Here is a 235,024-nt window from a genome sequence, read left to right on the forward strand (position 1 = left end):
CTGCCTGAAGCACCAGTACTCACAGGCTGGATGACCCAGCAACCTAGGATAGAACCAAACATGCCTGGAGGAAATAAAATGTCAATGTAATGATGCCTAATGATACTCTGCTATACTCACAGATTGCTGCCTGGCCCAATTGTCATCAGAGAGGCTTCATCCATCAATTGATGGAAACAGATGCAAAGACACACAGTCAAACATTAGTCAGAGCTAGGAGGCAGAGGGGTCAAGAACATCACAAGAAAACTCACAGAATCAACTGAACTGGGCTCATAGGAGCCCACAGAGACTGAACTGATAACCAGGGAGCCTGCGTGAGACTGACCTAGGCTCTCTGCATATATGTTACAGTTGTGTAGCTTGGTCTTCTTGTGGGACTCCCAAGAGTGGGAGCAGGGGCCGTCTCTGACTCTTTTACTGGCATTTGGGACCCTACTCCTTGTACTGGGTCGCCTTGCCCAGCCTTAATACATGGGGAAGTGCTTAGTCTCACTGCTACTTGGTATGCCATGCTTTGTTTATATCCATGGGAGACCTGCCCTTTCCTGAACAGAAACGGAAGAGGAGTGGATTGGGGAGGTGGGAACAGAGGGGAGATGGGAGGGGATTGGGAGGAAAGGAGGAAGGAAAAACTGCAACTGCTGCCAGGATATTAAATAAATAAATTAATTTAAAAAATATGGAGTGGACACCACACACACACATACACACTCATGTACATGGATACACACACACACACACACACACACTCATATACATGGATATACACACACACATACACACACACACACACACACACACACACACACACACATGATAGCACACAGTGGAACTTGGTGTGAATGCTGCCACCAACACCGAACGTTGTCTAGCCTTGTCTAGGTCTTTGGGCATATAGGAGTAAATTTATAACATATATCTTCTTACAGGATTGAAAATGTGGATGGAGACACAGTCCAAGGACAAAACATTTGCGTAGCATGTACAATTCCCTGGTTTTTATCTCCCATATTGCCAAAAATAAGGGTACGAACAGATCATAGAAAATTACTGGAAGGTGTTAGCTATGGAGATGGCCTCTGGTCCATCATATTTCATTTCATAACTGCTAGGTCTTGATGGTATTCCAGACCATATAGAGCCTGGCACCTACAAAATTCCTAAGTCTTACTCCTAAAAAAGACACATTATGGAAAAAAAAAGCCAAAAAATAAATAGTATTATGCCATCTTATAAGTATCATTCCAAAACGTTAAAAAAAAAAATCATGTACTTTTGTTACATGAAAATGGAATAAACAACCTGTATTGGTACATAGTTACAGGGTCAGTGAACACAACCACCAAGCCTACTACTCATTCAATACACACACACACACACACACACACACACACACACACACACACACACATTACCACATGCATGTCCATTTATGAACAGTAGCTTTTTCATACAACAGTGAAAAAACAAGGAACAAACATTGAAGACTTGCTTTTTTTTCTTTTGTTTCATATTTATAAGAAATTTTACCTATGATAATTTTTCCTTTCTTAACATAGTATATCACCATACAACTTTCTAAGATTTTGTTATTAGTTTATTTTGGCTTTACTTTGCTAAGGATCCTAAGTACTAGTAAATAGGAAGAAATGAGAGTCAGGTAAAGACCTTCATGCTGGCATCCAGGCTGGTGGACTCTTCGGTCACACACAGTTGACAAAAGCTCAAGCTTGGGCATTGCTATCTCACTTTTGATGCTAATTTGGAAAGCAGGATATGGCCCTGACTCACCTCTATTCCACAGAGGCCTGTTGATTTTATAATTGAGTTCAGATTAAAATATGAAACAGATTGGCTATACTGGCAAACTCAGGGAACAGGTGTGTTTATTCCTTCATCAAACAATAGTACTCCCATTCAAAGCCCCAGAACCCCAGATGGATCCCCTATGTCTCGCCACATGACCTCTTCACCTGACTCACAGATGGAAATCACTTAACTCATCTCTCATTCCTGCTTCTCCACTCTTAGGCTTACCAGGTTACTTTTAATAAAGCTGGATTACTTCCCAAGGACAGAGGCTGCCTTTCAAATTATCTTTAAAAGGGCACACAAGTTTTTCATAATCTGAGACCTGATGTGGATAAATAGTTCCTTCCAGTCATGAAGTACCACTTATTTCTGTTATTTTTTTTTCACTTCATTAGAAGCATAGTATACAGTTTGGCTGGCCTTGATCTTGACCACATTCTCCTTTCCCTGTATCCTGTAATATCAATCAGCTTTTCATTAGTTCTAACCAAATGTGTGACAGAAACAGGGGGAAGAAAAAATTATTTGAACTCATATTACAGAGAGTTCATTTGGTTGCTGCCTGGCCCCCATCCCCTGGGCCAGAACACGGTCGGTGGTGGCAGGACCTGGTGACAGGACCAAGTGACAAAGCCTATTCTTTATTGTTTGGTGAATGCAAAGAAGAGAAACAAAGATCAAGGGCCAAGTAAAATCTTCAAAATCTTTTTTTTACAGTTAAAATATGCAAGATCTTTATTAGGAATCCATACCACTGAATATCAATTCAGTATTCATTCAGTATTATGGACATAATTTGCTGAATATGTGAACATCGTCCATCAGGTTCTTAATATTGATCTGCTTCTGTATTCACGAATGTATCTGCTTTGTTTGTAGGGCAGAGACTTCAGCTGTCGAAATTAAAGACTGTCAAGGACAACCAGCAGACTACAGCATGGCATTGCCTCTTCTCAGAAGAGAATTTCTCTTGATTTTCATTTTGCTAAAATATTTTAAATGCCAAATAACACACAAATACATACTTCTTGTGAAAATTGGAACTACAAAAATACAAAAATTAAATTGCCCTTTTCATTTCTCCTTCGCTTCCTTCCCCAGAAATATCTTGGCTTAACAATAATCCTCAAAATCATAACCCATGACCTACTTTCTCCAGTAGGTCCCATAAGTCCAGAAATAGCATCATTTGGGACTTGAGAGATGGCGCTGCAGTTAAGAGCACTTACTGCTCTTTCAGAGGTCCTAGGCTCAGAGCCCAGCACTCATACTGGGTGGCTCACAACTACTTATAGCTCCAGTTCTAAGGGGGATCTGACTCCCTCTCCTGGCCTCTCTACACATGTACACATAAATGCACTCAGGCACACACACAATCACATAAAATTCTTTATGTAATTTTTATATTTATTTTTGATGTATAACATTTAATATATAGTAGATAGACAGATGGACAGACAGACAGATGGACTGACAGATCGTTGGATGGATGGATGTGTGGATGGGTGGGTGGATGGATGGATAGATATACAGACAGACAGACAATTTTACACACACACACACACACACACACACACACACACACACATAATAGTGTAACAGTGCTATTGTTTGGGACCAGGTGTTTAAACATGATCCTGTAGGAGACATATCTGAATCAGATTCAAATCAGAACACATCATCCCAGTCCTCACTAAAACATTCTACTTTGCTTAATTGCCCCACATTGAATTAAACAACCAGAACCCATTATTGTATCAGCATTTTATCACTCAATCCTATACCATTTCCCTTAGGGGTCAGAGAAGAACATGACAAAGGGCTGTTGTTTCGAAGAGCATGTGCTAATAAGGGCAGATACATAAATAACTAATAACTCATAGTGCTGTGTGTAATAAAACCAAAGGAGGGCCAGTTATTCAATTTGGAGGATCAAGAAATGCCACAGACAAGATTTTTCTTTGTGGGGATTAACAGATAGATATACAGCCCCAATTGTGTACAAAATTGCACACAGACTGTTCAAGATAGAAGGGTGTGGAACACTCACAACTCTGGGCAGGTACAGGAAATGTTATTATTTGATAGGCATTTTACTGCCAGTTCCCATCTGTTGTTTTACTTATTCCTGTTGCAGTGCAATGCAGAAGGTGATGTAGTTCTATTTTTACCATGTCTTGCACAGTATTAAGAAGGGTCAGAACTTTAAATGATGTCTGAAGTCTTTCTAACTTTCCCACTATCTTCCCTTGATGGACATTTGGTAGGCTTTTCTCGCTGATCCAGACAGTGAGAAGCTGAATTTATATGCAAACATTTTCCCCTTGCTCTCTAGTTCTGGATACACAACATGCTTCTTTCAGATCACAGAGCACACACACACAAAAAAAAAACTTCTAGAAAGGGTCTCCTTTCTGCACTCCCATCTGACAGCATGCCATCTACTCTGCAAATGACACCTCCCCCCTGAAAACTATTCTATTCTAATTTGTTTTGTTTTATTTTTATGGTGTCTATGAACTATGCATGTGCTCACAGAAGCCAGAAGAGGATGTCAGATACTCAGCAACTAGAATCATGGATGATTGTAAGCCCAGTGTGGAGGCAGGGAATCAAACCCAGGCCCTCTGGAGAAGCAGCCAGTGCCCTGAAGCACCATTTCTCAGATCTTTTGTCCACTATTCTTAACTCTTAGGAAACTACAAGTAGAGTTTCTGCAAGAATGCTGAGGATAAAGTTGAACTTTGCCTGACTTTCTTTGCTCTAGGTTCTGGAAGTCAGTCCAAAGTCAAGAAAGCCAGGGCTGCCTTTCCTAGCCATTAGGTTTATCAACCCTCTGTGTACAGTGCACGCTCCATTAAAGGAGCTGTGTGACATCTACATGAAAAACAGAATCACACTCAGGATGACAGTCGTGGTGCTCTGGAAATGATGGAGCTTTTTCCTTGGGGGAGAAGAATGCAAAAGCCTTAAAAGTGAAGTCACTTTCTCATTAATTCCTTTACTCATTATTCACACAAAGTACACTTTGCAAAGGAAACATAAGACAGGCTTTTACTGGAGTAAATATATATTAATTTGATATATAATGCCAATTATCTGACTTCTTTAAATTTTTTTTAAAAGTTCTTTGAAGTTGTTCTTGGATCTTCTCATTTGGAGAATCATGGTGGGATGGTAGTGGTTAATGTCTCCTTGATATGAAGGATAGTGGCTCTGTCATTAGTAGGCTGGGAGAGTACTGTCAGGCTGGTAGATATGATGTTCATGATGTGTAGTCAATCACACACCATGACTTTCCATTCTATGACCACGATAACAGACCTGTAACTGAGAAGGCATTTCTGGTTTAATAATGGAAAGACAGCAAAAAAATAAAGTAACAAAGATGGAGTGTCATCAATGAACAAAGGGACCAAGTGTCCTGGTGGCAGCCCCAGGGCAGATCCAGTGACCTTTGGTGCTGATGGAAAGCAGAAACATCTCTGAGAACAAGTTTACTGTACAGTGAAAAAACTGGATGCAGCACCAGCTTCCTGGTAGCTCTGAGTATACACACCCATGCAGAGATACATGTCACTTAAAATGATGTCCTTCCATGAGACAAAACATCAACCACAAATGAAAAAAAAAAAACCCATATGGTAGAGCTATAACTGTCCCATAACCCCTTGGAGTTAGAGCCAGGAATACTAACCAGAATGAGCTACAGCCCCAGGTATGTGTGTCACAGCATCCTGAGTGACAAGACACCCAAGAGTGTCCTGGGGAAATGCCTCAACACTTACCAGCACTTGCTACTCATCTAGAGGACCTGAGTCCTTTTCCCAGGGCCCAGTTTGGGAGGCTCACAACTGCCTGTATCTCCAGTGTAAGGGGATCAGATGTATTCTTCTGGCCTCTGAGGGTACTTTCACACCCCTGTCATGTACCCATGCAGACACACACACACATAGACATGAAAATAAAATAAATCTTTTAAAAAGAGTATAATAAAAAGTCCCAATGTAAACTATGACCTATGACAGCAGCTTTTTTTTCCAAAGTGCTGCTAAGGTTAGTGCAGAGCAGTGTGGGCCCCCAGCCTGGCTAGGAGGACCATAGCTGTGGAGAGTTGTATCATCCACAGCTGTAATACACAAAAATGTCAGTGTGCCAGTGTCTGTGAGATGAGACAGTGTGAGTGGATCAATTCAAATCGACCACCCCTGGGAAAAAAAAAACTAAAACTCTCTCACACACCCTCTTGGGTTGTATATCATATTAGCATTAGACACGCAATACTATAGAGTATTATAGCATTAATCTTACTGTACTACTCTGGCCAAATTAGCCTGCCAAATTTATACTTGGAATGAATGTATTCTTCACACTTAACAAGAAAGAACAGAGTCATGCAGTAGGTTCTGCCTAATTCAGGAGGAAGGACACAAATGGTGCTAAGTGGGTGGCCCATAGGTGATGGATAATGATCCACTCCTAAGCATCTGGCTGATCTCTCCAGATGAGCAGGTAGAAGACCCTAGAATCTGGACCCACTCTTGCCTCTGCTATTCAAAAGCTGTGTGACCCAATGTAAGCTCACTGGCCATCCCCCTGTCACTGCTCTTCACAGAAACTGAATCAGCAAGCACGGGGCCTGCAAGGGTCTGCCCTAAGTTCTCTGCATATATGTTATGGCTGTTAGCCTGGTGTTTTTGTGGGACTCCTAACAGTGGGAGTGGTAGATCTCTGACTCTTTTACTTGCTGTTGGGACTTTTCCTCCTATTGGGTTGCCTTGTCCAGCCTTGACATAAGGGCTTTTGTTTTATCTTACTGTGTCTTGTTTTGTCCTGTTTGGCTATCATTCTTGGAGGGCTGCTCTTTTCTGAAGAGGAAAAGGAAGGGGAATAGATTTCAGGCAAAGCAGATCTTGCAGGGGATCAGGGATGAGTGAAGTGAGGGGAAACTCTGGCTGGGATGTATTGTATGAGAGAAGAATGTATTTTAAATAAAAAGAAGATTAAAAATATATTTCAAAAAATTAATAATTCTGTATCCAGGATGATTATGAGGGTTAGATAAAGTGGGTATAAAGAATCGGAGAAACCACATAGAAGTAAAAGCTTGCCAGTGATCATCAGATCTCTTGAGGACCCATCTCAACATTTGACACAGGATGGCATTAAAGATTTGTGCTGCTCTGCTCCCTGCAACCCTCAAAAACATAGGCCAATAGAGCACAGTAGGGCAGGATGTGTGTTACAGGGACAGGTCTCATTGCAAATTAAATACAAGCCACCTGTGGCTGGAGCCTTGTTGGTAAGCCCTACATGTTTAACTTTGCCATTTAGCAAGCCTGGGTACTGTAATGATTACCTGAAGCAAATAACATTGTTAGCATTTTATAAGAAATGCAAACTCCTCATCTTTTTTTTTATTCTCAGAGCAATACCATTAATTATGATAAATTCTTCTGATATTTGTGTCACCGTGGAAGGCAATGTCTTAGGTATTCTTCAGCAATTTGACATCAATCATTGTCCACTTAGCATAAATTAAGGCCAAGCTTTCATGGCTGACTCTCACCACTTGCTACGTTTCATTCTGTGAGCCTAATTCCTTCCTAAAATATGTATTAAAGTAGGTGCATTTTTTTAAAGTCGTGGGCATGTTCAGAAGCCAGGTATGTTTTCAAACTTTAAGCCCATTGTTCCCAAAGCACTGAACTTTTGAAGAGATTGTTGTCTACTTTGTCTGCTCTGTAAGAAGAATAAACTACAGATGATGTTCAGAACTCCCATACAATGCTTCATTAACACAGCCTACCATTTTATCTAATTACCTATGGCTTTGTCCTGACTCACAACTCATAGACTGAATAAGTCTGGTAAGCTTATTCTCATGCAGTTTTATTCCCTTATATGATTTTTCACTCAAGAATTTTCAGTAACAAACAGTGAACTCTGGTCCAAATACTGTTAAATGAAAATTTCTAACAATAAACAATTTTTGATTGGTACTGTTGTCAACTTGACAGAATCTAGAATTAGCTGGGATAAAGTCCTCTGGAAATGTCTGTGGTAGATTATTTTGACTGTGCAAACTGAAGAGGGAATAACTGTTCACCGTGGGTGGTGTTATTCCCTTGTACAGACCATACACTCTTTAAATGGAGAAAGCTGAGCAGCAGCATGCATTTCTGACTGCTGCTGCTTTGACTTCCCTGGGATGAATGGATTGTACCCTTGAACTGTTAGCTGAAATAAACACCCACTCTCTTAAGTTGCTTTTGTTAGGCTGTTTCATCACAGCAGCAGGAAAAGAAAGAGACACGATTTGCCTGTGTTCAGTTGAACAACATTATCAGTAGATTGATGAAGTCTCACACCATTCTGCTCAGGACACACAGGATTATTTCTTGGTCTGGCACCTTGCACTAATGCTGTAGAAGCCACTTGTGGGTTAGACCCTCACTGGTCTTCTGTTATCAGATTACCTATTGGGGATCTGCAAGGTTTGTGTTCAAGTAAGATCACTACCGCCTGATACCCTGGTACAGCCTGGTACCACATCACAAAGTAGCCTACCTTTGCTTCCTGTTGTGGTCATGAAATGTTCCTGTCCTTAACAAAGTAATATGAGGGAGAGGTTTACTCAGCTCATTAGTCCCTCCCTGCAAGAAAGCCAAGGTGGCAAAAGCTTGAAGCAGCTGGTCACAGCCAGTCTAGACCAAGAAACAGCATATGCTCCCTAGTTCTCAGCTTGTTTCCTTTTCATTCAGCCCAGGACTCAGCCCATGAAGTAACACCATCCACATTCAGGGTAGACATTCCCACCTCAACCCTTGTGATCAAGACAATCCCCCACAGACATTCTCAGAGACTCTTCTCCCAGGAGCTTATAGATTGTGTCACCTTGACAATTCAAACTAACCATTCCACGTGGCCTTTCATTCTCAGGCTTTAGCTCATTGGGTTGGTACTAGGCCTTCTCATACCATCACAAGAAGAAAGTAAAAAGAGCAAAGCCTTTTGAGTGTGGGTACATCCACATATCCTTAATTATAACACATTGCCATAATTTTTCTATCACATAGTAGATTGTTATTAATCTCTTACTGTGCCTAATTTATAGATTAAACATTATCATGGGTGTATGTACAGGAGAAACTGTAAACAATATATAAGCTTTGGTTCTACAGTTTCGGATATTCACTCTCGATATTCGAACATATCCCCTGTAGATAAAGAGAGACTCCTATACTGACTCCTATAGGAGCTTTTTGGTGGAGTTAAGTTTTCAGAGCCCACACATTCCATAAAGGAGGCATGGGGCAGTAGCACCACAGGACAGAGGCCACATGAAGCCACCAGGAAGAGCTTCCTGAGGAAGGGCATCAGGATCCTCTTTCCCTTGTCAGAGATTTAAAACAAGTCAAAGTTTCCAAGAAGAGTGGCTGATAGCTCTTGACAGCCACATGGCCACGGAGAAAATTCTCTTTGCCTATCTGAATTTTCTCTTAAGGTAAAGAAATATATCTATTATGCTACATACATATCAGCAATCATTTATCCTACCCAATTAAGCTCCAAAACTGAACACAGCATTGCAACATCAAGCAACTGTCAAGCGGCACCCGCCGAGGAGTCAACAGAATTCTAAAACCTGTGCTCCTGCAACTGCAAACACAAATGGCAATGCCCACAGGCCAGCTGTCTGCAATTGCAGGTAGCTTTTCCACTCGATCAGAGAGAGAAAATATCATGGGTCTGGAGAAACAAGCGAGGCTGTGTAGAGGAGATGAATTCTGGGCTGCAGCCGGGAGAATCCTTCTTGGGGCAGGTGCAGGTGAGTAACCCAGGAAATAGTTGCTAAGCAATGAGAAGGTCACCACCCCAGGACAGATGCCTTCATGAGGAATGCAGTTCGGGGGTGGCTTTGCTGAAACTTGGCCTATGATGTTCAGACTCTTCAAATTTAAGACCTGCAGAAATGCTACAATTTAAAGATGATTGGCTCTCTGATTATTAGGCAAGGGTGCTAGTCAAATAACAACTCCACAGAATTGCATTTCAATTAGAAGAAAAAACAAACAAACAAACAAAAAACAATGAACCTTGACTAAAGGAAAGGGAAAGAACATTTGAGTGTCAGAGTCTAAAATTCAAATCTTCAGTTTGTAGAAGAATGATGCCTCTGCCCTCCACTAACTCACAGTTCTTAGCCTGTTAGGGACTGAGAAGAGTGGCTACCTAATCCTCAGCTCAAGGGGCTCTTCATCCTTTGCTCTTCTTGCACCCTGTACTCTCTAAATCGTTCTTTCCCTTTAGAGGAAGACCTTCCTAAACATCATTTTCCAAGCCTGCCTCTCCACCTACAACTCCTTATTCCATCTCATGTAGCCATCTGGTTATAATCTAAGGCCTGCCTCCAGTATGACCTCCTTTCAAATGCTTCTCTGATTCTGAGAATCAGTCAGTACGTGCCCTGCCCCACCACTGCACTTACAGAACCACTGCTTTTTCCTCTGGTTTTTGGTGCTGGGCTCCATCACTTTCATGTGTTATCTCAACACCTAGATTACAAATATCTGCAAGCAAAGAACCTTCTTCTTCCCATGCTATGCTGCCCAATGAGAAAATTAAAATCAGTTCCCTCAGTGTCTTCAAATAACAGGAACCCTTAACACCTAATGAGTTCATTGAATGATGGTACCAAATGCACCAGCATACACAAAGTCCACTCTGCCTGAACCACAAGTGAAATGGGAAAGTGCAAACTATGGCTAAGTTTGATGCCTCTGAAATGCAGTCTAGAGCATTTTCTAGGAGAGGTAACCTAAAGCATAATGATAATGGCCATTGCTATTGTTGTCATCTACCCTGTGACCCTCATCGGAACACTGCAAATGTAGGCATTCTTCCTAGAAAGCAGCTATCAGATCGCCTCCCCCTCTAAACTTTTCTGTAAAATCGTGGCAGGTCTGATAGATTTGCCAAGCTAAACTGGCTTTGGTGAGAATGAAACAATTTGTCAAACTCCAAGGGGTTGTGAGCATGAACGTGTGGGGGAGAGGAAGTTTAATGCCCCCTGGAATGTGATTCCAGGACTTTTAGCCAAAACCAGACAAACCAGAAAGGAAAGAGCCCAAGGACAACACCAAAGTGGGCAACACAAATCCCTGTGTGATTGGCTCTGGTTAAAGGTCGGCAGCAGGGAAGATTGACACTCCTGATTTATAAGCGGGGAGCGTGCCAGGTTCCCATAGCAATGGGCCCTGGCCTCAAATTAAAACAGTTATTTATAAGGGGGAAAGGAGAATTGAATCCCCAAACCCCCACTGTAGCCCCTGGCCTCTCTCCGGAAGTTTCAAGAGTTTGGGGGAATTGTTTGCTGAGTCAACAAGTACAGTGAGCCAGAGAATTGCAAGTAACAGCAGCATACCTGCTGCTGAACCCACATGTTTCTGGGGTCACGGTCCTCAAGGCAGCTGTCATCGGCAACAGGGCTGAGAGCAGGAATGGAAAAATAAAATCTGAGCGAGTGTGACCGTTCACCAGGAGAGGAGGGCAAATTAAAATAGGCCTATGTCGACGTGGATGGAGAAAGGTTTTCAGGTCCACACAGGCTGGGCATAGAGGGAGGGACACAGAGGCTGCAACCACCACAAGCCACTCATGATGCCACTGCCAGCATCCACTATAGTTTGTGTTATCCAGCATCGTGACGCTACTTCATCAGTATCTCTATGACATCCTTCTTGGGTCATTACTGTGTTTAGAAACATCAGCATGGCTTATTAATTAGCGTGATTTTGTTGGACCCTATGTACAAAAGCAATAACAATAGATAATATTTACCAGTATTTACTCTTTAATGAGCACTGCTCTAAACTTTTCACACATTAGTTTGCTTAATCCACATACACATGACAGAGAGTAGAAAACAATATTATATCACATTTCACTAATGAGAAGCGGAGAGGTCAGAGAACCTGAGTGAGGCCACACAGCTCATAAGTGAGGGAGATGAGATCCTAACCCAGGTAGTCTATTCCAGAGGTATGCTCTTAAACTACACAGCAAGATCTGGGACTAAGGCCAAGGTTAACTGTAGTCCCCAAGGAAGATGTATCCATAGCTGGCTCTTCTTCCACAGAAATTGAAGTGCTATTCCTTGGAGATCTAATTCACAGTAACAACTGGCACTTCAATCTTCATATACATACCAGATTCCTTTCCTCCAACTCTCCATGACAGGTGACCATTTGTGAAGTCAGGTAACACACTGCTCTGCAGGCTTTCTAATATCTCCCACTCACTTCTGTACCTCCTGACTCTGTCAAGGACCAGGTGACAAATAGAAAATAAGAAACAGTTGTAGTGGGTAGCTCGAGTTTCCACCTTAAACCTGAGAATATTTAATAACCAATTCTAAACAGAGCTAAAAACAGGTTCCTGCTTCTTGTCTCATATGGGCATTGGTATAAATTTTAGTTTATTGATACAAACTTGAAGTTAATTTTGTTATACTGTATATATATATATATATATATATATATATATATATATATATATTCCTATTCTTGTTTGCGGTACTATGTTTATGTAACTCATTTAAAATTGTAATGGATAATTAAAAATAGGTTAATAATTAGTCATTTATGATAATCATATTTGTAACCATGTTAGTTAAGTCTTCTAGGTATACATAGATATATTTCAGATAGATAGGTAATCTTCAAACACTTCATAGACCTAGAGAATATGGCATTTAAATAACTTAGAATTCTGTTGACATGAGACACAATTGCTCCTGGCTGCACCAATTTGATCCCAAGAGAATGTTGGGCTTCTAAGACATTTCCATTTGGAAGTTTGTCTTCTTGGCACAAAATGGCCTACTGGGCAAAGAACTGCCCTTGCCTTGACGGCTGACAGTACGAATGCAATGCTGTCCTTCCTGGACAAGCGGGACACAAGGAAAGCGACCACTGTACTCTGCCAAGACAGGGTAAGATGGTCTTTCAGAATTCCTGCTTCTGAAAATGGTCTGTCAGATACTCTAGGCCTGTAGCCAATTTGAATGCACCAATAATGCTGAGAAACATTAGGTGACTGTCCAGGCTGCCAGCTGTCTTGGTCTACTCTTGCAAGATTCCCGAAAGTTGCTTGCATCCATCTACCATTTCTCAGGTACCATTATCTTCCTTCTCAGGTCTTTGATGTGGTTAAAGACTAGATAGTTATAATTTCCTCAGTTATGATAAAAGATAAGTTAGATATAAAACCTTAAACTCACAAATATAAGATAGATAGGACATCTTCTTTAATATTGTAACTGTAATTCTTGCTTGATAATTGTTTTGTTAACTGTAATTTTACTATGTTAAAGTTAAAACCTTCCTTTTTAAAAAAAGAAGAAAAGGGGAAGTGCTGTGGATATTACTCTATGTAAATAAAGCACTGATGGCCAGTGACCAGGCAGGAAGTATAGGCGGGACAAAGAGAGAGGAGAATTGGGGAAACAGGAAGAAGGGGGGAGAGACACTGCAGCCACCGCCAGGAGAAGAGCGTGTAAAGAAGCCGGTAAGCCACCAGCCACGTGGCAAGCTATAGATTTATAAAAATGGGTTAATTTAAGATATAAGAACAGTTAACAAGAAGCCTGCCACAGCCATACAGTTTATAAGTGATACAAGCGTCTGAGTGATTATTTTATAAGTGGATTGTGGGACTGCGGGGCTTGGGGAACCTGGAGAGAAGCTCTCCAGCAACAAACAGTCACCTTGCAAGAAAAGTTCTTATCACACTGAGTGGTGGGTGGTTTCATTGATTGAGTAGTACCGTGGCTATTGTCTTGGGTTCAGGGAATCTTTCCTGCTGGGACCTTCCATGTATTTCCTATGGAGTGAACCATGCAATTCCACAATGTGAACCCTGCAATTCTGATGGTGTGAACCATATATTTCAAAAGACATAAACCATCCATTTCCCATGGTGTGAACTATATAATTTCAACCATGTGAACCATGCAATGCCCACTACATAAACCATGCAATTTCCATGATGTGAACCATATAATTCTAAAAATATAAGCTGGATATTTTCCATGGTGTGAACTACCATGATGTGAACAGGCAATCCCCATGATGTGAATATGCAATTCCTGTGGTATGAACTGTGCACTTATCATGGTGTTAACCATGGTGTGCATTCTATTCCTCTGTACCCTAGATGTATTTGTTTGTCTACTACTTCACACAGACTTTTTCCATGTGGGTCTGAACTCTTTAGAATGCTCCAGGGACAAATACCTAGTGACCTCAGGCTTACTCACTATCTGTGGGACCTAAAAACTGGTTCATGATCCTAACACAGGGACAGCAGCACTCATTCAGTCACAGTAGCTCACAACCCTTCTCTTGCTTTTTAATTTTCTAAGTGTCAGTTAGGTTATATCCTGCTGTTTCCCATAGCTGCCAAAGACATTCTGGAGCCTTCTCAAGGAGACACATAGATATGGGCTGAAAAGTAGGTGTATTTCAAGAATTCCATTTATGAAAGCCTCCCCAATATTTCATACCTGACTTTATGTTCAAGTAGAATTCAAGATTTATATATGACTAGTGTTTCAATTTTGGTGCCGATTTTGTCTTAACGCTGCATTCAGAAGTTCTAATTCAATATCTAATATTTATTGAGGATTTGTTATTGGCCCAAAACTATTATAAATGACTGGATATATATGCTCTAAAGTAAGCATCTAAGTAATTCCAAGGCAAGTAGTACTGATACTCATATTTCAAAGTTGAGGAGCTGAGATCTATATTCAAAACCCTATTCACAAAACAAAATTAAGCTCTCAACTCTTGCAGCAAAAGCCCTGGACATCTACCCAAGTTACCTGCTAACATATACACTATACTGTGTTTTATACTATATTCTACTCTGACATCCTTTCTTTCTTGCCTTAATGCCTCCCAATTCCACCAAAGCAATATCAGGGGCGAATCATCAAACCATCACCTTTCACCCACCTCACCTGCTTGAGCCACTGTCCTCTCCAGCATGCCACAACCTGCATTTGCTCCCCACTTCCCTGGCTGTAGTTTCCATTTATACCTTTGCTACTTCTTCAAGATGTCTTTGAATATAAGGTCGTGGAGCTCAGTCCTAGTCCTTTTTCTTTCCATTCTTCCCCAAGGCACACAGTACCTTCCCTATGCTGGTGATCTCTCTGTTTAAACATTCCTTGTTGAGCTGTTTAACAAACTCATTTAGAGATCTTAACAGACACATCAAAGACTCTGATGAAGAATATCTGGCACTATACTTCTATGCAAATATCTCCTTTATGTGCTTGTCTTTTGATATTGTTCTTCTTCTTTTTTTTTTTTTTTTTTGTAAAGGAATGGCCTCCTACCACATCAAGGTAAATACCACTTAGGTATCATCTGTAAGTGTACCATACCCCCATGCTCTATGTCCTTTCCAACATCAAATCTCATTTGTTTTGCTTTCAACTTCATGTTCATCACTGTCATCCAAGCCACCACTATCTTTATTTCTTCTATGGTGACTGACTCTAAGTAATCAGTAATCATTCTGCTCTGCTTTAGCTACTACATCTATTCACAAGCAGCCTAAGTGACCTGTTCAAATTGTGAATTAGACTGCATTGCTGCTGCCAGATTCAAAACTCCCCCATGTCATCTCACACAGAGAATGAGACACACGCTTGGTTCCACAGCCATGTTCCTTCTCATCCCAACTTTCTCCTTTTAACCAGCTTTACTTTCCCTTTGTCTGCACGTGGCAGGGTCTTGTGCTATTCCCTTTGTGGGAGGGTGAGAGTAGGCACAGAGTCAGTGACGCAGACTCTGGGAGGATGTTGAAAACACAAGCTCAGTTTATTCAGGAATGGGCAAGCCTCCACCCCACCCATGGGAAAGGTCTGGTGAATATGCATCTGCTGTTGTGACATGGCTGCCTCTCACTGGTCCAGGTCATGTCTCTGCTGCTATTGCTAAGGCCCTTAGGCAGACTAAGGTTGGCTCTCAGGAAGTATCTTATTACTAGTTTGGGCCAGCTGTCCCTCAGGCCTGTTAGGGGTGAGTCATCCCAACATCTGTGTACCACTAGAAATGTATATTTGTTATATACTGTACTTGAAACACTTTCTCTAGCTTATGTTGTCTGGTAACCTTTTCAAATATCAATTCATATAGCAACCTTTCAAAAGTCCATTACTTCTCATTGCCTTTGAAGTAGCTCTGTCCAGTTACACTCTAGATCATCTGTCTCTTTATGAACTCCCTAATGTTATCCTGATACCTTTCTCTCCCCTCTCTTATTTACAGTACAAACCAAATATATATTATATTTATGTGTTTGTATTTATGTTGTATGTATATAATTTTTTATATGTGGCTTAGACATTTTGTTTAATTTATGGTATCCATATTAGTCAACAAGCTTTAGTTGAAAAGGCATCTCACTTCTTATAATTTCTCATACAACAAATAATAGCTTTGATTGAAGGGCTGACTGGGTAGATGAGACATACTACAAAGCAAAAAAAAAAAAAAAAAAAAAAAAAAACATATCAAGTCCCTGAATAGAGTCTACCAAAAATATAAATATACCACAAAAATTATATGAAAAGGCTGACCTTGGTTTGCACTGACCTTCCATGTTTCTACAAATGGCTACTGAAACCACAACACTCTTTCTAGCTGGTGTTGAAGGGGAAGCACAGATAAGGAGCCTGGAGTATCTTCTGAATGTGAGGCAGCTTGGAAAGAAGCAAAGTCTCCGGGAAGTTTCCAGGACCCTGAGCAATCACAGCACCAAAGGCAGTGCTTGGATGATTTTAATCTGAGAAAAATGGTTTTAATACAGAGCTTGCTATGGGGATATTTGTTTTGGCACAGATTGAACTTAAGTCAAATAACTCTGCATTTACAATTCAAGTGATTAATAAACAGGCACAAAATTTTGCTCCTTCACCATAATACACTCAAGAAAATGGATGGATTTTATTATTCTACTTATTATTTTTTATCAGCAAAAGTTTTAAAAATGTGATTCCTTCCATCCCTTCCAAGCTGTAAAAATGAGAGAGGCGTTGTGATTATATATTGCTGGAAAGAGATGTAATTGTAGAGAATTATAAATCACATTATTTTGTTTGGTTGGCATTCTTTTGTTTATTTGTTTCTAATGCAAAGAGCAGGAGATTTGCCATCATTTGTGTTCTATAACCTGTGGTACATGTGACAGAAGGGGAAAAAAATCTATTAACAAAAAAACGTGTTTTCCCTTTCTGGGCCAAAAGCAAAATAGCACCAGGTTGAAGCATTCATCTGTTTCTCCTACCAGAGTTTATTTCTTTTAGTGAGAGTTGTCCACCTTTAAAAAAACAAACAGACAAACAACTCTTAAGGATTTTCCCAAAAATGATATTAGTCAAAACACAAAGATTTATTTCCTGGTTTACTCTCTGCAGATCACTAATAAATTTGGGGATATTCTTTTTTTTTTCTAGGATATGAATAGCTGTCATTTTATTTTTTAAACTTTATTTTATAATTTAATTTAATTTTACATATCAGCCATGGATTCCTTTGTTCTCCCCGCTCCTGCCCCCCTCCCCCGCCTTCCCCCAGCCCACCCCCCATTCCCATCTCCTATTCTTTAAAAGAAGACAGATTATCTTTCCAGGCTTTTACTTTGTAAAACAAAGTGTGTAGAGATGAGTGGATTTATACAGATTTTGAGAGTGAGAAAGATTACTCAAAACATTCCTGTGTCTTTATGCACCATAGTCAGTGAAAGAAAGAATTGTGCTAGTGCGTTCACCTATGCTCTGCATTCTGAAAACATGTCCTGGCAGAATTCAAGCAGGAGAAGGAATAATGCATGAGTGGTCGAGTGGGTTTTGTGATCATTTCCTCTGTATCTGTTCACAGCAAGTCAAAAAGATATATATTTAAATTCTTGTACGAACCCTTTAACTCAGACAATTGCAAAATCTTCCAGACTTTAAGGATTATATGATATGAAAATCTGTCCCTAAGGGCACCTTGATATTATAATCTATTACAAAGAATTTTAGTTTCTCATTATATATCTGATAGCATGTTCTGAGGGAGATACAAAGTACACCATAGTGTGTGTGTGTGTGTGATATTTTTACATTTATAATACACAAAGAGGCACTGTGATAATGCCATATACAAGTGATTAAAATACTCCTAATCCAAGGATAGTCAAGAGAAAATGCAGACAGTTGAGATTTTTATGACAAAACTAATCCCAACTTAACAGTATATAGAAACTCGGTGGGATGAAAGTCAGGAGGAGATGGGGTGAAGAAGTCATTGCCAAGTAAGATATCCAAGCAAGATCTAAGGTCTAAGGTATAACATGGGAAGAAAAGAGGTGGGAGTTAGCAGAGGGAGTATAGATGTAACCAACCGTCTTATTAAATAAGAAACACAGAAACAATGCAAAAGAGAAAGCCGAGAGGTCAGAGCTCAGAGCTAAAATCTCACCCTTCCGCCTGCGGTGTCCCAGCTTCCCGAATGAGGGTTCTATTTCCTGTCTGTTCATCTATTTAAAGTATTTTGTTCTGCCTTCTCATTGGTTGTAAACCCAAACACGTGACTGCCTCGTCACTGTCTGAATGTACAGCCCCCTAGGTCTTAAAGGCATATGTCTCCAATGCTGGCTATATCCCTGAACACACAGATCTCTATGGGATTAAAGGCGTGTGCCACCACCGCCACACTCTTGCTATGGCTCTAATAGCTCTGACCCCCGGGCAACTTTATTTATTAACATACAATCAAAATCACATTTCAGTACAATTAGATTACCACCACAAGGGAGTCAAGTTAAAAGAATTCTGTAGAAAGAAGTATAAGTCAGCTTAGGAGATCTCTTGATCCAAACATACTCAGAGTGTGTAGCAAAGGAAGATCTAGGAGAATTCGCAGAGAAGTTGGAACATTTGACAATTGTTTAGTACAGTCTAGTTGGAATCTGCTCAGATTGGGTTATCTGCCCTCAAGATGTGCTCAAGTTGGCTGAAGTTCCACAACAGTTATATTACCGGCACTATGGAGGGAATGAGGCGTCTGCCAGCGGCACATTGTGCTGTGTAGTAGATTTAGTCTTTACTAGTATTTAAAAAAAAAAAAAGGTTTCTGGGCTACACGCTGCTTTGATAAAAGCTTAGACCCACTATTTCTGAGACTTGATGACTCCCAGAGCTGGCGGAAAACGTACCACTGCCATGTTGGGAAGCTGAACTGGGTGGAGCCAGCAGCCACAGCGCTGTTTCAGGCTCAGAAGGATGCAGTTTAAAGCAATAGGCTCGAGGTAATATAAAACATAAGCCACGTAAAGATGGCTACCACACAGAGAATCTGGATTATGTTCTCTTTGATATTCGTAACTGAAGAAAAATATTTGATTACAAAAGCTGTTGAGTTATGCCAAAATGTATATTTTAAAGGTACCTTCACTTCAAAATTTGGATTTAAGGATATGTTGCTTTGGAAGAGAGATTCTGCTTTTGTTTCCACAGAAAGCCAGAGGCTGTGGACTTGTTCCAGATTAAGATACATCAGGTTTCACCAGCCAAGACCCCCTGAAAGGTCTCCGATGACACCATGGCCCAGATGATCCAACATCCAGACCGGTTTCAAGGCAACTGGTTCACACAATACAGCCTCAAGGACTACCCCATAGGTTTAAAATTTCCTTTGCGTCCCCATAAGATACAGCGCCCCCCTCCAGCAGGAAGTAGTAAGAGATGCTACGCCCAAATTCCCAAATATACCAAGCTGGCTTTGGAGATGGAATTGGCTCACTCCTTCTCTAAACCCAAGCATATTGCTAAAAGAAAAGTTTAAGAGATTCTTCAGTCCCAAATCAGAAGAGCCCTCTGGTGTGGGACAGAGAAAAACCAATATTTTTATTTAAAACAGGTTGATTATAAATGTGATCTCTTTCTAAAAAAAGAAAAGGGGATATGATATAGATATATAGGAGGATATAGAGATGATAAGATAAAAGGATAGATTAATCAACCTACTTTTAAAGAACAACTTGTTTAAAATGTTTTACATTGGTATAGATTTTAGTTTATGCTTAAAATGTTTTACATTGGTATAAATTTTAGTTTATTGATACAAGCTTGAGGTTAATTTTGTTGTACTGTATATATATATATTTCTATTCTTGTTTGAGGCATTATGTTTATGTAACCATTTAAAATTGTAATGGGCCGGGCGGTGGTGGCGCACGCCTTTAATCCCAGCACTCGGGAGGCAGAGCCAGGCGGATCTCTGTGAGTTCGAGGCCAGCCTGGGCTACCAAGTGAGTTCCAGGACAGGCGCAAAGCTACACAGAGAAACCCTGTCTCGAAAAACCAAAAAAGAAAAAAAAATTGTAATGGATAATTAAAAATAGGTTAATAATTAGTCATTTATGATAATCGTATTTGTAACCATGTTAGTTAAGTCTTCTAGGTATACATAGATATATTTCAGATAGATAGGTAATCTTCAAACACTTCATAGACCTAGAGAATATGGCATTTAAATAACTTAGAATTCTGTTGACATGAGACACAATTGCTCCTGGCTGCACCAATTTGATCCCGAGAGAATGTTGGGCTTCTAAGACATTTCCATTTGGAAGTTTGTCTTTTTGGCACAAAATGGCCTACTGGGCAAAGAACTGCCCTTGCCTTGATGGCTGACAGTACAAATGCAATGCTCTCCTTTCTGGACAAGCGGGACACAAGGAAAGCGACCACTGTACTCTGCCAAGACAGGGTAAGATGGTCTTTCAGAAATCCTGCTTCTGAAAATGGTCTGTCAGATACTCTAGGCCTGTAGCCAATCTGAATGCACCAACAATGCTGAGAAACATTGGGTGACTGTCCAGGCTGCCAGCTGTCTTGGTCTACTCTTGCAAGATTCCCGAAAGTTGCTTGCATCCATCTACCATTTCTCAGGTACCATTATCTTCCTTCTCAGGTCTTTGATGTGGTTGAAGACTAGATAGTTATGATTTCCTCGGTTATGATAAAAGATAAGTTAGATATAAAACCTTAAACTCACAAATATAAGATAGATAGGACATCTTCTTTAATATTATAACTGTAATTCTTGCTTGATAATTGTTTTGTTATGTGTGGTTTTGCTATGTTAGAGTTAAAACCTTCCTTTTTAAAAAAAGAAGAAAAGGGGAAGTGCTGTGGATATTACTCTATGTAAATAAAACACTGATGGCCAGTGACCAGGCAGGAAGTATAGGCGGGACAAAGAGAGAGGAGAATTGGGGAAACAGGAAGAAGGAGGGAGAGACACTGCAGCCACCGCCAGGATAAGAAGATGTAAAGACGCCGGTAAGCCACCAGCCACGTGGCAAGGTATAGATTTATAAAAATGGGTTAATTTAAGATAAAAGAACAGTTAGCAAGAAGCCTGCCACGGCCATACAGTTTATAAGTGATATAAGCGTCTGAGTGATTATTTTATACGTGGATTGTGGGACTGCGGGGCTTTGGGGACCTGGAGAGAAGCCCTCCAGCTACAATCAGGCACTACCAACCCTGAAAATGCTTAAGAATGAATTCAACTAAGGGCTGGTATAAATTTGATTAAATCAAGAGGAAACTCATGTGTTAGTGAAGACATGAATCACACACACACACACACACACACACACACACACACACACACACACACATACACAAAACACACCAAACAATTTGCTCTAATAATTGTATTACTGCTTCAATGCTATGATTATCTTTTGTTGAATAACAAATTAAACATTAAAATTTTTATGAGCCCAAAGACCCTCTCCACAAAGAATTTGGGCAGGGTATAACAGGAATAGCTTCTTCTGGCCTGACTTGGGCTGTAATTTTCTGGAGATGCCTTCATTCCTTGAATCACACATCTGGCACTTGGTACCGGCTACTTGCTGGGACCTCAACTGAACTGTCAGGCAGTGCATGAACATGTGGCCTCTGATGTGATCTCACACATGAGATGGAATAGGTTTGTTCTCATAGTCTGGAGAATGAATTCCAAGAACATGGGTTCAGAGCAAACAAGAGAAAGGTACATAGTATTCATTTGATTAGTTTCAGAAATAATAGAGTGTCCCTTCTGACACATTTCATTGGTTGTGATAGGCCAAAAGGTCTGCCCAGACCCAAAGAGAAAAAAAAAGCAGTTACTACCCTTTAATGGGACAAGTGTTAAGGCTCAACAAGAAAAAAAACCCTGTGTGATACAAGATGTGTGTCATCTAGGAAAATAAGCACTGCCTCATCAGCTAAAAGTCAGGAGAAGATAGTCAGTTGTGTAAGGCTAGAGGAGTACAAGAGGACCCTGGCTTTTAAACATGGTCAAGAACAGAATAGCTCATGCCTACAATTCTAGCCCTTGGGAAGCTAAGTCAGGATGATTGCCACAAATTTGAGGACAATCTAGGCTACATAGTAAATTCCAGGCAAACTTGAGCTACAGAGTCTCAAGAAGCCAACACAAAAGTAAAACAATGCATAGGAGGGGGAAAGTATTGTATTTAGTGTATTAATAAAGGTTTAAAATTCCCTTACTGAGCAGAATTTCACATATGCAAACACACACACACACACACACACACACACACACACACACACACACACACACGCTCACCTCTCTAAATCAGCATGACCATATATACACCCAGTTCCATAGTATGGAAAATTATGTCTTCATACTTGGATGGACCATTGTTAAGAGCTCATTATCTAACATGGGTTGGCATTAAAACAGGTTGGTTAAAAAGGCTAATAAACTACTATGTGAACTCTAGAGACAGGAAAGCAAGAGACCTGGATTTCAGCATTCAAAGATCCCTGGAGTTGGGGTAAAGGAAGAAAGAAGGAGGTTAGATAACTGAATCCCTCAAAGAAAACCTTGGTCGATGCATTCAGATGCAATGACATACTCATCACCCCTCACAGCTACTGAATGCTCAAACATCTTGCTGACTGTGTTCATATCCACACTGAACAAGGCTATTGTCCAGAGAGAGGGTGACATCATATTAACCATCGCTTCGAGGACAAGAGGACTGATAGTCTCTCAACTGCCTCATCCACAGTGATGCTTTCTATTACCCTAAGGCCTGGCAACCTCATGACTTCATTCCTCACAAGTCATCCCTGCTTCACTTCAGAACTCTCTACGCCTCTCTTATTTCACACACTCTAAAACTTAAGAAGATCTCATCTGTTTTCACCCTCTCCATCATCTTTGTCTTTCTTTTACTTTTTATGCATCATGGCTTACTCCCTTATTAACTATCTCAAATCACATGGTTCATCTTCTTGTTTTCTTAATGAAATTCCTACCAGTAACTGTAAACTCCATTTTCCCTTCTTGAACCATTCATCATGAACCACACCTTTGTTTCTACCATGTATTGTGGGTTTGTTTTGTTTTGTTTTGAGACAGTGCTCTAGTGGAATGAGAGATAAGAACTATCTAGCATGGAAAAACAAGTTGGCTAATATTTTAAGTCAAACCTGGACACATGAATTGCTTCAAGCAATAGTTGAAAAACTAAGTTTGCTCATTATGACAAAGCAGGTCAGGGCACTTCAATAGCAGAGATGCTAACACTTCCTCTTCAGGAGCACAGAGAACAGGCTGAAGGCTCCAGTAGGGATGGTGATGATGTTCATCCCTCTTCTTGACATTTATCCTTCTAGCCGGGAAGTCTGACCCTCATCACCACGCACATGCAGATGGCTCCACCTTTATGGCTCCTTTACAAATTCCTCAGCATCCTGCCATCTGTGGCTTAATCTCCTTTCAAGGGCTTCCCTAGATCCTTTTTTAACTTTTTTCTATTTTAATATGAAAAAGAATAACAGGGGTTTGAGCACTTGTAAGGATAGGAGAAAGAGGAGGGAGGGAGGAAGAAGTGAAGGAAAGAAACAGACAGGGGGCACATTTCTTCAAGACCACCTCCCTTTAGGATAGATGCAGCTCCTTGCTCTGCATTCACACCCATGCATTACCCCACCTCTGCAGTCACAGAAACACCTACAACACGAGCAGTAATGCTTAACAAACCTGATGTGCATCCTCTGTTAAGCATTGAGAAAGGAAATGAATTCCTAAGCGGGAATGGCCTGCCTCTGGAATTTCATAAGACAATCATTGTCCTCCAATATGAAGGAAGAAATGACAACACATCCTAAATGATCATTAAGGATCAGCAGTGACGCTCGAGTCCTGACTTCAGATCTATTTGTCCTTTTCTGCTGGATGACCTGATTCATGGTCACTTGCTAAGCATCACCTACAGAGCCTGTCCATTACCAACATTGGTATACACTGAGACCTTTCCCCTCATCTGAACTCTTAAGGAAAACTATATCCTTCTCCTTTTCTGTCCTATTGGCCATTTACCTCTACATACTAAATCTGTTGTTCTCCAGGTTCTGGGAGAAGCAAGGTAAGTCTAACTCCCCATCATAGCCTATAGTCTGTCATTTGCCAGTCTGGGTCTATGGTGGCTGGGCCCTCCTAACTGCATTAGATGTCATAGCATTTGTGGCAGCACCACTGTTCCTCCCAGGCAAATGTGAGACAGAGCAGTTGGCTCATTAACATTGCAGCTGCACAGCAGATTAGATGCATTGTGCCTCGCTGCCTCATTGACACACTTCTGGAATTAGGGTCTGGCATCACTGGAACACACTTGCGCTGTGTTTACAGTCATTCCCAACACAGACAACACTGTCTTGCTTTTCTATGTCTTTCTGTATAGCCTGCCTGGCTGAAAATATCTCCCACTAAGTTGGGGGATATTTAGATATCCTATATAACTCTAGAACACACCACACACACAAATTCTAATTGTAGAGTGTCTCCATTCAAATATAAAAATAAAATCACAGTCTTCAATGACTTTTCCAAGAAAAGAAATTTCCTCAAATCAACTGTGGTTTCATAAATACAGGGCTTTGGATTGATTGCAGTGGATTCCCATATCCTTCAGAGAACAAGAGCTTTATATATGTATGCAGCCTTCAACTTCATAACAGGAGCCTAATATGGCTGTTTGATTTTGATTAATCCTGAGAAATACATTCTCTCTTTATACAAATATCTCATAGATGGCTACATATACATTTTTAAAAGATTTTTAGGATAAGCACAGAAGCTACTTCTGTTTTGACCACACTTCTTAAACATAAAAGTGGAATTCTCTTGACAGGAAGTCTAAGCATGTTTCTAAGGCTGCTCTAGGCCTGGAGTCTTTGGTCCTCAGAGGGATGAGCAAGATGTGACACAGAGGATCTTGGAATGCAAAACTAACTGATAGCAGGTGAAAGAGTCTAGTTGAAGATGGCAAGTACCTTATCTTGGAATTGATGCTGAAATTAATCATGCTCACCACATTTCTAAGTTTGGAACAAAATGAGATATAACAGAGGAGTCATGGAGATGGAAAGTGGTAAAACACACTTAAGAGAGCTTCTCCAACATGTCACTACAACTAGGTTTTCTAATACCTTCTCCAAGTGATGTACTCACCCATCTTGTCATGGAACATTACAGAAAGCCTCAGGCTACTTCCACAGGAAAGGACAGAGGAGTCCTTTGTCCTGTGAATGGCTTAGCTAGTACTTTGTCACTTCTGGCTACATATTAGAATCAGGTGTGGAGTCCTGAAGGCAATTAGTGCCCAGAGCTCCCACCACCCTAATGAACTAAGGCATCCTCTCTGGGGATGGGTTCTGGACTTCAGTATCTTTTAAAAGTTCCTTATCAACATCATGGGTTTAGAACTGACATCCACAGATACATCCACAGACAACAGACTAAAGGGAGCTGAGGGCCCAGTCCTTGATTCCCTCTCTGGGGTTCACCAATCACATGACTTGTTCTCTTCTCAAAGACATATGTAAGGAATAGACTGGCCACTTCATAGGCCTAGGCTTCTAGACAGTCATAGCAGAAATACACCTGGGCAGGTGATGGGCCATCTTTCTTTTTCAGACACTTTTGGGATCCAGAAGGGACAACTCAGGTGGTGGCAGTAGCTGGACATTCAGACTTGTGTCTCAGGCTTAGCATAATCCTCTCAATCCTTTACCTCATACTATCTCAGTGGGGCAGCAGATTGTTCTGTCTCATCTCCACTCAGGCACTTATGCACCATGGAAAGCTGAGATTTAATTCTTCATCTCTTCTGGCAACTGGATCTCATTTCTGGGCAGCCAGTCAACACGTCAGGAATCCACTAAAGCAAATGACGTTGCCTCTCCACAGCAGACTGGCCAGTAACCACCTAGAATTCATTACTGTTCTTGTTTGCTTGCACACACTAGGAACAGACAGTGCTGTGAGTTATTTGGACATCCTTCTTTTTCTATAAATTAGTTTCAAACTATGCTTCAAGTCAATAGGCCAGCTTCAAACGGTTCAATTTCCTTCCTCTCCTTTCTTTGGGCAGTAAATAAGCTGGTCCGTTTACAAAGCATATGTTGTCAGAAGCAAGGTGTTGCAGATAACAGTTTGATTTAGGCAAATCTAGTCCCACCTGGCAATCCTTGCCTTCACTTATAAAGACATTTTAGCTTCCTTTTAGCTTGATTGCTAGTTAACAGTGTCGCTGTTCCCTTTGTCCCTTTCTAATTAGAAGACACCAGATGATCTTTGAAGAAATGTCTAAAGTTTAAATGAAACTTTTTAAAGTAAAGTCACTTCTCAGGTAATAATGTTGAGTATTGCTTCATTTTGTCTCATACATAGAAAAGAGGTCTCACCTACTAGGGTAAATGTGGTAAAGACTTTGAGAAACAAAGCAAGAGTAATGCCTCCCCTGGGGCTTCTAACTTAAATCCCAACTAATCTTAACAGGTCAACATAAGAGGCAAGAGGAAGGAACTGAAAATTAAGAACTCTGAGCATTGCACTATGTCTATCTAAGGGAAACTTCCAAAACAGCAGGAGTTACAAGCCACTTTATTTCTGTACCTTCTTAGTAGAAGCAATAAAGAAAAATACAAAATCTAGCTGTTTTAAAGACCATATAAGTGTCAAGGAACTCTAGTAACAAACTGGAAGTTTGGTGAGTTGATGCAAAATGACTGTATTCTCAGGCAGATGATGGAAAGAGAGAAGGAATGAGCACAGTATACTGAATGCTGACCCTGCCACATGACCCACTGCAGAAGCCAGAGGTGGGAAGTCCTCAGCTACAGAGATGAAAGATTCACTTTCTCTCCTGACTCATGAAGTTTTAATTCTAGCTCTGTTCATATGATTCTCTAATTTTAATTGGAATCACATTAATATCACCACTTTTTCTCTAGATCTTGAAAATATACCAAATTCGAAAATGGACTCTTTAGAATGCCTGATTTGCCCACCATACTTTCTTTGGACCCCTCGATGTGACTAGAACCACGGGGCTCTGTGGTATTAAGCTACATGTCCCATTCCAGAATGTCTTTCTCCTTTTTTTTGGTTTTTCGAGACAGGGTTTCTCTGTGTAGCTTTGCACCTTTCCTGGAACTCACTTGGTATCCCAGGCTGGCCTTGAACTCACAGAGATCCGCCTGGCTCTGCCTCCTGAGTGCTGGGATTAAAGGCGTGCACCACCACCGCCTGGCTCTTTCTCCTTTAATGTGAGATGAAAGTAAATTCTCCATGTAAATACCTTAAACTTCAAGTGTATAGCTGTAGGGCTTCAGGACATTGGATTCAATGCCACTGGATAGTTAGCAGAAATCTGGAGAAGATTTTGGGTTTGTCAGGGTTCTGAGTAAAGATAGCTCTAATAGGAACTATAGAGAGATGAATGTAAATAAAAATGTTAAATGACAGATGATAAGACAGATAGATGATAGACAGATGGACAGATAGACAGATTGATTTGTTATAGGAATGAGTTTCTGTGATTGTAGAAATGAGAAGTCCCAACATCTGCTTGTAGTTCAGCAGGTAAGATGTTCCCACCAGTTAGAAGAGCCTTCCTTACCCAATCTACTAATGGCTATGACTTGCAGAAACACTCACAGTGGACAACAAGAAGTAATGACTTTTCAGATCTGTGGACATCTCTTAATCCAGTCAAGCTTACACTTAAAATTAACCATTATATGCTGTGGGATGTTCTGTATGGCAAATGTGTTGCTCTGATTGGTCAATAAATAAAACACTGATTGGCCCGTGGCTAGGCAGGATGTATAGGCGGGACTAACAGAGAAGAGAAAAGAAAGAACAGGAAGGCAGAAGGAGTCACTGCCAGCTGTCACCAGGACAAGGAGCATGTGAAGATGCCGGTAAGCCATGAGCCACGTGGCAAGGTATAGATTTATGGAAATGGATTAATTTAAGATATAAGAACAGTTAGCAAGAGGCCTGCCATGGCCATACAGTTTGTAAGAAATATAAGTCTCTGTGTTTACTTGGTTGGGTCTGAGCAGCTGTGGGACTGGCGGGTAAGAGAGATTTGTCCTGACTGTGGGCCAGGCAGGAAAACTCTAGCTACAATTATAATCTTTCCATCTATCTCTGCAAAGAAATAAATGTTAAGCAATGAAATACTTGATTTTGAAATGGGAGTCACTGAATAACAGAAAAAGAAGACAGAAGCTAGAAACTGGATACTTTTGTTGTTCAGCTAAGTTACCACATGGCTGTGATGGTGCTAGCATTTAAAGAAAAGATTAAGATGGAGAACAGAGAAATATCTCCATGGTTAGGCGCATGTGCTGTTCTTACAGAGATCCCAAGTTCAGTTCCCAGTACTCACATCAATGGCTCACAACTGACTCCAGTTCCAGGAGATTCTACACCCTCTTCTAGACTCTACAGACATCTACTCACATGTGGCAGATATTCACACAGATACCTATATACACATAATTAAAAAATAAAGAAAAAGGTTAAAGATATAAAAATCAAGTGTTACCCTGCCTTGAAGAAGTCCACAGTCAGATATAGACCTCGTGAGTGAGCATTCTCAGCCATGCAGTACAGAGACTCTCAAGGGAGACAGTTATCAGTATGTCTTCATCAATTTCTTTAAAGAAAGCAATTTTTCAAATTCTGTCTTCGCTTATATGATTTTGGGGGTGGAAAGGGGAGAATTTAATAAGCATTCTCTCCCCAGATGCAGCACAACTATTAACAAAGGTAAAAACTGAAGCCTAAATTGAAGAACAGTATCAATATTTAATCACAGCAGGCTAAGGGTTGCTGAAACTGAAGATATTAAATGTAATTGAAACAAAGCAGCCAGATTCCCAGTATGGTGTATGTGTGTGTGTGTGTGGGGGGTGGCTAGGAAAGAACAATTCTCTCTGGCTGTCACCATCTCATAGTTACTGGAATACTCCCAAAGCAGATTGTGCCCATTACAGATACACAAGGGCAACATGCTAGGAAGGTTTCATGTGTGAAGGGTGAAAAGATACTGAAGGCAATTTCACCTCATGTAACAAATCAGACTGCTAGTCATACACCACAAAAGCATTTTCTTTCTAAAAAATGGATAGAACAGATGAATAATCTAGCCAGCATACTAGTAAAGGGAAATAATGGTGGCTGGGAAAACTCTGAAACTTTCAACAGGCTAATTTGGGAATTCTAGCCGCCACATACCAGAAAGTCAATGTGATGATGTTATTAAACATCTCTAATACACGAGCCATATTACATGGAGTATAAACTCTTATTTTTATAATTGTTACTTATCTCAGACCTTGTATTCGTAATCTTAAAAGACATTTCCAGAAGCTAATATTCTCAGTATGTCCCAGAGAGTGTTGTGTGAGGGTTCTGCTTCTTATAAAAGTAACACCTTCCTGGCAGCCCCTCCCCACTCCAGCTTCATAACCGGGCTCTTTCTGCACACTGTTATTAAGCTGGGGCTTATGATCCCCTTTCCTAGACATCAAATTAGAAATTTCATAGACATCAAGTTCCTGCTGTGAACTGAATAAATGGTATCTACATTCTTTATTTTTTCCTAGTGTAGATGCCAACCTTGTTTGCTGTCTAAATATGGCTGTCTGTGCATGTGGATCCAACAAATGATGGATGGATGGATGGACAGATGGATGGATATGATAGTCTCAGACTTATAACTACTAGTTTTGTACACCCTGCATTTAAGGTCAATAGCCATATTCTTGACACATACTCAGAAGCTGGCCTTCACAGGCACAAACCACTTACATCTGCATGCTTCAGTTATTCCTTTACTCTTCTGGTGACATAAGACGCAGAACCAATAAAGAGCTCTCTTTCAGATAAGACTTCTCAACACAGGGCACAGCATCTTAGGCGATGACTCCCTCCTTACACTCCCCTCATACATGCATGATGACACCCTAGGCATTCACAGGATCCTATGACATGAAGCTCAAGCAATATGAAATGAGTCAGGAGCAAAGTTTGTTCTTCTCATACTTTTCCTTCTTCCAGAATTGTACTGTGATGTGATACTCAAATTATGAAGCCAAAAACACGTTTTGCAATCTGCCGGACCAAAGTTATTTAAGGATTGTTTTTCCCAAGAAACAGAAAAATTATAAGGAAAAGATACTTACATGGTAACTTAGTTCACTTCAATACATTGAAATGTTCTCATTTCTCTCAGCAAATGTTGAAACATTTGGCAAGAGACAAAACTTTTTTGTTTCTCTATTTCCCCATCTGTAAAGATGCAAGAAAAGGTGATCTATGTATCATACACATTATATATACTGGCAAACAAGCTGAACATTGAGCTGAGAATATATGTCACACTGTAAAGATATTTTTAAACTAAAATTGGTAAACATTTAGAAAAATTAAATTATAAAATCCCCTTCTTTTAGTTTTGTAAGAGAACCAAATTCTGCTATAATATTTTTATTAGGATCTTAGTTCATGGGGCTGGGGAGATGGCTCTGCAGTTAATAGAACGTGGTGCTTTTATAGAAGACCCAGGTTGAGTTTCCAGCACCCACGTGGTAGTTCACACCATTTATAACCTCAGTTGTGGGGATACAGGAGATATAACACTCTCTTTTGATCTCTTAGGCCCTAGGAACACTCACATGGTGTACATACCTGCATACATTTAGTCAGACATTCAAACACCATGAAGAAAGAAAGATAGATAGATAGATAGATAGATAGATAGATAGATAGATAGATAGATAGATAGATAGATAGATAGGCAGATAGATAGATAGGCAGATAAGATAGATAGGCAGATAGATAGATAGATAGATAGATAGATAGATAGATAGATAGATAGATAGATAGATAGATAGATAGATAGATAGATAGATAGATAGATGATAGATATAAAATATATTTTTGAAAAGAGACCAATGCACAAAATGTTCATTTGGACACTACAAGGTTTTAACAGTTGAGAGAGTGTGTGTGACTTAAAGTGATAACCAACAGTTTTCTTTATGGTGTGGGGCGGGGGCGGTTGCTGATGACTCCACAGAGCTATGCTATCTTTCCTGCCTATACATTGTGGGGTGAGATGTTTCAGGGAGTCAGGTAACATGCACTCTGTCTTCCTCACCAGCAAATGACCCATCAGGATTCAAAAATGTGTGAGGCCTTACTCTGCACAGACTGAGTGGAGAGAAAAGCACTCTGGGGTTGTCAGATAAGAGAGGAGTAATGCCTTTGAAAGGCAAAGTGGGGCAAGAATCTATAATTTGGAATTGAGTTTAGAATGGAACTTTCCAGAGAACAACAAAGCATTGCTTGACAAATAATTCAATCATCTGGTTTTATAGAGACCTTAGGCATGATGTAATACAATCCCATATTGTTACAGATTAGGTTACAAAGGCTCAGGCAAGTTAACTCACCTGCCAAGTCACATTGCTAATAAATGAAAAAGGAAGAAATAATATTTTGAGCTGGCTCCAAGTCCTGTACCTTTCCTCACTATAATAAGCAGCCTGCTTGTGATCCAGAATTATCTGACACTTTCAAAATCCCCTCCAGCCAGAGAAGTTTTAGCTGAGTTGGTTGTGGCCCTCAAGTATTGATCCCCAGCTTCCCTTGATCAGTTACCTGCACACTAATTGCACATCTCCATTTAATGTTTCTTTCTTTTGGGAAATTGAAGCTAATTCAAGACTGACATGGTAATAAGACTGACAGACTATAGGGAACAACCAACTATAAAGTAAAATGACAATGTTCTACTGTGGGATACCATCTAAATATCCTTATCATGAACTGATCAGTAGGCAAGAGTGGACCATTTCACACAGGCAGTGGGACGATTAAGGTAGAGTCGTGACATCGCTATTGAAAGTTATCTCAACAGATGAAGCAATCAGGAAAGAGAGATGTCTCTGAACTTCCACCAAGTATTCCAGCAGGCCTAGTTTGACAAAATCACTAGCAGAGGAGACCAGGAAAGAGTAAGCAGAGGAATGGGAGGACACTAGAGTTTCTCAGGAGGCACCTGGAAATAGGGAAAGTAGTGGTGTTTGGGTGAAAGCCTGTTGACTGCTAAAAAGTTCCAATGACTTGTAAAGTATGGAGGATGTTGGCTATATTAGTCTGATAGGTGGAGTGGACAGTGTGGTAACTGAACTGGAGGCTGGTATCCACTATGCAGAAGAGCAGATGGAGAAAATATTTTTAAATAAATACATTAGGATTGGAAAGAGATGTGGGGAATTACATGAGCTTTAAGCCATAATCCTACCATCCATAGAAATCATGGAACATTTTATATCAAAACAATTAAGACTGTGAAACAGGACTAGAAATTGAGAAAGAGATTCATGAATGGAGTTTAGATGAGTGAAGAATCTCTCAAAGTGGAATGCAGATGGGATCATCCTGAACTAGATTCTACAACCACCCCATTCACGACAAGGCTAGAATGCAAGATGAAGTGGCCTTGAGTGGCTTGCTCCAGGATAAAAGTTGTGCAAAGAAAAATTGAAGAGACCTAGAGGGTATCTCGTTATATACTTGTCCTCTCCACCTCTTCTAATTGATGCTGCACTCAGGTACCACTGGAAGACTTTGTCTGGTTACTCAAAAAGGAAAAAAAATACCTTGCTACACAGTAGCTATCATACATATCCTCAGAAGCAAGACCTCCCCCATCATTACTGAAGAGCAACATTGTAAGGTAAGCAAGAAAGAAGCATGCCATGAAATAATGACATCAGAGCAGAAGGGCACTCTGAGAAAGACAGACATTTCAACAAAAATTGACATATAGAAATGTGCTTAAAATAGCAACAGCGTTAAGACAGGATCCAAGCATGAGGCAGTACCAATTACAGCACTTAAATAAAAATGTTAAGTAACTGTGCAGAATGGACAACGTGTAGAGCTAATGCATGAGACAGAAGATGTAGCTGAGGAATTATCTACAAAATGTAAGACTGGGACACATGGAGGACAGACTCGGGAAGGTTAGTGTATATTTAACAGCAGATGAAGAAAGAGAAAAGCTGAGAAATTACAAGACACCAAAGAATAAAGAGAGTCATGAGACCTTACAATGATTTTTTTAAAGATGATCCACAAGGAAATGAGAAGATAAGATTCATCACTACTCCCATTTATTTCAAAAAAAACAATGGAGATTATTTCTAAAGCAATAAGAAAGAGGCAGTTTGGAACAACAACAAGCGACTTTTCTAGCCATGCTAATGCTTCAAGCCTGAGAACTAAACAGAGATAGCTTCGGAAATAAAGTCTCTAAAATTTCACTGCTCTATGTATGCATTACTAATTCAGGTGAATAAAAACTAAAGGGGGTTGCCTAAGGATGGACAGTTGCTCCCCTGAAGCTGCTTCCTTTTTGTCCTAACGTTAGCCACAGAAGGTGAGAAGGGGGTAGCTGATATCTGAACAGTCTGCAGTGTAAATCAAATGGACAATGGGGAAAACAATTTTGAGGCCTGAAAAAACTGAACGCCAAGCAATCAGGAGGAAATCCAACAGCAAACACGATTTATACCAGCACCTCCAAAAGACTCAATAATTGGTGACATCAAGCATGCTAGAAGCAGGGTAGACGAGAAAGAGCCAAATTAATGAAGATTGGTTGAAAACCTATTTAAGACGTTGTCAAATCCTCTCACTGGCTCAGGTTAACTCGCTGATAGGCTTTCCATCACCCTGACAAAGGCCTGGAGGTTTGTATTTTAGGAGAATAGAACAACAGCAGCCTGCACTTGTGGCTGCCGGTTCAGCTAGCACAGGAGTCAATGTGCTGAAAACATCACCTTTAAGGGCATTCATGCGTACTGGGTACCGACAACTCTAGGTTCTTTGCCTTTTTATATAATTAACATTTTCTGTAAGCATACGAAGCGATGGGTTTTGATAAGGCATTTTCATACATGAGGCACTATACCTTGTTCCTGTTCATTCCCCTCCACCCACTGCTTTGCCTCATTCCACTGTACCCTGAAGCTGGTCTTCTCTAGTTTTAATTGTGTCCTAATTGACATATCAGGTATGATAGGAAGGTTTGATTCATGTATCACTGTATAATGACCAAAGAATTTATTTAACATTGCCATATTCTTAAATATTGGAACAAATTTTAATCAACACACAATTCTTAAAAAAGTTTAGGGGGTATAGTTATAAGTAAGTATACGCATATACATACATATTATATACATACTAAGTGAATTACAATAATTGTTCTATCTTTGTATCATTATGTTGTGTCTAGATTCTTTGGCTCCCTTTCTTCTAGTTTGCACTGCTTTTTCTTATCTTTGATTTAGGTTCATTGATTTGTGGCCTTGCTCTGTAGCCTAGGCTTGCCACAATTCATGTGTAGCCAAGCTGGTTTGTGACTCATGGAACTCTTGCCTCTGTCCTCTAAATGCTAGATTACAGACCTGAATTATCATACTTGGCTCCCAGACATCTGGTCATTTGGTGCACTAGGTCTTATTACTTCTTGATGTTTAAGTACCTATCATCTAACTTCCCACTATGGTACTCCAAGCAAGATCCAACTCCCTCCTCTGTCAACCCTGGTCTGAAACCTACAATGAGCTCCAACATTTGTACTACTTGGGAAAGGTCCATGGGAATAAAATATAGAAGAAAACAAGTGGGAAAGGTGAAGGTAAGAAATTAGTCATTCTTGCTATTGTGACCATAATCTGTGTAGCAAGGTGATGCTTTTTTTTTTTTTTTCCTTTTTGGGTAACCAGACAAAGTCCTCCAGTGGTACCTGAGTGTGTAGTGAGATAGAGGAAGTGGGAGGATGAGTGTACAACCAGATACCCTCTAGGTCTCTTGATTCTTCTTTGTGCATCTTCCATCCTAGATCAGACCACTCAAGGCCACTTCATCTTGCATTCTAACCCTCTCCTGAACAGGATGGGTGTGGAACTTAACATTAACAACTTAAGAGAAGAAGTCTTCATTTTGGCTCAGAGTTTCAGAGATTTCAGACCATAATCCTTAGTGCTATTAACTCTGAGTCTATGATGAGGCAGAATCTCATGGCAGTATGACATTTCCTGGGGCATCATGAACAAACATCTATCCAGATAAAGAATCAATAACACACTAAAGCAAAAATATCATCAGTGCTATGTGGTGAACATAGAACTTATTTGGATTACTTATAGGAGTATAGATGAATGAAAGGCAGCCTCACAATCAAAGGCATGTCCCATCATAGGTGACAATTCTCAAAGGCTGAAGTTCTGGAGTGTTCTGCATCAGCTACAGGTATCTCAATAGGTCAGAGAATCTCATGCCCCCTACAGTCCTAACTGCTAATATAACCCTGGGAAAGGAGAGGGCCTTGTGAATCTGAAAAAACAGAAATTTATTGAGACTTATAAGTTGTGTTTTCTTAGTCTTAAGAGGTCTCCTCTTAGGTGTGTTTCAACTGGGAGGAAATTGCTACATAACACTCAATCCCTTATACCAGCTCTTACGTTCATTCTGTTGCCTCTTCTTCAGTGCTCCCTGAGCCTTGGAAGTGGTAATAGAAATACCTGTCTAAAGCTAAGCACTGTGACATTGTGCCTTAATAATAACCACTTTTCCTCAAGAACATCATCAATACTTATTAGTCTCTGTGGACACTATCATTTGCAAATGGAAATTTTCTTTCATAATCTATGCAACTAACAACAGTAATCAATGGGCTTATGCAAACATGTTTAGAAGCCAGCTTGACAGACACATCACATTAATTTAGTAAAACATTAACAGTTATTTGCCCACTGGTACTGATCAATGACTGCCCTAACCAATGGCTTTTGTCCAGACATAAACTTCCCTGTGTTGAGTGGCTTTTAAATCCAAATGGAAAATAGTTGGCGGCACCCTGAACTGTCCATGCTACTATTGCACTTGCAACCATATCTTGCTTGGAATTTTGATATTGCAGCATGCAGGACCCACAGTCATGTACAAATGTTAGCAACAATCCTCTAGCAGCCAGCATGGCACTATCTGTCACTATGAAAATCAGCCAACGGGTATTGTGCTTTCAGTTCAGTTCTAGCTTTATTTCTCCTTCTATCGCAGTCAAAGTTCATGGAGTCTTCAGCAACAAGGACTTACATCTAACTCTGGCATATAACCAACAACAGTACTGCTATGTCATCATATTTATCACCTGATATTTATTATCTCTGATACTCCTGGGAATGCCAGGATCCAAGGCAGAGCTGGTTCCATCATTGACTACACTAATAAAAGATGAATAAACAGAGAATTCACAAAACAAGAATCACAAATGGCTGAAAGACATTTAAAGAAATGCTCAACATCCTTAATCATCAGAGAAATGCAAATCAAAACGATTCTGAGATACCACATTACACCTGTCAGAATGGCTACGATCAAAAACACCAATGACAGTCAATGTTGGAGAGGATGTAGAGCAAAGGGAACACTCCTCCACTGTTGGTGGGAATGTAAACTTGTACAACCACTGTGGAAATCAGTATGGCGGTTTCTCAGAAAATTAGGAATTGAACTACCTCAAGACCCAGCCATCCCACTCTTGGGTATATACCCAAGGAATGCTGATTCATACCATAAAGATACATGCTCAGCTATGTTCATAGCAGCACTATTTGTAATAGCCAGAACCTGGAAACAGCCTAGATGCCCATCAGCAGAAGAATGGATGAAAAAAAAAATGTGGTACATATACACAATGGAGTACTACTCAGCAGAGAAAAACAATGAAAGCATGAAATATGCAGGCAAATAGATGGAACTAGAAAAAATCATCCTGAGTGAGGTAACACAAACCCAGAAAGACAGTCATGGTATGTACTCACTCATAAGTGGATTCTAGATATAAAATAAAGAACAATCAGACCACAACCCATAGAACCATGGAGGCTATATATATATATATATATATATATATATGTAGCATGGAGGTCCCTAGGATGACTGTGGCTTTTAATAAATTTCAGTTTTACTCAATTATTCAAAAAAAATAGCCAAACGAATGGAAACACATGAACTATGAACCAAAGGCTGAGGGGCCCCCAGCTGGATCAGGCCCTCTGAATAGGTGAGACAGTTGATTGGCTTGATCTGTTTGGGAGGCAACTAGGCAGTGGGACTGAGTCCTGTGCTCATTGCATGAGTTGGCTGTTTGAAACCTGGAGCTTATGCAGGGATGCTTGGCTCAGTCTGGGAGGAGGGGAGTGGACCTCCCTGGACTGAGTCTACCAGGTTGATAGTAGTCCTCGGGGGAGGCTTTGCCCTGGAGGAGGTGGGAATGGGGGGTGTGCCGGGGATAAGGGGAGGGGGTGGGAGAGAGGAGAACAGGGGGACCCATGGCTGATATGTAGAACTGAATGGTATCGTAAAATAAAATAAAAGGAAAAAAATTATAAAACAAACAAACAAAAAGATGAATAAATCCACAAGTCAATGTGCAGCTTCCAGTTACTCTGCATGGTCCTCACTGCAGGCACCCTGTCCACCTGTTAAGGGAAACAGCCAGAGAGGCTCCCATACCTGTACACTTCTTTCCTCGACACTGGGGGGTGGAATGTGATATTACCTGCACTTTTCTGTTTTCTGTTTTTGTTTTTGTTTGTTGTTGTTGTTCCTGTGATGAACTACTTAAGGGACTTAAGGCCATCCAGAGGCTCATCAGTTGTACCTTTGATCTTTTAGTACATTTTTTTTCCTTATGGACTCCAACTTCATGCAAATTGAGCCACATTTATCACTGAATGATGCAGAGGAGCCCCAAAAGGGAACAAAGGGCCTTATGGGCCAGTCTATGTTTAGACAGCAATATGGCTGACACTTGACATCCAGTGGGCCATGAGTCAGCTAACAATGGCTGACACTGGATACCCAGGGAACCTGAGGGAGCAGTGATGGAATCTGTTTTGTAGCTGTTTCTGGCAGAATGCCATGTTGGTGTGGTTTCTGTATAAACATGGCCTTGGGGCAGAAGTGTGTACTTTCTCTTTTGCTCTTTGCCCCTTGCCATTGTCGTCCAGTTTGTGTAGGGCTGTGTGTGCCTACCTGCCACCTAGGTAACAATCTGTGTATGAATGCCCATGCATGCCTGTGTATTGCCTGTATGTATTAGCATGTGACTGAGTATTTGCCAGTGAATAGAGTATGATTTAACTCTTACATTCCATCTTACATTCTCTTCAACTTTCTAGTGACCCATGATGTTCCTTGGTTCCTGGCACTGGAGCTTGAGCCTCATAGTCCTTTTGTTTGGCAGTCCTTCTTTATATACGTTTTTTATTTTCTTTAGCACCTTATGAGCCTGATGCTACTCTACACGGTTTAAGCCCACTTAACCCACTTGATGTCCTAAAGACCATGTCCCACCATAGGGCTGAACAATACAGCCAGAGCTCCATACCCATCTCTTCTAGTGAATTATTTTTCTCAATTCTCTGGTGAACATAGGCTTATTTGGGCCTGTAAACTCAACACCAAACATTCCCTCTCATATGCCCAATTCTCTTCATAATGCTTGTCCCTCCTCTATGGTACTCTAGTCTCTGGGCTCTGTGTTGGTAAGAACAAGTATCTACAACAGCTCCTCTAAACCAGTCCTTCAGGAACTGATTCCCAATCAGCTTCTTTGGCTGATATCCCCTTTGCCTCAAGGAGTTGTGCATGACCATAGTACTATATTTCTCTGCCTCTGTATCACTTAAACTTATCCTGTCTTTGCCATATCCCACAGCCACATAAGCCAGGTGGCAAGAGGCTATGGTAATGCTTATTCAAAAGGTCCCAATCCAAGCAGTTCAGGTGCCAAGGATTTTCTGGCCATCATATGTTGTAGAATGTTATTTTAAGATATGTTACATTTGTTTATGCTGTGGAACAGTTGTTTTAATGATGCAAAGATATGTTGCATTCTTTTATGTTGTATTTGTTTAACTCTGTGAAGCTGTATTACTTTGCCTGTCTAAATCACCTGATTGGTCTAATAAAAAGCTCAATGGCCAATAGCAAAGCAGGAGAGAGAAACAGGCAGGGCTGGCTGACAGAGAGAAGAAATAAGAGAAATCTGGGAAGGGAGGATCAAGATTGAGGAGCAGGAAAAGGAGGCGGTCATCATGGGCCAGCCACCAGCTATGCAGCAACCCATGGAGTAAGAAGTAAAGAAAGGTATATAAAATAGAGAAAGCTAAAAGACCAGAGGTAAAAGGTAGATGTCATATGCTGTGGGATGATGCTTTTGTTCACTGGTTTCATAAAACACTGATGGGCCAGTAGCAAGGTAGGAAGTACAGGCAAGATAAGCAGACAAGGAGAATTCTGGAAAGAGGAAGGCTGAGTCAGGAGATGCCAGCCTTTCATTTAGGGAGCAGCATGTAATAGCACACAGGTAAAGACACAGAAAACATGGCGACATATAGAGTAACAGAGATGGGCTGAGTTTAAGTGCAAGAGCTAGTCAGTAGTAAGCCTGAGCTAATGGCCAAGCAGTTTTAATTAATATAAGCCTCTGTGTGTTCACTTGGGTCTGAGTGACTGCAGACTGGGTGGGACATAGGAAAACTTCCAACTACAAATGGTGCCCAACATGGGGCTCTAACCCATGACCCTAAGATTAAAAGTCTCATGTTCTGCTGACTGAGCTAGCTGGGAGGGACACAGGAAAACTTACAACTACAAGGATAATTTAAGGTTAAGAAAAGCTAGCTAGAAAAAAGTCAAGCTAAAGCCAGGCAATCATAAGTAAGAATTAAGTCTCTGTGTGTAATTATTTGGGAGATGGGTGGCAGACCCCCAAAAGAGGCAAAAAATAAAAAGAGTAAATAAACACCAACAACAATCATAGTTTTTTATATTGGGCCATTGTCAAGGTCCTTTTGTGCATATTGAATTAGATTTTTCCCTTCTTCTCTATTAAAAATCAGGCCTGAAGGCTGTCTTCTATTGTGGTGATATATTGTGTACCCTAATAAACTTACCTGAGGATCAGAGAAAAGAGCCAGCCACTAGATTAGACATAGAGGTCAGGCAGTGGTGGCACGCACCTTTAATCCTGTCACTTGGGAGGCAGAGATCTATCTGGATCTCTGTGAGTTTAAGGCCACACTGGGCTACATGAGAGAAACAAGTCAGGCAGTGGTGACACACACCTTTAATCTCAGTACTGGGAAACATACATACCTTTAATCCCAGGGAGTGGTGTCTGGGCAGAGAAAGGTATATAAGGCATGAGGAAACAGGAACTCACTCTCTTGAGGCTAAAGATTTTGTAGAGGTAAGAATGTGGCTGGCTTGTTCTGTTTCTCTGATCTTTCAGTTTTCACCCCAATATCTGGCTCTGGGTTGTTTTTTTTTTTTTTCTAATTAATAAGACCTTTTAAGATTCATGTTATATTTATCACTTCCACCATGGTTCCTTCCTGTCTGTGTGTTGAATCATGACCTTTTCCTTCTTCTCTGGTAGATTGGACTTGAGAGGTATCTTCTATGATGTTCTCTTCCTCCTCATTCTGTTTCTAACTATGGTTCCAAGTTTTTGAATTCCAGACAGGGCTCTTTAGCACAGGTATCATTTGTACTTTCTTTTCTTCCTCCACCCCCAGCCATAAGAAATGACAAGCCATCTCCTCCATGTCATTATCTCTTTTATCTAATTTACCTAACAAATCAGAGGACAGCACCTCTTCCCCTGTAATCCCTCCCTTACATAAGCAAGTTTCCACCAATAACTGTCTCAACTCACATTGAATATGTTGTTATCCTCAACAGTGTAACCTCCATGTAAGTCTACTGACATGCTCATCGTTTTACTCCCAGTGACTGGAAAATTTGCCCTAAACCTCCAACCATTCTCAGTGAATCTCTATACTCACATAGGAAACCACACACACCATGCAGCTATACCGTTCAATATTAAACAGAGGAAGAACTTTAGTTTGGGCTATATACCACAAACTCTTCACTTTCCAATGGCTCAGCAAGTTAAACATCTCACTACACATAGAAAAACCCACGCAACCTGTGCCATAGGAAGAAAAAAGATGGCCGTTATCAGGACTCCCCACATAAATGTTCCACTTTTACACTGCTCATCCTCTCCTTGGTTGCATGTCTTGCTGCACAGCCAACACCATGCAATCACTCCTCTCAAACTCATCTTCATTTCTGTTACTTCTTGTTCAGATGCCAGTTGTGTCATGTGACACTCCTGGGGTGAAAGGAACAAAGCTATTCACCCTAAATACCTCCCCAAAGTCCAACTCAATGAACCAGTAAGTTTATGAGGGTTACTTACAGGAGTATGGGTAAGAAATTACAAGCACATGGACAACTCAAAGGCACCCCCTAAAAGTCCACCCCAGCACGGATGCCAGCTCATGAAAGTTGGAACCCTGGAGCTCTCTGCACAGCATGCAGGAAGCTCAACACATCAGTGAGTCTTCTCCCCAGCAAGCCTTACTACTTATATAATCTTGGGTAAGGATGAGGCCTTGTGAATCTGGAAAGTTTCAGGGATTTCCTGGGATGGCTGAGTTTACTTCCTGAAATTTAAGCATCCTCCCTTCAAAACATTTACACTCCAGGTGAAATGTTTCAGTTGGGAGGGCTACACAACACAGTGTTGATATGCTGATGAGGAGGTTCTTTACCTCCTGGTAAGGGAAGCAAAGAGGAAAGGTCCAGAGACAAGGTCCAAGGACAAGGACACACCCTCAATGACCTTCTCCAGTGGGCACAATTGCCTACAGTTTTCATCACCTGACAAAAGGGGACCACCAGCTAGGACCAAGAGTTTGTGCATGAGCTCATGAGAAACGTTTCCTATCTGAACCACAGCACAGGGCATCTGAAACACAGTTCTACCATCTCTTGGAAACTTGGGAGCTACAGAGATAACATGGGATAATCTGATTTGTACAAAATGCCTGGCATATGGTAAAGCATAAAATAAAGAGAAGTCTTGATGGTTGATGGTTCTTTATATTGAATAATTGATTCACCTGCCATCTGTAACCACAAAATGAAAGGCAGGACCACAAGGAGATGGAAGTGGGGCATCTGAGCCACACCAAGTCACTATATCAGGATCCTTGCCTTTCCTCCCACCCCCCACGCCCGCCCTACCCAGTCTAATTTTTACAATAATTCGGCGCTGCATCACTTCACCCCTAATTCCACAGATGATAAAAATGAAACCTCTAGAAAAAAGAAACTTCACAAAGCTAGTAAGTGGTTGGGCCAAGACTAGAACAGGTCTGTCTACTGGCCCACCCAAGGTAAGCGGTTTCCAGTTCATGCAGTCTCATTTTTATGATATTTGCTTCTCCCACTAATGGAACCTTCCAGAACAAGCCGCACACTGCACAATCCAAAATGAAACAAGCTGACTGCTCTCAGAAGTTGAGCAGCAAAGGTATTCCACAGGCATTTATTCTCCAGCTGCCTCCTGCTAAGGGACTATCAGATTACAGAATTTGGCCTGGAGGCATTCAGTCCCCTCCCCTTTTCCATTTCTCCCTAAGTTAGTTTTCATTTCATAACAGTCATTAGGGGAGCTCTGGGAATGAAGTGTAAAAATCTCCCCTCACCTCCGAGGCCTGGCTGGCTGCAGCTCCTTGCAACTCCGGCAATCAGCGCTCCATTTAAGCATCAAAACCTCATCAATTAGGCCTCAATGTACAGGGATCACGTGGCCTACTGGTCACGCTGAGCCGGCTGCAGAGGAGTACCAGAGGCCTCATTACCAGCCTTAAGCTTTTGTAAAATTCCTGAATAAGCAGCCCATGGAGTGTCTGCAGAAGGGCCATTTTTTTTTAAAAAAAAAAAAAAAAAAAAAAAATTCCCTGGCTTTAACAACCGCTTTTATGGACAATTTAACACAGTAGGTTGCCAGCTGTGTTAATGCCTGACCCCCTCCTTCATGGTGTCACGCCTTGCGAAATAGCCAGCAGATGTAGAGTCCATGCCCCTTTCCCAAGAAAACTATGCCTTTCTTAACATTCTGGGCCCGGTGTGCCTTTCTTGACATCTTAGTCTTATGGCCCAAGGCCAAGGACAAAGATATTTTGTCCTAGTTGCTATGAACCCAAGCACCCTGGCTGCTACTACCTGCTAATTCTGGGGTTTCATCAGGTAAGTAAGTGAGATCTGTGTCCTAATAATAAGAACTGGTTAGAAATAAGAGTAGGAAGTGACAGGGGTTAATGCCCAGTGTTCCCTACCTTGTGATGGTGGAGGAGATAAAACAGGAAGAGAAGAGAGTTTTGGTCTGTGCGGTCTGAGATCACTTCGCTGAAGAGATGCCCATGGGTACTGTGTAGTCTGCCTGCCGAGCCAAACCCTTGAGGACCTGCTTCTATAGGTTGTAGACTCAGGGACTGAATCTTCTGTTTGCTCAATGTCTGCTTAGGGTCTAGGGGCATTGATACATTGATCAATGTCTCCTTAAACTTAACGATCAACCAGACTGCCCATGTGGTATTTTATAGTGAAAAATAGTGCATTATGTGTGTCCCACAATCTGTCCATTTTTCTCCTTCATTCTCTCCTCTTTGCTTCACTATTACTAAATTCAAGTTAAACAGCCAGTAAAATAAAAACAGAGGACTGAAATCTACTTCAAAGTCATCAGAAAACTGAACCTGCAATTCTCCCTACAAAAATTAGAATAAGACATTATTAGGACTTTTTTATTTAATTTTTTTATTCAATTTATATACCAACCACAGATCCCCCTTCTTATCCCTCCTCCCACTCTCCCCCAGCCTCTCCATCCACAACCTCATCCCCTCCTCCAAAAGGGTAAGGCCCTCCATGGGGAGTCAGGAAAGCCTGGTACATTCACTGGAGGAAGGACCAAGCCCCTCCCCTCTGCTTCAAGGCTGACCAAGGTGTCCCACCATAGGTAATGGGCTTCAAAAAGCCAGCTCAGGCACCAGGGATAGATCCTGATCCCACTGCCAGGGACCCCTTCCCTAGCTACACAACTGTCTCCGGTATACAGAAAGCCTAGTCCAGTCCCATGCAGATTCCACAGTTATTAGTCTAAAGTTTGTGAGTTCCTAGCAGCTTGGTTCAGTTGTCTCTGTAGGTTTCCCCTTTGTGATCTTGACCCCCCTTTAAGTATTTATGCATAGGAACTGTTCATATTAAAATCGAGTATTTGGGAGGAAAAAGACTTAAACACTCATAAATAGAAAATATCTTATTTAAATTCCAATTTAGCTGTGTATGCACATATTAAACTAAGATCTATGCTGTAGAGATATAGTATGGCCCTCCAAAGAACCAATAGGCAAAGACCTCATTTTCCTGAAATATGTTGGACAAAATAATAGAAACAATGCCTTTGAAGAAAAGTGAATTCTAGGTACATTAAGTACTTCATGGAGGTTTATTGGCAATGGATAATCAAATAAAATGAGAATTTATATTGCTTGGATTGTAGTTTCAAACTTAAAAACTTATCTGATTCTCTGTATGGGGCAAGGGATGTGCAAGTTGAACCTAAGACTTCAGAGGTCTTGGAAAAGCTTGGAAGACACCTTGATGGGGTCCTTGAAGGCCAAGATAGGGCCATTTGGGGTTCTGTAAGAAGGCTATTTTAAATGAATGTTAAGTTTATCAAAATACTTAAAAGCATTCCTTACTATACACATTTTCTACTTAAGCGTTTGTGTGTGTGTGTGTGTGTGTGTGTGTGTGTGTGTGTGTGTTTAATCACCTATAGGTGAAATAAGAAACAACTGATTACACTAAATAGTATATATAAGGTTAAGGTTAGGGTTAAATAAATCAAATCTGAACTTTCATTAGATAGTCTGTTAACTGATGAAGAGAAATCTATCTTCATAAAAATATTCAGTCGTAAATGCAAATGAAAGGATAAAATTCTGCCATCTGTAATGGCTGGATCAATGCATGGAACATCAACACATGCTAGAATTGTGTAATGATAGAGGATCACACATTGTGTGACCACATGGGGGGGGGGCAGGAATACATTTACCACCTGCAAGATTGCCAAAGGGCAGAGCTAAAACCTAAGGCACTGCTGGGCCAGTCTAAACACTTGTAGGACATACAGAGGACAAAAGATAGTATTGGCCATCACCAGGAACAGGCAATCAGTAAACTCTACTATGGGGACTGTTTTGTTTTGTTTTTCCTAATAGATAAGTGTAAGGAAAAGACAACTGCATTTTAATGCCTCTGCATGTGCCCTTGGGTAGTTAACTATGTACAAGTCTAAGTGTTCCTGAAGGTCAGGGTAATACCTCTTCAGAAGGAAGGGGGTTTGTGGCTTGTGCAGAGGAGCTGTGTGGGACTATAGTCCTATGAGTTTTCTTAACTGTTTGTGGAAGGACATCCCTATAGTAAGATATATATTTTGCATGGTTCTCTGTATCTTTTTAAACTTTACAACAAAGGTTAAAATGCACTGAACTCATCATTGAGTTGGCAAAAAAAAAAAGAAAGAAAGGAAGGAAGGAAGGAAGGAAGGAAGGAAGGAAGGAAGGAAGGAAGGAAGGAAGGAAGGAAAGAAAGAGAAAATACTCAAAATCCAAAACTGGAATAAAAAGGAGACTTCAGAATGCCAAGTGAGGATTGAAGCCAGCTTCCTGCCCCAGGGCAAATGCAAAATCTTGATGTATTTAAGGTGTCTGTTGTGCAGGCAGCATGGGGTGCCAGGATGGTAGTAACCCAGGGTCTCCATCAGAAGCAGATTAAAATCCTACCTGAAAGAGAACAGCTTTAACCTAGCCATCCAAAGCTTCCCACGGACAGAGTTCCAGAGAGCATGAGGTCATAAAAAAAATGTGTCCAACTCCTGAGAAAACAAAGAACCCTGAGCAGGAGGCAACAGAAGTGGGTAGCAGCAGAAACAGGCCTGCAAAGAGTCCAAACACTGGATCTCAAAGCGATTCATAGACAATAATTGTGCTTAGTGTGTCTATAAATACAGTACTAGATGCCGGACAAGTAGAATTTTTGGAAGCACCTAATAAAATTTTAGTAATAAGAAATAAATAAAAGCACGATTTATGGCTTGGTTAGAGGGGCGTCCAACCCATTTCAAGCACGATGAAACGGCTGGCGGCAGAACAATGCCCACGCCAAGAAGTGAGAAACTGGAGGGAATTTATGCAAACACCTGTGTGAAGGAATCTCGGGAACTAATCAGCTCCCCCTCCGTGGAGAGGAAGAGTTTTTGGTAGGAGCAAAACTCAGAAAGAACCACACCATTAATATCAAGCAGCTGATTTTTCCTCTGTTTTATTTGTTAAGCTTGCTGTCCTAGCAGGGAAATGCTACCTCTAGACATAGGGGTGTACCTTGATGCAGAGGGTGGGGGTGGGGGGCTTGGACCTGCCTCAACTGAATGTCCCAGGCTTTGCTGACTCCCCATGGAAGGCCTTACCTTTTTGGAGGAGGGAATGGGGATGGGTTGGGGGAGGGGAAGGCTAGGGTGGGATGGGAAGTGGGAGGAGGGAAGAGATGGGGATCTGAGGTTGGTATGTAAAAATGAATAAAAAAATTCTTAATAAAGAATATGGGGGGAAAAAAGGAAAACAGTGGTAAAGAGAATATGAAGGATTTGACTTGAGATTCCTGAAGAAGGAGGAATGGGTGAAGATGTGGCCACTTTCTCTTCAAGACACAAAACATTCCGTAGCTGCTGAAGGTTGGACTGGAAGTGTTCAGCCCCTGCTGAAGAAAAGAGTCAGTGTAGGCAAGGTCCTCGTGGACATCCAGGCTGTCCTGTGAAAAGCCCGAAGCAGGGATCTACCAGAGGCAGATCCAACAGCACCAAGCAACAAACACTGTGGAAGACAGGGTGGAAAAAGTGTGAGAGCCTGAGCATCAGGGAGCTTGCTGTGGAACTTCTGTATCCTAGTACCATCAGAAGCTATTCCCATGAAGTTTGACCAATATGGCTGTCCACATGAGAACTGAGCAAGGACGACACCAATAAGCACGCCAAACTGAGTGGAGAAAAGCCAAGGAGGCCTCAAGCTACACAGAGGTGGCTAAGGAAAGCAGAGAACAGAAGAGATTAGCCTTCCCCCAGGAACAGCACACCAATGGGTTGTCTAATGCCAAATAGTCAGCCCTAAAAGGATACATGCAGGTAGCATTATACAGACTGGAAAGTCATATTTAGAATATACTTGCATATATATCAGTCTATACACACAATAAAAATTAGTAACAGCAACAAGAGGTCATGACTTTGAAGAAGACCAGAAGGAGTATATGGGAGGATGATCCAAAGGGAGGAAAGGGAAGGCAGAAATATGACTAAATTCTAATCTCAAAAATCTCACTATGTTTGGCTAGTTGTCCCTGTACTTTTTCCAATCTTGCTCTCAATATCTCTTGCTCATAGAATCCCTCCTCTCTCTCATCAATTGGACTTCTGGAGCTCCACCTGAGACCTGGCCATGGATAACTAAATCTGCTTCCATCAGTCACTGGATGGTATTGGACTAGGCCCTCTGGATAAATGAGACAATTGTTTAGCTTGAACTGTTTAGGCGGCCCCCAGGCAGTGGGACTGGGACCTGTCCCTAGTGCATGAGCTGGCTTTTTTGGAACCTAGTGGCTATGGTGAGACACTTTGCACAGCCTTGGTGCAGGAGGAGGGGCTTGGACTTGCCTCAAATGAATGTACCAGGCTCTGCTGACTCCCCAGGGGAGACTTTGCCTTGGAGGAGGTGGGGATGGGGGATGGGTTGGGGGGAAGGCTGGGGGGTGGGAGGAGGGAGGACAGGGGAATCTGTGGTTGATATATAAAATTAATAGGAAAATCTCTTAAAATCTCTTAATAAAATTTTTTTTTTAAATCTCACTATGTAAGCCGGGCGGTGGTGGCGCACGCCTTTAATCCCAGCACTCGGGAGGCAGAGGCAGGTGGATCTCTGTGAGTTCGAGGCCAGCCTGGTCTCCAAAGCGAGTTCCAGGAAAGGCGCAAAGCTACACAGAGAAACCCTGTCTCGAAAAACCAAAAAAAAAAAAAACAAAAAAAAAAAACAAAAAAAAAACTCACTATGTAACAGAAGCTAGCCTCAAACTTTTGGACCGTTCTCCTGTGTCTGCCTCTGAGCACTGAGATTACCAGTATGATCCACCATCTCCCCAACAAAACCATTTTGAATAGCTTAAAACTGTACACAGAATTAAAATACAAAATACTGATAACATTAAAGAGATAGAAGAGGTTTAATGGAACTAAGGTACTACATGATTTATACACTGTCAAACTGTCAAATGATTTTCTCTTTAAATTCTATTAAATTTCCGGGAATCATGTTGCCATCTCTGTAGTTACCAAGGGAAAAAAATGAACTCTATGTATAACCAAGCAGAGAAAAATCATAGAGCACACACAAATAAATATCTTATTAACTGAAAAGCATGGAAAATGAGAAAAAAAGAAACATAGTACCAAAATAAAATAAGTAACAAAATGGCCAATATTCACTTAGCTACATTAGCAATTTCATTAAATGTAAATTAGACTAAATTCAATTAAAAGACTAAGTTTCATTTACAATATGCTTTCTTTTCAACTACATGTAGAAACTGGTCAAATTCTGGTTTATAACTCTCTCAATAAATTTTAAACCGTTTATCATGCAAAACATAAAACTTTATCCCTCCCAGTTTCCCTCATCTACCTTGCCCTCCCTCTCCCTCACCACAATTCATCCCTTCCCATCCCATAATTCTCTTTTCATCCTTTATACTAGTGCATTATACCTTCCCTACCTTGGAAACCCACATTCATGACCCAATAAATTTCCTGACCTCTATAGCTATTCCAAATGAACACACATATAGATTCAAAGCTAACATCACAAAGGAGAGAAAACATGAAACATTTATCTTTCTGCCTCCAGAGTACCTCGTTCAGAATGATTGTTTCTAGTTCCACCCATTTACCTGCAAATATTATTTTTTATTATTGGCTGTGATATTTAATTGCGTGAATGTACCACATTTTCATTTTCCATGCATCAGATGATGGACATCTAGGCTCTTTCCATTTCCTATTATAAATAGAGCAAAAATAAACAGTAATGAGCAAGCATCTCTGCAATAGGATATAGAGTTTTGGGGGGTAAGTATTCAAAAGTAGCATAGCTAGAATTAACACATGCTTGAGCCATAGAATGTGAAGAAATCTACCTGGCACTCAAATGAAAGATTTATTTCTTTTAGACAACTGGCTAGAAAGAACTATGCATGCTACCAAAAGAGAAAAATAATTGTGATTTTTACTCATCTGTGAATACTGTGGGCTACCATGATGATTGATCTGTAGTATGGGCAACTTAACAGGTGCTATACTCTTAGGAAAATGACACTCCTCCCAACATCTAAGAATTGCTACTAGTTCCTTCACTAGGGGTGGAACTTTATGCCCAGCTCTCCTCTCCATGCTGGATTTCGTATGGCTGGGGTTTCTTTGGGAGTTAAGAATGCTGTCATAATCACTGGGAATTCATATGTGCAGCTGCGTTGCCGTGTCCAGAAGACACACTTTGTATGGTCATTAACCACCTCTGGATCTCATACTCTTCCTGCCTTTCTTCTATGATGATCCTTGAACGATTGGAGATGAGGATGTCGCATATATGTTACAATCAGGGGTGAACATTCTGCGGTCTCTTATGCTCTGTGTCAGTTGGGGGTATCTATGTTAATCACAAGTTACTGCAAACAGATGTTTCTCTGGCAAGGACTGAGCAATGTCTTAAGCTATAGGTATAATGAAAAGTCATTTGGAGTTAGTCTAATACAATGCCCATTTAGCAGCATAATAATAGTAGGTTTTTACCCGGGGTCTGTGACCTGTCTACAGATAATGGTGACATGTATGCATTTCATATTGTGATGTTGTCCTTGAATCCAATTAGAAAGTGATTGGTTACTTTCAAAAAATTCATGCCAATACTGCACCATTGGTCATGTCTTTTCAGGACAGCCTCTACATGTTTATACCCAGATAAGAGGGATGTAACAAGTATAAAATGATTATTTAAATGTAGATTTCCTTAGGACTAGTGACTTCATGAGCTACTTCTAGATTATTTAAGAAAGAAACCTCACCAGCATGGCAAAAATTCTTCCAGAGAATAGGAAAAAAGATACTAATTCATAATTCATTTTTTTAAAGCAACAGATTTTTGGATTACAAATCATGACAAAAACAATGACGGAAATTAATGCTGAACTCTTTCATGAAGATGGTTGAAAAAATAAATATTAAAATGTTAGCAAATAGATTCCAGCAATACCTGCTGTATCATGGATCAAATAGACTTAAATCTAGGTTTGCAAGATGGATTGAATTTCAAAATCAAGTATTATCACTCAATGTATAGAAGGAAACTTAGTCACTTTATAGAGGTAGAAAGGGACTTGAGAAAATCCAGTCCCCATTAATTATTAAAAGAACACTTTAATTTAATAGTCAAAGGAAATGTCCTTTTCCGATAAATGATACATTTTAAAGATGCTAAAAGCAAATATCATTTCCTTTGTGGAATGTTGAAATGCTTCCTCACCGGAATTTGAAAGAAACAACAGTTCATTGTGCTAGTTACTCAGCACTGATCTGCTGGTCCTCGCAAATGCAATAATAAGGAAGGGAAAGAAAACAGAGAAAAATGGAATGAAAAAATAAAATTGTGGAGATCCAGATACGGTATGACTGCATTTTTAAAAGGACCTATATGTAAACCACTACTGGTTTACTGAATAAGGATATCTGAATAAGATAAACAAAAAATCTATTTTATTTTTAGTACAGTTATTAACAAAAGTAAATGAAAATTTTAAATAGATCAAATCATTTATGATAGTATAAAATTCAAATAAGCTTAATGAAAAATGTTCAAGACTCTACCACAAAGTATAAAATATTAACTGATTGAGAGTAAGAAAGACTTACATAAATGAAGAATTAAAACATGTTCAAAGAGATGCAAAAAATATTTCCATATAAGTGGTTAGAGCAATAAGAGAGTCAATGAGTAAATGAATCTTGAACTCAGTCTCTCACTGTGTACCGTACCATACTACAAGGATTTAAAAAAACAGTATAGCTTCTAGAAAAAGCATAAGAAGATGTCTTCAAGAAACTGTGATAGGCGAAGACCTCTCTAATGATTCCTATAATTACCAACCACAGGAAATATAATTGCTGTATTATATCACATTAAAACTAGGAGATTTAGCTAAGAATGGTGTCACTCAACTGCAATCCCAGCTCTGAGGAGTTGGAAGCCAATCTGGAATACACATTGCCTCAGAAAATAAATAGTTAAGGCTGAAGAGATGACTCAGCAGCCAAACGTGTGTACTGCTTTTGCAGAGGACCTGAGCTAATTCCCAGAACCCATATTGATCAGCTCACCACTGCCTGGAATTCCAGCTCCAAGGGATCTGTCAAATTTTTCTGCCCTCCAGAGGTACCTGTACTCACACACACACACACTAACATATAGGTTTTACATAATGCACACTAATTAAAATTTTAAAATCTTAATAAAGAACATAAACATGTATTTATTTCATTAAAAATAAGTAATGTTTTTATACTAGAAAATGTTATTCACAAAAATGCACTGCTGAGGCCATGGGTTTAATCGTCAGCAACACATACCCTTTTGTTCTCTCTCTTTCTCTCTGTCTCTCTGTCTCTCTGTCTCTCTCTCTCTCTCTCTCTCTCTCTCTCTCTCTCTCTCTCTCTCTCTCTCTCAAATACAAGCTCTACATACACACGCTCACACACACATACACAACATGACCGAACAAGCTATACAATGTCTAAAAAAAGAGTCAATGATTCCAAATTCAAGGGTGTGGACCAATTATATCTCCTATATCTAGTGATGGAAGAAATCATTGTTGTAAAAACTTGGGAGATGTTGGGATTACATACTAGAACTGAATATACAAATATGAAGAAGCCAGTATTATAGTTGCAATGAAGCACATATATTAATCACAAGATACATACAAGAATCTTTGCAATAGACAGATATAGAGTTATCTATTAATAGTCAAGTAGAAAAAGCAATGAAATGTTCATCCATAAAAATGAGCAAACTACATTCATTGAAAACAATATGACAAATCTCACAAATGAAATTTTTTAACAAAAAAAAAACCTTGGCATTAAAACTTCAGTACCATAGAATTCTACTGTGGAGAGTTCACACGTGTCAAAGCTAGTCTATGGTATTAGAATGGAGGACAATTGTTAATTTTAGTCTGTTAATTAATATGACATGTATAGAGAGACACTTCAGACTGCTGTCATGCAATAATGCCTTAATTTATATTATACAAATATGTTCATTACTTATATTTTATTCACAATGTACGGTTCTGATTCTTCCATTTTATGCAGATATAGTATATTTATAATAAAATTTAAAGCAACTTTGAAAAAAATTTTGAGGTAAGCCAAACTGAGAGCATATAAGAAAACATAGAGGTATTCTTAAGGGTTTTGATTTAAAATAATTTTACATTTGCCCAGACAGAGGATTTGAAGTGAAAGAGACGATACTTAGCAAAGAAAAAATGATTAATGGAATAATATTGCTTACAGTTCATAAATATGAGACTTTAAAATGTGTCAACAGAATATGTAACTGGAATAAGTACCAGTTAAGAGAAAAATGACCAAAGATTACTTTAAAATTCTTGTGTTGACCTGAGAGTTATAAATTTTGTGATTTTAATTATGTGTTATACAATTTATCAGGTAAATAGTAAGAGCATCTATAATTTATATAGTTTCTATACTGGTTGCTGAGCTTGAAATAACTTAAAATGAAATATATTTTAAAGCATATATAAACACACTCTTTCTCACACATATACACACACACACAAATATATAAAGACCTTTATCAGTTATCTATAATTAGTACTCCCAAAAATACCAAGCTGGAAACAACAAATATTTAGTAGTTTACACTGTGTCATGAGTTCAGACGTAGCCTTGTTGTGTGCTTCTGGCTCATGGTGTCATGTGAGGCAACAGTTTAGAAATCTGAGTTATAGTCATCTAAAGGCTTGGGCTTAGGTGTCCATTTCTAAGAAATGTCTGGTTGTTTCAAAGCTTTACTGGAACTTGATTTGGAGAGTTAGTTACCTGTCCAGAAGATAACTCACAACGTGACAGTGGCCATCACAGAATACAAGTGTTAAAAACAAAATGAGTCACACATCTCAATTAAAAGGTTAGGAAAGGACAGCACATCAAATGTAAGTGGGTCTGGAGAGATGGAGTAAATAGCTCGCTATGCAAACACGAGAACCTGAGTTCAAATCCAGAGCACCCATGGAGCATGGAGGCATGTGACTAGAATCTGAGTGCAGGAGAGATGGGAGATCCCCGGAGCTCACTGGTCAGCCAGTCTAGCCAATTGGTGAGCTCCAGGGTCAGTGATGGAATAATGTGTGTGTATGCGTGTGCATGCGTGTATGTGTGTGTGTGTGTGTGTATGTGTATGTGTAAGACACTAACATCTACCTCTAAACATACACACACACACACACACACACACACACACACACACACACACACCACATTCACAGGTAAAGAAAGAATAGAAGAAATTGATAACTACGAGTAGAAAAGATATGAAAGCCAAAAGCAACCTTATTTACATGGTTGGAAAAGTCACCAATCACTAACTCACCACAAAATAGGAACGAAGGCAAAAGGATATTATGAATAAAACAGAACACACAGTGGCTATTAAACTACATAATCATAATTTTATGTAAATTAATTTAGAAATTTAAATAAAATGGACAGGCATCTTATAAAAGAAATGCATAATTTACTCCATTAAAAGAATGACCATGAATAATTCTAAAAGAATTTGTATAATTGAAATGGTAGTTAAAAATATTCCCATCCAAAATACCATAGTCAGAATTTTACAAGTAGGTCTGTCAAAATATTAGAAGGTAATAATTTCAATTTTATTCCATTTCTGCCAGAAAAGGAAAAAAGTAGTCCATCAAATATTTTGTGACACTGTCTTTAACATGATACTTAAAACAGGACAGGATAGTATGAGAAAAGAAAACTATATGACAATTTCACTGGCAAATAAAGAATAGAAACTCCAAGAAAATATATTAACAACCTAATAAAGCTGTGAGTTTAGTAAACGACACAGTTTCAACGGCTTTCCATGTGAATCCTAGGATAGTCTATAATTAGAAAAACAGCTAACGCCATTTATAATATTAACAGACTAAGGACAGAAAACTCATATGATCCCAGCAACAGAAGAAAGTACTTCAGTAGAATAACTGATATCGCCAGGTGGCAGTGCACAACTTTAATCACAGCACTCGGGAGGCAGAGGCAGGTGGATCTCTGTGAGGTTGAGGCCAGCCTGGTCTACAGAGTGAGTTCCAGGAAAGGAGCAAAGCTACACAGAGAAACCCTGTCTCAAAAAACCGAAAAAAAAAAAAAAAAAAAGGAATAACCAGAATCTTATTCTAAAGTGCCTATATGAATTCCAGTTAGAATGGTCAATGGGAAATTGATGAAATGGCAAAATGAAGTATTGATGTTTAAAACTATGACTATAAAAGAAATTCCTATTTTCATTACTCCTTGCCATTGAGGATCCAAGAGAAAGAGAAGAGGTGTTGCAGAATATTTGTTTAACTATGTAAGCACGTGTTGCTGTTTTACCTTGCCTGCCTAAGGTACCTGATTGCTCTAATAAAAGGCTGAATGGCCAACAGCAAGGGAGGAAGTACAGGCAGAACTTCCAGGTAGGGAGAGTAAGTAGGAGAAGAAATTAAGGGGAGACAACAGGGGCCAGCCATACTGACATGGAGGAAGCAGGAAAGTGGGACACACAGAATGAAAGAAAGGTTACAAAGCCCCGAGACAAAATTAGATGAATAGAAATTGGTTCAATTAAGTTAAAGGAGCCTGTGGGACAAGTCTAAGCTAAGGACAAGCACTCATATTTAACAGAGTCTCCATATCTTTATTTGGGAGCTGGTTGGCAGCCCAAAGAAAATTCCAACTACAAAGAAGAAGGGGGAGGGGAGGGGAGGGGAGAGGAGGGGAGGGGAGGGGAGGGGAGGGGAGGGAGAGGAATAGGGAAGGAAAGGGCAGTGGAAGGGAGGAGAAAAGAGGGAGATAAGAGAAGAAGAGAGGAGGGGAAGGGAGGGGAGGGGAAAAGGAAGGGAGAAGATACGGAAAAGCAAAATAAACTACCACCAGTGAATGATATTATTACATGGAAAATCCAAGACAATGTTGAAAAACCAGTAACATTTTAAAGAGTAACAAATTCCCACGTTTTGTGCGTCCAGTACACAACCCATTTCTTTTTTTCATTTACATTCTTACTGAAAATGGATTCTTCTCTCATACAACACATCCCAACCACAGTTTACCCCCTTCCTCCCAGCTCTCCCCGACCTGCCCTCTCCCCCAAATCCACTCCCACTCCTTTTCCTTGAGGACAGCCAAACCTGACAAAACAAGATACCACAAGACAAGACAAAAGCCCTCATACTGAGGCTGGACAAGGCAAACAAACAACAGGAAAAGAGCCCCAGGAGCAGGCAAAAAGTCAAAGACATACCCACTCCCCCGTTAGGAGTCCCATAAAAACTTACTTCTTAAATCCACAGGTTATGTTATTTTTAAAAAGGTACGATATTGGGGCAGGCAAAAATACTCCTGGTACTAATCTTCCTTTGGGCTGAGGTCAAGTGCAAAATATATATATACCTGATGTAAAACCAACTAATAAGTATGTGAATATATTTATGAAAAATGCCATAGATAATTGATTTAAAGATATTAAAGAAAGCATACATAAATGCAGAGACTTTCTATTTTTGTACCACAGCTGATTTAGCATTGCAAGAGTGTTAGTTCCCCTACACTTGAACTCAGATCAAAATCTCATTAAGTTATTTTTCTTTTTAACTAAATGTGCTTCTGAAGATTGTGGCTAAGCAAAGGTCTGAAAACAGACAAGAGACTTCTGAATTAATCAAATAATTTAAGAGGACTTTTCCTAGTAGATATCAAGATATATAAATGGTGATATATCAATAGATAAATGGCATCAAATGAGAGCCCAGAGAGTGATCCACTTACATGTAAATGGAAGTTGACGTACACCAGAACTGGCACAGCCAACTGCTGAAGGATGGACATCTAAATCAGTGACTTTAGAAAGTTAATTTTTCATTTGAAAGAAACTAGATAGACTCCCCAAGTCTCGTCATACACAAAGTTTTATTCTTGTTGGACAGTGCACGCTCTTTTAAAAACATGCTATAATTTGTAAAGGGAATGAAGAAACAAGCTGGATATAGGCAGCTGATCTTTTCAGGTGTTTGCAATGTTGGATGTAAGATTAGTACAGGAAACGTGTAAAGAATTATAGAATTTCAGAAAAGGACAATCAAATTAAAATTGTCAAAGGGATTGGATAGCATTTCAAAAGAAAAGAAAAATAGCCATTAACATAATAAATTATGTTCAACGTCAATAGGGAGGGACATGCCAGTGAAAAGCACTTGGGAACAGCGTTGTACAGTCACCAAATGGTCAAAAATTGGAAAATCTCAATTTAAGTGTGAAGAGAGTAAGAAATAACAATACACTGTGGACATTACAATATATAATCTTGATTTGTCTAGGATTCCCAAGAATTCCCAAATATTCTGTCATGTGGGCACCAAAAGAGTGATACAAAACGAGAGGGGTGCAGTGCAGCAGAGTGCTACTGCATTGGCCAGCATCAGAAAGGCCTGGGGTTTAATCTCCAATGCCACGAAAGCACAAGTAAACAGCTAGAGAGAGCTGAGGAAACACAAAAATGAGCTATATATATTCCTAAAGTAGAGTTCAAATAAACATAAAACTGAGTGAATCCCAACTACGTGGCCAGTCTCAGAAATTCAAGGCAAAATTCATTTCTTAAAAGCAAAGGGCATCAAGATCATGATGGGGAAACCTACAGAGACAAACAAACCAAACTAGTGGGAACTCATGAACTTTAGACCAACCACTGTGGAGCCTCCATGGGACTGGACTAGGCCCTCTGCATAAGTGAGACAGCTGTGTAGCTTGATCTCCTTAAGGGGCCCCTGGAAATGGAAGATGGGTTGGGAGAAGGTGGGGAGGGGGCGGGCAGAAGGAAGGAAGAGAGGAGGATCTGTGATTGCTATGTAAAATGAATAAAAAATGTCTTATAAAAAATTAAATAAAAGGAAGACAGAAATACATTCAGCATAACTCAACATTTCTTGTAAATTTCAGAAACAGTACATGTGGTAAACTATAAACAAAATTATTAAAAATGTAAAATAAATTTAAGGATTGTAATCAATTATTTAGTGAATCAAGAAGCCCATTCAGAAGCCAGGTGTTGGTGGCGCACGCCTTTAATCCCAGCACTCGGGAGACAGAGACAGGTGGATCTCTGTGAGTTCAAGGCCAGCCTGGGCTACCAAGTGAGCTCCAGGAAAGGTGCAAAGCTACACAGAGAAACCCTGTCTCGAAAAAACCAAAAAAAAAAAAAAAAAAGGAAGCCCATTCAGGTCTTTGAAATACCAGTGACTATTTTTATATGTGGGTAGTAATTTTATTGTTTTATTGCTTATTTTGACCTGTATATTTATTTGACTATCTTTGTACAAATTAATATTTTAGAATGTTTGGTTATCTGGGCATGGTGGCACACACCTTTGATTCCAGCAGTCAGGAGGCAGAGGCAGAGCTTCAGGCTAGCCTGGTCTACATAGTGAGTTCAGAACAACCAGAATTTCATAGTGAGGCCTTGCCTTAAGGAACAAAAACCAAACAGAACATTTGGTTAATATGGTAAAATTGGATTTAAAAAGCACAAAATGAACATACAAAACAAGGAAAGAAAGGAGAGAAAGAACAGGAGTGGAGGAAAGAAATATATTAAACTAATTACAAAATTCTCAAAAACAGAAGCATTGAACATAGTTAAAAATCATTTTTTAGTGATTAGCATGCAGCAGATAAAATGACTTACAATTAGGTATTGAGTATTCATTTAACATACTTACAAACTTGAGGCTCAGAAAAGATAACCCACAGGTTACCTCATTTTTAAGTGGCAAGCCAGTATTTTAAACCATTATTTTGATTTTGCCTTGTTATTAGCCTGCCACAGTTTGAATGTTCCTAAAGTCTTTAATAATAATCAATACCTTCATATCAAAAGTAGGCTTTTAAAATCGTTATGAAGTTGTTATGTGCACTAGAAAACAAATGTTTATAGATTAACATAGTACAGTGTTTTCTTGAACAGCAAAATCTCTTCTAAAAATGGTTTTAAACATAGAAATTGTAATTTACATAATGATTATAGACTATTTTTAATTTTATTCCTTTATAAAAATTATCACAAATATATATAAATTTCCAAGTGGAAATTTGAAATAAATGAAACTGCTTATAGCAAACAAAAGTCTTGTATTCCAAACTGTACCTCTTTGTGAAAATAAAAGACAGAGAGAAATACATTAGTTGGTAAATAAAAAAACAAGAACAAAAGATAATAAGCACCAAGTAGTAGATGCTAAAGATCCTGATGCATTGGTCAATCTAAGAAAAGTAAAGCTGTGTGTGGGGGGGGGGTGTTGGGGGTGTTTATTTGACCTTATTTGGAGGGTTTTATTATTTTTTGTTTATTTTCAAATCTAGTGTCTTTACAAAGATTGAACTGATTTTTCCAGTGTCAATTCAATTTAGCTACAAGGTTCAAAGTTAAAGGGAGAAAGAGAAAGAAAGAAGGTTGTAAGGAGCGGGGGAAGAGTAAACACCCTTTGACTAAGAAATATGCTTATTGCGCTGTTTCCTTTAAAATGAATAAGGATTCTGTTATAAAATACTACTTTAAGATGTGTTACAGTTGTTTATGCTGTGAAACATTTGTTTAATGATGCAAAGATGTGTTACATTCTTTTATGTTGCAAACTCTGTGAAGCTTTGTTGCTGTACCTGTCTAAAACACCTGATTAGTCTAATAAAGAGCAGAATGGCCAATAGCAATGGAGGGGAAAGGGTAGGTGGGGATGGTAGGCAGAGAGAATAAGAAGGAGGAGAAATCTGGGGAGAAAAAGATTGAGGATGGAGCAAGAAAAGGAGGGGGGGGGACATCAGGGGCCAGCCACTTGACTACACAGCAAGGCACAGAGTAAGAAGTAAAGAAAGGTATACAGAAATAGAGGAAGACAAAATCCCAGAGGCAAAAGATAGATGGGGCAATTTAAATTAAGAAAATCTGGCTAGAAATAAGCCAAGCTAAGGCCAGGCATTAATAAGAAAGAATAAGCCTCCATGTGTGTATTTATTTGAGAGGTGAGTGGCAGTCCCTGCAAAAAGTAAAGAGTGAAAAACAACAACTGGGTTCTTTTTCCAAGGTTTTGTTTTGGGAATATCACAGCTTTATTTACAATAATTAAAGTTTGAGGGTCACATACATCAGCAGGGTTCGCTTAACAAATTACAAGGTTGTATTGGTGGAATACTATAGTCACATTTAAAACATGACATCACTTATTTTAACTCAGAAAATGTAGATGGAAAAACATTATGTGTCATATCATTTAACCACAAATGATGAAATTTTAAAGAATTTCTATTTTTTTCTCCACAAACACCTATACTTTATTGAGCTTGGTTTCTTGTGTTTGCCAAGACAGAATTTGCTGACTGAGCTATCTCTCCAGGCCTATAATTTGCTTTTTTTTAATTCTTGAAAATAAGACAGAAAATAAATTGCCCAACATCAATGCATATTATTAGGAAAATAGTTTCTCAGCCTTACCATTGTGGCTATAATTCATTGGTTTTCTGTTACTCTTCACAACTCTTATGAAAAGCACAACTTGAAAAATTAAATAGTGTGTGCAAATCTAAACCCCAGCTTTCTAAACTGTAGGTTTCCGCCCCATATGGGGTGATGTAACTTAGTGTGGGGACTATGAAAGATATGGCAATAAAAAGTTTCTGAACAGACAATGAGCAAAAAGTAATTCAAAACCAAATGTATAATGAACCCACAGTATTTCAAACATTGCTCTCCTGTGTTGATCACACAACTTCCTTGCAGCCTTGGTTTGAACATACTGGATGCACACTTTGCCCTATGTATGCCACCCTTCTGTCATGCCACACAAGGACACTGAATGCTGCCTAACGAACCCTCTCCCATGCCCAAGACCATTGTGTCTCATGAATGTGTTTTTAATGTATACACACAGTTTTCTGCTCTCATAGAAACAGAATTGTTTTGGTTGCGGAAACACAAGGATTATTTTTTTTTTTACCATCATTCTCCGGCTTGTAAGTATCAAATTCCATCGCTTTGTATTGTATTTTTTTTTAGAATGTTTGATTTTAAAACTGGATGCTCACATTACTGACTTGAATTACACACACACACACACACACACACACACACACACACACACACACACGATCACTAAATGCATTTCGTTTGGAATTAGAAGAGAATTTCTGAAATTTTCTGAAATGGCCTAAAAATCAGCACTGATAACTAAAAAATAAAAACATTGATCAACTCTAAAAATGCTCTTTATTATATTCTATCAAATATTCAGATAAGGTTTAATTCTTTAAAGATAGATAAGTGCATGTATCTCATTAGAATCCAGATTTGCTTTGATTTTTAACAAAAGGTAAATTAAATGTATACCAAATAATTATTTCAAAATAAATTTTATATATATACCTGGGTGTTGCAAAATTCCTTTGATGAACGGAGTTGCATATGGAAACTTTAAAAGACAAAGGAGAGGTTCTGGAAGCATTTTGAACGTGGATTCCTCTGAACCCACTCTCTCATGCTGCTGAAAAACAGGAGCTTCGACCTTGAATTGCATACACATCAGGCAGCCATGGGCAGTTTTCAGAGTTTTCTGTGGTCCTCTTGGGGTTGACTGTACATTTGTGTGACTAGGATGGACCTAAGTGGATGACATTGAATGCCAACAACTCTTCCCCTTTGTTCCTGTGTAACTCTCTGGAACCCCACCAGTATCCTGTAGTGAAACTTCACACTGGCTGCCTCAGGTTAGTGTGGATCCCATGAGTGGATGGGTACAGTTCCTAATGAGACAGACTGTCATTTGTGTGGGTGCCAGCCATTCATGAGTGGTCCAGAGGCCACCAGCACTTCTGAACAACCAGTCAGGAAGTCCAGAGTTCCCAGGATGCCCTCTGCCTTGATAGGCACTAGAATAACTCAGAGAGCTTAGGAGGGTATCATGTTTACTATTATGCTTTCATTATTTAAAAAAAATGCACCCCAGAAAGTAACTCAGGAAGACATACAGGGCAAAGCCTGGCAGAACCCCAAATGCACAGCTCCATGTTCTCTTCTTGCAGACTCCATCTTTTGACATCACCATGAGCATCAGCCTGAGCAGCAAAGGCAAGATCCCTTGAGACATATTCCAGATCCAAAACACCAAAGATGTCTCTTCACAGATAACCCAAACTGCCAGCATTCTGTACAGCAGCTGATAACAAATCGAGGCCTCTTATATGTTTTTCCTCCATGAAACAAAGGGGAGACAACAGTTTCAGGTCAAAATTCAAGTAACTTGATGCTACTGGAAGATGTTAGAAACATTAGAGACGGAGATAATGGTGTCTGGTGAGGAGTGATTTTCATTGGGGGCCTGTTCTCTCAAGCAGGGAGTGCGGCCCCAGCGCAGCCCCTGCTCTTTCTCTTTCTCTCATTTACCTCCTGATCCTGCGGTCAGCAGCCTTGCTTATTAAGCATGCAGTCCCAGTCATGATGTGCCGCCTCTCACCACTGGCCTAGATGCAGTGAGTCTCTCTGGAGACTCGTGAAGTGGAACCTTCAAACTGAGCTAAAATAAACCTTTGTCTTATTAAGTTGACTTACCTTATGTACTTTGACAGTGATGGAAAGTGACTAAAACAGTTTTATTAATGAATCCTTTACTACTTCAAGGGAGATAAAACATGTGAATGAATCATGTGTAGCAAGACCAAACCAAAAAAAATGCTGGGGTCACCATAAAATAGTAACTACGAATTAAGAGAATTAAAAAATGTTTTTTTCCTGAGCCAGGTATGAGGGAGTATGGATATAAGGGAACTTGTATTCAAATCACTCTGAATGGCACATTCCACCACAGAAAAGGTTACACCCACTGCTATAGTGGCAGGAAACCAGTATGTTCACAAAACACATCATTAGAGAAATTAAGCCACTAGGCAGGATTCGGCGAGGGAGGGACATCTATAGGACTCAGATGTTGTCACTGTCACCTTCTACCCTTAGGGTTGGTGGAGGCTAGGAGTGTCAAGCTTGAGGCTACAGTCCAAGAATTTTATCAAGCCAATATTTATTCATGGTGATATTAGGTCAGATAAAGGCCAAAATAACTTTGGCCTTTAACCTGCATGATTCCCTCCCTGAACAATCTTGATGCGCTAGTCAGCCAAGGTACAATAATCTGAAGGATCTTTAATATAGATGCAGCTACTTCAGAGAACTTTACTGTACATCTTCTGTTAAATTTCTCTTTCTTTTTAACTCTTTATGGTTGAAATCGTGTTTGTTACAGTTAGAAAATGTGCCCATCAACTGAGGACTTTGTTAACATGTGGATCTTTATAATGCTTCCTTTCTTGTAGAGAGAGCTTACAAAGCAGAGGGAGGGACTGAAGACATGGCTCATCAGCCATTACAATTGTATATTGCTCTTCCAGAGGACTCAAATTTGGTCCTAGAACGCATGTTGAATGTTCAAACCAATGGTAACTCCAATTCCAGGGTATCTGACACTTTGCCACTTCCTTGGACCCCTGTACTCATGCATTTACCCCCCCCCCCATACACACACACACACACACACACACACACACACACACACACACACACACACTTAAAAGTAAAATTACAATTTTTTTAAAAGAAAAGAGTCAGCAAAATATCAAGTACATCATTTGTTATGGTCCGGTAGGAAACAAAAATTTAGAGACCTTTTCTCAAAAGTTAAGAATTTCAAGAGGGCAAATAAGGAGACCCACAGTCAGACATACACAGAGAGTAGGAGGCCTTGAAATACTCAAGACTAAGTTGGATTTGTCCATCAAATCCCTCCCCTTAGGGCTCGGGAACCCTGCAGAAGGGGAGGTAGAAAGAGTGTAAAAGCCAGAGGGGCTGGAGGACACCAAGGAAATATGGCCCTCTAAATCAGCATGAGCAAAGCTCATATGAACTCACAGAGACGGGGGCAGCATGCACAGTGCCTGCACCACTCTGTAGCAGGTCCTCAGCATATATATTGTGGCCTCCAATTTGGTGTGTTTATGGATTCCTGAGTGTTCAAACAAGTCTCCAATTCTTGTGCCTTCTCTTGGGCTCTTTTCCTTCTGTTTGTTGTTTATCTTGCCAACTCCAATGTTATAGTTTTTGTTAATCTTATTATAATTTATTTTGTTATATGGTATTATTATCCCTTAGAAGCCTGATCTGTCCTGATGAGAGACAGAAAGGGAATAAATCAGGATGAGAGGGGAGATAAGGAGGAACTAGGAGAATTAGAGATCAGAACCGTAATCAGAATATATTATATGAAAAAAGAATCTGTTTTCAATAAAAGGGAGAAAAAGAATTTCACAATGGCAGCCACTCTGTGTTCAACAAAGCAGAGACCTTCTGAGATCAGGTACCTAGGAGATGGCAGGCCATATACTGTGAACTTCGACAATGAATTTTCAAAAGTATCCAGGTGAAATTGGTGCTAATGACTCACATAACTGGCATAGACTGGCAGAGCAGGAGTCAAAAAATGTCTTGAATTGCCTGCCCTCCATTTTAGATCCATACTTGTGTTTTCTCATTGACCTAATTTTTTTTTCCCTACATAAGATACTTACTTCAGAAATTAATCAAGAGACTTGGGTGCTAGAATTATCATGAAAACTGACGTTTGTTTAAGTTGTTGCTACAGAAAATTCAATAAATACTTGTTAAGTTAATGAGTACATGAATATACAATTGGTTTTTAATTCTCTTCCTTCTCTCTTCCTTCCCATAACAGCCATCTCTTCCTGTAAGCTGTGCTTTGAAGCATCTGTAGGAAAATTATATACTCCAGTCCTCTCATTCTGTGTACATCATTTCTTCCAGGAAGTTCTTGGGTCAGACATTTTCACCTGCAGGATTATATATAATAGTAGCTCTTCAATAGATATGCTCTAATACAAGAAATAGGAAAGTGGTATGACCAATTTCTATAGATCATCAAGTTTCATTTTAAGTATCATTAATATTTTCAGCCTTTATTTTAGTGAAGTGGTACTAAAACATATGTGTATTGGCTGCATTGAAAGCACATGATGAAAACCATGACATGAATTCTGGGCTTCAGCTAATAGTCCATGGAGTATTGTGAATCAGTGGTACCTTAGAGCTTTGGTGATGTGGGAAGCAGAAACAGGCAAAGTTGCTCATACCTGTCATCTCCCAAAGCACACAGGAGGCTGAGGCAGAGCGATTGTTCTAAGTATGATGACCATCCTGGGCTACAAGGTGGGACACTGCTTTGTAATAATAAAATAAAATAATAGAAATAATCCAAGTAAAAATGAACCCAGCCATCAAAAGGCTGACTTCTCTGCCTCATTTTTTGTATAATTTGGAAATTCTCCCCAAATTATTATCTATAACTTCCCAGTGCTGGCAGTTTGCTTGCCTGAAATAGAATTTCTACTGTCAACTCTGTATTTCTAATATGTTTTTGAAAATCAGATAGGCACACTTAGTAAGGGAATTCTTCAGCAAACTGACAGCCATTTACTTAGACCATATATAAGGCATTAACTAAGAGTAAAAAATTAAACTAAGTTTTGTCACATAAGGTCTGTGACACTAGTCTTCCAGGCATAGAACTTATTTTTTTCTCTGCCTTCTGGACACCAGGTGAAGCTGCCATCAGTGATCCAGATAATTATAGCCTTCCTGGGCCTGAGTCTGCCTGACAATAAAGTCCTCGATTCTAATTCACACTTGGATTCCAGCTGATTATTTCATCTCTTAGTATTTCTGAGCAGACTGGTTTGTGATTTCCAAGTTTCTTGGATCTTTCCTTTTTTAAAAAAAAAAAATGAAGTGGGTTAAGTGTCTGTGTTTAAATGCCTCTAAATTCACAGGCAGTAAATCATTTTCATATTCAACTTTTCAGAATGTGGTCATTTGGCAGATGGATAGCTTATCAGCAGTCCACACCCACTGTATCTCTCCTGCTGCCCTGGAATCAGTCTCACTTCATTGCTCAGAGGGAAGTCCCTGCTGTGTTAATTCCTAAAATGATATACTAATGTTTCAGTGCCCTGCATAACTGGCTTTTTTTTGACGACTATCAAGTATAGTGGGAACCTGGAGCCAATGCTCACTAGCAGTACCCATCATAAAGGGAAAGAGTGAGGCAGGCAGGCTGGAGCTTTTACCACCGAGTCCTCATAGCCTGTAATGAGCTTCTGCTGACAAAGCTCCTGGAGAAAGAGACATAACTTCAGCAACTGCTGGGGAGGGAGAGGGAGCTTTCTTTTGGGGTGTGGTCCCTAGCCCGTTGGCCATGCTGCAGTGGGTGGCTCACACTCATGTATATATGCGCCGCACAGTTTGACTCAGCAGGTTGTAAAAAAAAATGAAGAAGAAAGAGGAGGAGGAAGACATAAAGTTAGGAGGAGGTAATATGTGGGAGGTAACTGGAACGAGCTAAATAGGGGGAGTGTGGTAAATGTGAAATGCATGCATGTATGAAATTATCAAATAATAAGTAAAAGCACTACCTATAAAAGTACTTCAGTGGGCAGTCCAGTCCCTCCTGAAAGTCAAACACATGTTGCCCCTTACACATCAAGGAATTTGAACTTAGTAGAGAATGTATCACATTAAGGAGACACAAGAGAGGGATTCTTTAGGCAAGAATGGGGAAGAGAAATAAAATGCCAACAGAAGTGGATGAAATACAGCCGAGTCCCTGTACCTTATCAGCATTATGTCCCATTAGGATGGCGGAAACGGCTAGTTGACATTTTCAACTAGAATACTAAGAATTTCAGACAACAGGAAAGCTCTCCAGATTTGTTTAGAGGGAAAAAATCTGTAACTTGTAAAACTACAAAGCATTTTGTTGGTTAAGCATGAGAAAGGACTCCAGAAAGAAGACCAGGCAGAAAGAGTTTTTAAGAGGAGTCACTCCCTTTCAGTGACCCTCTGTTTTGGTATCCTGTCCAGGTGCTGAGACAGATAGTCTTGACAAAGGAAACCCAATGAAGGAAGGACTGGTTTGGGCTTACAGTTCCAGAGGAGCTACAGTCCATCACAACAGGGGAGACGTGGCTCTCAGAGACTGAGACCAGCCAGTCACATCACATCAGGCCGTCCTAAAGGAGAGAGAGAACAGGAAGGAGGGCCAGGCTAGAAAGCCTCAAAGCCCACCTCCAGTGACATACTTCCTCTATCAAGGTGTTCCCTCCAAAAGGTCCTATAACCTCTCGAAACAGTACCACAAGCTGGGGAACGAGTGTTTAAAAAACCATGAGCCTATGGGGAACATTTCACATTTAAACCACAACACCCCAAAGCACAGAAGCATAAAACTAAAGGGTCCCTGGGCTGAGTTTGTTGCCTGGGCTAAGGAAACTAAAAATGTAAACAATTACCCCAGCAGAGAAGGAAATTATATGCATCTCAGTGCCACTTTCTCTGTATAAGTTGGAATATCTTATCAGAGATCCTGTTGCTTTCCAAATCCCTGCATTTATCCTTCGCCTCAGATCCCTGGGGCACCGGCATCCAGGAAGGAGAGAAATGGCTGGGGCGGAAGGCTAAAAATGCTGCACAGGTGTGTCAGAAGTTCATCACAAGGCAATGGAAAACAGCCAAAGAAAGAAACGGCTTGAGAGAAGAAAGAAAAGAGAGGAGAGAGAGGAGGGAGAGGTCGTATTTCTTTTTCATATTCCAAACCCCGAATGCAGCTGCGGAGCCACCAGATGGCAATGTTGCAGACTAGCTCTCATAGCCTCTGGACATCAGGGCAAAGGGAAGAGACACTGAAGAGAAAGGGGAGCCCTTGTCTGTGTCCCTGGAGGAAGGCAGTGCAGTGAACTGCGGCCTCCCAAGGGTGGGGCTGACTTTCCTTCCAAGGCTTTCAGGGAGGGAGGGAAGCTGCAGACCTGGGTTTTTGGACTTTTCAGTTTAGCCTCACAAGCTGGCTCAGCAGAGCTAGAACAGATATTTCCGGAGAACTACAGTTTCTGGAGTGCTCCAGAGCAGTAGACAAAAGCCAGCAAGACCAGGAAGAGCTTACAGGAGGCCTCTTCCCTTGATTCTTTTCCCCTGACTGGCTTTCTATGCTGCCCCTCTATGTAGGTCCTCACCCTTCCACCAGCACCTGCCCACACAGCCATTTCCACATGCAGGTGGTACAGAATTACCAATGACCATACCGGCCAACCAAAGAAAGCTCCCATTGATTTCCTGTGTTGTAAATTGATCCAAATAATTTCTGTGGTTTCAGGGGTTCATTAACTCACTAATTTGAAATAATCTGAACATAAGCTGAGTTAAAGTTTCCTCTTGCCATGTGTCTAGACTCATTTAGCTCAATTTCTTAGATCACAATGCTCAGGAATACAGAGTTCAATGTGCTATGTACACTGGAGATCTCTCTCTCTCTCTCTCTCTTTCTCTCTCTCTCTCTCTCTCTCTCTCTCTCTCTCTCTCTCTCTTTCTCTCCACATATATATCTCCTTTCCTCCTTCCCTCCATTTCTCCTTTCCTCCTTCTCTCTGCCCCAGGACAGACTCCTAGCTCACATCTCTGGCTGACTTTTGGGAATGAGAACAGAAAAGGAACCTGAGTGAGGGGGATGGAAGAGAAGGAATGATGGGGAAATATGAATATATCCTAATCCAGTCTCTGGTTTGGGTCTGAAGCAAAATGGGTAAGCAAAATCCCCATTGTTCCCTTCATTGAATGAAGCTATGAAATCTGTGCGGACTGCAGGAGAATTTCTTTGAAAACTCTAGTGAAACAGCACCTAAAAGCCAGGTTAAGCTGGGTGGCAGTGGCACACTCATTTAATCCCAGAACTCGGGAGGCAGAGCCAGGCGGATCTTTGTGAGTTCAAGGCCAGCCTGGTCTACAGAGCGAGATCCAGGACAGGCACCAAAACCACACAGAGAAACCATGTCTAAAAAAAAAACAAGAAAAAAAAAAAGCCAGGTTGAGGAAGATGACAGAATTCAAAATATCAGCCAAGTGACAAGACAAGGTGTTGCATGCATTTCCTCTCTCCTGCCCCATTGTAGATACAACTATGGCATAAAATAAGGAAATGGACTTTGACCTTGAATAGAGCACATTTCAAGAGATGGAAGAAAGACACAAAAGCATCTCCATTCTCAGATGGTGTAATCTGCTTAGGATAAAATTCCCAAGAGAGTCACAAAAGTGTTCCTAGAAATGATAAACAAGTTTATCAGTGTCAACCAACAACTCACAGATTGTTTACCCATATAGTGGCAATGGACAATTTGAAACAAATAACAAATTCACTGTCTAAAAATAGCTTTAAGAAACACAAAATGCCTAGTGATAAACCCAATATAATCTACTGTGTTGCATCTCCATGCTGAACAATGCTAGTACCAGAAATCCACGAGGGGTCAAATATGCAGAAGACAAACAGAACTTATGGATCGGAAGACTTAATAAGACATAAGTGTTGATTCTCAAATCGATCTGCCAGTAACACAATTTCAGTAGTAAAATGCAATGGAATTTAAAAATCAGTGAAAACAATTTGAATAGACATTCCATCTAAGAGGAGGGTCATATAGAAAAAGTAAATAAATAAATTAGCAGCTTCACTAACCATTAGCAGAGTGCAAACTGAGGCCACAGGGGTATCGCTTCAAACCTGGTAGAACACTCTGATAAGAGAAGGCATTCTGTCAATGCCAAGGTCTGGCAGGACACAGGGTGGCTCACACCCCCGTGCGTTGCAAGTGGGAACGTGAAGTGGGATAGCCATGGCATTTGTTGCCTTTTATAAAGCAGAACATGTATTTACTGTTTATATGAATCAGAAATCCTACTCCTGGAAATTTAACCTGAGAGATAGGACATTTTTTATTCACACAAACCTGATACATCAAGTATTTGCAGCATAAAGAGTGAGCTTCCGGGTCTGGAGGCAATCCAAGTGACTTTGCATGAATGACTGGGTAGACAGTGACACCTTCTTACAGCAGGATGCCTTTCAGCAGCAAAAAGGAACCATCTACTGATAGGCGGCTCTTACAAACATCAAAGGTGTTACATAGAGCTAAAGGAACCCATTCAAAAAGTTAGTGCACAATTTATTTATATGGCACACTTAGAAAGTCGGTCACAGTGATGGAGACAGTATGAGTGTTTGCCAAGAAGTAGGAGAGCTGGGAGGGTGAAGGAGTACTGCAGAAAGTATTGAGGTACATGGCCCTTGTGTATACCCTATGCTTACACTAATCTGTTGATATGGTAATTTCATAGAACTATGCATCCCCAAAGATTCGGTTCCATACCACATGTTAATGTGAGAAGAAAACTGTGAAACCCATTTGCTGCTGACAAATGATTGATATTTGCTTGACCCGTCTGAAGGAGAACACAATCTTTTTCTGTGAAGGGAATTGTTCAACCCTTATAGGACAGCTGTTATCTTATTTAATCCATACAGTTCTCCACTGTGTTGAGTTCTGCTAGTCTCTGCTTAACAATGAGCGATGGGTATTTAGAACACCTACATAGAATGCTCAAGATCAGAGAGCTTGAACAGAGGACTCGACATTCTCAGAGAGGCGTGTATGCTCGTAGAGAATCTATGGCCATCTGCTAAACAATAGCTCCCCAACACTGACCTGAAGGAGATATGATCCTAGTACTTTCAAAGCAAGCTTTCTACTCACTATACAGCTGCCCTTATAACATTAGACTCAGCCCAAGTAAGATCTGTACAGGGAAGTGCTTATTAGCAATGCCTCAGGTTTTGTGTATAGTTCTTAATAAGTCCTTCCTGGAACCCTATAGTTTGGTATCTCAGACTCTGCTTGCCTCACCTTGGCTGGATACCCAAGGATAAAGCTTCACCTCATGATAAGCCTTTCACAGATGAAAAGCTCTATTTCTAAGCTTGTTCTGTCTTGAAGCTAAAGCCTTGCTCAGGCTCTAATTAAATATGGCACTGCTATTTAAACTCTGCAATTTTCGAACAAGATGGAAAGTGGCTCAACCCTTTAAACACTGCTCGGTATGTGGTTAGAAGAGTGGCGGTCATCTGTATCTAAGTGTGGGACCCATAGAGCCATCACAGAGAGGACTGTCATCATTCTCTCCTCCACAGCAAAATAATAGCACACGGCAAATTCCTTCCGCCATCCTGTCAGGCAGCATGTGACATCCCCACAGATGAAAATCCTAAAGAACTGAACCTAAAATAAGTGCTCCGGCAGCAGTGTCTACAACAGACCTGCTTAACTTTGCCATCCAGCACACTCTGCCAGCCCAGCCCTGAGCTTCTCATGTTCAGAACTGGATGTGTCTAAAGAAAAGCAGGCATCAAGTTTCTGGCATAGAAGTCCCATGCACGCCAAAGATGGAGCACAGTTCTAACTTGTCTGTAAGATGCAAAGGGCATAAACAAGCATGAGATAGTGTTGACACCACTCTGACAGAGGTGTCTGGGTCAGCCAGTGAAAAAAACTGGAAATTGTTCCACACTTACTTATAATCCAAGTACAAAGGCCCAAGGGTGTGTGGAGAGGAAACCCACATACAACTAAGCATATAACAATGGCCTTCTCCTTACAGCTCTCCCTGTATATGAAGATGAGTGAACCAAGATACTATCACAAATGGCCCCTCTGAGTCCAAAGTCTAGATCTAAGATCTAAAGCCAAGCAACTTTTTCCCCCACCCCCTACTTCTCATGGACACACAATGAAGAGAAGATATGTTTTGTCTAACTTACCTGCTCCTTCCACACCTTCTCTGGTCCAAGGGCTTGACCTTGACCATTCTAGCCTGAACAATGTTGGTAGTATTATCAATAGGTCTTCACAGTTCTGTTCCTACTCACAACCCATATGCTAGGGATATACTCCTAAACTCAGCTCCACTTACCTCACATTACCACTTGGGATTTTCAGTGAAACAGAGGCCAATGAACATCCAGGACTCTAGAGAATCAAAGTTCAACCTGCCTTCCCAGCATTACCCTCTCCATCAATTTCTTGCACATGATATAACATAAAACACTTCTTGGCTATCCTCCGAGCAAACTCTTTCAGCCATGCCATCCACGCATACATTATTTCTTCCACCAAAAGGGGCACTCCTTCATTGCACCACCTGGTGGAAGACTGTTTGATCCTCAAGGCCACCTCATATACAGTCATGTGTCCCTTAATAATATGAATAGATGTTAATTTCTTTTGTCATTGTGCAGGACTAGATGGTGTAGATCAATTGCCCATTGTGGCCTTTGTTGTGATCAAGGGACACAGTGAACATGAGCTTGCTGATGTCTGAGGTTGCTGCTAGGATAACATGGAATTTGCTTTTCAGAAGCGTGGCTTTATGCATGAGAGGAGTACACTCCAAAATGAGGTACGGTAGCATGGAACAGTAAATGCTAAAGTATTAACATCCATTTCTTGTCATTATCAAGTTCTTAACTTCATGGACTATGCTCTGCTGCAGGAGGCAGAGCAGGAGATTTGCCTTCAACAGCATCCACAATGATTCATGTAAGCATCATGTTGTCCCATGATATACAATGGCTCTGACATCACTAGATACAGGATTTTCTTTTTCTTTTCCTTTTGACTTCATGAAAGGTATACTGGATCATCTTCATAGATGAGGTCTATTTATCACCTACTAAGATGTTATTATTTAGCACATAACTATTATTTCCCACACAATCTACTGTTTGAAAGAATTAAATGAAATAAAAAGGTCATGTGCTATCACCATGTGTAATCAGTATAGGTGCTCAATATATATTGCTCTTAGTCTAGCTTTCTCTTGATTTTGAATCATGTTATCCTCCTTTTCTCTCATAGATTTTATTCTTTGGTGTGCATGTCTGCTGCAACAAGATGTTTTGAGAGCTTAAATTAACCATCACTTATATTTCCAATATAATTTTAGCACACTGCCAAAATAAATATTACCTGGTCTTGTCTGTGAGCTATTTGTGTGGATCAGACACCCTGCCCAGAATAATTCCACTGTTTCTTATTTTTTCTCATTCACAACATTAATGATAACATTCATATTTAGTGATACCCATAATATTAATATTATACTAGTAATAATCGTGAGACAATGAAGCATGGCAGGGGGTGGGTGACTTAGCAACCTGGTATACACTTGGTTTGGGCTGTATACATATCTCTCTTCTAATGATGTACTTGCCAACTTCTGAAGCTATGTGTGTATGTTATGCACGCACGCACGCACGCGCACACACACACCTCCAAACAATGCACAAGGCAGCCTATTAGCAATCTAGGATTCCTACCTGCATTGAACTGCATAGATACTTGCTTTAAACAGTGGAAATCAGTCACTTCTCTTCTCAACCCCTTGATAAGACCCTACTTCTATTCAAACACATGCTGGAAAACTTCAAGAAACTGGCTTTGGGTCCATGTCCAAAAAGGAAAACTGTGTCCTCTAAGTGAATTTTTAGGCAGAATCTCATATTTACTATCTTATACCTATGCATAATTAAATGTGCCTATGGTTAAAATCAGATGCATCATGGGAGGGGAGATGTACAATGTGCAAAAGTTTATATAATCCAACCGTGTCAATCAAAATATAGGATTCCCACGCTACACTCTTGGGCAACCAAATACCCTTTTCTCCTGAACACTATAGAAACAGACACAGAGAATGATTAGGACTCTTGAATACTTTACCACTCATGTGGCCTACCGTTTTTACTCTTGGTAGCATATTCTTCTCATATGTAATATTATTTTGATTTGAATAAAGTTCCCCCATTATTTTAAAATCTGTCTGAGCCTTTATTTTAATTATTTAAATTAGAGGCCAAGAACCTACAACAACCAAACCCAGACACAATTATACACCTACGAAACACAGGGACTAAACTATATCTTTCCCACAAGTTGTATGAGAGAGCAGGGAACCCAGACACACTTTGTGCTTATGTGGATGAGGCCAACTTGCCTTTTGCTAAGGAGAAGAAATCTACCAGTGATATAGTGATATAGACTCAAGACAGTCAATGTCCAGTAGAGGATGGATGATCGGTATCTATAGAGAGTGGAATATTAGGCTCCAATTTGTCATTGAATGGGATGGATGACTAACTCCCAAGTTTGGGGCCATGGTTTCCAGAAATATAAAATAAGAGGTATTCCCACATTTTAATTTGCCTGGACATCATTCAGGGTTCTGTGTTAAAGGCCTGATGGGATTCTCCAGGTATGAGTAGAGTTTGTATTACTCACCAGCTTCCCAGTGATAGAAATGGCCTGTTCACTGGGTTACATTTTCAGGATCCAGAAAGATCTAGAATGTGGTACTCCAGACTGAGATCCTAAAGTAAGCTAGAGACTAGAGGCCAACACAGAGGCCTCTACATGTGTCATTACATGTGTCATAAATACTCACTGCAAGAGCTGAGAAGGAAGGGACATCTTTCCTCCAGAACCCAAGGAGCTTTGAATAGAAAACAAAGATCTGCCTTGAGGAGAGCTAGGAGAAAAATGAGTGTCACCAAACCTGTGAACCTTCCAGTGACACATTCCCTGCGGTGAAAACCTGCAACCCATCTCAAAAGCCTAACTGAATTCTAAAGCCTCCTTCTCCCCCTGCATCCCACCTGTGCTGCCACACAAGCTGATTTCTTGAAAGATTTCCATTGGCAAAAAGCTGGAGCTGCAAGAAGGGTGGGGGTGGGGCCTGCCAAGACGGAAAGGGCTCTCAGCCCAGATTCTTTCTACCCTTCGAATCTTGAATCTTCTCCTGCTCTAACACTGTATAGACTATCAAGATCATTAAGAAGGGAAGAAGAAAGACTACCCTTTCAATTCCCAAAGCGCAGGCTTTCCAGAAAGCATCCCTCCGAGACACAAGGTAAAGCCAACTTCACAGGGGCCTCGGTGTAAAAACAGCCACTGAACTGGTTTAAAGAATGTTCGTGAATCATAAAGCCAGCCCTGTGAGCTTATTATACATCCTAGGAATTAATTGGAACCAGCTGATCTCTAATCTACAAAAATAATACAACATATCTTGTTTTCTTACGTTTGAGCTCTGAGTGACATTTCATTTGTTCAAGAGGATTTTGCCTGCTCTTTCCTGTCAAGAGACGTTGGCAAAGCTGAGCGCAATCAACATTTTCATTCTGTCTGGCAAGGACTATTAGATGCTCAGACAGGAGATGCATAGTGCCCCACTCATGGATTTGGATACACAGGAGGCTGATATGCAGCGATCAGATAGAAAGTTTTAATGAGACACAGTGCCCAGATGTGACCTATTAGAATCCCATCCCCAAATGCTTGTTCCTCCAGTTCCCTGTGCTGGCATTCTCCAGATAAAGGGAACAATGCAAACTGTGGGTGTGCAAATGGTATTCACACTTATGCTACTTCCCAGCCTCACTTTGGGGCACAGTCAAGGAAATAACCCACCGCAGTTAGTATTTAGGACACTTGATTAGTCCCTCCAGCCAGAGGAAGGGGCTTTAGAATGGAAAGTTCTCAATGCCGGGGTGGGAGGGATTACTTTCCCTGCTCTGGGGGAGATAACTTGAGTGCTCCAGAGCAGCTGCCAATGCAAAGTGACTTTCCCTCCCATCCACAGGACTGGATGGAAAATGAGGAGTGATGGGAGGGAGTTAAAAATGAGCTATGGTTCTGCAGGGCTCCCAGGAGAGTGTAAAATGGAAAATGGGCCAAACAAAATAATGTATATTTTTAACTCATAAATAGGCCAACAAAATTATATTCAGTCTTTGTAAAGTGCTCTGGTACACATCCGGCCACTAATAGCCTCCTCTGCCTGGCCGCCCCTCCATTTCTTAATGCTTTTGAGTTTACTATGTGAGAAGCATGTTAGAAGGCTTTGTGGGCTATGACTCCACACTCTCAGGAATTAAATGTACAGAAGAAACCACTCTGATTGTTTATTGCAGCCATCAAGTGCTAGTCACAGGAGCATTTCAGGATGTGTTTTATGTGCCACCTCACCCTGTGCCCAGACCCCTCTTTTATCTGGGTTAATATTTCTATTCTGCTAAACAGTGTGTTGTGTGGATTTTCTACTTGGAAAATAAGTATGGAATCTGTCTACCTAGCATCTAGATTCTATGAAGTTGAATTATAAACGACAACCTTAGATTTTAGAAATTTACAAATCAAAATGTATTCATTTACTCATTTTTTTGTTTTGTTTTGTTTTCAAGTGGGAAGGCTAAATCACGCAATGAGGCTGGAGTAATGGCTCAGCCATTAAGAGCACTTCTTGCCCTTGCAGAAGACCCAGGTTTAGTTACTAGAACATACATCGAGGCTCACAAGCACCTATAATTACAGGCCTAGGGAATCTGATAATCTCTTTAGACCTCCATGGGCTCATGTACACACACACACACACACACACACACACACACACACACACACACACTAATATATATATATATATATATATATATATATATATATATATGTATGTATTTTTGAAGATTAAAAACCCCACAAGGCCTGAACCCTACACAAAAAAACTGTAAGCATATAAGCAACTAAGGAAATCTGGGAGTAGAAAAGGTGGTCTTCTATGGAGAAGAGCACAAAAATTGGTTGTCCAGTGACAAGTGGTTAGCCCTGAAAACATATATACAAGTAGCATTATAGAAGCTGAACATATATATGTTCTCTCTCTCTCTCTCTCTCTCTCTCTCTCTATATATATATATATATATATATATATATATATATATATATATATAATATACACATGCAATAACAATTACTGGAAAAAGAAAGGCCTTGAGTTTGAAGGAGAGCAGGGAGGAGTCTGTGGAAGGGTTTGGGGGGAAAGAAGGAAAAAAAAGAAATGTAATTATACTATAATTTCAAAAAAAACACAAATTAATGCTAGTAAGCAACCGTTATTAGTATCATTTCCATCCTCTCTTGAGACTAGGGCTCTTACTACATTTTGTAAAAGAAAGTGTTGTACTCAGAGCTAAAGAGTCAACCAGGTTAAGCTTGTAGAGGGAGGATTCTAAGAGCAGAAAAGGCCCTGTGGTGAGAGAGATTACCATATAAGTAGGGAGGGAGGGAGAAAAGAGAGAAAGACTAGAGCTGAGAGCATGCAGCACTAAGTGTAGGAACAGATATTACACAGCTTCAGAGAAGGAAGTGAGCCTGAAGAAGTTGTGCATGAACACTGTGGAACTGGAGCTACCCTTAACCGTAGGGAAACAGAGAGACATGAGTAAGTAGGTAAAACAGACTATTACATAGTTCAGGCAACTGACACAGCAAAACAAAGGCATGAGAGGGCAACACATGCCATTTTATTGCTTCTCCTACAGTTTATGAATGCGTGGACTTCATCTAAAAAAAAAACCGAAGTGATATGCTGCCATATATTTTAAATAAACACTGGAATGAACAGCACTTCTCATATAAACATTCATTTGAATGCATTAGAGATGTAAATGCTATAGGTAAAGCCATAACATTTTATAAAAATCAAATGCAGAAGAGCATCTTCAGGATGTGGGATTCAACAATGAATTCTTAATCTCGACACCCAAAGTACCATTTGTCAAAGGAAAAGCTGATCAAGTGCACCTCATCTAAATTAAAACTTCAAAAGCTCATATAAGAAGACAAAGTGGATATTATTGGAAAATATCTGCAATACAAATATCATACAGAGGAATGGGGTGTCTAGAATATATAAAGAAATATCAAAACTCAATTCTCTCTCTCTTTCCCCAGATCCCTCCCTCGTCTCTTTCAATACAGACACATACACACACTTAGCAGAAGGCCAAAAGACAGATGTGGGTGAACAGGACATAGACATGGCAACTAAGCCCAAGGAATGATCTATCTTCTCACCATCAGGAAGACAATTTAAAACCATGGTGAGATATTACTACACACCTACCAGAATGGATAAGTTTTTAAAAAAAGGGATGACATCCAACACTGGCGGAAGTGGAGAGGAACAGGATCACTCTTGCATTGCTGGTAAGAAGATGAAATGGTCCAGATACTCTAGAAAGAAATTGGGCAGTTTCTCAGGAAGTCAAATAAGCAGTTATTGTACAGCCAATAGCTCATTTAAATCAACTTCATTGGAATGAAACCACCTAGAAGGCTAGTAAGGCACAAGCTGGGTGTGTCTATAATGGCATTTTTGAGAGAGTCAACTGAAGAGGTAAGGCACACACTGAATGTGCTTGGTAGCATCCTGTGGGCTCAGGGCCTGAACTGAATAAACTGAGAAAGAAGAGGAAAGCTCCTGTGCCCCAGCGTTCATCTCTCTTTGCTTCCTGACTGAAGGTGCCATGTGACCAGCTGCCTCCCTCTTCCACCACAGTGCTTTCCCCTCATCATGAACTACACTACCCTTTCTAAATCATGAGCTGAGGCACACCCTCCCTTCCTTTGCTTGCTGTTTTCAGGCAATGAGAGATGGAAACCAGTAAAATAACTCAGCAATTGCCTTCTATATCCCAGAGAAATACAAACACTTTACATAAAAAATAGCTTACATGATTATTTATAATAATCCTATTCATAATAGGCAAAAGCAGCCCAGATGTCCCTCAGTTGGGGGTAGCGGCATATGCCACAATGGAACGTTGTTTCATGAACTGCCAACTAAACCACTACTAATGTACACAACAGTGTAGAGAGCTTTCTAGTGAATTATATACCAAAGAAGTCTGTCTCCCAAGATCACCTGCTGTATCATTTCATTCATGTGCTATTTTTATGATAAAATTAGATAAGGAAAATAAATTAGTGGTACCACAGTTAGGGATATGAACGGAGGGCACAAATGGGCAATCGGCAGGGTCTTTTCATTGATAGAACTTTGTAGCTTGTCTGTTGTTATTGACTTCAGTTTTTGTTGTTGTTTTGGTTTGGTTTGTCCATCTATAGTTCATTTGTTAAAACCCTAATCCCTCATGAGGTGTGTGAGGTAAAGCCTCCAAGACAGTGGTCCTCAACCTCCCTAATGCTGTAACCCTTTAATAGTAAAGTTCCTCAAGTTATGATGACCCCAACCATAAAATTATTTCATTGCTACTTCATAACTGCAGTTTTGCTACTGTCGTAATATAAATATGTGATATGCAGGATATCTGCTATATAACCCTTAGTAGGGCATAGTGACCTGCAGGTTGAAAACTGCTGCTCTGAGAAGTGACTGGGTCTAGGGAAGGTTTTAAGGGTCGAGCCTCTTTGATGACTCAATGCCTAACAAGAATCACAAGAGACTGAAATACATTAGCCCTTTATTCTCTCACCCTCTACATATCCCTCTGTGTCTGTCCTTAAAAGGGTACATCAGCAGGTAGCCATCTACAAATCTAGAAGATGCTCATCATCATCATCACCAAGTCCACTGCCACCTTGATCATGGACTTCATAGGAATCCTTCTTAACTATGAGAAAATGCATGCGAACTATTGAGAGCTGGCTGTGATGCTAGACAGCTCTGTCTATATGTGTGTTAAAATTATATAGAACTAAGTACACATGGATATGTGTGAGCAAAATGTGGAGTCCAAAGTAAGAAATAAGAACGATGGGTTGCTTCAATGTTATGACACGGCTGGATAGTTTTGCAGGATGCTCCCATTAGGAGAAACTGGGTAATGAGCACACCACATTGTTATACATTATGTTTTACAACTGCATATGAACATGCAATTATATTCATATAAATTTAAGTGAAAACCATAGAGTTTCAAAGTGCAACCTGCTTTGGGCCATAGAATAAAAATAATAAAACAGAAAACCATAGGGCTGTAAAGTGCTCTCCTATCTCCAGGCCTGAACATCAAGAAATGGGACGAAGAATGACAAGCACTCTGGTGAGAACACCGGGGAGATAGCAAGGCACGAGTGAATCCTGAGTAACCAGGGGATGCTGGGTATCCATTCAAAACAGAATGCATCAATCAAAGCACTAAATAGCAGACATGAAAGGGCCTTTAGAAGCGAAACTGGCAAGGAAATCACAAACCTTCCTAGGTGACCCACTTTGATCAGAGTACCCATTATAGCCACCTGCTCTGTGTGTAAGAGCACACAATCTGCACGGATGCCGGCTCCCTTTATGGTCCAAATTTTTCCAAAAACATCATGTATTTTTAAGAGGCAGAAAGAAAACTGTTGTATCTTATTATAATGAAGGATTTCTACTAATCCCTCTAAACATTCTGTCTTGGGCCTCTGAGGTGGCTTAGTGGGTAAAGATACTTGTCAGTAAGCCTGATGGTCTCACATTCACCCTTGGGCCCACATGGTAGGTAGAAGGAGTGAATCAATTCCATTGGGTAGTCCTCTGAACTCAAGGTGTGACTCCTGACTCCACTCCATAAATAAATAAAGTATAATTTAAAAATAAAATAAATATCTGTCTTCTTATCTAAATTTTATGCTAACTTACATTACATTAGTGGTTGATATGATATGATAGAATATATATATGTGTGTGTATAGACATATATTTTTGTATCTTTTGTGTCATTTTATTTTACTTAGGTCTATTATAACAGTTGATGATATTTTAATTTTAATTCAGTATCACACTTAGTATTGGTAATTGGTTGACTTTTTCATTCAGTATGAAGATCATCGTCTTTTTTTTGAAGATTTTTCTTTTCCTTTTTTTGTTTTTTTTACTAATAATAAGACAGCTGCATATTATTTGTTAATTACTTACAACAGACTGGGAATTATATTAGGGGACTCATATCACCCCACTTTGCAAGACACTTTGCAAGGCAGCATCAGAAGCTAGACGTTTAGACAGAGGCACTATCAAAGTGAACGTTTTTTTGCCCCAAGCACTGGAATGTGATCCAACACCTAGACAAGGACACATAGTTTAGCCAGAATTTATTAAATTAGTTAACATTCCTATAGGAATGAATATTTTAACACATTCTGTAAAGAACCATTTGACACACCCTCTGCCCTGCACTCACATAACAGAACCGAAGTGGAAACTCGGTATGTCCCTGAACACTGGATTGGTGTGACCAGGGCCCTGGGCCCCTGTGACAGCATTCTGCTGCTTCTGTGTCTCTCTCGACGCTAGTCTGCAGACACACCTCACCACTCCAGTGTGAAGTGAGTCTAGCCTCGTGATCGCTGATATCCTTCAACTTTAGCTTAACTGTATTTAACTGTTTTCTGAGTAAAATGGAGATAGGGGAGGACCTCAATTCCATTCTGAGTTACGTACTGACTTAATGACAGAGCGAGCACTTCTGCAGGAGGGTTTTAAGAACCACTTGAAACATTTTATGTCAATTCAGTTTTGGTGGGGGCCTCTCTCCCTGACACCTCACAGCTCCCACTCATATTCTCTTCATGAATCGGTGCCCACAATGAAACTTTCACTTACACTTTTAAAAAAGATTTATCTTATTTATGTGTGTATGTACACCATGTGTGTGTGTGTGTGTGTGTGTGTGTGTGTGTGTGTGTGTGTGTGTGTGTGTGTGCGCGCGCACTGGGAATTCTCCTCAGCTCCCTTTGCTTTTATTTTTTACACTCATTTACTTTAGCAAAATAATTTGTACATTGTGAAAACACAGTTTTTAAAAAGCAGCAAACTCAGAAATTTCATTTTAAATGCTAATATTAAACAAAAATGAAGAAATTAAAAATCAGAGTTTTTTTAAGTTAGTTGGATACCTAAGGTCTTTATATATTATTTCCAGCTGAAACAGAAGGAAAACCACTAAATGGTGCCAGCTCTTTTATTACCATTGGCTAATATAAAGGCAAACAGAAAAATAAAAAGTACTACATACTTAGTGACAATAATTTGACACCACAGTATGAAAATTATGCTTTTATGGATTAGAAAATCTTTACCCAAAGATTTTTCTCATTTTAGTTATGGTCACTGGGGTTTTATTAAATTTTAATTACAAATACAGGATTCTTATTATTGCTTGTATGAAAAAGTTAAAAAATGTATTATATATTATTAAATAGCGAGCTTTAATCTTATGATTATTTCCTTCTATGAAATAGACACATTTTGTCAAGTTCATTTATCTTGTGTCTGTGTGTGTATGTGTGTTTGCATGCATGTGCATATTCAATGCCAGTACATTTTAAAGTGCAAAGCCATATGTGCTGGCATTCTTGTGTGTGAAGATACACGTGTGTGCATATTTATTTGCATGTGGAAGTCAGAAGTCAACTTCACATGCTGTTCCTCATGTATTCAATATTCAATATTCCATTGTATTGTTTTTAATTTACCTTCCCATTCTATTCTGTTTTAATTGAGAGATTATTGCTTTATGAGATTAATTACTTACATGAGTAAATAATTTAGATTATTTATTTTCTATATTATTTTTTAGTATTCAGATTTCCTCTTTCAATACCAATACATTTTTTAACTTTTCTTATCGTAGCTATGTTAGAGCCTACGGCATGTGTCAATGTTATATTGAAAGCCCAATATTTATCAATAATTTTGCCTATTATAATATCAAGTGAGAATTTGGGGACATTTAAAAGTTTTCTAAGCCCTCCTGATGATTATTTCTTGGTCTTTATTTATAAATATGTAGGATGTCATTGAATATTATGCTATTAAACTAATTTTCTTCAACAAATACCTAGTTAGACTTACTGTCATATTTACCTGCTGTGGTAGATTGAATGTAATTGGCCCCCATAAGCTCATAGGGAGTGGCATTATTAGGAGGTGTGGCCTTGTTTGATTAGGTGTAGCCTTGTTGGAGGAAGTGTGTCACTGTGGAGGTGGGATTTGAGGTCTCTTATATGCTCAAACCACAGTGTGTCAGTTGACTTCCTGTTGCCTGTGCAAGATGTAGAACTCTCAGATACCTCTCCAGCACTATGTCTGCCTGCAAGACACTGTGCTCTACTATGATGATAATGGACTGAACCTCTGAGCTGAAAGCCGCCCAATTAAATGTTTCTCTTTATAGATGTTTTCCAGAGTTTCCAGGTGTCTCTTCACAGCAGTAGAAAGCCCAACTAAGACACCTGCAGAGCTATTGTTTTTCTCTTTCAACACTAGTGACTTGCTATAAGAAACAAATGATAGACCAGTGAAGTTGCTCAATGGTAAAGGCACTTGCTGCCAAGCCTGACCTGTACTCCATGTTTGGGACCCCCTTTTTAAAATGAAAGAATCAGTTCCAAATTTGTCCTCTGACCTGCACTGTGTGCTGTGGTACACACACACACACACACACACACACACACACACACACACACACACACACACCATACACACATAAATAAAATAAATAGATATAATAAAACTAACTTTAAAAGACACAGATGGTGAAAATGTTAAACTTTATTAGGTACAATATCATAGAGAGAATGACCAAACTAGAAGGCAACTCACAACAAAAGATCAAAATACAAATACAGGGAGGGCATTAACACTACAGAAAGGGGAGGGGCAAGGTCATTGTAATGGTTAGACAGTCTGATGTGCATGCAATAGGACTTTCTAGAGGAAGGGCTTTAGAGGTGGGACAGACTAACACAATTCAGCTGACCAGCCTGCTTTTAAAATGTACTTCCTTAGCCGGTCAAGTGCTTGCTACACAAGTGTGAGGACCTGAGTTCAGATCCCCAGAACCCACATAAAAGTCCAGTGGAGCAGTTCAAGCTCTGTAATCCCAATGCTGGGAGCAGGAGACAGGAGGACCTCGGGGGCTTGCTGTCCAGCCTGTCTGGCCAAGTTAGCAAACTCCTCATTCACTGCAAGATTCCATCTCAAAAAATAAAGTTGAGAGCTGGCAAGATGGCTCAAAGAACTTGAAATGAAAGCATCAAATCTCCAGGAGCCATGTGTAGATGAATTTCTACATGGTCTTATTAAATAAGAAACACAGAGCCAAATATGGGGGTGAAAGCCATAGAGATCAAGGAACTAGTGAGAGCCACTAGCTAAACTTAACTCACCATGCCACCATAGCTTCCCAAGAGAACTACCTCCTGTCTACCTAGGCTTTTATTGCCTTATTGTTCTGCCCTCTCATTGGCTCTTCGTCCAGCTACCTCACTTCCTTGTCACTGTCTGTCTGTACAGACCTCAAGGTCTCTATGGTTGGTACTGGGATTAAAAGCATGTGTTACCATGCTTGGCTATTCCCTAGTGTGTCCTTCAACATACAGAGACCCTGCCTGCCACGTGATCAGATTAAGGGTGTGTGCTATCACTGCCTGACTTCTTTGTTTACTTAAAAATGGCTGGCCTTTTCCCCCTTGATCTCCAGGCATGCTTTATTTATTAACATACAAATAAAATATCACCACATTTCAGCACAAATAAAATATCACCACAGCCATGTAAAGCCAATGAGGATAGCACAAGGCTGTAACCCCAGTTCTCTCACAGTACAGGAGGAAGCAGAGAGCAAATTCTCTGCGAGGTGACAGAGAACTTCTTAAAGCTCATGGGTCAACCAGCCTGACGCACAGACTACTGAACAACAGAGAGACTCCATTTCAATCAAGGTGAGGAATGACACTAGAGGTTGTCCTCTGACCTTCACATGTGCTCCGTCTCTCTCTCACACACACACACACACACACACACACACACACACACACAACAAATGCACACAATTTTCATACAATATACATCACACATACACAACAATTAAAATTAAGTAAATAGGGGTGAAAGTAAAACCCTGATATCAACTTCAGGCCTCTGCAGATACACAGCCACCTATAAATAACTACACATACACGGGAACACACATACATCATGCACACAAATAATAATAATAATAATAATAATAATAATAATAATAATAATAATAGAAGAAGAAGAAGAAGAAAAATAGGAAGAAGAAAAGAAGAAAAAAGAAAAAGAAACTTTCATTGAGCTTAATTTCAGCATCAGGTTCTAGAGCTTTGATGTTCATTTGCATATATTTATGAACTTTCAATGTTACATTCAATGTCTGTTAACATATTAAAACTTAGTTTGTGCAAATAATTCCATTTACTTCATGTGCTGTGTGCTTCTTTCTATTGTGTGTTGTTTCTCCTGACAGGTAACTAGGGAAGTAGTAATTCTAAGTTATCTTAATCCAATAAGGCAATTGTGATTAAAATAGAGACATGAGTCCATGCAAGGGATGAACTCTCTAGAATTTACCCCTGTCTGGCATAACATCATTCTGTTTCTCGATCCTGAGCACAAATACTTTACAAGACACTTGTACCTAATAGCTGCAAACACCATGGTTGATTTTAAGCCACTTTTATTTAGTACAGCTCTTCCTAGCTGCATTTCTTGGATTCACAGATGATTTGATGGTTAAACATTGACCATGAAGGTCTTGCTATGTAGCCCAGGCTGGCTGCAAGCTGCCTATCACCGTGTCTCAGCCTCCCAGGTACAGGGATTTTTAGATCACACCCAGCTCTAAAGTGTATTCATGAGGATTTCTACCTGCATATTTGTTGAATACCTTGTTAACTTTCAATGTTTCTACTAGGTTTTCCTCTCAGACTTCCTGTTTTTTTCTAAAGGGATAGGTTGGTCTAATCAATCCTGCTTTAGTGAAATGGAAACATTTCAGTTGTTATCACTATAATTTCTTCAATTTTTTCCCTCTGTGGACCTTTGCACAGAGATGTCAATCCTTTTGTTCCAATTTGAAAACTACTCCTCTAAATGCAGCCTTATGAAAGATAAAAATTATTTTCATATGTTTCTTCCTTTTTTATTTTTTTTAAACATGGTTTCATATAGAGCACATTGACCTCAGACTCACTAATTAACTGATACTTGCCTTGAACTCTTGACCCTTCTGAATACAGGGATTACAAACATGAGACATCACATCCAAATTTGTTTTCAAATAAACAATAAAATATTCTGTCTATTTCATGGTACTGTTCTGGCTATAATAGTTTTGTTTGATCACATTTTTAATTGAGATATTTAGTACAGTTTTTGTTGTTAACTTGACTGGATTCCACATTGACCTATGAAAGCATACCACTGGGTATTTGTATATATGTTTCTAAAAAAGATTAATTAGGGGGTGGTTACGCACCCCAAATGACTGTGACATCCTCCCATGGGCTTCAAGGTTCTAACAGAACAAAAGGAAAAAAGGGAAAGCCAGGAAAGAGGGAGCACTGTGTTTTCTCTGCTTCCTAGTTGGCCAAGATGTGGACATATCTTCTCCACTGTGTGCTCTGTACATGAAGTTATGTCCAGTATGTGGGACCAAAAGATTATGTATTAACACTATAAAACCATGGGCCAAAATCTTTCATTCTGAAGTTGTGTTATTGACAATTTGGTCATCATAGTAGCAAATGTAGCTAGTAGAGTCATATCATCTTCTTTGTACTCAGGGGTCCTGGTGAGAACTCAACTCTATTGGGTCTAGAGAAATTTCTTCATGTGCCTCCTACTTTCTACTTTTCTCACCTCATGATCCCTTCCTCCTCCTGCTCACAGTTACCTCTTGGTAATAAGGACCCTCTTTTTCTTCACACTGCTTTTCTATCAGTCGGCTGTTGGCGTTTCATTATTGATCACTGATATTCTTATTTGTTTTCTACATTTTTATCTTTACTGGTTTTTCTAAGAAGTTCTGGGCAACTTTCCCAATGCTATGTTTTATCCCTTCTATTAGATTTCTATGCATGTATTTCAGCAATCACATAATGATTTTTCCTTAACTTTTAGAAGTATTTATTGTTATCTGACTAGTTATTCTTATAATAGCCCATTCTTGCTTTAGAAATAAAGTGTCTATTTTTGTCTAAGAACATTGATTTTATATCTAAGAACACTGTAAATATCTCTATGCCATTGTTTGAAAATATATCTACAAATTCCTCCTGAAAGATGGAGAGTGTGTGGATTGAACTTAATAATATATTTTAAATGAATGCAATACTGCAAATGTTATCATCAAGAATACGGCAGGTTATATAGTGCAGAATCTACAGGTACAGATGGATGGGAGATTCAGTTTCCTTTATATGTACTCATAGTTGTGGAATAACTTATATGTGGCAATGACCAAAGATATGCTCAATTTAAATACAGGTTTACATATTCTAGGAAGCCAATATGACATTTCAAATTACAAGGGGAGGGTACTTTAATACTAACTTTAAATTCTACTAGCTATTAAATACAGTTTTTCACAATCAGCCAAATTAAGCATTACTTTCCAGCAAACAAAGCCTTGTCATAAAGACCAATGCATGAAATGTTAACATATTCAATTAGTGAGAATAGGAATCCCATATAGGTCAGGTAGCTAGATGCTGGAAAGAACTGAAACAACCCAGATCTAAAGGCAAAGTCATGCCAGTAAACCTCTTTTCCCCATCCATCATGAGGCTTGATGCATAATGGAAGTCCCTGCTAGCTCAATGGCATGGATTGTATGTATATTAATATACAATTTTATTATAGTACTTGCATGTGTCAGGAGATAGATATGAGAGATCCAGACTTGAACAGAAAAATAGGCATGGAGCCCATTTTGAAACATTTTCTTGAGAGAGATGGAAACATTCATCAAATAGTCACACAAATAATGATTTAACTAAGTCAGCATTTTCTAACTTTCTAACACAGAATTTATTAAAAATTAAAATATATTGATGTGATTCCAACAACAGATCCAAAGACACAATGTGCAGCTGAATGAAAGCAGACAGTGAGAAGTGGCATCACAGATTACTTAATTACTGCGAGAAGTGATAAAAATTTGATTCACATGAATTTTTATGCTATGACAGAAAAAATCCAAATCAGAGAGAAAATATTTTATTAAAAAGAAGAATAAACAAGATAATAAAATATCACCCCATATGTTAGAAAAAACAAGACAAGATATATAAGATACAACAGTGAAGACAAAATAGACCACATACATCAATATGATAGTTAGTTTGTAAATGCTGTCTATGCATCAGCGCACAAACTGGATGCCATTTACCCACGCATCAGGTGATCAATCACGCAGCATCTTGACATTTTTCATGATAGTGTTCCCATTTCTTAAAAGGCCCACTATCATGGAGCAAAACAAACAAGGGTTTAAGCGTTATTAAATTTTTTCATATGTATGTATTAAGTGGTTCTTGTAAGAAAACCAGTTCCATGAACGCAGACACCCCTCCTCTCCCAAGGATTTCTTGGAAGTCAGAGTAACATCATGGAAAGCCCACGGAGGCAACATGTTTTCATACTATATGTGTCAGTAAGAAGGGACAACATTGATAATTACAGTGGTCTTCAGGGATCAATTTAAAAATCATAATATTATAAGTGAGGACATTCAAACTTGGAGAAATTTCCAGTGCTTTAGAGTTGAGGATTTATTTATTTATTTATTTATTTATTTATTTATTTATTTATTTATTTATTTATTTATTTATTTTGAGACAGGGTTTCTCTGTGTTGTTTTGGTGCCTGTCCTGGATCTCACTCTGTAGACCAGACTGGCCTTGAACATACAGAGATCTGCCTGGCTCTGCCTCCTGAGGGCTGGCATTAAAGGCGTATTCCACCACTGCCCAGCCAGTTGAAAATATTTTAAAGGCTATGTAACTGGATTCCCTCTGAAACCATGAACCTATGTAAAAGTCCTGCAAGCTAATGTAACGGCTGAGGGGCGTTCCTGGCCATGGACATTCTTCCACTCACGTCATGATCAGCATAGGCTACTTTATTATGTCACAGAACTTGGAGTTAGAGAAGTTCAGAAAACACCACCTGGTAAACCCTCAGGGAACTTAGGATTTAAAATTGGATCATGAGACCGTCAAGACAGCTCAGTGGGTAAAGGCACTGGCAACCAGCCCTCCCTGGCAACCTGAGTTCAATCCCCAGTACTCACATGGTAGAAGGAAAGAACTGGCTCCTGAAAGCTGTCCTCTGTCCTCTGATTTCTACAAGTACTCAGCAGCTGCACACAGAAACACACACATACAATGATAATAATAATTCTTAAAAGTAAAAAAAAAAAAGATTTAACTGGATCATGATTTCAACAATCAAACTGAAATCATACTTAATATGTGCTTAAAAAGAGGAAAAATAAAACAGAATTCCTACCAAATTATAAGTGCCCAATTTCAACATTCAAATGAATAATGCAACCATATATTAGTTTCTCACGTACAATAAACTAGGATTACTATGTCCAGGAGGGCTCCAGGGATGGACCTGACAGGAGTGGCGAGGGTCTAAAGAAAACACAAATGCAGACAGACACATAGAAAATCTGGGATCAAGTGGTCAGAACCCTCTGCTTAAAAAAACACAGAACCCCAGAAACTTGGTGTGTTTACTATACTAAGTGGAACAGAGCGGCAGTCTAATTGCATACACCTGACCAAGGAGGCAAGGTTGTTACATGCAGGTAAACAAGGAGGCAGGATTTATGGTATACAGCTGAATTAAGAGGACAGGTTTAGCTAATCTTGGTAGGAACAGTCTCTGTAGGGGAGCAGGCTTCAAGCCATAAAATTTACAGCATAAACATTGAGGGGAGGGAGAGCAATTTGATGGACATTTTCTGCACTGTCAACACTCATACTCAGTTTGCTTAGGAAGGCTTTGCCATCTCTCTGAGGCTATGGGGTCCTTGGCATGGCCATGCCTATGTCAACAGCACCCATTCACTCACTCACTCACTCACTCACTCACTCACTCACTCACGGCTTCTGCCACTCCCTACAAGAATAGCATCATTCTAGGTAAATGACTTACATGAACAGAGTTGTACACATAGATAACCACGGTATACTCAGAACAGCCTTGCAGCTCAGTTTCAGTGAGGCTGAAATGTGGTATCTTCATTATTATAGGTTTCCTTTCAACCCCAGTAGTAAACACACACTTCAACCTCAAGGTCTTTCTTGTGCCTTTTTGCAATTCCCCATTCCTCTTCCACATTCTTATCAACCATAACCACTGATCTGGATTCACCATCTATCGATGGTTTGCAAAATTTTTGCATATGTGGAATCAAAGGGTGAATAATCTTATCTTGCCTTGGTTCTGGCACTAAGCATAATTATTCTGAGACTTATGCATGTCATTTCATACATCAATGCACTATTCCTTTTTAATGTGAGTGCACATATTAAAATTCATTTAGCCATATTGATAGGCAAGTGGAAGACAGTTGCGTCTAGTTTTAGTAAGACAAAAACAAATCAGTTCCACCTTTGTTTAGATAAACATTTTTATTTTGTTGCTTATCTCAGTGGGTGTATATAGACTATGTTGAATGGGAAGTGTTGTGTTAAGCTTTATAAAGAAACATGAAATCCTTCCAAAACATTTACACTATTACATGCCTTCTAGCCATATTTGCATGTCTAAATGCTTCATATCCTTGTCACTGCTTGTCACGGAAATTTTGTTTTAGATATTCTTCTATAAAGACCTAACTCATAATCTACCTCTGTTTGTATTACAACTGTGTTTGGATAGGGGAGTATCATTCTGTCCTCTGGGCTATAGTTCTGCATACAGCTGTGTGAGAATGAGTGTGTCTAATGGTTTGTTGAAATAATTGCTTATGATTCCTGCATTTGTTCTGCTGGCTTCAGAAAGGAGTAAGCTCCAATATTATTGATTCATATGCATCTTATTTCAGTTCTGGCGGTTATTGTTTAATATATGTAGAGGTTCTGTGGAAAGATCCATATGTTTTGATGATTTATATTTTCACTTTTCTATAGTTAACATTATCAGTATATGATATAACTCTTGTTTTTAATGACATTATTTATTAAGTTCAGGTTGGCCAATGCTCATATTGGCTTCTCAGCCTTTCTTTAATTCATTTTACTTTTTCCTTCATATTAACTTGCTATATCATTCCTGTTCGTTTATTTTCAATATTTATTGGTCCATTTATTTTAATGTCCCTTTGGGGGTAATATAATACCATAACATGAAAAAACATAGAGCTGAAAATAACCAATATATTTAATATTCTCACACAGAAATATACAAAATACTGTTGAAAACTGATGAATGCATACACACAGGTACATAGTATGTTCAAGATTTAGTAGGCTTGATGTTATAAATGTATGAATTATATTAAATTGATCTATGCATCAAATACAACTCCAATAAAAGTCTCCCAAGGGTATTTTGTAGAAATTTTCAAGCCAATTATAAAATTCACTTGGAAATACAAAGCAATAAAATCAGTAAAGAAATCTTGAGGTGAATAAAGATGTAGGACTTACTGTACTGGCTCTTAAGACCACACTGTTGCTTTTTGAGACAGTGTCTCACTAGGTAGCTCAGGCTAGCCTTTAATACACAGTCTTCCCTGAGCTTCCCAAACACTAGCATTACATAACTTAAGTTTACAATATCCAGTTAAGACCATGATAATTTTAAAAGCATGATGTTGTCACACAGATAGTGAATTAAACATGATAGCTCACTTAACATTATACTCACACCTTACTTAGGTTAAAGAGAGTATGTAGACCACAGAGAGAACTGATTCCCTGGAGAAGATGCTATTTAATCAGAGATCTATATAGAAGTGCAAAAATTTATTCTGACTTCACTTTATTTGAAAAATTAAATTTCAAGTAGATTATAACTTATTTATGCATGATAAACAAAAACATCCAATAGTAAAAGATAAACTACCTAAATAGCTCACAGAATAGATTATTAAAATGATCAATCAACTATGTAAAATTGTGTGACCTCATTAATAATAGACAAATATGAATTAAAACAACGCCATGTTACTTAAAAGACCCTCCCATAAGTGTTAAAATTAAAACCAAACAACAAACAAAACACTGATGATATCAAGCAGCTAGCATCCTGTGTATCCCACTGGGAGTATAATTGGCACACTGACTTCCAGTCCCAATTTAACATGATCTGCTACTATAGACCAGGTATGTGTGCCCAAAAATTCATATGCAAAAATTTAACTACAAATGTAATGATTTTGGTGGGTGAGGCTTTTGAGATGTCATTAGGTCATGAGGCAGAGCCCAAATGTATAGGGTTAGTGCTCATATAATAGGTTTCTCAGTACCACAGTAGGTACCACAGTAAGGTGGCTGATTGCAAATGGAGACATAGACACGCTCTAAACCCTAACAATGCCTAGAGTCTACATTCCCTAGCCTCCAAAACTGTAAGAAATGAATCTCTATCACCTATAAAACACATAGTTTATACTATTTTTGTTCTAGTTGTTCACAGGAACTCTGATATCTACTAACATGCTATCCTATAACCTACATGTACCAAGAATCAAACACTGAAATGGTCACAGTAGTTTTATTTGTAATATTTCCCAAATGGACACAATTTAAATATCTATAAAGAGTAGAAAAGATAAAGTATATTATGTTTCCACAATAGAATGGCTATGAAGCAATGGAAATGACTTAGCTACTATTGATAGAACATATTTGAATTTCACAATAGTTTCCAATGAGGGAGGAAGACATAAAAGAATAAATAGAATATAATTTTGTTTATATAAATTCAAAATATAAGCCAAGCTAAAACATAGGATTCCAGGACACATACTTGGTTAGTAAATCTGCCAGAGGGGTTGTTACTGAAAATCACAATAATGTTCTGAGGGAGGGTGAATTCCACAACTAAAGGGAAAGTGGGATTTCAGGGTGCTGGCAGGATTTCTTTCCAAAATCTATTGGTAATGACAAGTGTGCTTTCCTTCTTGATGCATCATATAGCCTGAGCATCTACTTTGCACATTTTTTATGTATACATCTTATATAAGGTATATTTTAAATAAAATTATCTCTGTTTGTACAGAATAGAATGAATTTGGCAAGAGGAACACTGTCACAATGAAAGGTACTTCTTAGAAAGATGAATCTGAAAGGGAGTTCAGGTCAGAGTGGAAAGAGCAGCCCCAGACATGAATGAATCCAGCTAAAATAATAGACACGGTGAGAGTCTGAGCATCCATTGTCTAAACACTACGGGGGATTGTCATACTGTGTTGTTGATGGGAATGACTAGGTACTTAAAACCATTTGTGGAAAGTCATTTCATTTGTGGCATTCTTATATTTAAGATCGTAAAAAAAAATCACCATTAAAAATGTCCACAGCACAAATGAAAATGTGTCTTCTAAGAGTTTCAGTGACTCTGCTCTGTCCTTTGGCTAAAGTGAACTTTAGCCTCAATTTATAGAACATCCTTTTACATATTCAATTATGATGAACCGGGGTGGCTAAGCTTGTGTAGCTATTTTAATAATAGAATAGTGGGTGTGTTAGTTACTTTGTGCAGAGCTAGGACAAAATATCTAATAAAAGCAACTTAAGAAAGGAAAGATTCAGGTGAGTCCACAGTCTATCATATCAGGGAAGTCATGGAGTTATGGCAGCAGGGCTTGAGGAGGGTGGGTCACCTTGCATTCACTCTCAGGAAGCAGAGAGAATTGAATGCAGGAACTTAGCTCACACATCTTCACACATCTTAGCTGCACATCTTCAGGGTTGGCCTCCCACCTCGGTTAATTCAATCTAGATATTCCCTCACAGACACACCCAAATTTTTCTTTCCATAGTGATTCCGAATCACATCAAATTGACAGAATGAATCATCTCAGTAAAGCTGCATGGAAGGTTCATTTTGTTTAATCGCTCAACTAAGTTAATCGTCTTCATAAGGCCTCTTCCAGGGCCATCTACCATCTACCCCAAATATGGACACTTGCAAATGAGATTGTTTCCAAACAATGACAGTGTATGACAGAGACAGGCTAGAACCTTCCCTCACTGCTGTGGCTCTGTGTCTACACCCCATGCTTGTAACATGTTTCTTGTTTCATCAAAACTAGTAGTTCTGGGCTAATGTTTCTGGCTTCCACCACCTTCTTTAGATAATCTGGCTGCCCCAACCTTCTTTTGTTGTTGATTATGGAGAAGCTACAAAAGATGACTCTTGTGAGTTATCTCTGCCCAACCTGTCACTTCACTCAAGTAGTACATTTTTTCATTACTTAAGTTTAATGTAGACAATTTTACACATGTACAAAATGCATACTGATTCCTTTCATTCTCAGTCCTTTCCCACCTCCCTATCACTTCTCTGCTGCTCCATCTTTCTCATAAAATCTCTCTCGTGTTCATATCTACTTGTTTTGTTATATGAGCCACTAAATTTAACCAGAAATGTCTGCAGGCTCTTAGGTTTGGAGCTATACAATGGAAACAAGTGGGTTCAGCAGTGAGTACACAACTAAAGACAATGATTCTCCCTACTAGGAATCTATCAGTAGTAAATAGTTCAAGGATAAAGGAGAGGGATACATGGGCCTCTCCATGTTCCATTAGTGATTGTTGACAAGAATGCTCTTCTGTGGGCCCAGTGCAGATAACCACTGTTGTTGTAAGCTGATTAGAGTGGTTTTACTGAGTCTAGAGAATGGAGTTTCTTATACACTTACATTGTCATCTTTTTTTCCTGAGCCTTAGAGGGGTTGATATAAATGTCTTGTTTAAACTAACCTGGCTCATAGAAACTCACAGAGCCTGAACCAACAACCAGGGAGCCTAATTGCAACCTGCTTGGGATGTGTTTCTGTATGCTGTGAATGCATTGCTCTGATTGATTGATAAAATGCTGATTGGCCACTAGCCAGGCAGGAAGTATAGTATAGGTGGGATAAGCAGAGAGGAGAATTCTGGGAACAAGAAGTCTGAGTCAGGAGTCATGAGCCAGACACAGAGGAAGCAAGATGTGAAGGCAGAACTGAGAAAAGGTACCAAACCACGTGGCTAAACATAAATAAGAATTATGGGTTAATTTAAGTGTAAGAGCTAGTCAATAGTTAGCCTGAGCTAATTTCTGAGCAATGTTAATTAATATAAGCCTCTGTGTGTTTACTTGGGTCCAAGCAGCTGCAGGAATGGCAGGGGAAAGAGATTTGTCCTGACCACATGCCAGGTGGGACACAGGAAAACTTCAGCTACAGAGGGGTATTTTTATCTGATGTGTTCTACTACACAGTTGCAAAAGTAGAGTAAATATACAATCTAGATGATATAGCAGAAAGTATCTACAGAGTCGAGGAGAATGTAAAAAGAGTAAAGTATTGAGATGTGAATTATGAAGATCTCAGTCTCTGACATGTGGACCACTTATTTTACTCATGATAAGCCCAATGGCAGCACAAACACAGTGAAAACCTGACATGAGGATATGAAGTCTGAAAACTGATCACTTAGATATGGGTTTGTTAGGTACAACTTCATTAGTCTTTATGTTGGAGATTATTATTTGTGAAAAGGTACTGTACAAACACTGATTTTTAAAAACTAATGTTATAATGAGATGAAAATGATATTTTTAAATATTGTAAAATTTCCATCAGGTTACTTAAATTCTCTGTACCACATGGAACTAACCAATGGAAAAATAGCATTCTGTTTAGATCTATTGACTAGTGAAATATATTTTAACATTTGTACTATTTGTCTTCTGTTTACTAGAATTTTTAAATTATTTCTTTCAGTTTTTTGAGAATATAATATAATCACACATTTCTCTCCTCCCTTTCTTCCCTCAAACCCTCCCATATAGCCCTCCTTCCTCTCTTTCAAATTTGTGGCTTCTCTTTTCATTAATTGTTGTTTTACACATACACACATAAATATATATGTATATATTTATGAATATACATATATGTTTATATGTATAGGTGTGTAATTACATATTTATGTATTGTATAGGAATGTATACATATATATTCCTAAGTACATAAATACAACCTGCTCAGTCTGTATAATGTTACTTGCCCAAATGTTTTGGGGGCTGACTATTTGGTATTAGATAACCAATTAGTATGCTCTTCCCTGGGGAGGACTATTTCTCCTGCTCTCAGCCTTCCCCAGTTGCCTATACTTTGTTGTATAGACTTGAGGCCATGTGGGGTTTTCCCAATCCACACTATATGTCTACCGTTGTTGTCTTTGTTCACCTCATGTTTTTTGGAGTCAGATTGTTGAGACTTTATAGGTATAGCTTCTGACGTTCCTAGGAGACACAGTCTCACAGCAAACTCCTTGACCCTTCGGCTCTTAAAATCTCTCTGCTGCCCTCTTAACAATGATCACTGAGCCTTAGCCGTGGGAGTTGAATTGTAAATGTACACGTTAGGCGTGGTCTCCATAACTCTGCATTTGGTTGGTTGTGGTTTTCTGTAATATCAATCTCTTGCCCATTCACTAGGTCTGGTGAGTACCTAAGGAGATTAACAGGAGCCTGTGTTGTTTTGCTCTCTTGCCTCTCTGACTTAGTCCCGTGGAAGTATTTCATTCTTGAGAATGGGATCCTATGTTGGGTTAGCCACTGCTTCTTGAGGCAGCAGCATCAAAAACTAACGGGTGACTCTCCTCAATCTCCATTTTGAGTGTTTATGTGGGTTACAAGACACAGACTTCCATTTGGCTTCTTTGTACTCCCCTCTCCTCAGGTACTCTCCCTGGGCCAGCGTCTGCACATTCTGCCTCCAATATCCCCTCTGTTTGTTTCCATTTAGCCTGTGTTCTACGATCTTCATCATTTCAAATCACTCCCTCCTATGGCTTGTTTTTTGGTTCACTGTCTTCTGCAGGTACTCTGTTAAATAAACTGAACTGAAGAGTTTGAAGAGGGACCATATACAAAAAAGAAATGTGACATCTGAACTTCCATGCCTGAGGTATCTCACTCAGTATAATTTTTTGTATTTTCTGGAAATTTTCATTTTTCTTTAGAGCCTAATAAAATTCCATTATGTCTGTATAGCAATTTTTATCCATTCATTGATTAATGGACAACTGGGTTGGATCCATTTCCTAGTTGTAAATAGGGTAGCAATGAGTCTGGAAGTACCAGTACCTCTATAGTGAGACAAAGAGTCAAACAGAACACTTTTAAAAGGAGCATTTTTTTTTTTTACTCATGACTTAAATACAGGGTAAGGATACTTGGATGTGAAAGTGTGTATGGGTACGTCCTAAAGCAGTGAAGTAATAAGGTAGAATATTCTAAGATATATTGGATTTCAATAAGTCAGGTATTAACTACCTTGAATGCACTGATCTAGCATTTTTGGCTTGTTATAGCTATTATCGCAGAGAATAACTTGGAAGTTTTTGTAAGTTTTTACAGAATAATGTCATTCATTTCTCAGAATCTCTTATTTTAAAATGTTAAAATCTTCATCTTTTGTTCCAGTGAATTCAACTGAAGTAATTACATGAGAAAAGGGGCAAACCTTCTTACTTCTCAAGAGTTGGTATTTTCAGAGTTTATCACACACAACTTATTTAGCAATCACGTAGAGAATGCTTCCAACTTTGAAAGTAACTCTACCTTTCCTAGAAATCTGTGGGGTTGCATGCTCAGAAGAAATGGTGGGTTGATTATTGAAGGATCTTCAAGGAAGCCATTCATTATTCTAACTGTGTGTGTGCCTTTATTTAAAAGGTATCATCGTGACTATCTTCTCAGGCTCTCTCCATCACTGGATTCTACTGAGGACACATGAATATTTGCCTTATTCCAAGATGTAGCCAATAAACACTCACTTCAGAAAAGTTACTTTTCAACTTTGTGTACTATTTCTTAATCAACCAACTCACCATGCTTTTTCTGTTTATTTTACAAACTATCCTATAGCTGTACTCTAACTAGCTATGAGAAAAGATACAATCTGCAGCCATTGGAAAGCTCACACTTGTCGGGGTCATTCCCAAAGCCACTTCATAATTAAGTTCCAGTTTAGATGAAGATAGATCAGCACACTCTGTTGTCTACCTACTAAGTCCACTGGAGATTTGGAATAGAATATATGCAGCAATCATATAAAGACTGGAAAGTAACTTATGGCAAACAAATTGGAAAATGAAGGAAGAAAAAAGAAAGAGGATATGAGGAAGGAAGAAGGGAAGGAGGGGGAAAGAAGACCTATTTATCTGGCAGTAGGTTCCCTGGCACAATTTTCCTTCCCTGCATCTCATCTCTTTTCATATGCAGAATAATCTCTCCAGTTGTGCCTCATGCACACTCAGAGAAAGTCTTCCTAAGAGACATCTGTGGAAAACAGGTCCCTTACAGGAGAGAGGACATAAAATAAGTACCCTGTTATCTGCTTCTCTTTCCCCATCCCTTTCCACAGGCAACCTTATTTCAAAATCACAAATATGTCATTAAAGACTTTACACAAACATTAACCCAAAATTCACTGGGGGCCACTAATTCTCTCTAACCCGATGGATCCAGGGTTCAAAGACTGTTGAAAGAGTCCATGCTGTTCTTTTTTTTTTTCTCTCTCTCTCTTTATCCTACAGCTCTGAAATATGACTAGGCTTGGAAAAGTGAGCATTCATGGACAAAAGATGGAAGTCACGTTGGTCTTATTCTTGAGTGCAGAAGAGAATCTCTAACACAGTAAAGAGAACAGAATCATTGTTTGAGGAGAGTAACTCCTGGAGTCATCTCAACTGTACATGCAGAAATATGCCCCTAAGTGGGCTGAAGAGGTTCTCCTAGGAAATCATCCATGGAGTACAGCACTGTCTAGACTTGACATTATTCTTAAAAGACACAAACGTTTTGGTTGCAGTAGCGTTCCAAGGCCTTTAAAACAGAATGAACATTAGAACTATAGTCTAGGAAAAGTGAGGCAGATTGACATATTACACACACACACACACACACACACACACACACACACACACACACACACACACATACACACACACGTCTCCATAAGGTTTCTAAAAACACTCAGAGTCTCATTTTTCCAATTTTTTTAAAGCCAATACAACAGGAGAGCCAGAGAAGTTTCAAAGGAATAGAAAGTAGAAGAAAGTTAACTTTGAGATGAGCCCAACATGGTTATCTGACAAAGACTTTAAAGCAGTTATACTAACACAAGAAAGTAAAGATAAAGACTCTAGAAAAGATACAAAGCTGTAAATAATATCAAATGGAAACTTTAGAGGTGAATAATACAATAATTGCTGTAAAACTCAATGTGTTAATTCAATAACATGGTGAAGAAGAGCAAAATATCAATAAAATTGAAAATAGGTTAGTAGAAATTAATGCAAAGAGGTCTTAGAAGGCTGGGAATGATTTGGGATTCGGGAATCTCAACATTTCAGAGGTGGAGACAAGAGTATCAGGAGTTCAAGGTCCCCACTCGATTTGATGCTAGCTTGGGCTATATAAGATCAAGTCCCTAAAAACCAAAGATGGGAACAGGGTATTATAAAACTGAAAATTTTTTTAAGGGAACAAGGCCACTTGTACCAATGAAGCAATTAAACAATATTTAGTACACATGTAATTAACATCCAGAAAAAGAGAAAAAAAATGTTAGAGGAAACAGGTTGGAGCTGTGAGCTCTTTGTATACTTTTGGGAAGATAATGTAGCTAATAAAGAAATTACCAAACTGCAGGCAGAATAAACAAGGAGTAATATATGCTCAAAAATATAGTATCACTGGACCTGCCTGGACTGAGTCTACCAGGTTGATCTCAGTCCTAGGGAGACTTTGCCCTGGAGGAGGTGGGAATGGGGGGTGGGCTGGGGGGAAGGGGATGGGGGCAGGAGGGGGGAGAACAAGTGAATCCATGGCTGATATGTAGAACTGAATGGTATTGTAAAATAAAATAAAAGAAAAAAAAAGAATGAAAAAAAAGAAAAAATTGAAAATATTCATAGAAGAAATGTAAAGAAGTCCAATAAAATTCTCTTTGTTCCCTGAGGGGTATATATATATAATCAAAGTGACCATAGGAAAGGCTAAAGGTCTGTTTTTTTAAATTATTATTATTATTATTATTATTATTATTATTATTATTATTATTTTAGATACCTGTTTGTATTCTAATAAGAGAGAGAAAAAAAGGGTGTGTACTTGGGTGGGTAGGGAAGTGGGGAGGAGTTGGTGGATCAGAAAACATAATCAGACTATATTGTATAAAAATGTATTTTCAATAAAAATAAATTAAAAATTGAACAAAATGAAAAGGAAAAGACAGAAACACTCTTAAAACAAGAAGCCAATATAGTACACAGAAGAGAACATCTTGAATTTTGGTCAATCCACATGAATATAAGATTCTCATAAGTAACTACTGCTAAGAAAGAACACTTGAGATTGAGAGATCTCTGAAATTAATGTGATTATTGAGTGATTAGAAATTTACTAGTAAGGACAATGTCCTAAGCTAATTTTTCAAAACTTCTGACAGCAAGACTAGAAAGCAGTTAGAAAAACATATGCTAAATCTAGAATTAGAGGCATTTTTATATGAAAATCTAGGGAAGCATTTTTTATATTGGATACACATTGGCTCTGGATGAGAGGGATGGGGCTAGCAAAGCCAGGGCAGATTGAGATAGGAAGTCCACAAAGCGAAGTGATTGCTGCTTTCTAAGGGGAATCTAAGGTGGCTTGGATGAACGTTTGAGTATTGGAGGGGTTATGGGGAGCTACAGCCTTGATGAAAGAAGTGTTACTGGGGGCAGGCCTCAGGACTGCACTTCCAGTTCTGTTTGTGTTTGAGGTTAAAGATGGGATCTCTCAGCCTCCGTGCCTGTTGCTTGCTGCCATGTCTCCACACTGCCATGCTGGACTCTTAGCCACTAAAACCACAGGCCAAAATAATACATCCCCGTCCTCACTTGTCTTGGGTCATAGTGTTTTATCACAGAAACATAAAATAACTAATACAGTTGGATGAACTGTCCAGGCAATATAGTCATAATGAGATTTAAGCCAAGGTTTTAACAAGCATTTTAAAATATATGAAAGTTCTCTTGCTTAATTCTCTTATTTCTCTCCCACTTGGCTTTCTAGTTCTTGTAAGTAAATTTAGGACATTTCAGAAGTTTTCTTTTATCACCATGGAGGCCAGAAAATAATAGAACAACATTTTCAAGTTTTGAAAGTAAATGACTGTCAGTCTACATTTCTATATTCGGTGATCCTATATTCTGCAATAAGATTTTTAAAATCCAACTTAGACTAGTATACTCACAACACACTTCTAACACCAAGTGTGTCATATTTTGCCTCTACAAACCAATAAAGTAATTACTGTTGTAGTGAACAGCAACATGATGGCCTCTAATTCACTTTAATTCTGACACCATTTAACTGGAAACACTGCCAGATCCCACAGTTGGAGGACTCAGTCATAGAAGATTGTTCCATATATCAGACAGACTCTTCACAATACCCAGGCCTCTGGAACTTCTGATCCATTCATTAAAAAATAATAATAATAAAATAAAAAATAAAATAAATCTGAAATTTCTACAACCTCCTTCTTGGATCAATTGGTTTTCAAGAAGACATTAACAAACCAGGTAAATACTCTCACCAGCTTGTCACAAAAGATATGATGATGGAGGTGAAGGGGTGATGAGGCACAGGCAGAGGGCACAGAGCTTCTGTGTAAGCTCCACATACATCTTTCTTTAGAAAATTATTCTGTATCCAGAAGTCCATCCACATCTATTCTTTCGGGGCTTCATGGAGGCTTTCTCCAGTAGGCATATTTGATCAAATAAATCACCACTGTGCTCAATTTAATTATCAGCCTCTCTCACCTCCCTTAAAGTTAGCAGCAGGAGTGAAAATTCTGAACTCTCAAATCTTGTTTTTCCCATGAGCAGCCTACACTTTAATACTAGCTACCAAGGGGCAGGGGCCAGCCATCACGCCACTCACCGTCATCTTAAAAGACATTCATGCCTCTGGAGATGTTGGACTGTGACCTGGTTATTTGTAAAATGAAATAAGTTTCCTCCTCAAGTTGTTATTGGTGTGTCCTTATCAGAGCAAGATTATAAAAACTAGAAGAAAGTCCAAATATATATTTCACAATGTCACAAAGATCTATTCAAAAATAAAAGCAAAATGAAGAAATTATAGGATAAAAGAAATCCAAGGGAGCCCATATACAACTGACAAGCTTTGATATCAATGCTAAAGAAAATGAATATGGAAGGAAAATATCAGAGGGAATGTCGGTATTTTAGGAATGGGAAGGAAAAATAGGAACTTCAAGCATCGGACTTTGTGTTACAGATCAATCTCTCTATTTGAATTCATTAAAACATATACTTCAGTTAACATAATAACCAGTAATGAATAAAGACATTGAATCAGTACTGAAAAGACTCACCCCAAAGCAAACTAAGGATCTAAACGAGGTTTAACTAGGAAACTCCACCAAACTTCTAGAGAATGTAATGGTGATATTTCTTAAACTCTTCCAAAATCTAAGAAGGTGGAATACTTCTTACTCATTTTAAGTCCATTATTATCCAGTTACTGAAGGCCAATGAGAACCCAAGAAAAGGAAATATAGGCTGATGATTTCAATAGACAATGATGGAGAGATCCTCAACTAAAAGAATATATTAGTCACCTTTGTCTTACTGTCACAGAATACCCAGAGGAAGAACCCTATAGAAAGAAACATTTGCTTTTTTCTCTTCATTTAAATCTGTGTCAATGTGGCACAGGACTAGGAGCAGCCTTGTCTGTAGTAGGGGGAGTATGAAGCAGCTTCTTGTCTACATCATAGCAGGCAGGAAGCAGTGAAAGCAGGCCAGAACCAGAAGTGGCCATAACCATCAAAGCCTGCCCACAGTGATCCACTTTTGCCAATGAGGTCTTACATCACAAAGATTTCACAACCTCCCCAAACAGTGTTACTTTTGAGGGACCAGATATTCAAACACATGAGCTGTTGGGAGACATTTCACACTCAAACCATAACAAACAAGAATAATTAGAATAACCTCAGTGGATGCTGGAAAAGGTTCTCACAAAATCTAATCTCTTTTCTGCATAAAACCTTTTGACAATTTAGTTATAGGAGGAATCTGCCATGACACAAAACCCATATATAATAAAATAAAGATGACATGCAACTCAATGATGAAAGGATTTAATAATTTGCTCTAAGATAAGAACACAAGATGCCTATTCTTACCCTTTATATTCAATATAATGCTGAAAATTTTAGACCAAGTAATTAGGCAGGCGAACAAATTAAAGCAGTCAAATGAAAAAGGAAGAAGCCAAATTGTCTCTGCTTGCAGATGGTGTGAAAGCCCTAAAGAAAACCCTAAAGATGTCACCAAAATGCTCTTAGAATTAGTAAATGAATTCAACAAAATTTCAGAAACTAAAGTCAGCATTCAAATATCATAAGCACTAGTGTACTAACAAAATCATACCTGTAAGACTAGTAAACAATATCATATTTACAACAGTACAAAAATACATGGAAATAAATTCAATCAAGAAAGACAGATCCACTTACCAAAAACCATAGAAGACTGAAGGGAGAAACTGACGATACAAATAAATGTCAAGATGTCCCATAGTTATAGATGAGAATAACTGATATCATTAAAATGTCCATATGATCCAATGTGATCTACAGATCATTGGGACTAATCCACAGAGTATATTTAATGATCAAGGGAATTTATTTGGGGGTAAACTCACAAACATGGGAAATTTATCATAGGGGCCAGGAAAGCTGAGCTATGTCCCATGCTGAAAAGCTAAGTCCAAGATCCAGAATGATGAGGTAGCCAAGAAGAGAGGGTGTATGAGCATCCCTGGTCTTAAGGTTCCTCAGTGTACCCACCCCAAGTGCAGGTACCCCAAGGACATAGACAGGTGTAACAGCTACAGCTGCCGCACTAGGGTGGTGCTACAGGGCATGATCCAAACAGCAATCTACCACATCTTCCCCTTTTGTCTAAGTAAGAAAGTTTGAACCTAATATAAAATTATACATAATAGGAATGATTATCAAAGAGAAATTAATGGTAATGACATAAACAAATGGAACTACCACCAACAAGAACAACATCAAACAAGAGACACATACTAAAATCCAAAGATGTCCAGAACATAGGTAAATGGTATGTTAGAGAGATTATTCCAAAAGCTGTCTTTCCTGAAGAATCTGAATCTAGTACTTAGTATGTTTTAGCTAAGATATGAGAAGATTGTAACTGTAACTGTTAGTCTTCAATTCCATCAAAGACCTGAGAAGGAACATAACAATATCTGAGAAATAGGAAATGCATGCAAGCAACTTTTGGAAATCTTTTGAGAATAGACAGAGACATCTGGTAGCCTGGACAGTCACGTAAAGTTTCTCAGGACCAATGGAGCATCCAATTTGGCTACAGTCCTAGAATATCTGATAGACAATTTTCAGAAGCAGGAATTTTGAAAGACCATCTTACCATGTCTTGGCAAAGTTCAGTAGTCACTTTTCCTTGTGTCCTACTCTTCCAGAAAGGACAGCATTCATACTGTCAGCAGTTGAGGCAAAGACAGTTCTTTGTCCAGCAGGCCATTATGCAACAGGAAGAAGACAAACTTCCAAACGGAGTGTGTTAAAAGCACAACATTCTCTCAGGATCAGATCAGTGCTGCCAGAAGCAATCTTGTCTCATGTCAGAAGAATTTTAAGTTATTTAAATGTCATATTCTCCAGGTCTATGAAGTGTTTGAAGATTACCTGTTCATCTAACCTATGTATCTGTAAATCTGGACAACCTAACTAATATAACTATAGAAATGACAAGCATGAGTGACTATAAATCTGAAAGTCTTATCTACCAAAATAACCTAAGGACTAAGGCTTTATATAAACAAGGTAAACAATCTGTAAACAAATGTACAGTAAAAGGACAATGACCTCAAAATTGTGACAATACACAAAACATCTTAAACAAAGGTAGAAATGTAAAATGACAACAATCCTAAATATGTATCAATATATAAAATATCCTAAACAAAGGTAGAACATATGTACAGTATGACAAATATAATTTTATATTTGTATCAATATACAAAATATTTCAAATAAGAGTAGAAATATATGTACATTACAGCAAATATGGCTCAAAATGCTGTCCACTACAACAGATTCAGTCTCTCTGAAAATTGCAATGTTACTTAATGTTGCATACATAAAGAAATCCTGTACTTTATCTGGATCAACAAAGTATTCTAAGTAGTTCAGCAATCATGAGCAATATTAATGAAGATGAAGATGTAGTCAAACCTTACTTTAAATCTATGGGAGTCACAACTTTATAGAGTTGGCATGGAAGAGACCAATAGGACAGAAGACAGTCCAGAAATTTAGGCTCAACTGATTGAACAATAATGGCGATACATACAGTGGAGAAAAGAGACCATCTTCAGTAAGTGGGATGGAGACCACTAAACATCACTATTTATAAAAGTAAAATCAAACCTAAGGTCACCACAGTAGTATAAAAACCAATGCTAAATGGATTGAAGGCTTAAATATGAGACCTTAAACTATGGAAGTACTAAAATGAAACATCATAGGAAGCTGTATTGGGGGGACAAGAAGAGCTTAGCATAAAAAAATATGTGTAAGAGCTGAATATGGTGGTGTACACCTTTAGCCCTAGCACTCTGGAGGCAGAGACAGGCAGATCTCTGATTTTGGGCTAGCCTGTTCTACACAGTGAGTTCACAGCCAGCCAGAGCAACATAATGAGACTTTGTCTTAAAACTACATACACATATAAGAGGGGCCAGAAAGATGGCTCCACAAGCAAGAGTGCTTGCGACACAAGCATGAACATGTAAGCTTTGATTGCAGTATGTATGGTTATAAAAAGATAGCACTGTCATGCCGGTTCCTATAACCCCAGAAGTGTAGCAGGTGGAGACAAGGGGCTCACTAGGAAATATGAGCAGCTAGATTAACTCCAAGGTTAGTGAGAAACCCTGCCTCAAAGAAATAAAGCAGGGAGTAATAGAACTGGATACTTGATGTCTTCCTCTGGCCCTGCACATTCATTGGCATGTATACCCTCCACAAACACCACACACACACACACACACACACACACACACACACACACACACGAAAACAAAGTTAAGAAAAAAATTATAAGGAAATCAAACTACTCTACATCAAGAAAGCAAATAATCTGATTTACAAATTGGTAACTGATCCTAATAGACTTCTCTCAAATGAAGATGTAAAAATCATTAAAAACGTATAAATGCTCAACATCACTACTTATCAGAGAAATTCAAATTAAATAGCAAGATATCTTTTACGTCTCTTACATTGTCTATTATCAAAAGTAAGGTCAGCAAGGTGGCTTAGAAGGCAAACACATGCCACATAGAGCTAGTGGCCTGAGTTCTATATCCCCAACCCCAAGAAGAGAACTTCTTGTTGGTTTTTTTTCTTCTTTTTTTGGGAGCCTGCCAACCAGCTCCCAAATAAGTACACATGAAAGCTTTTCTTAATTATAAATATCTGGCCTTAGCTTGGCTTCTTTCTTGCCAGCTTTTCTTAAATTATCCCATCTACCTTTTGCCTCTGGGCTTTTACCTTTCGCTTACTTCTATATATATATTACTTCCTCCTTACTCCATGGCTGGCTGGGTGGCTGGCCCCTAGCATCTTCCTCTCCTCTCTCATTTCTTCTGCCCTTTCTCCCAGATTTCTCCTTCTATTTATCCTCTCTGCCTTCCAACCTTGCCTATCCTTTCTCCTGCCTCACTGTTGGCCATTCTGCTCTTTATTAGACCATCAGATGTTTTAGACAGGCACAGTAACACAGCTTCACAGAGTTAAACAAATGCAACATGAACAGAAGTAACACTTTTTAAAATAATATTCCCCAACAGAACTGACTCCCAAAAGTTGACTTCTGACCACCACAGATGTGTACACAACCGTATTCACACACATCATACACATGCACACACATACATACATAATAAGAATTATGATGACTATGTTTTGGAGAAGACATGGAGAAAAGAGCAATCTGGATTGGTGGAAATGAAAATGAGTATCTCAACCATGGAAAAGAAACTGAAATGTCACTAAAAATTTATAATAGGAATACCATATAATCTAGCAATCCTATTGCTGAATATATATATATATATATATGTATGTATATATATATACATATATATATATAAATGAAACAATGAAATATACTCTAATGAAAACAAACAATGGGTAGAAGAGATACCTTCATTCTTGTGTCTACTGTAACATTATTAACAATAGCCAAGATCTGGGCAGAATCAACCTAAGTTTCCATCAAGGTATGAATGGGTAAATAAAATGTGTTATGTTATACAATGGAATGCTTTTTAGGCTTTAAGAAAATAGGAATTCTGTCATTTGATGATACAGGTGAATCTGGAGGACAAGAAATATAATCTAGACAAGCAAAATATCACATGAGCTCAAACATTATGTAAAAACTAAAAAATTCAGACTCACAGAATTAGACAGTGTTTAGCAGTCAATAGGAAAGGGAGATGTTGGTCAAAGTACATAAAAGCCCACTTAGGAAAAATAATTCAAAGAGATTTACTTTAGAACACGGTGGTGAGAGCTAATGGCAGGATGTGAAATTCCTTAAAACTGCTAAGAAAGTCGATTGGAGACATTCTGTCCACAATAAATACATGAAGTAATGCATAAAAAATTGAATCAACTTGGCAGTCCCACAGGGTATGTATATTTAAAGACATATTTTTGGTGACAAATACATATAATTTTCTATCAATTAAAATTATTAAAATACACACATAATCTAGCAATGAAAAATTCAAACTTTTTTAAGGGAATCTTTTATTTATGTTGACAACTACAACAAAATTCTATATAGTGGAAAGGCTTCAACATTCCATTTTAAGTGGTTAAATATTAATTCTGAGAGAGATGTGAAAAGGTAAATAAGAATACTGTATCCTTTGAAAACCACTGCAAAAATAGAGGGATAACATAAAAACTCAATAAATAAAAGACATAAACAAGACATAAATCATACAATAATTATTAATTAAAAAACTCAACATAGTAAAGACATTTATTCTTCCTAAGTTGATGTATAGATCTAATATGTTTATAATAAAAAGACTAGCAGGATTTTTGTGGGAAAATGGACTCTTTAAGTTCACATAGAAAGATAAATAAATGATAGCTACATAAGTTGAGAAACTAAGAAAATTAGAATGAAAAACACCGCTCAACTTCAGGATTTATTATGAAGTTACAGATAGCAAAATACTGTAGGAATAGGGAAAGATAGACACAGATCAACTGAATAGACTAATGAGATTTACACACACACATACACATACATCACCTGTTTCCATCATGAAAAGAAGAATGAAAGGTCACCCAAAATAGGAATACCATATGATCTAGCAATCTTATTGGTGAATATATATTCAAAGAAAATGAAATCAGTGGGTAAAAGAGATGCCTGCATATATATACATATATACATATATATGTATGTGTCTATTATATGTATATGTATGTATGTATGCATGTATATGTGTATGATTGCTAGAAGCTAGAAATAATATAAATTGGTAAAAGAAAGACACACACACATATATATGTACATATATAAATATATATATATAAATATATGCTCCTTTCCAAAATAACTTCAAATTTATCCAAATTTATCCTGCCTGACTTGTAAAGTATAAAACCAAAATCTTTTAGAAAAAAACATAGGAATGAATCATCTTGCATTCTTGTTAGGCCAAGAATTCTAAAATACAGCATCAAGGACACAACCCATAAATGTAAAAAATTTTAGAAAGATAAGAAATATGGGAGAAAGGTGACAAAAAGATGCTCTTGAAACATAAATGACAAGTGTTATTGTCAATCAAATTTTTGATCAGGTGGTTTTATTCAGAATATATAAAGGGCTTTCATGATACAAGAGAGCAAACCATCTAGGTTTGTCTTGATTTGTTTTGTTTTGTTTTTCGAGAAAAGGTTTCTCTGTGTAGCTTTGTGCCTTTCCTGGAACTTGTTTTGGCTAGATTTTTTTTTAAGGAGCAAAATATTGATCAGACATTTCATGTATGAAAATATATATGATTACATGAATGGGCAAAAGCACAAAAACAGATGTCTAATATCAATAGACTTTAAAGAAATATGAGTTGGGCCGGGCGGTGGTGGCGCACGCCTTTAATCCCAGCACTCGGGAGGCAGAGGCAGGCGGATCTCTGTGAGTTCGAGGCCAGCCTGGGCTACCAAGTGAGTTCCAGGAAAGGCGCAAAGCTACACAGAGAAACCCTGTATCGAAAAAACCAAAAAACAAAAAAAAAAAAAAAAAAAAAAAGAAATATGAGTTGAAGCCCTCATGAGAAGCTGTAATGTTACAAACTAGAATAGGTCAAATTTATTGACAAACTGATAATAACAAGTAATGGTGAGTATTTCAGGTAATTAGAACTCTTCTACACTGTCCGTGCATGTGTGAAATGATATAAGCACTGAGAAGGTGATTTGGCAATGTTTTATACTTAAATAGGCAATTACCATAAGACCTGCTATTTAGATACCTGCACATCAAGTGTAGAAAAATTAAAACTTACAATTACACAAAAAAATCTGTACTGGTATCTGAATGGTTATTAGCTTATTCATAGTTACTACAAGTTAGAAACTATCTAAATGGGCAAGTAAACAGACTGGGTCTACTTGCAGTAGAAAGATACTCACAAACAAGAAGGAAATAGACATCAATGCACAAACACTTTGACGACTCTAAGTGAGAGAATCCAGTCTCATGGAGTTCATGACTCTCTGGGAGAACATTCGGGGAAACATAGAATAAGTGGTTGTCATGAGTAGGAGTTGGGAAGACGATCTGGCTACAAAGGGGAAATACCAGAAACTTTTTCATTATAATTGATTGGCATATTTTGTTTCCTGCTTCTGGAGGTGTCTGCTTAGATCTATAGCTATTAAAAGTCACAAATCTCTTCCCACAGGAGTTCATTTAGCAGCTTGATTATGTTTCAGTGACATTCCAGTCTCTTTAAGGATGCCATCTCTTATTTTTACCTCTGACAAACCCAATAACACTGAAGATCAGCCTAAGCAAAATCTCATGTCTCTTTTTAAATTCTGAATACAGAGTCATATGAAAATGGGAACAATTAAATACATATAAACATTTTAGCAGTGTAATCAAGAAAATCCTATCAAGTAAAATTTATAACAAAGTTAATTTAACATGCATTACTATTATGAATCATTACTGTTGGGTCACATGGTATGCAATACATTTAAATGACTGTAATTAAGATTGCTTTTACAGTCAAAACCATTTAAATTTTTTCTCTGGTACCTGTAACTGCTGCCAATGTTTTTAATCCTGATGTACATCATGCACAAAAATCCTTTTCTCTCAGTTGATTTGCAAAAAAAAAAAAATGCATAGATTTGGCTCACAAAAGTCAAATGCAATTTATATTTGGGGGCATAAGTAACAAGAGAGATTGTCTGGAACTGGAAAACAATTGAAGCATGGAGCCATACAAAATAAATATTTGATTCTGGATGAAAAAAATTTAAAACACAATGATTTCTTGTACACTTACTCCTTATGAGGCAGGGGTCTGAAACTTCAGGGATTCGATTGCAATAATCCAAGACCTCTGGCCTACAAAGAGATGTACTGTGGAGTGGCAACAAAGAAAGTCCAGGAAATGACAAAGGCAACCTTTGTGAATTCTGACATGCTATTTGAAGTCAATGATACTGTACAGTGAATGAGTCTGGGTGTGATAACAAAATATGATAGTTGGGCTTTTTGTTGTTTGTTTTGTTTTGTTTTAACAGAGAACAGTTCATTTTTAACTAAAAAAAAAAAATGTAGAACCTTTCTAGGATGTGGTGATTGAGCTGAACAAGGATGAACAAGGGTCAGGACTTCAGGAAGGGTGGGGTCCCTACTCACAGCACTGAATTCAACCAAGAAAGGCAGAGAATGTTTGGGGAAAAGTAAATAAAGCCTGGCATGAAAGTCACCAGCAAAGATCTGGTGTGAATGAATAGCACTCACTGTAAGTCTAGTTAGGAGTCATCACAAGCTTGGAATGGGCAACTTGCATGCTCAAAGCATCATTCCCCAAGTGAATGTGAAGCAGTATGGAAGATAAATTACAAGAGGACTGAAGATAAAGTGAGCAGCTGGGACGTGAGCTAAGTGGTCCAAAAGAGACCAAATCAATCCTAGGCAGTCTTTGGGTGTGGACGGGAAGAAAACATGAGTCACATAGCAGAGCTGGAATTACAGGTTGTGAGTCTGCCTAGTTTATCTTGATGAGAGTGTAAAGAACTTAAAATATGGTCCGGATACTAAGGCTAAGTGATGGAGACTTGGGGTGTCATCAGTTGCTAGATGGCATTGGACCTGATACTGAAAAAGGTGAGTTTGGTCAGGAGAAGTCGAATTTGAGACATGAATTAAATGGAAATGCAGCCAGAAGGCCACAACTGATGTTGGAGGAAGAGCCAAGTGTATTAAAGCTAAACTAAAAAAGTGAAGTGTCAATCGCTGAGAGCATCAAGAAAATTGATGGGGAAGGCATTTTGGACACAGGTTGAACAGGCCTTAAGCAATAAAGCAAATGGAGAAAGTTCACTAGAAAGCTAAGTGAGAAACCGTATTGAACCCTGCTGAACCCTGCAGGATGCTGGGTTCCTCTTCATAGATTAGTATTCACAGGACCCAAATTTCAGGTGAATGAAACAGAAGGAAAGGTGAGGAAGGAGAGCTATGGAGTGAGGGACATTTAAATCTAAATATCAAGCTTAAAGTGCTTTACACAACCATTCGCAATCTCAAAAGAATTACAGGCCAACAGCCAGCTGACTTGCATAAAGAATTACCCCATTTCTTCATAGGGCAAAGTATCTCTACATCAGTTTGGGAGACAGCTCGGTTGCTGAGGCGCTCAATTTGCAAGGACAGGGAATCTGAGTCCCATCCCCAGGACAGAAAGTGAGGAAGGGAGTGAGAGTGTCACATACCTGTAATTTCAGAGCTGCAGCTGCAGAGAACAGGTGTGGGTGGGGACTGGTAGACCCCAATGCAGCTTAACCTACTTAGTGAACTCCAGACCAGCGAGTGATCCCCTCTCAAGGGAAAATTAAATGAGCAATAAGGGAAGCGGGGAGCTGCATGCACCCAAAGCCTTCACTTCCACACATGCACACAGAATAGAAAACATCTGTCCACACCTGGCCACCACTATGGAGCCATTAAATTGACATTTGCAGCTCTAGCTACACAGAGGACCCAGAAAACCCCTGGGAGAATACCTGTTTTTCCTCATGATTTTCCATCTTTTAGGGAGAAATGATGGAAAGAGTAGCATGAACAGAGCTCGACTCCAGCTGAGATTAATTTCCCTGAACCCCAGTGAGGCTATCACCTTGAGACAAGCAGTCTCAGAATTGAGCTCCTTCTGTATGTCATTGCCTATCCATGATGGAGAAAACAGGCACCTCCTCTTTCTCAGCTGACAATTTTGCATTTTGCCTTTTAAGGAACATTTCAACACCATCCCTAACTGATTTCTTTTGAGGCGTGTTCTCAAAATTTGACACGCTAGCCTTATGATCATAGGGCTTTTTTGATTTGCTATGAATGACACTCTTCCTAGTCAGCTGGAAGAGGAATGACTCATTGCTGGGGAAATTATGGGATAGGCAACTCTATGTAGGCCTGTATTCCAGTTTTTCAGTGGCCACAAGTGATGATAGCCCTGTGTGATAAAATATGACACTTCACATCCAAGAAAGCAGATGATAAACATGGCACATCGCTTCCAATGTGTCAGCCCTCTCCTTCAGGACCCAACCGTTCCCAGACATAAAGTAACCTCGCAGAAACAGGCTAAGTGGGTTGTTCAGATTTGTGTTCTTGTTTCATTTTCCTGAAGTTTTTCATTCCACGGCTGTAGAGATGTGGCTTGAGGGTATTAGATAAATGCTAAATAATAATCAGGCTGAGAGGGAGAAATGGATTTCCCAGCATAGTGGGTATAAAGGGAACAGGCTTAATTATTGATTCTCACTCCTGCCTTGTTCACACCTCGGCTCACATTCAAATAACTTGAGGGAGAAAATGGTTCAGAATCTAGTAAAGCAGAAACTATTCTGGGGCTGTCCATGTATCAATTCCACCCCTCCTTTAATTTGGAAACATATTTCTATGTCATTGTAGTAGATCAATAAAGAAAACACAGGAAGCAGACCTAGCAATATACAGCCAAGCTGCTAAGATTGGAGCTTGCCAGATGGAAGCAGGAGGGAAGGAGTTTTGAGGCCTGGCTCATGGGAAGGCCGGAGGCCACTTTTCTATTGGATTTTAGCTGATTTCAGTTTAGAGATTGCTATTAAGGGCCAGTTTAAAAAAAAAAAAAAACACTCAAGGAAATCTATGAGATAGTAGCATGGATCCTACTTTGGCTTTTGTAGCCATGAGTTTTTGAATTGAGATTTCTCTAGCTCTTCGTTAATGCACCACATTAAAAATTAAAGCCTTTCCAATTTCTGAAACTAGTTTCAAACAGTCTCATGGTGTGTCCAGGTCAAATCCAATGAGTAGGTTTGGATGGTGTGAAGTATCTGATAGGCATATTACCTCGTCTACTTTCAACATGAAATAGTGAGTTTGAGCTTACTTGGTGGATTAAAAAAAAATCCCAGAGCCATAAGACATATTTGTAATTGTTCCACAATCTTGACTTTTAAGATGTTTCTACTGACACCTAGTGAAACAGAGAATTGAGTCAATTATATATTCAGTCCAGATGTCAGCAGGGTCACCCTGCCCTTTGAGACTTACATAAATTAACTTCAGCTGACACTCTTGTCTTTAATAAAAAGCCCAATATCCTCTGGAAGAGTTTTCACACATCTAAACTGTACCTCCCTGTGGCTATTTGTATTTTTAATGATCTATTCCCATTAAACTTAATCTCCTCTCCAGGAGCTGTTCCCATCTTCTTACCTGGTGATAATTCAAGCACCAATTCATCCCTTTGTCTTCCAAAAGTCTGTTCTCACAAGGCAGTTATGTATAACAAGTGGTTGTTACACCACAATAGACAGACATAACGTTAAAATTAAGTGTATTACACATGTGTGTTCCTAAAATCCCTCCACCCCTCTGACCAAAGACAATTCTTCTTGTCAAAGAGTTCTGAAAATGGTGCTCCAAACACTTGAACTTCTGTTGAGTTGTGGAGTCATGTCTTAGCAGGTCCCTTCTCTCCTTACTTTCTGCTTCCTTAAATAAAGGTTCCCTTTCATATGGAGGGACATAACTCTCTTCTCATATCCTGTCTTAAAGATGCAGGGGCCAATTAAGACATTTTGCTAAACAAAAGATTTTCCCTTAGGAAAGAATTCTGGCATTCCCCTAAAAAGGAAAGTCTCTTTTGTCAGGAGTGATGTTTACAGTTATTTTCCTATGGTACAAATCGAAAAGAAAAAGCAGGCCATAATCCCAATAGATCCTTGTCTAGAAATTTGAGAGCACAGATTAAGGTATAGTCTGAATTACCATCTGGCACCATAACTAGCTATACATTTCAGGCTATGCTCAGTCTTAAACAGCCAACTGTGGCAATCTGACCCAAGGAAAGAATTCTTTACCTCATGGGAATTCCTGTTGTGTACACGTCACTGAATATATGATCATGTCTCCAAAAATAACCAGATAAATTTTTTATATAAGCTAAAACAAGCAGAAGACTTTATTTTACTAATGAAAAGGATTACATTTTATTCTATCTTGTTCTATAAAGTTTTGGTCATAGGAGGTAAAGAAGCCTTGAGGGTTCTCTATGCCCTGCCCTGGCCTCATTCCCTCATGTAGAACCATTGGCTAACAACACATAAATTGTCCATGTGAGGGGTTGAGAGTGGGTCCATATCTTACCTTCCCTGGGAATGCTTATAAAATAGGTTAGGGGTGTAATTGCAAGTGCACATTTGGAGGGCATCAACTACTAGAAATGAGGTGAATGTAAATTTGTAGACAGTGCAATATCTGGTACATATACCTTCAGTAAGTGGGTCAAGTCTTCCTCACTTCCCCCTGACCTTTGAACTAGAATGAGCATTTCTGATTTGGACTGCCATTCATTGGTTATACTCTTACCTCCAGGAAACAAAGAGAACATCTGTTTTCTCTTCATGTGAAATGACTTCAAATACTTAAGGACAACTGTGCTGTTTCAACTTTCTCCTCCCCAAGACCCAATCCTGAGGGTCTCCCCTAGTGCTGCAACAGAACACCAGCTGCAGCCTCCCTTTGCCATGCCCATGCATCCTGTGGATTTCAAAGACCACCTCTCACCTCTGCCTCCTCTCTCCTCATCCCTGTGTTCCATCACCCAATTCTATCAGACAATCCATGCTAAACTACAGGCCACACCTGTCAGATGACCAGGTAGGCTATCCTCAGAGCTTCTCTACTCTCTGTTCCCCCAGACTCATCCCTCAGGGTCACCCCTAGTGCTGCAACAGACCATCTACCCCTGGCCTCCCCAGCCTTCAACACCAACAATCATTCCCCATGAACACATCAGCCCAGTAGGCCACTAAAACAGGCAGCACACAGTTAATACAATCTCTAAAAATCATGACAGGAAACAAAAACCAAGGAAGAAAACATCCACTCAACAAAGACAAACACAGAAATCAGCATCCCAAATCCAGATGCCTTGACTCCAGTAAGAGCATACAATCAAGGACAGACAGGGCAACATGTCTCCACCAAGGCCCAGCTATCCTACAGCAGGCCCTGACTATTCCAATATCTTGAAGCACATGAGAAAGACATTAAGAACCAACTATATGAAGATGATAGAGGTCCTTAAAGAGGAACTGGATACATCCCTTGAAGAAAGGCAGGAAAATACAAACAATTGAAGGAAATGAATGAATCCCTTAAAGAAAGACAAGAAAAATCAAACAAACAGTTGAAGGAAACAAATAAAACTATTCAAGAAAATGGAAATGGAAGCAATAAAGAAAACATGAACTGAGAATTCCCTGGTAATGACATGTTTAAGAATGTGAACAGTAACTGCAGAGTCAAGCTTCCCCAACAAAATACAAGAGACAGAGGGAAAAGAAAATCTCAAGCATTGAAGATACAATAGAAGAAATGAATACATAGGTCAAAGAAAACGTTAAATCTAAAATGATCCTGGCACAAAACATCCAGAAAATCTGGGACACTATGAAAAGACCAAACCTAAGAATAATAGGAATAGAAGAACCCCATCCCAAAGGCCCAAAAACTATTTTCACCAAAATCATAGAAGACAATTTTCCTAATCTAAAGAAGATGACTATAAAATTACAAGAAGCATACAAAACACCAAATACATTGTACCAGAAAAGAAAATTCCCTCACCACATAATAACCAAACACTGAATATAGAAAACAAAGAGTATTAAATGCTACTAAAGGAAAGGACCAAGTAACATATTAAAGCAGACCTATTAAAACTGCAATTGACTTGTCAATGGAGACTCTAAAAGCCAAAAGGACTTGGAGAGATGTGCTGCAGACTCTAAGACACCAGTGATGCCAGCCCAGATTACTATACCCAGCAAAACTATCAATCATGGTAAGTCAAATGTAAAGAATATTTAGCTACAAACCTAGTCCTACAAAATGTGCTAGAAGGAAAACTCCAAACCAAGAAGGTTAACTATGCCCATGAAAACACAGGGGATAATCTCACACCAGCAAAACCAGAACAAGGGAAACACACACACATACACATACATACCACCACCATCACAACACCATAACAAAATAACAGGAATTAATAATCATTGGTCATTTGTATTTCTCAATAAAATTGATCTCAAAAGATGCAGACTAACAGAATGGATGCAAAAACAGTATCCATCTTTTGGCTGCATCCAAGAAACACACCTCATCATCAAGTATAGACATTACCTCAGGGTAAATGGCTGGGAAAAGATATTCCAAGCAAATGAACCTAATGAGCAAGGTGGTGTAGCCACTTTTATGTCTAATAAAATAGGCTTCAAACCAAAACCAATCAAAAGATATGGGAAAGGACACTACCCACTAAACAAAGAAAAAAAATCCACCAAGATGACCTTTCAATTCTTAACATCTGTGCCCCAACCACAAGGGTACCCACTATTGTTATAGAAACACTACTACAGCTTAGGAAACATATTGACCCTCACACACTGATAGTGAGAGACTTCCATACCCCACTCCCACCAATAGACAAAACTAATCGGAGAAATACTGGAGCTAACTGACATTATAAACCAAATGAAACTAACAGATATTTACAGGACATTCCACCTATACTGGGTAGTTTTGTGTATGAACTTGACACAAGCTAGAGTCAACTGAGAGGAAGGAGCATCAGCTGAGGAAATGCCTCCTTGAGATCCAGCTGTAAGGCATTTTCTCATTTAGTGATCCATGGGGGGAGGGCCCAGCCCATGGTAGGTGGTGCTATCCTGGGCTGCTGGTTCTGGGTTCTATAAGAAGGTGGGCTGAGCAAGCCATGGGAAGGAAGCCAGTAAGCAGCTCCCTTCCATGGCCTCTGCATCACCTGCAGCTTTCGAGATCCTGTTCTGTTTGAGTTCCTGTCTGGACTTCCTTCAGTGATGAAGACCAATGCTGAAGTGTAAGCCTAATAAACCCTTTTCTCCCCAACTTGCTTTTGGGTCATGGTGTTTTATCACAGCAATGGAAACCCTAAGATAGTACTCAACCACAAAAATATATAACTTTTTCTCAGCACCTCATGGAACTTTCTCCAATATTGACCAGGTATTTGGTCACAAAACAGTCTCAATAGATACAAGAAAATTGAAATAACTCCCTCCATCCTATCAGAACATCATGGATTAAAGTTGGATTTCAATAACAACAGAAACAACAGAGAGCTTACAAAGTCATGGAAATTGAATTTTTAAAAAATGGTATGGTGATATTTTATTTGTACTGAAATGTGATTTTATTTGTATGATAATAAATAAAGTTGCCTGGGGGTCAGAGCTAATAGCAAGCCATAGCAGAAGCCAGGCAGTGGTGGCGCACAACTTTAATCCAGATCACATGACAGACAGATCTCTGTGTGTTCAAGGATACAGCCAGCATGGAGACACATGCCTTTAATCTCAATACCAACCATAGAAGACCTGGAGGTCTGTATAGACAGGCAGTGATAAGGAGGTCATGTGGTTGAGTTTACAACCAATGAGAAGGCAGAACAGAAAGTCAATAAAAAGACAGATACACAGGAAGTAGGTCTCTTGCTGAGGGGAAGGACAGCAGTGGCAGGAAGGGTAAGAAGGCAATTTTAAGTCTCAGCTCTCAGCTACTGCTCTGACCTGTTGGGCTTTTAACTCTGCATTTGGCTCTGTGCTTCTTATTTAATAAGATTGTTCATCTACAAAATGGATCAAGACAGAAATAAAGAAATTAAAGACTTCCTAGAATTAAAAAAAAACAAATACATAACATAGCCATATTTACTGGACACAATGAAAGCAGTATTAAAGGAAAGTTCAGAGCACTAAGTGTCTACATTAAAAAAAAATGGAGAGATCACATAATAGCAACTTAAAGCACACCTGAATTCTCTAGAACAAAAAGAAATAAGCACACCCAAGAGGAGGAGAAGGCAACAAATAATCATACTGAGGGCTAAAATCAATAAAATAGAAACAAAAAGAACAATACAAAGTCTGATAAATGAAGAGTTGGTTCTTTGAGAAAATAAAAATGATAGACAAACCTTTATCTAAACTACCTAAAAGACACAGAGAGAATATCCAAATCAACAGAATCAGAAATGAAAAGGGAAGCATAACAACAGATACTAAGAGAATCATTAGGTCATGCTTTAAAAACCTATACTCCACAAAACTGGAAAATCTAAAAAATAAATGAGTAATTTTCTCATTAGATACCACTTACCAAAGTTAAATCAAGATTAGATAAACAATTTAAATAGACTTATACCCCTAAGGAAGTGAAAGGAGTCATTAAAAATCCCCCCCTAAAAAAGGACCAGAAAGTTTTAGTGCACAATTCTATCAAACTTTCAAAGAAGAGCTAATGCCAGTACTCCTCAAATTGCTCCACAAAATAGAAATGAAAGGAATATTGCTAAATTTCATGAGGCCACAATCACTCTGATACCAAAACCACACAATGATTCAAGAAAGAGAATTACAAACCAATTTCCTGCATGAACATAGATGCAAAAATTCTCAATGAAATATTTGCAAACCTAATCCAAGAACACAGAAAAAAGATCATCCACTATTGTGGTGGTATTGTGTTCCTCAAAATATTGTGTACTCTAATAAATTTATCTGGTGTCAGAGAACAGACAGCCACTAGATACAAAGGCTAGAAAATGGTGGCACTCACACCTTTAATCCTAGCATTCCAGAGATAGAAATCCCTCTGGATCTCTGTGAGTTCAAGGCCACATTGGAAATAGCCAAGCATGGTGACACACCTTTAATCCCAGAAAGCCAGCCTTTAATCCCAGGGAGTGGTGGTAGAAAGCAAAAAGATATATAAGGCGTGAGGACCAGAAACTAGAGGCATTTGGCTGGTTAAGCATGTGGCTGGTTAAGATTCAGGCTTTGGAGCAGCAGTTCAGCTGAGATTCATTCTGGATGAGGACACAGAAGCTTCCAGTCTGAGGAAACAGGACCAGCTGAGGAACTGGTGAAGTGAGATAGCTGTGGCTTATTCTGTCTCTCTGATCTACCAGCATTGACCCCAATAACCCGCCTCAGGTTTGATTTTATTAATAAGAACTTTGAAGATTCATGCAACACACTATGATTAAGTAGGCTTCATCCCAGAGATGCAGGGATGGTTCAACATGGGAAAATCAGTCAATGTAATCCACCATATAACCAAACTGAAAGAAAAAATAACACACATTTATCGTCTCATTAGATGCTAAAAAAAAAAAAAAAAAAAAAAAAGCCTTGGAAATATCCAGCACCCCTTCATGATAAACATCTTGGAGAGATTAGGGATAAAAGGGATATACCTAAACATAATAAAGGCAATTTACCCCAAGCCTATAACCAACATCAAATTAAATGGAGAAAAATTCAAAGCAATTTCACTAAAATCAGGAATGAGACATGGCCATCTACTTTCTCCATATAGTACTTGAACTTTCAGCTGGAACAATAAGACAACTGAAGGAGATTAAGGGAATACAAATTGGAAAGGAAGAAATCAAAGTATAGTTATTTGCAGATGATATGATAGAGTACATAGTGACCCTAAAAATTCTACCAAGGAACTCCTACAGCTGATAAACACCTTCGGCAAAGTGACTGATAGAATACTAACAACAACAACAACAAAATCAGTATCCCTACTATATACAAATGGCAAACAGACTGAGAAAGAATCCAGAGAAACAACACCTTCTACAATAGCCTCAGATGATATAAAATATCTTGGAATAACTCTGAACAAGCAAGTGAAAGACTTGTATGATGAAAATTCAAAATTTGGAAGAAAGAAATTGAAGAAAATATCAGAAGATGGAAAGCCCTCCCATACTCATGAATCAGTAGAATTAACACAGTAAATATGGCCATCGTACCAATAGCAATCTACAGATTTAATGCAATCCCCATCAAAATCCCAACACATTTCTTTACAGCTCTTGAAAGGACAATTCTGAACTTCACATAGAAAATCAAAAGACCCAGGAACAACACTGAACAATAAAAGAACTGCTGGAGATATCCTTCCTGATTTCAAGTTGCAGTACATAGTTATAGTAATAAAAATGAATATTAGCATAAAATTTACAGACATGTTGATCAATGGAATTAAATTAAAATCCAAGACATAAATTCATACACCTACAGACACCTGATTTTTGATAAAGAAGCCAGAAATACAGACAGGAAAAAAAGACAATATCTTCAACAAATGGTGCTGGTCAACATGGATACCTGCTTGTAGAAGAATGCAAATAGATCCATATTTTTCACTCTGTAAATCTTAAGTCCAAGTGGATCAAAGACCTCAACATAAAACCAGACACACTGAACCTGACAGAAGGGACAAATAGGGAACAGCCTTGAACATATTAGCACAGGAGGTGACCTCCTGAACAGAACAGTGATAGCAGAGGCATTAAGATCAACAATTAATAAAATGAGACCTCATGAAACTGAAAAGCTTCTGTAAGACAAAGACCACCATCAATAGAATAAAGCAGCAGCCTACAGAATGGGAAAAGGTTTTTACCAGCTCCACTTCTGATGGAGGGCTAATATCCAAAATATATAAAGAACTCAAAAGACTAGACACCAACAAGCCAAACAAACAATCCAATTAAAAAATGGGGTAGAGGGTGATAGATATGGATCTATTTGCATTTTTCTACATGTCCATATCCTATCTACATGCCAGCACCATTTTGTTGAAGATGCTTTCTTTTCTCCATTGTATAATTTTGGCTTCTTTGTAAAAAATCAAGTGTTCATAGGTGTGTGGATTTATGTTTGGGTCTTGATTCAATTCCATAGACCAGTGTGTCTATTCTTATGCCAATAGAATGCTGTTTTAATTACTATAGCTCTGTAGTGGAGCTTGAGATCAGGGATGGCAAGATCAGTTCCTTCCTTCCTTCCTTCCTTCCTTCCTTCCTTCCTTCCTTCCTTCCTTCCTTCCTTCCTTCCTTTCTTTCTTTCTTTATTTATTTTTTTACTTACTTACTTATTTATTTATTTATTTATGAATGAGACATGGTTTCTTTGTGTTGTTTTGCTGCCTGCCTTGCATCTCACTCTGTAGACCAGGCTGGCCTCAAACTCACAGAGATCCACCTGGCTCTGCCTCCTGAGTGCTGGGATTAAAGGTGTGCACCACCACCACCCGGCTAAGATCAGTTCTTTCATTGTACAGGATTGTTTTAGCTGTCCCGGTTTTTTTTTTGGGGGGGGGGGTTTGTATGAAGTAAGTTGAATATTGTTCTTTCAAGGTCCCCTGAGTGAGATAACCCAAACCCAGAAAGACAAACATGGTATGTACTCACTCATAATTGGATATTAACATGCTACAATCCACAGACCCAGAGAGGCTAGGTAATAAGGAGAGCACAAGAGAGGATGCATGGATCTCTCTGAGAAAGGGAAATAGAATAGATCCTGTGGGTGGACTGGGGATAGGAGAGAACAGGAGCAGAAGTGATTAAGTGGGGTGAGGTGATGAAGGGAGAGAGTATGGGGAGAGACAGCTAGAACTGAGGAGGTACTTGGGGGAGATATGGAAACTTGCTGCAGTGGAAACTTCCTAGAATCTATGAGGAAAACCCTGGTGAGTACTACTAATAGAAGAGGATAAGGAGGCTGAACTGGCCATCTTTTATAACCAGACAAGGCTTCCAATGGTGGGACTGGGTTATATTCTGTTGAGTTGTTAACCAAGGAGGTCCCAGTGGAGATCCCTAAACAACCCAGACTGATGCTAGGACAGAAGGTCGCTCTCTGAAAACTAACAGCAGGGCCCCATTGTCAAGGACTCAGCTCAATAAATGTAGAGAGGTCGAGCTGGTGAGGGGTAGGAGAATTCACCTCTATATCCTAGTCTCTTTGACTTGGGAAAGTACTCTGCAGGCTATGGAAAGAAACCAACCCAGCCACAAAACCCTCCACCTCCCAATCTGTCCTGTCTATAAGATGTGCTGGGGCAATAGTGGCCCAGAACATACGGAAGTGACCAACCAATGTCTGATTTATGTTGAGGCCTACTCCACTTTAACTTGAGGGAGCCAGTGCCCTACATTGCCTAGATGACCAAGAACCAGAGGCTGCATAGCCCAGAGACCTAGGGTAGAACCAAATACAACTGGCAAAAAAGAAAAATCAATGAAATTATCTCTAATGATATTCTGCTATACTCGTAGATGAGTGCTTTGTCCAGTCATCATCAGAGAGACTTTCTCTGGTAGAAGATGGGATGGGAACAGATGCAGGGAGCCACAACCAGACATTATGCAGAGAGAGTCTAAATTCAAGGTCTCAATTGAGTCCCTCCCCTTGAAGCTCAGGGACCTCCGAGGAAGAGAAGGAGGGGAGATTGTAGGAGGGGGTGGAGGACACCAGGAGAACATAGCTCACTGAATCAACTAAGCCCGGCTCATATGGACTCAGAGAGGCTGAAGTGGCACAGGGCCGGCATGGGTCTGCACCATATCCTCAGCCATATGTTATGACTGTTAGTTTACTGTGTGTGGGGTGGGGGGGCTCCGAACAATGGGAGCAGATGTATCATTGACTATTTTGCCTGCTTTGGTACTCTTCCTCCTATTGGATTGCCTTGTCCAGCCTTGATATGAGGGCTCTGCCTTGTCTTGTTGTATCTTGTTTTGGCATTTTTGGCTGTTATCTCTTGGAGGCCTTTTCTTTTCTGAAGGGAACCTGATGGGTAGAGGATCTGGGGGGCAAGGGGAGGCGTGGGGAGAGCTGGAAGGAGTGGCGGGGGGAAACAGTGGTTGAGATATATTGTATGAAAGAAGAATCTGTTTTCATTTTCTTTTATTTATTCTTTGTATCTTTCACATCATCTATCTCTATCCCACTCATTTCCCCATTGCTGTGTATCCACCCTCAGCCCTTGCAACCCCCCCAATAAAATAAAATAAAATTTAAGAGAAAAAAAAAGGGAAAAATCAATCTCAATCTCATCATGGAAGCTGTAGTGCGACACAGTGAGTCATACAGTAAACCCTTTTCTCCATGTATTTTTACTTGCACATGTTCCTTATAAAGAGTCATTGGTCTGGTTCCAGGCCTTTGGTTTCTGCTACGCAATTGATGCTAGACTCTCACTGGGATGCCTCTTGGATATCCCGTTGTTGCCCCATGTCATGGAGATGCTGCAGCTTTGGGTCTGCTGAACACCCCACCCCCAATCCCCATCTTCATCACTAGGGTGAGCTCTCCAGCATTGCCCTGGCTGGTTCACCCCTTGTAGCCATGAGCAAGGGGCGGGGCCCAATCTCCCATGCTCATATTCTCAGGCCCACTCACCCTTGCCCCTTGAGGGCCCGCTTTCCCAAGTGTTGCAGCTGGTAAGGGGAGGATCAGCTCTCTCGCCAGCTGGAGACAGTAGAGGCGAGTGGGGAGGACCTCTTTCCCTGAGCATCACTACTACACTGCAGACAAGGTGGTACCAGCTACGCCTCACTCATGCCCTTAGGGCTGGCTCACCCATGTCCCTGTTTAGAGTCAACTCTACTGTGATGATGGTTCTTCTGAGTGCGCAGCTGATGAGGGGTTGGGTCAGGTCCCCCATCTGCTGCAGGTGGCGAGGAGCAAGGAGAGGCAACTTTCCCTCACCACATGGCAGATAAGATCTGCTCTCCCATTCTCACACCCTCAGGGCCAGCTCACCCTTGCCCTTGCGAACAGGGTCAGCTCTATTTTGCTGCCCAAGGGAGGTATAGGACCCTCTCTAGTGCTTCAGCCAGTGAGTGACAGGATCATTTCTCCCTGGTGTCGCAGAGTTTGAGGGGCTGGTCTAACTCTGTGCAGCCCTATCCTCTCGGCCTTAGAAGGTATCAGGATCCACGAACATCAACACAGATAGTGGCTGCATCAGGGCCTTGAACCCAGACATGGGCCCCCAGCAGCAGCCCAGGCCCAGACATACCACCTACATCAGCCCACTGCTCGCTGCTTTCACCTCTTCAGCTATGCCTCTGTCCACAGGACACGAACCATTCTCTCTGTCTCTCTCTCTCCCACACCACACCATACTATACTAGTTCACTAAACTAGTCTCTGACTGCCTGGCACCACATATGGGTCTCATTGTCCTGCTCCATTGGTCATGGCACTGGGCAGGACCCTGCTTCCAAGAATCATAATGCTGCCTGATTGCCCGGTGCCAGAGGCTCACGAGTGAAATTCTTCCCACCCTGAGTCTAGAGATCTGGGGCAGAGCTGTGCTTAACCTCCGGGGTCAGCCAGGCCTAGAAACCAAGAATCTATTTTGAATAAAAAAAGAATCTGTTTCAAAACAAAAATAACATAAATGAATGAGTGAACTAGAATTAAAATAAAAAGAAACACAGACTCGATCAAAAACTAGAATAAATAAAGTTATGAATAAAGAAAATTAAAGGCTAAATATACTGAGAAGCTGCAGAAATGGAACATGAGGAAGCTTGACAAATACTATATATATTATATATAATGTATCTGTATAACACATTGTAAATAAGAATATAAAATAATATAAAAATATATTTAAGAGTTTAATTATATGTGTTTATATATTATTTCATTGTTATGATTTGTCACCTTTGAAATTTATGTTGAGATTTGAACATGATGGTCTTGTAATCACCACCTTAAGTGGTGATTAAGTGGATTGCACATTGCTCAGTAACAGAGCATTTGCCAGAGTGCTCAAATCCCTGGGTTTGGGCCCTAGAACTGAGAGAGAGAGAGAGAGAGAGAGAGAGAGAGAGAGAGAGAGAGAGAGAGAGAGAGAGAGAGAGAGAGAGAAGAAGGAGGAGGAGGAGGAGGAGGAGGAGGAGGAGGAGGAGGAGGAGGAGGAGGAAGGGGGAGGGAGGGGAAAGGGAAGGAAGGAAGGAAGGAAGGAAGGAAGGAAGGAAGGAAGGAAGGAAGGAAGGAAAGAAGGAAGGAAGGAAGGAAGGAAGGAAGGAAAGAAGGAAGGAAGGAAGGAGAGAAAAGAAAAGGGAAGAAAAACAAGAAAAGCTTGGAGACTTAATTAGGCAGTTAGTAAACTGCCCTTTCTGAACGAGCCAAGCACTGTGGTCATAAATCTCTTTCTTTTTTTTTTCTTTTTTGTATTTTACAAACCTTATTACAAGAATCCTGGCAAATAAATACCATGTATCTCATGACCTTTTAACTTTCCACAGACTGTCAATAATCCAGTTCTCTAATTTGTTATCCTCTTCTTTTCCATATTACAGATTAAGACAGTCTTTTCTGGTCTCTAGTAGCCTGTGGCGTGACTGTTCCTCAAAGGCCATTACAATTGGCTCTCCAACTGTTTCCATAATTCTTCCCACAACCAGGGATAGAAATCATTCCTACCAAGTCATATGAGTGCAATTCAAAGTTATCCTTTTACCAGCCCTATTTATAAGGCTATCTTTCTGTCCTTTCTTTGCCTCTATTCTTCCCTTCTTTATTTTGTTTCTGATTATAAAAAAATCAGGATTAAGTAGCAGAGAAGACAGTAGACATAAGTCTGTTTTTAACAAGATTGCCTCTAAGTGTTTCATCATTAACCACATTACCTGTTGATTTCCAGTAGACACCCTTTCACAGTCAAAGGCTTAATCTTCTGGACCTAGCTTCCCCAAAGTGTTTGTGCTTCTTAAATACAAAAGAAGAGAAAAGGATCAAAGAGAAAAACCAGAATGTAAATTCACCATTGTTAATGTTATCAGCATCTTTTCTGATTACTGGTGCATTATTTTACGTGAGATTCTGTGCTGTAGTATATTATAATCACACAATGACCTGGCTCTTTAATCTCACTACTTAGTCAGTGGTTGATGATTATTTAGAGACACTGCTGAATCTGATTTGGTAATGGTTTAAGTGTTCTACATCAATATCGTCCAGAAAACTTCTATATAGATACTTTTCAGACTCTGGAAGGTGTTGCTTTCTGCTTATGTCTTTTAAGATGGTAGAGCTTTTAAAAAACAATGAAATAAATACCAGTCTTTTTTTTAATGTTTCTTAACATTGTGGGTGCTATGAGAATTATGTGCTCTACAAAATTCTAACAGTAAAGTTATTTGATCATGGATCTGTTATTAAAGATTTTTTAAAAAATCATTTGTTTCTATTTTTGGTCAAATCCAATTTTCTACTTTTTCTTAGCTAAATGTTGGGCATTGATTTTCTTCCCTGGGAAATCATTTATTTAATGTAGCTTTAAAAAATATCTATTGTGTAGTGTGAGTCATGTCTTCTTGACTTAAAAATTTATCTGCTCTTATGTCCTCACATCAAAAACTGTGTTTATTCCCTCTCTTTTATCTTGGCTGGCTTCACCTTTTGCTTTTTTTCACTGATATTGCTGCATTGTGTTTAAAGAAAAGCTCTTAGATTTACTGAGAAGTTACGTTCTTTCATTTTTGAATCCATTAAAAAACTCTCTGTCCTTATTATATGTTCTCTTCTGTTTCCTTAGATATATTCTGTGGTTCCTTTTTTAAGTCACTCAGTTGATTGCTATATTCCTTTATTTTATTATTATTTTAATAATGAAAGCATTTAAGATTATTGCCTCTGAGAATAACTTTAGCTGCTTTGCAGTATAATAATGTATTTTTATTTCTATTATTTTCTAAATAGCCTATCATTGTAATTTTGATTTCTTCTTGTTTGTCCTAATAGGTTTTTTTAAAGAATGTTTTAAATTACCAAAGTGCTAGGTCTTATTTCTGTTTGATTTTTTAAGCTTTGGTTATTAATTTACAGGCATTGTATGGTGACCAGGCATTTTCCTACTCAATTTCTGACACACATTTTATTTGTGAGATATAATGCAATCAATTTTTATAATTATTCACTGAAATTTGAGAATGAGATCTATGTTTTGTGTACCATACAAAGATCAATATATTTACAATTTAAAACTTGTTACAGTATTAAAACTATTTGCTTTCAAGATATATTTTAATGTTCTACTATAACAATGATGTTTTAGTCATTTGCTCATTTACCAGGTGATATTGAACACCTTCTCTGTGCCAAGCTCACATCTGGGTGCTGGGGACACAGCTGTGAAGATATGTGGAGGGTGCTTTAAACCAATAATTAAAAATACAGGCACAGAGACCTAAAAGACTTCTCAAGCTCACAGCCAGGGCTCCATATAATGGGTAGAGGCATTCACACAAATGCCCACCTTTTGAAAAACAGAGTGAAAGTACCCTTCCTCAATATTCTGTCTTCTGTACACATTGTTTCACAACTAGCTGATATTTTATTTGAGGTTTCTCACTTCTTTTTTGAGGCAGTGTCTTGTGTAGCCTAGGCTCCCTTTGAACTCTTGACTCTCTTACCTCTGCCTCCCTAGTTGTGGAATTATAAGAGCATGTCATCTTGTGTCTTAGTTAGGGTTTTTATTGCTGTGCAGAAAGAAAAAAGAAGAAGAAAAAGCCACAACCAACCAAAAGCAACTTGGAAAGAAAGGGTTTATTTCCTTTACACTTCCATGATACAGTCCATCATCAAAGCAAGTCCGCGTGGGAACTCAAGTAAGGCAGGAACATGAAGGCAGGAGCTGATGCAGAGGCCACGGAGAAGTACTGCTTACTGGCTTGTTACCCAGGCTTGCTCACCCTGCTTTCTTATACCATCTTATAGTGCATAGGAGTAGCACCACCCACAATGGGTTGGGCTCTTCCACATCAATCACCAATTAAGAAAATGTGCCAGAGCCTTGCCCACAGGCCCATTTTCTGGGGTCATTTTCCCAACTGAAGTTCCACTCTCCTAAATGACTCTATCTTGTGTCAAGTTGACATAAAACTAGTCAGTACACTGTGCCTGCCTAGCTACTGTTTTATTTTGTTTTTTAGTGTTTTCTGTTTGGATAGCGTCTTGAAGATCACAGAGAAATAAAATGGAATCATTAGCTTACAACACCTGGTATTTTCAGGGAGAGGGAGGAAGTCAGGGCTTTGTGCATTCTAGGGGACAGACATTTGAAAGTGGGTTCTGTTCTAACTAAACTACTCTTTCCACCTTACTCTAGGAGTTGTAGTTTAGTTGTTTGGTTTTCCCTTTTTCCTCTCTGTATGCATTACAAAAAGCAAGAGATCTACACTGCCTTTGTACACACACACAGGCACACACACACACACACACACACACACACACACACACACACACACACACACACACACACACACACTGGGGGCACAGAGGGGAGGCTTGGACAGATTCCCTAGGCTGCATCCCTTATTCTGGCAGTAGCTGCATCAGCCATTTCCAAGAAAGCTTCTGGCAGACTTCAGTAGTGCGTGAACTTGTGTGCCTGTGAGCTATGATCCCTCCTCCCTACTACACAGGGTCCACTCTGATGGGTAGAGCAGATCCATATGCTCCTTGAGCAAGAACAAGCTACAAGTATAGAGAAATGAGCTCCATGCAGGAATGCTCTCCAACACTCTTGCCCTCTGAACAGCCGGAATTGATAGATAAAACATCCAGCTCTCAAGTCTGGATATCCAGACAGGAGACTGAGAAGCCTCTCCCAAGGCACCATGGATGGAGTTTCCTCTGAATACTTGTATTGCCTCTTTGAGAATTTCATACAGTGTATTTGGATCATATTCAACCCTAACACCTCCTAGACTCCTCCCAACTTTACGTTGTGTTTTGGCTTTTGTTTTTGTTTTAGTTACCTCTTGATTCCGATTGTGCTCCCCATACACTCTAGAAATGGAGCCACTCTATAGAGAATGGATGACCTACCAGCAGCCCCATGCATAAAGAAGATTGACTTTTCCTCTCCCAGAAGCCATCCAATGCCCTCAGTTCAGGATAGAGGCTCCTGATCCATTTCAGACTCCATGCCAGAATGTTGAGTGATGTGTGATCTTGCGCAAGTGACCACAGCTGCTGTGAATTCATGAGTGCCATAGTCCTGCCATGTCCAGAAGCCACTGTGCTGTTCCTGTCCTCCGACTTTCTTCCCCTTCTCACAAGATGGTCCCTGAGCCTTCAGAGGGTGATACAAATGTCCCAGTGGTGGCTGAGCATTCTACCACCCCTTAAACTGGTATCTTGACCAGTTGTGAGTTTCTGCGTTAATCATCATGCACTGCTCAAAGAAAAATCTCTGATGTGGTTTGAGAGTTGCACTAATCTATGAGTAGAGAAATATCAAAATAGGGGGCTGTTTGATACTATGTCATTCAGCAGAAAAAGAGTAGGTCGAGTCTGTCCTGGGGCTTGTTGATTCTTGGCCAGATTTGCTGTACCAGCATATTTTTCTTTCTATGAAGACTTTCAATCCAATCAGAAAGCCATTGGTTACTGCCATGATTTTCATGCCACTATGCCACTATCGCATCAAAGGGAGTGTCTTGCCACGTTGGTCATTATTGCAGCTTACAATGTTCATACCTAGATAAGACTACTAATGCTTTTTGCCCCCACCTGTATGTAGCCTGAAGAGTAACTTCCCATAACTATGTGAGAGTTATCCAGCACAGAGCAAGTTTCCCAGTCAGTACTGACTTGATTTCTCTGTGTCCTGTTACCAGTGTGTGTGGTGTCTTCAGCAATAGGATCATAACATGAGGTTCTGGTGGGCAGCCTCACAGTGACCAACTCTACCCTGCATTTTCTGTGACTTTCCCTCTTCCCTGTGGTGCCTCGTGACTGTGCTTTAGGACTGCTTGCAAATACTTTCCCAATATACAAGCCTTCTCTCAGATGCTGCTTCCTGAGAAACACAGACTAAGACAGCTTCCTTGCCTCACACCATGTGTTTCACACAGCTTTTCAATTGCTGTGGTTTGAAAATTATCATTCTCAAATCTTTGCCTAACAATATTTAGGCTTCTGAAAAATCATTCCTATGTCCTGGTTCCTAGGCTGTTCTTTTGTGTTTTTCCTTGATGTTTTTTTCAATCCTTAGGATGTGTCCCTTTAAAAAAGAAATCCAACTTGCAGCTTGACAGTTCATTAAAATTTGTAGATCTTTCCTTACCATTAGGATAATTCCTGATTTTATGGGATTATTTTCCTCCAGTTTTCTTACCATACAATCTCTCTTAGGTCATCGTCATTCCCATCTTTTTCTATGGATTATACACCCACTCATGCTTCCTGATTATATTACTATTATTAAGTTCTGTGTCTTTCCAGGCTCTCTGGGAACAATGCAGAATCACCCAAAGGCCCTGATGCTCTAGTGACTACCGTCACTATGTTATTATTTATTTAGTATTTATTAATACAGCAATTTCCTCTTTGATACTATTTTTCTTTTTAATATTTTTAGATGTATTTGTTTTACTTTGTGTATGAATGTTTTGCCTGTATATACATGTGTGCACCACATGTGTGCTTGTTGGATCCCCTGGAACTGGATTATAGATGGTTGTCAGCTATCATATGGGTACTGGAAATCAAATCCAGGTCCTCTGAAAGAGCAGTAAGTAACCTCTGAGGCAACCCTCCAGCACTCTCTTTTCCTTTGAAGTAAAAATTAAAATGATTCGTAGCTTGCCTTAACAAGGTGCTTCATTTTTAGAAGTGCTTGCTCATTAATGAAAGTATTCTATGCAGTCAGTATCACCTCCTTGAGAGGTTTTGTACTGTTTAAGGTACATCTCTATACTACACTTAGTGAGCTGGTCATGTCCTCCATCATCAGGCTTTTGCTCAGTTTTACTACTGGATTCAACATGTGCCTTCAGGACTCCACCCTGTTGCTGATGTTGCTGATGACAGGTGTACTGTGTGCTAATAAATGGCCAAATTATCTTCCTCTTCTATTTTATTATTTTTAAATATGTGTACTCTACTACTATATTGTATCCATGCTTAAAACTCACGAAGTTTCAGTTATTGCACCAAAATCTTTAGTGTTATATATGTGTCTAATTATGTATGTATGTCTACATATATACACACATAATATATGCAGACATATATGAATTTGTATGAAAATATAAGGCTGTATTTGGTTATTCAGAATGTTTGACATATGTAGATGCATAATTCGCACTAATACTGTTCCTATCATAGTCATCATTTTTCATCTTTTCTCCATACAAGAGGTACACTTTTTGTTTTCATTTCATCTGGGTATTTTTTCCACCCTTTTAAAATGCTTGTTTATTCTGATCACATTGATGGGTGTGTTTTCATATTTTTAGAAATTTGAGTGGCAGCTCACACCATTTGCTCAGAGAACATCATTCTTTCATGAGTCATCATGCAGAAAAACAATTTTTCCATTATTATCAATGTAGTAGACTGGTTACTTCTCACACCCTTTCCTAGTTATGATCAAAATAATAACTATGCTTAAAGGTGATTGCGTTTCTCCTATACATTGGTCATAATGTCTTTTGCATACATTATGTTCAGTTCCCATGACGTTCACAATATATAAAGGCTCCTGAATTCTTTTCCCAGACTGAATTCTCTTCACTGTTAAATGATGGACCCTAAATATGTGACTCAAAATCTTTTGTTCTTTCCATGACTGGTGTAAGTTTGATGATTATACCTCAAGACAGTTTTAATGTCCTTTGGCTGTTATTGTCATTGGGAAAATAGGGAACACATATGGTTAAGGCGTAGTTGTTTAGTCACTTGTCAGATATTAAGAGGCAATATAGGCATTTTGGTGTTACCTGTTGATTAGATACTTTTTCCTGATGAAGTAAGTAATACTCAGTGTTTGATGATACAGGTACACAACAATGTGACATATTCCACAAGTGGCCATCTCGTGTGAATGTTGGCCATTTCTGTGTTGGTCACCATTGGCATCATGTCCTTGCAGGCTCACGTGGGCATCCCTACATTGCTATATTGCTCTTTATAGCAAAAGTTATGCTTCTGGTTGTGCTTTGGCTTGGTACGCTACTGAAAGACAGATAATCTCTTTGGTATTCCTCTTGCAGTTTTAATATTTGCTATACATTGGTAGAAGTAAGGACAGAAAATACACCTCCATTGATTGAGTTGATCATAAAATAATGAACACAATAAAGTGGTATCTAAATAGAAGAACCTGGAGTTAGATTCCGCCCCCCACTAATAAAAATGGTGGAGGGTTCCCTTCCTTGAATGAATGTCTTTATTACTTACAATTTCCTGAACCTCAATTTCCCACAAATTCAGGATCTGAAAATGATATCCAGTCTCAAACCAAGCCATACTGAGCCAAATTAAAGCTAAAAGTTCAACATTCCTGACTTATTTTGTAGAGATTATTTTAAATCAAACATCTGTACATATGTGTCAATGTCTCCAGTTTCTACAGAGCTGTACCTCAACATGTATGGCTATTCTTTAAATGTGCAATGCCTTTAGGATTTCAGATGTCGACAAGGCATTGTGTGCCTTAAAACTTCACAGGGATTTTTGTTGATGCTCTAAAAGTCCCCATAAACTGCCCTCCACTATATTGCTACTGCTGTGGTCATACAGTAATTTCCTCAGCCCCATTTGCCCAGGGTCGGAGTATTCTTTTAGACAAATCCACATGGCTGCAGACTTCAAACTTTTTGCATTTGACATGGCGTTCCATTGTGTTTTGCAGGATCTGCCTTTTTCCTAAAAGAGCAGATCCTTGGTAGCCAGCAAACAAGTTGCTAGTTTGTTTTCAAATAAAAGTAGATAGATTTCTTTTCCAGCTGTAATTAAAAATAAAATCTAATGCCAGGCGTTGGTGGCGCATGCCTTTAATCCCAGCACTCGGGAGGCGGAGGCAGGCGGATCTCTGTGAGTTCGAGGCCAGCCTGGGCTACCAAGTGAGCTCCAGGAAAGGCGCAAAGCTACACAGAGAAACCCTGTCTCGAAAAACAAAAAAAAAATAAAAAATAAAAAATAATTAAAAAATAAAAAATAAAAATAAAAATAAAATCTAAAAGGGACTAAATAAACTTCCACAAGTCATATGGCCAACAGGTGAGAGTGTCAGGACTCACATCAAGTCAATTAGATACATGCAAATGCCAAGCCATATCATGACCACACAAACTTTAACAGTCAATTTAGGCTTGGGAATATTACCAGAAAAAAATCCAGAAGTGAAATCCTACATGGGTAGCAGGAAGGATGCACACTAGTAACTCTGAGGAAGAAAGCTCAGAAAAGGGAACAAAACAGCAAAGAGGCAAACAGCTCCTTGAGAACAAAACCAGCCCATTTTTTACAAGTTCACTTTAGGGTGATGGCAAACATTCTTAAGTTCTTCTTGGGTCAATACCACAAGTACCATCCAAGACATTACTATGTAATGGAGTGCCAGTCTTAAGTTGTAGAGAACAAGACATGCAAGGTCCTCGGCAAACACAATTCTTAATAAATATTAATGGATGAGGAGGAGAGCGGAGAATAGAGATAGCAGTGCTGCTTGGCCTTGGGACATCACGTGGAACCCACCTCTTTAGTTTCAGTATCCCCAGTGGATGAGATACTAGTTTTGCTGCATTGATTGCTGTTTCATAATATAAAATTTAATTATCTCTATTATTTTACAATAAGCTTTTCTGCCTAGGGGCCTCTGGCACGGGGTAGAGTTAGTAACAAATCTAATAAATAAAGAAATAAAACACTTCATTTCCTTTTCAGAAGGAAGTTGTTTTTTGCTCTGTATGTCTTGGGCTTAGAGGAATTCATGTGAGCTTTCTCAAATACACTTGTTCTTTGGCTCAGATGAGGCAGGGGCATCTTCTGGAAGAAGAGTTTCAGAAAGGCAACCATCCCAGGGATCCAAGACATCCAGTCGTGGGAACCATTGTGTTGCTACTTAGCAGGGACTGGAGTAAGCACAGCTGTGTCTCCACACACTCTCGGGGACTGCTTCTTCCTCTTCATGCTTCTATTATTGGATTCCCCTCCATTACATTTGTTTAGCACAAGCAGCACAGAATTAAGAGCCCTGACTCTGATTAATCCTTCACCCACTTACACTTTTGTTTACCCAATTGTTTTCTTTAGAGCAAAGATTTCAATATTAGACAGATGCAGGTTAGCAGATACAAAACATAGCTTTGGAGAGATGAAAAATGCTATTGAGAATGTAATTGAAGTCAAACACTAAGCCGAGCGTGTACAATAGCCTAGTGAGATGAGAAATAGATGAGATGTATTTATTATTGAGCTAGCTAGACTTTGGGGAATATGCAATAAAGGGTCTGCCATCCAAATATATACTGTAGTTCTCAATATCATGCATTTAATAAGCATTTTATAATAATAAATTATGCATATTCTCTAGGTCTGGTGCTATTGAAAACAAGAAAAAAGAGATAAACAGTCTGCCTTTTAAAGACCAATAAACCAGGAGTAAATATAAGAGAATATGAAAAATTATATTACAAGATAGAATATAGGAGTCCCTGGGAAATGAGGAAAAATAAAATTTTATTTAAAGACTATGTAGGATCTAGTAGAAGGATGGGAAAATCTTACAGAAGATGCAGGGCTTAACGTTGGCCTGAAAAAGTCTCAATGATTTGCAATTGCGTGTGTCAATAAGATAGAAATGAGTATTGAGCATACAATTGAGTGAAGAAACAATCCCAAAGAACATATTCAGAATCTAACTGTATATGTTTCAGATTTCCTAAAATGAAAAATGGCTCATTCAAAATATATACAAAGATGAAACTGGAAAGAAAAGAATTACTATCAATAATAATAGTAATTCTTTTAACTCTGGGGTGAGGCAAAGGATGTAACATGATGTCTGACCCACAAAAACAGTCTCTGGGAAACTGACAATGATACATTCTTAAACATGTTAGCTGCTTTATAAACATCATTATACATGGCTAGGAAAGTATGTGTGTGTATGGTGTCTTCTGTGACGATGATATATTTCAAAATCAAAATCTCAAAATATACAGAGCATAACCGAAAATTTTTATTAATATGATGAAAAGGAAATGAGTTGGCTGCTGTAGAGGTCAAGCTATTTGGGGCAGTGAGATTGCATTAAAGCTCTATTAAGCCTTATGAGATTAAAGCAAGACTGTATTTCAACATGTGAAAAATAGCATTAATATCAGAACTAATTTAGTATCAACAGAGACTTAAAAAATAAAAATGTGAGGATGATCTAAGGTTTTGGAAATGATAAGGTTTTATTGGTTGGAAATAAACACTGACTATCACAATATAAGACATTATAGGGTTATAGAGGTACATCATCCTCTATTTGGAGTACAGTTCTGAACAGTAAATCTCTAATGTGAGCATCTTTTCCAGTCTGCAAAAATGATAGCAGAGTGAGCAAAGTGAACAGTGGAGGTAGATGAAGTCACAATGGTAAGGAATCTCAGCAAAAGTGCCTCACAGTCTGAGGGATTGGGAAATTTACTCTGAAAGTCATCTCACAGTTTTGAGGAGATACATGATTTCACATTCATTTTTTAAGGCACTATCCTGATATCTGTATCACAATAGTCTTCAGGAATCCAGGCAAGGATAGAATCAAGTAGGACTGGTCAGGAGACAGCCTCAGTCAGGTGAGAGAGAGGATGGCTTGGACCAGAAAGCTGCTATAATGAAAAGATGCATCGAGGCTCTGAAGGTACTTTGAAAATAGAATCCATAAAGCTGATGATAAGGCTTTAGAAAGGAAAAAAGAGCAGGTAAAAAGAGTTTGAACCAACTTGGGAAACAAGAGTTCTCAACTGAGACAGGGAAGATTGAGGATGGACAGTGAATTTAGAAGTGCATCATGCAGGGAATATACATATGTCTAGACAGGAAAGCCCTAAGATGCAAGGAGAACTCTAGACTACTTATTCCGGATTCACCCTCTTGCCTATTCATGTCTGTCCTCCATCTTGAATGTTCATAATGTCTCAAGAGCACCTTTGGTTAGTGTCTCCAGTTTTCTTGATGTTCATTACTCACACAGAGGATTCCATTCTTGTTGCCACATCTCAGTCTTCTTCTCCAGTGTTTTGAACTACCTCCAAGCAGTCAATATGATAGAAGTTAATCATCACTTTTGTCTGGTAAAATGTCCAAAGCAGTTTTAATGTTATAAGCATGCAATTGATTCTTCAGAATCGACCAGAAGAATCTTGATACTTCTCTATCAGTTGAATCTACTCTAGCTCCAGAAGTTACTTTTAAATGTGCTGCTCATTCTGTATTCCCATAGACATTCACATAGCTTCAAGTCACACAAGTCTTTTCTCAATCATCATATCTAGGTCATCAACTCTATCATTTCTCATGGCTTTAACTACCTGTTTTCCTTCATTAGAATTATGAATTTTTATAGTTAGATGTCAGTTTTGTTATTATTTTATGACTCACACCAGAAGATGTCTAAGCTTTTTTCACTTGAAACCTCTTTTCAACCAAGAAATTTTTATATGACCCTGAGTATAGAGATGTACTAGCTAGTTTGTAACTTGCTATAACCAAAATGACTTGGCATGCTGGTTAGTTTTGTAAAGTGGACAAAATTAGAATCACCCAGGAGGGCAGAACCACAACTGATGAATTGCCCCATCACATTGGCCTGTGGGGATGGGTTTTAAACTGATGGTAGATGTGGGACAGCCATTCCTAGGCAGGTGTTCCTGGGTTGTATGAGAAAGTTGAGTAAGACATGAAGAACAAATCATTCCTGATTCGATTCCTGCCTGCCTTGAGTTTCTACATTCTCTCTCCCTCTGACTCTGTCTCTCTGTCTCTCTGTCTCTCTGTCTCTCTGTCTCTGTCTCTGTCTCTGTCTCTGTCTCTCTCTCTCTCTCTCTCTCTCTCTCTCTCACACACACACACACACACACACACACACACACACACACACACACACACACAGCCCATGATAAACTATAACCCAAAGCCAAATAAACCCTTTTCTCCTTAGATTGTCTTTGGTCAGTGATTTATCACAGCAACAGAAAAGCAAACTAGAATATGTAGGCAGAAAGCTTCAGGTGAAAATTTACCTAGATCAGGTTGGCCTATTGGTATGTTCATGGAGAATTGTCTTGATTATTGATTGATGTGGGAAGAAGTAAGCCACTGTGGGTGACACCATTATTTTAGCAGCTGGTCCTAGACTGCCTAAAGGAACAAAGCTCCTGAGCTACATAGAAAGCAGAGAACAAGGGTTCATTCACTTCTCTCTGCTCTTGGCTGTGGTTATGATGTGAATAGCTGATTGAGTTCCTACAGTGATTTCTACTCAAAGATGGACTGTAACCTGGACTCATAAACCAAATAAACCACTTAACTTCATCTAATTGTTTTTGGTCAGCAACATAAATGAAACCAGAACAGTAACTATACAAAATTATTATGCAAATCAAATACTACCAATAATCACAATGACATCATGAAACAATTCTTTGTACACATATTTTTAATTTATTAAAAATGAAAGCAAGTTGCATGCTAATTAAATAGATGTGCCTGCTTATTTTTACATAAAGAATTAAATCATGGCTGAATATGTGATACTATAGGATATAGATTATTTCAGTGCTTTTCAGAGTTGATCAATATTTTTATTTAAAATTGTTAATGTTAAGAACACTACTTTGCACAAATACATAATATAAAATGGCAGAAATACCAATTAGGGGTATTTCAGAAATTCCACCCTAATCCCAAGCCAAAATTCATGTAGTATGTTTTTCTTTTTTTAAATAAAACTCAAGTCAGCAACTCAAATAAGCAATTTTTCAAATCAATTATCCTAACACAGTACATTCCAAAGACATGCTAATATGATACTAACATGCTGAGAAATGATGGCAGAAAAATATCCAAAATCTTTGTTTCCCATAATTGAATCATTATGTTCTCATAAGAGCAAAAACTTAGTGTTTGCGGTAAAAACACCACAATTAATAACACCCAACAGCCTGGAATCTGAACTGAGGTGTTTTGGACAGTATATCTTGCATACCCCAAGAGTTAGTGAAGTCACATAACACCACATGGGTGGATTCTCCTGGAAGCACTTCAGATCCATAATGCATTTGATTTGGAACCAATTTTTGATCGTTGGGCATGAAGAAACCTTTTACTACTGCCAAATTTTGGCTACCTCCACACTCAGTTATAGGACCCCATAATGAGATCGTGACCCAGAATTTAACAAGTTCTGATCTAGCACATAGAGACCATCATAGAGGGGCATCGTTTCTTCTCTTTGCTGCTGGGTCCCTGGCATTTCAAACTGGGCCTGGCACGTAACAGGGCCCTAACAATTACTTGCTCCACAAGTATGTCTATGGTTGAGGGGTCTTGAGAGATTCACTACCTCTTGTGCCCAAAGAGCTGGCAGCGAACATGACCAGCAGATGCCATGAATCTCCTCCTTCTAGTCTCTCTGTTAGGTCGCTGTATTAGATGAGAATTTGAATTAAAAAAATGCAAATAGCGACGCAGCAAAAACAAAGCCTTCCTTTTCATTCAAAGCTTAAAGAGAAAGCAGCCTTTCTGGTTTACTTAAAGTGCCCAGCTTCCTTCAGAGCTAGGCAAACACACAACTGGAAAGAAGGGCCTCTCAGGACACATGGACCTTCTACCAACAAGATAGCAGTGCGTGGGCTGCCATCATTGACAAGATAAGTTAGAGCATTTTGAATCCCTTGAGACCCAGGAAACGGTTTTGAGATTCCCATATAATAGGAAAGGAGCCCAAGGGTGGAGGTGGAGACGTTTTACAGAGTTTTCCAAAGGAGAGAGAATCAGTGGGGGTAGAGGGGACAGAAGATTAGGGGAGGAGAGGAGGAGGATTCAAGGTTATCTATGAAGGTTATCTACATGGACTGGCTACTTTTAATCAGCACTGTACAAAACAAAGGCCCTCAAAGAACCTACCCCTGTGATCTATGCTAACCTGCTCCTTCACTCTCCATCAGAGTCACAGACGAACAACTGATGCGCATGGGTCATTTTCTTTGAGCTTTTAGGTTTTGGTTTGCCGGGGAGCCCATACCACTGTGTCCATGTTCGGTTTACCTGCAACACCACTAGATGGTATTCACTAAAAGAGCATTTGAAAACAAGGATGAAAGGATATGAAAGCTGGTCCTCACCTTGAGTCTCATATCAGGAGCTGAAATTAGATCCCACCTACTGGGAGGCAAGGGAGCCTGTGTCACCCAACAAAGCTTAGCCCCCTCGGCACATCCAAAGTCTCATGTCCTTGCCTCCTGGGTTTTGGCACCAGGGGTTCCGTGGCTGTGCCCAGGATAAAAGGACTGTCCCCAGCTTGCTCTGAGGCAAAGACAGCCTGCTTTTAATTAGGTGTAGGAGCGTTGTTGGATTTGTATTTTTCTATCTTTTTTTTATTCTTGATGGCATGATGTGTGTTACATATTTAATTAAAGAGGATCTAATGAGTACTTCTAACAGCCTAGGGTCAAGAGAGCCACTGCAGAGATTCATGCAAATGAGCTGGGCTTTATGGCTTCCCTAGTGAGCAGCAGCAACGTGGTCCAAAATGGGAGAGTCGGTGGGAGCCTATCCGCTTTCCAACTTCTACAGCAAAAAAACCCAAAGGGAAACAAAGACCTGGGAAATGCACTTGGCAGGCTTTGTGTCTGGGCCCAGCAAACACGTCTAAGCATAAAAAGAGAAGTCTAAACTTATAAAATAAAAGATTCAAATGAGCCAATTGGGACAATAGCCTAGGCCAGAGAACATTCAAGAGAACAAAGACTTAGGAAAATGTTTCTGGACACAGGAAGATGAATCAGAAAAGAAAAGAGGAAAGGGGGAGATAAAACATAATATACTAATACATTTGGATCTCATCTTGTGGGAAATAAGTCACCGAATGTGCTGCTTTTGCCATGAGCCATCTTTAGGTCTGCTTACTGCTCAATAGCACTTGTCTATGATTACCTACAGGCATATCTACATTCCCATCAAACTCTGGACTGACTCCTGGAGACTGAAAGCCACAAACCTCTGCTCCCTGCTAAGCTTCCTGTGTCACATCAGGCACATTTCCTAGATTGTACTTACCTGCTGAGTTTTTCTTCATCCCTACTGATTGTTGATTTTCTGTTGGTTGCTTATTGCTCTGACACTTTTGGATTTGGGGGGTTGGTTAAGTATTCCTATTTGTTTTGACATATGTATGGTCTTATGCCTGGAATCTAACACAGTGCCTGGAATATGTTCCCCCATGTTGTTATTGAAGGAGCAAATCATACAAGTCCAGTCAATGTGATTTGAGGCTCATCTCAGTACATAGCCTGAATCTACAACAAAGACAGCTTGAAAAAAAGCATTGAAGAACTTCTGAAAATCAGCTACATGGACAAAGAGAGATGGTTAGTATATTGTATAATATACCAGAGATCTTCCTCAGAATCTTCCATAAAACAGGAATAAAAAAAATTAAACATATTATCTGTAATAGGAACCAAGTTTTGAAGAAAAAAATTAATCAACTAACACTTAGAGAAGCCTGAAGTAGGAGAATCTTTTTAAATAATTTTTATTTTTATTGAAAATATTTTTTCAGGCTATATATTCTGACCACAGTTTCCCCTCCCCCAGCTTCTCCCAGATCTTCTCCACCTCCCATCCACCCAAATCTACACACTTTTTTTCTATCGTTATAAAACAAGCAGGCAACGACAAAAACAGAATAGGACAAAACCAGAAAAAAAAAAAAGAGCTAAAGAAAAGCACAAGAATGCATACAGAGGCACAGAGTGAGAGAAGGAGGGAGGGAGGAAGAGAGGGAGATACCATAAAAACATGGGCAGTGATGGTGCACACCTTTAATCCAAGCACTTGGGAAGCAGACCCAGGTGGATCTCTGTGAGTTCGAGGCCAACCCGGTCTACAGGGCGAGATCCAGGACAAGCACCAAAACTACACAGAAAACCCCTGTCTCGAAAAACAAAAAACAAACAAACAAACAAAAAAACCAGTAAATCAGAAGCCATAATACACGAGCAAAACACCTGTGAGGTTAAAAATAAAACAAATGCCCAGAAAAGCATTCTGAGATTAAAATCTCCACAACAAATACGAGTTCATTTTGCTTTGGCCATCTTCTGCTGGGCATGGAGCCTATCCTTAAGCATTGTTTGTATTCTTAGTAAGACTCAGCTGGAGAAAACCAATTTTTTCATTTGTGAGTAGTTATCAATTGGAGTTGGCTCCCGGGTTAGGGAGGGGGGCTCCTGTCCACTTCCCCTCTCAGCTCTGAGAACCCATCTGACTTAGATCTGTGTAGGCCCCGTGCACGCTGTCACAGTCTTTGTGAGTTCATGTGTGCATCAGCCCTGTTGTGTCTAGAAGGCTTGGTTTCCTTGGTGTCTTCCATCTCCACTGGCTCTTACACTCTTTCTACCCCCTCTTCCACACAGTTTGCTGAGCCCTAAGGGGAGATTCGATGGGGACATCTATTTGGACCTGCATGTTCCACGGTCTCTCACTCTCTGCACATTGTCCAGTTGTGGTCCTGTGCTTTGTTCCTATCTGCTGCAGGAGGAAGCTTCTCTGATGATGGCTGACTGAGACACTGATCTACAAGTGCAGCAGAATGTCATTAGGAGCCATTTGATTGCTACATTCCTTAGCAGAACTAAAGTATTGGGTCTTCAGCTAGCTCCATGGCCTATCTAGACTCAGGTCCCTGGCTACCTGTCCAGAGTCAGGCATGGGATCCATCTCATGGGGTGGGCTTTAAATCCCAAAGTGCCACAGTTGCAGCAGCATATCCTGCAGGCAGGTCACCATTGTGGATTGAAGGGTTTGTAGCTGGGTGGGTGTTTACCTTTCTCCTCTGGTAGCATGCAGAATAGCTTCCAGTACCATGAACACTAGTCAGTACAGTTGAAGGCTCTAAGGCGTCACCAGCTCAATTTCTCCATGCTCAATGAGTTGTGAAGATATTGTCTTCTGCATCAATTTGGGGAGAGCCACTGACAGCCTTGGCAGCCCTCAGGGTCTATATAGTAAGACCTTGTCTCAACAAAACAAATAAGTAAAAAATTCAACCATTAAAAACTTTAAGAAAATAAAGAAATTATTAGTATCAGATAATATACATAAATTGTGTTACTGATATGATAATAGCATCATATAATATAAGATACTGTCTTTGTGATGGACTTTAAAAATAGCTATAAATCTTTGGATACCTCATGAAGAAGGGTACCTCTCTCCCTTCCCATGTAATGTGGGCATGGCTGTTCCTGCCTTTATCACCAGAGCTCATTGAAGGTAATGCTACACTGTGGTGATATATTGTGTACCCTAATAAAATTTGCCTGAAGATCAAAGAGACTAAGGAACAAACCACGACCACATCTTACCTCTAGTACTCCTCAGCCTGAAAAGTTTTTAGTTCCTGTCTCCTCATGTCTTATATACCTTTCTCTGCCCAGTCATCATGTCCTTCTTAGTGCTGGGATTAAAGGTGTGTGCCACCACTGCCTGGCTCTGTTTCTTTCCTAGACTAAGTCACCAGGGTGGCTTTGAACTTACAGAGATCCAGACAGATCTCTGCCTCCCGAGTGCTAGGACTGCAGGTATGTGCCACCACTGCCTGGCATCTATGTTTAATCTAGTGGCTTCTTCTGTTCTCTGATCTTCAGGCAAATTTTATTAGGGTGCACAATATACCACCACACTACACAGCTTCCAAGGCTGCAGCAAAAATTACATGCAGATGCCTCCTAGGTGTTCTAGAACTTCATTTTCTATAAGCTTCTTTCTGGAAATGTTTCCTATCAGAACCCAAGTTCCATAGTGAAAGATGCCCAAGACATAGGGAAGGACCATAGGTGAACTGTCCAGTCTCTACATCCAATTACATCTTGACTTTGAACCATTCCTCAGCTAGTCTGCGGAAACCTCTAGATAATTCCAGTTGGTAGCCATCTCAGTATTCTCAGCTACAACTCCACATAATGTTTGGCAGGAACATGGCATCATTCTGTACATTTCTCACACATGGGATCTGTCAGGAAGCAACACTTACAATTGTTATTTTGTGCCCCTGAGTTTAGAGTGGTTTATTAAGAAGAAAAATTAACTTGGCACGATCCTTGACAACTTCTGGAGATGCATACTAGGGAACTTAAAGATAAAATGCTGACTTGCAATTGGCTTTGAATAAACATGGGTAAAGATAGTCAGATAGATGGATTGAGCAGATTCAAAAAACACTGTCAATTGTCAAGTGTAAATGGTGAATATGTTGTTATTCATTGAGCAATTTTTCAACCTTACTGCAAGCTTTAAATTTTTCATAACAATTTTTAAGCAGTATTTTAAAATGTCTTTCTTTCCCCAAAGTTCTATTCACTAAGGAGGCCTACATTCATTGCATATGCTTTCCATCTCCCATAAACCCCTTAAAACTGGCTTTTTGAATGGGAACTATTTCTTCCTCTTGCTTTCTTCAGAGCCCTTTTCTTGGTTGGCTAAGACCCTCTAATGAAAGGAACCAAAACAGTTTCTCTAGGGGAATCTGCCATTTTATAAGGTAGAGAAAGGGGTTAGGATTGTAATTACCAGTACATTCATATATTTCCTTTAAATTTCATGACAAGTTTAAAGGGATTTTTAAAACTACCCAAGATTAATAAAATACAAGAGATTTCCATTAAATTTAATATCTGTTAGTAAAGCTTGGGCAAAATTTACAGTTCAAAATTTACATTAAAAGTTTTCCAGAGCAAAGCTATGAGATATTGTCATCAGACACTCCCTGACCATGTAGCAAATCCAACATGGGGGTGGGGTGCTCTCATAAAACATGCTCACATCTATCAACCCTCAACCCTAGGCTTCCTCTACTATATAATTATTCTCATTAGTCTTGCATGAGACCTCCTTCCTCCTTTATAGGTCCCTGGTCACTTCTATAACCAGTGCACCCCTCTGATCTTGAAGGTGCTCTTTACTCTAAGGGGCAGAACCAGGATACTTGTGGAACCCTGATTCCACTGGAAACAAAATTCTTCCTGTCATTGATATTTGAAGTTACTCCTCCCCACATGGCCACAGCAATTGAAACCCTCTCTTCCCCTTGAAAGCACTCCCAATGCTAATGGTGGTGGTAATAAGGGAAGAGGAAGGGGAAATCACTTTTACTTATCATTTAGTGAGCTTCAAACTACTACTTTCTTTTTATAAGTTTTTGCAATGAATCCTTCAGGACCCTATGGGTAGATAGCATCATCATCTGAGAGATCACCACCTTAGAGACAAGGAGACTAAGATTCATGGGGGTTGAGTAATTTACCCATGACCACAGTACTAGGAAATCACAAAAGCAGAATAGAATCAGCTGGTCTAACCAAGAAGCTGTGCTTATAACTACTTCATTTTCTTCCCCAGAGTTCTCTCTCAACAGGCTTTATTCCTGCACCTGACACCCAATCCTGGACATCCAACCATCAGAAGGGGTTAGTTTTTATACATGACAGCACCCACAACAGTGTTCCTCACTACCCCTGGATGTCTGCCAAGCTTTGAAGCCTACACTATACTGTCCTCAGTGTCTACCAGCTCCAGGACAGTCACAGGGGTTCTCCCATCCACCTATAAATTCCAGTTTAATAAGAGTCAATATTTATGGTTATGGTCTTGTAACTCTCTGGCAGCTAATCAATTCACAGTCATATGCCACCCACACCCACCATTTACAGCTGAGACCTTCTAACTCTAGAGGCTTGATCTCACCATAGTTTCTTTCCACTTCCACCCTTCTTGCCCTCCACTCTCCTTTACCTCCATTTCAAATGAACTGGTTTATGTAGCTCTAAGTTCTAGCAACCCAACCATGTCACTCCATACTCACCTTAGTGCCGTGCTGACTCATGACACTGTTCAGCTGCCCTACTTCCTATGCCAACACTCTCCCTCACAGTCCTTAACTTGGGAATGTTGCCATCTTTTTTCTACTCATTGTCCAAGGTTTAAAATAGAACTGCAGGCTGGGGGTGTGATCAGAGGTAGATAGTGTGTTTTGTATGGATTCAATTCCCAAGGTGCACACACAGGGGGGGGGGAGGGAGGGAGGGAGAGAGAGAGAGAGAGAGAGAGAGAGAGAGAGAGAGAGAGAGAGAGAGAGAGAGAGAGAGAGAGAGATTGCAAATGTACTGTTAAAACTATAACTGCAGAAGTTTATGAAAACATTTAACTTTGGTTCACCTCAAGAGTCAATTTAACTAAACTCACCTGACATTTTAATCTCATGTGAAATCGGTTGTACATATCAACTAATTTCATTTTGTCTGAAAGTCACCTGAACTGTTTGCTCTCCTATGCCACCTATGCATGCTCTGACAGGTGATCCTGAGAATATTTGCATCATTTTTGGTGAGCACAATATACCTTTCTTGGCTGTCTCATTCTAAGCTTTTAAACAGAACCCAGTGAGTTTCTCCCTGAATCAGGATGCCCACACCTTTCTTCCAACCCTTTTCTTTGCTCTATTAAAAATTCCCTGCCTGTCTCATAACATCCATCTTTCTCTCTTCTTTACAGTTACAGCTCTACTTCATACATATTTTCTCTCCCCAGCCTGTAAAATAAAATGTCATTCTGCTGACTAGCTCACCAATCTCTGACTACACTCAACCACCCTCCCCATTGAGTTGGACCACACCCTCAGGGAAGAACATATCCATATCCTTGCCATGCTTGTTCAGGAGCTCTTTGCAGTGGTTTCCCCAGCCAGCCTCACCAAATGGGTATTTTAAATTATTATTGTAAGTGTATGATGTATGTGTGGACACACATATGTGCAGAGTATGTGTGGTGATCAGGGACAAGCTTGAGGAGTCAGTTCTCTCCTCCACCTTTACCGTGGGTTCTGGGATTTAACTCAGGTCTGATAGGCAAGCGTTTTACTCACTGAACAACTCATTGGCGCTTGGCTATTGTTCCTCAACCCTCCTTCCATGACTGCTCTGAAGAACCAAAGACCTTTCATATCCTCTTTATCCTCACGTGCCTCTTCTGTGCTCTTACTTCTCTCACTGTTTTCAAGTCCTTCTTCTCAACCAGAGCCCTGGGAAGAGGAAAGAAATCAGCAGGCATGGGAGGGAACAACAGAGGGTAAAGGAAAGTGTGAAAGAACACGTATAAGTACGTGTGTAAAATACCATAATGAATCCTGTTATTGTATATGACTAATGCTAGTGAAAAGCGCCAAACGCCAGATCCCTAAGATGGTAACAGTTACTACCACACCTTTCTAATCTCCGTGGACTTTTACATATTTTGGCATCATTTTCTCCTGATCTCTCGTCTACAATTGCCAAAGTGTTCTCAGATATCCACATAAACTGGACACATTTAGATCCTGCTACAGGCGGATCTAAATACCAAATCTAAAAGATCATCTCATACCAAATCAGTTTACTGTACTTCATTATTGCGTTGTGTAGTAAGGCTGTGAAGACCACTAACTCTGCCTATGTCTATCTACTCCTACTGAACAACCCCACTGGCACACACTTGGACATCATCAGCCACCACTGAGCAAACCTCCCGGTAACACTGCCCTTCTCAAGAGCCTCTAGAAATCCCCTGCTGCCATGGGCTCAGCCCAGCCTCTTCAGACGGTTAAATTCACCGGTGCTTTCCTCTAGTGTGTTGGCACTATGCTTTCTTCTGCCATATACACGTCTCCAATAAGACAATGTTTGAAAAGTTTACGTCCTTCTTGAAACGCTATGTTGTCTGTCCATTCCTTTAAAAAAGCACTTTATTTTTTTCAGAGCTGAGGATCAAACCCAGGGCCTCTACCACTGAGCTAAATCCCCAACCCAAAAAAGCACTTTTTAAAGTATTCTTAGTAGTTCAATTTGAGACCCACTTCTGACTTTACAGGTCCCAGGTCACCTCTCCAACCAGTGCACCCTTCTGTTCTTGAAGGCAGTGTTTCTCTAAGGGGCAGAACTATCTAAACTTAGCCTTGATACTCCAAGTAGACTTTTGTGGTCAAAAGCATGGATCCAAAATTGAAGTTAAAGCAAATTAGGACCCCAGTTCTTCCCACTTGGGAGTTGAGCACCCAGAGAAAATTATATACTCTCCCTAAGCTTTATCTATGAAATGGACATTTTTCAGAACCAATGGGGTAATGTAAATAAAATACTAAAGTACTGCCCATAATGTGTGTGTGTGTGTGTGTGTGTGTGTGTGTGTTGGGTTTTTCAGAATGTATTAAATTGTAGACATTTTCTGCTTTAATCTGAGCTTCACCTGGAATCTTTATGCCAAGGATATTGCAATAACAGTGAATCCCTTCTGAAATGAGGCATTGGGATTGGATCTCATTAGCTAGTGTCCATTGTCCTGTGTCAGAAGAGCCACATGGCATATAATCTGCCACTTTTGGGGAACCACCTAATTGGATCATAAAACTCCCCCAGACTAACTAAAACCAGAAATTAAGCACTTGGCTTTTCCAAGCAGGTGAAGAGAAGTTCAAGACAACACATTTACTCCTGGGGGGGATGTCTTTGCTAGTTTTCTTAACGAGGACACTACCCAAGTACCTGGACAAGTTCTTTCTGAACAAGGAATCAGGCATGTGCCTGGATCTACCCTCAGATCTCTAGGAGACCAGAAGAATACATTTTCCTGGCCTCCATTTTTCTCATCTGTAAAGACAACAGAAATTCTTTCCACATTTGCCTAAGCCTAGGAAATGGCCTATATTAAGGACTCAAAGAACAATGTGCTCAATTGAAGAACTAACTACTTTAAGGCCAAATAAGTGACTGAAAAATAATCATTTCAATTTACATAATAGACTGCTCAGCAGCAGATGAGTATGCCAAGCCCCTAGGTTTAAAGGATCTACACTGTGCACACACTCCTCTGCTGAAAGCCCTCCACCTCTGGAAGAAGCTCTTCGGGAACACTTTACTACAATGTTGTGCAGGACAAAGTGTACAGCCGCCATCCTCCTGAGCACTCTTCCACCTTGCCAGCGCTTAGGGAGCTAACAGAATATCAATAACTTCTGCAAGGTGCTTGCTACCAGCTCCTGTTAGCATTACATGAGGCCAGAGAGCTAGGGAGCCTCGAGGGTACAGTGCTAGCTCCTGGCTCCTGTCACCTGCTCCATCTGCTCTTCCTGTGACCCCAGCCTGCTAGCAGCTCCCAGGGATGATTCCCTGGCCAGAGGACCCCTCTGCTTACTCCCACTGGCTGCCTGAGTCTTGGCTTCTCGGCTGAGAGGCAATGACTGAGGTAAACCTTGGCACCACAAACCCCACAGCCATAAATTTCACTTACATCTAGTAAAACACAGGCATCCAATTAAACCCATAATCCTATAAACTTGCCAGCAATCAAGTTCCCGGTTGAAAATGAAGACGGACAGGTGCACTCAATCAATACCATGGAGGTTAGAGCCCCGCCTGGTGTAGGCTGTTCTTGCATTGAATCCTGTGCTCTGTTCACGTTCTGTTCGTGTTCTGCCTGGGTAGAAATAACAAATGCCCTGTTTACTCTGCCATTGCATCGTCCTGTACAGTGATGTATGGCTGAATCCTGAGGGCAGCCACACATGGGGCATGTAAAAACACAGTTTCTTCTTGGTGCAGCTCCACTCCCCTCGGCAAGCCTGGAATGTCACCGTCTGGCCAAAACCCAGGTTTAAACCATGGGGGACCTCCCCTCAAGAACACCATATGGACTTAGCACTCATTTCCTTGGGCCTCTGGCCACCTCGAAAGGTGTCTGCCCAGCCAGAAAAGTTAACAATGTATCAGGTTGCTATGGTTATCCAATTTACAGGGGATTTGATTTAAAGGTTAAAACATTTGAGGAGTATTTGAAAATAGTTTATCAGTTAACATTTCAGCAGGCAACAGCTCTCTAAAACAACAGAGACGAGTATGTGACTTCCAGCACCTTCCTCCTGTTCACCGAGTGCCTCACTGAGCTCCTCCTCACCCCTGTTCTTTACTGGGGTTCTGCTGGCTATCATTCATCTTCTCCTTCTCCATAGAGCCCTTCCCCCACGCCAATCCATTTGACTAACCCTTAACTAAAGTCTACGGGGCATACTGTTTACACTCTTTCTCCTCCCAGCTCCTGCCCGACAAAGCCTAAATCTATTTGATCTTTAAATGAAAGCTGAGCTGTAGTTTTAACTGTACTCTTATTTTTTTTCCAAGAATAAAATGTCTGTAGATACCTCTCAGTAGATTTCCTTGACTGAATTAATGCCTCCCAAAGTTTTCTGTACCTCCCTTACCTGTTGAAACAAAGATTCACAAGGGGGGGATTTAGGTGATTACAAAAGAATATACATGCAAGAAACATATTAGTTGTCAGAGGGGATGTGGGTAGCTAATAAACTATTTCTTCCTCTAGGAATTATAGGCAGAGCTTCAGGATAGGCTCGTCACTACCAGCTTCTCTGCTGTAGACCTCCTCTGTTGGCTCTGGAATTAGGGCATGGTTATTGCCAAGTCTTGTTCATTATCCTGGGGACATGAGTCATTACAACATATAGGAGAAATGTTCTTGGCAACATGCAGGCCTTATCCCTGCAAGCAACAGCATCACAGAGACAGGAAGCTTTGGAGGCTTCGGGTTTATCTTTTATGTAAGCTATCTATGTTCCTTTTGTCCGGGGATGACACGGTTCCTAAAATTGGGGGAGAGGGTACGTAGATGATGCTAAGAGGATTGCTAAGAGCCAGGGGGATGGCTCAGTGGGTAAAGGACTTGCAGGACAAGCCTGATGACTTGAGTTTGATTGCTGTAGCTCACATGGTGGAAGGATTTTGACCTCTGCAGATGCAGGACCACATACACATGCCCACACACGTACACAAACATGCATACATAATAAATAAATGCAAAATATTTTTAAAGGGCTGCTAAACACATATAACCACACAGTGTTGAAACACACAGCTCACATCCATAAGACATTGTGCAAATTCTCATTCAAACGCAGTAGCAAACATGGGCTTAAATTTGTGACCCTTGCTGGTAGGACCATAAGGCTGGAAGAGAACACAAGAGTACCTCTTCTTTCAGGCCTTCTACCTTCTAAGAAAGAAGGCTGTGGATGGGCCAGAAAACAAACCCTACCTGATTCTAGTCAAGGCAGCTGATTCTACAAGCATAGCTATTAATGACACACAATTGCTCTCAGACATCCAGACAGGCAAAAACAACAACCAGGAGGAGAGTTCGAAGCACATGTCCAGGCACCTCCACTTGTACAGTCTTCATTTCCAAGGTGACCCATGACTTTAATATGATGGTTATTTCCATTGGGGAGGTAAAAATGGCATAGTCAGAACCAAGTCGTATACTTGTGTCTTCTCAATCCACAGTTTGACTCTGCCTGGTGAAGCATGCAGCCCATGCTGGACCTGGACGGCTGGACACCAAGACAACTGGTCGGTATACTAAAGAAGGTGAGTAGGTGAAGAGGTTGGCTGACAGCCTCGACTCCAGAGGAATAACAGCAGAGAGGCTTTTGCCTCCTGCTTCCCCAAACCTGGTGACAGGGATAAATCCCACAAAGAGGGTTGACCTCAGCTGGGGTGGATAATCTTCATCAAACGCTGGTGCATGGGAAATATATAGATACACGTACTCTGTCATTAAAATAAACCCATTTTTCTAAGCTGCTAATAGGATTATTCAGAATGTTTAAAGCAAAATCCCAAAGCCTGTTATTGGTTTGCCGAATAACTAAGTCTTTCTTTTTTATTTTAATCTTTCTACGGATGTCAGTTCTGAGTCAGGCAAACAAAGAACCACTGGGTTCTCAGCTTTGTTGGTCACTTAGCACCCAAAGATTTCTTGGGTCCAGTCTGTCTCAACCGCTTTGACTCCCTTGGCGTGAGCGCTTGCTCATCACCCCTGCCTCCCCTGCTCTCGTTGCCAGGACCATCTGTAGCAGGAATCTTAAGAGGTCTTATTAATGAAAATAAAACCCAAAGCCAGGTATTGGGGTGAACGATGGAAGATCAGAGAAGCAGAACAAGTCACAGCCACCTCACCTTGCCAATTCCTCAGCTGATTCTGTTTCCTCTCAGCTGAACTGTGCTGCTCAAAAGCCTGAAAGCTTAACCAGCTCTAGTTCCTGGTCCTCACGCCTTATATACCTTTCTGCCATCACTTCCTGGGATTAAAGGCGTGAGTCACCATGCCTGGCTATTTCCAGTGTGACTTTGAACTCAGAGACCCATGCCTCCAGAAGGCTAGGATTAAGAGGCATGAGTGCCACCATTTTCTAGCCTCTGTATCTAGTGGCTGTTCTGTTCTCTGACTCCAGATAAGTTTATTAGGGTGTAGAATATTTTGTGGAACACAATATCACCACAACCATCTTTGCCATGGTCTTGAGCCATGACAAAACACAGAATGCTTCTAAGGTTAGAAGTCAGTCAACTGTCAGAGGGCACCAGTACAGATGCAGCCGTGCTTGCTACCTCATGGGCTATCAGCCTGGGCAGTCGTCTAAAGGGTGCCCTGGAAGTGCTCTTCAGTCATCACTTGCTGTGTTTCACCTTCAGTTAGATTTTAAAGAACTTGAGGCGTGTATTCATTCTTTGTTGCTGCTGCTGCTGCTGCTGCTGTGGTAAAATACTCTGACAAAAGCAACTGAAGGAAGACAAGGTTTATCTTAACTCACAGGTCCAGGTAACTGTCCACTGTGATGAGGAAGTCCCAGGGAGAGGGGCTTGAAAGACCTAGGCACACTGCATGTAGTCTGGAAGCAGAGAGAGAGAGAGACAAATGCACACTGGTACTCAGCCTGCTCTCTCTATTTTATGCACTCTAGGTTCCTCTGCCCAGGAAATGGCCCTGCTCTCAATTAAGTTGAGTCATCCAACATGAATTAATGTGATCAAGATAATCCCCACAGGCATTCCCTGAGGCCATCTGCCAGGTGATCCTATAGCCTATCAAGTTGACAATTATCACTGCTCATCACAATTCCGCCCCCTGTCAACTCCATACCCAAACACTGCTTTCAAGCCATAACTGGCATTGAGACAGGTTCTTTGGTCCTCCCTCCCACTCTTCCTTCCTCCCCCATTCCTTCCTTTTATGTTAATACGTGTGGGGGTGGGGTGGGGGGTGAGACAGGATCTCACTATGTGATTTCAAGCTAGTGAACTTCCTGCTTCAGTTTTCACACTGGAATTACAACTCCGCGCCGCTATGCCCTGCTTGCTTCTTTATTCTGGACTATCACTCTGTCTGCATCGACAGCACACTGTAACTAGAGTTTTCCTGCCTTGCCCACAGTCAGGACAAATCTTTGTCACCCACCAGTCCCACAGCCACTCAGACCCAACCAAGTAAACACAGAGACTTATTTTGCTTACAAACTGTATGGCCGTGGCAGGCTTCTTGCTAACTGTTCTTATAGCTTAAATTAATCCATTCCCACAAATCTATACCCTGCCACGCAGCTCCTGGCTTACCAGTACTTTACATCTTCCTTGACCTGGTGGCTACAGACTGTGACTCCTTCTGCCTTCCTGTTCTTTTATTTCTCTTCTCTGTTAGTCCCGCCTATACTTCCTGCCTAGCCACGGCCAATCAGGTTTTAATCATTGACCAATCAGAGCAACTTGACATACAGACCATCCCATAGCACAGCCAAGTGTAGACCATCTCAGACACCTGCATTCAGGCTTGTGGTCCTAATCATCCTCTATGCGGACCTGCTGGGTAAAGCCACAAGGAACCCAAGAACGGGCTCCCACAGGACATATAGAACATCCCACAGCAGCACACCATAGGTCTGTATCCACAACCCGTGTAGGACTAATTCATTAGGAAACCAGTATTAGAGATTAGAGTTGGGGGCCAGTTTTGGCACATAGAATTGCTCTCTGCAGTTGGGAATCACAGGTCCAATTAAACAGTATGGAACGTACTTCTGAGTGAGATGCAGAGAGAAATAATATCCAGAGTGACCAAACACTTTTCAACAGAGTTTACCAGGTATTTATGGATGTCATTTATGAGAAGTAAATCAGAGACTATTTCCAGATCAATAAATCACTTCTGCACATCCCTGTCTCTCGCCATCTCTATGAAGCTCCTTTCTTCTTATTCTCCATCCCCTTCTTCACCTATATCCCCAAATGTGATACCCACACAGTACTGCTGAGATTACAGTTTAACTACTGCCCCCTTTGTAAACACCTTTCCTGGCCACTGCCTGCACTCTCTACAACTCGGACAGGACCCTTGCCACTGGACAGCTGTCCCTTTCAAGTCCCAGTGTCCCCAGCATGTTGAGTTCACCTCTGCTCTTCAGTGATAACTAATTCTCGTTCTTTTCTTAAACTCCTGGTGTGAAGAGTATGCAGAGAGGTCACTGAGCACGCACTATATGCATCATGGACATTCGAGATATGAAATGATTGATAAATGAATAATGGGTACAGATCAGTAAGTGCCATTCCTTTCCAACCAGGCCTGGTCCCCATGTACCACTCTTCCATATGTTTGGACTCTAAACACAAACTGCTTAAACTGCAGTTCCCTATCATTCTACCTGCTGGGACTCAAGTTTCAGAACTAATGGCAGGAAATTAGTATAATTATGGAATTACATTTATTTTTAGAACATTACTTCCTCTCCTAACATTATGGTACATGTTCATTGGATACACATGCTGTTTGTGTGAGTATCTGTATACAAACCCTAGCTTAACACACTGGCATCTACATAGATGCATGGTAAAATCCTCCTTGGATTGTGTTTGGAAGGTTAGGTTATTTGAGAAGTGTGAAGAAGAGTTGACACTGTGGTAAAGGAGGCAATTAGTATAATAGAGTCATTAAATTGGCAAGGAAAGAAAAGTACCATTCCACATTCCCCCACGGTGATCAGGGGCCCTAAAGAGGGACACGGGCAGTGATACTAAAAGAAATTGAACATACTCTACCTCCTTTTGTAGTTCCCTTGGGTGTGGACTGCAGCAAAACGTGCATCTAGGGAGAAATCTGTGTGTGTCAGCTACACTAAGATGCCTCCATTCTTGAAGCCAAGTGATTCAGAGGGCAGCAAGAACTGGTAGACACACTTGGAGTGGAATGGGAAGCAAAAAAAAAAAAAGTAATCATTCAGTGAAAATGTGCAGCTCAAAGAATGTTATAGGAAGAGGCCTTCAGAAGAAACTTTGAAAAATTAATTTACCATAACAAAAACTACGATCAAAGACTTCCTCTTCTATTTACCATGACACACAAAGTTCCTCATTCTCTGAGCATCCGGTCAGCAAGTCTCCTCTCCCTGGGTTATCTTCTTCCTCACTATCACAATGGACATCCTATGCATTCGCTACTCAAGGGAAAAGAAATAGCCATCCCAGTTCCTCCTGTTCTTTCATCCTCAATCAACCGAGAAATTGCAAATCCATACTCTCCTTCAGCCTAACTCCCGGAACACTCCAGGTCATTGACTTCACCTGGTCACTCCTGCCCCATGGCTGAATGAACTACCATCAACCCCTACTCATCCCTGAGCCTTTCCTGGCCACTGTATCTGAACAGCTCTCCCATAATTCTCTCTCCTAGCATTGCTTTTTCATTTTTCATAGACGCTTTGCAGCTTGCAATCATTGAATTTATGTTTGTTTGTTTTCAACTTCTTCTTACATCACTACTAGAATGTAGACTCTGGGAGAAAAGGCATATTGTAGTTCTGTTTTATTCAGTGTTATTGCCAGAGGCCAATGCCATACTGTCTCAGTTAGGGTTTCTATTGCTGTGAAGAGACATCATGACCACGAAAACTCTTATAAATAAAAACATTTGGGGTAGCTTGCTTATAGTTCAGAGGTTCAGTCCATTATCAACATGGCAGGCAGCATGGCGGTGTGCAGACAGACATGATGCTGGCTACACCTTGATCAGAAGGCAATAGGAAGTGGCTGTGAAGCTGAGCAAAGCTTAAGCAAAAGAGACCTCAAAGCCTGCCCCCATAGTGACATGCTTCTTTCAACAAGGCCACACCTACTTCAACAAGCCACACCTCCCAAAAGTGCCACTTCCTATGCGCTTATGATGGCCAATTACATTCAAACTACCACGCACACAATAAAGAACTTGGGTGAGTTGATAAATCAAATGAATTTATAAACAAAATGCAAAACTGATATAACTATAAAGAAATACGCTTTAGTACTTGGAAGAGAGATAACATATTTTTGACAAGTCCTAATTCATTTAAAGAAGAAGACTCATTTATAGCTAGTAGCATCTATTTGTACCCACCTGCATTGAAGTAATTAATGCCAAGTTCTCAGAAACAGTCTACTCCCTTAATAAGTTAGAATCTGCATTTAAATTTAATAGAGGCGGTCTAAATAATAGGGAGCTTGACTGTATTATCTTGAATTGTTCATTCATTTTTGTCATATTCAAAAATCTTTTCAAACCAACTATAGGATCCCCAATAGGAAAGATTTTGCTCTATATTTTGGCTTTATTAAAACTGTAAAAACCGTGAGCTTTTCCCTCAGCTAATCCTAAAGAGAGAGCATATGCTTCACATAGGAGGTGAATATTGCTTGTGTGTCCCTGTGTGTGGTCATGGTAACCCATCATTGTCTCAGATGTAGCTAGGAATAAAACGGGTTCGAATTCCATGTTATCTGTTAGTCCAGGTGATAATGATTTTTGTTGTGCCTCTCTGGTGTTTCCCTTTGCTGTTTGGAATATAATTGAAAAGAAAATGTACCTTAATTTCATGTAAGTGATCTAAAACACTGGTTCCATGAGAGCAGAAGACAATTTTTTGTTCACTGCTGATTCACCTGTCTGCACAGGGCACAGCAACTGGGACATTGTAATTTTGTTCATTTCCTTTTTTAAATAGGAAAGAGGATATAATATAATATCACCATTTCCTCCTTTCTTCCTTTCTCTTCAAATCCCCCCTTATATCTTCCCTTCCTGTCTTTCAAATACATGGCCTTTTTATTCATTAATTGTTAATATATATATTATATATATATCCTGCTTAGTCTGTATATTACTTATACATTTGTTTTTGTGGATGCTAAAGAATAACCAGATATGGATGATTGCCATGCAACTCCACCTCTGCTCCCTAGGCCAGTCTGCCCCTGGGCTCACAGTGGACACTCCAAAATAAACACCTGCCGGTTTTTTCAACAGAGTTCTGAAAATTCACCATTTCCCTGTGACTCCAGTTCCTCCAGCTGAGCTCTTCCTGGGAGCTATTTTCCAGTAGCTTGAGGGGCTACTTGATATATCTGCTGGCAGCTTTTTGTTTTTTTCAAAAACAGCTCAAACAAACCAGGGGGCCCTGAACCTCAGAGGATCACTTAGCAGTATCCAGCTCACAGGGAGGTCCTGTAGGTCTGAGCCCTGCAGGGTCCTCAGGAGAAGAAACTGCCCATGTCAGCTCCCCATGGCACTTCCAGAGTTAACACCTTAAGAGTTATCCCATTACCTCTTCTGTTTTCAGATCCCTCAGATGAGCTCGGATTAAGAATGTCAAACTTGGCCTTTTGTTAATCCTCAATGCAGAAGGCAGCAGAGTCAAATTTGAAAAAAAAAATAGTTTAAAAAAAAAGAAGTTCTAAGGCAGAATGAGGAGCTGGCAATTCCTCCATGCAGGGAACATGCATACATTTCTAAACCCTTTACATCCAGTAGATGGCTTGATGGTTTCCTCATGTTTGCATGCTGCCTCTGGGCTGCAGGAGGAAAAATATGGAGGGATCCTGGAAGATGTCTCCCATTAAGAATCCCCAAGCAGAGGAATGGCTCCATATTTTCAGCTTTGCCTTTGTCTTCAACTGTCTTGGCTCAGACTCTAGTCCTGCCCATTACAAACTGTGGGATCACAGACCAGCCATGTGACCTCTGTGGATTTGTTTCATCTTCTAAAGAGTCATTGTGCATGGTATCTCCCTTACAGAGTTGTCGTTACATATAGCCTCAAACACCACTTCCTGTGAGTGCACAGTAACTGCTTACTAAAGCTTATGGGTACCACCACCACCACCACCATCTTCATCTACTCTCAGCCTTCCCTCCCAAACACCACAGGGTGGTAAATTAACACCTTGGGGAGAAGACAAGCCCACTGCCTCCCCCCCCCATATGTTAATGGAATATCTCGGCAGCCAGCTCCTGGATAGGGACTGCCCACCCCACATTCCACTTACTTCTTCCTTGGCACCATGATCCTGGTTCCCACTCTGCCAGTATGGACAAGCTCCTCTGCCCTCTCAGCTTACGCTCATCTCTGGGTCCTTACCTAGCCCTTTCTAACGGCCTCATTTGTATCCCCTCATATTCCTGATCTCTCTATGCACATGTAAGTCAGTGTCACTGTCTACAGGAAGCTTTCTCCAACTATCAGCTCAGCTCTCCTACACTAAATATCTCCAACCCTTCACAGTCATTTATCTTCCTTTAGAGAACCAGCTAATCAGATCCCCTTACTCAGGATTTATATAGAATGCTCATTTGGAGAGCCAACAAGTCTTGTTTCTGTCTGTGTGGCATCGTGGAAGTCATTAAATTTCTGGATCGCAATATACCACATATAAAAAGGAACACATTTCATATACTTCGAATGGTAATTCAGATGAGCTAATATCAGAGAAGTCACGCAGCACAAGGCTAGATTCAGTTCAGAGAATTAATACAAAGCAGTTGCCTTTGTCTTTAGTATTTCCTTACATGCTCTATACAGCATAAAAAAGAAAAGCTTGCTGTACACCCTTAATCATATGGTGATTAATGCCCATCTCTGAATGCATGGTGATGTTACACATCTACCCACAAATCTTTTTCTATCTAAGTTAGCGATTGTCTGACTTCTATTGTGATGGTGGTGGCGGTATGTCAGTCCGTGTCTGTCTGTCTGCCTGCCTGCCCCCCTTCACCCCCTTTTGTGTGTGTGTGTGTGTGTCTTTGTAGGGGGCACAGGATTGACAAGCTATCTAACAGGCTTATTCTTATATGTAAAGGAAAATGATTAGAATTTTCTAGAGATCTTAAAATTGACTTCTAATTTTAAGGTGTCATAGACCTGAAGGTCTGTGAGGTTAAGCATTGGACTTACTCAGCAATCTTTTGAAATATTGGAGCTTAATACTTTTCTTATAATGGGAATGCAATTCCAAGTATTTTCCCCTTCCTACAAAGGTAGGAAATGGGTTTCTTTATGTGGAGAAATGATGGGCTTCATGATTTAGACAAACTGTACCATGGGCCTCTGAGTAAACTGTTTTCACTGCAAAAGGTTGTCCTTGCTGAAAGCAGTATGCTTGCCAGGCCTGGTAGCACACAGCACTTGGGAGTCTGGGGCAGGTGGACTAGGAAACTAAGGTCATACTTCAAGACTATAGAACAAATTCAAGGACACCCTGGGTTATATGAGAGAGAGAAAGAGAGAGAGAAAGAGAGAGAGAGAGACAGAGAGAGAGAGAGAGAGAGAGAGAGAGAGAGAGAGAGAGAGAGAGAGAGAACCATAAATTTGCAGAGCAGCTCATACCCTGTCTGTGAAGTTTCAAAGCTATGAGAGAGGAGGCACACTGTAGGGTCACAGACATCTACTCGAACACAGCTAGTATATTGTTGCCTTCCTGCCACAAACGGGAGTCAGAGGTCATGTCTCTAGGTTTAAAACCTTAATTGTTGGCATTCAACACACTCTGTATCTTATGAATAGCCAAAGCCTTGGTTACATATACCAAGCAGAGGAAGAGAGAGGTCTCAGAAGAGAAAATAACATTCCAAAAGAAGGACCAGCACTGAACTTTCCAAACATGGCCTAGGTGAGCCCTCAAACTTCTGTGAGTCAAGACTAGGCTGTTGTTGCCCGACTATTGTTTCTGGTTTGCTGGGAAAGTACGCTTAAACCAGCGCCATCCCATTACCTTCTGTTGCGTTCTGTTGTGTGATTGATGCTGTTTCAAAGTGTCTCAATTAGTTGTCTTGTTGGGTTTAGTTTCCTTTTGCTATGAAACACATTACTGTTCATTCAGCAACTTAAAATTACTCAGTGTTGCCCTCTCACAATAGCTCCAGCTCTCAGGACACACCAGGCATTACGAGACTGAAATCAAGGTGCTGATAAGGGCCAGGCCTTACTTAGGACCAGTTCTACCCTGGAGAATCTCATTTCCAAGGGAATACGGTAAATCCACTAAGTCGAAATTTCACTGTGCCTACAACCCCATGGCTTTTGCCATGTGCACAGCACTGTAAAGGCATTGGCTGTCTTCAAACTCTCGGGCCTTGCTTCACAATAAAGGGGGGATTACAAGGGCCCATACAACACAAGGCAGGAATCTCTCAGCACCTAGCTTGGGATTCCTTCCATCAAGTCCTCAATTCTGGATTTGTTTGGTTGATTTCATCTCAGATCCTTAGGAGAAATTCAAGTTAGACACTTCTGATGCACTTACTAGGGTGCTTCCAGGAACTCTCCTTGTCTCCCATCTGTCTCTCTCTCCCTCATTTTCTCCACTTCTACTCAGGCACACACTCCACTCACGGTGTCAGAGTCCCTAGGGCCCTATTCCACTTCTAAGAACATGACAAAAGAGAGAGTTGTCCACTGAAGCCCTTCCAAATACAGAAGCTAACTCTAATTCCATCACCATATTACATGACTTGAATGAGTGCACTACAGGTGTCCCTCCCTCTTAGTCCATTTGAGCTGCTATAAAAACAAGCCGCAGACTGACTCATTTGTGATCAAAATAAGTTTATTGCTCGCAGTTCTGGAAGCTGGGAAGTCTAAGGCATAGGTCCTAGCTGATCTTGCGTCTGCTGAGGACTGTCCTCTGTGTGTATGATATGGGGAACCACTTCCTATGCCCTCCCCTGATGAAAGAAAGCAATGTGGAAGAAATAGCAAAGCAGTTCTCTTCAACTCTTTTATGTCTTTAACTTATTCTTTGCCAATTTCATATATGCCCCATTCAACTTCCACAAAAGTAAACTCTCAGAACTTAATCACCTCCCCAAACACCCCTGTCTTAATAGTATGCTAGGGTACTATGTTCCAACAGGAGACTTCAAGAAACACCAATATTTAAGCCACAGAAACCTAATCAGAGAAAATCCGAGGTACTGGTTGATAAAGTAGACCTGGAATAAGACTTCCTGTATTCAAACTCTGACTTCAGGACTTACACTCATGTGACTCAGCTGTCTGCATCCCCACAAGTAAGCTATGGGCATGACTGTGCCCATATCAAGCCCACCTACCACAAGTTCAAGCCCTAGGTAGAGAGCACAAATGACAGCCTAGGCAAGAATGTCTGGCCAATCATTGAAAAACAAAACACAACAAATTATTAAATAAAAATGCCCTCTCACACTAAATCCAGTTTTGTAATATCTTCTGAGCACAGTGCTTGAGTTTGGAGTTCTTATATTTTATGGGTTTCCTCCATATTCTAATGTGCATGGAACACAGCCTAGATTTCTGCTCACAGCTCACTTCTTTTCTCTTCCAGTCCTGGTTCCACCCCATATGTCATGCTCTCAGCCTAATCCACCTGGAACTATGTCCACAAGTCACACAAGTGGACAATTTGTGGACAAGAGGCCTAAGAGGATGCTGCAGACACAAACCACACAGGACAGGACTGTGGTGGTATTGTGTTCTCCAAAATATTGTGTACTCTAATAAATTTATCTGGGGTCAGAGAACAGACAGCCACTAGATACAAAGGCTAGAAAATGGTGACACTCACACCTTTAATCCTAGCATTCCAGAGATAGAAATCCCTCTGGATCTCTGTGAGTTCAAGGCCACATTGGAAATAGCCAAGCATGGTGACACGCCTTTAATCCCAGAAAGCCAGCCTTTAATCCCAGGGAGTGGTGGTAGAAAGCAAAAAGATATATAAGGCGTGAGGACCAGAAACTAGAAGCAGTTGGCTGGTTAAGATTTGGCTGGAGAAGCATTCAGGCTTTTAAGCAGCAGTTCAGCTGAGAGCCATTGGGATGAGGACACAGAAGCATCCAGTCTGAGGAAACAGGACCACCTGAGGAATTGGCAAGGTGAGATAGCTGTGGCTTATTCTGTCTCTCTGATCTACCAGCGTGGACCCCAATAACTGGCCTCGGGTTTGATTTTATTAATAAGAACCTTTAAGATTCCTGCTACATCTGGCGCCCAACGTTCGTGTTACGAATTCATGGAAAAGCTGTTTGCCTGTGGCCTTGAGCTCAGGCCCAAGCTACACTCAGCCGGTGGTGGTGGTGCACACCAGTAGGATTTGCTGAAGGAGACAGAGGCAGGAAGATCCCGACTTTGAGGCCGGCCTAAGAGGCTTGGGAGAAATTTTGGCCTGGACTGAGCCACAAACAGTGGTGGGACCATGGAAGCAGTGGCTACAGCTCCACGTTGCCAGCTCCTTCTCATGGTGTTGGTGACTGCGGTGATGCTGCTACCAGGGACGAAGGGTTTACTGCTGCTGGTTCAGAGAAGAATTGCCAGGACTATCGCGTTACAAGAAAGCATCGGCAAAGGTCAGTTTGGAAAAGTTTGGCAAGACAAATGGTGGGGAGAAATTGTTGTGAAGATTTTCTGTTCTAGGGAAGAATGTTCATGGTTCCGAGAGACAGACATTTATCAAACTGTGATTGCTTCAAACCACAGAGGAGGCAAAAAAAAAAAAAAAAGTCTGCGGGAAACCATGACCACGCCTAACAGTGACTTTGAAATCTTCAAAAAGATGACAGGATCCTACAACGATGATTCCACATGGATTATGATAAAGCCATTAAGCTGATTAACACCATGGAAAAATCGACTTTGGACTACAAACTGGTCAGGACAATTTCGAGAGGACTAGCTGAGATGATACAGCCTGACAGACTACTCGAACAAGGACTTGAAACAAGCCCTGAACTCTCCTTTTATGCAGAGAATGGACAAATGATACAGGACTTGATGATTAACCTAAAAATTTTCTTTTCAAGATTCCCTAAAGATATCTTCACCCCTAGAAAGCACAAAGGAAAAGAGAATATAGATATGAGATAGATCATCGAATCTACTCTGAGAAAAAGAAATAATAGAATAAATAGGTAGATCATTGAATCTACACTGAAGAAAAAGGGGAAGATATAAAAATGACAAAAGGTGGACTAATGAATCTATTATGAAAAGAAAAAAGAAAATATGGATATGATAAGATAAAAAGGGAGATTATGGAATCTACTTTTAAAAAGGAACTACTTGTTTTAAATAAGATAAGTAATGAAAATTTTTTGGTCTGAGTTTTTCAGATGTTACTGGACTGGACATTGTTAATATATATAATGGAGGTTTTATCTGAATCTGTCAAATGTTAATGGACTAGACATCATTAATGTAATTTTTGGCTGTATATATTGTATATACTTATTGGATAGTTTTTTCTTGTATTAGTTATAAGCTTTTTTTAATTTTAGACAAAAAGAGAGGAGATGTGGTGGTATTGTGTTCTCCAAAATATTGTGTACTCTAATAAATTTATCTGGGGTCAGAGAACAGACAGCCACTAGATACAAAGGCTAGAAAATGGTGACACTCACACCTTTAATCCTAGCATTCCAGAGATAGAAATCCCTCTGGATCTCTGTGAGTTCAAGGCCACATTGGAAATAGCCAAGCATGGTGACACGCCTTTAATCCCAGAAAGCCAGCCTTTAATCCCAGGGAGTGGTGGTAGAAAGCAAAAAGATATATAAGGCGTGAGGACCAGAAACTAGAAGCATTTGGCTGGTTAGGCTTTTGGCTGGTTAAGATTTGGCTGGAGAAGCATTCAGGCTTTTAAGCAGCAGTTCAGCTGAGAGCCATTGGGATGAGGACACAGAAGCATCCAGTCTGATGAAACAGGACCACCTGAGGAATTGGCAAGGTGAGATAGCTGTGGCTTATTCTGTCTCTCTGTTCTACCAGCGTGGACCCCAATAACTGGCCTCGGGTTTGATTTTATTAATAAGAACCTTTAAGATTCCTGCTACATCGGACAGGTAAGAATCCCACTCAGAAACTGGGTTGTGCTTGGGATCCCGAGGAAGGGAATTGCTGGGTCCCAGGAGGCTGGTGAAATACCCCATTAGCCTCAGGGAGGGGCTTCTTGCTCCCACTGAGATCCTCACAACTGTAGAGGGACAGAATAGACTTGCCCAACAAGGTGTCTAGGTGCAGGTCACCATGGTCTAAGGACAACAGTAACCAGACTCATGGGGTGGCAGTATGGAATAAATGAGAAAATGTGTGTTGAGGGCACAAGCCAAGGATTGATGTAGGACAGTGTTCTTAGCATAGGTTAACTTTCAGTGTTTCCAGATCCCTGGGAATTGAGAAATGGAGAAATGCCATGTTCCCTAGCATCTGGCAACAGATCAAATCCTATCTTTGCGTGCCTATGTTTCCCAGCATCTTCACAAGCCTGAAAGTAAACAGAAAAGAAAATGGGCAGACAAGTTGTTGTGTTTTCAAATCTGTTTCTACAGGGATGACATGTTCTAAACCATGCGAGTCAAATTAAAATCCCTACATATGCCCTTGCTTCTAATGGAGCCTGACTGATCAAACCATTGAACGAAGACAGGGACAAAACACGCATCTCACCATGTCTGACATCGCAGATTCCTTCTTCGTTTGGCCTGTACTCACTCCCTGTCTCCCTGACTCCCTCACTCTGTTTGTGAGTTATAGTTAATTACAGAATAAATCAAGAATACATGCTAATCTGGGGATCTTGTCTTTGAAATGCTTCTTTTCTGCCTCCCCAGTTTGCAGAGAGCTGTGTAGAGAAGGCAAACACATCCTCAGCTGGCAGACTTTGTCTTCCTTAGAATTTAGGTGTGATCTATATTCAAATGACAGTTTAATGAGCCTTTTCCTATTTCCAGAAACCTTATCACATCATTAAAGCGTAGAAATGAATAATACATCTAGCAGTTGGATTAAGCTGAACTTGAGACCTGATGCCTCTTCAGGTGGGGGTTGAGAGGTGGGGGATGAAGCAGTGGCAGAATTCAAGGGCTGTTGAGCTAAAGGTAAGGGGTTAAATGAAGTGGGCAGGAAGGACTATTTTTATTTCAATGTATAAACATAGGTAAATGTCACTAGCATTTTTCAAAGTCTTAAAGTGTCATTCCTATTTCTTTGGACATGGGCTAGGGGAGAATTTTGGAAATGATCTTCCGGCCATTATGGTGAGAATGAAGAGTTTGCCTGGCATAACTTTGCTGGGAGAGAGGGCAAGCTATTGCTATGGTGTCCACCCCATTCTGTGTCTTCTAAGGGTGGGGCAATTCTGGGGTCACAATTTCTGCTGTCTCCAAGGAACTATGTGTCCTTGCATTGAATGCCCTGCTTATCTAGGCCCTAGTTTTCCTATCTACTAAAATAGCAAGCATGCCTGCTTTGATGAACATGGGGAAGATCCAAGGAGGCAACCTAGATAGAATTTTTAGCATAATCCAACAATGGCCTCCATCCCCCACCCAGTGTTCAATCAGGACCACTTTCTATCCTGAGCTCTCCAGCCCTTTCACCTTCTAAGAGCTACTATTATATGCCAAAGCCTGGTGGAGATGTTTCCCATTATCCACCATGATGCTCTGGTCAGATCATGTGCTTCCTTCTGTTGACATCCCTATTGACCTTGGAATGCTTTTGTCACTACATTAACACTTTACTAACTTTGAAATATGTTGGTTGAGTGAGTCCAGATTAATTTTCTTCTCCTTCCTGGTATTTAAGGGTGCAGAGGTGACAACATATTCCCATGTGGCCTTGACACTCTTCATAATGAAGATAGATGCACAATGGTGACACAAAGATCCTCAGTATCCAGAACAAAGCATTTTGAGAAGTGTAGCTGGGATGTCTTTCAGTCCTTTCTACCAGTCCTTGTTCAAAATAGGTGAGGATGGGGAAATATATATCCTCTTCCCATTTCACCAGCCCTAGAGAAAGGATCATTGAGTAGTTGTTAATCTAGGTATCAATGTCTCTTCCATACCTACTTACATACATATGAAGTAAAGTAGAATCTGTCTGGTCTACTCCATCATGATTCTGCCATTTTCCTTTTCTGTATTTCCTGTACCACTCTCCTACGAGCCTATATTTAATCTCCCCAACCCATCTTATTATTTCTGTAAACTGGCTATCATCTATTTCCCTAATGAATAAACCTAACAATGTCTTTCCTTTTTAATGTTTCTTTCTTTTTCCTATGAGTAGGAGTCCACAGTTATAGGGTGCAAGTTAGGGAACACTCACACTCTGGTGAAGCTGTTCTTTAGTTTTGCTTTCTCTTTCTTTCCCATGTGAATTATGGTCTGAAATAAAACTTCAGTGTCGCTGTATCCCTGCAACCAGAGATTCTTCTAATGCACAAATCCAACCATGCCTCTCTTCTGCTTAAAACCTCATTAGATCACAATGGAAAAGGGTCAGATCCACTACATCAGGTCTATGCACTTGAGACATCTCTTCGGAAATATAACTAATGTGAAACCGTAAACACAAACTTGTTCACAGGGCAGGTTTTTGTAATAGCATCAAACTGAAAAGTATAAGTGCCCACAATGGAATAGTGATTAAATTCTGTGATATCCATATAAGGTAATACTGTATAATAATGATAATACATTTTCCATGTACAACAATCTCAATGAGTCTTATAAATATAATTCTGAGGGGGGAAAAGCCAAGCACCAAAGTGTTGACACATATGTTTGAAATATATGATTCCATTCGTGGGAAGAAGGGAAGCAGATGAAGCAGGGCAGTGTTACCCTCGAGGAGGTTAATAATTGGAAGGAGGCACACCTGACTAATTTGATCCTCATCCCAAAACAGTCCAAATCTTTACCTCTGACACTGGTGAATGGGAGCTTATTTAGAAAAGTTTTGTTTTTGTTGTTTTTCTTTTTCTTATCTATCTCAAGTTTAGATACTTAATGTCCCCTGAAGGCTTCAGTGCTAAAAGCTTGGTCTCCAGCCCGTAGCTCTAGTGAGAAAGGGTGGAACATTGAGCAGATAGCACCAGGTGTAAGGAAGTTAGGTCACTGACACAGTCTCTTGAAGAAATTGCTGGAATATCAGCCCCCTCACTCCATTCTCCCTCCTCTATCCCTCACTCTCTGCTTCTTGGTTGCCATGAAATAAGCTGCATCTCTGCCTTGATATACTGCTCTGAGCAAGCAACCTTAAGATAAAACCTCCAAAACTGTGAGCCCAAAGGAATCTTGCCTCCTTCTGTTTCTCAGGCATTTCATCAGTGTAGCCAATAGCAAGAAAACAAGGCTCTCATGAAGAGATCATCTTGATCAGTTGCCTAGTGCTCTTATGAAGAAGGAGGGAGTGTTGGGACACACAAGTGAGCATGGAGCACAGATGGACACATGGACTGGAGCAGTGCATTTGCCAAGCAGAGCAATGCCGCAGATTGATAGGAACCACCAGATGGGTCCCTTAGACCCTCCAATAGAAACTAGCCCCACCAGAACCTCGACTGCAGACATCTAGCCTCCAGAATGCAAAGAGTAAATTTCTGCTGCTTTTACTCTGTGTTATATGAGCCATAATAAACTAATAATGGCTATTAAGATGCAAGTAAAGTTTTGGTTTTATCTTTCTATACAAGTGAGTGTATTAAGCTTATGAAAACTCACTGAGCTGTGCAATCTATGTGAGTGTATGTATATATGACTTTACATATGCATACATATATATGTATTATATATATACACATATACATAAGTGTGTGACAAATTTCCTTTTACTACACTTTGAAATAAGTTTTGTTTAATCATAGTGCCAAAGTTAGAACATGATAGGCCATTGCATAGTAACAAGAGATCTCACCTTCAAACCCGTCACTATAAAGGACTACATTATACATTGCTCATGTAATGTGTCTTGAGGGATCAACTATGTCTTTGCTTCACATCATCCTCATGAACCAGATCAAGTTGTAATTCCTGCATGAAAATGTTCCAGAACTCTCCAGGCAGATAAGCGAGACAGCAGAAGTGTCTTTCTCTAATTATATTACTTTTATTTTGGCCACTAGCTTGCACATTTATTTTGAGTACTAGGTGTGAATTCACAGATTGCAGGATTATCATCTATATGGTGCAGCTTAATGACTGGAAGCACTTGTATATCAGACTCAGTGTCCCACAGATTGATATTTTAATTCCTTCTCTAGAGATCTCAGACAACTCAATCCTGCTTAGCCTCAGCTTCCTTCACTTTTAAATATTAAAATATCACCAGCCTTGTATTATTGGGTGGGTTAAAGATATAATGAATAGGCAAACTTTAAAGACAATCCAAAACACATATAAAGTGCTCAGCAAACATTGTTTATCCATTTAATATTGTCATATACACACACTGCATGACCTACTTTAATGAAGTTCTAGGTTCAAAGGCAGTGAAGAGCAAGTCTAGACACTTAGTAGAGGAGGTGATCGGGTGTTGTTATTACTAGTCTTTATTTGCATGCTCAGGAACAAAATAATAGCACTGCTGCATAAAAATACAGCACTGACCATACATTAGACCCATGGTACATCACAAGGAAGGTAAGGTGTTCATCCTCTTATTGGAAAATGAAAGCCTATTTTTGTCTCCACTGCTTGGCCTTATGAGGTTTCCCTTAATATATTTTTTCCTTTGATTCCCATCCCCATTTTTTTCATGAGTCATTCCTTTAAAAGATTCTCCTTTTTGGGTGAGTGTTTGAACCTAATCATGTTAGCACTGCCTACATAATGATCCATGTTAACAGATGCCCTATTTATAAAGAAATGTAAAGCTATGATGTGGGGAAATTATTCATCTTATGTTTTTGTTGAAGAAGCAAAACACACAGTAAATTAAGTCTGGTCTTCCTGAAATTCTGCATTTAGAGGAATTGTGATAGGAGCTGGGGGACACGCTTTAAACAGTGTGGCATTAATTATTGAGTCAGTCTGAATAGGTTTCAATTGCATTACATGGGAAAATGTAAGAGCCCTCCAGTGGCCAAATAATCCTTATCAAATCCCAAGGTTTGTTCACTGCAGACAATATCTCCAATGGAATGATATGCCTGCTTCATCTTCTACAGGAAAAGAACAAGGGCAAGACCTATTAAAGTCCCTCATTCCCATTTTAAAAAGAAATTTTGTCTGATCTCAAATACTCAGCCTTGAAGCAAATTGTTTTGTCTTAAAGAAGTGATCACCTCTCCTTTTTCTGAAAGCTTACTCTTGCAAATAACACTTCTCTTTTTTAAATGAGCCTTTTCTAAAGTCCCAGCATGATGCTGGATTTCTGGAAAAGAACATAGTGTATTGTGGGGACAGAGAGAAAGTAGAACACAGTCTCTAGCTTCAAGTGACTTACAGACTTGTGGAAGAGACCAGTGTAACTCACTTGAAGAATAGAATGATCTTTTATAATGCTGGCCTTAGTCTTGCTTGTTAGAAGCCACATTTGAGAAAAGGAAGTTTCCCATGCAAACAAATATAATTCCATTTGCTGTACATTAAGGGCAGATGCTTTATGAGGTATATGGATGGTAGAGCAAGATAGGCATGATCCTTGTCTTCTTGGCCCTTCTCCATAGAGAAGAATAATGGTAAGTGTAAAAAGGTGTGTCAGATGCTGGGATGTAGGAAGTATAGGCAAGAAGAGGGCACAGGGGAGAAGTATCTAATCCAAACTGAGGAGGTAAAGTAGTTAAAAATGGCTTCCTAGAGGAAATTACACTGGACTACTTAAACAAAAATACAACTGACAATTATATGGAGAGGATGATGGAATAATACAAAAGAGAGAGAAAGGAAGAGAGAATGGAGAACATTTATATAAAGATAAGAACTGAGAGGCATTGAAGGAGAAAGGGCATAGGGAGGGAAGGGCAAGAGCCAGGCCCCATGCTTAGTGGCTAATTGTACTGCCTGATTGCTTGATGTGGTTTGGGTACCACTGAATCCCGTCATTTATTACCTCCCACCAAATCACTATACTGTCTAATTAAAAACTATTCTCATCCAAATTTTAAGTTTTGATTTCCTTGATGCTCAAGTTCTCTCTTATCTTCAGTCCACACTCTCTCCTGGTGCCAGCCTGGGTTTAGTTCTGATATTCACTTGCACATCCTGTCAAGAACACTCAATGCTCTCTCACTTTACCATTATTGTTCATTGTCTTTTGAGACAGGTCCCATTTTATAGCCCAAGCTGGCATGAAATTTATCATGTATCTCAGGCTGAACCCAAACTCACAATTCTCCTACCTCAGCCTTTCAAGTTCTGGGATTAGAAGTGGGTATCATCATACCTGGCAAGGGACCATTTTTTGATCACCAGAGTATTACACCCCACCCACCCTTCTCTTGTTGACATTCAGGTCATACTATAGTTTGCCCCTCTGCTAGTGCAGATAGATCCAGGAAGGAAGATCAATGGAACATGGGTCAGGTAAGAAGGCCACACCATGAAAGCTCTAGAGGCCCAGGAGCAATGACATCTCTGCCATCAAAGTGGGCCACATGCCCACTTTCGCTCTCAGAATCAAGAATCAGCACAGCAAGACTTTGAAATCAAGTGACCCAATATCACAGGCTGTGCAGGGGAGGGGGCGGGTGTAGAATTTGACACTGTGTTGAACACTGTCCTGGGGACTGGTCTTTGTTGTGAAATAGCATTCCTATCCAATGCCACACTACAGAACCCTGTCAAAATGAACTCAGCAACAGGGACAATGAGAAGGGGAGATACCCTCTTCCAGACCTGTCATGGCTATGTGTGAAACCCTTCCCAGCATCCAGCTGACCTCCTCACAGTGGCTATTAAACCTTCTCATGCTTCACTGGTGGCCAGAAAATGACCCCGACAGTCAATATGGGGAAAAAAAATGGTTCTTGAAGAGAAATAAACATGCTGTCTTTTTCATCACAGAAAAAATTCCATTGCAGGAGTGATCAAGAAGCCTAGACCTTTGAGCCATGTTAGCCTAAAAGGTCAAAATGGCAAGGTCATCCATTCATACTTGTACAGAAAGTAATTTAGGCCCAACAGCATTTTTGCTCAGTATAGGGCAAACCCAGCAATTTCCATCAGTCAGGACTGCATGTTACCTGCTGCCAGATGGCTTCAGTGATTGTCACAGATCAGAGAGAGGTACCCTCTAAAGGGAAGATGCACATAAAGTTGGTTTTGTTTTATTTTATTTTTTGATAGAAGAAGATTTTGAATGCACAAATAGCACCCCAGACTTACTAGGTCCTTACAGTTAAATGCAAGTTGCAGTACATTTTGTATTTCCATGTTCACAACTTTGTGTTTCTTCTAAGGTGAATGTTCAATAGCAAGACTTGTTTGATGTTAAGTTTTTAAAAAATAGGAGTGAAAATTGGGAGGGATAAAGGCTGTAGATTCTACACACACACACATACACACACACACACACACACACACACACACACACACACACATACAAAAAATATCTGGGGTTTGCTGCCTTCTTCAAAGATGCTGGAAAAAATGTCACATCAACTCCATCATCCTACTGCCCTTATCTTCTTCTCCATATGTGTTTGTTGTTTTTAAATCATAAGAACACTTCACTTGAGATTTAGCTTCTTAACAACTTTTAAGTATACAATTCAATGTTGAGGACAGGCATGCTATTGTACAGCCAATATTTAAACTTACTCATCTAACAGAACTGAAACTTTATACTTATTAAAAACAACTCTTAGTGTCCAATATCTCCCTCTCCAGCCCTAGCAACACACATTCAACTGGTTTTGATGACTCTTAAAGAGGTGCTTAACAATTCAACAGAAAAAAAACACCACATACACAAACATAAAATTAAATAATTAAAACTTGGCAAAGGAATCAGCTTTTTCTCCAAAGAAGGTGGATATGTGAAAAGGCCAACATCACTAATCAGGGAAAACCTCCCTTTGTTTCTTAGAGGAGAATGAGTAGGAATATGCTATACCTATCTCCAGATCCCGGGATGACAGTGGAGTCTCTCTCTCTCTCTCTCTCTCTCTCTCTCTCTCTCTCTCTCTCTCTCTCTCTCTCTCTCTCTGTGTGTGTGTGTGTATGTGTGTGTGTGTGTGTGAGAGAGAGAGAGAGAGAGAGAGAGAGAGAGAGAGAGAGAGAGATGGGGCAGGAGAGTGTTTGTGCTGTATATGTAGAAGGCAGAGACACAAGGAAGACTGGATTGAGCCATGAATTCCTAGGGACTGTATCTCATGCATGTGGGGAGGAATTAAATGCGTTGAGGCCTACTAGTCAGGGATTTGAGCTCTGCCTCTGGCACTTAACCGTATTTGCACCTGCAGCCTCTGCAAGTGCTCTCCATGTCTCAGCTTCTTCAGGGGGATTCACAAACATCACAAAGGAGTCAGCACGCCCCAGTGACAGGAGGACTTAGACAAAGACAAGAGTTAAATCTGAAAACAAGGCCCTAGGGGAAAGTGAAGAAGTGTACATACCCTGTATAAACCACCTTAAAGTCGACTTCTCAGAATCCAATTAGTGTGTCTCTGGTAGTCAAATGTGGTCCAGAACCTATCTATTTGTGTTCCTTACTACAGTGCCTGATCCTGAAAATAAGGATATAACTATTTCATTGCCACTTCCTCTAGGTGAAGCCTACAACCCCATTATAGACACCTCAAAAAAGCCCCTGGCTCAAGTGAAGCTACCCCAAGATCCTTTCTGTTATCCAGTTTTCACTTACCCATGCACACCCGTGGGGAAGAGCTGCTGACTCACAGATAAGATCTAATGACAACTGGACAGGATCTTGATTTCTAGCTTCCTTCTGTCTCTCTTCTCACACTCATTCTGCTGCCAGGCCCTATCCAGAGGCTGAGAGCTACTACCAGGGTCTCGTAGTCAAAGACGCTCACTGCAGCTGTCCATAAGCCACATGACTCCTTAGAACCATCCCTTGCTGCCTCTCTTCTACTGTCCTGCAGGTCAGAGTCCGGCCATGCCGTGTGACTTGGTATTCAAGTGAAGAGTTTGCCCACTTCTAGCCACTCAGGACCAGACAGAGGTTTCAAAACAGTGGACTAGTGACCTGTGGACCACACTGGGAACAAATGAGGTCAAATTTTACCTTTCTCCCTGGGAAAGCCTCCTGTCCTGCAGGCTAGAAATTGAAAATGGCCTTTGACTCATGCTGACCACCCTTGCAGGCCAACCCACGTGCTGCTTCCAATGTGAGAGCCAGACAAGAAACGGAAAATAAGGGAGGACACTTCAGAGCTCACCTCTTGGCATGAATCACATCATTATTCCCATGACTTTGAAGATGCCCAAGCATCTTGTGCCTGCTCTTGTCTGTTATATCTCCGGTCGGTCCCAAGATGCAAAAGCCAGAACTAGATATTTTTCATGGTAGGTTTGGTGGCTCCATGTTCCTGCTGAGACCTAATTATCTTATTCTGTTTTATGTCACTATAACAGGCTAGCACAGACTGAGTGACATGAAGAAAATAAGTGTATTTTCCAGACTGGCGCATGAGAAGTCCAATGCCAAAGTGCTGGAATCTGATGAGGGCACCCATGCTGTGCCATCCAGTGGATGCTGTGCCATCCAGTGGCAGAAGGGGCTTTCCTTCTGTGGCAAGAAAGGACTGGGGCACAGCTCAGAGGTAGGGTGCTTACCCAGCATGCATGAGGCAATAGGTATAAACCCCTGTGCCACAAAACAAGTAATGATTAAATAAAGACAAAGAAATATAAAGAAGTAGCAGAGTTTACGCTTATAGCAAGCCCATGCTTCTGATAACTAACTGACTTCTTATTTATGATCGAATCACCTCTTTTTAGGGTTGACCCATCCCACTTGTTGCATAGAGATTATGTTTCCAATGTATTTTGGAAGACATATTCAAACCATAGTTGTGTGCAGTAGTCTGCCCTGGGGCCCTGATTTATGTCCTTCTGTAAATGCGAAGTACACTCACTGCATCCCTATAGCAACAAAGGTCTTTACTTGTTCCTGCATCAAATGAAAACTCCCAAGTTCCTAGTCTCATCGAAATTAAAAATAAGTGAGACACCAGACATGATCCATTCTGAGGCAAATTTCTCTCTAGCTGAGAGCCCATGCCATCCAAACAAGTTACACATTTTCAAAACCCAGTGGCAGGATTGGCATAAGCCAGACACCTGCTTTCCAAAGAGGAAAAATAGGCAAGAAGAAAGGGGTGACTTTCTCCAAGTTATTTGAGAGCCCAAAAGGGAAAATGAGAGAGAGTCTTGTGTGTTTCTCATTTATTATTGCATATCAAGTGTAACTTACAGTGTCATTATGACATTTTCCATGTGTATCTAATGTAGTTTCACCATATCCATCCCCCGTTCCTCTCTTGTGTTCCTCCTCCTTGCCTCTTCCTTCGCCATATCCCTTGTAGCCCTCATTTTTAGTCTCATGTCCTTTTCCCTCTGGCTTCCACATATGAAGGAAACTAAGTTATTCTTTTTATTGTAAGACTGACTTAGGGCATTTAACACGATGATCTCCAGGTGCACCTGTTTTCTGTAAACAACCTAATTTCATCCTTCTTTGTGGCTAAATGAAACTCTACTGTGTATACACCCCATTTTCTTTATTTGCTCATCTGTTAATTTTGATTACATCTTTGAGTCTTATTGGTGAATATGTTCATATTTTGCCAGTTAAGGGGGTTATAAAAGCTGTGTACAAGGCTTTTATAATATAGTATGCCTTATGTATTCATTAAACTTCTGGTTTACAAAAATGTTTGGCTATGACACTTTCTGCTAAGCAACCCGTCTGTTCCTATTGCAGCTTTTCCTCTAACATCAAAGTTGCATTGGTGAAAAGTCATTATCAATATAGGTGCAAAGACAGCATTACTATGGGGAAATAGTAATATGGAATATGAAAGACCACAGTGAAGTAATAAAGTGAAAGTTAAAAAGTTTAGGACAAGATCAATTTCTTTTACAATTTTTTTAAGTTAGCATACAAAATAATGGATTTCATAATGCCGTGTTCATAAATGTGTGTCATTAGACTTCATTCTCTTATATCCTTATCCCCCAGTACCCTCCCCTGTGCCCTCTGAATGCCTTTTACTGATTCTCTTCCTCTCCCCATAGCCCTCCTTCCTTTATTATGTCACGTGTATTGCACTATCCTCTACTTTCAATGCTCCTTTAATATTTCTTCCTCCCCTTTCTTGAGTCTTAAAGTCGAAGAGCCATCTCCTTGGACAGCTTATCCTAAACCCTGGGTGCCTTTGAGTAGAAGATTCTAGTCATCAACGTCTCAGGCCAGTGGACTGAGCCCACACTTCAGCACTCTTGATACTTACAGCTGTGCCGGGCTGGAGTTGCTGTCTGAGTTGTCTTACTTCCATAGTGCCATTGTGCATTGTCCTCATGAGCTCCGTGAAGAGGCTACATGCCTGAAGCAAATTTATTTACGCTGTCTGATACATTATTTGAGGTCTAGGTGAAGGCTACTGTGGCTTTGTGTGTCTTGACTTCTGTGCATCTTCAGAGCTGGCATACATAAATGCCACCCAGTCTTATGACTTGTTCCCTCCAGAGCTGTGTCTGAGCCCATATGGGGCCATGATTGTGACAGCTCAGGAATGCTGGGCTGAGTTCAGAGAGCAAAGATCCAACACAGCTCTGGTCATTAAACCCAGGAATATAGCCCTGGGCCCATCCTTTGAAACTACTCAGCCCTTTGAGAGCTTTGGATTTGTGATAGAAACAATAGCCTAGAAGATCTACCAGATATCTTTGGGGCTATTTTCCATTGTGCTGATGATCATTCCTAGCCATTTGTATTAACCTTAATAAAAAGTCCTTGGCCACACCCTTGGGCCATACCTCCAAGCATCTTTTCATTTTCATATGGCTAGGCTATAAATTTTCCCATTCTGTTTCTCCTTTAATTATAGATTCCTTATTTGAGCCATTTCTTTCCTCTCACAACTTACTGCATGTGGTTAAAAGTAGCCACAGCTCCATATACATTTTCCTAGAAAATTTCTCTATTAGATAACCAAGCTCTTCAAGCCAGCCTTCCTTAAAGCCAATGGGCAAAGGCACAACCCAGCCAAGTTCTTTGCTGCGTTGCCACAAGGACAGCCTTTACTCTAACTTCGAATACCTTGCTCTATATTTCCATCTGTTACCTCCTCAGAATGACTTTTATATTCCACATTCCTAACAACCATCTACTCATAGCTACTTAAGTTACCTCTAGGAAGTGACAAACCTTCCTTACATGCTGTACTTCCCCAGAATCACCCTTAATGCTTATTTTATGGCAATCTAGACCTTTTCAAATCTGAACTTCCAAACTCTTCCAGCTGCTACTCATTACCCAATCTGAAAGATGCTTACACAGTTGCAGCTCTTTGTGGTAGAAATAGCCCTACCTCCTGGTGCCAATTTCCTATCTACAACAGAATAGCACATTCTTGGTAATGCAGAAAGAATGTACTTCTTGGAGTTTTATAGGCTGAGAAATCTAACATCATCTGCATATAATAAGAGCCTTTATACTACATCATCTCTTATAGAAGATGGAAGGATAAGAGAGCATGAAAGACAGACAGGCTAAGGATCAAACACACCCACTTTTGCAAAAGTCAATCCATCCCCTCTGCAGTGACGCCTGCCTAATCACTTTTTTATTTAACAAATACTCTGTGTTGCTATTAAGTTTCCTAACCTAAACTTAGGAGACAAAGCATAGCAATCATCAGAATGCTAGGGTATCAGAAAATACGCTAGATTCTACCCAGGTTAGATTAAGAAAGTAGAATGAATTCCACGCAGATTTCCTCCAGACTAGCAAGAGAAGCACACTCACCTCCATCCAGAAGCACACCCACCTCCATCTAGAAACACACTCTGCCTCCATCCAGAAGCACACCCTGCCTCCATCCAGAAACATACCATGATTTCATTCAGATCTTGCACTCTTCTCTACAACCTTCTCCATCAATAATCACAACTACAAAGCCTCGATTAACAGTAAGATACTGCACAAAAATTTGGATTCAGTACTAAGGGTCACTTTTTAGAAAGGTCTTATGATGCTTTGAAGTGGGAGCTCCTGGCCAGGAATCCATCTTGAAAGAGGGAAGTGGAAGTATGGATACAGCCTAGTGGCCTCTCCCTCTGAGCTCCAGGAACTGGGACTATGTCATCTCAATATGTGAGTCAACAGAATCCACTGCAACCTGTTTCATTTGATTAGTCTTTGCATAACATTTCCCTAATATATGCAGAAGCAAAATAACCAGATCTGCTGATTAAATCTCCCTGGGTTGTGTGGAAGTCGTGAGTAGTGAGACAGGCAGGCAAGAGCCTTCCATAGGAATATGTGAATCCAGATTTGGTCCCATCTTCACCCACCCAGATGACCTTGAGCTAGGGAGGCAGTTGAACTCCTTTCTGATATCAGTCTCCTCATCAGTAATAAGATGAGCTTGAAATAAATGATCAATAAAATGTTCCCTTCCAGAAGCAAAATTATGTGATTAAGCAATTATGTAATGGACCTTTAATGAATTTAATTTTTTCCCTTTCCTTTGGAATATCAATTCTCGGTTTCATGGGCTACTAGAAGGATCATGACAGAGGCTGACTGATTTAACTCTGCCTTCTGATCCCTCTGCAGCCTTGGCTGAGCCTCTTCTCAGTACTCATGGGAGGAAATTAAGGGAAGTATTATGTGTTAGCAGAGGGCCAAAGCACCCATGGTCAGGAATGGGACAGGAGGACATGGGCTTATCCTCTAGCATCATCAATAATCGTCCAGCTCCAGGGCAGCTATTGCTGCAACTCACAGCCAGTCAAGGATCTTTGCCCTTGCAAAGACTTTGAAAAAATAAAATAAAACCAAACAAATAAGGGAGGGGAGAAAATGATTGCATTTGAAGTGGAATCATGAATCTAAGGAAAATGTTTTCAAAGATTTCTATGATGCACCAGCAACTCCTTAAAATAATAGCAAAGAGTTTAGATCCATTATTTAGTTTCCATGGGAAACAAACAAGTTCGAGGAGAATAGCAATAGTGAATTTAGCTCTCGGTCTTCATTCATCTTCTATGCCCATGCATTTTTAAGACAGAAAAGCATTTTCCCAATCATAGGTGGAATAGGAAAGAGAAGGGAAGAGGAACAGGCTAGCCAGGTGCCTTGGTGCATTCAGACCTGGGATCCACTGGATGTGATGATGATGACAGTAGTTGAGCATTGTCTTCAGGGCACAGGAGGAAATTCCTGATCATTTCCAGATAAGACCAACCTATAGGTAATGCTAGGAGACCAGCGATTTGCAAAGCACTATATTGTATCAGATGCATAATGGAGATAGCTTTTATCCTTGTTCTGGGTCTCACATAGAGCACTAGCCCCACCCAGTCCTGCTGCCTCCTGGAAAGCAGAGCAGACAGACTGGGTGGATCTTTGCTGCCTGCGGCAGGGAGATGCTGGAGCACCTGATTGTGGGCTCGCACTGTCTGACCACACTTCCTCACTTAAGAATAGAAATGACTTCACAAATCCAAAATAGCAGTAGCTGTGAAACCAAACCGTGAAGTTCAGGCAATAAGGAGCCAAATCAAGAAATGAAAGCAAGTTAAGATGAAAATGTAAAAGCCCACCAGGTAACTGGGGTGGGATTGCTGTCTTCTCTTGGGGCTCTGCTGAGGTCAATCCAGGCACTGGGGCTACAGCTTGTCAGCATAGCTTTGTACTAATGAGACAGCAGAGAAATTGATCTATTTTCCCCCCAAATATTCCGCTTTGGTCATTTTGTCAAAGCATTTGAATATATCAGTTTGGGTACTGGGTAGAATTGTTTATGATTTTTCTACAGTCAGGGGCATAGGGCACCTAGAATTCCAAAATTCATCCCCTCCTCCAGGTCCCAGGGTCGCACTCTCCTGTGTCTACAGACATCAACCGTGGGCGAGGAGACCGAAGCACGCCAACGCCAGCCGCTCCCATCTCACCTTTCGGGCTAAATTCCTGTCTAGTAATTACTGCCTGTGATTCCAGCTGTAATATGTAGTTATCAGCATGCTCTCATTGGAGGGGTTAGCAGAGTACTGCTTCCCACCGCAGCATCACAGGAGAAGGAAGCTTCATTATAGCGATTCTTCACCCCACAGCTGTGTGGAATTATCTTCCCTCCACAGCTCTGGTCTGCTGTGCACAACCCTGATTATACAAGGTCCCACAGTCCCTGTCCTACCCCTTTGCAGGTAGGAAAGAATCCAGGGCATGAGTTCTCCCTAGGAGAAGGAAGACACAGCCCAAATAGCCCCCGAGTAAGGCCTGAGCTCTGGGGAGTTCCCCAGACTCTAGCCTCTAGTTGGAAATCCTGCTTTTTAACTTGATCATTTTGTGGTTCATCCATGCAATGGGGTCAATAATACTGACCAGTGGGGTTTGTGAGGCATGAACTGTATAACACAAATAAAATAAGTAACGCAGAAAAAATTGCATTCAGCACATCCTCTTGTGGAAGCTGAGGAACCATTGAAACTATTGTTGGTATCAGTTATTTCTACCGCAATTTTGTTATGACATTGAAAATACACTATGCTTACAACAATACTCAACAGATGACCCCCACAGCTCTTCTCTCCTAATTAGCCATTGGCCCATTCAGCAGCACTTACTTCCACCCGGGGTAGATTACCTGACTGAAGCCCCATGACTACAGTTCTGCCTCCCATGCCACTTGTACTCTGTTCTCTGGTCACAGGTGGTTGATTTTGCACACATGGGACTCTTTGGGTGCAAAAGAAAGAGCACTCTCCTTTTCTCTGCTTCTCCATGCTCAGTGTTCACAAGGAGGACCTCCAAAGAGCTGCTGGTTGGGTTGGTCAGAATCCATACACTCCATTTGCAAGGCTCCGTTTTTAACAGGCAGTAGGATTTTTGACATGAGAGAAACAGAAGGCTCCCAGATTTCTGCACTTAACCTGGGTGTCAGCCCTTCAAGGAAGATATTATTACACCCATTTTATGTGCCTCAGTCTGTTTTGTGCTAATGCATAAAGGAAAGAGACTTACTTGGCTGATGATCCTGGTGTCTGGAGAGTCAAAATAGCATGGTGCTTTCTGGTGAGGCCCCTAGGATGCATCACAGCGTGGTGGAGAGATACAAAGAGAAGCAGAAAGCAAACTGGCCACATGCAGAAGGAGTATTTCTATAAGAAGCAAAATGAGACTGGGTGCATTCAGGTTCATCCTTTTGTAACAACCCATATTTTGTTTTCCTTTGTTTTGTTCTGTTGCTGTTGTATTGAGGTAGAGTTTTATGTAGTCCAGACCAGCTTTGAACTTCCTATGTAGCTGAGAATGTCCTTGAGCTCCTGATTTTGTGGCCTCTGTCTCCCACCAGATATGGCCCAATCCAAGGAGGCAGCATTATGCCATTCAGAGGGGTGGAGTCCCCATGACAGGATCACCTCTTAAAGTTCCCACACTAAGCACTATGTGCTGAGACCCTCCAGCTACCAGAATCATCAGCCAATTTTTTTTTGGCTTTTTATATTATCTATCACTAGGGATTCCATTATAGCAGCACAAAATAGAGTGAGGCACATAACAAAATGGGTGTAATAATATCTCCCTTGCAGGTCTAGCATGAAGGTTGAATGAAGAAACCATTCCCTTGTAACATGAGTTTTAGTGGGAACAAAACCACAGTCAAACCAGACCAGTGGGATATAAAACACCTGGGAATTGTTTAGCAACTTGTCTTTGTCTCATAAACCATAGATTGGAGAATAGTCTGTGCTCCAGGCATCCAACAGGATCCAAGGTGGTACGGGTGCAATGGAACAGGCAGCCTCAGCAATCTCATGTTTTTACTTTTCTTTACCACCATTTTGTGGGAGCCTGACGAGATGGCTCATTGTGCAAGCATGAGGTCCTGAGTTCAGATCCCCAGTACTCAGGTCAAAAGCTAGGTGTGGTCATGGACACCTGCAAACAACACTTCGCATGGGGGATGAGGGGAAGATTGCTAAGGCCTGCTCACACAAAAAAAAGTCCTAGGCTCAGTGAGAGATTGTGTCTCAAAGGAACAAGGTGGAGAAGCCTATCCTGAAGCCCCTGAGATCCACTCCCCATCTCCTGCACAGTGTCCCTTCACACTTGTGCATGTCTCCTGGGGGCAATCCCGTCTTCCCTTAGCTACCTTACCCAGTTTCTACTTTGAAAATCTCCCTGGACACCAAACATCAGTTTCCCAGGGACGAAGAAGTAAGTGGCCATTACCTGTTTGCATTGCAAATAGCAACTCTAGCTTTGGTGAGAATTTTCTGATTTGGACTTTTTCTCCTACTGGACATAGAATCTTAGAGTTCCGGATTTGAAGGCTTATTTGTTTTTATAATTATGGCTTCTGGTAAATGGGTTGGCACACAGTAGGCATGTAATTCGTATTTGTTGAATAAAATTGAGGCTGTTGAATAAAACCCATGGACTCCCATTATTTGCTAAGTCCCTGCTGACTTCCCTAAACACAGATAATGTAAGCTGAATTGTTAGAGTAGCAGCAATTGAGAACCTGGAAAGAAACTCAAGGAAAATTAAGAGCTTGCTTCAAGAGCTATCCGTGAGCAGACTGTCTCTACGTGTCCAGGAGGGATTGCAGTGCGGTAAGCTCCATGAAAACTGTTGGCCACCCCTCCGTTGCTGAAAAATAACATGTCACCTCTGTCAATAGCACATAGAGCAGAGTGTGGTACCCTCCAGGGCTGTCCCCATTGGGTGAGCAAGCCTGAAGATAGCAATCCAGGATTCTTACATCTACAGGAGAACCCCTCTAGGCCTGACACTGTGATGTACTATTATTGCAGGCACGGTGGGAAGGCATTTGGATAGTAATCCTGGCTGGGTTTCCGGGCAACTGCAGAGAAGCTGTAGCCCCATGAAAGTGCACTGCTACAAAGGAAGCGGATTTCCATTTCGCTTTTACTCCTCTCCGAGCATTCTATGACGGGCCTTGGATGTTCACACTGCCCATCAGCGCTGTTGAAAGTCAGATCAAGAAAAATGGGAATCACCAAAGGCCAGGAGATAAAAGTAGCAAAGACTCAGCCAAACAAACAGGGTTGTGTGAATAGGAGAAAACTAGGGTTGAGAGTAGCTGGACTGGTCTTGATTGTCAGGCCAGGAAATGGTCCCCAGAGCGTTCAGTTTCTCCAAATGAACTTAAGTTTAGCATGTATCGATGTTGATAGACTTGAGAGGGTGGCGTTTCATAATCGTACCCTAAGGAACCCTGCCAGTCCATTAATGTGAAGCCTCTAGTTTAAGGACAATTAGACAAAGGCTCAGGGAAGTCAAATGTTTTTCCCAACAGAGTCTGTAATAAAAGTAGGAGGAGAAACCAAATCCCCCTCTTCATCTCCACCACCACCTCTCCCAGAAGCATCAAAGATTCTTAGAAGACAGCATCCCTTGCTAAGTAAACTTTTGAGCTTGTCCTCTGTCAAGCCCAGTGGCTGCAGATAGCCAAGCTGCTGCTCCAGAAGACCATGGGCCTCGGGGCTCATTTGTGTAAGGTTTGCACCCATGAATCTGTGTTTGTGGCTAGATAGCATATTGAGCATGAAAGTCAGGTAGCATCCTGGATATACAACAAGTGGATATTTCTTCCCTTGTTCATGCTCTCTGAACCCAAACTTGATGAGGTCCCTAGGGAGTTTATCTCACCATGCTTTCATTCCTGAAACCTCTGTAATTTGACTTCCCAACAGCTCCTGCCATGCCTGCCCTGGTTTTGTACACACTCATGCACCCGCATGCCCACCCACTCATGCACCCACATGCCCACTCACACTTAACAGATTGAAATAATTTTATCAAGTGGTCATGCTGCTCATCACTTCCACACAGCTGGGCTCAGGAAAAAGCTCTGGGGATGCATGCAGTCCAGGGGTTATCTTTCCTAACATGCTATTTCTAGAGTCGCACATACATGCACTGGATGTTGTCATTAGTTCTGTACACTGTTGTGGTCACAAAGTCCCCAATGAGCTGCTGGATCCTTAGGTAGAAGAAGACTGCTTACTGTTCTGATTTCAAAACAAGGGAACAGTACTTGGGTGTCTGCATCTTGTTTGATTATTTGTGTTTGACAACAGTTTATTGAGACTGTGAAGTTCCAGCCTTGGGCTGGACTGTGGGAATTGTAAGAGAAATAGGTATGGGTCCCACACAGAGAAAAGAACAGAGAACCTGCCCTAGTGATGATACAAACAGGCACTGTGTCATAAGCATGGACACATAGTGAGTTACGGAAGACAAGAGCAGGAGCAATTTGTTCAGCCCTGAAGAAAGGGGAGTGACTTTCTAAGGTAATTGTCTAACCAAGTCCTAAAGATCTAGAGATGTTGATAGATAAACAGAGGCTGGCCCCTAATCTGCCTCAAGATAACCCTGAATTACCCTTCCTCAGGATTTCTCCCTGGCCCTCTTCCAACCCCGCTGACTCCAGCAACACACTTATTTATGATCACCGAATCCAGACCTCAAGCTCCTTCTTCTGAGGTCTAGCCTTGAATCTCACCTTGGTCTTCTTCAGAGAACTCCACCCTGCTCTTAGCATGCCTGTCCTTCACGATGAGAACTTTAAAATTACCTGTGTTCTTCGCCCCCAGACCTTCATCAACCTACAAATAATCCCTTCCAATTTGGAGGCAATTCCTAACCCAGCTCTTCTCAATAATCCTCCACTGTGCCTTTTCACATCAATGCTCTCCTACCTGCACCTGCTCCTCCAGGCCATTACAGGACCCCCAGTGGATATCTGGCATTGCACTGAACTACATACATTCTATGTTTATATTTTATAACACGTACTTACTAAAATAAACTCATAGTTATAAAAGCTATGCCAATATGTCTTTCTCTATCCCCTTACCCTCATTTTGTGATGATAAGAGATGATACTTTTTTTTTTTGGTTTTTCGAGACAAGGTTTCTCTGTGTAGCTTTGTGCCTTTTCCTGGAACTCACTTGGTAGCCCAGGCTGGCCTCGAACTCACAGAGATCCGCCTGGCTCTGCCTCCCGAGTGCTGGGATTAAAGGCGTGCGCCACCACCGCCCGGCAGAGATGATACTTTTTAAAAGGTGCTTTATGGCCTCTTCTTAATATTTCAAATCCCCAACATTATATTCTTTCACTTTGAAGCCATTATTAAGTAAAACGCAGGTTTCTTGAACAGAAACACTGAAAAACCAAGACAGCCTGGCTAATAGCCAAGATGAGTCCCAAATTACTAAGGGGTAGGTAGTGTATATAGTCTGGATACACTGGACAGATGGTGATTCACATCCTAGACAGGAAAGAGACAATCAAAGACCTCTTCACACTACTCGGAATAGAACACTTAATTAAAATTTGAGAATTTTGTTATTTCTGTTATTACTACTTAATAATTTTGTAACAAAGGTGACATATAGGTAACTGAAATTTCACAGAAAAAAAAAATGACACAGTGATTACCGTATTTCCAGTTACAGAGGAATTTCCCCTGTCTTTGTTCTAACTTTCTCTAAACAATAACAAAAACAAAATCCTCTCATTTGCTGTGTTTCCCTGATTAAAGTCACCCATTGTGTTCAGATTAAAAATCTGAACTTTTAATTAGACATATGTAGCCATTTTCAGGCTGTCCCTTAAATCATTCTCCAGTCTCCACATTCTTCCCCATACACAATGCTGGGGCACACTGTGACCTTCCATGATTTATCATCTTGACATAACCTGTCCTCTTTGCTTGAAATTCTTCCCCTGTCCCAGATTGAGGTGGAGGTCCTCCTGTGTGTGCTTATCACACCTTGTAACATTGTATGTAGTAAATTGTGTCCTTCTCAATAAGATTAAGAATTTTAGCAATGAGATCTATGTCTCTGTCAAAATTATATACATCAAAGCCTGCCACAGTAACTGGTACGTAGTGGACACACACATGGTGGGTGTTGGGGCGGGGGGGGGGGGGGGGCCTGCTGAACTTAATCCCTCATGTGGTTAATTTGTACATTTTCAAGACCTGATTCAGGTGTTTCCTCTTCATTGAAGCCTTTCTCAATTTCACCAGGCATCCATAACAATTTCTCCTAGTATTTTTCTCCACTTGCTGCACTGATTTTATTTTTAATTTATCTGCCACAGAATTGAGTTACTGAAGGATAGAGAATATCACTCCACCTTGCAGCCAATTTAAGGTTGGAACTCAACAACACTACCCGAATGAATCATTAATTTCCAGAAAAGGGAATTGAGATTTAGCTATGTTGGGAAATTTTATTAAAAGTCAGACACTGATATACATGGGGCTCTGGGTTCACAAGATTTTTTTTCCCCTGACAACAAAAGCTAGAATTTCTGCTTTTTCTATGCAGGACCAACCCACTGAACTCTCCACAAGGCAGCACTCCTTTTCCCAGATGACAGGAACACCTCTACACACACACACACACACAGAGAGAGAGAGAGAGAGAGAGAGAGAGAGAGAGAGAGAGAGAGAGAGAGAGAGAGAGAGAGAGAGAGTCCAGTGGGTCCACAGAAGGCAGCTATCTCGGTCTAGTGAGGGACACAAGCTACTGACAGTCTTCTTAATCAGGTAGCAGATTATAGTCTCAAATGACCCTGAGAAGCAGCAGGACTACTTACCACACTCTAAGTCAGTCTGTCTGTGCTTCTCACTGTCATAGAACCTGCATCTGACCCTGCTGTTAAGTAGCTTTATGACCTTGATTGAGCCATAAGTCACTCCGAGCTTCTGTCTTCTCAACTATAAGAATGAAGAGAAATATCCTGCATGATCCTCAGGAAGAAAACAGATAGCAACAACTGCAAAATGTACACTTTTCATATAGCTTGTTATTGAATTTCTGCAAATCTATTGGCATAGCAGGAGCCGAATAAACACAAACCATGAGTGGCGTCAAGCTATTCTTGGCCTGTACGACAATCTGTTCCCTTTTCAACAATTTCTTGTCATCCTGCATCCTCTGTAGCTCTCTTAGTTGGCTTCTTAGACCTCAGTAGTTTAAGAAAAAGAGAATTCAAATTCAAATTCAAAGGCATGCTGAGTGTTAACTCTTCTACAAAAGCAACTCCAGCTACTGTTGATCTAATATCTTGTCCTGTTTTACATGACTTTTACAATCCATATCATGGCCAGGCAGAGGGTACATTAAAAACATACACCATTAAAAATATACACAAAAGAAATCCCCGAATAACAGCAGACAGAAGGAAATGTATGGAAGCATGTCCCTTGGGGTTCTCAGCATTGTTCCAAATGAACTGTGTAGACACGTTTGTGCTTCTCTATAGAAGGACCAAACACCTAGCATTAGAAATTCAGCCAAATGAGCTGAACATCCAGGAATGGGTTAAGTCTATTTCAAGTGAACCTTCCCAAGTTAATCACTTCAACTTTTATATGCCTGATATTGTAAACGAAAAGTTTTCAAGTTATAAGCCAAGTGCCCTTGAACAATATGGAGCTACTGCAAAAGACTTCAGATTTTATTGGACATTAAGTGCCATCTATCCCTTAGAAAAAAACAGTGGTTTGTGTATATAGCCACACTTACTTTATTTTCAAGTGCATTATATATAAATAAAATATATTATCTGCAAAAATCATTACTGAATTTATAATACCTGTTTGCCATTGTGTGTTTCCCTACAATAAAAAAAAATAAAAGGCAGTAATAATAACATAAAATTTTATGGTGGGGAAATTGGAAAGGGGTGAGTTCTGAAAAATATTTGAGTGTAGAATCAGATAAACTGCTCCTGCCCCATCAGGTCACCCAGGTCCAACAGCTGCTTGCCAGAGACACCAACCTCCTCTGGGCCTGTCTCCTTCCCTCTGGGACTCACCCACCCACCTTACTACCATGGACCCTGTAGCAATCACATGTGGCACAAACCAAGGTAGGCTACTTCCTTCATTTCTTCCTCCATTTGGTCACCCAGGATCTGAGGCTGCTTTTCAAGGATCCCCACATCCTCTCTGACTATCTCACCCCCTCTGACACTCATGATATCATTGCCTGCTTCTCACCAGGATTCCTCCAGCCAGCTATCACATGGACCAGAGTCCCACAGCTCTGCCAACTGCTCTCCTGAACCTTCCTATACTCTATATGTTCTGGAGAAGCAGGACCAGTCCTCACTACTAGGGATATTTCTTTCAGGTTCTTTGATCAAACTGCTGAAGACACCAGACTGCAGCAGAGAAGAGAAGACCAAAATAGAAGCTATATACTCAAATACCAAACAAACAGAGGAAACCAATATCCAAACCCACAATGAATTAGCTTCATCCTGAACACTGGACACACCTCTGCAGAAAGACTAAAGATGACTTGAACAAGAAAGAAAGAAAGAAAGAAAGAAAGAAAGAAAGAAAGAAAGAAAGAAAGAAAGAAAGAAAGAAAGAAAGAAAGGAAGGAAGGAAGGAAGGAAGGAAGGAAGGAAGGAAGGAAGGAAGGAAGGAAGGAAGGAAGGAAGAAAAAAAGAAAGAAAATTACTCAGCCAACAAACTGTGAATGTGAAATTTCCAACGCAAAAATGAAAAGAAAAAAATCAAAATAACACATCTCCAAAAAATAGAAGTCCCATAGCAATGCTCACTAATAAAAATAACGTGGAAGAGCTTACAAAGAATTCAAGGGAATGAGTCTAACTATTGTCAAACAACTTAAAGAAGACAAAAACAGCAAAAACAGAGGAAGAAATGAAATTAGGAAGTAAATCCAAGATATAAAAATAGAGTTTAGATATTTTAAATAAACAATTTCTGTAAATTAGCAAATTTATTCACCTAGTAATTTTGTTGAGTCCTAGCTTGAACTAGCCAAAAGGTGGAGTGATATTCTCTACCCTTCAGTACTCGATTCTGTGGCAGATAATTTTTAAAAAGAAAATCAGTATAGTAAGTAGAGAAATCTACTAGGAGAAATTGTTATGGATTCCTGGTGTAACCAAGAAAGGCTTCAATTGAAGAAGAAAAGTTTGAATCAGTTCTTAAAGACATACTAATTAACTATGCGGAGGATGAAATTCAGTCTCTCTCTCTCTCTTTCTGTGTGTGTGTGTGTGTGTGTCCACTGTGTACAAGTTACTACATTAGGCTTTGATATATACAATTGTGACAAATACAACAATGCCCTTGCTAAAATGCTTAATCTGATTGAAGGAGATACAGTTTACAACACACAATGCTACAAGGTGTGATGAGCACACACAGGAGGGCCTCCATCTGTCTGGGACAGAGAGAGAATTTCAGGCAGAGAGAAGAGGTTGTGTCTGCTTTGATTTATGAAAATTCAAAGGGAAATAGTACTGGAAATAAAAAGCTTAATAAACCAGTTAAAATTCTCAGTGCAAAACCTCACCAGCATATTGTTTCCTGTTGAAAATAAAAAGTCAGGTATGGAAAACAAAATAGAGGAACTGGATCACTCAGAAAAGATTAAAAAAAAAAAACAGAACATGAAAGGGAGTTTGGGAACACCATGAAAAGACCTAACTTCTGAATTATGGCATAGGAGAAGGGGATTAATACAACAGCAGACATAGAGAATAACGTCTATGAAATCATAGGAGAGAATTTCCCAAACTAGAGAAAGAGGTGCCTAGTCATATATAAAAGGCATATCAAACACTGAAGAGATAATACAAGATAAGAAATTATTCGTGGCATATTATAGTTAAAACATTAAAGATACAGAATACAGAAAGGATGTTGAAAGCTGCATGGGAGAAAAATCAAGTTACTCATGAAGGCAGGCCTGTTAGAATAACACCTAATTATTCAGCAGAATAATTTAAAGGCAGAAGAGTCTTGAAAGACGTACTTCAAGTCCAAAAAGACCATATCTATCAACTGAGACTATTATACCAAGCAACAGTATCTATTAAAATAAAGGAGAAATAAAACCTTCACAAAGTGAACACTACAGAGAATTCTAGATGGCATATTTTGGTTTGAAGAGAAGAATAAGCACACTGAAGAGGTCACCAGGAACAAATACACAATTCCAGGAAAGGTGATCAAGATAGATCTGATAAGGGCTTATCACAAAGCTAATATGATGATAGGGGTTAGCACACACTTTTCAATAATAAGTGAATATTAATGATCTGCACTCCACAATAAAAAGAAACAGTAGCAGATTGGATTAGAAAATAGAATTCATTTTCTCTATCTCCAAGAAACACCTCACCAGCAATGATAGATTTCTCATTTGGCAAAAAAGACAGAAAACAGTATTCTAAACAAAGGAAACTAAGAAGCAGGCAGATGTAGCCATTCTAATATCAAAAAATATGACTTCAAACCAAAACTAGTCAGAAGAAATATGGAAAACAGATTGTACACATTAAAGGAAAAAAATCCACCAACAGGATATTGCAATACTAAACTCATACATACCAAACACAGGAGCACCTAATTTCATAAAAGAAACACTATTAGACCTAAAACCACATATTGACCTAAAAACGCTGGTAGTGATTTCTATGCCCAATTCTTACCAACATATAAGACATCTGAAATTAAACTAAACAGAGAAACCCTGAAATTAAATGTTATCATAAATCAAATGAACCTAACAGATATCTACAGAATATTGAATCCAAACTCTAAAAAGTAGATATTTTTATAGACAGCCTACTGAAGTTTCCTCAAAATCAACATTCCATTGAACAAAACAAGACTCGACAAATGTAGACATTTTGAAATCACACCCTGCATTCTATTTGACCATAATGGAATAAGGTTTGATATCAACAGCAACAGAAACTACATAAATACACAAACTCACAGAAATGAAACAACATACTATTGAGTTGGGTCAGGGATGTATTTTTGCAGAAGTAAATATAAAAATTGCTACAACTGGATGAAAATAAAAACACAATATATCAAAATCTATGGGACACATGAAGGCAGTCTTAAGAGGACAGCTTATAGCATTAAGTGCTCCCATTTTTTAAAAACTCAAGATATCTTAAATTAATGATTCACTTGAAAGCTTTGGAAACAAACAAGAGGAAACAAACAGTAAAAATGAATTGTTAATCAAAATAAGGGCAGGAATTGATGAAACGGAACTTTTTAAAAGGTGCAATGAAGAGATGAAGGGAAGACTGATAAACCTTTGGCCAATTTAATCAAAAGAAAAAGAGGGAGGATCCAGATTAACCAAAGCAGAGATGAAGTGGGGATTATAATTATAACAGACACTGAGGAAATTCAGAGAATCACTAGGACATACTTTAAAAATCTATATCTCACCAAAATGGAAAAATCTAAAAGAAGTAGATGAATTTCTAGATATATATGGCATACCAACCCTACATCAAAACAAAGTAAACAATTTACATAGATCCATGGCATACAGTAAGATAAAGGCAATGCTAAAAACTCTCCCAACTAAAAAAGTCTGAGGCTGAATAGACTCAGTGCATAATTCTACCTTCAAAGAGAAAACTAACCCTGATAGTCCTTAAATCAGTTCATAAAATAGAAGATGAAGGAACATTTCCAAATTATTTTTCTAAGGCCAGTATCGCTCTGATACCAAAATCAAAGACCCACAAAAAAGAAAGTTTTAGAGCAATATCTCTGGAGAACATGGATGCCAAACTTCTCAATGAAATACTTGCAAATTAAATTCATGATTACCCAAAAGTATTATCCACCATGATCAAGTCAACCTCATCCGAGAGATGCAGGAATGATTCAACATACATAAATCATTAAGCATAACCCACCACATAAATAGACTCAAATATAGAAACCACATGATCAGATTCAGAAAAGCATTCTGACATAATCTAGCATCTCTTCATGATAAAAGTCCTAGAGTTTCCAGGAATATGGGGGGCATATCACAACAAGCCCACATACACACAGCAAGCCCACAACCAGCATCTTGCTAAACAAGAGAAAACCAAACATCCTTACTAAAATCGGGAACAAGACAAGTTTGTCCACTCTCTTGCATCCTATTCAATATAGTACTTGAAATCTCAGTTTGGGCAATAAGACAAGTGGAAGAGATAAGGGGGACACAAATAGGAAAGGAGGAAGTCAAAGTATGCTTATTTGTGGATTCCATTCATAAAACATCCTAAAGACTCCACCAGAAATCCCCTATAGCTGATAAACACATTCAGCCAAGTAACAGGACACTAACACACACACACACACACACACACACACACACACACACACACACACAGAGAGAGAGAGAGAGAGAGAGAGAGAGACAGAGAGAGAGAGAGAGAGAGAGAGAGAGAGAGAGAGAGAGAGAGACTGAGACAGAGACAGAGACAGAGAGAGACAGACACAGAGTCAGTATCCTATACACTAATTACAAGGATATGCTGAGAAAGAAATCAGGAAAACAATTCCATTCACAATATCATCGAAAACATCAGAATAAATCTAGCCAAGGAGGCTAAAGATTTGAACGATGAAAACATTAAGACACTGAAAAAGGAAACTGAGGAAGATACCAGAAAATGGAAAGACGTCTCATGCTTAAGGAATCGAAGGATTAATGTTGTGGAAATGGCCATCCTATAAGAAGCAATTTACTGGTGTTATATTTAGGAAGTGGTCTCCTGTGCCAATGTGTTCAAGACTATTTCCTGCTTTCTCTTCTATTGGGTTCAGTGTTAACTGGTTTTATATTGAAGTCTTTGATCCACTTGGACTTTAGTTTTGTGCATGGTAATAGATATGGATCTATTTGCAAACTTCTACATGTTGACATCCAGTTATACACCATTTGTTGAAGATGCTTTCTTTTTTTAATTGTACAGTTTTGGCTTCTTTGTCAAAAATCAGATGTTCATAGGAATGTGGGTTAATGTCAGGGCCTTCAAATTCTTATATCCTGCCACATTACTGCTGATGTTTATCAGCTGTAGGAGTTCCCTGGTAGAATTTTTGGGGTCACTTACGCATACTATCATATCATCTGCAAATAGTGAAAGTTTGACTTCTTCCTTTCCAATTTGTATCCACTTGATCTCCTTTTGTTGTCTTATTACTCTAGCTAAAACTTCACATACTATATTGAATAAATATGTGGAGAGCAGACAGTCTTGTCTTGTTCCTGATTTTAGCGGAATCACTATGAGTTTCTCTCCATTTAATTTGATGTTGACTGTTGGCTTGCTGTAAATTGCCTTTATTATGTTTCTGTATGTTCCTTGTATTCCTGATTTCTTCAAGACCTTTATCATGAAGGGGTGTTGGATTTTGTCATAGGCTTTTTCAGCATCTAATGAAATGATCGTGTGGTTTTTTTCTTTAAGTTTGTTTATATGGTGTATTACATTGACAGATTTTTCTATGTTGAGCCATTCTTGCATCTCTGGGATGAAGCCTACTTGATCATGGTGGATAATTTTTTTAATGTGTTCTTGGATTCGGTTTGCCAATATTTTATTGAGTATTTTTGCATTAGTGTTCATGAGGGAGACTGGTCTGTAATTCTCTTTCCTTGTTGTATCTTTGTGTGACTTGGGAATCAGAATAACTGTAGCCTCATAAAAGGAGTTTGGTAACGTTCCTTCTGTCTCTATTGTGAGGAACAATTTGAAGAATATTGGTATTAACTTCTTTGAAAATCTTTTTTGAATTCTGCACAGAAACCATCTTGTCCTGGGCTTTTTTTTGGTTGGGAGACTTTTAGTGACTGTTTCTATTTCCTTAGGGATTATTGGTCTATTTAAATTGTTTATCTGGTCTTGACTTAACTTTGATATGTAGTATCTATCCAGAAAATTGTCCATTTCTTTTAGATTTTCCAATTTTGTGGAGTATGGGTGTTTGAAGTATGACCTGATGATTCTCTGGATTTCCTCATTGTCTGTTGTTATGTCTCCCTTTTCATTTCTGATTTTGCTAATTTGGATGACCTCTCTCTCTCTCTCTCTCTCTCTCTCTCTCTCTCTCTCTCTCTCTCTCTCTCTGCCTTTTTGGTTAGTTTAGATAAGGGCTTGTCTATCTTGTTGATTTTCTCAAAGAACCAACTCTTTGTTTCATTAATTTTTTGTATTGTTCTCTTTGTTTCTATTTTATTGATTTCAGCTCTCACTTTGATAATTTCCTGGCATCTATTCTTCCTGGGTGACTTTGCTTCTTCTTGTTCTAGAGCTTTCAGGTGTGCTGTTAAGTCACTAGTGTGAGATTTCTCCAACTTCTTTATGTGGGCATTTAGTGCTATGAATTTCCCTCTTAGCACTGCTTTCATAGCATCCCATAAGTTTGGGTATGTAGTACATTCATTTTCATTCATCTCTCAAAAGTCTTTAATTTCTTTCTTTATTTCTTCCTTGACCCATTGGTGATTTAGTTGAGCATTATTCAGTTTCCAAGAGATTGTAGGCTTTCTGTATTTTTTGTTGTTGTTGAAATCTAACTTTAAATCATGGTTGTCTGATAGAATACAGGAGATTATTCCAATTTTTTTGTATCTGTTGAGATTTGCTTTGTGACCAAGTGTGTGGTGATTTTAGAGACGGTTCCATGGGGTGCTGAGAAGGAGGTATATTCTTCTTTGTTAGGGTGGAATATTCTGTAGATATCTATTAAGTCCATTTGAGTCATAACATCTGTTAGGTCCCTTATTTCTCTGTTAAGTTTCAGTCTGGTAGATCTGTCCAGTGGTGAGAGTGGGGTATTGAAGTCTCCCACTATTAATGTGTGGGGTTTGGTGTGTGATTTAAGCCTTAGTAATGTTTCTTTTACAAATGTGGGTGCTCTTGTATTTGGAGCATAGATGTTCAGAACTGAAACTTCATCTTGGTGGATCTTTCCTGTGATGATTATGTAAAGTCCTTCCTGATCTCTTTTGATTGACTTTAGTTTGAAGTCTATTTTGTTAGATATTAGGATAGCTATACCAACTTGCTTTTTTTTTTTTTTTTTTTTTTTTTTTTGGTTTTTCAAGACAGGTAGCTTTGCACCTTTCCTGGAACTCACTTTGGAGACCAGACTGGCCTGGAACTCACAGAGATCTGCCTGACTCTGCCTCCCAAATGCTGGGATTAAAGGCGTGAGCCACCACTGCCCGGCACAACTCGCTTCTTAAGTCCCTTTGATTGGAAAGCTTTTTCCCAGCCTTTTCTTCTGAGGTAGTGTCTGTCTTTGAGGATGAAGTATGTTTCTTGTATGCAGCAGAAGGATGGATCCTGATTTCATATCCATTCTGTTAGCCTGTGTCTTTTTTTTTTTTTTTTTTTTTTTTGGTTTTTCGAGACAGGGTTTCTCTGTGTAGCTTTGCGCCTTTCCTGGAGCTCACTTGGTAGCCCAGGCTGGCCTCGAACTCACAGAGATCCACCTGCCTCTGCCTCCCGAGTGCTGGGATTAAAGGCGTGTGCCACCACGGCCCGGCAGCCTGTGTCTTTTTATAGGTGAATTGAGTCCATTAATATTAAGGGATATTAATAATCAGTGATTGTTAATTCCTGTTATCTTTTGGTGAAAGTGTGTGTGTGTATGTGTGTGTGTGTTTCTCTTCTTTGGGATTTACTTCTTTGGGATTATCTATTGCCTATGTTTTCATGGGTGTATCTGACTTCCTTAGACTGGAATTTTCCTTCTAGTGCTTTCTGTAGGGCTGGATTTGTGGATAGGTATTATTTAAATCTGGTTTTCTCTTAGAATGTCTTGTTCACTTTGTCTATGGTGATTGAAAGTTTTGCTGGGTATATTAGTCTAGGCTGGCATCTATGGTCTCATATTGTCTGCATTACATCTGTCCAGGACCTCACAACCCACTCTTCCACTGTAGGTGGGAGTGTGAACTTGTACAGCCACTTTAGAAATCAGTGTGGTGGTTTCTCAGAAAATTGAGGATCAATCTTCCTCAAGACCCAGCTATACCACTCTTGGGCATATACCCAGGGAATGCTCAATTATTCCACAGATACACATGATCAACTATGTTCATAGCAGCATTATTTGTAATAGCCAGAACCTGGAAACAACCTAGATGGCCCTCAATTGAAGAATAGATTAAGAAATTGTGGTACATAAACACAATGGAGTACTACTCAGCAGAGGAAAACAATAACATCATGAAATTTGCAGGCAAATGGATGGAACTAGAAAATATCATCCTGAGTGAGGTAACCCAGATTCAGAAGGACAAACATGATATGTACCCACTCATAAGTGGATAGTAAATGTAAAGCAATGAATAACCAGACAACCCACAAGTCCAGAGAAGCTATCTAACAAGGAAGACCCAAAGAGGGATGCATGGATCACCCTGGGAAGGGGAAGTAGATGAGATTTCCATGAGTAAACTGGGGATGAGTGGTGGGCAATGGAGGGTAGGGGATAGGAGATAAGAACATAAAGGAATGGGATGATCCAAATGGAACAGGGATAGAGTGGGAAAACAATGAAAGAGATACCATGATAGAGGAAGACATCATGGGGAAGGAGAGAAACCCTATGGTAGGGAAGTTGCCAGGAATCTCCAAAGGTGACCCCAGCTTGGACTACTAGAAATAATGGAGAGGGTACCTGAACTGAACTGGCTTACCCCAGTAATCAGATCAGTAAATACCCTAACTGTAATCACAGAGATTTTCTCCAGTGACTAATGGAAGCAAATACAGAGATCCATAGCCAAACACCAGGCAGAGCTCCAGGAGTCCAGTCAAAGAGAGAGAAGAGGGATTCTATGAGCAAGTGCATCAAAATCATGATGGGGAAACCTGCAGAGACGAACAAACCAAACTAGTGGGAACTCATGAAAGTTGGATCAATGGCTGTGGAACCTGCATGGAACTGGACTAGGCCCTCTGCATGGCAAGACAAATGTGTAGCTTGATCTGCTTGAGGGGCCCCCTGGCGGTAGGATCAGAATCCATCCCTGGTACATGTGTGGGCATTTTGGAGCCCACTACCTATGATAGAATACTTTGGGCAGCCTTGAGGCAGTGGGAAGGGCTTGGACTTGCCTCTACTGGATGTGCCTCCCCATGGGAGGCCTTGCCTTCTTGTGGGAGGGAGTGGGGGTAGGCTGAGAGGGGAAGGCGGAGGGCAGGAGCAGGAGGAAAGAAGAGGGGGATCTCTGATTGGTGTGTAAAATGAATGAAAACATTTTTCTTAATAAAAAAAATAAGGCAATTTACAGATTCAATAAAATTCACACCAAAATTACAATGTAATTCTTCAAAGAAAATGAAAAAGTAACTGTAAGTTTCATATAGAGACACAAAAGATCCATGACAGCTGAAACAATTCTGAACAATGAAAGAACAACTGGAAGTATCACATTCTAGATTTCAAGTTATACTGCAAAGGTATGGTAATACCAGCATATGACTGGCATAAAAACAGGCAAGTTAATCAATGGAATAGAATTGAGGATCCACATATAAGCCCACACTCATACAGCCATTTCATATTTGACAAGAGGCCAGTAATACATGTTGGGTGGGGGAGACAGCATTTTCAACAAAGGAAGCTGCTCAAACTGGATAACTACATGTATGAGATTGAAAGTAGATTCCTACCTCTCTTCCTAAACAAAACTCATGCTGTGGGATATTCTGTATGCTGTGAATGGGTTGCTCTGATTGGTTGATAAATAAAAAGCTGATTGGCCAGTAGCCAGTCAGGAAGTATAGAGGGATAAACAGACAAAGAGAATTCTGGGAGGAGGAAGGCTGAGTCAGGAGATGCCAGCCTACTGTCCAGGGAGCAGCACATAATGGCGCACAGGTAAAACCATGGAACACATGTCATCATGTAGATTAACAGAAATGGGCTGAGTTTAAATGTAAGAGCTAGTCAATTGTAAGCCTGAGTTAATGGCTGAGCAGTTTTAATTAATATAAGCCTCTGTGTGTTTACTTGGGTCTGAGTGGCTGCAGACCGGGCAGGACACAGGAAAACCTTCAGCTGCAAACTCGAGTCCAAATGGATCAATGACTTAAACATAAGTCTTGATACCTTGAATCTGGGAGATAAAAAATTAGGGACTACACTTGAACTCGAGGGCACAGGAAAGGATAGCACCCCTATTATACAGGAGTGGAATCAGCAATCAGACTGTTGACATACTAGAAAATGTGAACATCACTCTGTAGGAGTATACAGTATTGTTAAAAGCCCCAGAGGAAACCTCCAGTGAGACTTCAGTCACATCAATGTAGAACTGAGTCTCCTAGCAAAGAAAAAAGAAAAGGTTCCCACTTGACAAATGGAGAAAGAGAAAGGAACTGGCTACTGTATGAACTATCCATAGTCAAGTTCAGAACACCAACAAGGGTGTTACACTGGGCTCCCATTACAAGAAGAAGGCTGTGTCTGCCTACTTCCCCACCCACATTGTTATTCAGGAGAATGGGCCTCTGGTTAAAATACAAGATTTCTTGCATGAAAAATAAATCACAGGGTTCAGATGAGGATATATGTTGCTTGCTCTGTTTCTTAAGCCCAGAAGGATGAGTTAATCCTTGAAGGACATGATATTGAACTTGTTTCAAATTCAGCAGCTTTGATTCAGCAAGCCACAACAGTTAAAAACAAGGATATCGGAAAGTTTTGGATGGCATCTATGTGTCTGAAAAGGGAACAGTGCAGCAGGCTGATGAGTAAGACCTAAGTTACCCAGCTCCAGAATCAAGATCCAGGATCATAAGTACAAGTTGGGATGGCTTTGGAGTCAAGAAAGACTTCTATTTTTAAAAAACTAAAAACAAAATTGATAGGTAAATAGATAAAGTGAGAAAGAATCATTCTGAGTGAGGCAGACCAGACCCAGAATGACAAATATCCTACATTTTCTCTAGTTTATGTGTGCTAGCTGTGTATCTTCAGATGTTTGTTTTCTGTTTGCAATACCCACTGAGGTCAGGAAATCAGGAAGGGGCTATGGGACAAGTTTCAAGGGAGGGGTGATAGGTCAGAGTGGTATAAAAGGTTGAAGGGGAATAATGCTACAGGAAGGGTTAAATGGTGATGATGAGTGGGAGGGGAGGGTAGAGAAGAGGCATGAATACAATGAGAGATAACTAGCAGTAAAGATATTTTGAAAACTTCATATGGAAAACTACTACTATAGAAGCTTTTTTTTTTTTTGGTGTTTCAAGACAGGGTTTCTCTGTGTAGCTTTGGAGCCTGTCCTGGAACTCGCTCTGTAGCCTGGGCTGGCCTTGAACTCACAGAGATCCACCTGCCTCTGCCTCCTGAGTGCTAGGATTAAAGGCATGCACCACTACCGCCTGGCCAGAGAAGTTTCTTAAAATATACACATTCACATATATAAAAAGAGTTTAAATGAAGTTATCCTGTGATGGGGCAACAATGCTCCGACCAACTACAACAGTCTAACAAATACAAAACTCAATACCAGGAATGCGTTACATCTTTTGGAGTTATGGGCAAGTGAAGTCCCACAGACCCACAAACACTACAGGCTATTGTCAACACTCTTCAATACCCTTCCGAACTTGAGGGTAACACCATGTTGCTGAGAATATCACACACTTGAGTCACAGAGCAAGGTAACACCAAGCTGGAACTCACCTGGAAGCTTCATCACTACTGGCTAGCTTTCATGGTGCTGGAAGGTACTATGCATTCTACTGGGATAGAAAAAGAATCACCAAGATTTCTTAGACGTGAACCCTTTAATCTACAAAAATGATTGCCCTGGCAATAAATGACCACTGGTGCAATAGCACTACAAATATTATAGGAGTAACTAACTACTTTCTTATTGGATTTAAGGCCCACTCCACAAGTTGAAACCACCGATACTGGGGCCTAGGACCTATGGCTCTAAGAAGTCATAGGCCCTGGGGGAGAACCTACTATGAGCATTCTGTTGAATGGATATAGAATAAAACCAACTTCTAATTACTTATTGTTACACCCATAGATTAGTGCATCTCTCAACCTTCAGAGAAGTGTTATTCACTGTAGATGGCAGTTAAGATAGAGACCCCCAACTGGTCATGGTTGAGAGAGTAAAAGACCAGAATGCTCAGCCCAAAATGAGGTGCCTGTATCACATTCCCTTCTCCCAGTACTTGGGGATCATTGTGAAAGAGGGAACAGAAACATTGTAAGAGCCAAAGGCAGTGGATGACCACAAGGAAACACATATGAATTCACCGCTGTTGAGACAGCATGGACAAGACATATGTAAACTCAGGCCAGACAAAATTCCATGAGGAAGAGAGGAGTTGGACATGAAATTTCACCCCTCACTTAGGAAACAATTGATAGCTATTGATAAAGGGAAATTGCCTTTTCTTTAAGGGTTCTGCTCTAAATGGGTTCACTGCCCTCCAGTGAAGGCCACACATACAAGTCTATGGCCAGCACAATTGGATTTGATGGATTAAAAATAAATAAGTAAAAAGAGGATACCACATGGTTGGATGGGCTTGGAGGGGGGAATGGATATGGTTTGAGTGGGGGAGGGATGAATATGATCAAAATATACTGTACAGAATTGTCAAAAAGTTAATAAAAAATGAGAGGATGAAGAAAAATATTTGGCATTTAAAAAACACCATCAATGCTAAAAGAGTTTGGGGCTCACTCTTACAGTCAGAGTCGAAGCAATCAGCCGGGCTACTGACTTGGGAGGTAGTGTCTCAGAGCAACCTTAAAGCATCTGCGGTTGCAGGGTGACCTTGAGAAAGACTCTCCAACTCTTGAAGATGAAGCTATTCGCGTCTCTCTGCCAGCCTAATCCACCACACAGCCCTGGCACGAGATGCAAGAAGAGCTTATCTTTCCTCCTTCCCATCTGGGGGGCCCTGTGGGAAGGGGAGGGTAACAGCAGCTGCCAGCTGAGGGCCAACAGGAAGATGAGCAGAAAAGGGCAGTGGCACCACCCAGGCATACACAAGCCCCTCTCCTCTGTTCCTCTCAGATCCCTTTCCATCAACCCCAAATGACAAGGCACCAGCGAAAAGTGAGTCTGTGGAGCACGGGGCCAGGAAAACACAGCGGTGCCGAGCAAGGTGACTAACCTCATCAAGCCATCACAAATTAAATACTGTCTGTGCAGGAGAGTTCATCCCAGCTTGCTCTGGGAACGGGAAGCCCGAATTTTTCATGTTCCAGCCAGATAAGAGGCTGAAAGCCAGCCAGCCTATGCAGGTGAGAAAGAGATGCGTGAACCACAGGCTCAGCGGGCTTTGTGTTAGGTTGGCAACTAATTGCCAGCAGAACACACTGGTCACTCAGGCAGGTCACTGCCCGCCATTTCAGTGACACAAACATGGAGCCTGGTAAATTGATTGAAGGCTCCTTTCTTCCCCACTGAGCAGCAATTGCAGAATAACCAGTCACTGATGAACCGGTGAGCCCCACTGGGCCTTTGTCTCAGTGCTGGAAGGGTGCTGTTAATATGCGCTGGGTTCCAGAGAGAGCTGGGAACAGGAGGCTTCATTAAATGTGGTCTGTGAAGTGCTCTGAGGTCACTCCATGAAAGCTGAGTGCCTAGTACAAACTATTATCATTAATTAATGATTGTCAACAGAATTATTTACTCTGTGTTTTCGGGTCCGGAAGGCCTTGCTTACTGGTTAAAAAAAAATTCCCCCGCCTTGTGTTTCAATCCTGCCCTCCCACTGCCAGCTGTGGCCTAGAAACTGGCTCATTCTTTGTTGTTTGTTTGTTCGTTTGTTTGTTTGTTTGTTTGTTTGTTGTAACCCTGTAAACCTTCCCTGGGTCTCTAACTAGAGAGCGAAGTGTTTGGTACCAGCTTTCACTATAGACACAAACAGCCTTCCATACAGAGGAGTCCTTATTAATGTAAATGTAAGCAGTGAAGTGAGAGAGGCAAGTCAAACAAAATCTCTTCTGCTTTGGCTTGGAATAGGAAACAAGAAGTCCCTTGGCGGGGAGGGGGATACGTGATTAATCCTAAGCAGAACAGAAAGCTGGAATGTGGAAGTATTTCTGCTCAGACGGTTTCTACAGATACGCCATCATGACCTCTGAAAAGCAATGATAGGCACCATCAGAAGGGGCATGGGGAATTCTCGGAGCCACTTAGCCTATTGACAGGACAGGAATCCTCTTTTTGTGCCATCTCCACCCCACACAAAGAAAAAGCCAGTTCCACTTTGATGTCCCCCTTCAATTAGTTAGGATAACATTTGTATAGAATCCCAGCCCGGAGTGTGCCTCTGAGATTAAGGAGCAGCAGCTCAGGCATTAGGGAACAAAACAACCCTATGGAACAATGCGTACCTTCCCATCTTGGCTGCCACCTGGCGCTCACCACGCTGGCATCTGAATCAAGGGCATTGTGGATGCAAGACAAGAGAATCCCCAGCGAACTGTAGCTTTTATGAATAAATTGTACTTGCCAAAATTGGCCTGTTGTTTGTGGACATTGATTTATTTTCTCTGATTCTTTCTGATTGTTAGATTTTGGCTGGTGCTTACTGATGTGAAAAAGCCATCTCGTACTGCTGATAAATCTAAAGATAACGGCAGAGGTCAAAAAAAATGAGAAGGAAAGGAAAAGAGGTATGCTTACTGTACAATGGTGAAAATTTTTAAATGTAAACATCAAGCCTCCATGCCCATTTCGATGGCACTTCACCCCACTCTGTAATTGGGAAATTACCTGGGCCATTTGTTGATGTGCATTTTTCTTCTAGAGTGAAGGAAAGAAAGAGGGACAGAAAGGAAGGGTTTTGTTGTCTGAGCATGTGCTCAAGCGTTCCTGCAAGATTCTCTTGTCAGTCCCTTCCCTGCCCCCCCCTCTCTCTCTCTCTCTGTGTGTGTGTGTGTGTGTGTGTGTGTGTGTGTGTGTGTGTGTGTGTGTGTGAAAGATTTTAGCAAAGCAATGCTCCAGAAAATAGTGCATGTCCCTTGCACCTAGCATGTTCAAGGTCATTTGAACTGGAGTAGTCAAGATCTTCAAAGTGAACCAGAGGTTCTCTGCCTCAGTCTGCCTCAGTGATCCTCTCTCCACTAGAGTTTCAGGAACAAGGGTGCATCTTTTAGCCATGCGTGCATGTCTGTGTGTGTGTGTGTGTGTGTGTGTGTGTGTGTGTGTGTGTGTGTGTGTGTTTGTGTGTGTGTGTGTATGTATGCGTGAGTGTGTGTGTGTCTGTGTCTGTGTGTCTCTCTGTGTGTGTCTGTGTTAGTGTATGATAAACTCAGTTTAACTTCCAGGTAGAAGAGTCAGGAGAGAGAGAAAGCAGGCCACGGTGGGCGGGTGTTCTTGATTGACTGTATTTCCACCTTTGGATCACAGCTCTTGGAACATTACACCTAAAATAGGTCAACAGGGATTTGGGATAAAGTGGGATAAGCTTTAGTTAATTATCCCAATGAGCAGAATGTCTGTGTTTAAACCCTGAGCTGGATTTAATCACAGAAGATGAGGATATCTTCCAACATCCACAACCATTTGAAAATTGACCAGAGGGGCCCTCTCTCCAGAGAGCTAACTTGTTCAATAATCGGGAGCAAATGCAACAATTGTATAGGGACCCGTCTTACCAGGGCTCAGCCACGTGCTGGCTCCTAGTGTGTCATTTTAGGTAGCAACCCAGAAGACAAAGGAACAAATGCAGGCTCTGATCATTTCTCCACATCCTCCCTGTCGGGTTGGGTCTGCTCAGCGGTACAAACCTCAAATCCAATACAGCGGAGACAGAAGAAGAGGCAAGAAATGTCTGTAGAGCCTGGGTGGGGAGAAATTAATAATACAAGTGCTGAGATGGGCATGAGAGACGTTTGAAAGCCTTAGCTTAGGACACATTTTGTATTTAAGGATAGTTTTCCTCTTCAGTAATCTCATATGGATGAGAGTACAGTGTAGCCCACCTCCTCGGGCAAGTGCGGCTAAAAGGACTAACTTTTGCCCTAAGTCAATAGCAAATTGATTTATTTCAAGAACAATTTGAAAGCTGCTAGAGAAAACAGTTTAGATTCACCTCAGCTGACAGCTCAAAGGGGGGGGCTTTCTGTTACCTTAATGAAGTAGAGATCAGCAAAAAACTTTGCACAGATTTGTTCCTAATCATCATGCACCCTCAGTCACAAAGGAACATAACATAGCAGATGTAGTGCTAAGACTCTGTCACCTGTCCCATATTTGCCTGTTGTCTTAATGTTTACATTTTTTTCATTTGCCCACTTGCCATATATCCTACATCCCTTTTCAGGCCAATAATCAGACCCACTTAAGTACAGTGGTTCAAAAACCTCAAAGGCACTATGATTGCTTTGAACAGGGGTTGGTATGTAATGGTTGCTTAATAAGTGTCAATGATAAAATGAATTGATCTGGCAAGCATTTGTTGGTCACCCAGTATCCACAAGGTATTGAAATATTGGAAAAACTTCAGGTCTGCACTCAGGAAGTCTTTAGAGGAATAGAAGATCTATGAACTGAAGACATGTAAGAAGTGCACAAGGAAGGTGAGATAAATGAGTGCTATGTCATGGCCCAGAATAGACACTCAGAATACAAAGGCAGGAAAAGTAACAAGAGTCACCCTGGCATACAACCTGGATTTTAAAGCAAGATTAGAGCTATGACAAAACACAGTTGGGGTGGGATTTCAGAGAAATGACCATCATGTATCCATGATGGCAAAAATGGCCAGACTGTAGCCATACACTAGTGTCTACATTGGTGCCTAGATGAACAGGTGAAGCTCAAATGCAGGTTCTTGCTGCAGAATCATCTTTCTGGCATGATTCTGGAACTAATGAACTCACCACCATGCAGGAATCAGAGAAATAAGGTACCTTGATGAATCACACAGTCAGTGCATGGCGGATACCATTAATGGATTTCAAATCCCAAGTACTATGTTGTTGGAGACCCTGGACTTCCCAGATCTCTATTCCTACTAAGTCTCACCCACTGCATCCCCCAGGGGCCCTCTGAGAGACCTCAGAGTGACATATGCAGAGCTTTCTGCCAGACTTTCAAAGCAAGAACTGCACTTCTAAGGTGAGAACGGATATGAGAAATTTCAGCCTAAAGAGTGATTTTCCCTCAAGGCTGTCATAAGCACCTGAAAGCAGGGGTTTATAATGGAAGTGCCAACACAACTGTGACTACACTGTGTGAGAGTGTGACACTGTCCTCAAGTACAAGCACTAGAATAAGAAGGAGCGTTGAAATGATGCTTGGAAGGACATCCAGGATATATAGTCATCTCTTTCTAGATCATCACCTCTCCCGATCTGTTCCATTTCCAGCTAAAGAGATGTGCAAGTTTCAGGGTGAGGGGCAGGGAGGATTTAGTGCAAGAAAATGAAGTTTTGTGATGGGAGAAAAAAAAATCAATTATGAAGGACACTGGTCTCTGACTCCAGGCAACTGTCACAAGGAGGCTGTGCTAACCCTGGGGCTCTGGGAGAGTTCACCAAGGTTCAGTCCCCTCCTGGCCAGCCCTCAAGCCTGAGCACAGTCCAGGTGTTGCCCCAGAGCCACTGTCTTCCTACTCCAGTGGCATTTAGACACAGTGGAGCAGAACAAGCTCTCCTATTAGGCAGCATCAGCAGAAAATGCAACTCTGAGAAGAAACGGTGGTGCATGCTTGAGCTCCTTGAGTGGCCTGTGTCCATACGCTAAGGTCATGGGAAAATTCCCCAGACATTAAGAAGAAGCAAAAAACCAAAACTTAAGACCCACACAGAACATTAAGTAGCAAAGGCTAATAGAAAACAAAAATTGACCCCCTTATCACCAGGAAACCTCACACCAACATGCATATACATCTATGAATACACACGTAGACACAAGTTTATTTAATTCAAAGCTACAATAAATCTCTACACTATAAATTCTAGTGTCTATACAAATATGCCTTTTTCTATATCAGAACACTACAACAAAAAGCTATTAGTTTCAATCTTTCCCTCATGCTAAGTGGAGGTAATTTAGCTAATTCTTGCATGACTTTCTTTCCATTAGTAGAGTTCCAATCCTCTTTCAATGGCTTGCCAATTTTAAGGATCACAAAGCCCCATTCTCCACTTGCAGCTGCAGATAGCATTTGCCAAGGTGTGTCTGATGCTCCAGAAAAGATGGCGCATCCATTTAGGAAAGTCAATGGTGAACAATGCATTGATTTTGTAGAGTGCATATTTATACAATACTGGCTCTGGGAAATCCTGTACAATAGAAAACACATATGCTTTGCCAAACACTCCTAAAATTGAGGTCCTTTGCACCTCAATTTTAACTATCTTCTTAACATTGAAATTATTAATAGGGATGTGCAGAAAATTCTGATGTAAAGTTAACCTGCCAACTCTATACAGGCATATCATAGGGTTGAGGCAAAAGTTACAGAGCAAGCTTATATTACAAGAACGGTTACATTACTCTCCTCCCCATCACTCACTGGGGCTACTTCCCTTCACACCCATATAGGGAAACTAGAGAACGGTGAAGAGACATTGAGTCTGTCTGGCTTTGGTATAGTTTTAGTCAGTGCCATTAGCAATGAAAAGCTAAAATCTCCAGTTTCCTCTCCAAATAGATGAAGTTTTTGAATTCTGTCTCTTACTTCTATCCCCTTCAAATGGAGCCTGGTAGGGAAAACTTATTTTCTATAGGTGTGAGATAGCCTTGGCCATCATGGGTCAGAAGGTGCTGTTGTGAACTAGAGAATTTTCAGCCTTAGTAGGCATGGCCTCAAAACAAACAGAGCATTATAGTGACAGCTAGATCTAGGAAGACTATGACAGTGCAGCTGATAATATTGCCATTAGGAGAGGAAGATCCCTAGATCATTCTGGGATTGAATCACCACCCACTGCTGCCTCCCAGTGGTGAGTGATCATGGGAGGTGCTAGAGTGACATTGATGTGTGACTTTCCTCTGTTTCTGAGACTATAAAAGTTCATATAACTGCAACTGCTCTCATGCTGAAATTAGTTATTCCAGGTAGCCCAAACCCTTTTATCCAGTCCATGGTCACTCATATTTGGCTCAGAATAAACTTCCAACTATTTCCTATAGAGTAAGAGCTGTGGTTTTTAAATTATGCTTATTCGTGTGTGTGTGTGTGTGTGTGTGTGTGTGTGTGTGTGTGTGCTCTCGCGTGTGCACACGTGCGCGTAACCCTGAGCATGTAGTTGCTAGAGGACAAAGCAATGCAGGAATTGAGTCTCTTCTTCCACTGTGTGGTCCTGGGGCTGGAACTCAGGTCTACAGCCTTGCTGGCAGCCTTTCTCCCTGGAGCCATCTATCTTGCTGGGCTGAGAGCTGTGTTTTATGTTGAGCACAGAATACACAGAAAGATCTCTAAGGCAGGACTGATAAGGAAATCCATACTTCACTGGCCTGCTTCTCATTAAATTTGTGACTTAAATGTACTTTTATAAATTGCAAATGCACCTGTGAGGGAGGGGTTCATAGCAAGCTTGCATAGACATTCTCTCTCCCTCTGACATTAAGAAGGATAATATTCTTTTCTAGTAGCTTCTAGAAACAGGACTTGAGGAAGAGCAGAAAGTATTGAATGCCAGAAAGTTGCTAGAGAAGCCCAGATGGGAACATGTTAGATGTCTGTAGAATAAAGGCAAGGATCCAGGTACCGGACATATACAAGACACATGGCATTGCCTGTTTCTGACCAGTGGCTGGAGGTCTATCTGAAAAACTCTCTTTTTCTCTTTTCTTAAAATGAGTAATCATCCCTAATTACATAATAACACAGATGGCCCTTGGCTTACAATAAGGTTAAGACCCCATACACTGAAAATACTGAAAATTTGGATTTAATGTAGCCAACTCTCAAATATCAAGGCTTACCTCAGCCTACCTTAAATATGCATGAAAACTTACATTGGCCTATAGCTACGAAGAGTCATCTGACCACATGGTTAGTTTTGTCAACTTGACACAAATTGGAGTCACCAAGAAGCAGACACCTCATTTGAGAAATTGTTTCCATCAGATTGGGCTGTGAACGTATCTGTAGGGAATTTTCTTGATTGACGATTGGTGTGGGAGGACCCAGCCCACTGTGGGTAGTGGCACTCCAGCAGGTGGGCCTGGGTTTTATGAAAACACAAGATGAGCAAGGTAGCAAATGATGTTCCTTTCATGACCTCTGCTTCAGCTCCTGCAGCCAGATTCTGACTTTGAGTTTCTACCCTTACTTCTCTTGATGAAGAACTGTAACCTGTAAGCCAAATGAACCCTTTCCTCCCCAAGTTGCTTTTGGTCTGAATGTTATATTCCAGTAAGTGAAGAGCAAATTAATATAAGCACAAAGATTATTTTATGTCGATTTTGGATTTCTCGTGTAATTTACTGAGTATGTGTGTCAAAACATGCTGGAGACACATTGACCCATAAAGACTAAGCTGTTTATGCCTGTGATTACATGGCTGACTGGAGCTGCACTCACTTCTGCCGTCCAGCATCCCAGGAGACATCATTCTACACATCAACATCCCAGGGAAATCAAAATTCAGAAATTGGAGCATAATTTATACTGAAGGACTATGTGTTGTTTCCATAGCCCTGTAAAGAAAATATGAGTTGGTGGGCATCCTTAGTTTCTATGTCAACACCTCTTTTAAAGAGGACGATTAAAGAGTGTACATGCATAGAAAACAAGATGTTATAGCAGATACGTAAATAGCAAGTCCTTGTTAAAATACTTTGGAAACCAGGTAAAAAGTTGGGCTGTGAGAAATAGAAGATGCAGCTTTGAATCTTGGCTCCACTGCTTGCTTGTGTGTTTTCTTGAGCAGGAATTTAATTTCAGTTTTTCCTTTTTTTAATTTTTTGAAATTAAAATATAATTACATCATCCTTCTCCTCCCTTTTCCTCCCTCCAGTCTTTCCCATATACCCCACCCCCTCACTTTCTCTCAAATTCATGGCCTCTGGCTTCTTTTTCCTTAATTGCTGTTACATATATTTTTTCCTAAATGTATAGACATAATATGCTCAATCCACATAACATTATTTGTATATATATGATTTCAGGACTGACCTCTTGGTATTGGAAAACTAACTGGTGGGATTAATCCCTGGAAATGGCTATTTTGTCCTGTTCTCAGTATTTCTTAATTGCCTATAGTTCTTTGTCTAGGGTTAGGAGCCGATGAGATTCCTTCTTTCCATTGTTGGGGATGCTGTGAATGTGTGTTGCTCTGGTTGATTGATAAATAAAATGCTGATTGGCCAGTAGCCAGGCAGGAAGTATAGTATAGGAGGGATAAGCAGAGAAGAGAATTCTGGGAACAGGAAGGCTGAGTCAGGAGTTGCCAGACAGAGACAGAGGAAGCACGATGTGAAAGTACCGGTAATCCACAAGCCACGTGGCAACTAATAAATGAATAGAAATGGGTTAATTTAAGATATAAGAACTAGATAGCAAGAAGCCTGCCACAACCATACAGTTTATAAGTAATATAAGTCTCTGTGTGTTTACTTGGGTCCAAGCGGCTACAGGACTGGCGTGTGAGAGAGATTTGTCCTGACCACAGGCCCGGGCAGGACTGGAGAAAACTCCAGCAATATTCCATGTCTGTTGGTGTTGTCTTTGATCTGGTCTTGTTTAGGCAGCCTTGTTGTTGAGACTTCATAGGTGTAGTTTCCCAGACATTTCTAGGAGATGCAACTCTCAGCAGATATCCTCTTCCTCTGGCTCTTACAATTTTTCTGACTTCTCTTCTGATATGTTTTTTCAACCTTAGGTTTAGGAGTTGTGTTGTAGATGGGTAAGTTGGGGCTGGGTACCCACAATCACTTGTTCTCTGCAACTTGGTCTGTTGTGGTTTTCTGTAATGGTCTCTGTTACAAAGAAAAGTTTCTGTGAGCATAAGGATAAATATTTAGGATATGGTTAGTAATGATGGTGTGTGTGTGTGTGTGTGTGTGTGTGTGTGTGAGAGAGAGAGACAGAGAGAGAGAGAGAGAGAGAGAGAGAGAGAGAGAGAGAGAGAATATGTGTGAGTCTTATGTGTATTCATATGTGGTGTACATCAGTGATCCTCCTGTCTCTACACCTTACATTTCTGGAGTTACAGATGTATATGATCACAGCAAGCTCACCCAGCTTTTTATATGTGTTCTGGGGACTTAAACTCGGGTCCTTATGCTAGCTTAGCAAGCACTCTTATGTACTGATGTATCTCCTCATAGCCATCAAATTTTTATTTAAGCCTCTATTTCCTCTTTTGAAAAGTTACTACAAACTCATCTTTGAGAGACCAGGAGTTAGACAGACTCCCTGGTAGGCAGTCAGATAGGGAGAAGGGGCATGGCTGGTAATAAAGGTGGTGAACTTCCAAGATAGCCTGCTTCTTCCTCAACCTCTTCACTTGAGACAAAAGCCTGGCAGCTTGTTGCCCCCCAGCTGATAGACTCTCTCAACAATTTCAAGGCTGATCAGGAGATGTCACACAGCAGTTGTGGACCAATCAAACATCCTATCTGTCTTCAAACTGACCAGCACTAAAGTAGGGGAGGAAGACTGTTCAGAGGCTTTAAATCTCCTAGACCTCAAAAAGAGACTAGATTTTTGAGCTTTCTGAGTCCCACCTCTGCTTTGCCGAGGGGTCTTTTTTTCTTCTGAGTGTCTGTTGCATGTGTATGTTCCTCACCCCCAATAAATGTGCTTCTTTAACTGCTGGTTCTGTCTGTGGTGTTTGAGATTTCTCTACTGCTGCCTGTTGCACTTCGAATTTTCCCTGTCTTTTAATGATTTAATCGGCAGAGAAAACATACCTAACTCAGACACCTAGACTCTGTGTTTCAAGACCCCAAGACTGTATCATCCTGTACAGTTGTTCTTTGGAACTAATGAAAAGTATTGCCCACTTTAAAAGTAGGACATTTGCAACAACAACTTGCTCGATAACTTTTCCAATTACTACTGTCAACAGTAGTTGTATAATTATCAGCATTGCTATGTCTGAACTAGACATTTAGGATGCTATTCTACAGGTGGCAATATATCGGAATCATCTTTCTGTTCGAAGGAATCATTATTCTCAATCTCCAGACTAGTGTTCAGGGGTCTAAGCAACATACCAAGGTCACTGCTGCTTGGTAGGGGAGGAAGACTTAAGCTCATAGCTCTGTGATTGTCATCACCCCAGCCTTTTCTCTGCTTTCCTCACTTCCACTCAGTGAAATTCATTTGCACCTGGAGACAAAATTCCCCAGGACCCTGGGAGCTGTTCACTTTGTGGAATACATTATCAGGGTCCCTTCTATGAGCACAATAGGCTCACCTGTCTGCCACATAGACTTGCAAATTGAAGAATCTGCTTTGATCTTAAAATTCTATGGTGCTTTTTGTGCTGTGCTTTACATAATCACCACATTTCTCAGTCACTTAAGAAATTTAATGAGGCCAGATAAGTTTTTAACTTGCTTTCTATTATTTTTACTGAAAAATTCCTTTCTCTCACCAACTCTTTGGATAAGATATTTTTTTTATTACTACAAGTTTTATTTGACAAGTCTCCAGCTCCTATTTGGCTTGGCTTTTGCAGTCTGTCCCATAAGACAAACACCCATCTCTTCTTCCACTGTCCTCCAACATGGTCATGATTGTTAAGTATCGGGAATAGACTTTTCCAATTTGCCACCAACAGTTACTAAAGCCTTTTCTGGAAGATCAGGAAGTACTGAAAGCCCATGGTGTGAACTATGGGCTTTACAAGCTTAAAAAGACAAATGTATTTGATGATCCTGCTTCACCAATTGTGAGAAGCAATGGATTTGGTGACTCTATAAAATTTGACATTTTGTGGAAAAATAAGGAAAATGCAAATGATGGCCAGTTGCTCCTAGCATCTCTGGATAAATTGACAAAGGAAAGGAATGAGCTCTGTGATAAAATTAACCAACTTCTAGCATCTCAGTGATAACACTCTCTGGCTCCAGATTCACATAAACAGTCTAAGGGTTTCTAAGTGTGCTCTAGAAAAGAATCTTCTCTCCAGTAACCACAGAGTTTACTTTGGAAAATCAAACTGAAGCACCCATTATAAGGTGAATTACAGCAAAAAAAATCAAGCTCTAGCCTTGAAGGGTGTCAGTGATTAAAATAAGGGCATTAATTGATCAAGAATGGGATCCTGTAACTTGCGATATAATCCTTGTAACTAGGGATGGGTATGTGTGAGAGGACCCTAGAGAAGCTAAGAAGGCTAAGGGTATATCTCACCTGAGGAAGTAGTCTTTCAGCCCTCAACAGGAGATTTGCTTACACCCTGACACATGGAATATTGCCCTTTTCACCTTTGACTGAAGAAATTAATCCTTCATTGTCTGCTAACCCAGCAACGACTTTCTCTGAAGGAAATGCCAGAAAGACAATACTGATTTTCCTCAGGGCCCACCAATAGTTGCTTCTAAACCTAAAAGCAGACTTAAGGCTAAGCAGGCTCTTAGAAGGGAGGTAGAAAGTGTAGTCCATGAGGAGGTGCCCTATACTACTAAAGAACTTAATGAGTTTGCAAACTCATTCAAGCAGAAGTCTGGGGAATATTGAGGGAATAGATGTGAATAATGTAGACAATGGTAGAAGGAACATAAAACTAGATCAGGCTGAGTTTACTGATATGGGCCCTCTGGAGATTCCATGTTTCATATGAATGCTCTCACAGTTTAAAAAGTGTCAAGTTTGTTCAAATGGTTGGCTGAAGCATTTGTCAAAAGATGGCCTCCTGAAAAGGAGTTGGAGATGCCTGATATCCCTTGGCTTAGTGTTCATGAAGGGATTTTAAGGCTCAGGGAAATTGCAATGCTAGAGTGGGTGTGCTGGGTAAACCTAATCCCCCACAATCAAAGGCCCAGAAGACATGTCCTTCACTAATCCTGTAAGATGAAAAATGGTGAAAGCAGCACCAGCACATCTGAAGAGCTTTGTTGTTGCCCTTTCTCTTATTCTGTACCTTAGGTTTGTAGACATTGTTGTTCAGTTGGATGAATTAAACACAATGGGTTTAATAGGGCCCCTAAGTACCAGGGAACAAGTGGCAACACTGAATCACCAAATGAAAGGTGATCATAGTTATTATAATGGGAAGTATAGACAAAGCAATGTCCATAATGGCCTGACCCATAATGGTCAGCACAGGCAAAATGAATTTTATGGTAGCATGACTCATATGGACCTTTGGTACTGGCTAATCAATCATGGTGTTTCCAGGCATGGAATAGATAAGAAGCCTACTGAATTTTTTGTTTGATTTGTTAAAGTGGAAAATTTTTCAAACACATGCAAGGAAAGAGTATATTGGATTATGGCAAAAGGGAATCTTGGCCCATAAACCAATTTCCAGACTGCAGCCAGTTTGCAGACCTCGAAGTCTTTGAATGAAGAGACAGCCAGGTTCCCCTGATGGGGGACCTTGATAAAATACATAAAAGTTTTACTAGTAGCCCTTCCTTCTTCAGGAGGACCTACAGCCTTTTATAAAGGTAGCTGTGCACAGAGGGAAGGGAAACAGTCAGACTTTGTGCAGTCTATTGGATACTGGTTCTGAACTGAGGCTGATTCTGGGAGATCCCAAGAAACATTGTAGCTCTCCAGTTAAAGTAGGGGCTTACAAAGGTCAGTTGATTAATGGAGTTGTGGCAGAAGTCCAACTCACAGACGGTCTAGTGGGGAACTCATCCTGTGGTTGTTTCCCCAGCCCCAGAATATATAATTGGGATGGAAATAATTAGAAATTGGCAGAATTCTCACATTGGTTCTCTGACCTGTGGAATGAGAACTATTATGATTGGAAAGACTAAATGGAAGCCTCTAGAGTTTCCTCTACCAAGGAAAATGGTGACTCAAAAACAATAATGCATCCATGGAGGAACTACAGAAATAATGCCTCCATCAAAGGTTTGAAAATGCAGGGGTGGTGTGGTTCCTACCACATTTCCTTTTAACTCTCCTTTCTAGCCAGTACAGAAGACATGGATCATGGAGAATGACAGATGACTGTTGAAAACTCAATTGAGTAGTGACTCCAATTGTAGCTGATGTACCAGATGTGGTGTCCTTCCTTGAGCAGATTAACATATCTCCTGGTTACATGGCATGCAACTATTGATCTAGCAAATGCCTTTTTTAGTACATGTCCATAAGGACCACCAGAAACAATTTGCCTTCAGTTGGCAAGGCCAATGGTATACCTTTACAGTTTTACCTCAAGGATATCCTCTCTATCCCTGTTTCACAACTTAGTTAAAAGGGATTTTGATTATCTTTCTCTTCCACAAAGTATGACATTTATTCACTATATTGATGGCATTATGCTGATGGGACCAAGTGAGCATAAAGTAGTTACTGCTTTGGACTTATGGTAACACATACATGCATCAAAAGATGGGGAAAAATCAAACCAAAATTCAAGGGCTTTCCACCACCACAGTGAAATTCTTAGGTGTACAGTGGTGTGGGACATGCAGATATAGTCTTTCTAAGGTGAACGATAAGTTATTGCAGCTGGCACCTCCCACCACCAGGAAATAAGCAAAATATTGGGCCTATTTGGATTCTGGAGACAGCACATTCTTAACTTGGGTGTGTTATTCTAGCCCATATACTAAGGGACTTGGAAATCTGCTAGCTTTGTGTGGGGCCTGGAACAGGAGAAGGCTTTTCAACAGGTCCAGGCTGCTGCAAAGGCTGCTTTACCACTTGGACAGTATAATCCAGCAGATCCAATGGTATCTGAGGTGTCAGTGGCAGATAGGGATGCTGTATGAAGCCTTTGACAGACCATTATAGATGAGTCATAGGAGAGACCTTTGGAATTTTGGAGCAAGGCTCTATCATTATCTGCAGACAACTATTCTCCCTTTTAGAGACAGCTACTGGCCTGCTATTGTGTCTTAGTGGAAACTGAACCTTTGACAATAGGCCACAAAGTTACTATGTGACCTGAGCTGCCCATCATGAGCTGGGAGTTATCTGACCCAATAAATCATAATGTAAGATATACACAAGAGCAATCTATTATCAAATGAAAGTGGTATATATGGGATTGAGCCCAAGCAGGTCCTGAAGGTCCAAGCAAGTTACATGAAGAAGTTGCCCAAATTCCTTTGGTTTCTATTCCTTTGACAATGCAGTTGGATGCCAAGCATGTACCTAGAGCCTCATGGGGTGTGCCCTATGATTGGTTGACTAAAGAAGGGAAAACTAGAGCCAAGTTTACTGATGGTTCTGCATGTTATGCAGGCACCACCAAGATGTGGACAGCTGAAGCATTATAACCCCGTTCTGGGACAACTCTGAAAGACACTAGTGAAGGGAATTCTTCACAGTAGGCAGAACTTTGGGCAGTGCACATGGTCATTCATTTTGTATGGAAGGATAAATGACCAGACGTGTGATTGTTCACTGACTCATGAGTTGTAGCCAATGAATTACCTAGATGGTCAGGAACTTGGAAAGAGCATGATTAGAAAATTGGTGAGAAAGACATCTGGGGAAGATATATGTGGATAGATCTCTCCAAATGGGAGGATGTGGAGATACTTGTGTCCCATGTTATCAAAAGGTGACTTCAGCTGAAGAGTTCAGTAATCAAGTAGATAAAACAGCCCATGCTGTGGACAGGCAGCCTCTTTCCACATTCCTTTCTGTCACTTTCCAGTGGACCCATGAACAAAGTGGCCATAGTGGCAGAGATGGAAGTTATGCCTGGGCTCAACAACATGGACTTCCACTCACCAAGGCTGACCTGGCTACAACTGCGGCTGAGTGCCAGATTTGCCAACAATAGAAACCAACACTGAGTCCCAAATATGATGCCATTCCCTGGGGTGACCTGTCAGTTACCTGGTGGCAGTTTGACTACATTGGACCACTTCCTCCTTAAAAAGGACAGTATTTTGTCCTTACTAGAGTAGCTATATATTCTGGTTTTGGACTTGCCTTTCCTGAACATAATGCTTTTGCCAAAACCAACATCCAAAATACCTTATTCACCATCATCATCTTCCACATAGTATTGCTTCTGACTGAGAACTTAGAGTTAGAGAAGTGAGTTGGTGGGTCCATGATCGTTGAATTCATTGGTCTTATCGTATACCTCATCATCCTAAAGCAGCTGGCCTGACAGAAAGCTGAAATGGCCTTTTGATTACGCAGTTACTGCACAAATTAGGTGACAGAAGCCTGCAGGGCTAGGGCAGAGTTCTGCAGAAGGCAGTATATGCTTTGAATGAGCATGGAATATATGATAGTTCCTCCCATAGCCAGGATCCACAGGTCCAGGAACCAAGGGGTACAAAAGGGAATCATCCCTAAATACCCACAAGGAAAACTTTTGCTTCCTGTTCCCATGACCTTAAGTTCTACTGGCCTAGAATTTTTGGTTCCAAGTGGGTGAAAGCTCCTGCCAGAAGCCATAACAAACATTCCATTGAACTATAAACTCAGAAATCTACCTGGCCACCAGGGCTTCTGATCCCAAATAGATTAAGAAAGGAATAAGTGTTAGGAGAGGTAATCCAAATTACTATGGGGAAATTGGGTTACTTCTCCACAATGGAGGTAAGAACGATTATGTCTAGAGTACAGGGTATCCTTTAGGGTATCTCTTGGTGCTACTATGTCCTGTGATTAAAGTCAATGGGAAACTACAACACTCTAATCCAGGCAGGATGACAAAGGGCACTGACCTGTCAGAAATGAGGATATGGGTCTCAGCCAAGACCTGCTGAGGTGCTTGCTGAGGTTGGAGGAAATACAAAATGAGTAATAGAGAAAAGTAATGATAAATACTAGCTAAGACCACACGATCAGTTGCAGAAATGAGGATTATACCTGAAATAAGTGCTTCTGTCTCTGATGTATTTTGTTAAGAATGTGTTTGTACAGATATTTGTGTTTTCTCTCATCAATTCTTATTATTTGATGTAGCTTCAATTAAGAGATTATCAATGGTTATCATATTTAAGTTTGAGATACTAACTTCAGGGGACATTGTCACCTATTCTAAATGTATAATGTGTTTGTGATTGTATGATGGATAGTTATATCATGTTAGGCATAACTGTGACCTGGTTAAATATAAAATATATTTGCAATTGAATGTGGGATAGTTATATCATGTTTAGGTGTAATTGTGACCTGGCTATTGTCTTCATTTGGAAATTAAATATGACATAAGGAGATATGATTGTGTGTCAAGTTGACAAGGTGTGAACTTGTAATGGCTATTCTTGGTTGTCAACTTTAGTCACCTGGAATTAACTAAAACACAAATGATTGGGCACACCTGTGAGGTACTTTTTCTTAATTAAGTCATTTGAAGTATGAAGACCCCTTCTAATCCAGATCCTTTATGTGGGAAGATAAACCCTTAATCAAGATCTTTGGAGGGGGAGAGATCCATCTTTAATCTACACCATATCTTCTCCTAGCAGTCTATATAAAAGACATGGAAAAAGGAAACCCTCCCTCTCTCTTTGCTTGCTTGTTTTCTCCTGGCTAGCAAGTCCATTCCTTCACTGGCATTAGAACCTACTTCCTTGGGATTCCAGCATATACTGAAGACCAGATGAGATATTCAGCCTCAAGAACTGAAAAACTACTGAATTGACCCTACCATTCATAGGCAACCATTGTTGGATTAGCTGGACCACATTTTAATAAATTCCCTTTCTATATATAGAGAGATTCATTCTATAAGTTCTATTTCTCTAGAGAACCTGACTAATACAACCTCATAAGCGAAATAGGTCCTAGAAGACCAATCTCCTAAAATGTCTCCTATTTCATCCAATGCCTTGGGTAAAGAAGCTACATTGAACTTATATAGTACTTATCTACTGTATCCCCAAAGGGACCTTTTCAATGACTGAAGATGCTTTTGGTTGTCACAGTGGAGATGTTACTGGCATCTGGTTGGTTAAGGCCAGAGATGGTCTTCTAAATCCAATAATACACAGAGAAGTTCTCCTTCCCTGAACAGAATTATCTGGCCCAAAATATCAATAGGTTGAAAAACTCTGTATTAATATGATATTCTGGAAACCATGGATATTTGCAAAGCACTTTAAAATTTACAGAAGGCTTTTGAATATGTCCTTCCACTTGATCTTATGACATTTCTCTGAAGTAAAGAGGGCAGACTTCACAATATCCACTTAGCTGATGAGGAATAGGCTAGGATGGTGGCACAGGTGCGGTACCAATATTTGCCCCTGGGTCCAGTGCGCAGCTTCTAGTGCAGTCTGTAGATGCTACAGCAGCCTCCTCCCAGAAGTGTTTATGTGGTTACAAACTCTTCCAATAGCTTATGAAAAGAACTGAAACCAAGTGTTTATTTCCATCTCAGTAGTATGCCAGAACCTAATAATTTGAAGTTTGCAAGGCATATCTTATATAAATCAAAGCTCTGTTGTTTATGTTTTATATCTGCAAATACAACCTTATCAGCAAGCACCCGTTATTTGCTTGCCGCCCCCCTCCCCCTGCCTTCTGTAGCACCCATGATTGGCAGGTAGGAGAAGTAGGGATAATAAGATGGGCTCAGAGTAGCCTCCCACACTGGCCAAGCCCATAGGAACTATATGGAAAACTTCTTCTTAGGGTACACAGAAGTTAGCTTCTGTGAGTGGTTTGTGGACATCAGGCCTAGGCCCTACCTGTCTCTCCCACAACTGTCCCTGAGTTAATGGTTAGTAGTTAAACTCCTGAGTTCTGCTCCTCCAACACTAAGGTGTTTCATGGGATACACCAAAACCTCTGTGAAAGGTATGGGGACAAGCTCCATAGCTTTCAGCTCCAAGGTTTGCTAAACGTGGCTTGGATCCAGCAGCCTCCTGCCCATCCCCTAAGCAAGTTTGGCAGGCCTCAGGGCATCTCTGTAGACCACCTCCCCATTGGGAGAGCATCATATAGACCTGTTTATTACTGGGAATACTGTAGGATATTCCATTCAGACCACAGCATCTGCTCTGGGCCCTCATTAGGAATTAATAATGCACATATGCAACAATTACATCTGCAAAAAAGGGGGAATTTTGTGTTTCAGGTGCGAGTAACTGCTCTTTGAGCATGTAAGCATGTATTCAAAGTGGCTTTATTTTGTGATTTGTTTTTGCTTTCCTCTTAATGCACAAGAAGCTATGTGTTACTGGTAAGATTTTATTCCACACTCTACCACTCAATGCAAATTGATCAAAAGTGAGAAGCTGGATACAATTGCCCACCCAAGAATAAGAAGCCAACCAAGGTGTACTAATTAGAACCAGAACAGGATGTGGTAATAATTGTACCAGAGAGCAGGACACAAGGAGTCTGACAACTGAGGTCTGGTCCTTGACCTAACCTCTTCCCAGCTGCGCAACTTGTGCAGTGGCTGGGGCTGTATTGTCCCTCTCCTCGTGACAGAAAGCACAGTAGCAGCTGTGTCACAGTGTGATGAGCAGAGATAGGAGCCCAGCCAATGGGCAGCACAGTGCTGGGCACACAAGCAGTGCACAGCCCATCACAGCTCTCATTTTATTTCTGTTTGTGGAGTGGGAAGAGGCTTGACTCTTCCTCTTCGTAGGGAAGGATATGCAAATATATCTGGCTCTCATGATCATGGGGCTATTAACCTTTCTATAAATTAAAAAAAAATTGTGCCATATATTCTGATCATATTATTTCTTTTCCCCCAACTTCTCCCTGATCCTTTTACCTACCAACCCACCCAACTTAATGTTGTGTGTGTGTGTGTGTGTGTGTGTGTGTGTGTATCTGTCTCTGTCTCTCTCTCAAAAAGGAAAAAACACAAACAACAAAAAATTAAAATCAAAACAGACTAAAAATGAAAGAAAACCATTAACCAAAATACCAAGACTAAACAAAACGAAATAAAGTGGAATCTAAATTTGTGTTAGGCAGCTATTCCTGAGCATTAAGCCTGCCCTGGAATGTGGTTGATATACCCAGTGACACTCCACTGAAGAAAACCAATTTTCCCTTCCACAGCAGGTATCAACTACAACAAGCTTCTTAGTTAGGGGTGGGACTTTGAATTCACTTCCCATTCTCAGTGCTGGGATTTTTTTTTATGGTTTAAACCTATGCAGATCTTAGTCCTTGTGAGTTTATGTGCATCAGCCCTACCGAGTTTGGAATACACTGTTTTCTTGGAGTTATCCACCATCTCTGGTTCTTACAGTCTTTCTGTCTCCTCTTCCACATATATCCCTGAGCCTTGAGGTGAGGGGTTTGATAAAGACATCCCATTTAGAGCAGAGTGCTCTAAAGTCTCTCACTCTCTGCACATTGTCCAGTGTGGGTCTCTTTGTGTATTACCATCACTGAGGAGGTTTCAGTGAGACACTGGTCTATGGATATAGCCTCGTGTCGTCAGGAGTCAGTTTATTGATGTGTTCCTTTAACAGAATAATAGTAGTAGGTTTTCAGGATCTCAAATCCTAAAGATGAACTTGGAGCTTTGAAACCTAAAATGTGTTTTTTATGTTTTTTAGTTTCTGTGTTTGTTTCTATGTGTATGTGGATATGTGAATATGTGTATAGGTGTATGGAACAAAGTAGGTGAATAGTTGAATAGTTGATAGGTAGTGAACAAATAGATGGCGGATGGATGGATGGAGGGATGGTTGGTTGGTTGGACAAAGAGACAGATATAGAAATATGTTATTACACAGTGAAATTGTAGGAACGATTTTAATAATGATTACTTCTGATATTATAATTGGTAAGACAGGGGAAGAAGAAAGTTATAAAAAGAAAAGAAATCAACCTGAATACAGGCTATATGGAGACTTTGAAAACTATGTCCTGAAGAGTCTGAGATCTGACATTACTGAAAGGAGATATCTGACCCCAGCAATTAAGATGGGGACTTTACAAAATGCCCTGAATTTATATGTGTCTATAAGAGCTGGGTTAGACCACAAGGAAACAACTTTAAAATCTAGGAACCAGGATTCACAGCACCCAAGAATGCTTTTCTAATTTAAAAAAGCACAATTCCATCCCTATTTGCTGACAGGCAGTGGGGCATGGGCATGAGAATGGCTGGGAAACTGACCACATGGCCCATGTCAGCAACAAGAGTTGGGACATACTAGACCAGGACAACACCTATGTAGGGTCATGGAGCTAGCTAATTCCATCTAAGCCCTGCACAGCAGAAAGGTATTTACTCTCTGAAAGCAGGTATGTAAGGATCTGTGACACATGCCTGTACCACATGGGGTAGATTTAATGAGCTTAACACTCTAGTTAGTTTCTTTTTGCCCCTAAAAGCAAAGAAAAGGCTTAGAGCCACCTGGTGAATGATAATTGCTGGCTCTCCATCCAGGAGCAGATCGGGCTCAGTACTCGATCTCTTTTGTCCAGGAAGAGGTCACAGTGAACAGCTAATGATGCTGAGCCAGTCCAAGCTCTATAGCACCTGTCAGTATGCAGCACCAATGGCCAGGGCATGGGGGCTCAGGCAAACTGTGGAGAGGTGATGTTTGTGTACCAGGATGCTGCAGAGACGGACGTTCAGATGTCTACTCAGTCCACTGCAGTAGCAAGTACACTTGTCAGTGAAAAGTGGTGATGACATTGATCCAAGTTGACAGTGACAAGTGTTAAAGGCTCAACATCTCCTAATCTCACTATTTATCTCTTTCCCTCTAGAGACCTAACCAACGGAGACTCACAGAATCCACTTCCCAAAGTGAGGACTGAGCTCCTACTTGTTAAGCTGAGCCATTAGCCTCTTACTCCACAATGCAGGGTTCTGGATAGACTCCTTGGTGCAATGAAGGTTGCTGTGGAGGTCAAAATAAAGCATCCTGGGTTTTACCCTATGTCAACATGATTTGTAGGTGTGCCTGCCTTGAAGTGGTAGGAAACGAAAGTGCTCGCTCCCCTTACATTCAAAAGAAGCCTACACTGAGAGGAAAGGACATTGCTGAACTGATCCCTGCACCCTAGATCTACAAATAGTAATTGGTTGGCCTCCATTCCTGGATGCCTGGCTTGGCTGCTCCTCTCCCTGTGGGGAGGCAGAGAATGGACAAAACAAGAAGTGATTTCCCTAGCATGTGTCTGGTTTCTAGAAAAGGAAAGCAGGGACAGTGAGTGACCCTCTCCAACATGGTCACCACAATGAACTGGCCATTAGGAAGAGCCGGTTTGCCTCTCTTCCTGTGACTTCCTTCTAGACAGTGAGAATCTGGGGAGCTTTAGGGCTCTTTTAGAGCTCCATACCTTCCACCTCCACTGTTGTTTGGGTTCCTTATTTTGTTCTAAGTAGCCTTCTCTGTGCAGCCTAAAAGTTTCCTGGGACAGAGGAACCATAGCACACTAAGGAGACCAATGCTGTTGTTTGCTTAGGAACCAATCTGAAGGTTAAATTGTAGGAAGAATTTCCAAATATGTGCATGTAAAACTCATGCAATCTATTAGTGTTGTTGCTATTGTTGGACCTTAGATGATAGAGCTGTAGATACTTCTTAAAGACCCTGTAGTTCAGTAGTCCTCTCCATCTTACAAATACAAGAAATGAATGCTCAAGAGTGACAATTACTGCTAAGATATAGTAGCTGAGATCAACCAGGGTGTCAACTTTTTAAGCCCATATGTTTGTCTCCTGTTATCCATCCTCCTCTCATATATATGTATATATATATATATATATATATATATATATATATATATATATATATATATATTCATATATATGATTTCTCTCATTACCTTTTGGCCTTTTGGTCTATAATTTTCCATCTTCACAGGGTTAAGTCTGACTATACAATGATGCCAGCTCTCACTCCCTCCATCCTTGTCTGCAGGACCCATACTCTCTTAAGAACTACTCAGGTAGGTTGAAAGGAAGAACAAGAAGTCATAAGTAGTTTGCCTCAATCACATCTTTAAATTCTAGCTGAGGTTCACAGGAACCAGTCTTGGGCTAGATGCTTTACTGACTGATCCTCTGCCTCCTGCCTCCTCTACCTGCCCAGGTCCCCATGCTTACTGGCTTTCAGTGGAATCTCACTTACACTCAGATACCTGACACTTAGTGGTCCTGACACTTAATCATATTATTTTAGAGATGCTTTGAATTTCTGTCTTTACTTTCAGATATGAAAATTAACAGAAACATGCTCCTGGTTGCCAGAATGGTCACCTTATGGAAGACACCACCAGGCAGTTACAGGACTGGGGTTCGTGTTTATATTTACAGCAATGACAGCCAATGACAGGTTGTGCTGCTCTAATCCAGAAAACTAATGAGGAACAATTATAGGTTGAGCAAATACATGAATTATGCTTTCTTTCAGTGTGAAGGTCAAATGACCTCAGTGTTCACTGTTTGAATGACAATTTCTCAGTAGATTCAACAGAAATACAGGGTGGGAACATTGAGTCACCACTCTGCACATGGCAGCAGGCATGTGCCAAACACAAAGGAGCCCACAGTGTGACAGTCAGCAGCCCACACACAACTGCAATTCAGTTTAGGCAAATAACCCAGGGCACTGTACAAATGTGTATTGCTAATTGTATTGGTTTTTAGCTTCATGTATTCTTGGTGATGCGTTACTATTGACATTCCAGTTTTAGGGCTGCAAGGCTAGCATCCCTTAATATGTTTGTCCATACAAAGCTACCCTGTAATAAAAATAAGTCATCCATATTAGAGGTCTGAGTACATAAATCAGGATCCCCAGAGAAACAGTTGCAGGTGTAGAAGATTTTCCCTAAGATGAATTTAATGAAGGGGCTATTTACCAAAGAGCACAGTTACAGAAATGAAGTAAGACTGGTATAGTCAGTGAGAAGCCATGTGGCACCCTGGGCTTGAAGGACAAATGGGGCCAGCTCAGGGGCAGAGAAAGCTGGATTGTCTGGGAGATGGCTACTTGATTGGTGACAGAACCTATAGAAACAGAACACTTGCAGAACATCCCACTAAGGCAAAAGGGTAGATAGTGTCTTTAATAGACCTTGGGAATAACACAGCAGTACTTCTCTTTGGCTGTAGATCCCAGGCTTCCTAAGTGCGAGGTGTGTTTGCATTTTCTTCTGATTCACACCAATAATATAGGCTGGTGTATTCTAGGAGTCCATACTAGAAGGAAGGAAGTGAGGTGGGCTAAGGAGAGGAGAGAGGAAGGAGGAGAGGGGCAGAAGGAGAAAGAAAAAGACCAGATGAAGATGTACACTTAGTCATGACAGGAGCTTGTGCAATTTCTAGCTTCTGTGTGTCTCAACATTCTTACAATAAGATCAAGAGCGTGATACCCAGGTCCACCTGGATCCTGAGAACTAAATGAGAAGAGAAAGTAAAAGCTCCTGGCTCAATAGCTGACTTGCTGACAACAAATCAGATTGCTCATTTTCCTGTTTATCCAGTCTCCATGCCTCCTGTCTTTCAGGACCGGAAATATCTGAAACTCATATCAAACCAGCTTTTTAGATGTCCTTCAAAAACCTAATGAAACAACTGTGTGACCCCTAGAGGTAGAACTGTCAACAGACACTTGATGTTTCCCCTTGGAAAGCAAACACTGTTTCCTGATTGGCTGTTAAGAAGAGAGGAAGATGTTAAAGATGTTTGGGTACACACATGTTCTTCCAACTGAAGATCCAAAGCCCAATGAGTATTCTTTCCCATGATGACCAAATAAATGATTTTCTTCATCAAATTAATATGCTATTTGCATAAAGGGTACCACTACAAGCTATCTAGTTTTATCCATGGAGGGAAATTTTAGGCCAGGACAGGACTATAAGGCCCCCTGGATGTATTGGGGATGGAGTTCACAGCTGCTGCCTTAAACCAAGTTAAATTAACTCAGTCATTAAGCTTTGCCTGGAAGGCCATTTATGGCTCCAAGGTTCCCAGCAACAACCTCAGAACAGAACAAAAATATGCTTAAACAAGATTACTACAGCCCTAAAGTTTTTCATGACTTTTGGTATGCCATATAAATCCCCATGTACCTCTCTTCACTGATGCATTTTACAAACAAACAAACAAAAAGTCCTAAACACATGTCAAATGACCCTGACTAGGAGGCATTTGCTGCCAGCCTCAGTTTGTTGGAAAGGCTGGACCAACTCCATGAGTCGGTTTGTAATGATGTAACTCTACAAATATCAATGTTACCTTTTAGTAGAGTCAACAAATTACATTGCAACTGTCCAAGTAGGGAACTTACTAGTTATACAACCTGAATTTCCAATGTGTTTACAGGGAAGCCTGTGAGTTTAACAGCGGCTCCCACTGGATAGATGTCTTACCACAGCTCGGTTTTATGTCATGTTGTAAATGACAAGAAGATGGGAATAAAACATCTGAAGAAAGAAAGAAGTGCTGAGGACTTGCCGGGGATGCAGGAAATTTCTCTGACTCGAAGAATGCTGCCATTTTTTAAAATCTTCTCCAATTTTTCTATATTTCCTTTAAAATACTCTATATAAAATTTTAATAGCGTAGGCCAAGCTCTTGTAGAAACATGACTTTAAAGTTTTACAGTATATCGGTACTAGTCTTTCCATCCCACTGTGGTAACCTTATTGCTGATTCATCTGCAGCTTGTAAGGTGGCCTTGCTTTTCCATTCATTCCATGCCCCCTATGTCAATAGTGTCTATTCATAAAAAATAGTGTCCATTCATATTTTAGCTGTGAAGATACTGCTGTGTACCTGTTGTTGTATTTGGAGTTCTCCCACAGTTTTAACTGGTCAAGTTCATTTCCTACTTTCCTCCATCTTTCTTAGCAATCAGATACATGTTAGGATGGTGTTCGGGTTTTCTCACTGTTCATATGGAGCTTGCCATGACTACATTATCTCCAAGCATCTTTCTCTGACATGCCATTTGGGATATGTGTCTGGCCTGCATACCAGTTGACAATAACCACTTTTTCAGAATTGTCATCAGAGGATGGTTCATCCAGATGCAAGGATTTTGTCCAGATTGTCTCAATAGTTAAAAATGTATCACACAATAAGAAAACCTATTGAGGTTAGCAACTTTGCATACTTCCTCTAGAGTCATACCACGGAACTATATTTGTTCAGAAGCCTACTACTCAAAGTGTCGCCCATGGAAGGACCTTACAAAGGCGGTCTAGGACCAACCTCTTCCCTAGTGACTACAGACACATAGTCAGCAGGTGCCACATGACTCATAAGCATACTTAAGTCTGGGAGGGAGTATTTTTTTGTAAACCACGCTGTTTTTTCCTTGATGAATTGAAAATTAATGGATTAATGATTTGGTTTATGTTTGAGTAGATGTTGATGGAAGTGTGGCTTCTAGGGTTATCATTTTGTTCAGCATGTTTTCACATTTGTCCTCTCAAAGTCTCCAGATGATTTTCTTGTCCTACACGACTTCCTTACAGAAATGTTGACAAGTTCTGCATTATCAGCTCAACGTTTTTTAGACTTTACTCCCCCAAACTCAAGAGCACACTCTGAATAGTGTAACAAGTTATTTAAAGAGGAAAAAAAAATATTTCTGACATTAGTGAGATACTAAGTGCAAAATTTCTTAGCAGATTGAAGAAGGTTGAAAGAAAACACATAAACACGCTTATCCATATTCACACACAAGATAATTTGCTTCAGAAGACTCTGCCTCTTATAATAAACTGTTCCATGACCTCATGGTCAGTCGTTTCTCTTCTCAGAACCATTAGCTTCATCGTGCAATGCCCTAAGTGTAGTCTTAGAGTGAGGGCTGGATTTCAGTGCTAACTCTGATACTAATTGTGTGATGTTTGGCAGGCTACTTAATTTCCCTAGGCTTCTGATTCACCATCTGAGAAAACAAAATGGTAATAGTACCTACCTCTCATATATTCATGATAATCAGATGAATAATGCATGCAAAAGTGCCCCTGAATTATATAGAGTACAAAAACATAATTATTAGGACTGTTTAAAATTAACCAATAGCAAGCTAGGAATATAGCTTAATGCTAAAGCACTTTCCTAGAACCCACAAGGTCCTGGGCGCTCTCTCTGTCTCTCTGTGTCTCTGTGTCTCTGTGTCTCTGTCTCTCTGTCTCTCTGTCTCTCTGTCTCTCTCTCTCTCTCTCTCTCTCTCTCTCTGCATAAACACACACACACACACACTTACATAGAGAAAGCTCAGTAAAAATTAGTCAAATATCATCGAGGTGTCTGAACTTTGAAAAATACCAACTCATCAAGATTTTATTGCTGTGCCTGTCATATACGAGGGAATCACCAAACATGGGCAGAATTAATGAGCAAATAGTTTGTGGGTAGGTAGGTAAATGAGTAGATGGATTCATGAATGGTTGAGAATGGGGTTCCCAACCTGTAAGGTAGCAAGACAGAATGAAATAGTTGCTAAGTTTATATTTAACCACACTCTCTCCAGAATTTGAGTGAGTACTGATTTCCAAAGTTGTCCAGACATTTTTTTTCTCTCCTGCCTGGCTGGCAAGCATCCAGCCACAGTGATCTTCCTGTCTCTGGCCCTGACAGGCTAGGATAAGAGAGACACAGAAGGTTACACTTGTTTTGTTACTGCGGGCGCAGGATTTTGAACTCAGATCCTCATGGTTGTATAACAAGCACTTATAACCACTGAGCCATCTCCCCAGAACCTTAACCTTCAGAGCAAAGAATTAAGATATTTAGTAGAAAAACCTGTGCCATGGGTCTCTGGAAAAGTCATTGAACGTTCTCGGGGAAGGAAGGGGACAAATGGTGGCAGAGGCAGGGATCACGTTCAGCCAGTCATTCTGGCTCAGAGTGTTATCCATTGTTGCTTTCAGCAAACCAGGGATCCAGAAAATAGGTAAGTGCTAATGACCCCAAGGAAAAAGCAACCTATCCATTTTCATACACACACCTGGAAGAAATCACACCTTCCTGACAACTTGATTTAGATGAAATGTCATGGGGGAAAGAATGTGATCAATTTTTCAAGAGGGAGGAAAAAAAAAAACCAGTAAGGAACTGTGTCAGGTCTTGGACTTGAGACTTCCTTGGTATTAAGCTGATGATTCCCTGAGTATAATAACAACCCTTTGGCTTTATATGAAACATGCATTTGCTTTCTTCAGTTTCCTCCTTTAAAGCTGCAGTCCACACCTGAACCTGTATGGACCTGGAGCTTGGAAAAGACTCCTTCAAGGGCATTACCTCATTTAATCCTCAAGACTGCCATTCTAAGTAGTAGGTGAATCTAAATAAATATGTATTTATTTTGCAGAACAGCATGTCAAAGATCAGTGAGAGTTCTCTCCCCACCCCCACCCCCGTCATAAGAAACAATAGTAAAGCCAACGACTTCAACCTCTAGATTTTACACCATCATCAATGCACTTACCATTGCAGCACACCACCTTTCAAGGCTTCAGAGACTAAGATTCACTGCTGCTGCTGCTAATATTTATTCAACACATCTGAGGCACTACAAACCTAATGATAAACATCAAATAGAAGTTGGTAATAAGCCCTAAGCTGGAAAATGACCAAGCAACGGCCCCCTCTGCTATTGGTCATATTCTTGGACAATTAGATGATCCATTTAACTAGTTAAAAAATTTTAGTAACTCATCAAAGAGCCCAGTGACTCAGGGTGAAGTGGACTTAGGCTTTATATTACAGCATATCCCATGCGAATCACCCCTTGTCCACTGCCCACATGCAATTCCATGGGAAAGCAGAAGTCTCCTTTTCTGAATGCCAGTCTCATCTCATCGTCAGAAAAGCTGAGACATAATGCACACTTGAGGAATCATTCAAATTAAATAAATTTTAATACAAGAAAGCTAGTAAGACACTTTACAAGAGCTCTATAAACTTTGTTTTTCTGTCCTTTATCATATTCCCCCCTAAAACCAAAAGCAAGTGCCCTAATTTTCTTTACACATAAATCCTATAAAAAGCAAGCCAAAGAGAAGGGGAAGAAGAACCAGGGTGATTGGACGGATGCTCGGGTGGAATGTCACTCTATGTCTCAGTAGAGGATGCTGGACTGGATGGCATCTGTTCAATGGTCCATAGGACACCTTACACAATGGCTTTCCTCCCTTATGGAGCCTTAGCAGGGGTAAGTCATTGAATTCCCACCTCAGGGCTTTAGCATGACTCTCTCAGACACAAGAAACATTAGGCAACTGTCAATGGTCTCTGGCTCCAAGGACCTGTGCAAAATGACAAAGACCTTTGATGAGAGTATGCTTATTAAAATGATTCTGTGAATGGATCCCCACCTGTGTTTCTACTCTGTCCTACTCGGTTTCCTCCATAAACAGCCTGTATCCAGTCCAAACTGGCTTACTTGATTTTCCTTCAGTTTGCTCTGATTTTTTCCAAGGACTGAATCATACAGATTTCTCCCTATGGGATGACTTTTTCTCTTTGTTCCTTCAAGTCCTATTTGTCCAACAAAACCCAGACCAAACATCTCACTTCCCCCAGACTTTCTCGAAAGTGCGCACCTCTCATCCGAAATTAAAGCTTCCTGCTTTGGTCTGTCATTGCATCATGTCTATTTCTTGCTGCAGCCTTGTTTTTCCGTCTTGTACTTATGGATTTCTGTATGATTTTTATCTCCCCTTTTAGATCAGACCCTCCCTGACACACACAACCACATTAGATCTCCTTTTATGCCCTGGTGGAACTGAAAACAGAAAATAGCAAAGACGGTGGAGCAAGCACACATGAAATGAATAGAAATGACGATGATGACCATGATGATGAAAGGCTTGCTGTCTGTCCCCACCGTCCTACGTTCTTTATATAGCTTGTTTCACTGAATGCACCCAGTAAACCTTTGCAATAGCTACAGTCATTACCCTTGTTTAGCAGATTACAAAACTGAGGCTCAGAGATGTCAAAAAAAAAAAGAAAAAGAAAGAAAGAAAGAAAACCCTTACCCAAAGTCTGATTGACTAGGATTCAGAAGAATAAGCATTTTAACTAAGTTATACACCTTGAGAGGTACCATTAAGGACTATAAATATTGCCTGGCTCACTCCTTCCCTGTCCTTCTAGCCTTGCAATTTTAGGAAAGCACTCTCATGATTTTAGACTTAGGTAGTCTCTGAAGAAAAATTTCAAACTCCTTTATTTCCTTTCTTCTTTATCTTCTTTGTTTCCCCACTCTCTTTCAGAAATGAGGCTTTTAACTACTACTTAATGAAAAGACATTCATGGTTAATTCGGACCAGAACAGGACTGGAGGAGACTCCTGCTGAGCAGACACTTGGCTTTGATGTAGACCAAGGGCCGGCTGAGGAGAGTGCTTTCAACTTCCCTTTAAAAAAAGCTATTCCCACTGGATTCTATTTAAAACCCTGCAGATAGTCACAGAAGCAGACAGCATGGGGCAGCACCGCATCCCTAGGGGGTGTCAAGAGAGAAGGGGGCCCCTGACTTCCTTCCTCACCCCACATGTCAAGTTCACACAGCAAGTCTCCTGGCAGAGGGTGGACACCCAGAAAAAAAAGTGGGTCTGCCTTCACCAGTCGAGAGTTGAATAGTTGCCTATGAGCCAGAAGATGGTTCCAACGCCCTGCAGGTTGGATAATGGAGGAGAGGAAAATAAGATGACTAAAAAATTTAAGGTGTGGTATAAATGAGGGGGTGTAGTACTGAGGGGAAAAGTTGGGAAGATTCTAGACTCTGAGCTTTGCACAACCCAACTTCCTCCATATGGGTTCTTTGAAGTGGTAGTCGGGTTCAAGAGCAAGTAGAAGAAACCCAATCTGATGTCCGCTCCCCTTTTTTCCATTAAAGTTCTGAGGTTTTTGTTGTATTTTGTTTTCGATGCTAGGGCATTGAGCCCAGGGGCCCATGTACATATGAGGGAGGCAAACATTCTACCACTGAGTTGCTCTGGAACCTCTGTGTTAACATTCTTGCAGGATGAATGAAGGTTGAGAATCCTAGGCATTTCTTGACTTCCCTTACATCTTTCTTACCCTGCCAGAAACCAGAGTCTCATTTTTCATTGGATTCATGTAAATCCAGGCACCACTTCCCATAGGTTCTGAATTTCTTCAGCCATCTCTCCTTTTATTCTCTATCCATAAACACAGATCATGGCCCCATACTTTCTGGGTGTTCAGGAAACATTTATGGGGGTGATTTGGCAAAGAAGTCTGGTCTGTGTATCCTTGGCATGCAACACTTGATCAATAAAGGCTGATTGGAATAGAATGAGGAGTATCTGGCCAGAGAAGGGTTTCTGAAACTCCATGAGCTCAACTGCTTGATTTCAGATAGCTATGGTGCCTTGGCAAGAAGATAGCCATTTCCAAATTTGAAACATAAATTCCATTTAATTAGTGGCATGAACTAGATGGCCACAGCTGCTGTTTCTTGTAATGTCCAAAGGCCTAGGGGAAATGGCAACAGTAAGTGGAGACTGAATCACACAAGCAAGAATAGAGAGCATGGTGAGTCCACATGGGCACTGGACGCTCTCAGCTCAGCAGATTCTGGCCGCTGAGAAGCCAATGGATATCAGCCTTTATATTTTGTCTATAAGAGTCTTGAGTGCCCAAAGGATGTATAAATATGCAAAGACATACTAATCTATTAAGCAATGCAGGTTTGGGGACTACACATATAATTCAGAAGGACAAGGCTGAGATAAACACATGTCTCCTTCTTGAACACTAGTCCAGTGCCCTTGAGCAGCCCTGATGCTACTCATCTCCATACTGCTGTGACTGGCAAGTGAGATCATGTGAAGATAAATGCTTGTTAAGCAGCTGCCTGCTTATGTCACCAGATGAATTGAACACCCACAAAAGGACTTTTTCAGGACTTTATTGCATAATAATCTCCCCACACTTCTGTTAAATACTATTTCCTAATCTATTTTGGAAGAAACTAAAGGTATTCATTATTTGCCAGTGGTCTCACATTTCAGATTTATAATGTCTTACAATCTGTCAAACATTTTCAGCAATTGTTTCTGTTCCTAATTCAGCATAAATGGACCCATTGGTCCTGGTTCTATCTAATTCTCCCCTGGGGCTCGTGGGAAGGTTTGAGATTGAAGCTTTAAACCACAATGTGTCTATCACCTGGACAAATAGTCCTGCCTGAAATTCAGGCATGATTTATCTTCCCCCTCAATCCAGATACTCATACTCCATGCAAGGCATGGGTCTGGAAGAGTTCAAAGTCTACCCTCAGCAGCAATGTTTGCTTTCAAGGAGCTTGTATTCTAGAAATGAAAACTATTCAAATCACCACAAATCACAGGCAAGCACCACCACCACCGGCTGTGGGACTGAGTGTTTGCCACTTGCCAAATTGTCTTCTAAGCTTTTCCAATCACTAATTACAGGGATAAATAAAGTCCACCCAAATGAGAGCAAGCCATTTCCTCAGAGTCTGCTGTAGCATGAGTCAGCCACCATCCTTTGTGTCAGGCAGACAATCAACTATGAATACAAAAGTGGGAAAGCTTCACACATGAAATGCAGGAAGGCTCAGGAGTGTTCCAACTGGATGCTGTTGCTATGGACAATTAGGACAAGAACCATCTGCAGCAGGTGCTACGCAGTTGCATACAGGAGCATGTTAGCCTCTCTTTACTGGGTTGGAAGTTGTAGAACCAAATCTTCAGAACTGTGGCCCTACTGTTACCATGATCACGATTTTCTTGCTCTCTGGCCTTATCGCATCACACTGAGGATCACAGTTTTGTCTATGGGCTAGACATCTTCTGCTTCTGATCAGCTTCCCATCATTTATTCAAATCTCACAACAAGGTGTGACATATAGACTATGCTATCCAATGGAAACAAAGGCACAGAGGGATTAATTAGCCTGCCATGGTCACAAAGCTAGTAACAGGCAGAACTGTGATCCTAAATAGACCCTCCCTCAGAACCCACACCCTTCCCTGCTAAACTAATATAATACAATTAAATAGAAAAGTGTCAACAATATGAAAGGAAATAAGTACAGAGTTTACATAGATGGAAATGCAATAACTTTTAATATAAAAATGATGTTTAAACTCAATCAAATTAAGGGAAATGGAAAATAAAATTACAATCAGATACCACTGTTTACCTATCTGGTAAGCTTAGAGCAAAAAGCTTGAAGATAGAGATTGGGAGTGAACTTGTAAATTGAAAAATCATCTATGAAAGAATTTGATGACATCTACTGAAATTAAGTATGCCCCTTCTGGACCCTAAAATTTCATTCTTGGTTATTTTTTTCTACAAACATACTCCCATAGAATAGAAATGGTATGCATATGATGCTCATAGTTGAATTCCCAGCAAACACTGGGAAGGCACCAAATGACAAATAGTGGACCATAATTCACTGTATGTCCATCACCAACAGGAGTGCAGCCATGTCACATTGGTCCAAGTGCTTCTGGGTACTGATTTTCATCATCATTTTATTCTCAGAGAAATACTATGAGGTGGCACTCTTGCCAATCTAATTAACTGGATGAGTTAATCGAGGTATGGAAAGGCCAAGTTACCCAATGTCAAATAGGACAGGATTAAAACCCAGGTGATCTGCCCCCAGGGGCGACATTATTGGCAGTGTGTTCAACTGACTGTTGAGATACACACAGAGATACTGCCTATATTCTATACCATGACCTGCAAGATGCTTATAAAGGGAAAGGATGGGAAAATTCACATAAATCATGTTAATTAATTAATGGTATCAACACACGCATAGTATCACGTGTTGCTTAATGATGAAGCTATGTTCTGGGAAATGTGTCCTTAAGTCATGTCACCACTAAGTGAAATCAGCAGGGTATATTTACACAAGAGATGGCTACATTGACACTAGAGAGTAGTCTGACTGAGAGCACTATGTATATGTGGTCCATCACTGACCAAAATGTCATTATTCAGCCTATAAACATACATGTATTTATCATATCATATATATTCAGAAGAACATACACTAACTTGGCAGAGCAGCTAAATTCCTACAGGGTAAGAATAAGTAGACCTTTCCACCAATAAATTGTAACATTTTGAGCTGGCCAGTGGTGGCATACACCTTTAATACCAGCAAGCCCTTGGGAGGCAGAAGCAGGCAGAACTCTGTAAGTTCAAGGCCAGCTTGATCTACAGAGTGAGTTCCAGGACAACCAGGGTTACACAGAGAGACTCTGTCTTGAAAAACATCAAAACAAGTTACATTTTAAGATTTGGGCCCAGGGCATGCTTTTCTGCCAACAACACAATTGTCCAAGTTCAAGTAGCATGTACCACTCCTCTACTGTACATCCTTAGTCACCCCCTGTTGCTCTTACCACCGCTGAGTTCAACCTTCATGCACAGCCAATAGGAGCCCACCCAATGAGCTTCTCTTCCAAAGGAAGCAAAGCAACTCTTCATCTAGATCCTCAGGCCTCAGGTTCTTGGCCCTTCTTTTATAGCTTAAACATGATTAGTGCTTTTCCACCTCAGGGCGTCGTACTTAATGCTCCTGTGAAGCATTCCTTCTGCCATAATTTGCCACTGCTTGACTGCTTCTCATCCTAGGGACCTTGACCTAGCTTCTTGGACATTCACTGTGACTTGTTTTCCCTTCCCCTGGTATCTATAGCAGTTCCCCCTTTTGTTTCACTCTGTTAAATAGTGTTACCCATAAGCTAGACTCGTATTTTTCAATTCTATTTTCAATGCTTTTGTGAATTTGTTATTTCCTTTTCCCAAATAGCACTCTGTCTTCTTTTACCTGATAGTGCCACCATCTATCCTAGCGAACGGGAAATAGTAGGAGCCAAAATATATATATATATATATATATATATATATATATATATATATATGTTTAATTGTTTAATTAATTAACTCACCCTGTCATTCACACCGAAAGAAAACTAGCATGAAGAAAAATGTGAAAAAAGTAAAAAGGATTTTCTCTCTCAACTAATAAGAGGCAGAAAGACAGAATGTTCTTTACATGAAACTTTTCACTCACTTACTGACAAGGGCCCAACCATCTCAAGCTGAAGTTGTACTATAGTCTGTTAAAGAAAGATAAACATGCAAGCTTTGAAGTTAGACAGGCTAGAATCACTCCTGTGCAGCTGCAAGCTGGATGGCTTTGGGTAAAAATTGCGTGGTGCTTAGGAGCTCAAACTGTATCATATGCAAAATTAGGGTGAAGGGAACATGGCGAGTGTAAATCCTGCCTTGTGGCAGCCCCTCCATCAATGGAAACTGTAGAGACCTCTCCTATCCCTTTCCCAGGTGTGCACATGTATTCACAGGCTACATCTCCATCTTCTGCAGGTCTGGGAAGAGCTTTGTTCCCCCAGGTCACTGTGAGACCTGTTGCCTGGAGCATAGAGGTGATAAACTGAGTCTTGGAAATCCCTATTCCTATCCCAGGCCCCACTGTACTCTCCCTGCAGCAGACCTGTGCTTCTAGCACCATGCCTTGCATTCCAGTAGTTTCCTGCTTCATTAGTATTGCCCCGGCTCTGGTGTAGTAACCAAATTTGGAGCACAACTGCATGCTGAGTCCTTTCAAATGCTATGATTGAAGAAAACCCAGAGGTTCTTTTTCCTTCTGGTTATTATTCCATTTCTCCTTGCCTGTAGAGTCAAAGTTGGCTGGATTCTAGAAGGCGATCAGGTTATCAATAACCTCTTGTCATAGAGGATCAGGTGACCTGAGTGTACTCCACAGGGCACACTGCAAGATTTCAGGGAGCTTGGGAGACAAGGCAAATCATTCCCAAGGTAAGACTGAAATTCAGGCACTGGAGTCAGACCTCCCCTGGCACTGTCTGATGTGACTCAGTGAAACCCCTAGAAGGAGCCATCTGTACTTATGTCCTAGAAAAAAAGCATCAGGAAGGTCTAACAAAGGGCAAGAGGAAGAAAGGGAATCCGAAGTTGCCGAAAGGAACTTTCTCCATGGTTAAGGAGGGAAGTGAAGGCCTGGTGTGTTGCTTTCCCAAGCCAGTCTCCTTCAGACCATGCCCCACCATTGCAGGAGGAAGAACAATGTGAGAGAGTAAAGCCAAGGAAAAGAAGAAAGAACCCCGCCAGCCAAACTCATCAGTCTGTCTTCAGGCTCCAAGAGCGTGAAATGGAAATGGACAGGATCCAGTGAACCTGCTCGGATCTTATTATTTCAAAGTGCTCTGGACACAGATGAACCCTCTCTGCCTGCTGTCTAGCTCCTTCTTTCATCCTGACTCTTCCTTCTTCTGGGGAACAGGAGTAGGCTTCTCAGTGATGAATTCATCAGAAGGTGGTGTGTGTCCGCCAGCACTCCTCAACCTGCCTCGCCTGTCCTCCCAGGAGGGAAACATTGCATCTCCGAGCCTCGCCCCTCCCTGAATCAACCCAGACACACTCACTCAATGCCTCCCCAAACAGCTCAGAACACTTGTCAGGAGCAGGGAGGAGAGAACGACAGCAGGGTGGCCATCCCTCTCTGTGCAGGGCTGGCTGCACACATCAGTCTCCCAGCAGTCTGTTCCCCATCCT

General features: G+C 40.3%; 1 pseudogene; it reads left to right on the top strand.

The window, feature by feature from the left end:
• Positions 1–46,384: 46,384 nt before the first annotated feature.
• LOC121831045 (large ribosomal subunit protein uL6 pseudogene) lies at positions 46,385–197,214 on the top strand (annotated as a pseudogene).
• The last annotated feature ends 37,810 nt before the right edge of the window (positions 197,215–235,024 follow it).

The sequence above is a fragment of the Peromyscus maniculatus genome, chromosome 7 (assembly GCF_049852395.1).
Source record: "Peromyscus maniculatus bairdii isolate BWxNUB_F1_BW_parent chromosome 7, HU_Pman_BW_mat_3.1, whole genome shotgun sequence".
NCBI classification, from domain to species: Eukaryota; Metazoa; Chordata; class Mammalia; order Rodentia; family Cricetidae; genus Peromyscus; species Peromyscus maniculatus.